General features: G+C 43.1%; 4 protein-coding genes and 1 long non-coding RNA gene across 12 annotated transcripts in view; 2 read left to right on the forward strand and 3 right to left on the reverse strand.

Annotated features, from left to right (window-relative positions):
- GALNT7 (polypeptide N-acetylgalactosaminyltransferase 7) lies at window positions 26,448–160,274 on the forward strand. 2 transcript variants are annotated; one of them, XM_018051815.1, is made up of 12 exons: window positions 26,448–26,645; window positions 96,072–96,532; window positions 133,867–134,033; window positions 138,515–138,645; window positions 138,879–138,958; window positions 141,505–141,687; window positions 144,910–145,027; window positions 146,423–146,545; window positions 150,384–150,602; window positions 152,828–152,926; window positions 153,798–153,926; window positions 157,866–160,274. In XM_018051815.1, the coding sequence occupies exons 1-12, from the start codon at window positions 26,520–26,522 to the stop codon at window positions 158,001–158,003; spliced, it is 1,974 nt and encodes a 657-aa protein (XP_017907304.1). In that variant the 5' UTR covers window positions 26,448–26,519; the 3' UTR covers window positions 158,004–160,274. The 2 variants fall into 2 exon arrangements, with proteins under 2 accessions (XP_017907304.1, XP_017907303.1); XM_018051814.1 differs by lacking the exon at window positions 141,505–141,687 and adding an exon at window positions 141,837–142,019.
- On the reverse strand, window positions 168,374–170,844 carry HMGB2 (high mobility group box 2). Its single transcript, XM_018051816.1, has 5 exons — window positions 170,694–170,844; window positions 170,156–170,339; window positions 169,756–169,901; window positions 169,496–169,670; window positions 168,374–168,929 (listed from the first exon to the last, which is right to left on the reverse strand). Exons 2-5 carry the CDS (start codon window positions 170,303–170,305, stop codon window positions 168,771–168,773), a joined length of 630 nt encoding a protein of 209 aa, XP_017907305.1. The 5' UTR covers window positions 170,306–170,339; window positions 170,694–170,844; the 3' UTR covers window positions 168,374–168,770.
- LOC108636606 lies at window positions 193,546–194,893 on the reverse strand. Of its 2 annotated transcripts, none has more exons than XR_001918495.1 (3): window positions 194,760–194,893; window positions 193,916–194,104; window positions 193,546–193,666 (listed from the first exon to the last, which is right to left on the reverse strand). It is a non-coding gene; the product is annotated as an uncharacterized LOC108636606 (long non-coding RNA). The 2 variants fall into 2 exon arrangements; XR_001918496.1 differs by having other exon boundaries at window positions 193,916–194,240.
- SAP30 (Sin3A associated protein 30) overlaps window positions 195,022–288,358 on the forward strand; it is a 93,862-nt gene continuing 525 nt past the window's right edge. Inside the window, exons 1-8 of one of the 6 annotated variants that reach the window (XR_001918408.1) lie at window positions 195,022–195,795; window positions 197,338–197,463; window positions 197,988–198,086; window positions 219,912–219,974; window positions 232,926–233,030; window positions 251,505–251,541; window positions 254,088–254,213; window positions 258,136–258,419. Coding sequence is in view for 1 of the 6 variants with exons in the window: in XM_018051817.1 (XP_017907306.1) it covers window positions 195,481–195,795; window positions 197,338–197,463; window positions 197,988–198,086; window positions 200,115–200,237 (663 nt within the window). In the remaining 5 variants the exon portion in view is untranslated. Of the gene's footprint in view, window positions 195,796–197,337; window positions 197,464–197,987; window positions 198,087–200,114; window positions 200,443–219,911; window positions 219,975–232,925; window positions 233,031–251,504; window positions 251,542–254,087; window positions 254,214–258,135; window positions 258,420–276,547; window positions 276,718–288,358 lie in introns of those variants that run through there. The other 5 variants (XR_001918410.1, XR_001918409.1, XR_001918411.1 and 2 more) reach the window with 5 other exon arrangements.
- SCRG1 (stimulator of chondrogenesis 1) lies at window positions 219,566–231,489 on the reverse strand. Its single transcript, XM_005683519.3, has 3 exons — window positions 230,856–231,489; window positions 222,219–222,472; window positions 219,566–219,794 (listed from the first exon to the last, which is right to left on the reverse strand). The coding sequence occupies exons 2-3, from the start codon at window positions 222,458–222,460 to the stop codon at window positions 219,740–219,742; spliced, it is 297 nt and encodes a 98-aa protein (XP_005683576.1). The 5' UTR covers window positions 222,461–222,472; window positions 230,856–231,489; the 3' UTR covers window positions 219,566–219,739.

Consider the following 288,358-nt stretch of genomic DNA (forward strand, 5'->3'; position numbering starts at 1 on the left):
AGCCATTAAAACCAAGAATCACACACATACAAAAGCGGTCTTGGAGCCAGACCTCTGACTTTGTATTACTAAGATCTGCAGCAAAATTGCAAAAATAATGAAGCTTATTAAATCACACTGCTCTCCTTAAAAATCATTATCCGTTATATAATACTAAAAAGAAAAGGAGAGAGAGAAGTTCACAGTGTAGTCAGATTTTTCTGATCTTTTCCTTTGTGCTTTGCTATTTTTGTATTTTGATGAAGAAATTCTTCCAAGGTCATGAGAATAATCTATGTCTGCTTCTAAAATGCTTAAAAGCTCTGCCTTTCATACATACGCCCTTGATTCAGTTGTTTTTTTTTTTAATGTTCTGAAATAGAGATTCACTTTTATTCTTTTTCTACATGGAAAAATCAGCTATTCCTAGTCATTCTAGCTGGGGCTTCCCTAGTGACTTGGCAGTAAAGAATCCTGCCAATGCACGAGGCTCAGGTTCGATCCCTAGGTCGGGAAGATCCCCTGATAGAGGAAATGGAAACCCACTCCAGTATTTTCCCACTTCCGTATTCTTGCCTTGGAAATCCCAGGGACACAGGAACCTGGGCAGCTCCAGTCCCTGGAGTTGCAGAGCCAGACATGACTGAGCGACTGAACACATGTGCATCCCAGTTGAGGGAAAATTTCCTGGGAATGTGAAATGACCACTGTGGCCAGATTGAGACAATTATTCCAAAATCTGGATTCCAGCCAGCCGCAGCGAAGCGTGGAGAATGCTGAGCTGGAATCCTGGCGGGGACTTGGGTAGCTCATAACTATTCCCTCGACTCAGAACTTGGGCTTTTAACTGTTCCAGCACCATCACACAGAATCAAGCTTACTCATTTGGGGCTTCACTAATTCGGACATTGTCAGCATTCGGTGACTCTGTTCAAGTTTAACTTTACCAGGAATAATAACTGAGACGGCAGAGAAGCTTAGGTGTATAAAGGAGAATGTGTGCAGGGAATATACTCTCTTCAAGGGCTGCAGAAGAACTTGCTTATAATGTTATGCTTAAATACATGCTTAAGTCAGACCATCTCTTAGGAATTTCTACTAAGCAATCATGTTACTGCTGCTGCTGCTGCTGCTGCTGCTGCTGCTGCTGCTGCTGCTGCTGCTGCTAAGTCGCTTCAGTCGTGTCCGACTCTGTGCGACCCCATAGACGGCAGCCCACCAGGCTCCTCCGTCCCTGGGATTCTCCAGGCAAGAACACTGGAGTGGGTTGCCATTTCTTTCTCCAATGCATGAAACTGAAAAGTGAAAGTCAAGTCACTCAGTCGTGTCCAACCCTCAGCGACCCCATGGACTGCAGCCTACCAGGCTCCTCTGTCCATGGGATTTTCAGGCAAGAGTACTGGAGTGGGGTGCCATCGCCTTCTCTGAATTATGTTACTACACATTGCTAAAAAGTAATAGTTTAAGACTAATTTGAAGTAGCTTTTTTCCCAAAGAGTGATATCATGTTTTTTAACAGAAACAAATGCACTGCCATACCATTTAATGAGATTAATAAAATGGAAAATAATCCTTTAGTTACATTTTACTTCCCAAAGCTAAATGTTAATTTTCCTAATGTCCTGTTGGTAACCACACGTTTACTCTAAGGAATGAATTTCGAGGAAGACAATTAAGATGAAACAGAAGCGTCAAAACTTGCCAAATCCTGTCTTTTACTCATCATTGACCCGTATTAGTTTTATTGATTTTATGTGCTATGTCTTTTTCTTATCTATTGTGTAACAGCAGTGCCCAGTCTTTTTAGCAACAGGGGTCAGTTTTGTGAAAGACAGTTTTTTAATGGACTCGGGTGGGGAGAATAGTTTTGGGATGATTAAAGTGCATTACATTTATTATGCACTTTATTTCTATTATTATCACATCAGCTCTACCTCAGATCACCAGGCATTAGACCCTGGAGGCTGGGGACCCCTGGAACAAATTACTCCAAAACTTACCAGGGTAGTATGAAACAACAAACGTTCGTCATCTCGCATGGTTTCTGAGACTTGGGACTCTGGGTGGCACCCCTGGGTCCTGGCTCAAGCGTCACTTGAAGTCTCAGCTGTGGGAAGACCCTCTGCCCAGCTTGCTCACCTGTCTGTTGGCAGCGGTGGGTTATTGCCGGCTGGGGGCTTCACTCCTCGTCCCAGGGGCCCCTCCTGAGTGTCCTCTCATGGGACTGCGACAGCCTGCTTCCCGGGAGGGAGGGAGCCAAGAGAGAAAATGTGTGAGCCCCTGAGATGGAAACCATGTCTCAGACTAAAACTCAAGGACATGCCATCACTCCTGCTGCGTGCTAGGGCCACAGCGACTGATCCTGGTACAGGGTGGGAGGGGACGGGGGACGGGGTGGTTAGCGGGGGAAGAGAGCTAGGAAGCAGGAAAGACCGGAAGCCATTCCAGAGGCTCTGCTGTCACACTATATTATTTTTTTTAAAGAATACAGAAAAGACAGGGAAAGAAAAACACAAATATAGGGAGCAGGAGATGCTCACTCAAATAAAGTTTCAGAAATATCCCCAAATATGTAAAAACAGTACACAGACGAGTGGCTTTTACATAGACTTTTGGGTATTCTGTCATGCTTCTGACATGCTTTGGGGTCTATTTCAAGCCATTGTTCTGTTGTGGCATCATCACTGTTCTGGTTTTGACTAGACCATTATAACATACTGCAATATCTGGTAGGAAAAAAAACCACACACACACACACAAGAGAAAATATTAATTTTTAACAAGAACAAAATTCAATTTTAAAAAACTGGCTTTTATATGCATGCTGAAATAATTGAGTCTATCTTCCTCCCCATGCAAATTAATTTCAAAGAAGCGGATATCAACAATTTATGAAAAACAAAAAATGATTTTAACAACTTGGAAAAGGAATGAAGGCTAATGAAGCTATACAATCATAGGCCAAAAGAGGAGGGCAGAGGTGAACAATTGGGTCCCAAGGGCAAGGTAGCAGCTCTGCATCTGGGGAAAGGTGACACAGATATGCAGAACTTGCTGGTAATAAATAGTGGATGGTTGCAAGGTATTCAACAATATTGGAACCTTAATATAACGGCTTAGAAAATTTTTTTATGTCGTGTGGTTCTGATTTTTGCTATATTCTTGTCCACACAGAATAACGTGGCAACGGTGGCCAAGTGCAAAGCCAGGATATTTGGTTTCTCTTTCTCCTGCCCACCGTCTCCCTTTACACCTGTGTTATTCACCACGGATTAACTTCTATGACGACCCCAGCCTCAGGGGTGTAATGCAACAGAAGCTAAGCTCTTGCTTGGGTGACTGTGCAGGAGGAGGAAGCGGGCGGGGGCTGGGGCTGGGGCTGGGGCTGGGGCGCGAGGGGGCGGGTCTTCCATACTCGCCCTCAGAGGGTCTCTTTCATCCCTGGACCCCAGCTTCCCTGATTTCTGTGCATCTGCGGGTCAAAGGAAAAGGCAGATCCTGGAGACCTGGGCATCACGAGGACTAGCACTCACGCCTCCAACGGGTGTACTGCAACTTCCATTGGCCAGAACGCAGTCACATGACCCCAGGAGGTGCAACTAGAAAATGTGCTAATAACGTGTTTCCGGGAAGAAGGGGGCGGACTTTGGCGAACACTCTATGGTTCCCGCGAAGCAGCCCAATGCTCTCCTCCAATCTATCACTGTCTTGTATTTTATGCTTTTTATTGATTTATTTCTTGGCTGCACCATGCGGGACATGCAGGATTTCAGGTCCCTGGCCGGGGATCAAGCTTGTGCCCTGGGCGGTGGATTCAGATTCTTCACTGCGACCACTGGACCACCAGGGAACTCCTCATGTACTTTATGCTTTGAAACAGCTATTCTTCAGTTCGGTCGGTCAGTTGTGTCGGACTCTTTGCAACCCCATGAACTGCAGCCTGCCAGGCTTCCCTGCTGCTGCTGCTAAGTCGCTTCAGTCGTGTCCGACTCTGTGCGACCCCATAGATGGCAGCCCACCAGGCTCCCTCGTCCCTGGGATTCTCCAGGCAAGAACACTGGAGTGGGTTGCCATTTCCTTCTTCAATGAATGAAAGTGAAAAGTGAAAGTCAAGTCGCTCAGTCGTGTCCAACTCTTCGTAACCCCATGGACTGCAGCCTACTAGGCTCCTCCACCCACGGGATTTTCCAGGCAAGAGTACTGGAGTGGGGTGTCATTGCTTTCTCTGGCCAGGCTTCCCTATCCATCACCAACTCCCAGAGCCTACTCAAACTCATGTCCATGGCATCGGTGATGCCATCCAACCATCTCATCTTCTGTTGACCTCTTCTCCTCCCACCTTCAATCTTTCCCAGAATCAGAGTCTTTTCTGATGAGCCAGTTCTTTGCATCAGGTGGCCAAAGTACTGGAGTTTCAGTTTCAGCATCAGTCCTTCCAATGAATATTCAGGACTGATTTCCTTTAGTATGGACTGGTTGGATCTCCTTGCAGTCCAAGGGACTCTCAAGAGTCTTCTCTAATACCACAGTTCAAGAGTATCAATTCTTCTGCACTCTGCTTTCATTATAGTCCGACTCTCACATCCATACATGACTACTGGAAAAACCATAGCTTTGACTAGACGGACCTTTGTTGGCAAAGTAAGTCTCTGCTTTTGAATATGCTGTCTAGGTTGCTCATAGCTTTTCTTCTAAGGAGTAAGCGTCTTTTAATTTCATGGCTGCAGTCACCATCTGCAGTGATTTTGGAGCCCAAGAAAATAAAGTCTGTCACTGTTTCCATTGTTTCCCCATCTGTTTGCCATGAAGTGATGGGACCAGATGCCATGATCTCAGTTTTCTGAATGTTTAGCTTTAAGCCAACTTTTTCGCTCTCCTCTTTCACTTTCATCAAGAGGTTCTTTAGCTCCTCTTCACTTTCTGCCATAAGGGTGGTGTCATCTGCACATCTGAGGTTATTGATATTTCTCCCAGCAATCTTGGTTCCAGGTTGTGCTTCATCCAGTCCAGCATTTCTCATGATGCACTTTGCATATAAGTTAAATAAGTAGGGTCACAGTATACAGCCTTGACTTACTCCTTTCTGGATATGGAACCAGTCTGTTGTTCCATGTCCAGTTCTAACTGTTGCCTCTTGACCTGCATACAGATTTTTCAGGAGGCAGGTGAGGTGGTCTGGTCTTCCCATCTCTTTCAGAATTTTCCAGTTTGTAGTGATCCACACAGTCAAAGGCTTTGGCATAGTCAGTAAAGCAGAAGTAGATGTTTTCCTGGAACATTCTTGCTTTTTCAATGATCCAGCGGATGTTGGCAATTTGACCTCTGGTTCCTCTGCCTTTTATAAATCCAGCTTGAGCATCTGGAAGTTCACGGTTCAAGTACTGTTGAAACCTGGCTTGGAGAATTTTGAGCATTACTTTGCTAGCGTGTGAGATGAGTGCAGTTGTGCTTTATGTACTTTATGCTTTGAAACAGCTATTCTTTGAATTGACAGAAATGAGAAGGGACTTTACCACCCAATGAGCTCCGAACTGAATGGCAGATGGTAGGTCTAAATGCAGACTGAGGACTGGCCTGGAGCTGTTGTGAGTAGGTCTGTGAAGCTGTGCTGCTCTTAGATGGCAGCGCTCACACTCCTGGGGATCAGTAAATGCACACTGAAGGAAACTCTTAAGTGGTAAAGTTCCTCTTTAACTAGCTGATCCTAAAGTATGAGAAAGTGAAAGTCGCTCAGTTGTGTCCGACTCTGCGACTCCATGGAGTATGCAGTCCATGGAATTCTCCAGGCCAGAATACTGGAGTGGGTAGCTTTTCTCTTCTCCAGGGGATCTTCCCGACCCAGGAATTGAGCCGGAGCCTCCTGTATTGCAGGCAGATTCATTACCAACTGAGCTATCAGGAAGCCCTACATATTTAAAATGATGGAAGGTTGTTTTAAACGCCTGCTTGTATGCAGGTGCCAATTCTGATACACAGCACTTTTCATCAGTGCAATCAACATTTTGGACTCAGAGGGAGAGGAAGAGGGTGGGATGATTTGGGAGAATAGCATTGAAACATGTATATTATCATGTAAGAATCGAATCGCCAGTCTATGTCTGATGCAGGATACAGCATGCTTGGGGCTGGTGCACGGGGATGACCCAGAGAGATGTTATGGGGAAGGAGGTGGGAGAGGGGTTCATGTTTGGGAACTCATGTACACCCGTGGTGGATTCATGTCAATGTATGGCAAAACCAATACAGTATTGTAAAGTAAAATAAAGTAGAAATTAAAATTTAAAAAAAACCTATGAAGTAAAACAACCTGCACTTTAAAATGTTCATATATGTATTATATATTATATACGTATTATATATGTATTATGTAATACATGTATTCATATATGTATTATATATGAACATTTTGAAGTGCAGATTGTTTCACTTCATAGGTTTTTGGAACACATGTAAACCCATGGCTGATTCATATCAATGTATGGCAAAAACCACTACAGTATTGTAAAGTAATTAGCCTCCAACTAAAATAAATAAATTTTAAAAATTAAAAATTAAAAAATTAAAATGTTCACATACAATACAATGAGTTCAACAAACTGTCTCTTGAGACTGAAGAACAGAGAAAGGAAATGAAAAATTCTAATTTCTACTGCTGAGATTTCAAAACGAAAGCAGCAAAATAAAAGGTAAAGCCTCAGATTCGACAGACTTGAACTGTTTCCCCCTTGACTGACTTGCTTTTGTTATTAACCTTCCAATGACTCATGAAATCAAACATCATTCCTTTGCAATAATTTATTAAATTGGCTCCTTTCTAATCCAGAGACATAGTTCAAGTCATCTGGTAGATTTCACAAGAGCAATGGGTGGCTGAAATTTTACGTAATGTTGAATTCAGGAATTGTAGTAAGTTACTTCCTCTTGCTAACATATCTGATTTAAGACTTTCTCAATCCTTGGCTTAGGTAATTGAGGATTTCCCTTAGATTGAATTGATGGATTATTAACCTTCTATTTTCTCAACTGATTAAAAATGATTCTGATTTGGTGTATAATTCTACCTGTTACTTTTCCCCCTTTATGTGCTCCCAAATTGCTGCTCCTTCAATTTTTCGCTTCAATTTATCATACAGTATCCGTAAGGAGCTTCATGGGCAGCTATGCTCATTAGCATCTTCTTTCCTTCCTTCCAATGTTCCTTTCTTTTTGAACAGAAGGCATCAACTAGGGTGAATCAAGGCAGTGAATCTCTTGATCTGTTGACATGTTCATAATGTCAGGCATTATGGTGTAAAGCAAATGACAGGTACCCCCCAAAAAGAGTGCTTTCACACAACTCTAAAGGAAAAAAGAATATTTGAAAATAGTTATAAAATAGAATCTTAAATTTTTAATTAAAGGTAGTAGTGAGAAGAACAGCCAAGGCAAAGAAACACTTTCTGGAACAATTAACCATTCCATTCGGATTTCCCAGGCTGTAAGCTCCTGGAAAAGCAGGACCTTTCAGTCCTGCGATTGTAGGACTTTGTGTCTCTGGTCTGGCACAGTCACTCAACATGTGTTGCATGAATAAATTGATGAAATCAATGTGAATGGTGAGGTTTATTATGCCCTTGCTTGTTTTAAATCCAACCACAATCTTTTCCATGTTGAGATATGAAAATCTGTTCATAGCGTGTAAGAAGAAAGTTATACAAATGCTTTTAATACTGTGAATAGATTTTCTTTTTTTTTCTTTTTTTTAAAGAAAGCAAACCTGACATTCTTATCAAGGTTTCCAGGGCCCAGTCCACTGGTTGTTTTTTTCCAATCGGTGCTGATGGAAAAGTGTTTAATCACTTGGAAAATGTCTCCTTATGATGAAAACAGTTTCCTTTCTGAAGTCAATTTGCTACCTGCAAATTGACTGATTCAGAAAATTTTCAAAGGAAACAGAAATGTGTTGGATTTCCACCATCTTATTTAGAGCCGTGTCAACAGAAGCACAGTGTAGGAAAGGCGAGGTCTCATTTGCCCTGTGAGGGGACACCCCCACAGGTTCACAAAGTCGCCCCTGTTACTGTGGCTCCTTTTCTAGAGCGCAACCCATGGTGACACTTTGTTCCAATGTCTTCAGCTCTGCCCTCTCCACCCACCCCCCTGGCCCCCCAGACTGCAGATCCCCAGAGGCCAGGAGCAAGGTCCTTAATTCCAGTCGCTAGTGTAATGGCTGCGGAGAAGGCGATGGCACCCCACTCCAGTTCTCTTGCCTGGAAAATCCCATGGACAGAGGAGCCTGGTGGGCTGCAGTCCATGGCGTCACTGAGGGTCAGACACGACTGAGCGACTTCACTTTTACTTTTCACTTTCATGCATTGGAGAAGGAAATGGCAACCCACTCCAGTGCTCTTGCCTGGAGAATCCCAGGGACGGGGGAGCTTGGTGGGCTGCCGTCTATGGGGTCGCACAGAGTCGGACATGACTGAACGACTTAGCAGCAGTGGCAGTGTAATGGCTGGCATATGGTACGTGCCCAAATTTTTAAGCAAAAAGTAACTTGGTGGCATAAAAATAAAATTTGCTGTTAATCTTAAAGAAAAAAAAAAAAAAAAACCCTTACTCTCAGAGGTAATCCTGAGATCAACCTGGTTATTTGTCGTAACTTTAAATAGTCCACCTAATAGCTATTTGTAGACAGGCCCAGAGTTTCCTTGTGTTTTGTCCTGTCTTCCCGTCCGATTGCTGTCAGTGAGTGCATAGGTAAGCAGACACCAGGACATATTCACATGCCACTGAGTCTGCAATAGCACTGAATACAGGTGTCACACATCCTTGAATAAGGCAGCAATTCGATGGACATAAATTGATTAAACTGAAGGAGAAAGTTGGCTTCTCTTCCTTTAGTCTACTTTTAGGAAAATAAACATATATGCATTCTTAACATTATCTAAGAAGACGATTGCTTCTTGGCAGGAAAGCTATGACAAACCTAAACAGTGTATTAAAAGGCAAAGATGTCACTTTGCCGACAAAGGTCCATATAGTCAAAGCTATGGTTCTTCCAGTAGTCATGTACAGATGTGAGGGTTGCACCATAAAGAAGGCAGAGCACCGAATTGATGCTTTCGAATTGTGGTGCTGGAGAAGACTCTGGAGAGTCCCTTGGACTGCAAGGAGATCAAACCCGTCAATCCTAAAGGAAATCAACCCTGAATACTCACTGGAAGAACTGATGCTGAAGCTCCAATACTTGGCCACCTGGTGTGAAGAGCCAGCTCACTGGAAAAGACCCTGATGCTGGGAAAGATTGAAGGCAGAAGGAGAAGAGGGCAACAGAGGATGAGATGGTTGGATGGTATCCCCAATTCAATGGATATGAACTTGGGCAAACTCCAGGAGATGGTGAGGGACAGGGAAGCCTGGCGTGCTGCATTCCATGGGGTTGCAAAGAGTCGGACATGACTTGTTGACTGGAAAACAACAACAACATTATCTAGTAATAGAAGGGGAGCGACTCTAAGCTAAACCTTGTGGACTCTGGGCTCTCGGTCTTCACTCTGAAGAGTCTGTTCTCCTCCCTCTCCTGCTGCCCGTAAGATTATCTCTAGGGGCTCCTCTGGTGTTCCAGCACTCACAACTTCAGCTTCCAGTGCAGGGGGTGCAGGTTTGATTCCTGGTCGGGGAGCTAAGATCCCATATGCCACACAACCCAAAACCAAAACAAAAAAGAAGCAATACTGTAACAAACTCAACAGAGACTTTGAAAACGGTCCCACATAAAAATTTAAAGAAAAAGATTATTTCTAAAATCCTCAGTTTAGCCATTGCCCAATGGGGACCACTCACATGAGCCGTAGGGACTTCAGTCTGCCCGTTTATCCCCCTCTCAGCCACCTCTGTGACTCGGGAACCCCTGCTGCGCCATCAGCGTCAGCCTTCTCGTCAAGGCCGCTTCTTCCAGGAGGCCCTCTGTGATCCGCTAGACTGGGCGGTGTGCGGTGCCTCCACTGCACCATGCCCTGAGTGTGAACTGTGTCTCATGATAACACACATTACGTAACTTACTGTCCACCTTCCCTCGGGGCCTCTAAGCTTTGTGAAAGCTGGGGATTTTCCCATCTTGCCCAGCCCTGTGTCTCCAGCACCGGCACTCAGTTTACAATGACTTCATTACATGGAACAAATGAATCATGTCTTCAATGTGACATAGGAGCTGCCTCGAAGTAAATGAAATGCTAGACTGGGAGTTTGTAGAAATGGGTTCAAATCCTATTTCCAGTGTGGTGTTTTCTCAGGTTGGGCTTCCTCAGTGGTAAAGGATCCGCCTGCCAATGCAAGAGACTCAGGTTTGATCTCTGGGTCAGGAAGAGGCCCTGGAGGAGGAAATGGCAACCCACGTATTCTTGGCTGGGAAATCCCATGGACAGGGGACCCTGGTAGACTATAATCCACGGGGTCGCAAAAGAGCTGGACACGACTGAGCGAGTGAGCGTGCACGCACACACCGTGTTCTCAGGTCACTTACTTTCACCTTGGTCCTGGTCTTCTGACAACGAAGGTAAGAGAACTTATTTTAATCGTTTGCAGAGAGACTCTTGCACTATAATGTACAGAGCAGAGATTCTTTGCCCCCTTGAAGATGACTGTTACGCGTGCAACGTGGTTGCAAAGACCAACCATCAAACAGTAGTCTTTCCGTCAGGGCAGGACTGTCCGGCAACTCCGCCTCCAGGGCCAGCCAGCCTGCCCTGAGTCCTCCAGCTTCCAACCAGAGTGGGCGTCTGTCTGCTGTTTCCCCAGAGTGCATGCAAGACAGAATCGTTGCTCTTATTTTATTTATGAACTCCAGCCATTATCGCTCGGTGCCAGGACAACTGAAATGTACATTTATGGGTCCCTGTGATTCCCGTCTAAAGCCTAATGAAGTCAGTCGAAAGTGAGGCCCAAGTCACCATTCATTATTTATCATTTGGATTTAATTCCCCCAAAAACGAGGTGATTTAGAGTAGCATGTGAAACAGGCTGTTTAAATTATACCCTGAGAACAGGAAAGATGAGATACTCTTAGAGGACAGGAGGCAGGGTCACTGGAGCCACCGATGGTGGGGTTAGGGCTCAAGCACTACAGGCTGTTGATCAGAAGTATTTCATTCCTCGATTTTCTTGCTGTTTATCTTGTATATGTAAGAATATTTCTTTTTATTTCTTTACTTGGCTGCGCCGGGTCTTATTTATGGCATGTGGGACCTTAGTTCTCCAACCAAGGATGGAATCCAGGCATAGGGAACTCAGAGTCGAGCCACTGGACCACCAGGGAAGTTCCAAGAATATTTCTTTTTCGATATCAAACAAACAACAAAAAAGAATTAAAAGCACCTCCCAGTTCCTGACCTGTAGGTCGATGCAGAAGAACTGGTGTTTCCTCTTAGGCTCCCTCCTTTCTAATTACTCACATCTTGGTTCAATAATTAAAATCTGTCTGAGGGCTAAATCTCTTGATGGGACAATACAGGCAATGGAAGCGCAGTCACATCTAATGGGTAAGAATATCAGACAGCTCAGCCAACGTGTCTGTGGTTGTAGGTACTCAGGAAAGGGCTTATTCCCAGAGTCCGTGCCCCACCACGAGTGTGAGTGTTCATCAGTCAGCTTCTGTCCTCAAAACTGCCCAGTCTCTGTAGACAGCATTTGTGCTAAAGATTTCTGTTTTCTTTGTGGTGGTGTTTGTTGTTCAGTGGCTCTTTGGGACCCCAGGGACTGCAGCACGCCAGGCTTCCCTGTTCTTCACTATCTCCTGGAGTTTACTCAAACTCACGTCCATTGAGTCAGTCATGCCATCCAACCATCTCATCCTCTGCCGCCTCCTTCTCCTCCTGCCCTCATTCTTTCCCAGCATCGGAGTATTTTCCAAGGAGCCAGCTCTTCACATCAGGTGGCCAAAGTGTTTGCTTTTAAAATGCAGGAAAATAAAATTTTGTGGGTTTTTTACCTTAACCTATCTAATGCAGCCTATTAAGTCATTTCCTTGGCTATGGACCTCAGTTTTATTTTGCTAACTTTACCCTGTCTTTCTAGTTTCCACCTCTTAACACTTGGCTCTTTAAAAAGACTTAATAGCCACAAAAGCCAGAAACAACCAAGAAACCGCACCCTTGCTTTCAGATAACACATGTATCATCCCAAACAGGCCTCTATCCTGAGAATTTCCCCAGAGGTAGACTTTACAATTCCCTCTGTGTTTTTATTTGAGTCACAGAACCAACGTTTGTATATTTCATCATTCGAAAAGAAATCTGTATCCAAAGTGTGAAATTAATGGCCAGCGTTTGTTGTCACTTATCATCTCTGGCAACAGAATTATTAATATCACCTCAAGACAGTAGCTATCTGTATTTTACTCAGGTGAGCTACTTGTAAACCAAAAAATTCCGGTCTTAAAAAAAAATTTTCCAAATATTAACTAACTTATTTTGTTTTGCTGTAGGAACATTTTATGTCATATCAGTGGGATTCCATTAACGGGATGGGTGTGAGGAAAGAGTACTCAGTTTTAAAACGAATCATTAAAAAATTAAGTTCACCCCAATAAAAGTTTTGCAATAAATAAAATAAAAACAAATTAACTTATATATAGTACCTACTAAACATTCACTTTATATTCAGCTATTCATGAACATAAATCCCAAAATTAGATCATAATTCATAAAACTAGATACTCTTTCAGGTGAACAAAACCCATACTGTTCACAGAAGCTTGAACCTAAACATAGAAGCTTGAAACTAAAACATTAACTAGACAAATATGGCATATGATAAGTAAGTTATTTCTAAAGCGTAGTAAAGTTGGGGATAAAAGAGATGATGATTAAGTAGAACATGAATTTTTAAATTCCGATAGTTATGTATTACTCTTAGTAAGTGTAGAAAAAGTAATACCACAGTCCTGTGATATTACTGGTATCATTGTTTTGTATAAAGCTAAGACTGGTTCCAAATAGGAAAAGGAGTACATCAAGGCTGTATATTGTCACCCTGCTTATTTAACTTACATGCAGAATACAACATGAGAAACGCTGGACTGGAAGAAACACCAGCTAGAATCAAGATTGCCTGGAGAAATATCAATAACCTCAGATATGCAGATGACACCATCCTTATGGCAGAAAGTGAAGAGGAGCTAAAAAGCCTCTTGATGAAAGTGAAAGAGAAGAGTGAAAAAGTTGGCTTAAAGCTCAACATTCAGAAAACGAAGATCATGGCATCTGGTCCCATCACTTCGTTGGAAATAGATGGGGAAACAGTGGAAACAGTGTCAGACTTTATTTTGGGGGGCTCCAAAATCACTGCAGATGGTGACTGCAGCCATGAAATTAAAGGATGCTTACTCCTTGGAAGAAAAATTATGACCAACCTAGATAGCATATTCAAAAGCAGAGACATTACTTTGCCGACTAAGGTCCGTCTAGTCAAGGCTATGGTTTTTCCTGTGGTCATGTATGGATGTGAGAGTTGGACTGTGAAGAAGGCTGAGCGCTGAAGAATCGATGCTTTTGAACTGTGGTGTTGGAGAAGACTCTTGAGAGTCCCTTGGACTGCAAGGAGATCCAACCAGTCCACTCTGAAGGAGATCAGTCCTGGGATTTCTTTGGAAGGAATGATGCTAAAGCTGAAACTCCAGTACTTTGGCCACCTCATGAGAAGAGTTGACTCATTGGAAGAGACTCTGATGCTGGGAGGGATTGGGGGCAAGAGGAGAAGTGGACGACAGAGGATGAGATGGCTGGATGGCATCACCAACTCGATGGACGTGAGTCTGAGTGAACTCTGGGAGTTGGTGATGGACAGGGAGGCCTGGCGTGCTGCAATTCATGGGGTTGCAAAGAGTCGGACACAACTGAGAGACTGGACTGAACTGAACTGAAGCTTAACTTTATAAAAGTATATCATTTTAATGAAAAATATTAAAGCAATAATATATGTACTATGTGTGTGTTTATCTTCAGTCGCTCAGTCATGTCCGACTCTTTTGCAACCCCATGGACTGCAGCCCTCCAGACTCCTCCGTCCTTGGGATTTCCAAGGCAAAGATACTAGATTGGGTTGATGTAACCCGTGTCTCCCGCATCTCCCGCATTACAGGCAGATTATTTACCACTGAATCACCTGGGAAACCCACTCAGGCACCTTAGGTTCTGGTTAAAGCCCTAATGCAAAAACTGGTTTCTCCTCTCAGCTTAACTTGTCTGCTCAGTCTTTGACCTTAGGATTCTTTATTTTCTTGTTACCCATGGGCACATTTATAGAAAGATCATAAAGGTATTCTACATGGTATTTTCAGTTGTTTTCATCAGCTCAGCTGGCCCTGCACCTAAACTGCCATTGTTACGTGGGAGATTCTATCTCCAAGCACAGGTACTCCTGCCTGAAGATATACTGCACACACAAAAATCTAAACCAGACTGCCTAGTAATGGCTTACAGAGTTTCTTTAAATAATGGGTGCTGCCAGAGCCTTTAAAGAGTTTGTTTTACAGGTTATTAATTTAACTACTTACAGAGAGCCTGGAAGCAGCAAGACTTCAATGATTTGGAACCGTAATAGTTGAAGAATAATCAAAATACATCCATAATCTGACCTATTCTAAGCACCTCCACAATTGGAATTCTCGTCCATGAGGCTACTATAAGCCCCTGTCTGGATTTTTAAATTAGCCTTATCTAACTGGTCCTTGCTTTTATATTTGTTCCTTTCCTTGTTGTGGTTGTTGTTCAGCTGCTAGTTCAGTTGCTCAGTCGTGTCTGACTCTGCAACCCCATGAATTGCAGCACGCCAGGCCTCCCTGTCCATCACCAACTCCAGGAGTTCACTCAGACTCACGTCCATCGAGTTGGTGATGCCATCCAGCCATCTCATCCTCTGTCGTCCACTTCTCCTCCTGCCCCAAATCCCTCCCAGCATCAGAGTCTTTTCCAATGAGACAACTCTTCGCATGAGGTGGACAAAGTACTGGAGTTTCAGCTTTAGCATCATTCCTTCCAAAGAACACCTAGGACTGATCTCATTTAAAATGGACTGCTTGCATCTCCTTGCAGTCCAAGGGACTCTCAAGAGTCGTCTCCAACACCACAGTTCAAAAGCATCAATCTTCGGTGCTCAGCTTTCTTCACAGTCCAACTCTTACATCCATACATGACTACTGGAAAAACCATAGCCTTGACTAGACGGACCTTAGTCGGCAAAGTAATGTCTCTGCTTTTGAATATGCTATCTAGGTTGCTCATAACTTTCCTTCCAAGGAGTAAGTGTCTTTTAATTTCATGGCTGCAGTCACCATCTGCAGTGATGTTGGAGCCCAAAAAAATAAAGTCTGACACTGTTTCCATTGTTTCCCCATCTGTTTGCCATGAAGTGATGGGACCGGATGCCATGATCTTCGTTTTCTGAATGCTGAGCTTTAAGCCAACTTTTTCACTCTTCTCTTTCACTTTCATCAAGAGGCTTTTTAGTTCATTTTCACTTTCTGCCATAAGGGTGGTGTCATCTGCATATCTGAGGTTATTGATATTTCTCCCTGCTAAGTCATGTCCAGTTCTTTGTGACCCCATGAAGTACAGCACACCAGGCTTCCCTGTCCTTCACTATCTCCCGGAGTTTGCTCCAACTCATGTCCATTGAGTCAGTCATGCCATCTGACCATCTCATCCTCTGCCACCCCCTTCTCCTCCTGCCCTCAATGTTTCCCACCATAAGGGTCTTTTTCAGTGAGTCAGCTCTTTACATCAGGTAGCCAAAGTGTAGGAGCTTCAGCTTCAGCATCAGTACTTCCAATGAATATTCAGGACTGATTTCCTTTAGGATTGACTGGTTTGATCTCCCTGCTGTCCAAAGGACTCTCAAGAGTCTTCTCTAGCGCCAGAGTTCGAAAGCATCAATCCTTCGGTGCTCAGCCTTCTTTACGGTCCAACTCTCACATCCATACATGACTGCTGGAAAAACAATAGCTTAGACTATACAGACCTTTGTTGGAAAAGTGATGGCTCTGCTTTTTAATATGCTAAGTTTGTCATAGCTTTTCTTCTCAGGAGCAAGCATCTTTTAATTTCATAGCAGTCACAATCCGAAGTGATTTTGGAACCCAAGAAAAGAAAATCTGCCACTGTTTCCATTTTTTCCCCTCCTTTTTGCCATGAAGTGATGGGACCAGATGCCGTGATCTTAGTTTTTCAAATGTTGAGCTTCAGTTCCTTTCCTTACCAGTCCCAGAAGCAGAAACTGTGATTCCGTATGGATATGGGTTAGACCAGGCCACCCCTTGGCACTGTCGAGGGCCGCTCATCTCATTCTAAACTAAAGCCACTGTCGTCACTTAGATCCTAATGCTCTCCCTCACTTTCTCAGCCAAAGCTCTCCTTCCTTCCTTGCTTTTTCCAAAACAAGAAGGAATGTTCTTGCCTCAGGGTCTCTGTAAGCTATTGCCCTTTCAGCCTGAAGCCACCTCCACTCAGGCATCCACTATTTTCTTCCCTCAGCCCTTCCGGTCTTGTCCAGATATTATCTCCTCAATGAGACTGTCTCAGACTCTTTAAAACTGAAAACTTCCCTCACTCCTGTCCACACTTCAAATTCCATTTTCCTTCATTTCTTTCCATGGCATTTTATCTTCTACCACTTAACGGGTCACCCTGATGGCACAGTGGTAAAGGTGCACTGGTTGCACCTGCCGACGCAGGAGACACAAGAGGTGCAGGTTCAATTCCTGGCTCAGGAAGATCCCCAGGAAAAGGGAACGGCACCCCACTCCAGCAGTCTTGCCTGGAGAATCCCATGGACAGAGGAGCCTGGTGGGCTACAGTCCATGAAATCACAAAGAGTCAGACATGACTGAGCACACACAGAGGCACACGCCACTTAACTAAATGAGTTATTCTTATACGCTCTTAAGATAACTGGCACCTAAGTGATATACCAGCGTTTGATAGCAATATATAACAATTTATATACCTTGTTTATTGTTGGGCACCATGACGACTAGGAAGTCTGCTCCTCTAGTTTACTGCTGTATCCCATAGTCTAGAAAAATGCCCAGCACATGGTACAGGCTCCAAAAACTGCTGAATGAATAGAAATAGCTATAAATATACAGTAAAAGACCATTAAAAGTGATTTAGTTTGTTAAAAATCTTTTTTACATAGTTTCAGAAATAGACCAAGTTCTCAAAGACCATTCCCCCCACCTCAAAAAAATGGAATTCAAATTCAAATTTCAAAACTCCTTGCAATATGCCAAGAGATACAATTATCTAAAAGACATCATGTGAAATGCCAGGCTCGATGAAGCATAAGCTGGAATCAAGATTGCTGGAAGAAATATCAATAACCTCAGATATACAGATGACACCACCCTTATGGCAGAAAATGAAGAAGAACTAAAGAACCTCTTGATGAAAGTGAAAGAGGAGAGTGAAAAAGTTGACTTAAATCTCAACATTCAGAAAACTAAGATCATGGCATCCAATCCCATCACTTCATGGCAAATAGATGGGGAAACAATGGAAACAGAGACAGAATTTATTTTGGGGGGGCTCCAGAATACTGCAGATGGTGACTGTAGCCATGAAATTAAAAGACACTTGCTCCTTGGAAGAAAAGCTATGACCAACCTAGATAGCATATTAAAAATCAGAGACATTACTTTGCAAACAAAGGTCTGTCTAGTCAAAGCTATGGTTTTTCCAGTAGTCATGTATGGATGTGAGAGTTGGACTATAAAGAAAGCTGAGCGCCAAAGAATTGATGCTTTTGAACTGTGGTGTTGGAGAAGACTCTTGAGAGTCCCTTGGACTGCAAGGAGATCCAACCAGTCAATCCTAAAGGAAATCAGTCCTGAATATTCATTGGAAAGACTGATGCTGAAGCTGAAACTCCAATACTTTAGCCACTTGATGCGAAGAATGGACTCACAAGAGCCTGATGCTGGAAAAGATTGAAGGTGGGAGGAGAAGACGGTGGATGAGATGGTTGGATGGTATCACTGATGTGACGGACATGAGTGTGAGTAGGCTCCAGGAGTTGCTGATGGGCAGGGAAGCCTGACTGTGCTGCAGTCCTTGGGGTCGCAAAGAGTTGGACACGAATGAGCAACTGAACTGAACTGATCTAAAAGACAGTATTTTTTTCTGCAAAACGATCTATTTAGCATTGTCCCTGATCAATAACTACAAGAATGCCATACTTCACTCTCAGTTTATATACAGGCCTAGTGTGGTAAAGATTCTGCCCAAAATGAGGGAAACTCAGGTTCAATCCCTGGATCGGGAAGACCCCTTGGAAAAGGGAATGGCAACCCACTCCAGTATTCTTGCCTGGAGAATCCCATGGACAGAGGAGCCTGGAAGGCAATAGTCCATGAGATTGCAAAGAGTAGGACATGACTGAGCAACTAACACTTTCACTTCACTTTCACCACAATAACACCCATGTATGCCCCGTATCCCCACAAGTGAAAACTTATGCAACTGAAGTTCTAAATGACAGTATTTTGAGCTGTTGTGAAGATCAGCACTCTGGGCCCACATCTCCCAGGGTGGCTCTTCAAGTAGTCATTAACATAGAGACACATTTTTAAGTAAAGAGAAAACCTCCTGTTCATTGTTGTTAGAAAATAATTGAAACGATGAAATTTCCAGGCATCAGCAAGGTGGGGAATGACATCGTTGGAAAATATAAGGCATCAGATATCTTCTCTCAATCCAGGCTTTCCTGGTGGCTCAGTGGTAAAGAGTCCGTATGCCAATGCAGGAGATGTGGGTTCACTCCTGGGTCAGGAAGATTCCCTGAAGAAGGAAATGACAAGTCACTCCAGTATCCTTACCTGGAAAATCCCATAGACAGAAGACCCTGGTGGGCTATAGTCCATGGGGTCACAAAGAGTCAGACAGAAGTGAGCAACTAAGTGTGCACACACACAAACACACCAACACTCAATCTCGCCTCTAATTCCTGGATCATTTAGGGTGCCACTCTGAGTATACTGAGCCTCCACCTCAATTTCATTTGTATACAGCTTTGCTTATCTCCTCTGCAGTGTATGAAATGGCTTCTAAGCATAGTCCATTACTATAAACAGACCAATCTTATTGTAACTAATCAAAAACCATTCAGAAGAGGGTGCAAAGAGCTTCTTTGTTGTTCCCATTAAGTGCCTTTGGGGCTGCAGGCTGGATGAAGAGGAGAATGTCCCCCTTTCTCCTGGGTGTCTTTCTCCAGGTCCATACCTCTTCACGTCTCTGCAGAGACCCTGCTTATCCAGCTACACCCACTGTGGCCTGGCCAGAGACATTAGGTGAACTGCATCACCCAAAATCTCAGTTCATTAATATGGAGACCTGATACCTTCAGGACAAACCAGGCTCTATCTTGGTAATATGGCTGGCCGTTGGCTCTGCATTCTGAAAATATTCAGGAGAAAAATTCCAGAAGTTTCCAAAAAGCAAACCTTGAATTTGTCTAGTTAATGGGACCTGTTTAAATAGCATTTACAATGTATTTACAATTATTTACACAGCATTTACACTGCACTAGGTATTACAAGCAATCTAGAGATGATTTAAAACATAAAGGAAGATGTGCAGAGGTCGGGCTTCCCAGGTGGCTCAGTGGTAGAGAATCTGCCTGCCAAGGCAGGAGAGGCAGGAGACCTGGGTTCGACCCGTATGTCAGGAAAATCCCTTGGAGGAGGAAATGTCAACCCACTCCAGTATTCTTGACTGGGAAATCCCATGGATGGAGGAGCCTGGCGGGCTACAGTTCACGGGGTCGCAAAGAGTTGGACAGGACTATATATGCACATGTAGAGGTTATATGTAAATATACACCATTTCACATAAGGGACTCGAGCATCTTTGGATTCTGGTCCCAGGGGTCCCGAAACCCACTCCCTCAGGTACGGATGGACGACTGCACTGCTAATTTGTCTAACCACGACTGTGACACGGCAGAGGTGGAGCAGAAAGAAACTCTGTCAGTAAGAGGCACAGAGAACCCACCTGTCATACATAAAGTGAGAGCCTTGTCTAGTCACATTTCTAATTTCCCTTCAAGTATTAAAATTTCATGAAATTAAGGTATGAAATTCACAGAAGATTCAAGTTCTCAGCAGAGTGTGGTTAAATGACATGGAAAAAGTCTTCAAAACTGAAATTTGTCAAGGTAGTACAACAGTTTGTGCGTATAAACTTCCCAATTGTTGAGCACACAGGTAGTTTCGGTTTATTATCTAGGAATTACAGCACTCATTGTGGTCAGATAAAAATGTAGAACAGTGAACCCTCCTTCCCCTGCCCCTACATAAGGGCACAGTCACCTACCACTAAAATACTTTCACAAAACGTTTAGATGATATCGCCTTTTAAGATCTGCTAATTCAAAATGATTAAAGCACGGGGGAGAAAAAGCACTCCCACCTCTATACACATTAAGTTGTATAAACCCACTGAAACTCATAAAGTTTAGGGAAAACAAGTAAAAAACTTCATAGCTGAGGTGAAGTGGGGGGCAGTATGTAGCTTTAGTTTCTAAGTCTTTTTTATTTTTTAGTGACAGAAGTACCTGATATATTTTTCATTAATTATAAAAATGATTATGTTAATTTTAATAATGGACTGTACCTAGAAGCCTTTTCAGACATTTCAGAGGAGCTGCTGTTGTTCAGTTGGTATGCCAGGCTCCCATGTACTCCACTATCTCCCAGAATTTGCTCAAATATATGTCCATTGAGTCGGTGATGCTATCTAACCATCTCATCCTCTGCCGGCCCCTTCACCTTTTGCCTTCAATCTTTCCCAGCATCAGGGTCTTTTCCAAAGAGGGGGCTCTTTGTATCAGGTGGTCAAAGTATTGGAGTTTTGGCTTCAGCAAGAGTCCTCACAATGAATATTCAGGATTGATTTCCTTTAGGATGGACTGGTTTGATCTCCTTGCTCTCCATGCATACAAATTGCACACAAATAAAGAAACTGAGGTATAGACTGCAGAGAGATTACCTTGAAAGATCTGACAATTAGAGGCTGGAGAGGGAGTAGATAACTGCTAATTCCAAATCTTTTACTTCCCCATTATGTCATAGTGCAGGGATTCCCAGGTGGTGCTAGTGGTAAAGAACCCACCTGCCAATGGAGACGCAAGAGACTTACGTTTGATCCCTGAGTAGGGAAGAGCCCCTAGAGAAAGGCATGGCAACCTGTATTCTTGCCTGGAGAATCCCATGGCATGGAGAGCCTGGCAGGCTACAGCCCACGGGATTGCAAGGAGCTGGAAACAACTGAAGCGACTTAGCATGCACGCATGTCATACTGCATCTTGCTGATGCCCAGAAAGTTCACCTTTTCTTCAATTATTTTCTAACAAGGATATTTTCTACTCCCGTACATAAATGCAGCGTATCTTCTATCATAATAATTCCAAATTTGCTTAAAACGTAGAGTGAACTTGTGAAACAAAGCATGTGTGAATTTGCTTTCACTCCCTGGCTCCCAGCACAGCAGGCCCTGCGTGTCAGGCACTGCATGTACCTGGGAAGACAGCACCAGATGACATGGCCTGATGGGGGTGACAGACCACTGGGTAAGCAGTGTTAAAACATGCCATGACCAAACGTGGACGGGGGCTTGGAGAGCATGGGGCAAGGGCTGGGGTCTGAAGAGAATTGGAACATTCTGGAAGAATGGATGTATACACTGATTCTGAAGGATGCATGGAAGTTTGGTGGGAGATAGTTGGTTTTGAAACCAAGAGAGTGTTCTGAGTAAGGGAATAACTGCATTATCATTATGACGCAGAAAAAAAAAAAAAAGAGAGAACTTGACTGTGGACCTAACAGAGGAGGGCTTGCTATGGTCTTTGGAGTAAATTGAGAGGTTTGGGCTTAATTCTGAGAGCAAAAGGAGAAGCTGCTGACGGGGTTCCAAACAGGAGTGTAAAGAGACAGAATGTGTTTCATTCACCACTTAAATAAACGGTCAAGTCAGAAGAGCCCTTCTGAATCGTGGAGTCTGAAAACAGCCCCGGCTCCCCGAGAGGTGGTATTCTATGGCATTCAATCTAAAAGTGCTTTTAAATAAGCATTTCTGCCTTCACAACACTGTAGGAGACCATTAACCTCATCAAATGGAAGCCCAGGGACAATAGTCTTTATTCCAGATGAGCACAACTCAGGAATTACCCATCTTTTTAAGCTTATTACAGAAACAGTATCCCATGCCGGGGGGTGAGGGGAGCGGAAGTATAGAGGCAGACGTTGACTTGGTTGTATTCCACACAAGAATAGAAATGTAAAAGTCTCAACCATCTATTAACGTCACAGGTCAATTTCAGAATTTCAGAACTGGAGGGGGTGTTCATGATTCTTTGGTCCAACACCTCCATTTTAGAAGTGAAGACAGTGCACAGAGTATACAGAGGATTTCCTTGCAAGATACTCAGAAATGAAGTTATTTAAGATCTGGATTCTTTTTGAAAGACGTCAGCATAGCATAATGGTAACTGAATTACTACAAATGATTAGAGGAAAAAAGGAGTATGTTGATTTCCAATGCTGTTCTTAAGCCTCCAAAGCCCCTGACCTCCTATTATTCACACCTTTTTGTGGCCCCTTTCCACAATGCACCAGACTGCAGCTTCTGGAGTCTTCTCTCTCTTTCTCTCCCTCTTTCCCTCCCTATCATTCCCTCAGGAGGAAGCCTGATGCCTATCTTGAGCAGCCCCTTGACAAGTGTCTCACAGTAGCCAGGGAGGCCTGCCTTAGGCCTTGGGGGTGAACTTGGAGGCAGATTCCTCCAGGCAGAGTTAAGCCATGACTGCAGCCCCAGCTGACAGCCTGGCAACAACCTCAGCAGAGACCCTGAGCCAGGACCACCCCACTGGGAGGAGGGTCTCAGAGTCAGTCTGGACTCCTGACTCATAACTGTGTGAAACAGTCAGAGTTTGTCGTTTAAAACCCCAAATTTGAAGGTAATTTGCTATGCAGTAAGAGATAACTTTGGGCTTCCCTGGTGGTTCAGTAGTAAGGAAACTGCCTGCGACGCTGGAGCCTCGGGTTGGATCCCTGGATTGGGAAGATCCCCTGGAGAAGGAATTAGCAAACCACTATAGCCTGGAGAATCCCATGGACAGAGGAGCCTAGCAGGCTACAGTTTGTAGGATTGAAACGACTTACTGGCTAAACAACAATTGCAACAGTATTCATTAAAAAAAAAATTATATCCCCACACACCGGGACTGCCTCACTCCTCTATCTGAACTTATATTTGCATATGTACTTGACCTCCATTACTCCTTTTGACTGATGTAGTGAGGTGGTACTGCAATCACTATTGGGCAGATAAGAGCCCTAGGTTCAGAGAGGTTAACTGACCCTGACCTAAGCTGTGGACACACAGCTCATTTTCTAAGCAGAGCTGTGTCAATTTTGCTGAGGCAGCCTGGCTGCAAATGTTGCCAATAGGCATGTGTTTTATACTTTGAGTTTCTTTTAAACATTGTTAGGGCTCAGAGGAACTGTGGGCTTTTACAGCTACACACCCACTGGTCAACTTCTAATTTTGTGTCCTTTCACACATATTTTAAGTTCTCTGTGCAAAACATACAGGGGATGACAGGGTCTTCTCTGAATCCCATTTCTGCCCCCAAACTCCTTCTGTTCACCTTAGCAAGCGATAAGGACCACTTTCAGTGTGCACACCTGCCTGCCTATGCTCATAACAGTACAAATAAACATTCCTATTTTCCTAATAATCAAAACTGTCTCCTCTGACTGTGAAAATGAGAGGACAAATGAAAGGTTTCATTACTCCTGGTGGACCTTAGCTGCTGATTTCAAATGGAATTATTCCCTCCTGTGACTGGAGTAAGACCCCCTGAAGGTCACCTCCTCCAAGCCCAGACTCTGTCTAGGGAAGGCAGTTTTGTGGAGGAACCCTCCTCATTTGTAAACAGCCCAAGTGAGGTCTAGAAATGATCCTGTTCCCGCTTTCCAGTTGTCTAAGTCATCGGTCCCCAATCTTTTGGGCGCCAGGGACTGATTTCGTAGAAGACAATTTTTCCACGGACTGGGGTGGGGAGAGGGATGATTTGGGAATGATCTAACCTAGATAGCATATTAAAAAGCAGAGACATTACTTTGCCAACAAAGATCCATCTAGTCAAGGCTATGGTTTTTCCAGGAGTCATGTATGGATGTGAGTTGGACTGTGAAGAAAGCTGAGCACCGAAGAACTGATGCTTTTGAACTGTGGTGTTGGAGAAGACTCTTGAGAGTCCCTTGGACTGCAAGGAGATCCAACCAGTCCATTCTAAAGGAGGTCAACCCTGGGTGTTCTTTGGAAGGAGTGATGCTAAAGCTGAAACTCCAGTACTTTGGCCACCTCATGGAAAGAGTTGACTCATTGGAAAAGACTCTGATGCTGGGAGGGATTGGGGGCAGGAGGAGAAGGGGATGACAGAGGATGAGATGGCTGGATGGCATCACCGACTCGATGGACGTGAGTTTGAGTGAACTCTGGGAGTTGGTGATGGACAGGGAGGCCTGGCATGCTGCAATTCATGGGGTTGCAAAGAGTCAGATATGACTGAGCGACTGAACTGAACTGAAAGTGCACTACGTTTATTGCGCATTCTATTTCTATTATTATTACATCAGCTCTGCCTCAGATCATCAGGCATTAGATTCTAGAGGTTGAGGAAATAAATAAAAATATCTGATCTAAATAAAAATTTCCCCAAGCACACCTTCCTTTCACTGTTTCTCTGAAGGTGGCGCACAGATGAGCTGGGTCAGAGTCACCTGGTTACAGGTAATGCTTAGATCCCCACATGAACCTGAATTGACCCAGGAGTGGGTGGTAACTTTCTCCATGACCCAGATGACTCATACTTTTATCAATTAAATATTTCAGGTCTTTTTCATTTAAAAAAAAAAAAGTCTTCAGCAAAGTCTCCCTTGTCATATAGGAAAAGCAACTGATTTTGATTTAAGCAGTTGATAAAAATGCTGAGTCAGACAGTGATTTGTATTCAAGCCTTGACAGTACTCCAGGTGCTATATGTACTGGGCTGACACGCATTACTGTGCACAATTATCCAGCCAAGAACAGACCTGACCATATTGTCATCCATTCTACACTTGCGCTTGTTCAGTGCAAATATCGTGTGGAAATTCTGACATGAGGGCATCTATGGAATTCCCCAATGTACTAGGTACTGTAACCCAAGTCATGAAGCATATGGAGCTGGTCTGGCCAAATTCCTTATCTAGCCTGATGATTCAAATTCTCTATGTCATTCTAGAGATTTAAACAACCTTGTTTTAAAAATACTTGTTTTAAAGTACCTGCAGGTAAGAGACAATTTTATTAACAGGAAGAAGGATCCATCTTTACCATCCCCAAACTTAGGATAAGGTATCAAACAAACTGCTCAGCTTGCATTAGGAAATTAGGCTATCTCACACGGATATCATAATCATGTGCATTCGGCAGTGCGGTGAGGTGACTTGACTGACATCTTTATCGGAAGACAGGGGGCACAAAAATTATTTCCTCTGGGTGGGGTATATGAGTAAACATTTGCCAATATCCCTTCCTGGGTAATGTAAGTTTCAGGCAGAAAGGCTTTTAAAAAACACAAATCAAGGAACCCCCATGAGTGGCAAAAATCGGGACTGAATTAGGAGGCGATGAGGGTGAAGTATTGTTTTTAAGCCCTTCCCCCTCTCCCCAAATCCTCGGTCCTAGGGATATATAAAACTGAGCCCTTGAACAAGGTATTGCTGATTTAGCACCAGGTTGGCTTTCTTCTAATTAGCTCTAGACAGGGCGACGACGTACGACACGTCTGCTTTCCAAGAGAGCTTCTGCGGTCCGGAGATATTTGCACATCACACCGGGCGGTTACAAATCCACCTCCTTAAGGAGCCGTGTGAAGAAGCTAGAACGATCAATAAGGAAAAAAAAAAAATCCTCCCGGCGATAAATCAGCCACGTGGAGCTGCGGCAGCAGCTGCAGCCCCGACTTCCTGGTTCCCTTCCTGCCGGCCCCGCGGCGGGGGCTGGGGAAACGCGGGGCTGGGGGGGACAGGCGTTAAGGCCGGAGTTACGGCCCCAATGGACAATAAAAGTTGGGAGACCCGGGCAGCTTTTAAGAGCTGAGCGGTTGGGGCCGAGGCTGAGGACAGCCCTGGGGAAGAGTGTAAGTTAGTCAGCCGCGAGGTAGCAGGACCCGGAGGGGTCGAGCGGACAGCGGCGGAGCCCGGGACTGCAGACCCGGCGGCGGGGAGGGAGGGCGGGGAGGGGCGGCCCGTCCGGCGAGGGGAGTTCCGGATCGGCGGCTGGGAGGGCGGCCGCCGGGCGGCGGGGGCGGGCGGAGGCGGCGAGCGCGGAGGGGGAAGGAGGGAGGGGAGGAGAGGGGAGGGGAGGGGAGGAGAGGGGAGGGGAGGGGAGGGGAGGGGAGGGGAGAGCGGTGGCGGCGGCGGCTGCGCCGGGCTGTGCGCCTCTCGCCGCCGGAGGAAGATGAGGCTGAAGATCGGGCTCCTCTTACGCAGTTTGCTGGTGGTGGGCAGCTTCCTGGGGCTGGTGGTCCTCTGGTCCTCCCTGTCCCCGCGGCCGGACGAGCCGAGCCCGCTGAGCAGGATGAGGGTGAGTGACCCGCCCGCCCCCTCCGGCGGCGGCGACCTGCAACTTGTTTTGTTCGCGCGCTTGGCGGGAGCGGGGGCGGTGGGTCGCGCGCGGGCTCCGCAGGTGGCGCGGCGGGTGGGGGGCCCCCGAGCCCGGCCCCCGCCTCTCCGCCCCACGCTGCGGCGGAGGCTCGGCGGCCGCCCTCCGCGCGGGGACCGCGGGCGGGAGCGGAGGAGGGCCGGGCCGGCACCGCCGCGGCGGCGGCCGGGGACGCGGGGCTGGTCCGGGCTGCGGCCTGTGGCGCGTGCAGGCCTGACGGAGGCGAGGGGGCCGCGGCCGCCGCCACCGCCCGGTGCGGACCAGGCCCCGGGGTCCGGCCGCCGCCGCCCCCGGGCGTCTCGGGCGGCCCCCGGCTGCTCGGCCCTCGGCGCCCCCACCGTCCGCCGGGATGGGAGCGCGCGGCCCCGCCCCCGGCCCCGAGAAGAGCGCCGCCCCCTAGGCTCCGGCGCCGAGAGCGGCGAGGAGCGGCCGAGGCCTCGCCTGGGACCGGCCTCCCTCGCCCACCCCCGGAACCCCCAGTCCCGCAGCCCCTCCCGCGGCCGCCCCGTCGGGCCGGAACACCCCTTTCCCAGCCCCTCCCCAGGCTCCGGACGAGCGCCCAAACTAACTTGAGCCGAGGGGCTCCGGACGCGCTGCCCGCCGCCCGACATTCCCCGGCGGTGGTGCTCCATCGGCGCCCCGGGACGTGGGTGACCAGTGACGCGGCCGCGCCCCCCGTTTCGGCCGCGCCCCTCCTTCCCGAGGGCTGGGGGCGACCAGGCCGCGGCGGGGCGGGGCGGGGCGGGGGGCTGGGAGACTTGCCGCTTCCAGCGCCTTCTGCAAACAGCATCTGCATTGCATCCAGTGGGTCGCCTTTATTAACTTTCCTTCTGAAAAGTTAGCGTCTGGAAGTTGAGTGAGCAGGCATCCTTTCAACACTAAGAATCGTAGGAAGAGATTTCCTTATCAGCTCCTGCCCCTGTGTTGGAGTTAGATTTACTCTTGAGATGTACTCTAAAGTTGTAGCGTCTATTTGAAGACTTAATGGCACTGGGATCTCTGTAACATCTTGGAGGGGTGGGGGGTTTCCCTTGCAGTCATTTAAATTAAGGATAGTAAAAAGTACCCATCTTTCCTTTTGAATGTGTTTGTGGTTTTAAGCCCCTCAGCTCTCGTGGAGTGATGGTGACCTCTTTATGATTTTGCTTTCAAAATGACTTACCAAAGGCTACCGAATACTGCAGTTGTTTGAAAGTATTTGTGATCACAAATGGCCTTTAACAGAGCTGGAGATGTTTAAACACCATTTCCTGGGGGAGAAACTGAGGAAAGAGTGACAGAATTAGCCATATTCAGAATGTCCTGTAGTTCAGATGACAAAATCTTACAAAGGGGTGATGGAGTGTCAGCACCAAGGTCCTGAAATGCTGAAATGTTTTTATTACTGCTAATACAGGGACTGGGCCATGAGCTCATTTAATAGCTATAGGAGGTGGTTATAACTTGATTTTTGGTCCAGCTTATTGAATATAGCTTGTCGGTGGATCCAGTAATAATTTCTGTCATTTGACAAAGACAGAAACTAGCTTTGCCAAAACTAGCTTTGTAAGACTTTCGAACAATTAAGAAGATTGCTTTATGTATCTGGAGAGCCAAACGTCTTTATTAACTTTGCAGGTAAATATTAACTAAGCAGTTGAAGATACAGTGGATAAGTCGTTAAAGTGCAAATAAGGTGCTACTGCTCCCTTTTAGTCAAAACTAAGCTAAGAGCTTCTGAGATGCAGCTGTCCAAGGTGGTCTCACTTAGGGAAGACTCCTGAGTTTCCCTTCCCCCTTCTGGTCTTTTATTTTATGATTACACATAATCCCCCCTGGGGTGAAGCATCTGCCTCTCCTTAATGCTGGTCCATTTATAGGGCTTTCTGGATTCTGATAAATGACCTGAGATAGTCTGGAATAATCCCATTTACCAAAGACAAATTCTGCCTCTACTCTAGCAAGCTGGTCCTGGCAGGTTCACCCCATGTAGCTTCCTGCCTTAATCTTTCAGAGTTCCAGGCACAAAAGTCTGCTGCAGCCGGGTGCTTTTTCCCCTGGACTACTTCCTCCATTAGATCTGCCCAGCAAAACAGGTCACCTATGGTCAAGACAACAGAAACACATTTCTTTTCACTTTCTCATCTCTGGGCCTCTTGCTGTTTCTCTGATGTGAATGATGTGAAACATGATCTTACCATTCAAATCATACTCTGCTGGATAAGTTTTCATTTATTCAACAAACATTTTTGAGTACCTCTATGTCCTGGTGCTACTTGTTAAGGAAATACTCCTTGCCCCTAAACTTTTGAATCATGTAGGCTACTGGGTCAAAAATCACATTAATCAAGACTTTACAGACCTATAAATAAAAACTGTGCCGCATGCTGTGGAAAAAAAAACCCACAGTGGGTAACAAAATGGTGATGCTTGGGCATGAAAGCCTTATTTGAAGAAATGGCCTTTGAATTAGAGTCTGAGGATCTGAAGAAGAGTCGCTGTTGATCTGGGAGTGGGGGGGTGGGGCAGGCCTGAGAGGGAGGAGCATGTGCAAAGGTTCTGAGGTAGGAGGTAGCATGGTGATCTGAGGAAGTAGAATAAGACCAGTGGAGTTAGAACATTACTTTGGCCACCTGATGCAGAGAGCCGACTCATTGGAAAAGACAGTGATGATGGGAAAGATTGAAGGCAGGAGGAGAACTGGGCAATAGGATGAAATGGTTGGAGGCATCACCAATTCAATGGACAGCAATTTGAGCAAATTCCAGGAGATAGTAAAGGACAGAGGAGCATGAAGCGCTGCAGTTCATGGGGTCACGAGTCAGGCATGACTGAGCGATTGAACAACAACAGTTAGGACATGAAGAGTGAGGGTGCAGAGAGACCAGGCCAGGGATCAGGTCTTTAGAGCAGTCATCAACTCCAAAGATGAAGCTCGTGGAAGGATTTTTATATAGAGGAGAGACACGATCAGATTTGTGCTTTGAAGCGATCACTCTGGCAGTATTGGTTTAGAGCAGGAGCAGATGGGAATTCCTGTTGGAGGTTATAATAGCCCGGGTGGGATGTGATGATGGAATTGGCAGAGTGACAGGGGAAGGGGAGAAAAGTCAGTTAATTCAAGAGCTGTTCAATGGAGATGCACAGGCACCAGGACTAGGTGTTTGCACATGGGAGTGAAGGAGAAGGAAGGTGACCAGAGGCACCCAGCAAGTGATAGGAAAGTGACAGGTTGTTTATTACATGGAAGGTTCTGAAGACCAAAATCTGTACGTTCCAATGTTACGTTTTGCAGTTCTAATGTGAAGGCTTATCTTTTTAAGCTTTGTTCTCAGAATATTTTAAGGTCAGTTTGTACTACAACCATCTGTTTAGCACTTCTAAAGTGTAGACAGTTCCTTTAATTAAATAAATTACAGTATCTCCTAGACCATTTCTCCAAGGTTCCAGCCCTGAGTTGAATCATTAGCCTCCAAAAATAAAGGTCTAAAATGGAGATGTTGAAAGATCTTCTGTGCTTCTCCTATAACAAATTCAGGGCTGGTGAGAAGCTGCATGTGAACTGGTGGTTCTCAGTATGTACCAGTGTTGCTTAAGTCAAACTATTAATGCCGTTAGGTTCAGGGCGTGCAGAGTAGGACTCATTGAAGAACTGTTGCTAGATGGAGAGGTTTTATGTGATAAACTGAGACCAGTGGAAAGGAGCCTTGGTTAATGAGGCTGTGACTGAATTGACTACCCAGTTGGTCAGGTTCTACGCTAGCAAAGCCTTTTATCTCAGCTGTGATCAGCTGCAACCAGAAAAATTCTGCCCTTGACCATGATATTTTATTTCAAACAAAAGCTCATTTATTAGGGATGGAGCTGTCACTTAGCAGAAGTGTAGCATCAGAAGAGGTCACTGTTATTTCAGTTGCCCATGTGAAATGCCCCGAGTCTGGCTTTCATTCTCTGTTTTGCTGTCCTCTCCCGCTCCTGCAATGAAAACCTCCCATGTTGCCAAGTCTAAGAAATTTGGGTTCTACAGGCTTCCTGAAATTAATGCAGTTTTGTGTACACATGCATTCTCCTGGGTTGAGACTCTGAAGCTGTCGCATTTCTTAAAGGTGCCTCTGAAGCACTGAGTCTTTGAGAGGCAGGAGTCACGTTTCCTGCTCGTGGAATTTCTCCTTCCCCTTCCACGGTGCTGCAGCGTTCATCCACGTCTCTCCCCTGCAGGGCTGGGTGCCCTGGAACTGCAGACATCCCTAAGAATTTCTGTGTCTGTCGATTCTGTGGAAGTATTTTCCATCCGGTGGTGGAAGGTCACACCTCAGTCCTGTTAGAGCAGTGGTTGGGCTTAGCAAACACTCCGTGGGTATTTGACGCATCTGTGGAGGGCGTGACTGCCATGAGTACAGTGCAGGTGCTCTCCCAGCTCTCACAGAACTCTGTCCATGCTGCTGATACACAGTCTACTTCCTCACCTTCCCTCTTCGACTACACAGACCCTGACTATAAAAGCATTCCTCTCACAGCCTCAGGCTGTGTCCATTCAGCTCTAGAAACTTCCCATTCTTGATTTCATTACTTTTCTTCCTCTGTCGGATTGTATATTCATTCTTCAGGGATGAATACCCAAAATACAATCCTAATTTCTGGGACACACCGCCAGCCCCTGCTCCAGACCCCACTGAGAGCACCAAGACGGCCTCAAGGGAAAGCTCTGCTCTAAAGGGATCACATCCTAGTTGAAGAAGAGACTCGAGCACCCACATGACCTTGGTTCCTTCCCCTCCTTACTCCGGTGTCTGTGTAAGGACACCTCACTCTGGGAGCAGTCATAGGACGTCTCCTTAGCAGGTGGAAAAGGCTTAGAACAGCCATTCAGGGAGTGCACAAGTACTAGTAAAGAAAGTGTGGAAATAGAATTTGGGAAACTATTTTGTGATGGGACCAGCTGCCTGAAAAGGGAGATAAGGTACTGGCTTCAGTTTGGTTCTGGTAAAGACTGCATTAGATCAGTTAATAGTAAATTAGAGATGAGGGAAAGTAGTGCATTAATGAACGTCAGAGTTCTGAGCTTGGGCCATTTGTAAACATTTGTAATTTCCAACTTGAGTTATTAAAAAAAAAAAAAAAAAGCTTGGTCAGCAAGATTTGAACGGCTCTCGAACATCAGAACCGGCTTGTGATTATTCAACCTCAGTTGTTGTCTTTGTTCGTATTTTGGATTCTAATTTTCATCCCCGAAGAACGGATGCACAATCTGACAGAAGAGGAAGACTAGTGAAATCAAGAATTCGAAGTTTCTCTAGAGTGGAATGGACACAGCCTGAAGCTTTGAAAGGAATGATTTTTTTTTTTTTTTGGTTGCGTCAGGTCGTAATTGCAGTATGTGGGATCTAGTTCTCTGACCAGGGATGGAACCCTGGTCCCCTGCATTGGGAGCTCAAAGTCTTAGCCACTGGACCACCAGGGAATCTCAGGAATGCTTTTATATTTGGGTTCTGTAAGGTGGAAGAGGGAAGGGTGAAAGGGTAGAAGGTATATTAACAACGTCAGAGCTGGGAGAGTATTAGCGCTGTAAACACGGCAGTCAGTCCCCCAGGAGAAGTGTCACATACCCACCGAGCATTTACTCAGCGCCAGGCATCGCTCCAGGCGTCAGAGACTGGTGCCGTAGAGGACGTGGAAAGCTTTTGACGTAGTAAAGATGTTACTCAGGTCTTGATCCAATGACCACACAGAAGGTATTTGTCTAAAAAACAGCAGTTTTCTTTTCATTCATGAATCAGGCCTTTTTACCATACCTCCCAACCTCCAGCCTTCCATCTACTCTAAATAGTGAAGGGAGGGAGGACCCCTGAGGCACCCGGCTGGGCGCTGGAGACGTAGGGGTGTCCTGGACATAGGCTCCGTCCCCTCTCGCACCCACAGGGGGGTGTCACCCCCACCCAGAGGTCCCACCACAGCTCCAGGAGGTGGGTGCTCGGAGGCCAGAGCCCAGTGTTCAGCTCCACCTGGCGCAGGGTGGGGTTCGCACAGGGAAGAGTGTTCTGGACGCAAGGAATCTGGTGAGACCAAATGGAGGCTGGATTTACTCATGACAAGTGGCAGAGCCTAAGATTGGAAGAGTAAGTCTGGGCCACATTCTGAAGGCGCTGAATGGGAGGCTAAGGAACCGGGTTGGGGTGTTACTGGTGGAGCAGGAAGAGCAGCGTTTTGGAAGCCTCCAAGGTGGAGTTGGGGCGTGGTGACATTCCGCTGCTGACTCCCTGATTAGAAGATTCAAACTCTTGTCTCCTCATTACCGTCGTGTGCCCTGGTCATTGGTGATTCTCTAAAGCAGTAAAATGCATGGTGATAACAGATAACACAGTCAGTCCTGTGTGATGTTAATTGTAGTAATAACCCTCTAGTGCAGTCTCATGTAATCCTCACTATAAAAGGGAGACCCCTGAGTTTCAGAGCCATGAACCCTGCCCAAGGCCATGTACACAGTCATTCTCAGGCGTCCTGACCAGCTGTGCCCTCTAACCCTTTCCCCTCCCCTCACTGCCCCCCCTACCCCCTGCAGATTTTAACAACACAGATGAGCTCCCGTGTGCTGTGCTGGAGGGGGCCACAGATACTGGGGCGCTCATTTCAGATGGAGAGAAGCATGTGAGGTGGTGCAGGCTGAGTGGGGGGGAGGAGACGGCAGGGGTGATGGTCGCTGATGCCTGGCTGCAACTCTCTGGGCAGAGCCCGGCTGGCCCAGGGGACAGGCAGGGCTGCTCTGAGGGTGGAAGAGGCCAGAATGCATGAGAAGGAGACAAAAGGCCCGCGTGGTGGTGACGAGCGCGTCTGGAGGGCAGGCAGCACTTGATAGGAGTCCAGGTGTCCTCAGGGACGCTCTGGGTCAGATGATGAATTATGTGGTCATCGTGCTACACGTGGTCCTAGATTGTCAAGTTTGTGGGCCAGATGCGCAGGTAACAGTAGCAGAGGGTGAAAGGAGGGTTGCAGTAGCTGCTGGGGCCCAGGTCTCAGGGAGGCAGCATCCAGCCTAGGGTGGACTGGCAGGCGGTCAGACAGCAGGTCCCTGGGAGGGAGGGTTGGAGGTCAAGTGCACGGGGATAGAGAATGGGCATGCAGAAGCAGAAAGGATCCCTGCAGACCCTGGGGACAGGCGCCTGGAAGAGAACCTGGAGAGAGAAACAGAGTCCGAGCCCGAAACACTGAATACTGAGCATTCCGAGCTGGCTCCACAGGGTGATCTGGGAACAGTGCCGAGGCCGGATTTCAGTGAGGAGAGAACTATCTCTGTGGCTCTTGCCAAGCCCTAAACAGGAGGGGGCCAGGAAAACGAGTGCGTGGGGAGGAAGGTGATGATGATAGAATTACCAGTGTGGCTGGTGGGAACAGGAGCTGCGCTTGCTGGACGAGGTGGTGGGGATCGATGCTGGTTCCCCCAAAGGAACAAACCTTCTGAAGCAGTTCTCAGCCTTGAACAGGCATCAGAATTGCCCATAGGGTGTGTTAGAACCCGGGTCATCTGGCCTTCTGCCCAGACTTCCTGATTCGGGAGGTCCGGGGTGGGGCGGAGAATTTGCGATGGTAACTAGTTCCCAGGTGAAGCTGCTAGTCTAGGGACTGGATTTTTGAAAGTCTGGTCTAGAAGATGAGTCTTTGCAAAGACTGCAAAGTTGTGGTCCAGAGGATGAGTAGAACTGGGGGCTGAAGATAAAACATTTGTGCATTTTGGGCCTAAAGTGACTCCAGGTCAGTGGAGTTGGGGCGTCTGCAGGTTGTACGGAGCCCAGAGTGGGCATCAGTGCTATAGACAGAAGTAGGATGACCTGGAGGGTGTTTCTCAACCAGAACTGCTGAGGAGAAGAAAGGATGCAAGAGCCCCTGGGGCCTGCACCGGTTGCTGGCCCCTGGGGTGAGGAGGGCCTGTGGCACATCCAGTTAACAGGATGCCCAGGTACACTGGCTCAGGAGAAACATTCAAGCAGGGAACACTCACCTTCCAGGGGAAAAGGACAGATCAAATCAGAGAGGAGGGTTTTACTGGAGAAGTGTGACTACTGGAGAGGGACTGCCCACAAATGAGGTAGGTTGGTTGTTTTGTCACAAAGTCCTGTCCAACTCTTTGCAACCCCAAGGACTGTAGCCTGTCAGGCAAGAGTACTGTCCATGGAGTTCTCCAGGGCACAGTGCTGGAATGGGTTGCCATTTCCTTCTCCTGGGTATCTTCCTGATCCAGGGATCGAGCCTGTGTCTCCTGCATTGGCAGGCAGGTTCTTTCCTGTCTGAGCCACCTGGGAAGTGGGGTTATCTCTCTTCTGCCTTAATTAGGTGCCTCTCCGCACTGCCCCCCACCCCACCCCGTAGCCATGTGTAGACATAGACACATACGCACATACATGTTAAGCTGAACCACAGTCATGTAATTTTGATAATATATACTATGTATATACATTATATTAAAATATGATGATAATACGTATTAGGCATTTGGAGCAGTCTTTAAATCTGAAATCCAGTAACTTGTAAAGCAGTGGCTGAAACAGCATTTTAATATTTGGAATTGGGAAGGAAAGGAATTTTATATTGAGGCTATTAGGCAATTTTTAATAATGTTTTTAATAATACATTAATTTGGCTGATGTGTAACCAAAGGAAGAAACAATAACAAAACTGTGTGCTCAGAGTTTCAGTAGTGCTAGTTTTATGAAATGAGGTCTACAGTTTAATTCTGGTTCAGTCCCTTGATCCCTAAAGCAGCACTAAGACATGCTAACTGCAATTACCCAAGGCTTCCTTCAGTCTTTTCTGGAGAGGGGAGAACTAACTTGCAGTTGCTTCATTTGCCAAGATCCTGAATATTTCAAAATGAGAAACATTCTCATTTCTGCACCATTATAAATTCCCTCTTGGGCTCCCTGGCCTTCGGAGAGTTTTAAAGAGTGGCTCCTGAGAAGCATTTAAATGCACCAATAGGGAGGCCTGTTTCAGCTCACTGAGTGTAAGAACCGCTACACCGAAACTTGAGGAAAAAATTAACTTTGCATTATCTAATTAGGTTTGTAGAATTGCCGCAGAATGGCCCGGTCTCCCAAATCTAGAAGGTTCAATTAGCTACAGCATTATATCAATACCAACGAGTCTGCTAAGAGGCTTCCAAGCCAAGCAGTCGGAATATGTTATTACCAAGAATATTTTAAACTGGATGAATTAAAATTAAATCACATACTGTTGGGAGCCATTCTGCATGAGAATAGTATAGCAAAGATGACCTCATCTCTCTTTTTTTAAATCTTTTATTGGGTCCCTGGGTTTAAGAATACATTTGGTCCTTTGGAGGGATGTTACTCTGCTCAATAGTAAACTGCGCATTCAGTGATTATCTAGCTTACAATCATTTTTGCATTTGTAGTTCTTGTCTTTATAAATACGATTCAGTGCGACCCTATGGACTGTAACCCACCAGGCTTCTTTGTCCATGAGATTTCTCTAGGCAAGAATACTGAAGTGGGTTGCCACTCCCTTCTCCAGGGGATCTTCCTGACCCAGGGATCAAACTCACGTCTCCTGCATTGGCAGGCAGGTTCTTTACCACTGAGCCACCTGGGAGCCCCAAATATTTCATATATATATATTATTAATATCTCTTATTCTATAAAATAGCTCCTTTATCCCCCCAGAAGAAACCAAAATGATCCCTATACTTGAGTGAGTCATGTGAGCCTCATTTTGCCAGAATATATCCAAGGTACCTGGATAAAGATGTCCAGGTATGGAAAATTGGAAGGGAGATTCCACTGCTATTTTAGATTTATGGCTCATTAGTCGCTTGTCTAAACATTTCAAAAATGACTTAAAGACCTAGTGGGGTTAAATTAATTAAGATATTTTTGTTTGCTTGATTGTTTATTGCTGCTAAGAAAAATATGCTTGTGAGGGAAAATGTTTGCCTAGAAAATTTTACCCTGTGATAGGTTATATTGGACTGGAGTTGTTGGTTAGTCATGGCTCTTGTATCTGAAAAATCAAAGGCCTACTTTATACAGCCATTTGAAAACTTATATGAGACATTTTCTGCAATTCTTGACTTATTAGATAGAGGTTTTAATTCTGCTTACCTGGGATAATTTAAATCCAACCCACTTTTCCCAGTATTTCATCACAAAACTTGGTATTTTACCATAGCTTATAGGCAATTTGATCATTATGCTTCTTAAAATTTAATCTGGCAGTTTGTCTCATAGTCTCTAACATAGCAAGGTGTCCCATGTAAGTCTTAGTGTTTTTACCTTGACAATCTGTAGGATTTTACATCTTTTCTGTAAAAGAAAGTGCTTAAAACCCCATGTTCAAAAATCTACTAACTCTTGCCAGGGTGTTTAAAATGAATTTAAAAATCCTTTTGATATTTTGGCAAATAAGCTCATTTATGGTACAGAGCAAATGATGACAACGTGCCTTTTTTAGAAAAATGGAATAGAAAAGACTGAACTCTCACTGTACATGCAGATTTTTCCACTGTTGTAGAGGGTTTAGTTTTTTGAGCTAAATGATCACTGTCAAGATTGGAAATTTTGATCATGTAAAATATATAATTAGATTTTAGTGCTTAAGCAAAGACTTGGTAGAATGGGGAAATACAGGCATGCAATTTCATTAACTTGCTCTTCATGATGGACTTGAGGAATTCGAAATCCAGTGTTTATAAAAGAAGTTTGCAGGAGAGTGTTTCCATTGTGGTGGTCAATTAAAATAGATTTGTTTACAGTCCAGGGAGCTTAGTGGGTGGTCAAGAGAATAATACTTTTAGCAAATAGTTTTCTAAAATTCCCTATTCCAAAAATGTACTAATAAAAGAGAATGGCTTCCAGGTACCTTGGTATTTTAAAGGAGTACATTTTCAGTATGAAATTGAGGTACTCTTCTTTTCGTAATTATCATTTAGCTCCAAACCATGACACGTATAACTTCTATAAATGTTAAGTGTGGCAGCCTGGATGGGAGGGGAGTTTGGGGGAGAATGGATGCATGACTATGTACGACTGAGTTCCTTCACTGTTCGCCTGAAACTATCACAGCATGGTTAATCAGCTATACCCAATACAAAATAAAAAGTTAAAAAAAATAAGTGTAAGGATCTGGGGAGGAGGAGTGATAGATTGGGTGGCTGGAGTCGACATGTACACATTGTTGTTCAGTCCCTTAAGTTGTGTCTGACTCTTTAGGACACTATGGACTGCAGCATGTCAGGCTCCACTGTCCTTCACGACCTCCCAGAGTTTGATCAAACTAATGTCCATTGAGTTGGTGATGCTATCCAACCATCTTATCCCCTGCTACTCTCTTCTTCTTTTGCCTTCAATCTTTCCCAGCATCAGGGTCTTTTCTAGTAAGTTGGCTCTTGGCATCAGGTAGCCAAATTATTGGAACTTCAGCTTCAGCATCAGTCCTTCCAACTAATATTCAGGGTTGATTTCCTTTAGGATTGATTGGTTTGATCTCCTCACTGTCCAAGGGACTCTCAAGAGTCTTCTTTAGCACCACAGTTTGAAAGCATCATTTCTTTGGGACTCAGCCTTCTTTATGGTCCAACTCTCATATCCATACGTGACTACCGGAAAAGCCATAGCTTTGACTATATGGATCTTTGTTGGCAAAGTGATGTCTCTGCTTTTTAAGTCATTGCCTAGGTTTGTCATAGCTTTCCTTCCATGTGCACACTGCTATATTTAAAATGGATAACCAACAAGGACCTGTAGTATAGCACAGGGAACTCTACTCAGTGATCTGTAATAACCTAAATGAGAAAAGAACTTGAAAAAGAATAGATGCTTGTGTATGTATAACTGAGTCATTTTGCTCTACACCTGAAACTAACATAAGCTTGTTAATCAACTAGACTCCAATATAAAATAAAAAAGACTTTTGATAAAATAAATAAAGTAGAGGGCACATAAACACAGTTGTTAACCTTGAAAACTTTGAAAAGCAACCTCAAGCTTGCAAGGATGGTAGAGCCCCAGAGGCCCTGCTTTCCTCAGGTCCTCCCGGCCTCTCGGCTTGAGAAGTGCTGGCATGGCCTGAAGAGTGGGCCGGAGCATGTGGATTCCGCACGGGTACTCTTAGATTCTTTCTTCATCATCCCCTTTGAAATCTGAGGACGGCTGCAATGAACCTGGCTGCATTTTCCTTTCCGTGAATTACTGCCACTGGGAGAGTACCAGCCATACCTGGGCCTGAAGGGAAGAAAGCCACAGCAGAGTCCAGTACACCGTTCTGCAGTGCACAGGCCTGTTTCCCTAGAGGCAGTTATCATCCTCGACCTCTGCTCAATTAACTGGCAACAGGAAGAGGAAAAGTCAACGCTAAAGTCTTTGTTCTATGTTGCCAAAAAAAAAAAAAAAATCACTTCCCAAAGATAAAGAGAGTGGGTTGCAACTTGTATTCTGATTTGGATCTCCTTCTTTTGCTTAAATACCAGCTACTTGTGTCTGAAAGCAGACATATCTTGTGTAGTGATTTATGGCTTCAAAGGGCTGATAAAACACAGACAGTACCTGAAAGGACGTTGTCATGACAGTTGAGGAATAGATTTTTAATATTATAGAAAAGCAAACTTAAGGTAACAGCAAAGTAATATATTCATGTTCACTGTTTTTATTTTCTAAAGAATTATGATGCCTTTCCTACTATTTCTTTCACTTTTTCATGAAAATAAATTTACTCAACTAGGTTTTCCTCCCTTGGACAGAAGATTTCCTTCTTTGGTTGAGACATTTGTGGAGAAGTTGATCAGTGTTTCTGGGTTCCAGTGGGTACTGAATATGAGAATAATTCCTTCAAGATTAAAAATGTCAGGCATATATTTTCTTGACCACAGAGTAGCTAGAAAACCCCAGCCTGCCATTTGGGCACCCAGCATGTTGCCTCTGAATGATAAGTCCAGCAGGCTCACTCAGAATTTTCTAACACACAGAGATCACATTTTCTGAAAATACCCAGTTCTTTTTAATTAAGATAACCGAGCCTGCACAGTTATACCCATAACTCTCGTGATGAGTCAGTGCTAATGAAAAATTAAAATTTCATTTCTAAGTTTAGAGACAATCCTTTTCTACACCTTTCTGCTCATTCTGTTGCTGCCGTGCAGCCTCTTCCCACAGCTCTCACATGCCTCACTTTTTGACAAGATGCTCTAAGAAGTTGTTGCCTCTTGTGACCTATTGACCAGAAACGGAAGGAATAGGAAAGATTCAGTGTTCTTGCAGGAGATTCCTTTCTGCCAAAGAACTGCCGATTTTCCTTGGTTGGCATGGGCTTCATTTAAAACTGCCTCATATATGCAGTGATGAAAGTCAAATGAAATTAAAATTACCAAGTGGAATATGCAACATTACTTGATAACATTATTGAAAAAAAAAATGAAAACCATACTGTGATGCTTTAGTGTGTTAACACCCTGCAAGTGAAGGTTTCAATCCACTTCCCTCCATGCCCACCATCTCTCATCAGATGATGAGGCATGAGTCCACTTGTCAGAGTCGTTATGGGTTAAAAAAAAGAAAGATCAGAAAATGTGCAACGCCTTATTAAGTCTGGTCCTGGATTTATTTCTAGTGCCTTCCATTTAGATATGTATTCGATTTACTTATTTCTTAAATCTAGGGGCCAGTGCTGCTCCTCATAGCTGCTTTTGTTTTATGACTGACACTCTGAAAACAACAGACAAAACCAGCAGGCTTTGACTGGTCTGTGGTGAAGCAGAAAGCAAGAGAAACCTGCGTTCCTGTCTGCTCGCCACCACTTGGGATCCCATTTGTCTACCTGGAGAATGTACAGTGTCCAGCGACTGGATGGGGGGCACATGGACTCCTGGGGTGTTGACCCCTCTCTTAGATGCCTGCCTGACGGCTGGAGTGAAGGAAGATGAGCCCCAGAAAGAAAGGTAGGGAAAGCTCACTTTGCGGGGGTAGGTAGAGGGGGAGGCTAGCATCCTTTAGGATTTGGATGACTGCAGTTACTCACTGAGAGACTTCCCTGAGGGTCTCAGAATACAGGGACTACAGCTGAATGATTTATAAGCCTTCTTAAATGCTTCCTGTCCCAGGCTGCTGCTGCTGCTGCTGCTGCTGCTAAGTCACTTCAGTCGTGTCCGACTCTGTGCGACCCCACAGACAGCAGCCCACCAGGCTCCGCCATCCCTGGGATTCTCCAGGCAAGAACACTGGAGTGGGTTGCCATTTCCTTCTCCAATGCATGAAAGTCAGAAGTGAAAGTGAAGTCACTCAGTCGTGTCCAACTCTCAGCGACCCCATGGACTGCAGCCTACCAGGCTCCTCTGTCCATGGGATTCTCCAGGCAAGAGTACTGGAGTGGGGTGCCATTGCCTTCTCCTGTCCCAGGCAGTGTAAGGGATTGAAACATGTTGGGTATTTGGCACAAGCAGAAGAGACCTGAAGCCCAGGCATGCTCAGCTTAGAATTACTCTCTGAGATGAGTTACCAGGAGGTAGTGGAGGCCATGTCTGTGGCTGTGGGGAGGTTTATTTCCTGGTGCAACCGCAAAGCCTGGCTCCTGTCTTCTGATCAGAACGTGTCTGTCCATAGAGAACAGACTTGTAGACACGACACGGGGCGGGGTGAGGGGTGGCAGGGACACGAGGGGAGAGGAGAGGGTGGGACAAATGGAGAGGGTAGAAGGGAAACATACATTACCATGTGTGAAATAGAGAACCTGTGGGAATTTGCTGTATGATTCAGGGAACTCAAACCAGGGCTCCGTAACAACTAGAGGGGTGAGAGGTTCAAGAGGGAGGGGACATATGTATACCTGTGGCTGATTCGTGTTGATGTATGGAAGAAACCAACATAATACTATAAAGCAATTGTCCTTCAATTAAAAATAAATTTTTAAAAAGAAAAGAAAAAATCTGCCTCCCCTCCCAAAAAAAGAGCGTGTGTGCCATAAACCGGCAAGCAGGAGAAAGCTCTGTTTAGCGTCAGGAGATTCAACAGCTTCGTGTTTTTGCAATAATCCAGGGCTTCCCTGGTGGCTCAGATGGTAAAGAATCTGCCTGCAGTTCAGGAGACCCGGATCCTATCCCTCGGTGGGGAAGATCCCCTTGAGGAGGGCATGACCACCCACTCCAGTATTCTTGCCTGGAGAATCCCGTGGACAGCGGTGGCCGGCGGGCTGCAGTCCGTGGGGTCACAAATAGCTGGACACGACTGAAGTGGCTGAGCACAGCACAGGGGCAGACCATATATGCACTACTTTGTGGATGGCCTTTTTCAAAATTTTCCTGTCGAAATGTTTCAATTTATATATTGTTTCTCGGATATAGTTCTGTAAGCTAATCTTTTAACATCTGGTCATTTTAGCATGGAGGTGATTTATGGGAAAGAGGATATTAGGAAGAAAAAGGAAATGCCAGTGTGCTGGGGATCACAGATCTGACATCATCGTGTATAATCATATTGGCGGGGTTGTTTTTCCACCTGCCCCTTAGCATCGCTATGATTCTGAGTTTTTAGATGCTTTATAAAAGTTGCTGTTTAACTAATTTGGGGTGCATCCTGGCTAACCCACCAGTTAGATGGAGAAACACAGAAGTGATTGGAAGGCGAACACAGCTGGACAAGCCTCTGATCTATGCTGGATGCGCACCCCGCTGTCTCCCGCACTTTCTCCCCTGGCACCGTCCACACATAGTTTTTAGCTGTGGTTCCTGAGCAGTCTGAGCTTTTAAACCTCCACTATAGTGAATGAGCGTTAAGAACTTGAAGTCACCACTGTGGGGTTAATTATGAGGCTTAGTACATGCATCGTTAACTTTACTGATCTTGGTCCTGTTGTCTCTGTGCTGTAAAGACTAATTCTTCTTTTTACTGATTCAGTTCCACCACTTCTGGTTTTCCTCAAATATTGTTCCCCATACTAGGACTCTTTAAAAATGAGAATTATGCCTGTTTAGTCCTTGCATGGGGCTTCCCAGGTGGCACCAGTGGTGAAGAACCCACCTGCCAATGCAGGAGACTCAAGAGACAAAGGTTCAATCCCTGGGTCAGGAAGATCCCCTGGAGAAGGAAATGGCAACCCACTCCAGTATTCTCGCATGGAGAATCCCACGGACAGAGGAGCCTGGCAGGCTACAGTCTGTGAGGTCCCAAAGAGTCGGACATGACTGAGCAACTAAATAATAATAACGACTTTTTCTCTTGCTCATCAGCCGTGTCTTACTGGCTGAAGAAGACAAGCCTGAGCCCTTCTAGAAGCTTCTGTTCCAGTGACAAACACTCCTTGTCTGTGGATGGTGCCTGCACTTCATCCTCGGTCCTCAGACCCGAGGACCCCGTGATCATCTTAGGAAACTCTGGCGAGCTCCTGTGTTGCTCTCTGACAGCTCTCTGATCCTGCTGTATTATTCCTCAAACATGATTTCAGTTCTGTTGTTAAATTCTCATATGCAGCACATACTTCACAATTACAGAAAAATCCTAGCGACCAGTTCAAGGAAGTCTCTTAGAACAACCCTGCTTGGCTTGTCCTACGTCTTGCCCCATTACGCAAATAGTTCTTTGACTTGGGTTGTTAGACACATGGTTTTAGGTATAACCCATATTAGATTTCTATTCATGTAGAATTAGATGTCCAGCATATAAGTTATGTTTCAGTTCCTGGGAACTAATTTCATATCATGAAAATAATCAAAGCAGGTCCGCTAAACCAAATAAATACTTTTATAGACATTTTGCAAGCACAGAAAATCAAAGCCACATCATAAATACTTGGTGGATACATTTTTTTACATAGGCAAGGTTGACTGAAGCTTCTGATTTTAAAGTATGCGTCTAATAAGGTTCACACCCAAAGCACCACCTTTCATTCTGAAAACTCCCTGCAGTAGTCACAGATATCCTTCCTTTGCTCCAGGGAAGTTCTGTGTTGGAAATTAGCATCATTCGTCTTGAGCGTTTTCAGTACGGTTCAGTGTGCACAGTGCCTCTGGAGGTCCCTGAGACAGAGGGCTCCTGCCGTCTTCCCAGCTGTCCCGGGGGAAAGGGAGGGCTCCCCTGGCTCCATGTGAATGTGAGGGTGGTGCTTGGATGTTTGCGGTTTATATCAAAATACAGATTTGACTAGTGTAACAGCAGTCTAAAAAGTTAGGGCTTTTCCCAGCTACGTAAATACCCACACTGACCCAGCCACTCTTGGTTGGCCCTGTGTGACATCGTTGGCATCAGTGCCCCTTCTGCCTTGTTGCTCGGTCATTAACGCGTGGTCTGCATCCCCACAGTAGGAAGGATGGACGCAGAAAGGGCTGGCTGCTCCATCTGCAACATCGCCTTCAGCTACGTCCCGCTGGCCAAATGTCCTCACTCTGAGGGATGCTGGGAATGTATCTGTAATCTACATAGCCACAAACTTGGATGGAACTGCGAGATTAGGAGCTAATTAATGAGATGGAAGAAGAGGAAGGAAATTGGGAGGAATAGTGGTCTTTGCCACAGAAAAATAACGTGCTTTTTTTTTTTGATGATACAAGTTGTAAAACAGGGGTCAGAAGCCACTTGTCACTCAACCTTTAGACCTCCCTAACTTTCCCTTCCCTGGAAAGATCATCTTGGTTTTGGTATCTGGTATCTAGTCACTAAGTCGTGTCCAACTCTTTTGAACCCCATGGACTGTAGCCTGCCAGGCTCCTCTGTCCATGGGATTTTCCAGGCAAGAATACTGGAGGGGGTGCCATTTCCTTCTCTGGGAATCTCCTGACCCAAACTTAAAATCTGTTACTTTTTTTTATGTGGGCCATTTTTTAAAGTCTTCATTGAATTTGGTAACAATATTGTTTCTGTTGTTTATGTTCTGGGCTTTTGGCTGGGAGGCATATGGGAATCTTAGCTCCACTACCAGGAATGGAAACCACCCTCCCCTGAGCTGGGAGGGAAAGTCTTAACCACTGGACCGCCAGGGAAGTCCCTAAAATCTGTTACTTTTTGTGTCGCCTGATTAACTGTTGGTTCTGAGACTCTCAGGCTTGTCTGCTGAGCTCGCATCAACAGGACAAGGTTTTACTTAGGCACCCACCAAGCAGCACTTTTTAACACAAGCCTTCAGGAAGTTTGCTGTCACGTTGAGTTACTATGAGTTATTAAAATCTTGACCTGTCGTTTGTTGGATTGTTAATAGATGAAATGGTTTCTTGTCTTTTATTTTTTCCTGCTAACTGGAACAGTCCCTCCTCTCTGTGTCTGATCAGAAACGTCAGAAACGTGGAGGAGGTCTGGCCTTCTCAGGGTTGGCGAAGGTGCAGGGTTGCAGAAAGGGTTATGGGTCACTAGAGGAGTAAGCGAAAGGTTCTCATAGCAGCACTGAGCAATAGGTCTCACAGTGGAGAAGTGACCAAACACAGAGGGGATCTTGAGCAGCCTGAGTGGTTCAAAGAAGAGCTCCCACCCCTGGGGCGGGGAGTGGCCACAGAAGAGCTGGGGCTATCCGAGTGTGGCAGCTCTCAGGGGGCCTGCGTCTCTGGGTTCAGACCACAGGGGCAGCCTGGTGGGGGCCCTGGCCTCCTGTCTCTCTAGAGTGTCATGAGGCTGAATGAGGGTGGGGGCTGAGTGGGGTAAATGCTAGCTTCTGGAACCATCCCTGCTGCTGTGGTGAAGGGCCTTCACTAAGACAGCAAGCAAACAGGGACTCTCTCCTGTCAGCCTCCCTGCCTCTCGTGCGTGCCTCCCACTGGCAAAGCCTAAAGGGGAGACAGTGCAGGGAGAAAGGTTGAGAGAGTTCCTGAAGCCAGGGTCAAAGGAAGGAGGGCCGGAGTGGAGAGACAGTAGTTGGATGAGCAGTGCGGTATTTGCTGGGTCTAAAGTCCCCGTATGGAAAGTGCATGCCTGAAGGTTTTGAGCCCAGCAGCACTGAGAGACGGAGAAGCCTATGGCACCCCACTCCAGTACTCTTGTCTGGAAAATCCCATGGACAGAGAAGCCTGGTAGGCTGCAGTCCGTGGGGTCGCTAAGAGTTGGATACGACTGAGCGACTTCACTTCCACTTTTTACTTTCATGCATTGGAGAAGGAAATGGCAACCCACTCCAGTGTTCTTGCCTGGAGAATCCCAGGGACGGGGGAGCCTGGTAGGCTGCCGTTTATGGGGTCACACAGAGTTGGACACGACTGAAGTGACTTAGCAGCAGCAGCAGCAGCACTGAGAGAACTCAGAGAGCAGGTCTGGGCTGGTCCTGATGTGGGTTTATCTTCCCCAGGAGACAGGAACAGGCTTTTTTCCCCAGGTTCTTCACCTGTCTCGCACCAGGACCACAAAGAGCTCGCCTCCATCCTCACAGCCTCCAAGTTAAGGAAGGGCTTCCCTTTCTTTCCTTTTGAAACCTGTTATGAAACTACTGTTTATACATTTCCTTGAGCCTTTCTTGAGTTTATTTTATTTATGTGACTCATCTAAAAGCCACTTAGGCTTTGTCAGTGTCTTGCATTGTTTTTGGTCTTGAAGCAAAGCTGGTAAGGATGCAGGCTGCGTCACTGGGAAAGGAGCAGCCTAGTTTGTGGAACCAGGTGAATGTGAAGAAACTAATATTACACCTTAGGTATTAAAATAGAGGGCTTCCCAGGTGGCTCAGTGGTGAAGAATCTGCCTGCCAGTGCAGGAGCCACTGGTTTGATCCCTGGGTGGGGAAGATCCCGTGGAGAAGGAAATGGCAACCCACTCCAGTATTCTTGCCTGGAGAATCCCATGGACAGAGGAGCCTGTCAGGCCACAGTCCATAGGATTGTAAAGAGTTGGACATGACTTAGTGACTAAACAACAAGATTCAAATAGAGTGAATTGTACCTGGAAAGTGGAAAAGAGAAGCTTGTGGAGGAGAATGCACCTTGGGGCTCATCGTCAGAGGAAGGACTTTGGCAGGCTGGGGGGCAGTTGTGGGTGCAGGTGGTGGGGAAGGGGGCAGGGAGGAACTGCAGATTTGGGGAGGAGAAGGAAGTAGTTACTATACTAAGATGGCATGTGTTCTTATGTTTACTTTGTATTACAAAGAAGCCTTATTCAGTTGCCCTAGAAACATTCTTGTTTGGGCTTTAGGAGGATCTTCTTGGTTCAGAATTTGGAGTTTGACAGGTGTTCTCCCTCCCGCTGCGTCCATTACGATTCTGTCCTTTAGCCCTGTTCTTGCCTAGATGTTCATTTGTATAAGCAGAAGAGTCCTGTTATTTTTTACTTAAATCTTCAAGCTGAAGCTGTCTCATCTTGTCTTCATATTCGTTTTTCCTCCCAGAACAATTCCTAGCTTCCACACATGGGGCCTGTCTTAGGGGGGGTCTCAGAATCGCCAGACATTGACAGTGGCCCCAGCTGCCAAGGCTGGGGTGCCAGAGTGGGCTGGGGTGCCAGGGTGGGCTGGGGTGCCAGGGTGGGCTGGGGTGCCAGGGTGGGCTGGGGTGCCAGGGTGGGCTGGGGTGCCAGAGTGGGCTGGGGTGCCAGGGTGGGCTGGGGTGCCAGGGTGGGCTGGGGTGCCAGAGCTGCCAAGGCTGGGGTGCCAGGGTGGGCTGGGGTGCCAGAGTGGGCTGGGGTGCCAGGGTGGGCTGGGGTGCCAGGGTGGGCTGGGGTGCCAGGGTGGGCTGGGGTGCCAGGGTGGGCTGGGGTGGTGTCACTTCTGCTTGTGCAGGTGAGCTCTTGAGTGAGCATCATCACCTTGGAAGGCAGCAGAATTAAAGTTTAGGGAAGGGATCAGGTTGCACCTGCCTGTATATGCCATGTTCCTGTATATGCCCGTGGTTAATGTCATCCTCTGGATAGCATTGTCTCAGATGGACCTGAGGCCACAGCCTGGTGTCTGTCTCTCCATGGGGGAAGGCATGGCCCTGTCCCATGGACACAGCTGATAGGAGCAGCCGTATCTGAGCTAGATTAATCCCAGCCTTGGTCCTGGGACCTTTGAGTCACATGGCATTGTTCTCTAGAGATGGTTTGTAGACATGACACCAAGATCAGCTTTCTAAGCATCAAGGTCACTTAGTGGCAGTCCTCAACTTTAACAGTTTGATAGTTTTTCTATAGACAGGTGTTGGCAGGATGGTTTCAGGATTGTTCAAGCACAATACATTTATTGTGCACTTTGTTTTTATTACTATTACATCAGCTCCACCTCAGATCATCAGGCATTAGATTCTAGAAGTTTGTGGACCAAAACAAAGGGATTGGGGGCAGGAGAAAGGGACGACAGAGGATGAGATGGCTGGATGGCATCACCGACTCGATGGACATGAGTTTGGGTGAACTCCGGGAGTTGGTGATGGACAGGGAGGCCTGGTGTGCTGTGATTCATGGGGTCACAAAGAGTCGGACAGGACTGAGCAACTGAACTGAACTGACTTACAGGGCAAAGTTTGGGGAAGAAAACCTAGAAGTCTTGGTGAAGAAACCAGTCATCAGAGATAGGAATAAGATGGACTTTCTTCCCAGAAGCAGAGGTGAAGGGTGTTCAGAGAAGGATGAGCCCTGGAAACAGTTTTACTTCTGCCTGAGAACCTTCTCATTTCCCTGAGACCTACCCATTCCTCCTGCAAATTAGGTTCTATGACATTTGCTTGCATCCTTAAAATAAATGCCATTTTGCTTAAGCTAACTTAAATGGGCTTCTGTAACTTAGACACAAATTATTTACGAGTAACATGCACCTGTACAGAAATAATCTGCCGTAACCCACATGAGTTACTATCATGGGAATTATATGTATAAGCTAGAGATTCCTGAGCAGGAGTCTCAGATCACAGACAGGAAGTTGGTCCCACCCCGTGTCTCTCCCCAGACCTCACCTTTGTGGATAAGAAACGGCCATCAAAGATGAAGCATGTTTTTTTACAAGAGTATAATTTATTTTTCCATAATTTTTTATAGATGCCTGTATTTCTGTTGATCTTTTTTGACAAAGAATCATTAACTGTGATGCATAGTATTTTATATGGAATTTGTAGTAATTTCTATTTAGATGAATTTGTTGACCCAGAAGTCAACAAAGTAGAAAAAAGGAATTACCTCTCAATTTGTTGGCATTTAGTTAATAGGGCTAACGAGCGAGTAGTACATTTGCTTTAACTATAATCTCAAAACTTAAAATGTTTTTTCCAGTTAAGAAAAAAATAGCATTTTTACTTGGTGTCTGAAGAACATACACCTAGTGAATGGGGAATAAATCTGTCATTTACTGGGGAGGTGTCTGAGTGGATTATAAAACAGATGATTGTACCAAAGCTGTAGGCTACAGTATTGAGTTTTAAAGAAGAGGCTAAACACATTTAGTTGTTAACAATACTCATCCTTCATTGCTGTATTTACTCTGAGTTTTGGGGTTAATATTAATATAAATTTTGTTCACAGACTGTGTAGTTATGAAATTTTATAGTAAAGGCAATTAGACTTGGTTTTCAGCTTTCTTATTTGTAAATGGATTTAAGGTCTTTTTGATGGTCTAATTAAATATTTCTGTAATGGTCCAACTAATTGCTTCGTGACTTTATTATTTATTTTACAGTATTTGCTTAGGGTACAGAGTGTTAAAAGCATTAAGAGCTCATAGAAAGTTAAGAACGCTAATGATGTAAGCTAATTGGAGTTCTTATTGTCAGATTTAATGTAACTCGTTAATACAGAGTATTTTTAGAGGCGTGTTTTGAACATGCCTTGGGTTTAGAGGGACAGTTTAAATTTAATGTGGGCAATTCGTCTGTCTTAGTACCAAGGATTGGTAAACACCATGTTGCAACTTTTAGAAAATGTTTGGAAAGTTTGGGGATTTTTTTTTTTTTTTTTGTCAATACTTTGATAATTGCAGTAGCTTTGAGTGTAAATTTAGGGATTTATTACAGTTAGAAACAAGGGAAAAGATGATGTCTGCTGATGATAAATCAAAACTCATATCAAGTTTTGAATCTAAGGCCTTTTTTGGAGATGGTTTCATGTGAGTCTTCGATTAGGATTTTATGAGAGATAAATCTGGCTTTTAGCTGAGGGAGTATCCAAACCTGACTCTAGACCGTGTCCTCTCCATCTCTTGTGACTGCTGAAGAAGCCAGTGAACAGCTGTGTGCACCCGGGAGCTTGCAACCTAGATTTCTTATGCTAAAGTTCAGCCAGAACCCTTGGCTGAGTGGCAAGTGCCAGTTTTCAGTGCCCATTTAATACTAAAAATTCAGTTTGTTCACAAGATTTGGTTTCACATGCACATACACGATGTATTTATAAAGCCATTTCTCTCCTTTAATATCAAGACCAAAGTACAAAGTGTGCCTCTGGGATTTGAAATTGTGTGTTGAGTTTGCTGAGCTGTCATTAAACACATCTGTCACACCTCTTATACCTTAGTGTTGCTCATTTAGCCTAGTATTTGTGACTTTAGTTACATCTTAAGGGGTATTTAAAATCATCTATCAGGGACTTCCCTGATGATCCAGTGGCTAAGACTCCATACTCCCAATGCAGGGGGCCCAGCTTCAACCCCTAGTCAGGGGACTAGATCCTGCATGCAGCAACTAAGAGTTCACGTGCCACAGCTAAAGATCCCACATGCCACAGCTAAGACCTGTGCAGCCAAATAAACAAATAAATACTTTCAAAAACCCATCTATTAAATGGTAAGCAAAACAGTCTTCCAAGGGATGAAGGGGATCTGAGTTACTGACTCGGGTTCTAGGCTAACTTTACAGTAAGTTTCATGTTTGGAACACTTTTCTGGGTCTAAGGCAGTTCCATTCATTCCAGAATTTAAATTTACGGGCTTGAGTCAGCTCTCCTTAGGATCATTCTGCAAATGAACAAAAGCAGCATGCAACACCCCCTCACGTCCTGGGGCCTCCAGTATCTGAGTGAAAGCCAGAGATATACTTTGTTCTCTAGGGACACTGGGTCTGAAGATAAATAATTTCTCAGTGTAGGAATGGAGTCCTCCCTACCCTGACAAATTTCTCTGGACAGTCTGTGATCACTATGAAGGATTTTGTCGTGTTCGCGCTTCCTGTGAATGTGGTTCGTGAGGTGGGGAAGGGAACTTGGGCTTGGTGTACTCAGATGTGTGGTCTTAGACAGCAGACAGACACTGGATCCGGTGTGGAATGCAAAGAAGCTTTGAAAAATGTCATGTGGAATTTAACAATGCCGTATGGAAAAAGACTCACCTTGTGGCTTCTATCGACATTTTAATTTAAACCCAAAAACTAAAATGAGCCTCTTATTGATATTATAAAGTCAAAAGTGTAGCTGCCTTCAGGTGATATGGAAATTAATAATAGCCCCAACTGCTCACTTCTTTTCATATATGAATGAGACAGTTATAGTTGTTTGATAGTTTCCTAATTAGCAGGAAAAAATTAACTCTTGTACAATGCATGATATTAAGTTATAGATAATTACATTGCAGTTTCCTAGTTCATATTTTAATAATGAAGAGTCTAGAGTTGAAATGTATTTGACTAATGCATTTCATGTGTTCCACAGGCCCTTCTAAAAGGAACTTGGAGTTCAAGCAGGCGTAGGCACTGTTAGTTTGATCATATGAAGATTGTTTGGTTGTCATGAAAACAAACTAGTTTGGCAGTTAGGGTGCTGCAGTGTAATAATGATGTTTCCCTGGTGGCTCATCGGTTAAGAATCTGCCTGCCAAGGTAGGAGATGTGTGTTCAATCCCTGGGTTGAGAAGATCCCTAGGAGAAGGAATAGCAACCCACTCCAGGATTCTTGCCTGGGAAATCCCAGGGACAGAGGAGCCTGGGTTACAAAAGAGTCAGACACGACTTAGCAGCTAAACAACAAGTGTAGTAATGACCTAACTTCAGGGCTGTTTCCATATTTGGACTTTGCCTTTTGAACGTTGTCTTCATTTCTGTTGTTTAAATATCAGATTAATGCATATCCAGGTTTGGTTCTTTACCTGACATCCAGAATGTGTTTAGTTGCTAAGTTGTGTCCAACTCTTTTCAGTGCTATAGACTGTAGCCCACCAGACTCCTCTGTCCATGGGATTCTCCAGGCAAGAATACTGGAGTGGGTTGCCTCCAGGGGATCTTCCCGGCCCAGGGATGGAACCTGTGTCCCCCGAGTCTCTTGCATTGCAGGCGGAGTCTTTAGCTATGGAGCCATCCAAGAAGCCCACCTGACATCCAGGGGCAGATTTGTGCATTTGAGACGCGTGTGTATTTCAGAGAAGGTGAGCATTTTAGATCCTCTTTTATTTATTTATTTATTTTCTGCAGAGAAACAAAAGGAACTATATCGTTTGAGATTGTCGAGATACAGGTAGTATGGGGTCTGATTCCACGAATGCCTTCTTTTTTATAAGCTCTGAAAGTAACCCCAGAGTCTCACACTCTTATCTCTGAAGTTATATTCCTGCCTTAAACAAAACAAATATGCCAGGCAGGATTTCTGTAACTTGAGCTTTTATAAATTTATGCTGCATCTATCATAACATGCGTTTTTAGAACCATCAAGAAATTTCATGCAAATGAAACAAGAGAAAGGGTATCAAGGACTTTGATAACCTTGGACCAGCTCTTATGATAAAAGTAATTCATTTCCCAATCAACTCAATTCTAAAATATGAAAAAGCCCTTTCTCTTCTTTCTGAAATCTTACCCTGTAGAGGGATAGAAAATGATGCTACTTGACATTAGAGATATTCCTATTTTGTTTTGAGCTTTGCTGAAAAAGGTCCTTATAGTCAAACTATGGTGTTTCCAGTAGTCATGTACCGATGTGAGAGTTGGACCATAAAGAAGGCTGAGCACTGGAGAATTGATCCTTTCAAATTGTGGTGCTGGAGAAAACTCTTGAGAGTCCCCTGGACAGCAAGGAAATCAAGCCAGTCAAGCCTAAAGGAGGTCAACCCTGAAAATTAACTGGAAGGACTGATGCTGAAGCTGACGCTCCAATAATTTGGCTTCCTGATGTAAAGAGCCAACTCATTGGAAAGGACCCTGATGCTGGGAAAGACTGAGGGCAGGAGAAGGGGGTGGCAGAGGATGACATGGTTGGATGGCATCACTGACTCAGTGGGCATGAATTTGAACAAATTCTGGGAGATAATGAAGGACAGGGGAGCCTGGCGTGCTGCAGTCAGGACTTAGCGACTGAACAACACCTTAGGTGCCGCAGAACCTAATGTGGTCCAATACTGAAAAGTAACTCTCACCACAGTTCCTTCTGGTCTGGGAATTAATTGTGCGACCCCAGTGTCTGTATAAGCAGGGTCAGTGGGAGCCGGGCTGTCCTCCACCTCTGAGGCATCTTGGCTGCCACCTCTTACCAGCCATCAAAAGCCAGGACCTAGTGAGGGGACAAGCAGGCTGAGAGGAAGGGGGACAGGACGCAAGGGCTCCAGAGCCTAAGCTTGTGTGCGGGAGCCCTGACCCACCCTCTGGGCTTCCAGGTAGATTGGGGAATATTATACAGCCTGTCAGAGCCTCACCCTCGTGTGAGATGGGGATCTTACCACCCTCACCGGGCTGCCCAGAGGATTTTTTTTTTAACTACTAATTTGGCTGCACAGGTCTTCCGTGTGCCACACAAGCTCTAATTCCCTAACCTGGGATTGAGCCTGGGCCCTGTGCATGGGACGCAGAGTCTCATCCCCTGGACCACCAGGGAGTCCCTGCCTCGAGTATCGTGTGTGTGCATGCTCAGTCGTATCCGACTCTTTGCGACCCCGTGGACTGTGGCCTGCCAGGCTCCTCTGTCCGTGGGATTTCCCAGGCAAGAATAAAGAATACTGGAGTGGGTTTCCATTTCCTTCTCCAGGGGATCTTCCCAATCCATGGATCGAACCTGCATCTCCTGCATTGGCAGTCGGATTCTTTACCACTGAGTCATCAGGGAAGCAGCCAAGTTTCCTTTTAACAACAACAACAAAAGGTTCTTGAGGATTTGTAAGTCTCAAGTTCGGTTGTCTTCTATTTTGGATAAGTGGAAGGTGGTAGGAGGGTTTGAAGGTAGGATGGAGCACATGAGCCTCTTGTAGAAGGATGAAGTGAGATGAGAATCATGGTTCTGTAATAACAGTGAATTAGCATAATGACACTAAGGCACTAAAAGAGTCATCGCGTTCCTTCTGAATCAACAAAAGTTCAAATTTAATGGGAATGCTTCAGCATTTTATTGATTTCAAATTCATAGAAGATTTAGCAGTCCTGGTAGAGAATAGGAAAATATCAATTGCCGTAAGCCTTCATAATCCAAAGAATTCATGTGCTGACCATTTAGATAAATGAGGGATTTTCATGAAGCTTAGGATTCAGATTCTACTTGTACATGGAAGAAGTCATTTAGCCATCCAATTACATGTTACCTTATGTTGCAGGCCTTTGGAATTAATTACATTGCGTTCCACTGAAAGGCTCTCGCCTTCTGCAACAGGACAATTTTATGCCAAGAGAAGGAAATGCCAGGTCTTTTTCTTAGAGAGAGCCGCTGCTGCTGCTGCTGCTAAGTTGCTTCAGTCGTGTCCGACTCTGTGCGACCCCATAGACAGCAGCCCACCAGGCTCCCCCGTCCCTGGGATTCTCCAGGCAAGAACACTGGAGTGGGTTGCCATTTCCTTCTCCGATGCATGAAAGTGAAAAGTGAAAGTGAAGTTGCTCAGTCATGTCCGACCCTCAGCGACCCCATGGACTGCAGCCTTCTAAGCTTCTCCGTCCATGGGATTTTCCACATTCCTCCTCAGTTATTTAAGGCAGAAAGACAGCCACTCAGATGAGTTGTTTTTAAAGCCTTTTTCAGTTATCTGCACGTGTCATCCATGCTCTAAACCACTTTGTTCTCAGATGCACTTTCTAAAATCTGTAGGTTTCTACACTTTCAGAAAGGGAAAAATGAGTTTATTACTTTACATACTGTTTTTTTTTGGAAGGTGGAGGTAATCCTAATTACCACACTAAGATTAGTGATCTGACAACCTCCTACACGTTTTAAGGTTCCAGGTGTAAGACCTAGTAATTTGAATAGTATATATTCTCCTCTGCTTGCTAACAGCAGTTTTAGTCCTTTTGAAAATTAATGCTATCTGATCTGGAGAGGATGCTAAGGGGTGCAAAGCCATGTTTTCTCATTAAGGACATTGTAGCAAATATAATTTGCAGGATACAGTCATTTGTATTCTTTTTAGTACAGAGATTCTATAATCCTGAAATTCTATATTATGGAGTGCATTGAATGTTGCTTTTATTTCAGTGGGGCAAAAGTAATGTTCTGAATAAAAAAGGGATTAGAATAGCCTTTCTCAAATACCACTTCTGAACCCCGGCTTAAAATCAGGAAATGTATCACAGCAAAGCCTAAGAGAAAGAGAGACTATTTTATGGGACAGCTTCTGTGAGCAAGGATTACTCAAGGTGTTTTCACAGAGCATTTAATTCTTATGATAAACCTTCAAGATCTGTGATGTTATCCATCTCAAATAAATTTGTTCAGACTAAGTATGTTGTCTAATGGGTTTGAAAGTGATTGTTTAGAGTTTGTTTTAATGTCTTTAAAGTTCAGAGCCAGATTTTTTTCACGTAACTTGTAGCAACTATATAATACTTTTAGAATGAAGTTTATGTTTGTCTTTTCTTCCCCCCCTTGATTTTACTGTCTTTGTTTCTCTTTTCTGCCTGATATTTTTAAAAATACAAATTTTTAAAAAATACGAAAAATTGTATTTTTATGCTATATCTTTAGGTTGTTTTGTTTTAGTCACTCAGTGATGTCCAGCTCTTTGTGATCCCCATGGACTGTAGCCCACCAGACTCTTCTGTCCATGAGATTATACAGGCAAGAATTCTAGAGTGGATTGCCATTTCCTTCTCCAGGGGTCTTCTCAATCCAGGGATCAAGCCCATCTCCTGTTTGGCAGGTGGATTCTTTACCACTGAGCCACCTCGGAAACAATGTCTTTAGGTAGACCACCTCATATCCTTTTCAGTAAAAGAGTAGGATTATTAAGTTAACTGATTGTAACTAACTAATTACAAATTTGGCCAAAGTCACACAGGTAGGAAATGGAAAGTCTTGATATTAATGTGATTAACTGCAAAATACTCGCTCTTCCCAGTGTACCTTGCTGCCTTGTGGAATCCAAATTAAAAAAAGAACAAAAAAAACCTTGAGTGCTTTGAAGCATTCGCAGTTGTTGTAGGACAAGAATGCAATCTATTTTGAGCAAAGAGAACTGGGTTATATCCTATTTCTGTATTGAGCTGAACTGGCAAGTCATTTTCAGTCTATGGGATTAAGTTCAACACTGTGTAAAGTTAATGGAAATGCCCCTCCTATTCAGAGCAGACACTAACCATTGGTATCAGAGAGGGCATCTTAGGAGGAGCATTGTTTTCTTGCTAACTGCGCGCAGCATCCTACAGCCTTTCATGGTAATTGCCCTGCAGAGCCTGGGAATGCTCCAGCCAGTCCAGACCCCACAAACATCTCTTCCTCCACTCCCGTTACAATGCCATTTTGCTGTTTTACTTCATAGAAAGGCAGCGAACTGTCAGACCTCTATCTCTTGGTGGTTTTTGAAGTTGGGAGAGAAGTGACAGTCTGCCTAAGTTCATGCTTCTAAAGAGAGGAAGAGAGGAAAGAGAGTTTTTCTAAGAGAAAACTCGGCAGGTCCTATTCTTATGAATTATGTTGTGTAGTCGCTGAGTTGTGTCTAACTCTTTGTGACCCCACGGACTGTAGCCCACCAGGCTCCCCCGTCCCTGGGATTCTCCAGGCAAGAACACTGGAGTGGGTTGCGATTTCCTTCTCCAGTGCATGAAAGGGAAAAGTGAAAGTGAAGTCGCTCAGTCGTGTCCGACCCTCAGCGACCCCATGGACTGCAGCCTTCCAGTCTCCTCTGTCCATGGGATTTTCCAGGCAAGAGTAACTGGAGTGGGGTGCCATTGCCTTCTCCGAGGGGTCTTCCCGACCCAGGGATCAAAACTGCATCTCCTGCATTAGCAGGAGAATTCTTTATCTCTGAGCCACCAGGGAAGCCCTTATGAATTGTTAGAAAGTCTATTTTCACATTCATAATTTGTATTACTTTTTTTCTTCTTTGTGATAAATATCCCTGTTTCATAGCAATCTTAGTATCATATGCCAGGTGTCTTTGTTTTGCCAAAGGGTGACAGCTATCCCACATTACTGAGAACTTGAGAAGCAGCTGCTCTTTAAGGCTGTTCCTGGTTAGTCCTCAGCTTGGGGTGAGGGGCTGGTGCTGAAGGGGGCCTCGCAGAAGTTCTCGAAGGAGAAACAGATCGCTGGGTGCAGCCGTGCACTAGACAAGGCAGCCCTACCACACCTGCTTCTTCCTGGGCTTGAGGGGCGTCGGAGGGAGGAGAGCATAGGTGTGTTCCAGGGTGGTTCCGCGTGGGTGGAGCTGGAACATCCCTTCCCGAGGGGCTGAGCCCACTTCATACAGTGAGAATGGGACCCCCTTCCCCTTTTCTCCCGTCCTTCTGCTCCTGAGGACCTGCGTCTTCTCTGTGGTCTGCATGGACCCCATCCATCTCCTCCTGGTCTTGCAGCACTCTCGCATCTGCTCCTTGTCTTCCAGGAAAATAATGCTCTGCCTTCTGCCTTTCTCTTCCCGGTCACAGCTTTCCTCTTTGTGACTTGTCTTTAGGTCTTCCCAGGTGGCTCTGTGGTAAAGAATCACTTGCTGAGGCAGGAGACGCGGTTTTGATTTCTGTGTCAGGAAGAGCCCCTGGAGGAGGGAATGGCAACCCACTCCAGTACTCTTGCCTGGAGAATCCCATGGACAGAGGAGCCTGGGGGGCTACAGTCTGTGGGATTGCAAAGAGTCAGACATGGCTTAGCAACTGAACAACCACGGCCTTGTCTTTAGTTTCAGTGGGTTCTCAGAAGGAGGAAAGCCAAACCTTACTGTGGCTTTGGAGGGACAGGATTTTAACATTTTTTCTGTAATCACACCCACAAATGGTTTTGTTGCTACCTCTAGTACCAAGTTTAGAAAGTTCTTCAGTTGAAGACTATGTTTTCTTTCAGTATGTCTGTGAATTCCTTCTTACATTTAAATCTCAGTTATTAGAATTTCTAGAATGTGTTTCGGTGAGAGGAATAGTTTAGAGATCTAGTTTTTGTCTGGATGATTCGCCAATTGCTCCAGGATCATCCATTAATGAAGCCAACATTTTGAAGTACCGCATTTACTAAATACTAAATTCTTACCTTGGAGTCTGTGTCTGGACTTCGTGTCATTAGTCTGTCTTACCTGCAATGGTGCCCAACCTTCTATTGTAATTTCAGAGTTCATTTTGATATCTGCAGGGCGCGTCTCTCCCCACCCCGTCCCGTCACTCTCCTCCACGCTCCTCTGACCCGGTGTTGCTGGTGTTATGCTTACTGTTGCTTTCTGCAGGAAGAAAGGTTTTCGGCTCGGCCACTTCTGAGTGGGGTTGCCTGGGGCAGCCTGTCTCTTGGCTCCATTTCTTTTGGCTGCACCAGGTCTTCCCTGAGGCGCGCAGGATCTTCAGTCTTCTTGGAGGCATGCAGGGTCTTCTAGGTCTTCCAGGTGCGGCATGCTAACTCTTGGTTTCGGGGTGTGGGATCCCTAACCAGGGATCGAAACCAGGCCCCCTGTGGTGGGAGCATGACGTCTTAGCCTCTGGACCACCAGGGAAGTCCCGCATCTCTTACCTCTTCTGGGTACCATCGCAGTGGCAGGAGAAGGAGGCACACTTCTATGTCGCGTGCACCCCATCTACCTCCAGGTTTCGCCTCACTCCTCCAGGTTTCGCCTCACTCTCTACCAGCTGAAAAACCCGAATCCTCCCCGATTCTGTGAATGTTTTTGGGTAGTGACTTGGAGCCAAAAGAAAACTGGTCTCCCAGCCGGAATGGCCCTGCATCCATGCCTTCGTCTCAGCGCCCTCCCATCTCTGGCAGCCTCGCGCACCTCGGCATTGTCCCCTCGGGAGGGCGCAGACGGCCTTAGGCTCCTTGAGTTGAGTTCTTTTTCCACCCCACTTGCCAGCCCATCCCAGCGGCCCAGCACAGAAAGCTCCTGACCTCGTGTGCCTCTCCACTCAGGCAGAGCCTGGCAATTCCGGAAATGATAACAGGCACACGAAAACACCGCAGCGTCGGCGCGGCTCATGCCAGCCTGGGGAATGAGTGCTCACCTCATGGCAGGAAGGGTGCCAGGAAGCCTCTGCTTTGAGTCTGTGTGGGCTTGGCGCCTGTGTTTGAGGAGCTAGAATTTCAATATCCAGAACTCACCTTCATTGATGATTTCATAAACACACTGACAGCCAAGTGAGAAACAGTCAACCCTGCACACAGCTCTATCAGGAGACAATGAAAGTAGAAAATTACTTCCTCTATTTCTTTTTCCTTCCATATTTGCTATATTGGTCCCATCCTTCTGTTTTATTCTTCAAAAGAATTAAAAATTGGGACTTCCTGGTGGTCCAGTGGTTAAGACTCTAAGCTTCCAGTGCAGGAGTCAGGGATTAGATCCCTGGCGGGGGAGCTAAAATCCCACATGCCTCACAGCACAGCCAAAAAGTTAAAAAAACAAACAAACAAACAAACTATTTTCTGTGGAAGGTACTTGATTGAAAACTCTCTTCTGGTGCTATCTATGAGAAAATTAAATACAGGTCTCATATATAATTTAAAATTTCTAGTAGCCCCAGTAAAAAGTTTTAACCCACTTGAAATTAATTTTAACACAATTAACTCAGTTTTGCCGAGGTAAAGTATCAGCATGTAGTCAATGCTTAAAAAACTGAGACACTTTTTAACATTCTCCTTTCCCTTTGACATTTGATGTGTGCTTTGCACTTAGAGCACATCTCAGTGTGGGCCAGCCATGTTTCAAGCACTCAACAGCCACACATGAGACCATCTTCTAAGTGTAGGGTTATCTTATTTTGTTCTTGTTCTGCAAGTAACCATTTCTAGGAGTTATTAGGGCTTCCCTGGGGGCTCAGTGGTTGAGAGTCCACCCGCCAATGCAGGAGACTTGAGTTCAATCCCTGGGTCGAGAAGATGCCCTGGAGAAGGAAACGACAGCCCACTCCTGTATTCTTTCCTGGGAAATTCCATGGACAGAGGAGCCTGGCGGGCTACAGTCCGTAGGGTCGCAGAGTCAGACACAAGTGAGTGATTAAACTACAGCAAAGAGTTCTCTAGAACCACCGGGAAAGTTTCTCAAAATGTGCATTCCTGTCTGGAAAAATCTGTGTGTGAGCCCGGGCATGTGTGTTTTGAAAAAGGTACATAGGTGATTCTGACAGTTACCTTTTTTTTTTTTACCTCTCTAACACAGCGTACAGGATCCTAGTTCCCCAACTGGACCACCAGGGAAGTCCCCTGACAAGTTCCTTTAATTAAAAACCACTGAGCTGGTCCAGTTTCTTCATTTTGCCTATGACTAAACACATTCAGGGAGAAGGCAGTGGCATCCCACTCCACTACTCTTACCTGGAGAATCCCATGGATGGAGGATCCTGGTGGGCTGCAGTCCATGGGGTTGCGAAGAGTCGGACTGAGCGACTTAACTTTCACTTTTCACTTTTATGCATTGGAGAAGGAAATGGCAACCCACTCCAGTGTTCTTACCTGGAGAATCCCGAGGACGACGGAGCCTGGTGGGCTGCCATCTCTGGGGTCGCACAGAGTCGGACATGACTGAAGCGACTTAGCAGCAGCAGCAGCAGCAAACACATCCAGTGCGTCCAGCTTTCCCACGTAAAGGTACATTCACACCTAAGTCTTCCGATGACAAACTTGGCATCCTTCTTCCTGTACCCTGCTTCTCACTATTGTTAACATATGTGTAAGGAAGCATACTAATATTGTACGTAGGTCTTCAATAACAACAAAGGGGTTGGCAGCAAAAATGACCTTCAGGTTACTCTTTTGATTGCCAGGAAATTAAATGCACCTTACCATACTGGTATGTGTTCCAGCTCACATGCGCATGCAAACACACACACGCAAACACACACACACACACACACACACTGTCTACGTGCTCTTGTTAATGCGAGTTTCATTGTGATGGATGTGACTAGGTCAATTTTATATGAACTTCCATTCCCTTGATGTCTTTTTAGACATTAGCATTAGTTTGCAGCATCATGAGTTGCTCTTTTGAAACTTGCTTTTTAAAAGGCTATATCAAAATTGCAGTCCATTGAAATTATTTTAATGTATTTCTGGTCATCATGACCTAATATAAAAGTTTGTCAGCCTCTCAGTTTTCAAAGAGTGAAAAACATATTCAGCTCAAGGTTTTCAGGTGAAATTTCCATACCGTGCAGCCAGCGACAGAACGGACCATGATTTTATGCAATTCTTTGCTGGTGAGTCACATGGCTTCCTTCTCTTTCTCTCAGAGCTGACAAGAGCAGCCCATGTCCTACATGGGGAGATAATAAACCTCAGGTCATCCAGAGATAACGCCAGCATTGTTTTAGATGAGTCAGAAATACAGAGCAAACTATTTGCTAGAAAGCAAACTTAGTATTAAAGAAAACAACAGCACTAATTCAGTATGACATGATTAAACTTTCCCGGTTATCTGATAGTTTTATTGAAGGCAAGTGACTGTAATTATTGAATATTTTCCTAGTTCTTTAATTCACATCCTTTTTAAAAATCAGTTTGTCTGGACTCCTCTTGGTGGCCCATTGATTTAAGACTCTGAGCTCCCAATGCAGGGCCTCTGGGTTTGATCCCTGGTCAGGAAACTATTAATCAAGATCCCATATGCCTTGTGGCAGGGCCAAAAAAATAAAACATTTTTTTAAAATAAAAAAAGTGGTGCTAATTAAAAAAAAAAAGCCCAGTATACATCCACCTACAGAAATTGCAAGTAATTAACAAGGCTTATGAAATAAAATATTGGTATTCATTGTACCCTACAAATTCTAGACTGTTTAAAGAGCCATTTAACAGTAATTAGGCTGGTTTTATGGCTCCTAGTTGAAATAGTCTTGAGTCTAGATTATCTTGACTGTCTTTAAAAAAACAAACAGAACCTTTTTAAAGCAACACTTTTAGGTTCACAACAAAGTTGAGAGCAAAGTACAGATTTTTAGTATACCCCCTGCCCTTTCACATGCATAACTTCCCCCATTATCAACATCCCCTGCCAGATGGTACATTATTTGTAACTGAGGAACCTACCCTGTCACGTCATCACCCACAAGTTCATAGTTCCGCTTAGGGTTCACTCTTGGTGTGGTGTCTTCTTCGGGTTTGCACAAATGCATAATGACATGTGTCCATCATTACAGTATCACATGGTGTGTTTCCTCTGCTCTCAAAGTCCTCTCTGCTCCACTTGTTCATCCCCTCGGCCCTTAGCAGCCACTGATCGCTATACAGTCTCCATAGTCTTGCCTCTGTGTGTGTGTATATTAGTTGCTCAGTCATGCCTGACTCTTTGCAGCCTCATGGACTGTATATAGCCCACCAGGCTCTTCCGTCCATGGAATCCTTCAGGCAGAAATACTGGAGTGAGTTGTCATTTCCTTCTCTGGGGATCTTCCCAACCCACGGATCAAACCTGGTTCTCCTGCATTGCAGGCTGATTCTTTTACAATCTGAGCCACCAGAGAAGCCCTGGTTTTGCCTCTAACTGTTTACAAATGAAAAATTCCACCCAAGACATGAAGAGATCAAGGTCTCCAGGTCACCCAGGGACTCCTCCTGGTCTGCCCCTGTCCTCTGACTTGCCTCGCTTTTTCCTTGGTATGATGACATTCTCTTGTTGGAATGCCCTCACCTATGAATATGTGCTGCTTTGCTGTGACAGAATGATTAAAAGCATTTTGAGGTTTGACTGCTGGACTCTGGACTCACATACACAATGGAATATAGGCGAGCAGCACGGCTTCAGTGTTTCTGAGTTCCGTCTGTCTACTATTGGGAGTTCAGTTCAGTCGTGTCCGACTCTTTGCGACCCCATGAATCGCAGCACGCCAGGCCTCCCTGTCCATCACCAACTCCAGGAGTTCACTCAGACTCACGGCCATCAAGTCAGTGATGCCATCCAGCCATCTCATCCTCAGTCGTCCCCTTCTCCTCCTGCCTCCAATCCCTCCCAGCATCACAGTCTTTTCCAATGAGTCAGCTCTTCGCATGAGGTGGCCAAAGTACTGGAGTTTCAGCTTTAGCATCATTCCTTCCAAAGAAATCCCAGGGTTGATCTCCTTCAGAATGGACTGGTTGGATCTCCTTGCAGTCCAAGGGACTCTCAAGAGTCTTCTCCAACACCACAGTTCAAAAGCATTAATTCTTTGGCGCTCAGCTTTCTTCACAGTCCAACTCTTACATCCATACATGACCACGGGAAAAACCATAGCCTTGACTAGACAGACCTTTGTGGCAAAGTAATGTCTCCGCTTTTGAATATGCTATCTAGGTTGGTCATAACTTTTCTTCCAAGCAGTAAGCGTCTTTTAATTTCATGGCTGCAGTCACCATCTGCAGTGATTTTGGAGCCCACAAAAATAAAGTCTGACACTGTTTCCCCATCTATTTGCCATGAAGTGATGGGACCGGATGCCATGATCTTTGTTTTCTGAATGTTAAGCTTTAAGCCAACTTTTTCACTCTCCACTTTCACTTCCATCAAGAGGCTTTTTTAGTTCCTCTTCACTTTCTTCCATAAGGGTGGTGTCATCTGCATATCTGAGGTTATTGATATTTCTCCCAGCAATCTTGATTCCAGTTTGTGCTTCTTCCAGCCCATTGTTTCTCATGATGTACTCTGCATAGAAGTTAAATAGCAGGGTGACAATATACAGCCTTGACGTCCTCCTTTTCCTATTTGGAACCAGTCTGTTGTTCCAAGTCCAGTTCTAACTGTTGTTTCCTGACTTGCATATAGGTTTCTCAAGAGGCAGTTCGGATGGTCTGGTATTCCTATCTCTTGAAGAATTTTCCACAGTTTATTGTGATCCACACAGTCAAAGGCTTTGGTGTAGTCAAAAAAGCAGAAATAGATGTTTTTTTGGAACTCTCTTGCTTTTTCGATGATCCAGCGGATGTTGGCGATTTGATCTCTGGTTCCTCTGCCATTTCTAAAACCAGCTTGAACATCTGGAAGTTCACGGTTCATATATTGCTGAAGCCTGGCTTGGAGAATTTTGAGCATTACTTTACTATTGGGCATTAGAGAGCGATTATTTCTCCACAAGTAGATTTCTTAGGACTGACTACAGTTGCCAGGTTTTAAAAATATCTTTTATGGAAAATACTGAGAACTGGAATCACAACCCTGTTTTCCCTTTTAACATACTTGATCACTTCAGGGAAAATTCAACTTTGTGAAACTAAGTATAATAAATAATGCAGTGGGTTGTATATGAATAGAGTTTGTGTTGCTCTTAAATGACTTTTACTATATTGAATATCTGAGAAAAATATATGTATTCATTAGTAAGTTTAAGTTGACCAAATGATAAACAGAAGATTCCTTATTTGAAATGATCTGATGTATTTTCAGTATCCAAGATCCTTTTTTTTCTGTTTCTCTATTTACATTCTCTGCTTATCTGGTAGCATTTGTCTTTCTGTGCTGGAAAGTTTTATTGCACAATTAAAATGATACCCCTGATGCTGAACTTGGTGTGTGTGTTCAGGTAGCCTCAATGAAGAGCCCCCCCCCGTACCTGGGGGCTTGTTAACCAGTGCCATTTGAGAATGTTAAGGAGAAGTGGGCTGGAAGCTAATGAGCACACACACACACACACAAACAAACGGGGCGGGGGGTGGTGCATGGCAATGTTTGCAAATCTGGTCAGGCAATGAGCAGTAGTCTCTGATACAGATGAACTGTGATGGACAAATAGGAATGATCACCATTGTCTTAGAAGAGTCTCAGATTGACATTTTTATTACATACTGTCAGGAAGATCCCCTGGAGGAGGAAATGGCAACCCATTACAGTATTCTTGCCTGGAGAAACCCATGGACAGAGGATCCTGGCGGGCTGCAGTCCGCAGGGTTGCAGAGTCAGGCGTGACTGAAGCGGCTTAGCATGCACATACTTTCCAATCAATAAAGGAGACTATTTGCACATATCCTGAAAACTATGATCTGATAACTATATGGTGGTTATTTCTTAGTAATTTTTGAAGGTCTTCCAAACCAAAAAACCTTGTAATTAAATCCACTCTTATGAAATTAAAAATTAAGTTAAAAATACAACTGTTCTAATAAATATTAAAGCACTGACGTGCAGCATATCAAATCTAGTTTTTTATGAACTTTAGTTTTAAAAAGTCTTCCATCTCCATAATGAATTATGTAACAGCTTTTCCTTTAATTACTAAGAAAAATTCTTCATAATTCTTCGTAGAGGTTTGATTTTAGAGTAAGGAATTTAGGCAAGTTTAAATGGATTCTTCCACTATGTGTTATTGAGATGTTGATTCCTGCTCTTTGCTAATGTTTTCACTTTATAAAGTTAATGCAGGGGCTTCCCTATGGCTCCTGGCAAATTTGGTAAACCTCAACCAATCTCCTGTTCACAGAAAGACCAGGAGGCTTCTGGAAATAACACACAACCCATCGTTACTTATATTTTCTTGCAAGAAATAGCTAACGTGATCATTAGACTGTCTCCTCCTTGTTTTAAAAGAAGTTCAAGTGTTGTTCCTTTAAACAATAAAGTTCAATTCAAAATGCAGAAGAAGTACCAAGCTCCGGAAAAACTCCAGAAGACTCCATGTTGTGAGGAGTATTTCAGCCCTTGGATTTTGCTCGCCTAAGAAGTTTTATCCTGAGACGTCATCAGCGTGTGTTTTGACCCAGATCACTGTGTTGGGCAGCAGTGACTTCAGGCCCCTTATCGCTGAGCAGCCTCCCCCGGGACACAGAGTGTGTTCCAGGAGGGGGGGCAGGAGGTCTGCAGGGGACTGAGAGCACTGAGGAAACACCAGAGTGTAAGAAACCCTCAAAGGGAAAGAGCGGGCAGACCCAGGCGCGCCCTGAGGAAGAGGAGAACGCTGGTTCCCGCTGCACGTTTTTGTCTGCTCTCAATAGAGGCCTTCAGCCAGGGAGCCAGGTTCTCTGCCGATGGAGTCAAGTTACCCTCCTGGGCAGCCGAGGCTTTGCAGCCACCTGCCTGGGTCAGGCCTCACCTGTTGCCTTTGCCTTCCGCCTCGCTCCCAAACTCGCATCTCGGCGGATCGTTTTCATTCTCTTCCTTCAGCCCCAATTATTGCCCGACAGTTTCCAGGGTGTTACTCCACAGCTCTCCGAATCCAAGCTGCGCCAGCCCATCCTGGCCCCCAGCCTGCAGCCGAGCTTCAGGAACTCTCTCTGCCTGGGCCATGGCCACGTGCCAGACCTGGGAGCCAAGTTGTGGTTTGGATGCTGTGCCCGCGCCCTCTGTAACCTGATCGTTACTGCCTGCAGCTCGCTTCTCTCCCTACCTGCCCCCAGAGCCTCTGCTCCTCGAAGGCAGGTACTGGAATTCTTTGTTACTTGCCAGGAACACAGTGGGCAGACAAAGGAAGTTAGTTGAAATTGCAAATCCAGCTGTCCAAGAGGTTCTGAGTTAGCCCCCTCACATTTTTATCTCTTTTTTTAAAGATTTTTTTTTTTTGGATGTAGGCCATTTTTAAAGTCTTTATTGAATTTATTACAATATTGCCTCTACTTTGTTTTGGTTTTTTAACCATGGGGCGTGTGAAGTCTAAGCTTCCCTACCAGGGATCGAACGTGCACCCCCTCAAGTCCTAACCACTGGACTGCCAGGAAAGTACCCGCTTCTCTCTTTTTAAATGCACTTGAGTCCTAGAGGGACTAGCTAAGTAAGGATCAGAGCTGCTAGCTGGGCAGCAGCTCACTGCTAATCCCAACACCTGAGATGATGTCCTGGATATGGGGAATCTTTTCAAGGAGCGATCTGATAGTCCCTGGGGCGCTTGGCATCTGGGCTCCTAAAGAAAGTTCTAGAGTTGACCCAAAGGCTGGATCACAGTTCCAGCAGCAGCGACATTGCCATTTTTCTCTAACTGTAAAAACAGTAATTTTGTATTTAAAACAGCAAGCAAGACAACCATAAATAAATAAAAGCCTGTATGTGAATCTCATTGGAAAAGACCCTGATGCTGGGAAAGATTGAAGGCAGGAGGAGAAGCGGGCAGCAGAGTATGAGATGGTTGGATGGCATCACCAACTCAATGGACATGAGTTTGCACAAACTCTGGGAGATAGTGAAAGACAGGGAAGGGGTCACAAAGAGTCAGACGTGAGACTTAACAACTGAACAACAACAGCAGCAATGTGAATCTGTTTCTCTAAACAGTCATACAAAGGCAAAAAATTAAAACATGCCAAAATCTTTGTTTTATGAGAAGAATAAGATTACATGAAAATGAAGTTGATATGAAAAATTGAGTAGTTAAGGTCCTGCATGTGAAGAGTTGACTCATTAGAAAAGACTCTGATGCTGGGAGGGATTGGGGGCAGGAGGAGAAGGGGACAACAGAGGATGAGATGGCTGGATGGCATCACCGACTCAATGGATGTGAGTCTGAGTGAACTCCGGGAGTTGGTGATGGACAGGGAGGCCTGGCGTGCTGCGATTCCTGGGGTCACAAAGAGTTGGACACGACTGAGCGACTGAACTGAACTGAAGCCACTGGAGAAGCCCTCATACACCCTACTTTAGTCAGAAGGTACCGTTTTTATTTCATGTGGCCTCAGTCCATTAATTTGCCCTACTTATAATTAGTAACTAGCACCTTTAAGAATATAATGTTGAAGTGAAAAGCATCTTTTACTTTGTGCATTGAAAAAAATTTTTAATATATTTTAAATTAGTTTATATTTTATTTTTTAATAGTACAGTTTGTGTGTGTGTGTGTGTGTGTGTGTGTGTGTGTGTGTGTGTGTGTGTGTTTTGGCCATGCCAGACCACATGGGGAATCTTAGTTCCCTGACCAGGGGATCCCCCTCCAGTGGGAGTACAGAGTCTCAGCCACTAGACCATAGGGAAGTCCCTGTTTTATGCATTTTAAAATAGTTTCCTAGAAAAGAAACTCAAAATTCCCTTGCACAGCCTTCTTATTTGAAGTGGATTTAGTATGTACATTGGCCAAAGACTCAGGCGTCAGAATCATTTACATTTCTTCACTTTAAGTGATCTGAGGGGGTGGTTTTGCTGTTGTATTTTTCCTTAAACCTTCATGCCCATATTTATCCATAGGTGCTTAATGATATGCAGTGAGAATGGAACTTAATACCCATCATAAATTAGATTTGCAGATTTGGGGAGACACAGATATTCTTCAGCCTGACCTCACTCTGACAGTCTTCAAGGATCAAGCTGATCAGTTTGCCACCTTGCTTATGGAAGATTGTCCCCACTGACAGAGGCTCCATCTTAAAGGGAAAAAAATGCTAATAGTGCTGACAGTTGTTTATAAAATACCATCATAAAGCCATCAGGCTCCACAGAGTTCTCTGATTAAATTTCATAATAACCTTAATATATCTGACTGAATCACTTCATTAAATTTTCTCCTGGCTTCTCAAGACAGGGTAGGAAAACAGATTAAATTCCGATACTTTATGCTATTCACTGGGCCTGGTGAAATCTCTTAAGAAGTTTAAATGATAATGAAGACAGATAGTTTACCCTCAAATCTTCACAGAGATGTTTTCTGTAGATTAGAAGTCATTTCATTTGCGAATGAAAAATGGCTTCTGATATATATATATATATATGTATATATATACATACACACATGAGGAAAAAGAAACTTATTCAACTGCTCCAGGCTTAGAAGAGATTGTTGGCGTTTGGGATTAGGTGAGAAGTACCATTCCAAGTACTTTCTAACTGAATAAGTGTGAGAAGTTTTTTTGAAAACTAAAAAGCTTTATCTTAAAGTAAATGTGAGAGGATTCTTTTAATTATGGAGAACAAGATTGTATCACATTTACCTAAAATTCTGTGTGAATGTTTTGTTTCCTTTGCTATAGAAACAACACACAACCGTGGCTGTTGTGAAGTGTGTGTGTGTGTGTGTGTTGTGTATTGTGCGTGCCTGTTTTTTAATGGAGGGCTGTTTGAAGGAAATTCTGTACATATACTCTAAAAGAGAGCAAGTCTGACAAGTTTCTCTACCACTTAGATTTCCCGTTTACGTTTATTTTGAGCATTACTGTTCACATTGTGTGTGTTATAGGATTGATAATATGCCGTGTAAATAATGATAGTGAAATAAAAATGTATGCTAAGGCTTAATTGTAATCATGAAAATAGTTTTAGTTGAGAGTGAAAAGCGTATCTTACTTTTGGAAATTGCTCAGTGCTCCCGTCCCTCCATCCCTCCATCCATCCGCTCACCATTCATTTTATTCTATCAGCACTCACTGACCCCTGCTCTTGTATGCAAAGATGAATGAGCCATGGGCCCTGCTCTTAAGTAGCCAACAGCTTGTAGGTGCTTGGTCATTTCGGTGATTCTCTTTCTTTTCATCAACATTTGTCTTCCTAGTACCTAGATCTACTGGGTATTAGGGATACAGCAGTGAAAAAACAGGAATAATCTCTTCCTTTATGAAGTTAATCTCCAGTCCAGTAATAAAAGTCAACACGAATAAAACAGAAGCAACAAATATGGAGTTGAACTTGTCAAACAGAGTAGATCTATCAATCATTTAGTACACAGACCTGATCCTTTCTTTGGTGAGAAGCTAATTAATAAATGAGATGAAAGGTTTAAAAAAAAAAGACTATTTTTTAGAGCAGTTGTAGGTTCACAGCAAAGTCGAGGGAATGATACAGAGATTTCTCATACCTCCCCTGACCCCCTAAACACACATAGTCTCTCCCATTATCAGCATCTCTCAGCAGACTGGTACCCCTGTTATAACTGATGAATCTACAGTGACATATACCAGTCACCGAAAATCCATAGTTTATATTAGGGTTCCCTCTTGGTGTTGTACATTCCATGAATTTGGACAAATGTATGACTACCGTTATAGTCACATACAGATGTTCACTCTCCTGAGAATCCTTTGTGCTCCACTTACTCACCCCTTTATTCCCTTTAGCTCCTGATATTTTTACTGTCTTCATAGTTTCATCTTTTCCAGAATGTCACACAGGTGGACTCATAGCCTTTTCAGAGTAGTTTCTTTCACTTAAGAAGTGACTGACTTCTTTGCAACCCCATGTACTGTAGTCCACCAGGCTCCTCTCTCTGTGAAATTCTCCAGGCAAGAATACTAGAGTGGGTTGCCATTCCCTTCTCCAGGAAATCTTCCTGACCCATGGATTGAACGCAGGTCTTCTGCATTGCACGTGGAATCTTTACTGTCTCAGCTGCCAGAGAAGCCCTTCTTTCGCTTGTGCGTGTGTGTGTGTGTGTGTGTTAGGCACTCAGGTGTGTCTGATGCTTTGTGATCCCATGTACTACATATTTAATGTCAAGTCAAGAAATCGCTTGGCAACTCATTTCTTTTTAGCCCTTCATAAGAGTCCATTGTTTAGTTGTATCACAATATATTCATCCATTTCATCTGCTGAAGGACATCTTGGTTGCTTTCAAATTTTTGGCAGTTGTGAATAAAACTGCTATAATTATCCATGTGCAGGTTTTCGTGTGAACATAACTTCTCAGCTCCTGGGTAACTGCCAAGGAGTGTGGTTGCTGGATTGTATGGTAAGAGTATGTTTAGATTGCTAAGAAGATGCCGGACTGTCTTCCAGATGCTATACCTTTCTGCATTTCCACCAGCAGAGAACAGGCATTCCTGTGGCTCCACCTCCTCGCCAGTATTTGGTGTTGTCAGCGTGCTGGAGTCTGGTCATTCTCATAGCCCTGTCGTGGTGTCTCTCATAGTTTAAATTGGTGTTTCCCTGACGACACCCTCTTTGGTGAGATGCCTGTTAAGGTCTTAGGCCCACTTTTTTAAATTAGGGGAGCATTAGCTTCCCAGGTAGCCCTAGGGTAAAGAATCTGCCTGCCAATGCAGGAAACACAGGAGACTCGGATTTTTTGATCCCTGGGTTGGGAAGGTCCCCTGGAGGAGAACACGACAACCCACCCCAGTATTCTTGCCTGGAGAATCCCATGGACAGAGGAGCCTGGAGGGCTATGGTCCATAGGCTTGGATAGAGTCAGACACAACTGAGTGACTTGGCACACACACACACATTTTTAATTAGGGTTGTGGAATCACCCATAGAGATAACAAAACCAGATTCTAAAAGAGTGATTTCTAGACTCAGTCTTGGGAGATTCTTAGCGTTTAACTTATTGACAACTTTACTGTTTCAGTAGATTAACTATTAAATGGTTGTTCAGTTAACTATTGTAACTTCATCTGAAAAGGGTAAAAGTCAGATGCCCGTTTTAAAATCCAGATCTGACTCAGATGTTAGCACGTGTGGCTGTTGTACCAGACTTCCCTGTGTAGGCAAGGACGTTAACTGGACTTAGCTTAGCGTCGTGCCGTTCAGGTTTACCCGACTTGCCCCGCTCTTCCGCTGCTGTTCAGAGAGGTTGATCCAGTGAGAGGTACACCTGGACTGCAGCCGGAGTCAAAGGGGCAGACTCTCTGTTTCCCTCAGGCCTTGCTCTGTAAAGGGAGCACACTTAGTTTTATTGTTGTTGTTTTTATTTCTATCCAGTCACAAACCAGTATTTCTATGCCAGACAATGAAAGTGAATTAACAGAAAAATGGAAATTTATAAAAACATATTAAAAAAAACATACACAGGGATATCCCTGGCCGTCCAGTGGTTGAGCCTCTGCCTTCCAATGCAGGGGTGTGGGTTCCATCCCGGGTCAGGGAGCTGAGATCCCACATCCTCCGGGCCAGAAAACCAGAACATAAAACAGAAACAATATTGTAACAGATTAAAAAAAAATCTTAAAAAACATACACAGTTCAAACCTGGATTAGATTTGGAAGACATACTATTAAGCTATCAAATTGCTTTAAAGTTTCTAAATACTGCCTCTTAATCTTCTGTACAGCCCCCCTGTGGGTCTGCCCACCAGCACAGGCTCAGCAGTCACGTGAATGTCCAGTGTGTTTCACAGAGAACTCGACATCAGCTTTGTGATCTATACCCACTATGTCCACTTGGTACGAATTAAAGATTTTAAAATTAAAAAAAATAATAATAATAAAATCACCTAATTTTCAAAGTTGTGCATATGAAGCAGTGAAAACTTGGACATTCGAAACAGCTCTTTAGGAACTGTGAACCTCGCCTCCCCATCTTCTTTTCTGTAGAGTCCCTTCATCTGATGCTCTTAACAGCTCTGTGAAGTCAGACTCTTTCTACCGTCCCCGTTTACCAGTGAGCTAACTCAATTTACCTGAGACTGTTTGAGCTTCCCAGGTGGCTCAGTGGTAAAGAATCTGTGTGTGATGCAGATTGAACTCGGGTTCAATTCCTGGGTTGGGAAGATCCCCTGGAGAAGGAAATGGCAACCCACTCCAGTATTCTTGTCTGGAGAATTCCATGGACAGAGGAGCCTGGTGGACTATAGTCCATGGAGTCCCAGAGAGTCAGACACGACTTAGCAATTAAACAACAACATATAGCTTGTTAGGGGAAGACGTGGACTGGAAACTCAAATTCCGTCTCCTATTTTAGAGCTGAGACTATCCTCCTTCTATCAATAAGCTCCAATGTTTTACATAAAATCACTACTAAGGTCAAAGCAGCAGACTGCGTTTCTGACTCTGGATCTTTTGGGGGCAATAATAGTATAATTTTCTTCACAGTGAGATTCTTCCTTTAAAAAAAAAAAGAACCCCGTCCTAGTTAGTGTCAGCGCTTCTCTAAATCAGTTCCAGGAACCACTTGTACTGTGATGGAGCTTCCTAAGGATAAGCAGTCCTCTCATTTTAACAAGGATAAGGCAATGGCAGCCCACTCCAGTGTTCTTGCCTGGAGAATCCCAGGGACAGGGGAGCCTGGTGGGCTGCCGTCTATGGGGTCGCACAGAGTCGGACACAACTGAAGCAACCTAGCAGCAGCAGCAGCATTTTAACAAGATGAGCCCTTTGAAAGCTGCCTAATGAGAGTTTCAGAATTTTGAACTTGATACTGACTCTAATCATCAAAAAGTGATGCAGTAGCCCTTCCCACCTGTTTTAGTACAATATACTGCCTCGCTTTAACCCTTGTTAAGTGTTCAATAAATCTGATGAATAAATAATAGTAGTTTTTTTAGTTAGTATAGTAAGATTTCTAAGCTTGAATTACATGAGTAGTTAAACTTTGATCTAAGAGAAGCAGATGATACCAATTCTATGTAAAACAACTCTGTGACCAAGAGTAAGGTATTCAACAATAAAAACATTAAATTAAAAAATGGCGCAGTGCATTCTGTGGGATATGCTTTCTCTGGCAATTCCTTTACTTCCCTTTTGCAGTAAAACTAACTCCCATAAGTGAGGTCCCTAGTCCAAAATTTGTCAAACCTCAGAATCATTTTTAAAACTTAAAAAAATTTTTTTTCTCTTAAATTTTTTATAATGAAAATTGTCTTAAAATACACAAGAAGTTAGGGGCTGCCCTGGCTGGAATCAAGATTGCCGCGAGACATATCAATAACCTCAGATATGCAGATGACACCACCCTTATGGCAGAAAGTGAAGAAGAACTAAAAAGCCTCTTGATGAAAGTGAAAGAGGAGAGTGGAAAAAGTTGGCTTAAAGCTCAACATTCAGAAAACAAAGATCATGGCATCCAATCCCATCACTTCATGGCAAATAGATGGGGAAACAGTGGAAACAGTGGTAGACTTTATTTTTTGGGCTCCAAAATCACTGCAGATGGTGATTGCCAGCCATGAAATTAAAGGATGCTTACTCCTTAGAAGGAAAGTTATGACCAACCTAGACAGCATATTAAAAAGCAGAGACAAAGGTCTGTCTAGTCTAGGCTATGGTTTTTCCAGTAGTCATGTACAGATGTGAGAGTTGGACTATAATGAAAGCTGAGTGCAGAAGAATTGATGCTTTTGAACTGTGGTGCTGGAGTAGACTCTTGAGAGTCCGTTGGACTGCAAAGAGATCCAACCAGTCCATCCTAAAGGAAATCAGTCCTGGGTGTTCATTGGAAGGACTGATGTTGAAGCTGCCAACTCCAGTACTTTGACCACCTGATGTGAAGAGCTGACTCATTGGAAAAGACCCTGATGCTAGGAAAGATTGAGGGCAGGAGGAGAAGGGGACGACATAGGATGAGATGGTTGGATGGCATCACCGACTCAATGGACATGAGTTTGGGTGGACTCTGGGGGTTGGTGATGGATAGGGAGGCCTGGTGTGCTGTGGTTCATGGGGTCGCAAAGAGTCAGACACGACTGAGCGACTGAACTGAACTGAACTGATAGCTCAGCTGGTAAAGAATCTGCCTGCAATGCAGGAGACACATGAGACATAGGACATGGGTTTCGATCCCTGGGTCTGGAAGATCCTCTGGAGTAGGGCATGGCAACCCACTCCAGTATAAATAATCCCATGGGCAGAGGTAGTTTGAGCATTCTTTGGCATTGCCTTTCTTTGGGATTGGAGTGAAAACTGACCTTTTCCAGTCCTGTGGCCACTGCTGCGTTTTCCCAATTTGCTGGCATATTGAGTGCAGCACTTTCACAGCATCATCTTTCAGGATTTGAAACAGCTCAACTGGAATTCCATCACCTCCGCTAGCTTTGTTTGTAGTGATGCTTTCTAAGGCCCACTTGACTTTATATTCCAGGATGTCTGGCTCTAGATTAGTGATCACATCATCATGATTATCTGGGTTGTGAAGATCTTTTTTGTACAGTTCTTCCGTGTATTCTTTCCACTTCTTCTTAATATCTTCTGCTTCTGTTAGGTCCATACCATTTCTGTCCTTTATCGAGCCCATCTTTGCATGAAATGTTCCCTTGGTATCTCTAATTTTCTTGAAGAGATCTCTAGTCTTTCCCATTCTGTTGTTTTCCTCTATTTCTTTGCATTGATCGCTGAAGAAGGCTTGATTTTAGAAGGTTTTAGAAAAGGCAGAGGAACCAGAGATCAAATCGCCAACATCTGCTGGATCATGGAAAAAGCAAGAGAGTTCCAGAAAAACATCTATTTCTGCTTTATTGACTATGCCAAAGCCTTTGACTGTGTGGATCACAATGAACTGTGGAAAATTCTGAAAGACATGGGAATACCAGACCACCTGACCTGCCTCTTGAGAAATCTGTATGCAGGTCAAGAAGCAACACTTAGAAGTGGACATGGAACAACAGACTGGTTCCAAATAGGAAAAGGAGTACGTCAAGGTTGTATATTCTCACCCTGCTTATTTAACTTACATGCAGAGTACATCATGAGAAACGCTGGGCTGGAAGAAGCACAAACTGGAATCAAGATTGCCAGGAGAAATATCAATAATCTCAGATATGCAGATGACACCACCCTTATGGCAGAAAGTGAAGAGGAGCTAAAAAGCCTCTTGATGAAAGTGAAAGAGAAGAGTGAAAAAGTTGGCTTAAAGCTCAACATTCAGAAAACGAAGATCATGGCATCCGGTCCCATCACTTCATGGGAAATAGATGGGGAATCAGTGGAAACAGTGTCAGACTTTATTTTGGGGGGCTCCAAAATCACTTCAGATGGTGACTGCAGCCATGAAATTAAAAGACGCTTACTCCTTGGAAGAAAAGTTATGACCAACCTAGATAGTATATTCAAAAGCAGAGACATTACTTTGCTGACTAAGGTCCGTCTAGTCAAGCCTATGGTTTTTCCTGTGGTCATGTATGGATGTGAGAGTTGGACTGTGAAGAAGGCTGAGCGCTGAAGAATTGATGCTTTTGAACTGTGGTGCTGGAGAAGACTCGAGAGTCCCTTGGACTGCAAGGAAATCCAACCAGTCCATTGTGAAGGAGATCAACCCTGGGATTTCTTTGGAAGGAATGATGCTAAAGCTGAAACTCCAGTACTTTGGCCACCTCATGGGAAGAGTTGACTCATTGGAAGACTCTGATGCTGGGAGGGATTGGGGGCAGGAGGAGAAGGGGACGACCGAGAATGAGATGGCTGGATGGCATCACTGACTCGATGGCCGTGAGTCTGAGTGAACTCTGGGAGTTGGTGATGGACAGGGAGGCCTGGCGTGCTGCGATTCCTGGGGTCGCAAAGAGTCGGACATGACTGAGCGACTGAACTGAACTGATGGACAGAGGAGCCTGGCAGGCTACAGTCCAAGGGGTTGCAAAGTGTTGAACATGACTGAGCAACTAAGGATACATGCATATAAGAAGTTGAAATAGTACAGTGAACACCCATCCCTGTGAACACCTCTTAGATCAACAGTTAATAATATTGACAGACTCACTTTCTCCCCCACCCTCTCCTCCCCTGCCCTCTGTACAAATAGACCTCCTCTCTCTGCGTGCCTCAGCTTGATTTAATTTAGGTAAAGCCTCATTGGTAAGAATGCTTCTTCATTGTCATGCGTGCTTCAGATTACAGCACATTAGGTGGCGGACGATGCCAGATCGTCCCGTTATTAACAGTGTTGTGCGATCGCTTGTTCGTGGTAGGAGCTGCAGTTAGATGCAGGAGTGATGTTGGGTATCATGTGCATGGCCCCCAGCAGCTGGTCCTCACCTGAGGGCTTCAGCATCCTTCAGCCCCTGCCGAGATCTAGTGTTTCCGCCCCAGACCCAGCTGGCATTCTTCTGTGAAGCAGACCATTCCCCCATCCTCTGAGGCATGTCTACAGCTCCTTCTGAAAAGCCAGGGTAAATGCTTAATGCTTTCTCTGTAATTACTGTGTCTGGAATAGCTCTCACTAAGTCAGACTTTCCCACCATTTTTTCAGTTCCATTCTCCTCTCTGACACAACCCAGTTGATTTACCTTATAATTTCCTGCCTCAGACCCAGAATCAGCCATTTATCCAATGGGACCTGGATCCTTTTCTTGAAAGATGATATTTATTTATCTGTTTATTATTATTATTATTTTTATTTCTTGGTCATGCTGCCCAGCAGAAGGAATCTAGGTCCCTGACCTCGTTCCCTGTATTGGAAGCTCAGAGTCCTAACCCCTGGACTGCCAGGGAAGGTATGGTATTTAGAAGTAAAGAGCTGACATTAGACACGCTAATTCTACCTTTATGTCATTGCTTCTAGGTCCTTCCAGTATTAAGAACAAGGCACTATGTAGACTTCTTTTAATCATGTGTTCATACTGGGTACTCTGATTTAAATTTAACTAACTTTCTGAACACTTTCATGTCTCTTATTTTGAAAGTCTTGGTTCTTATTAATATATTTGCTTACCTCTTTCATATATACACATGTTTGAAATTACACTATCAGTGTTACAATTAAGAATGAAAACCTGAAGAGATTGAAATTTTCTTTGCAGTTCTTTTTGTACCTGAGGAGTTTTTAAAAGTACAGATTTCTATACTCCCCAGATCTATTAAGTCAGAGTCTTAGGAGTTATTAGTGTCAGCTTGTAGGTTTGTGTTTTACGAATACATTCATGCTGTCTCACCCTGGTCAGTCTCAGGATTTCTGGAAGGTGGGAGATCTGTTTGCTTTAGGTAATAAACCCCCCCTACACCTGTTCTTACTCCTTCTGAGACATTTTTCTAATTTGATTGTAATGTCATTGCTCAATAATTGGCACAGGGAGAAAAATGTAAAGAAACAAGAAAGGGATTGACTGAAACAAAAGGAAGATCGAGAATTTGGCGGCGGCCGGTGGGGGGGTGGGGGTGGGGTGGGCGTGGGGGGGGGGTGGTAGGGAATGTAGGGAGCTTAAGAGCAACTACCATGAAGTGACTTCATATTTTCAAAGTCTGTTCTCTCCAGCATCTTCCCTACAGTTCTTCAGAGGGCTTTAAGCAGTAACCTGTCTTGAAAGACATTCTAATGTCTCTTTAATAACGGCCTGCCACTTAGCACGTATGCGGTGTTGCCAGGCACTCAGTGTTTCTGTACAACACCTCACCTCACCCTTGCAGTGACCCTATGCTTGCCTCAGATTGTTCCAACTTTAGAGGGGAGGAAACTGATGTAAAGACTGCAGTCTCTGCTTATCTGACAGGTTTCTCAGGAAAACACCACGCTTGTCTTCGGGGGAGCTGGGTTCTCTAGGAAGTGGCCCTGCGCTGGGCTGGGTGCGGGGCTCTGTGCCGGGACTCTGACGGCAGGGGCTTTGGGAGGGAGGGGCTGCCCCAAGGCTGAGCTGTGATGGGGGCTGTAGAAGTCCCAGGCCCACCCCAGAGAGCCCGGATCGCAGGTGTTCCCCTGGGGAGAGGGGGGCTGAATCTGGGACCTCTGCCTGGACAGTCACTCCGGGCCGCCCCATCCCACAAGGGGCCTTGGCCTTGGGGGAGGCAGCCTCATAGCCCCTGCAGCAGAGGTCCCAGGGAGGTCTGGCTGCCAGGACCGTCCTGAGCCGGGTCCTGCAGCTGGGGTCAGAGGTCCTGGGGGTTCTCACAGCGCCCACCATGTCACCAGTAAACTTGGTATAGTTTCTCCAAGACAAACTGTCCTTGACAGACTTTTTAAGAAAATTTTCTGTTGATTATCCTATTCCTGTTTTTCCTATTGAAGATGTATGTTCAAAGAAGTAAAGAAAAAAAATTTGCTCGTGTCCCTCATTGTACCCACTCCAGTACTCTTGCCTGGAAAATCCCATGGATGAAGGAACGTGGTAGGCTACAGTCCATGGGGTCGCAAAGAGTCGGACACGACTAAGTGACTTCACTTTCACTTTCACTCATTGTAAATATAAAAGCTTTCTTTGTAACTCACTTTTGTCAGCCTTTAACCTTCGTGTTATAGGATACTGGCCAGGCCAAATGTTTACCGTCAGATTGCCTTTTACCAGGCCTTCCCTGGTGGTTCAGTGGTAAAGAATCCACCTGCCAATGCAGGGTCCCTGGCTTGGATGGATCCCCTGGAGGAGGAAATGGCACCCACTCCAGTATTCCTGCCTGGAGAATCCCATGGGCAGAGGAGCCTGGTGGGCTACAGTCCATGGGGTTGCAAAGAATCAAACTTGACTTAGCTGGCTAAGCAACAACAAACCTTTTATGTTGTTTGTAAACATCAGATGTTTAGAATCTCTAATCCAGTCCTCAGAGTTTTACTCCCTTTTTAACCATACGTGAGAGTTTCTCAAATAAGTCAGTGCAAGAAATAGCCTTTATGCTGCCTTAGGGGACCCCGGAGTTCCAGACCTTCCTCGCAGCTCCGTCTTTCATCCTGTGTCTCCTGAAGAAGGAAGTGACTCTCTCTGATCTTGCCTGTCTGTCTGTCCCAGCAGTCTGTCCTCTGCATGAAGCTGAAGCAGAGGGCTGCGTGCTCCTTACCTGGTTCAGAGACTTCCTGCCAGCAGTTTGTTTGGACCTAGGGGTGCAGGGCTGAAGTAGGGTGTCCCTGACCCCCTGGCCTTCCTCTCCCTTGTGTGGGGGGGTCAGTGCTGTCAGCAGCAGACAGTCCCGATGGTTTCATCTGAATTAGTCCAGGCTGTAGTTTGAAAGTGTGCTATTCGTTACCTTCTTGCTTTGGGGGCTATATCTATCTTCCTTTCTGTTGGAGGTTCTTGAAATACATACATACATACAGTATCATTTCTTGATACAAAGGAACTTACTTACAAAACAGAAAGGGACTCAGATTTAGAGAATGACATGGTTGCCTGTACACACTGTTATATTTAAAATGGATAACCAACAAGGACCTACTGTGGAGCACATGGAACTTTGCTCAGTGTTATATGGCAGCCTGGATGGGAGGGGAGTTTGAGGGAGAATGGATGGATACATGTCTGTGTATATGACTGAGTCCCATTGCTGTTCATCTGAAACTGTCATAACATTGTTAACTGGCTATACCTCAATACAAGATTTAAAAGTTAAAAAAGAAAATCATTTCTCAGTACTCCAAATTTTGGCACCCACCAACATAATTTGTTTCTTTATCATATTCTCTAAACTAGAAATGAAATGTCTTAAAATTATGTGTATGTCATATACTTTAATGTATGGTTAAAACAATATAATAAAAAATGACATTAAAATTAATGGTAAAATCCATTTTATCATTAATTACCTTTAGTTTCTTCTTTCTAATTGACCATAGACTGTGTGTGTCTACGGCTTTGGAGAGAAAACAAGATAAAGACTTTAAACTTCTTTAATTTTTAAAATTTATATCTTTAAAAATTTAACTCCCTTTAAAGAAGTATCTTAGAATGATATAACTGGAAGATGGTATAGGGGAGATCAGTGGAAAACAGAGTGAAGTAAAGTACTTACTTGTTCATTTTTTAAAAGAAACAGCTTCACATTAAGTGCTATGCATTGCGTGATGTGGCCTATTACCTCATGACTGTCTTATTTTAGAAGATATAATCCTCATGACATCCTTTGCTTTTAAGTGATTGATAATAGATGACTGAGTGATTAATAATTGAATGAGCTTTTTGGCTTTTGTGCTTGTTTTAAGAATTTGCTAAAGCTGGGTTTTGTTTTTGTTTTAATGCTACCTAAAGTTTGGCTGTGTCCGTGAATGAAGAATGTTTCTAGCTGTGCCCTGTGTATGAACCTCTGGTTATGAGCACTATTTCTCTGAGTCTACTCTAAGCTGTGCTTGTTGTGTATTCTCTGTTTTATTCCTAAATCACGTATGGCAACCTCTTTGGCTATCAACAAACTGTATAGCTTACTGTGATGTTTAGCCTCCTTATACAAAAGAAAAAAATCTCAAGTTATTATATGAACTGTTTTCTAGTGAGTAAGTCTTATTAATAAAAAATTATTAAACAAGTTTAAAAGGAAGCTGAATAATTCCTAAAAACTTTATATAAATGTATGTTCAATATAGAAACCAAGGAAAACCAGGACATAAGAAAAATATTATCTACAATCTCACCAAAGAGACAATTACTGCTTATAACTTGCCTTCTAGTCATTTCTGTGTTTTTCTTTTTGTATTTGAGATCATATGGAGCAAGCAGTATGCATAATTAATGTCTGTCTCCTACTTTTAAAAACTTAACATTATATCATAAGGATATTCTGCAAGAATTATTTTTCTTTAACATTTTTATGGTTAAATACTATTCAACTGCATAAGTGCAGCATAATTTTCTTGACTAGTCTTCATTATGGACATTGTTTGTTTCTAGTATATTCGCTGGTATATGTTGCACTGAACTTTTAGGCATAATATCTTCCCTGTGATTAGGATTATCCCCCTTGAATACCCTCCCACTTCTGAAATTTTGTATTCAGAAGGAAGGTTATTAAGGCTGTTGGTACAGACAGGTTAGATGGTTCTACAAAGAGCTCTACTAAGTTGCACTGTTTGTACTCGCCTTGGGCTTGCCTGGTGGCTCAGAGGGTAAAGCGTCTACCTGCAATGCAGGAGACCGGGGTTCGATCCCTGGGTTGGGAAGATCCCTTGGAGAAGGAAATGGCAACCCACTCCAATAGTCTCGCTTGGAAAATCCCATGGACAGAGGAGCCTGGTGGGCTACAGTCCACGGAGTCACAAAGAGTCGGGCACGACTGAGCGACGTCACTTTCACTTTCACCTCATGAAAAGGGTTTGAAATCTTTGTGATCCTAAAAATGTTAGGAACCACTGATGTGTGTTTAGAAAAAGAGATTTTTATGTTTCTCAAGCATAGCAACATGCTTCAACCCAAGTAGATATGCAGGAAATTTGTTGAAAATAGGATCTTGGTGGGACCTCCATGAGATTGAAACCAAGACTGCCTTTCAGGAAAACAGGAATAAGGTGTCTTGTGCTGTGTGTTGTGCGCTTAGTCGTGTCCGACTCTTTGTAATCCCACAGACCGTAGCCCACCAGGCTCCCCGTCCATGGAATTTTCTAGGCAACAATACTGGAGTGGGTTGCTGTTCCTTCTCCAGAGCAGAAGGTGTATACTCATAAACTTATACAGAAAATGACTCTGAAAGAAATATTTGAATGCTCCCAGGTAGGGGCAGAAGACCAACAGTTTAGATGGAACTGCAAGCTGAATGCTGTAACTCTTCCTCAGTGTCAATTTGAAAACCTTATTGCATTTACTTCATATTTGTCAGGCAAATAGAAGGTTTTTGAAACCATTCTCTGTTTCTGTGAAATCAGAATAGGAGGCATAGCGGCCCAGTCCTGTGTGCCCGAGTGACCAGCTGAAACTAATTTCTGTCTTTCTCTGCAGAAATAGTGCTTCATGATAGCTCAGTTGGTAAAGAATCTGCCTGCACTGCAGGAGACCCTGGTTCGATTCTTAGGTTGGGAAGATCTGCTGGAGAAGGGATAGGCTACCCCCTCCAGTATTCTTGGATTTCCCCTGTGGTTCAGCTGGTAAAGAATCCATGTGCAATGCAGGAGACCTCAGTTTGATTCCTGGGTTGGGAAGATCCCCTGTAAAAGGGAAAGGCTACCCATTCCAGTATTCTGGCCTGGAAAATTCTATGGACTACAGTGCATAAGGTCACAAAGAGTCAGACACGACTAAGTGACTTTCACTTTCACCTTTTCTTTGTGCAGAAATAAAGTCACATGAAATGAGATATAGTCTGTTTTCTTACATCCTGATAGTCACCTAGGCTAGTGGGCCTCATAGCAAGTTACTACTAATTATTGAAATGCTAATAGGATTTAGTATTTCTAGAAGATTATTTATATGAAATATAAGTAATCTTCTAGAATATCTGTATATGAAAACAGCCCTTTCTGAACTATTTATTACTAATTCTAGCTGATAGTGTTGGTTTGAAAGTAAATTTTTTATTGAAATTAAAAGTGATTCTAAGGACTGTATTTTAGCTTTTGTACTTCAGAAATCTTAATGATATTTATCAATTTGTTTAGTTATAAGGTATGAAAGGCTCATGGGTGCCTCTGTCCCAGGAGAGAATAAAGTGGTTCAGAATGTGGGCTCTGGCATCAGAGGCCCTAGGTCTGTGTCTCGCCTCTGCCATCCCCAGAGTGTATGGCTTTCAGCAAGTCCCTCAGACCCTTGCCTTGGTTTTCTCATCTGCAGAATGGAACAGCCCTGATACCCAGCTCCAAGGCTGATGACAAGGATGACCGGAGACAGGTGCTTGTTACATCGCCAGGGTTCTATCTCCTCCTCCCCCTGTCATCACCTTGGAAGTCAACATTCAGTAAAACATGTTGGGTGACAGATTGGTTTACCACTGTGGTCTTTTTTTTTTTTTTTCAATTCCTTTTCCTTTTTTAAGCCTCTGGAGGCTCTGTGCTGACTTTGCAGACTTGGGGCGTACTCTGACACCTTGGCCACTGCCTTCCCTGTGCCTTTTTTCCCTCTATCTGTAGATAACAGGATAAATGTCTTGCTTACCTTCGAAGTATGAAGTACAAGAAGGAAATGTTTGTTTTGTTTTATAGTTTTATCTATTTATTTCTGGCTGTGCTGGGCCTTCATAGCTGCTCAGGTTTTTCTCTGAGGTGCACACGCTTCTCATTGAGGTGGCTTCTCTTGTTGTGGAACAAGGGCTCCAGGGTGCAGGCGGCTTCAGTAGTTGCCCTTCCCAGGCTCTAGAGCACAAGCTCAGCAGTTGTGCTGCAGCAGTTTGTTTCTCTGCAGCAGCTTCGTTTCTCTGCAGCAGCTTCGTTTCTCTGCAGCATGTGGGATCTCCTGTATTGGCAGGTGAATTCTTTACCAGTGAGTCACCAGGGAAGTCCTTGGGAATGTTTTTAATAAGGAAAAAAAAAAAAACCTGAATGATTAATGGCAAAATAAAACTGAAGCATTTAGTGAGACTTGACTGTCCCAAGTACCACACTTATTATGCACCAGAATTTTACCACTGGTTGTGAAGGGCTATTGGATCTGGTTGCAGTCATGTCTGACCGGCCGAGGTTGGTTGGAATGTGTCAGAGCAGCAGCATTTAGCATCTCTGATGGACTGGCTTCCCTCTGCTCATGGAAAGGTGCTTCCCATTTCTCTTCAGCAGCTGTGGTTCTGCTTCCCGCAGAGCCAGAACGTTTCATGAAATGGAATGAACTGTGAGTGAGTCCTGCCACAGAGCGAAGCTGCCCCTTGGGCCTCAGGTTCTTGTTCATTTAATAACACACCTAGTTTTTAGCCTTGTTGAGTGCTGGCTCAGTTGGTAAAGAGTTGGCCTGCAATGCAGGAAACCACCTGCAGCACGGGAGACCTGGGTTCAATCACTGGGTCGGGAAGATCCCCTGGAGAAGGGAATGGCAACCCACTCCAGTGTTGTTGCCTGGCAAATCCCTATGGACAGAGGATCCCAGGGGGCTACAGTCCCTGTGGTCGCAAAGAGTCGGACACGACTGAGCGTGCACATACACGGGCATTGAGTCTCCTGCCTCCTCCCTGTGTGTCCCCTCCACTCATCACACAAAACCATCTGTAGTTCCCTGAGTATTCCCTGTTCTTTTTAGTGCTTTTGTGCCTTTGACTTAGTCTAGAATGGCTGCCCAGCCCACTTCTTACCCCCGCTTCTTATCCCTCGACCGTGCCCCCCCCCTCCACCTCTGTGCCTCAATGTCTGCAAACACAGATCCAGCCTCTCCCAGCCTCCCTTCCTCTGCGAAGAAGCCCAGGCCACCTGCTAATACCTCGGAGAGCGTCTAGCAGGAAGCAGACCTGGAACAAATATTTGGATAACCAGAAGAACGGTTCTTTCACCTTTTAATGATTCATATAAATACTGACCTGAACGCGAGATCACACTCACGATAGAGCGACCACATCCCTGGAGAAGCACGCCCCCTTGAGAGCAGGCCTGCTGCCATTCAAAACTAAAATGTCAGAACATTTATTAGTGAATAACCCCGATCTACTCTGTATTTTTCTTTCTCACATACGTGGGTTTCCTTGTCACCACCTCCTAAAATGGATTTCTTGTCACGACATGGTAGTAAATGCTGTCCCATGCTTTAAAATGGTGTATCTGCCCTGGGAATGTTGAGGTGTTTTCTTCCTTGAGGTGATATTACTTTTTTCGGATTTGCAAGAGATTATCTTATACCAATCACAGTGTCTGTGCTTTGAAGCCCCACACGGCAGTGCTGTTTTTCGAGCTGTGATGGAGGCAGGCTTCAGGGCAGAGCGAGGACGCACTTCAGTCATCTCAGAATGTACAGCAGCAGCACCTGCCTTGAGGGTGCTCCGTTCATTCCAGAACGCCTTCCTGGGAAGGATGAAAGCACTGCTTGCTCAGCTTTCTAAAGGGTATTCCCCACGGTCTCTTTGAACATAAAGGCTATGTCTGACTTCTTTCTGCTCTCCCTCAGTAAGATGCTTTCCTTCACATCCTAAGCATTATTGATGATCCTGGTGGTGACATACTTTTCAGGAAAGTTTTCAGGAAGATTTGGAAATCATTAGGTGTCTTCACTGGGATCGCCAGATGTGAAGGAGAATGAAGAATTAAACTGTCTGTTTGGTTTGATTGGTGTTAGATTATGAAGTTCATTGTTCGTGTTGTTGTTGTTCAGTCGCTCAGTTGTGTCCAACTGTTTGCAACCCCATGGACTGCAGCACACCAGGCTTCCCTTGACTTCACTGTCTCCTGGAGTTTGCTCAAACTCGTGTCCAATGAGTCAGTGATGCCATCCAATCATCTCATCCTCTGTTGCCTACTTCTCCTCCTGCCTTCAATCTTTCCCAGCATCAGGCTCTTCTCCAATGAGCCGGCTTTTTGCATCAGGTGACCAAAGTATTGGAGCTTCCGAATCAGTCCTTCCAATAAATATTCAGGGTTGATTTTCTTTAGGATTGACTGGTTTGATCTTCTTGCTGTCCAAAGGACTCTTAAGAATCTTCTCCAGCACCACCGTTTGAAAGCATCAATTCTATGTTATATTAGTGAAAAAAACCAAAGGATAGGATTAAATAAGCACGTCCCTGGATTAAAAAAAGAAAAAAGTTGTAACAGTGTGGTCCCTAGGGACTGATGAAGGACTTGCTCTTTTAAAATATATTAAAAATAATTTGGGGACTTTCCTGGCCATCCAGTGGTTAAGATTCTGCTCTTCTCATGCAGGGGGGTTGCAGGTTTGATCCCTGGTGAGGGAGCTAAGATCCACATGCCTTGTAACAAATTTAATAAAAGACTTTAAAAATGGTCCACATCCAAAAAAATACAAAAAATAAATAAAGATGATCTGGAAAGGAGAGTGGAGAATCTCAGCGCTTCTAGGTAAGCAAGTGGAGCTGATCGGCACAGCTGAGAGAAGGTTCCACAGTGGGCGGGCAAAGGAGGAGCAGATGTGGGGGGCTTGTTTTTCTGCTGGTTCAGCTCAGTGGGTCCTCTGTCTCTACCTGACAAAATGCTGTGGCTGTTCTTTTGAAGGGTCTATTCAGCAGGGTTAATTTCTTGCTTCTCATCCTACTAGGCTATTTGGCTTTTAAATGTATATTCCCACTCTCCACTGCATACATAATATATATGCATACATACATTATTCATGTGTTTAAAAATCTTCACAGATTTTAATTTACCATTTTCTCCCCTTGCTTTGCCTTTGTCTTTCTCTCCTCACTCTTCCCCCAATCCTTTCCTTATTTTTAGATAGGTCATTTTGTGGGAATAATGTGGTGGGACCTGTATTGTGAAATGTTGACGCTTTTATTAAAATATTTTGTGTAACTTATTATATGCTGTTTTTAGGATGAAAATACCACTTAGGAGCTTTCTTTTTAAAATTCAGTAATTGCTCATCTCCCAAACACAGAGAGTTAAAATCTGCCCAACTGTATCCTTTTATGATTTCTGAGAGGTGTTTAATCTGCCTTTTATTACTTGTGGGAGATGGGGCTTTTAAATGACGTTGGTGTGACTTGTTTTTACAGTCCTGTCTTAAGGTCTGTACTCTTGCCACTGAAATCATGGCATAAACTTTGACAAATATAGCTTCATCACCTTTTGAAATCTACTGCAAAATGATTTATTGATCAGTTGTTTAGTACTTATAGTTGATTCTTAAAATTCAGTTTGCATCAGCTAAAAATGTAGTACTATATATTCACAACAAGAAATATTGTTTTAAATCTGTAATGAATGTATGTTTCTCAGTTAATGAGCTAAGGCATGAAAAATAGTTATTTGGGTTTCATAAAGGTGTTTAAATTGCATGTTTCATAGACCTCTTGGTTAGCGGTGCATGGTAATTAACTTTGATCTAGGCCGTTAAACAGTCTCACAAATAAAAATTTTCTGTAAAAGGATAACCAGTGTATTATCCTTTTATTTGTAGACATTAACCTATATTCTGGTCCTTTATTTGCCCATTTCTTCTTTTCATTTATTCCTTCTTGAGTACTGTCTGGTAGTTTTCTGACCTGATTTAGAATCTCTAGTTTATTTCTATTTTAAAACAAGGACCAAATTTAACAGGAGACCATTGGTGAGATAAATTGGCCTACAGGCTCAGACTAACACCAGCAGACTTACTTCCTTGTGTTTAAATAAAGTACTCATTTTCCATGAAATAACGAACTGTACTTGCAGGCATGATTTATTCAAATCTGAAGAAGAAAAACTAAAAAGGGATTATTTAAGGTTTAGAGTCATAGGGAAAGTAATATTTTCAGTTATCTCACTCAGATTCTCAAAATACTTTTGTTGTTTTTTTTGTTTGGTTGCTAAGTCACGTCTGATTCTGTGCAACCCCATGGACGGCAGCCTGCCAGGCTTCCCTGTCCTTCACTGTTTCCTGGAGTTTGCTCAGACTTATGTCCATTGAGTCAGTGATGCCATCCATCCATCTCATACTCTGTCACACCCCTTCTCTTCTCGCCCTCAGTCTTTCCCAGCATCAGGCTCTTTTCCAATGAGTCTGCCCTTCTTATCAGGTGGCCGAAGTATTTTTGGAGCTTCAGCTTGGGCATCAGTCCTTCCAGCGTATATTCAGGGTTGACTGGTTTGACTCAAAAATGCTGCCTTAAACCAAATCCAGCAGTGACATAGCCAGTGGATGCAAAGCCAGTTTATATTCCAGCAAATAAACAGGTGACACAGCCCAGAGCAAGACATTCCCCATTTGTTCAGTCCATGAAGAAACGCACATTGAGTACCTACTGTGTACACACAGATAACCACCCTGAGAACCTTTGTCTGGGGAGAAACCTGTGAACAGATCCTAAGGCAACTCGAGAAGGGCAGTGTTAGAAATATTCTGGGACCTGAGAGGAGGGGTGAAGTTCAAAAAACTGCTGGCTTGAACTTACTTCATACCTAACAGAATAAATAGGACATTAGAGGCGATAGTGTTAATACAGAAAAGGATCTTGTGTGAAATCTCCCCCTTTTCAGTTGTAATTTTAATTTCTCTGTTGACAATGGAAAGTTTATATTACTAAGGAATTTGCAGTTTACCTTCCTTATGCATTTTTAAAAAAGCAGTACATCGACATGGTTTTTAAAAAGTAAATTTTATCACAATTTTAACCATTTTGATCAATTACTTTAATTTGGTTCAACTACATTTTGTTTAAAATTATACCATATGCTTCTGGGGAAACATGATGGATTTTATTACCCAGAGTTATTAATATTACTGCCAACCACTTTTAATTCTATTTATTTGTTATTTTTATCAGAAGGTAATCCTTTTTCTCACTGATGACCCACACCCTCCTCCATTTCCAGTTCTGCCTTTATTGCCAATGGAGGCATTGCCATTGGTCTTAAAATGTATTTGAATACGGTCCTTTTCCATAAGAAAATGCATCCTACATATTCAGGGACTGATAAAGCCTCTATTTGGGTTTTCCCAGTGGCTCAGATGGTTAAGAGTCTGCCTGCAATGCAGGAGACCCCAGTTTGATCCTTGGGTCAGGAAGATCCCCTGGAGGAGGAAATTGCAACCCACTCCAGTATTCTTGCCTGGAGAATCCCATGAACAGAGGAGCCTGGAGGGCTACCAGACCTGACTAACACTTTGACTTTTTCACTTTTCAAGGTCTCTGTTTAATCTTGAGTGTATCCGTTTTAAACCCTGATTGAGCAAATTACTTGACAGCAACCCCCCACTCCCCACCGCCCACCTCCCATGCCCCAAATGGACCACTGATCCCCAGTGCAGTACAGTCAGCTCTCAGCTCTCTGGAGGGAGCCAGAGTTGTGTCTTTATTAGCACAGGATGTCAGCAGGGGAAGAGTGAGCTCAGAATCTAGCTCTAGGTACCAGAGAGAGACCGCGCCCCCAGCCACATCCTGCCGCAGGCAGGCTGGGGATGCCCAGCCCGTGGGCACACCCTGTGTCTTCTGAACTCCTTGATTATCCCCTCCCCCCGCCCCACCTCCCTGATAGCTTCCACTTCTTGCGCTTCTTGGCTCGTGATCAAGTGCAGCTCGAGAAGGGATGCTAATGTGATTTTTCTAATTAAAGGTGTTTTTTTTTTAATCAAGAGGGCTTTTAAACTATAGAATTTAGTGTGACCTGTTAAGTCCTAAGCTCTGTGGCTCAGGCAGAATGACAACCGAATTGCAGGCGGCCATCAGCGGCAACCACGTCCCAGAGTGAAGCCGCCTTCTCACGACCTCTGGTGTGTGCAGGAGCTCTTCATTACCAGCTTAGCTTTCGAGGCTTCCGTGGCATTTCAGAGCCATGCCTGCATTACTTTCACTGGCTCTAAATTCCTTTGTGTTTGTATCGTTTCTACCAGGGCATGACTGTCTCAGGAAGATACCATAAGGGTGATTTGGGGGGATGGGGAGCTTTGTAAATTGCGAGATGTAAAGTGAGTAGTCTGACCTGATTCCTGACAATCCCCTGACAATTCCATCCGGGAATAGGTGATTCTGCTTTTCAGTACATTTCCACCTTTACGGACATACTGATCCTAGAAGATGACCCACCGATTCCATCTTCCATTTCTGGTCAACAGTAATCTGTTGATTTCGACTGTAAAGGGAATAAGCTGGTGCTTCTGAAGGTGTGTGAACACCAGTGAGTCACAAAGCCAACTCAAGTCTCATTCAGTATCCAGGAGGAGGAGCGTGTGTCCTCTCTCTCCAGGGAGCTTAGTACTATTACACTGTCTGACTGCATCCTTTGAATCACAGAACGTGGCGATTTGACATGACTTTTCTTAATTGACTTGAAGTTAGGCACATAGTTCTCAGATTGGTTTTGCCTTTGGATTTGAGAAGTGAGCAAATCCAAGTTTTTTTCCAGTGACTATGATACAGCATTACTAACAGCACAGCACCGTGCAGGGGATATCAAGTTCTTCTCTTGCTGAATTCCTTGAGTACTGCCAGTATCAGTATTCTCTCTGATCGAGCCCCTCTTTCCTGGCCCATGTGCTCCATTCTCATCCTTCATCTCAGGCTCCCTCTCATAAACCAGGCAGAAATGGTAGGATCCAGGCATCTATTTGTAAATGCTTACTGAGGGTCACATGGTGGGAGAAGCACTGGGGGTGCAGTGGCGCGTCCCATGGATGAGGTCCCTCCCCTTTCGTGGAACTTAGAGTTTAGTGCAGAGTTGGAGGGGAAGGGGCAGACCCATTCCCATTTGCCTGTCTTTGTACATGAGGTTTTGCGGGAACACAGCCCGACCCATCCACCCTGTCCGTCTGCTCTGGGCACTCCAGGGACATCTTCTTTGTAGTGACCCTGTGGTCCAAGAGCCTGGAGTGCTTCCTGCTCCAGAGGGTGAGGTGAAGAGGTGAGTACAGGCAGGAGCCGACAATGTCCCAGGAAGAGCATCCACCCTCTTGGGGAAGAGGATCAGTGTGGAGCCTGCAAGCAGGAGAAGGGACCTATTTATACCTGAATTTCAGGGAAGTCACTTTGGCTACAGGTTTCCCTGGTGGCTTAGTGGTAAAGAATCCGCCTGCCAATGCAGGATATGCCGGAGATGTGGGTTCAATCCCTGGGTCGGGAAGATCACCTGGAGAAGGAAATGGTAACCCGCTCCAGTGTTCTTGCCTGGAGAATCCCATGGACAGAGCAGCCTGCTGGGCTGCAGTCCAGGGGGTCACAAAGGACTCAGACACAACTGAGCGACTAAGCCACCACCACCACCACCCCTGCTTTGGCTGCAGAGCAATAATGACGAAGGACAGGGAGTGCAGCATTGGAATGGGAGGCACTAGCAGCCAGGAATCGGGAGCACGGCCCTGCCTGGATGCACAGTACTGACCCTGACATTAGGTCACTTCTCTGTCGGCTGTTCCATCTGTGCGGTGTGTGTGCCTCTGCTCAGTCGTGCCCGACTCTTTGTGACCCCGTGGACTGTTGCCCACCAGGCTCTTCTGTCCATGGAATTCTCCAGGCCAGAGTACTAGAGTGGGTTGCCATTTCCTCCTCCAGGAGATCTTCCAGACCAAGGGGTCAAGCCTGGGTCTCCTGCATTGCAAGCAGATCCTTTACTGTCTGAGCCACAGGGGCAGAGATGACTGGACGGCATCACCGACTCAATGGACATGAGTTTGAGCAAACTCCGGGACATAGTGAAGGACAGGGAAGCCTGGCAGGCTGCAGTTCATGGGGTCGCAGAGTCGGACACGACTGAGTGGCTGAACAGCAACAACAACAAATACGTGTGAAGCTCTTAAGGCCAGAGTATTCGCCGTCATCACTGTTCTTCCTGTTCTAGTGATCCTGTTGCGAGGTGAGTGGGGACTGTCCTAGGCCTTTGCAATGTCCACAGAATGTTAGTTGATCTAAGAAAGACATGGAAGATTTTACGGGAGCCAGGTTTGAGGATAACAATCTAGAAAGTGCATCTGAGAACTGTTCCACCTGTTAGAAGTCAAGGCACGGGCATGTAAGTATTTAAGACAGAGGGCTGGACATCAAATGAGGTCTTCCTGACAGTTTATGCAATCCAGATCTATGTATCATTGTGGTGGGTCACATGAACCCTTACACGTTTAAGAAGGAATGTTATCTTTAAGGAGCTGTCTTGTTGCTGCTAGGAGAATGCTGCTCTTTGGGACTGAGCAGGTATTTCTGCTGACGGGGGCGGTCTGGTTGATGCATAATCCAAATACGCGATGCACAGTGGAGGGCAGGGAGGAGGACAAAGGGCAGAGAAGAGCTTTTCTGTTTAAATTTTTCTTGTCCTGCCATAAAATATGAATCTTATTCCACCACGGCGAGGATGTGGAGAAAATGGCCGGATTCCGGAGCCGTGCGGGCGGTGGGTCTGGCAGGAGTCAGTGATTGTTCAGATGTCAGAACAGGATGAAGTGGAGGACTTGCATCTGATCAGTTGAGTGGATGGGGGTTCCCAGCCCCAAGGTGGGGAAAACAGTGAATGAAGCAGATGTGTGCCGTGGAGTCACAGCAAGTTCATTCCCGGGCATCTCAAGTTCAAGTGCCACGGTGATGAACCCAGAGATGAGAAGCAAGATGTGGGCTGAGGACACGGAGGGAGGAAGGATCAAATGAACCTGGCCACCTTGCTGGGGAGACGAAGGGATGCTAGAGCAAGGAGGAGGACAGGCAGGCTCCTAACAGGTCTAAGTGGAATACCAGGAGTCAAAGGTTAGGGACTTCCCTGGCAGTCCAGCAGTTAGGACTCTGCTTTCACTGCCAAGGACCCGGGTTTGATCCCTAGCCTTGGAACTCAGTGGGGAAGGCAATGACAACTCACTCCAGTGTGCCTGGAGAATCCCAGGGATGGGGGAGCCTGGTGGGCTGCCATCTACGGGGTTGCACAGAGTCAGACACAACTGAAGCAACTTAGCAGCAGCAGCAGCAGCAGGGAACTAAGATCCACAAGTCACTTGGCATGACCCAAAAATAGAAAAGTCAAAGGTTAGACAAAGGGAAGATCAAAACAACTTTTGAAGAAAGATGAGCATCAAGTTTGAATCCATTAAACATTCTCTTGTTGAGGTGGGTGAGCCTGAGAAATGTTTATATTCGTGAGTCTCACATCAGCACCTGCCCACCGAACCACAACAGATGTCTCCTGCCTTGGGTACCTAGATTTCACTCGCTGTCGTGTCCCGCATTCTTCCCATAAGCAGCTTTCCTCCGGTGGAATGTTAGGCACCGCAGAGGATGTCCCAGGACGGCTGATAACCTGTTTAGTCTGCTTTTCTGAGCCTATTTCCTGCCCCTCACTCTCTTCCTTTCCAGTTACTAGTTCACTGGAGCCTTGATGTGAAAAGTTGAAGGGAGAGACTGAGTCTTCCTTCTTTTGGTGGGGTTCTTGGTTCAACATCAACATCTTGAGTCTGGTATCTTAGAGTTTTATAAGGACTTCTCTATTTTAATTTGATTATTGCAGCGCTTCCCATGGGCTTACCATGGTGGCGCTGGTGGTAAAGAACCCGCCTGCCAGTGCAGGAGACGGAAGAGATGAGGGTTCGATCCCTGGGTCGGGAAGATCCCCTGGAGAAGGACATGGCAACCCACTCCAGTATTCTTACCTGGGAAACCCCATGGACAGAAGAGCCAGGTGGGCTACATTCCATGGGCTCACAAAGAATCAGATTTGACTTAGCGACTAAACAGCAAGTGCCTGCTACTTGACTAGGTGTGCAGTGGTCAGAAGCCTGATGCAGAAGGCTTATCCACGTATACCTGAACAAAGGTATCACCCTTAGATGGTTGGACAAGGTGCCGCATGTTACACTTAGTTCTGTGCTATAGGATGAAAATTGTGGGAAAACTTTGAAATGGATCCAAAAGGTCACTGGGTGCATTTTCCAACTCAGCTTTGCAGGTTATCTCATCCCTGCATGAACTCCAACCTGTTTCACAATCCTGTAAATGATAGAAAAATGATAGTAACACGCAAGAGTCTTGCCCACTGAAATGGAAGCCGTGTCGTGTGGAATGCAGTTGGTTACTGCCCTCTGGGTATGGACCAGTGTGACCAGTTTTGCATTTATTTTTCAATTGTTTGCAGTATTCTTGATGTTTATATATTTGTCTATTTTTCACCAAGTCATTCAAAGGATTCACCTTTGAACTAGTTGTAACATCTTATGATTCCTTCTCAAAATTAATGGGTCAGTAAAAATCTGTGTCGCTTGTTCAGCAAAAAATTCTTGTCATCCATGCCCAGGTGTGTTTATACCTGGAAGACTCACAAGGAAATGCCGGCTGTGAGTGCCTGTACCAAAGGGAAGGCAGGAAGACTTGCCTTTCACGATATACCATTAAGGATCCTATGAATGTTGTATCACATGCTTAGAGTATTACATAAACAAAGAGATTGTTGTTCAGCTGCCAAGTCGTGTCTGACTCTGCGGCCCCCTGGACTGCAGCATGCCAGGCTTCCCTGTCCTTCACTATCTCCTGGAGTTTGCCGAAACTCATGTGCATCAAGTCGGTGATGCCATCCAGCCATCTCACCCTCTGTCATCCTCTTCTCCTCCTGCCTTCAATCTTCCCCAGCATCAGTCTTTTCCAGTGAGTCAGCTCCTCACATCAGGTGTCCAAAATACTGGCGCTTCAGCTTCAGCATCAGTCCTTCCAATGAATATTCAGGGTTGATTTCCTTTAGGATTGACTCGTTTGATCTTGCAGTCCAATGGACTCTCAACATACATTTGTTAAGTTTCTTTTTGAACTCTCTCAAGTCAGTCCTCAGCTAGCCCTTAGCAAAAATTTGACATTGACTAAATTCACATTTGAATTAGCTGACTTTCCAAAGAGGTCCTTGTCTCTAAATAAACCACCACTAGACAGCAACCTGCGTATCAGCCTTACCTCTGCACTCTTGAAAGTCTTTAACTTAACTTTTCAAAATAGCTCTAACACTGTAGAAAAATGTCGGTCAGACGGTATGAACTCTTTTATAACTGTCTTCAGGACTCTGGGCATCCTGGCTTGACGGGGAGGGAGGGTGGCAGATCAGTTAGCCAGGTCTGCAGTCCTGGTTCTGACTGGCTCACCCGCCCCAGACCGGCCACGCACAGGCTGTAGCCTCCTTGTCAGGTTATAGCCGGCAGCCCTTCCTTTAAGCCATTGGAGTTCAAGCCTGCTGCATATTGAAAACACCTGGAGCGTTCTTAAAACTCCAAACGTTCCCACCCGTTAAATCTTGATATCTGAGGGGTGGGACTCTGACGTCAGTGTATTTAAAGCCACTGAGGTGCGGCTGATGTTGAGAAACATGGCTGTACAAAGAATGGTGCTGACTTAACAGAAACTTCACATGTGACCCCAGGGACAGAAGCATGCAGGGCTTCTGACAGGAAGATCTGTGCAGCTGATGAGGAGCGTCTGGACAGAAAGGAAGGTCAACATTCTGGAATATTCATGCACACAGAATCCGGTTTTCCTGCGGCCACCTTTGGAACGGGGCCAGCTAGGTCATGGGTGTGGTTTAAGAGCTCTGTTAGCCTTGGTTACAGTCGTCAGAGCTTGTTTTATAGTTCTGAACTCAGTTAACCTCTCCCAGAGCAGAAATACTGAGTGGGGGCCGTCAAGATCATATCTCAGCCCCCGTCCTCTGCCATTTGGGCCACTAAGCTAGCCTTGGGCGGGCTGACATCCAACACCACCACCACCATGTGGCCATGTGACTGACAGAACGTCATATTTCTCGTCCACCAGACAACTGGGAAAACCACACTGTACAACAGGATCTGTTGAGTGCCTGCTTTGGGCAAAGGTCTTAGAACCTCATTGCTCCAACCTGTAACGATGTGCTTTGAAAGTGTTAGTCGCTCAGTCATATCTGACTCTTTGTGACCCCATGGACTGTAACCCGCCAGGCTCCTCAGTCCATGGGATTCTCCAGGCCAGAATACTGGAGTGGGTTGCCATTCCCTTCTCTAGGGGATCTTTCCGACCCAGGGATCAAACTTGGGTCTCCTGCATTACAGGCAGATTCTTTACCACTGAGCCACCAGGAAAGCCCAGCAATGTGCTTTATTAAGAGGTTTTTGATAGAGAGTTGAGCTTATGAAGGGAGAAGTAAAAAATGCATCCACCCCTTTATTTTGGAATGGTAAGGCGAAGAACTGGGCTTCCCAGGTGCCTGAGTGGTTAAGAATCCACCTGTCAATGCAGGAGACCCCAGTTTGATCCCTGGGTTGGGGAGATCCCTGGAGAAGGAAATGGCAGCCCACTCCAGTATTCATGCCTGGAGAATCCCATGGACAGAGGAGCCTGGCAGTCCAGGCCATGGGGTTGTAAAGATTTGGACAGGCCTGAGCGACTAAACAACGACAGAGGCGTAGACTTATTCTGTTGCTGGCATGTCGTTCCTCGTCAGGAGCGCTTTCCTCTAATGAGGGGTCCTGGCTCATGGCCTGCTCTAGTTTCATGATTCGTAACATTTTATCACTGCCTGGGCTGTTTTTTCAAATGTGCACATTGGTGTCATGAACTGCTGTGGTTGCCTTCATGTACTCACTGTATGCCCCCCTCCCTTTTGTGTAGGAAGACAGAGCTGTTAATAACCCCATGCCTGACAGAGGGGGCAACGGACTAGCCCTCGGGGATGACAGATTCAAACCCGTGGTGCCCTGGCCTCACGTGGAAGGCGTAGAAGTGGACTTGGAGTCTATTCGAAGAAGGAACAAGGCCAGACATGAACAAGAGCGCCGCTCCGGAGGAGAGGACCAGAAAGACATCATGCAGAGGCAATATCTCACGTTTAAGCCCCAGACTTTCACCTACCATGATCCTGTGCTCCGCCCGGGGGTCCTCGGTAACTTTGAGCCCAAAGAGCCTGAGCCTCCCGGAGTGGTCGGTGGGCCTGGAGAGAAAGCCAAGCCGTTGGTTCTGGGACCAGAATTCAAACACGCAGTTCAAGCCAGCATTAAAGAGTTTGGATTTAACATGGTGGCTAGTGACATGATCTCCTTGGACCGCAGTGTGAACGACTTGCGACAGGAAGAGTAAGCACCCCTTCCTCCTCTCTCTGAACCGGGGGCACGGTCGTGTGGATAGATACTGAGTTAGACTGTCAGAATGCAATATATATATGTTATACATATATCTGCCTTTACTGCAGGGGAATAAGAGGATCTTTGGTCCACAGAGTGGGCAGAAAGGGGAGAGCTCCCCATTTCATATGGGTCAGGCTATGAAGTTCTGGGGTCTCCTACACCTGTGCTGCTCAGAGTATGGTCCCCAGACAGGCACTGGTCAGAACGTCCCCTTCTCACAGTCCACAGTGGGAAACGAGCTTGTCCCGGGGCGTGGACTCACTGCCAAGTGCATTGTTTAGTTTCACCTGACAAGTGTTTAATAGCAGAGCTTTCTCAGCACATGGCTGTTCCCTCTGTACCAAGCTCCCTGTCTCACTGTAGGGTGGTAGGAAAACTGCTGGGGAAGCTCCTGAAACTAACTGGATGTTTGCCACCTTCCATTGTTTTTTTCAGTTGGAGAATAATTAGTTTACACTGTTGTGTTAGTTTCTGCTGTACAGTGTGAGTCGGTCATATCTATAACCCCTTACTCTAGAGTCTCCTTGCACCTCTCCCCCGTCTCACCCCTCTAGGTCATCAGAAACCATCGAGCTGAGTTCCCTGTGCTGCGCAGCGAGTTCCCACTAGTTATCTGTTTTTCACTCGGCCCTGAAACCGGAAGTGGAAACTCCCTAGTATGGATAAAGGTGTCCTCAGGCAGATGAAACCATGACCCACACGGTCAGGTCCTTTTCACGTAGTGTGATTTAAAACAAAGGGTTTCTAGCTCTTGGCTTTTGATTGTGGTGCTTACTGGATGAACTCAAAGCTGTTCTCTTTCAGTTTATTGAGCAACTGATTCTACTCAGAGGATCTAAGCATCTTCCATTATTGTGGATGCAACATAATTCATGCCACTAGGGAATTTCCCAGGTGTCTCCCCAGTGAGGCGGGGTTAACATAGTGCTCATGTTAGGGGGTGAAGATAGCAGGCACAGGCACACACACAGAGCCCACAGCAGCATCCTTTATGACCATGGAGTCGAATGCTGGACCCATCAGGGGGCTGCTCCGGAGGCTTCATATATTGATTTGGCAGGAGTGAAAGGGGTTGCATGAAAGATGCAGAGAAAGAAAGAGAAGAAGTAGAGAACCAAGGGGTGAGAGAGATAACCTCCAGTGCAGAGAACAGTTGGAGCATCTCAGGGGGGCTGAAAAGGGAGGATGTGGGAGCAGTTTGTTCCTGATTAAGGCAGAAATTTGCCTGGTTTCAGAGTTGCCACATTTAGAAAGAAAAAAAAAAAGATGCTCAGTGAAATCTAATTTCAGATAAAGAATGAAAAACGTTTAGTATAAGTATGCCCCAAATAGTGTATGGGATATACTTATACATTGAAAATATTTGTTGTTTATCTGAAATCCAAATTTAACTGTGCATCCTGTCTTTTATGGCAGCCCTCCTGGCAGGGGCTGAGCTTGTTGCTAGAACTGCCGTGCATAGACCCTTTGGGAACCTAAACAGAGTCTGTGTCCCCACCTGGAGTGCCTGCCAGTCACCCGAGATAAGACTCGAACCTCGAGTCTGTCACTGGGGTTCTCAGACAACCTTGTGATGGTCTTCTCCTCACCTCCTCCCCTTTTCCTCCTGACGGGGAAGGAAAGAGGGGTACTTACTGACTTTGTGCTGCAGGCCAGGACTTACACTGAGAGGGTTCCCACATGTGAATGTGAAGTCTGAGGCTCAGTGCTGTGACTTCTTTTCTGTCAGCCCAGCAAGATGGCAGAGCTATGGTCCTACCCCCCGTGGCCCTTCTCTCTCCTCCACCCACACCTTCCTGGACCACATGCCTCAGGGCACGGTTTGCTAGATGATAAGGTCCTGAGAGCAAGGTATTTGTCGTCTTCTCCAGCTCCTTCCAGTAACTGACATCTCGGAGCTTGGCTATGCTCAGCCGTGAACATCTGGGAAGAGAATGAATTAGTAGATAAAGGAGTGAGTGAAGGAGTCTGCTGAGGTGAGACCTCGGCTCCACTACCAGACACGAGAGCTTAGACCAGCTCCTTACCCACAGCCCTCAGGAGCCTGATCTGTAACATGGGTCTACCAGTACCTACCCCCCAGGTTGGCATTGGGATTAAAGGACATAATAGACTAAGAATCTTATCACAGGCCTAGGGGTTAGAAACTTAAGTCGTAGTGGCTTTTTTTTTTAAATTGCTATGGCACTTTCTTCAGGTCACAATTTGTCCAAACTACGTAACTTTGGGGTCCTCTGTTGCTTTTTGGAAAATGTGGGTGCCCCACACAGCCATGTCCACCTGACCTGTTTCTCCTTGCACTTCCATTGATGGCAGAGGCCTCATCCCCTTTGATAATCCCTGACACACCAGGTGCCTCTGAGACCCCATCTCTCTGGGTCTTGCTCTTCTACAATCATCTTTCTTCCTGTCTTTCTCTCTTTTCTCCCTGCATGCTCCCTTCCTTTCTAATTTTCCTCTTGCCTCTAATCTCCCTTCCTCCCTCTTGCCATGCCTTTTCACAGGCTGATCATCTCTTTGTTCTTTTTTCTGGCATAACTGGAGCACTGCTTAGAAATGAGATTATTGCATGTTCTGGCAAAGATTGTGGCCCCAATCAGATAAAAGGACCAAGACTATCTTAACAAACCACTCCTGAGCTCCTTTGTCAAATTCTTTGCTAGTGAGAAAACTTATATTCAAAATCTTCAAACATCATAACTCCCAGAAAAAAGATTTTTTTTTTAACTGAATCCAGATGACTTTAAAAAATTTGATTCTTTTTCACCCTTTTCAAAAAAATGGGATAGGCTTCTTTGCTGTTTGAACACTTTAAAATTCAGTGTAGACTCAAATAATTTCTGAGTTGAGTTATTCATCAATTAGAATGTGCTCAGTCTTAAAGAATTTTCTGCAAAATAAAAAGGTCAACAGCAAAGAAATTGCTGCTAAGTTCTGCATTGTATCTAGCGTGCATGTTAGCACCTTCCTTCTGCTACACAGGCGGGCTTCCTGGGTGGCTCAGTGGTGAAGAATCCGCCCTCCAATGCACGAGACACAGGTTCAGTCTGTGAATTAGGAAGATCCCTGGGAGGAGGGAGGAGGAAGTTTGCTCAAATTCATGTCCACTGAGTCAGTGATGCTATCTAACCATCTCATCCTCTTCCGCCCCCTTTGCCTTCTGCTTTCAGTCTTTCCCAGCAACAGGGTCTTTCCCAGTGATCCAGTTTTCTTGCCTGGGAAATCCCACAGACAGGGGAGCCTGGCGAACTACCCTCCATGGGGTCGCAGAGTCAGACTCAACTTAGCAACTGAGCATGCACACATGTGCTCTACAGACAGCGCTGAAAGCATCTCATGCGTTCATGTCACACATGCACACCCTCTTGAATACTCAGCCCTGTGGAGAACGTTCCTCACGAGGACTGAACTTCCGCAGCTGTGGGGTCTGATCAGCCTGCTCTCTGGCCTCTGCCACACATACCAATGAGCCACCTGCCACGCTTAGAGACCCAGCTCTGGGCCTTCTGTCCAGCTGTGGCACCTGCCAGGGCTCACCTGCTCGTTCCTGTGGCCGCTCCATCGTCCTTTCAGATGAGAATCTGGACAGGACCGCCCGCTGCTGCTGGGGTGAGTCATGCTCACGTCTCTCGCAGTTTTGAATCCCATCCCCGAGCTGACTCACTTGCTGGCTGTTGATCGCTCGTTAGGAGAGTGAGTAACAGTGTTTTGAGTGAACCGGAGGCCTGCTTCTTTTTTTATAGACTTGAGCCAAGAATGATTTCACCTGCCTTCACACTTGTTTTCTATAAAAAAACATGCACATGGCTCTCTGCATGGTTCAGCAGAGATGGAGCATCTCCAGTAAGCCAGGCACTGTGCCAGCCCATCGGGAATGCAGTAAGAAGTGTGGTCCCTGCCTTCGGGGCGCTCGCCGTCCACCCATGGGGGAAGGGAAAGGGCACTGTGATGTGAGAGCCTGAGGAGGGGAAGGGGCCAGGAAAGGGTTTCCGGGGGCCCACTAGAGACAGGCCCGAGGCTGAGGGGCTTTCCCGGGAGAAGGTTACAGGTCCAGAGGACAGGACGGCAGGCAGGGACTGGGAGGAAGGCAGGTGCTGCGGCTCCCGGGGGTCCCGCAGCAGGTGAGGACATACAGCTGGAAGCTTAGGGAGGGTCGTGTGTGCAGGCCCCCTCCACAGTCTGACCACCTCCCAGAGGTTTAAGGAGAACTTGAGGAGTGTCAGGCTACTGGGATATCCGGATTCTGCGGAGGGTGGGGGCCTGGCATCGCCCTAGGAAATTGAGTGGAGTCCATAGAAGCAGACAGAGGAGACTCAGGGAGCAAATGAGAGTTAGAATGGGCGGGGTTGGGGAGGGGGCAGGAATCAGGGAAGTCCAGAGACACAAAGAAGGACACCACTGCCCAAGGAGGGGCAAAGGGCAGAAGAACTGCTCTGCTGGGAGCTGCTGTGCCTGGACTTCAGCCTCAGGCAAAGCCCCACCCCGCCTCTCAGAGCCCCGCTGGAGCAGCCCATGGGTAGCAAGTGCCATTTGTGGTCTGTTAGATTTTCTTCTAATAAAGCACAGTTTTATTTCCTTTACTGTGAACTCACTGCTGATGCAAATACATGGAAATTATTCTTGCCCTTTTTCTGCCCAAGAAGACAGACAATCGGGAGATATAGAATCCAAGCTATTTTGTTTCAAACAAATGAATTAAATATTTTGACTAGTTGAGCAAATTCATCTGCTTCTCCTGTTTAACCTTTCCTCTTGCCTACACTCCTGTCGAATTTATGTTTTGTAGAAAGCTATCTCAGTCACATTGGCAGAGCGAAATAATACAGTGCCTCGAAAACTCATAAGAGCTATGCAAATGTTAATATGATTAATTATTAATAACTTTGTTAAGCTTGTCTGTGGGAAACTGAGGCTTTAAAAAAAAAAAGATATTACACATTGACATTCCTGCCTTATGCACTTGGTAATTCTATTCTTACCGGATACAAAAACACTGATGTTTATACTCTAATTTTATTTAAGGTAGCTGTGCTCGTGAGCTGTCTTCATTCTCCATGTTAAAGGCTCTTTCTGATGCTCTTGTTTAGAATATAGAGCTATAATTTATCAAATAGTTGCTATTAATATTTTCTAATTCTGCTACGGAGTTCCTTTCTAATTTCAGTTTCTATACATCATAACCCATGGGTTTCAGTTAACACTGACTAGAAGTAAGGAGCTGCTCATAAGAGATTAAAATTAATATTAGAATAATCTATATATGATGTATATGGGGCTTTCCAGGTGGCATTAGTGGTACAGAACCCACCTGAAAATGCACAGGTTTGATCCCTGGGTCAGGAAGATCCCCTGGTAACCCACTCCAGTATTCTTGCCTGGAGAATCCCATGTACAGAGGAGCCTGGCAGGCTACGGTCCACAGGGTTGCAAAGAGTTGGACACAACTGAAGCAACTTAGCACAGCATAGCACATAAATGATGTACGCACATGTAAGTGTGAATCACATACGTGCACCATGAACTTCAGTGCTTTATCCTAGTTTCTATTAACACGTGTGTGCCGGTTCCACACAACCCCATCCAAAAACACAGGTCACAGTCACTGACGCTCACTCCTTTCCCTTCTTGGACTGCCCAAAGCACATCTCATTTCTCAGAGTACGGTATGGCAGCCGTAGCGCTAGCCCTGCCTGCAGGAAGCACGTTCTAAATTGGTTTCGGATGGCCCACAATGGACGTGCTGCTGCTTTTGCATACAGAAAGTATTGCTCTCTAACTGGCCTGAAAGTTTCTGCTCTTGGAAGCCACTTTCTGTGAGGTCAGAGATTTTCCACATTAACTTTAAAAATAAATCGTGTTCTGATACCTAGTTTCTTCTTTCTGTTCTAAACACACACACATATACATCTGAACATAGACACACATCTGAACACACACACATCTAAACACACACACACACACACTGCACTCTGGAATTTTCTGAGTGACAGGGGCACAGCCGATTGTTGTTTGAGGCCCTACTGACCACAGGAGACAAAACTGGAATTATTGTAGAGGTTGGGGTCACGCAGGTCAGCCCAGCTTGCACAGCAGTTTAGACGGATGCCTCCAGAAACTGGACACGAGGTCATCTGTTGCTCCAGGCTCCCCATGAGCAGAGCAGCAGCACCTTTGAACCCCTGCTCCTCCTCAATGGCCTGTCGGGGTGGTTCCTATCCCTCGTGAGATCATCCCTGCATGCGGAGGCCTGGTTTGGTAAATGAGGTTCCTCCCACTAATATAACTTAATTTCCCCTCAAAGCTCCACCACCAAGTTATAGAAGGACAGAGTTTGCCTGGTAAAAAATTACAAACCCAGATTGCTTGTTTCGTTTTTCCACAACCCTCCACCTCCAACCAGGGATTTAGAGTAAGTTCCCTGGAGGTTAGGTAGAGAAATGTTCATGGAGGTGCCATGAGGTACCCCATAGCAGCCCAGCCTGGTGACCGACCATGCCTGGGAGACCTTCTCTCCAGGGCGAGTTTCCTACCCATCTGGAGAACTGGCATAAAGATTTAGTCAGCGGGGGGAGTGGTACCCTGTCCCACTGGAGCAGCTGAGTTTTGGAGCTAATGGTCTCTTCAGAGTTTGGTCATTGTCCTGACCAAAGCCTGAACTTGCCTGGACTGAAGAAAGAGCCCGGAGTCAGCAACTGAGACGTCAGTCTTTCCATGGATGGGGGAGCTTACTCACCTGGAGCCAGCTCCTGGGGTGTCAGACATCCCACCTTGGGCGGCAGATGGTAGGCAGAACAAGGTGGCAGGCTTCACTGGGGTGGGCAGGGGAAGACTGAGGTTGGCAGTCATAGGAGGGATTGAAATGAGGTGGGCTCATCAGTTACCTGAGGACTTCCCTGGTGGCTCAGACGGTAAAGCATCTGTCTACAATGCGGGAGACCCAGGTTAGATCCCTGGGTTGGGAAGATCCCCTGGAGAAGGAAATGGCAACCCACTCCAGTATTCTGGCCTGGAAAATCCCATGGACAGAGGAGCCTGGTAGGCTACGGTCCATGGGGTCGCAAAGAGTCGGATACGACTGAGTGACTTCGCTTTCATCAGTTACCAGGGAAACCAGCAGAGGAGCACGCCCCTTACGGCCCCTTTGATAAACTGTCTCAGTGGTGATGTTCTGATACAAAGATTAGAGCAACCTCTAGCTGGGCCTGGGTGGGTACACAGGCATTTATTGATCAGGTCCCGTGATGAGCAGGGGAGGTCAGCCAGGTGAGTGGGTGTAAGTGAGGCGGGATGGGTGGGGCAGAGCTGTCCTGGGGGCCTGGCCGTGCACTCCGGGAGTTCTGACGGCTCCTGCCCCGGACGGCAGGTCCCTGGGAGTCAATGCACTATGTTGTCTCAAGTGGGGGCCATGGGGCGAGCAACAGGAGGGACTTACAGGATTCCCTGGAGGCACTTCTTAGTCACCTTTGCTCACTTTCAGACAGATACGTAAGAAATGCACTTAGTATTGAAAGATAGAATTACTCTTTCGTCATCCTTGCAGTCATCCTTGCGACACGTAAGGTGAACAATGCTAAAATGTAGAAAGGCCAAAGTAATTCCATGGGTTAAAATGACATAAAAATAGTGTAACTTCAGTAATATCGTCCAGTTCATTGCTGGGGAATGGCCACGGTTTTACTTTCCTCACCCCAGAATCTTACAGGGAGTGTCCGCAGTCCCAGTGTAGCTAATGTGGAGAAGATTGCCGTTCTTAGTTACCTCAGTAACTCCTTTCAGGGGCTTCCCAAGGGGGCTTTAGTGGTAAAGAACACGCCTGCCAATGCAGGATCCTGGGTTGGATCCCTGCGTGGGGAAAATCCCCTGGAGGAGGAAATGGCAACCCTGGAGGAGGAAATGGTATTCTTAGCTGGGAAATCCCATGGACAGAGGAGCCTGGCAGGCTACAGTCCACGGGCTCACAAAGAGTCGGACAGGACTGAAGCGACTTAGCGCACACGCAACTCCTTATAGAAGGAGCACTGCCATTTCGATCAAAAGGAAAATATCCACACCTTCCCCAGAATGGCAAGGCCCGACAGGCACATAACTGGCAAAAAGGGCTCTGGAGAAAGATGTGAGCATCTGAGCTCCGTGTTCCTAGGACTGTCCCCGCCGAGGAAGGGGCTGGGGGCTGGGGGTCTTCAAAGACGCTTGTCTCGTCTTCCGTGAGGCGAGCGCTCCCCCTAGAGACGGACGGACTCAGTGCAGCCCTGCCGGGGCTTCTCAGAGGGGAGTAGGAGGGGGCTTCAGGAAGGCAGAGAACTCCTTCCTGAAAGTAACATGGGGGTTCTTACTGAAATCCAAGAAGAGTTTATGCTGAGCAAGAGATAGAGCCTCCTAGGTTAGGGTTTGGCTGGTCCTGTCCCTCCTTTTTTGAAGAAAGTAGGGAAAACCACAGGACCATTCAGGTATGCCCTAAATCAAATCCCTTATGACTATACAGTAGAAGTGACAAATAGATTTAAGGGACTAGATCTGACAGACAGAGTGCCTGATGAACTATGAACAGAGGTTCGTGACACTGTACAGAAGACAGGGATCAAGACCATCCCCAAGAAAAAGAAATGCAAAAAAGCAAAATGGCTGTCTGAGGAGGCCTTAACAAATAGCTGTGAAAAGAAGAGAAGCCAAAAGCGAAGCAGAAAAGGAAAGATATACCCATTTGAATGCAGAGTTCCAAAGAATAGCAAGGAGAGATAAGAAAGCCTTCCTCAGCGATCAGTGCAAAGAAATAGAGGAAAACAATAGAATGGGAAAGACTAGAGATCTCTTCAAGAAAATTAGAGATACCAAGGGAACATTTCATGCAAAGATGGGCACAATAAATGACAGAAATGGTATGGACTTATCAGAAGCAGAAGATATTAAGAAGAGGTGTCAAGAATACACAGAAGAACTATGCAAAAAAGATCTTCATGACCCAGATAATCATGATGATGTGATCACTCATCTAGAGTCAGACATCCTGAAATGTGAAGTCAAATGGATCTTAGGAAGCATTTCTACGAACAAAGCTAGTGGAGGTGATGGAATTCCAGATGAGCTATTTCAAATCCTGAAAGATGATGCTGTGAAAGTGCTGCACTCAATATGCCAGCAAATTGGGAAAACTCAGTAGTGGCCACAGGACTGGAAAAGGTCAGTTTTCATTTCAATCCCAAAGAAAAGCAATGCCAAAGAATGCTCAAACTACCACACAATTGCACTCATCTCACACGCTAGTAAAGCAATGCTCAAATTTCTCCAAGCCAGGCTTCAGCAATACATGAATCGTGAACTTCCAGATGTTCAAGCTGGTTTTAGAAAAGGCAGAGGAACCAGAGATCAAATCGCCAACATCTGTTGGATCATCGAAGAAGCAAGAGAATTCCAGAAAAACATCTATTTCTGCTTTCTTGACTATGCCAAAGCCTTTGACTGTGTGGATCACAATAAACTGTGGAAAATTCTGAAAGAGATGGGAATACCAGACCACCTGACCTGCCTCTTGAGAAATCTGTATGCAGGTCAGGAAGCAACAGTTAGAACTGGACTTGGAACAACAGACTGGTTCCAAATTGGGAAAGGAGTACGTCAAGACTGTATATTGTCACCCTGCTTATTTAACTTATATGCAGAGTACATCATGAGAAATGCTGGGCTGGATGAAGCACAAGCTGGAATCAAGATTGCTGGAAGAAATATCAATAACCTCAGAAATGCAGATGACACCACCTTTATTGCAGAAAGTGAAGAAGAACTAAAGAGCCTCTTGATAAAAGTGAAAGAGAAGAATGAAAAAGTTGGCTTAAAGCTTAACATTCAGAAAACTAAGATCATGGCATCCGGTCCCATCACTTCATGGGAAATAGATGGGGAAACAGTGGAAACAGTGGCAGAATTTATTTTGAGGGGCTCCAAGATCACTGCAGATGGTGATTGCAGCCATGAAATTAAAAGACACTTGCTTCTTGGAAAAAAAGCTATGACCAACCTAGACAGCATATTCAAAAGCAGAGACATTACTTTGTCAACAAAGGTCCGTCTAGTCAATGCTATGGTTTTTCCAGTAGTCATGTATGGATGTGAGAGTTGGACTATAAAGAAAGCTGAGCACTGAAGAATTGATGCTTTTGAACTGTGGTGTTGGAGAAGACTCTTGAGAGTCCCTTGGAGTGCAAGGAGATCCAGCCAGTCCTGAATATTCATTGGAGGGAGTGATGCTGAAGCTGAAACTCCAATACTTTGGCCACCTGATGCGAAGAGCTGACTCATTTCAAAAGACCCTGATGCTGGGAAAGGTTGAAGGCAGAAGGAGAAGGGGACAACAGAGGATGAGATGGTTGGATAACATCACCAACTCAATGGACATGAGTTTGAGTACGCTCCGGGAGTTGATGATGGACAGGGAGGCTTGGCATGCTACAGTTCATGGGGTTGCAAAGAGTCGGACACGACTGAATGACTGAACTGAACTGAACTGTCCCTGAGGTGGAGCCTGGGTGTCACCAGGTGGGGGCTGGGGAAAGGCCGCGGGAGGCGGAGGCTGAGGAGAAGGTGTGCTGGGGTCCTGTGCCATCACCAAGGACATGAAGTTTCCAGCCCTGAGGCGTTCATTTATACTTATTCCTATGGTTTGGGGGAAATATTTCTCAGTTACTCTATTTGTTTATTGGCCATGCCACAAAGTTTGTGGGATCTTAGTCCCCCGACTAGGGATTGAACCCAGGCTCTCAGCAGTGAAAGCAGAGTCCCAACCACTGGACCACCAGGGAAGTCCCTCTCAATCATCTTAGAACGAGGTCTAAACTTGTGTTCCACTCCCACGTGATGACCTGTCGTGGCCATGCTGATCCGTTCTCCTTCACCGTTGCCGCAGCTGATGAAGACAGGGCGCTCAGTTAACTCCTTGTCCACCTACGGGGCACCTGCGGGGCGTCTGGCAGCGCACTGCGTTCTCTCACACACTGTCCCCCTTCTTAGAGCTATGCTGAAACAGCGCGGGGTTTTTCCCCCCTCTTTGTTTACAGAGGACAGAACTGAGGCTCAGAAGCAGATCAGTTGAAGGTCGCGTAACTGGAAGTTTGGGGTGGTGGGACCCTGCTTCTGGCCTCCACACCCCATTGCCTTTTAGTGATGATAAACTAATGCCCGGGGGTGTATTGTACATGTGCATGTGTGCTAAATTTGCTTCAGTCCAGTCCAACTGTTTGCAGCTGTATGGACTGTAGCCCACCAGGTTCCTCTGTCCACGTGGATTCTCCAGGCAAGAATACTGGAGTGGGTTGCCATACCCTCCTCGAGGGGGTCTTCCTGACCCAGGGATGGAACCTGTGTCTCTTATGGTTCCTGCATTGGGAGGCAGGTTCTTTACCACGAGCGCCACCTGGGAAGCCCCTCATTGCAGTATATACAGCACATTGAGGTTTTTTTTTTTTTTTTTTTAGGTGGAAGGAGCTTCCTTTTAAAATGATTTTTAAACTAAATTTATTTATCTATTGGCTGTACTGGGTCTCCCTTGCCGTGTGGGCTTTCTCTCGTTGTGGGGGGCGAGCTGCAGAGCACGAGCTGTAAGTGTGCACGCTCGGTAGCTGTGGTGCATGGGGTTAGTTGCTCCGAGGCATGTGGGATCTTCCCAGATCAGGGATTGAACCTGTGTCTCTTGCATTGGCAGGGGGGTCCTTTACAACTGAGCCAATAGGGAAGACTGCACTTTTTTTTAAAGAGGAAAACAGAAAGTTAGAAAAAGGTAAAAGGGCAAAGGTTTTTCTTTCATTGCCGCAGAAGTCTTTCCTGCTCCTCGGCCACGTTTTCTCCATCTCAGCACTATTGGCGGTCTTGGCAGGTGGGCTGTCCTGTGCCTTGTAGGTGGTTAGCAGCATCGCTGGGATCTCTCCACCCCACGCCCATGGCACACACAGCTCCTCCCTGTCCCCAGCCGTGACAACCTGCATGTCCTCAGACTTCACCACATGTGCCCTGTGGGGCAGAATCTCCCCTGGTTGATAATCGCTACTCTGCAGGGCCAATCACCACAATGCTGAGTGGAGGGGAACGGACCTGGGTAGGGGGTGGGTAACACGATGGAAAAAACAGATGAGACTTACAGCCTTGGGGGGAGACAGCAGGCAGAGATCTGTGAAGTAGCCAAATAAATAAATGTAAAATGAAGTTCGTGAGGGTTTTGTGATGGACTTCAGAACACCCGTGGCCGAACACGCAGGCATATTGGTGGTATTTCAGTAATTGTTCATGGGCACACAAAAGCTTTTTAAGAGGAAGAATAGCAACTTGAGGACATGCATTGATTATTTTACTCTCCCCCTTCCATTAAAAAAAAAAAAGAGTCTTCTATATAATACCTGAGTAGTCGCAAGGCATTTATTATTTCTGTTCTAATGGTTGCAAAACTTTGAGCAGATACCCAGAGGAATCAGAGGAATGCAGTCAAAGCTGAAGTAGCTTAAGATGTGAGTGGTTATGATACAAGACAATATGTCCCTGACAAGACAAAACCAACCCAGCAGGGTGTTTGAACGTGTTTTTCCCATCAGTTTCCACTCTGAAGTGTGATGTGTGGGTGACATACCTCTGGTTGTTGCTTCTGTGTCGCTGCCCTCATCGGGCAGGAATTCCCCACAGTCTACTCTCTCTCTCTCTTTTTTTTTTTTTTTGGCCATACTTTGAAATGTGGGAACTTAGTCCTCTGACCAGGGATCAAATCCACACCCTCTGCATTGGAAGCTTGGAGTCTTAACCACGGGATTCCCAGGGAAGTCCCCCACAGCCCACTCTGAGTCTTAGTTTCCCCATCCATGAAGAAAGGGAGTCACCAGTGTTTTTAGCTCATTTCTGGCACAGAATCTGCAGAATCCTCTCTCCCTGTGGCTCCCTGGGGAGCATCTCCATGCACTGGTCCTCCCATCTCCTCGAAACCCCCAAGCTCTCCTGTCCAGTTTGGAAACCACTCCATCAGGCATCCACCGAGGTCTGTTCCATTTTCCAGGTAGTTTTCTCTATGTTCCTGCGTCCTCCCCCAGTCTTCCTAGTGTGTCTATAGAGGCAAAGCTGAGCAAATCTGGTGTGCAGCAGTTGCCACTCTGGCTTAGCAGGATGTGGGCACCATCACTTATCCTCACCCCCACCCAGGGCAGGGGTACCCTGGCCCTGCAAGATGTGACCACTCTTCTTGGAAAGTCACAACAGACATGAGATCAGGGCAGACACACTTGCTGCTCTGCTTCCAGCCCTGCAGCCACAGGCTCTAGGGGTGAGGATGGGACAAAACTGGTCCCCAACCCTGTGCCTCCCGGGCCTCTCACCACCCTCATAAAAGACCAGGGAGGCCTGCTCTTCAGAGAGTCATTGAAGTGTGTTATCTGTGATGCATGTTTATGAGGCATCTTTATAGTAATAAAGTGTTCTACTTAGGAGCAAAGCAAACATAATAGTGTATTATCAATTACAAAGTGACTCTCTCTTTAACTAGAGGCACTTAAAATCCTGTCCCTTTGTAGCAGGGGCCTCTGCTTAGATCTGAGTTGGACGAAGACACTTCAGGGAGAGCAGGGGGCAGGTGGGTGTGGTCCCCGAGCAGAGGGTCTGTGTTAAGGAATAGGGCAGATCCGCCATCAACATGAGGTCCTGTGACCTGGACTGGCCTCCAGCCCATGCCGAGAAGATGCTGTGAAGGAGCGATCCCCCAAATTGTCCATGGATCTCCACACCTCAGGGTGTGTTGAAGCTGGCAGCCCCCACCTTGTGGGTTCTGCAGTGGCCCTACCCTGGAGAGGGTGTGGCAGCGGGTGGAGCCTCAGGTGCCGGGGAGCCCCGAGCCCATGTGTACAGCGAGACATGGACCTCTCACAGCTGAGATGCATCAGAGAGCTTGCACCTCTTCTTGGCGGATATGGGTGATAGACATACACACTCTGTTTCCTGGTGAGGATTAAACCTGATGTCGTTGTTTAGTCACTGAGTCGTGTCCAACTCTCACAATCCTATGGACTATAGCGCACCCCCTCTCCCAGCCCCACCGGCTCCCTCTGTCCATAGGCTTCTCTAGCAAGAATACTGGAGTAGATTGCCATACCCTCCTCCAGGGGATTAAAAAACATAAAAGTCATACAACACAGTGGGTATCATGAGCCCCACTGGTCAGAAAGCACTCGCAGCTGGCACAGCAGAGACCCCGCGAAAGCTCTCTCTCGGCGAGTCTCTCATCATGCAGGGGTGTGTTCAGCCCCACCCTTAGGGCATACCACCCTCCCCACTGTCCTCTACCCAGTCATCCTGTTCCATGAGAGGAGGAGGCGTCCTGAATGTCAGCTCAAGATAAATAATTAGTTTACTGGAAAGTGTGGGGTGACTGAATCTGTAATTTGCATCATTAAGAGAAGTGAAGAAAGAATTAAGATACATTAAGGCTGTGGGGTGTAATATGTGAATAAGTACTTCATAATAATAAACACCTTTGTAATTTCTAAAAACACACATCTGTTTTCCAGTTTAACCCTGTATTTCTTCTAACTCTAAGCATCACTGGAGCCTATCCTGTCATCTAAGCACGAGAACACACAGTCTTTAAAAGGGTAGGCTTGCCAGTGAAACAGGCTCATTTCTCTGTTGTTGTTTTTTAGTAGCTCAATCATGTCCGACTCTTTGTGACCCCATCAACTGTAGCCCACCAGGCTCCTCTGTCCATGGGATTTTGCAGGCAAGAATACTGGAGTGGATTGCCACTTCCTTCTCCCGGGGATCTTCCCTACCCAGGGATCTAACCCATGTCTCTTACATTGCAGGCATATTCTCTACTGCTGAGCTACCAGGGAAGCCCCATTTCTCTGTTACTATCCCTGCTAAGCGCTACAGGTCTCTCTTCTTCAGTCTCTCTTGCTGTTCTTTGGGCAGCTTCCTGCAGTATTCAGGGCACGTTTTTATACAAGGTCTCTCTGAACATTTTACAGAGTTTTCCCAGCTTTTACCCTGACTTTTTATGGCTCCACTGACTAAAGTTCTATTCTCTGGTCTAATCATTGCTTTCAGAGCATAAATCTAATTTTGATGGAGGGAATGTAATTCAGTCTCTACCTCTTACACCTTGCAGGTTATTTTGGCGGCCAGAAGCTTTTCCCCACAGACTGGAAACCCGCCCACCACTCTTCCCCTCTGTAGTGGGCAGGCCAGAGTGGCCGGCTTCCCGGCTGGCCACTGTCACTGTTCTCATTGCTGACACACAGCTTCTGTGCATCTGCACTTTGATGTGCAGTCAGTTCTGTTTTTCATTATTTAAGAGAAAGCTTTTGTGATGTGGACCATTTTCAAAGTCTTTATTGAATTTGTGACAAAATTGATTCTGTTTTCTGATTGTTCTTTTTTTTCTTTTTCGCGCTGTGTGGCATGCGGGATCTTAGGTCCCCAACCAGGGATCAAACCTGCACCCTTTGCACTGGAAGGCGCAGTCTTGCCCACTTCCGCCAGGGAAGTTCCTGCAGTCATGGTGGTGATGCTCGTAGAGTCTTGTGAGCACTGGGCGAGGAATACAGAACCATTGCTCATGGAGGAAACACATGGATTCGTTCTTACACACCTCTGGCACATTTCCATCCCCAGTCCATACATCACCTCGTTTTATGTGTGTTTCTATCTAAACACACATTACTTAATGTGTATTGTCGCATCGCAGCATTGACTTCACGGCCAGCAGCCCAGGGGACTCATGCCTGCAAGAAGCCTGTGTAACACACACGCTTCCCCCTCAGTCTCAGCACAGCCTCGCACATGCAGGAGCCCCACACAGCAGCCCCACATAGCACTGCATCCCGAGCTCAGGGGGCCATTTTAAACAGCACACTCAGCCACCAAAAGCACAAAAATGAGAAATAAGTGGATGAAACAGACCCTAAAAAGGAATATCAGAGGAAGTGCATCATCTTGTGTCCACCTGATCCCATTTCCCCTCTCTGCACATGCTCTCCAATAACCACGAAAACGTCCCAGGTAACTTCCCTGGTGGTCCAGTGGTTAGGACTTTGCTTCCAGTGCAGGGGCTGCAGGTTAGATCCCTGGTTGGGCAGCTAAGATCCCGCATGCCTCGCAGCCAAAAACTGAACCATAAGACCAAAGCAATATCGTCACAAATTCAGTAAAGACTTTGAAAATGGTCCACATAACAACAAGTCTTTTAAACAAATGTGCCACGAACTAGTTTTGAGTTACAAATACATTTTAAGGAGTAAGCAAATTAACAAACACAGAATCCACGAAAAATAAGGAGCTACTGTGTTCTTGCATATTGTAGTTTGGAGTGCAGGTTAATCACAGAAATATTTGTCTATAGTTAGTGAACAAAGTGCCTCGTGTCCTGTTACAGTAAATGCAAATCTTCATAACGCTGGAATGGTAATCTGATAAACTAAATATGTTTACTGGTTAATTCATACGTGAGAGAAAATCTGATCATGGCTTTTTGAAATGTCAAGACCAAAAAGCATAGACTGTTAAGTGTTTCCATTCAGAGAACAGAAATAAATTGGTCCCGTTGTGGTTCAGGGTACCGGGTCATCCATCTCTCTTTTCTGTCTCGTCCCCGCCCACCTGCCAGCACCTCCTTCAGGGTCTTAGTGCTGCAGGGCTCAGGAAGGAGGCTGGAGTGGGGCCAAGACGAGCTCACAAAGGCTGCTGCAGTCAGCGCCGGGGCTGTGAACCAGGAGGTATTCTGCACTGTTTAGAATACGTATTAGACTTAGTGCTGAAATAGTCCCTGTCAATGAGCAGACCTAACCAGTTTCTAAGGGACTGGTGACAAGGTGAAGGTGGTGGTATCTTAGTCTCAAGCTCCAACGCTTCACTTAGCTATGTGTTAGGTGCTGCATTGAATCTGTTTAATCCCTAGTAACTAGCCTCAGATTTTATCAGGAACACTTAATATGCTCAGATTTTATCTCCCCTCTTCTTCAAGAGAAGTGATTGGAATTCTGTCCAGTAGCCCATTAACAAAGCCCAAGAACCACTCCGTTCTTACTTCGGTCTTCATCTCAGAGGGGCACAGTCCAATCTAACAGACCACGGCCATGAAGTCACTTGTCATAATGCAGGAGAAGGGATGGACAGCTGTTGAGGAGGAAAGTATGCAGACATGGTGCTGGGAGGTATCACATACAAGTGGGATCCAGTATCGTACCCCGCAGCTGATTGTGGGCAAGTTATTTACAAAAGTCCTGTGAAGAGGAGAGCAAGGTAATACCCATGTATGCATATTTCTAGGGCTTCCCAGGCACTAGTGGTAAAGAACCCACCTGCCAGTGCAGAAGACCAAGAAACGCTGGTTTGATCCCTGGGTTGGGAAGATCCCCTGGAGGAGGGCATGGCAACCCACTCCAGTATTCTTGCCTGGGAAATCCTGTGGACAGAGGAGCCTGATGGGCTACAGTCTGTGGGGTCGCAAAGAGTCAGATACAACTGAGCACGCACACATTTGTATTTCTAGAATCTGAAAATACAAAATGCTAATGAAATGCATTTAGGAGTACAGCCACTAGTTTTGACAGTTCTGCAGAGGTGCAGAGGGTGCTGTTACTGGTGGTATGCAGGGATATGAGTCATATCACACATAAATCTTTAAAAATTAAGGGGAGAATACTCTGGCAGTAAATACAGACAAACGTCTTTTCTTTAAACTGTGGCAGTAGCATGCTTGTCTCTGCTCCCTAGAAGAGAAACTGAACAGATTGGCATCAGCTTCAGAAAACAAGACTTTGTATAGCCAAAGGATTCATTTAAATTGCTCCTCAGAGGTCTTGCTTAGGGGAAGAAATGCCTTTTTTTTTTTTTTTTGATAACAAGTGTTATGTGAATAAAAATTGTAGGGGGGAAATGGTTTTTGGTTTTCTATTATCTTAGGGAATGAGGAAGCTGCAGAGATGGCTTCATCTCTCATGCCTTAGGTCTTAACATGACAGTTCACCATGGGGGTGTTTGCTCTGAAGCTCACCTGGGGCAGCAGATGTGGGGCCAGCACCATGGGCAAATAGCCAGGCAGGTCAGAGGGGCTTGAGGTGTGGGAACCAGGGTCAGCATATGTGTTACATCAGTGACATCTACTTAAACAGTACTGCTGCTGCTGCTGCTAAGTCGCTTCAGTCGTGTCCAATTCTTTGTGACCCCATAGACTGCAGCTCACCAGGCTCCCCCGTCCCTGGGATTCTCCAGGCAACAACACTGGAGTGGGGTGCCATTTCCTTCTCCGATGCGTGAAAGTGTAGTTGCTCAGTTGTGTCCGACTCTTAGCGACCCCATAGACTGCAGCCTACCAGGCTCTTCCACCCATGGGATTTTTCCAGGCAAGAGTACTGGAGTGGGGTACCATTGCCTTCTCCCCTTACAGTATTGAGAGGAATTTTTTTTTAAATTCTCCTTTTATTTGTTTATTTTGCCTGTACTGTGTGGCCTGTGGGATCGTAGTTCCCCAACCAGGGATTGAACCCATGCTCCCTGCTGTGGAAGCCTGGAGTCAACCTACTGGGCCACCAGGGAAGTCCCTTGAAAGGAATTTTAAAACAAACCTTTTTACTCCCTGAGAAGCATAACTGAACATCTCTCAGTTTGCTTCAGAACGTCTAGAACTGTTTTAAAATTGCTTCACAATATCTAGGATTGATTTCTAAGGCCTTGGGTGGATTTTGAAGAGGTATGATTTTTTTCTACCGCATGAAATACTTCATTTCTAAGCTGGTGGTAATTAGACATACTTTTTCGATAATGCTGGAAACACTGCTGGCACGTGGAAGAGCTGACTTTCTCGCTGGGATTTGTAAACCTCCCCAGATTGGCAGCTGACCCTCCCAGACGGCCTCTTCTCCTTACCCTCCCCACCCCCTGCCCAAGCTCTCAGGCTCTCACATCTATCTCTATGGCAACCTTTTCCCGTCAGGGCAGAGTGTCTGCTCCAGAGACAGCTGCCCTCCCCTTCCTGTCCTGTTCTGTGTTGTCCCCGCCCTGCCCCTTCGACAGGATGGAGACCCCAGGGAGGGCTGGCTCTGTAATCAGATGGAATTTGATGGCCTAACCAGTCAGTATCCGGAGGGAAAGCGTGGCAGAAGTGAAACACAGTGGCACCCACAGTTTACTGTGAGAATCTGTCCAGTATCCTCCTGTTGAATCAAAATGCACATGGGTGTAAATAGTCATGTTTTTATAAAATGTGCCCTTGCTTAAAATAGATGCATTCAGGTAAAGCCACCCACAGAGCACGTGCTGTGGGGAATGGGGGATTCTAGGACTGGGAAGCCCTCATGGGAAGGTTTTAGTTAGAAAAGAGCTACCAGAGGGTACTTCCCTGGTGGACCAGGGGTTAAGACTCCAGGCTTCCACACAAGTTCCATCCCTGGTCGGAGAACTAAGATCCCATATACCACACGATGTGGCCAGAAAGTTTTTTTTAAAAAAGAAACAAAGAAACAGAGGCCCAGGCAGACCTCTTGCCCAAGGGGTTGATGCTTACGAAGCTGCCACCTGGTGTTCTGTTTGGCTGTGGTTGTCTCAAGTAGCAATGTTACTTCTCAATATTTTGAAAGAGGAAGTATCTTTAACAGAAAATTTAAAACAAGAAAATAAAGATCACCTCACAGCCAGGCAGGAGCTTTTACACAGATGCTCCTTGTAGCTGCCAACTCAGTGCTGCACAGATTATTTCAGCGGGATGAATCCCAGTGGACCAGCCGGATGGAAGGATCAGTAACCCTTCCTAGTGCCTAGGAGGATTTCCTTGACTCTACCACCGTTCATCACACCTTCGGTCCCCGCTGCTCCATCAGCTGCCACCACACACAGATGAGATCCCTGTTGCCCCTTCCCTTTTTTCTTGCTTTTTCTGGTAATTGTCTCCCTTGCGTGTGGTCTACCTGGAGATCTGCTAGAAACCTAGGGCTCCAAGGAGAAAAGGCAGCAAGCTGATGACTCACCTTACTTGTGATCTCAGAGGTGTTTGGTCCTTGGGTTCCTTTGGCAGAGTTTAATGAATTACAGTGTTTCCCAAAATTGTGGCTTGAGATTTCCTGGCATCTGCCTTCTTCAGGGTAAGAATGAACTCACCCTGTCAGTAACATCTTGTTTTTGTTCAGTCAATAAGTTGTGTCCGACTCTCTGTGACCCCAGTGGGCTGTGGCACTCCATGCTCCCCTGTCCTGCGCTGTCTCCTGAAGTTTGTTCCGATTCATGTCCATTGAGTCGGTGATGCCATCCAACCATCTCATCCTCTGTTGCCTCCTTCTCCTCCTGCCCTCAGTCTTTCCCAGCATCAGGGTCTTTTCCAGTGAGTCGACTCTTTGCATCAGGTGGCCAAAATATTGGAGCTTCGCCTTCAGCATCAGTTCTTCCAATGAATATTTAGGGTTGATTTCCTTTAGGATTGACTGGTTTGATCTCCTTGCAGCCCAAGGGACTCTCAGGAGTCTTCTCACAGTTCAAGAGCATCAGTTCTGGTTCTCAGCTTTCTTGATGTAACTTACCTTATGATAACATCTCATTTCTGAGTCATAACCCTTCTGATAACTAACTTCATCTCACTTCTGGTGCACACAAGGTTTTGTTTGTTCCCTCCAAGAGTCTGTTTCCCCAGTCCTGTGTAAGTTCTGGTGGTTCTCTGGTGGGTTAAGAGCTACCTGGAGTAACAGGCAAATTTGGCCTTGGAGTACAAAACGAAGCAGGGCAAAGGCTAACAGAGTTTTGCCAAGAGAATGCACTGGTTATAACAAACACCTTCTTCCAACAACACAAGAGAAGACTCTACGCATGGACATCACCAGATGGTCAACACCAAAATCAGACTGATTATATTCTTTGCAGCCAAAGATGGAGAAGCTCTATATAGTCAGCAAAAACAAGATGAGGAGCTGACTGTGGCTCAGATCACGAACTCCTTATTGCCAAATTCATTCTTAAATTAAAGAAAGTAGGGAAGACCACTAGGCCATTCAGGTATGACCTAAATCAAATCCCTTACGACTACACAGTGGAAGTGACAGAGAGATTCAAGGGATTAGATCTAATAGACAGAGTGCCTGAAGAACTATGGATGGAGGTTTCTGACATTGTACAGGAGGCAGTGATCAAAACCATCCCCAAGAAAAAGAAATACAAAAAGGCAAAATGGTTGTCTGACAAGGCCTTACAAATAACTAAGAAAAGAAGAGAACCTAAAGGCAAAGGAGAAAAGGAAAGATATACTCATTTGGATCCAGAGTTCCAAAGAATAGCAAGGAGAGATAAGAAAGCCTTCCTCAGTGATCAGTGCAAAGAAATAGAGGAAAACAATAGAATGGAAAAGACTAGAGATCTCTTCAAGAAAATTAGAGATACCAAGGGAACATTTCATGCAAAGATGGGCTCAATAAAGGACAGAAATGGTATGGACTTATCAGAAGCAGAATATATTAAGAAGAGATGGCAAGAATACACAGAAGAACTATACAAAAAAGACCTTCATGACCCAGATAATCATGATGGTATGATCACTCACCAGCCTAGAGCCAGACATCCTGGAATGCGAAATCAAGTGGACCTTAGGAACCATTACTATGAACAAAGCTAGTGGAGGTGATGGAATTCCACTTGAGCTATTTCAAATCCTGAAGATGATGCTGTGAAAGTGCTGCTAGCAAATCTGGAAAACTCAGCAGTGGTCGCAAGACTGGAAAAGGTCAGTTTTCATTCCAATCCCAAAGAAAGGCAATGCCAAAGAATGCTCAAACTACCACACAATTGCACTCGTCTCACATACAAGCAAAGTAACGCTCAAAATTCTCCAAGCCAGGCTTCAACAGTATATGAACCGTGAAGTTCCAGATGTTCAAGCTGGATTTAGAAAAGTCAGAGAAACCAGAGATCAAATTGCCAACATAGAAAAAGCAAGAGAATTCCAGAAAAACATCTATTTTTGCTTTATTGATTATGCCAAAGCCTTTGACTGTGGAGCACAACAGACTATGAAAAATTCTAAAAGAGATGGGAGTACCAGACCACCTGACCTGCCTCCTGAGGAATCTGTATGCAGGTCAAGAAGAAACAGTCAGAACTGGACATGGAACAACAGACTGGTCCCAAGTAGGAAAAGCATGTCAAGGTTGTATATTGTAACCCTACTTATTTAACTTACATGCAGAGTACATCATGCAAAATGCCAGGCTAGGTGAAGCACAAGCTGGAATCAAGATTGCTGGGAGAGATATCAATAACCTCAGATATGCAGATGACACCACCCTTATGGCAGAAAGTGAAGAAGAACTAAAGAACCTCTTGATAAAAGTGAAAGAGGAGAGTGAAAAAGCTGGCTTAAAACTCAACATTCAGAAAACTAAGATCATGGCATCCAGTTCCATCACTTCATGGGAAATAGATGGGGAAACAGTAGAAATAGTGAGAGACTATTTTGGGGGGCTCCAAAATCACTGCAGATGATTACAGCAGCCATGAAATTAAAAGACGCTCGCTCCTTGGAAAAAAAGCTATGACCAACCTAGACAGCATATTAAAAAGTAGAAACATTACTTTGTCAACAAAGGTCTATCTAGTCAAGGCTATGGTTTTTCCAGTAGTCATGTATGGATGGGAGAGTTGGACTCTAAAGAAAGCTGAGCGCCAAAGAATTGATGCTTGTGAACTATGGTGTTAGAGAAGACTCTTGAGAGTCCCTTGGACTGCAAGAAGATCCAACCAGTCCATCCTAAAAGAAATCAGTCCTGAATATTCATTGGAAGGACTGATGCTGAAGCTGAAACTCCAATACTTTGGCCACCTGATGCAAAGAACTGACTCCTTGGAAAAGATCTTGATGCTGGGAATGCTTGAGGGCAGGAGGAAAAAGGGACGACAGAGGATGAGATGGTTGGATGGCATCACTGACTCAATGGCCGTGAATTTGAGCAGACTCTGGGAGTTGGTGATGGACAGAGAAGCCTGGCGTGCTGCAGTCCATGGGGTCGCAGAGTCGGACACGACTGAGTGACTGAACTGAACTGAACTGATGTGTCAATTATACTACATGCTAAACAAGCAACCTGCCTTTTTAGTACCTTTATGACGGTAAACTGCTAAACATACTGGGGACTTCCCTGGTGGTCCAGTGGCTAAGACTCCTGGCTCCCAATGCACGGGGCCCAGGTTCAATTCCTGGTCAGGGAACTGGATCCCATATGCTGCAACTAAGATTTAGAATGCCGAAACTAAAGATCCCTTGTGCCACAATAAAAATCTGGCACAGCCAAATAAATAGATTTTTAAAAAACTGTTTATTTTTGGCTGTGCTGGATCTTCGTTGCTGCTTGGGCTTCCACTCCAGGTGTAATGAGAGGGGGCTACTCTCTAGTTGTGGTTGGCAGGCTTCTCATTACCGTGGTTTCTCTTGTTGCAAAACATGGTCTCCAGGGCATGCAGGCTTCAGTAGTTGTGGCACACAGGTTTAGCTATTCACTGAGGCATATGGACTCTTCCCAGACTAGGGACTGAACCCATCCATGTTCCCTACATTGGCAGGTGAATTCTTAACCCCTGTATAAAATGTATGTGGATTTCCTCATTTTGCTATAGGAACATCACTATAAGCTAGTGTTTAAGACCTTCCATAAGTAAATGTTCTACAGACTATATTGATAACTCCTTCAACACCTAACACTTCTCTGGTGGGAAGCTATTTGCTCAGTCCAGAGTAAGTTTACCATGCTTCCCTGTAAGCTTATACCTTTTCTTCAGTCATCACCAGGGTCAAAATCTGCCTTTCAAAATACAAGTCCTCCACATGGTCAAGGTGACGTCCTTGTTGAAACTGGAGCACATGGAGAAGGCATATAATCACTCACTGAGCGATGAAACATGGAACAGGGGATGACTCAGTAAACATTTTAAGGAATGTTTGCAAAGTGTGATCTTCAAATCAGTGTTGAAGTTAAATTCCCAACTTGGTCTCCACACAACTGTTACACTGACTTGTGTTTTGGTACAACGCCATTGGTCTCCACTGACAGCCTCCATGAAAACAGCCCAGGAGACTCATCACTGCCTTCACCATAAGGAGGCCCCCCAGGGGGGAAAAGAATCCCATCTGGTCTGCACGCCAAGTATATTGTCCTTTTTTTCGAACAACTGGTTTGTTAAACACAGCCCTGACCAGGTTTCACTGCTGGAAAGTTCAAGCCAAATTGTGACCCATCCGTTCTCAGTATGGAGCAGAGGTGGGGTGCACGGCCACTGTGCGGTCCAGGTCAGGGGGGCGGGGGCTGGATGTGGCCCGAGGGTCTTCTCTGTGAATGGCACTCCAGGACTGTGCATGCAGGACGCCTTGGCCTTCTGGCATGCACTTTTTATTTTTGGCTGCGCCGGGTCTTGATTGCAGCATGGGGCGTCTTTAGTTTGTGGCATGTGAGCTCTTAGTTGCAGCATGTGGTATCTAGTTCCCTGACCAGGGATCAAAACCAGGTCGCTGGCATTGGGAGCTCAGAGTCTTAGCCACTGGGCCACCAGGGAAGTCCCCTGGTATGCGCTTTTAAAGCCTTGTTTTTCGTTCCTCTTTTTTCCCTTCAGGCTTGCTTTCTTCATCTTTTCCCTCTCCTCTATTTTGAACTTTTATATCGTTGTATCCTGTGTGTCTTCATAAGCTTCTTGAAGTCCTTTGTGGAATAAGGCACAGCGTAAATTAATAAGTTACAGATGCAAACCAGCATTGGTTGATGCCCTTAGCATCCTTATATCCAGGCCATAGCACCCAGATCCTTACTCCTGTAGCGGTGCTTGTCTCAGCTCAGATCTATTGGTGTTTAAAGTGGTGCTTCTAAAAAGTCAGAACATGGAACGCAAGCTCCTGTGTGAGCTGAGAGTCCAATATAGCTGGAAGCATATGGCTTCCACTGTGAAATGTTCTTTCTTATTTCCCAAGGAGTTTTAGAGAAATGCGCAAGAACATATGTCCAGTTCTAAGATTCCCTGCCAGATTTTTTTTTCCCCTAAATTGTGGTTTGATATTTCAGATCATTAAGTAGACACATCTGTCCGAGCATGTTTTCCTTTTCAAGAAAAAAAGAAATCATTTGAAGACAGCTATCCACTGACAGAGTCAGCTTTCTTAGTGTGCCCGGACACACTCGATGCCCTTGGACCTGGAATCAGGCAGGAAGTGATCCATACAACTAAGTGCCACCGTCTGTTCACCACCCTGTATCCCCTGGGTGTTGAGCGAAAATAGAAATTCACTTTCCTGTTTGTTTTTAAGCATATATTGGGGAATGTGTATGTGTGTTAGTTGCTCAGTCATGTCCAACTCTTTGCGACCCTATGGACTGTAGCCCACCTGGCTCTTCTGTCCTTGGGATTTCCCAAGCAAGAATACTGGAGTGGGTTGCCATGCCCTCCCCCAGGGGATCTTCCCAACCAGGAGATCGAACCCAGGTCTTCCATGTTGGAGGCAGATTCGTTACCGTCTGAGCTGACAGGGAAGCTTGATGTTGGGAGTATTTCTTAGTAAATCTATGGTTTAGGGAAAATAATCTTCAAGTCAAAGCATTCTCATCTAAATCTTGGCTTGTCACCAGCTGTAACTTTGAGCAAGTCATGTAACCCTAGTGCAGCCCTGACAGGACTATTCAGGTGTGCCTGTGTATGTACCATACAGCCTGGTAGGAATGCGTTTCCCCGGCCTGGTATGAAGTGAGATCATGGTCACTAAGGGGAAAAATGGCACTTATGGCAGAAAGTGAAGAGGAACTAAAAAGCCTCTTGATGAAAGTGAAAGAGGAGAGTGAAAAAGTTGGCTTAAAGCTCAACATTCAGAAAATGAATATCATGGCATCCGGTCCCATCACTTCATGGCAAATAGATGGGGAAACAGTGGAAACAGTGTCAGACTTTATTTTGGGGGGCTCCAAAATCACTGCAGATGGTGATTGCAGCCATGAAATTAAAAGACGCTTACTCCTTGGAAGGAAAGTTATGACCAACCTAGATAGCATATTCAAAAGTAGAGACATTCCTTTGCCAACAAAGGTCTGTCTAATCAAGGCTATGGTTTTTCCATTGGTCATGTATGGATGTGAGAGTTGGACTGTGAAGAAAGCTGAGCACCGAAGAATTAATGCTTTTGAACTGTGGTGTTGGAGAAGACTCTTGAGAGTCCCTTGGACTGCAAGGAGCTCCAACCAGTCCATTCTAAAGGAGATCAGTCCTGGGTGTTCTTTGGAGGGAATGATGCTGAAGCTGAAACTCCAGTACTTTGGCCACCCCAATGTCTAGAGTTGACTCATTGGGAAAGACTCTGATGCTGGGAGGGATTGGGGGCAGGAGGAGAAGGGGACGACAGAGGACGAGATGGCTGGATGGCATCACCGACTCGATGGACATGAGTCTGAGTGAACTCCGGGAGTTGGTGATGGACAGGGAGGCCTGGTGTGCTGTGATTCATGGAGTCGCAAAGAGTCAGACATAACTGAGAGACTGAACTGAACTGAACTGAACTGAACTGAACTAAAGAGGAAAAATACCACTTATTTGTCTCAAACATGATCCACGGTGCTAGGATTTAACTCCCTCAAAATTTTCCCAGTTCCCTTGAGAAAGAATCTTCATGGAATCCTCCCTGCAGGCCCACCAGCCAGTGCTCCCAAAACCTGAGATCCCTGGTGCCCCCCGCTTGGTGTCCTCCACATAGGGACTGAGTCACCCTGTGGAGTCACTCTGGCACCTGCCACCTGTGAGATCCTTCCCAAGAGCACTTCTGAGCGTAGAGCACGCCCTTCCCCCTTGCTTGGCTTGTCAGGATGCTAAGTAAGCCAGAGCACTGGCGGGACAGCACAGCAGAGATGGAGGCGTTCTCGGAGCGTCCTGCATGGTCTCCACCCCAGGGTTTGTGTGCGCCATCCCAGGTCGCTGCAGAGCCCCACAGCGGTGTAACTTCAGGAGGCCTCTGGCTCTTTGGAGATGGGAATTCCAGCCGCTCTCCGACTGTCTGAGGGTCTCTGGCTGCTGAACTCTTGTGGGTGAGGACTAGACAGCTGGCCCCCAGTTCCTGCAGGGAAGCTGGGAAACTGCCTGCCAGAGGAGGGTAGTGGAAATGGAAATAGGACAGATAGAGGCTTTTCAGAGAGCCGGAGCTCACAGGATGCCTTGCCATTTGTTACATGAGATACATAGAGCCGTGGTTCTTTGTAGGTAGTGGTCTTGCTGTTTGTTATGGGAGATACATAGAGCTGTGGTGTTTTGTAGCTTCCTGCCTTAGGAATCAGCCACGATGAACTACAGAATTTCTGGTCCAACTCATTCTGCTCTGCTAAGAATTTCCCCCTTTACTCCAATACGTTGTCACTTGGACATGAGATAAACCTGAGCCCTTCAACTCTCAGCCCCAGAAAATGAAGCTGAGATGCAACTGCTCGGTTGGAACTGGGGAACTTGTCTTAAAAGCTTGCACATGTGGCCAGCCTGTGCTTTTTAATTTAGATTGGACTGACTGGGAGCATCAACCCTGCCTTCTGACCACTCTGGTTTCTTGCCTCCCAGCCATGAAATCAAGACACTTGCTTCTCGGAAGGAAAGCTATTACAAACCTAGAGAGCGTATTTAAAAGCAGAGACATCAGTTTGTCAGCAAAGGTTCATATAGTCAAAGCTGTGATTTTTCCAGTAGTCATGTACGGATGTGAGAGTTGGACCATAAAGAAGGCTGAGCGCTGAAGAATTGATGCTTTCTAATTGCGGTGCTGGAGAAGACCACATATTCAGTCATACACATACTAATACTTGTATCCATTTTCCCCCAAACTCCCCTCCTGTCCAGGCTGCCACATGACATTGAGCAGAGTTCCCTGTGCTATATACAGTGGGTCCTTGTTGATTATCCATTTTAAATATAGCAGTGTAGTACTGTTTTAATTTTAATCTTCCAGGGAAGACTGATTGAACAGTCTTGATAAGATTGATGAAAACATTGAGGAAAAGTAACGAGACCATCCTAGAGTTTCTAATAACTGAGGAGAGGGATACAAAACTCTTCAAGACAATAGAGGCAGAGTTTTGAGAAAATGATTAAATACAAAATAGTTTATCGTGCTTCAATTTTATGTGCCAAGTGAAAAGAAAGAATATATTAGCAAAGAATTATATATATATATATATATATGAAGACCCCCTCCGGCTGCTCCTGTGCCCCAAGGGGTCGCCCTTTCTTCTGTAGCATCCAGCAACCGGAGGTTACCATGTCTGAGAGGTGTTGGCCCCTGTAATATATATTAGTTTACATCGGGATAAGAATAGAGGAGCCAATGAAGAGCTGTGTTCCTTGTATCCCCAGACATCCATGGGAGAGGGGACCCACGTCTGAACTTGGTCTGTACAGCAATCCCTGTTGTGAAAGTGGGAGCAGGCAGCTTTCAAAACCAGCAGGATGCTCAGATCTCAGGCTGGCCAAGCAACCTTCCAGCTGTAACTGGTTTTTCATAGTCAGCTGAATTAGATATTATTTATTGATGAAGCCTAAATACATAAAGGCTTTATATGAAACTGCAGATGTTAAAAAAAAACCTAGCTGGGACAATGTGAAACAGAAGAAAATTGCTCATAGGCATGTCTTTTTCTGTTATGAAATCTATTTTTGGCTTTTTAAGTTATAGAAAAGTCACTATGAAAATTCTTCATTCTGGGGACTTCCCTGGAATCCAGTAGTTAAGACTCTGTGCTTCCAATTCAGGGGCGCGGGATCAATCCCTGGTCAGGAAACTAAGGTCTCACATGTCATGCAGCAGTGGCAATTAAAAAGGAAGAAAGAAAAAAAAGAAAAAAAAAAAGGAAGAAAGAAAATTCTTCATTTCTATCTTCTGATACAAGTACCTGGCCCACAGAGCTGTCATGGAAATATTCTGTAAAATTACTTTAAGAAAAACACTACAGGGTAAACAAAGTCCTACTGTATAGCACAGGGAACTATAGTGAATATCCTATGATAAACCATAATGGAAAAGGATATGAAAAAGATATATTTCATATTCCCTGGTGGCTCAGCAGTAAAGAATCCACCAGCAATGCAGGAAACACAAGATGCGGGTTCAGTTCCTGGGTTGAGAAGGTCCCCTAGAGGAGGGCACAGCAACCCACTGTAGTATTCTTGCCTGTAGAATCCCATGGACAGAAGAGTCTGGCGGGCTGCTGCCCATAGGGTCGCAAAGAGTCAGACGTGAATGAGAGGCTTAGCACACATGCATATAAATCTGGATCACTTTACTGTACAGTAGACATTAACGCAACATCGTAAATCAACTCTACTTCAATAAAATAAATTAAAAAAACAGAAAACGCTGCAGCTTGAATCCCTGCAAACCAGTGATCTGAACATGAGCATGTGTGGCCAGAGCAGGTCTGTGATAACTCACCCTGGAGCACGGTGCCCTGGACGTCACAGGGCCATTAAGGTCTCTTAGAAAATAAGAGTGCCAGAAAGGAGAAATCACTCACGAGTCTATCACAGAACGCTCCCTTTTCAGCGTGGCCTTGTGTTTCCGTCCGTCCTCCTTCTTAAAACTTACCGTGACTCTATGGCAGTAAAGCAAGAGAGATGCTGCAGAACAGACAGTATGACTTGAGCACAGGCTGCTGCTTCCAGCTCTGTCTTCTGGTCCAGGTTTTGCATCGTCACTGGCTCTGACTCTGTGCACCCTGCCCAGCAGCTTCCTCTCCCAACGGGAAGTCAGCAGAGCTGCCCAAAGAGCTAAACTTTGTCTTGAGCCTGCCTTCAGGCTGATGGGGGCAACTGAAGGCTTGTGATTAAAGGTCACTCAGTCTGTGGGGGCTGCAAGTTCTCCCGGGATAGGACCTGACAACCTGCAGTGTAGACCCCCTCCGGCTGCTCTGTGCCCCAAGGGGTCGCCCTTTCTTCTGTAGCATCCAGCGACCGGAGGTTACCATGTCCGAGAGGTGTTGGCCTCTGTACCCTCCATCTCTGGCGTCCACTTCTGGCTCCCAGATGTACTAAACTTCATCACCTGCCTGCCCCAGCGTCCCTCCTCAAGCTTCCCCACTGTGGGCTCTCACTCATCTACACTTGGGCTCTCATGGGTACAAAGGGCCCTCTGAGCCCCGGGACCAGACGCTGGCTTAAGTCCAACACCCCATCACTTACCTGCACATCTTACCCCTTATGTGGTGGCTCCTGGAAGCTCTGGATCTTAACTGTGCTGACAGCAGGTGGAAACATCTATGCTCTCTGGCTCCATCTAGAGGCTAAAAGACTGCAAACAGGAGGTGGGAAGAGACTACCTAGCTCCCTGCTGCCTGAATATCCCCAGCATCGTTTCCATCCTACACTGCAGCCTCCCCACCTGGCCTCTCCTCTAAAGTTCAGAAACAGAAGCTAGGCTCAAGCCTCTCCTGCCATATGCTTTTTTTTTAATTGGAGTGTAATTGCTTCACGATGTTGTGTTAGTTTCTGCTATTCAGTAGAACAGATCCGCTATATGTATATATTGTTGTTGTTCAGTTGCTAAGTCGTGTCTGACTCTGTGACCCCGTGGACTGCAGCACACCAGGCTTCCCTGTCCTTCACTATCTCCCAGAGTTTGCTCAGATTCATGTCCTTTGAGTCGGTGACGCCATCCAACCATCTCATCCTCTGTCACCCCCTCCTCCTCTTGCCCTCAGTCTTTCCCAGCATCATGGCCTTTTCCAGTGAGTCCTATACATATATCCCCTCTTACTTGGATTTCCTTCCCATCTAGGTCACCACAGAGCATTGAGCAGAGTTCATGTGCTGTATAGTAGGTTCTCAGTTATCTATTTTATGCACAGTAACAATAGTGTATATGTCACTGAGTTGTCATCTGCTTTTATTCTGTCCAGTATCCATCTGCTTTTATTCTGTCCTGCCACCTGCTTTCCTCCAGATTTTCAGCCTCCCACTGGAGGAGTGTCTGCCTCCCCTTTCTTTCCCACCCCCACCTGCCATATGGACTGACTTATTCTTGAAAGTGCCTCAAAATAGGAGCGCTGTGGGGTGGAGAGTGGACATTACTCAGAGGAGAAAACACATCCAGAGGCATTTCAAATATATCCACAAAACAATCCGAAAAATATTTATGGAGCAGCTGCTCTGTGTTAGAAGGAGGTGAGCAAAACAAATGAGGTTCCTGTCCTCACTGAGCTTACAGTCTGGAGCCTTTTGTAGGAAAGATTCCCAGGCAAGGGCATAGAGATTTACATGTAAGAATGACCACTGTCACTGCAGAGCCCACTGGACTGTCCATCCGTAAGGAGAAGGCCACATGGGTGATAGAGCAGCCATATTATGGAATGTTATGCAATAGCTTCCAAGAATTAGATACTCACATCGAAGAAGAATCTGTGCATACGCATCTGAATATATCCGTACATATACATAAACATATGTTTACGTGTCTGCATGAGTATAAAGAAATCTAAATAAACACAACTAGTAACAGTGATTTCCTCTAGGAGGTAAGATTGGACACAGCTGGGGAGATGGGCAGGAGGGAACTTTTACCTTTACTTTATAAACGTCTATCTTGTTTGGATTTTGTGCAACAAATTCTGTATTGCTTTTGTAATTTTTTTCTCCATTTTTAAAAGAGTTTTATATAATTTTAGAGGCTACTTTCCATTTATAGTTCTTAGCAAATATTGGCTGTATCCCGGTGTTGTACGATCCATCCTTGAGCCCGTTTATCTTACACCCAATGGTTTGTTCCTCCCCCTCTCCCGCCATTGATCCTCCCCTGCCAGCCACTGGGAACCACTAGTTTGTTCTGTATATCCACAAGTTGGCTTCTTTTATGTTATATTCACTAATTTGCTGTATTTTTTTTAGATTCCACATATAAGTGATAAGTATTTGCTTTTCTCTGTCTGACTTATTTCACTTAGCATAAAGTCCATCCATGTTGCTGCATATGGCAAAATTTCATTCTTTTTATGACTAAGTAGTATTCCATTGGGTAAATACATATACATGTATATATATATCCCACGTCTTCTTTATCTATTCATCTGTTTATGGACAGTTAGGTCATTTCCATATCTTGGCAACTATAAATAATGCTGCTATGAACATTGAGTGTGCTAAGTCGCTTCAGTTGTGTCCGACTCTGTGACCCTATGGACAGTAGCTGGCCAGGCTCCTCTGTCCATGAAATTTTCCAGGAGAGAATACTGGAGTGGCTTGCCATTTCCTTCTCAAGCAGATTTTCCCCACCCAGGGGTTGACCCCACGTTGTCTCCCACATTGCAGGCAGACCCTTTATTGTGTGAGCCACCAGGTGGCACTAGTGCTAAAGAATCCCCCTGCCAATGCAGGAGATGCAGGAAGACCCACTGGAAAAGGAAATGGCCCTCCACCCCGGTATTCTTGCCCGGAGAATCCCACGGACAGAGGAGCCTGGTGGGCTGCAGTATACGGGGTCACAGAGAGTCAAACACGACTGAGCGATTGAGCTCTCACACAATCTAGTTTACATCTTTGGAGTTACTTCCACACCTTACCTGGTTGAGAGAAGATGGGGAAATTGGGCAACTCACTCTCTGCCACCTCTTGTCCCCCTGTCCTGCAGGAATGCATGTCCCCTTCCGACGGTCTCCTTCTCATCGTCACTCTATCCTCTTCCTCTCCTCCTTCATCCCCTCTGTGTTTTCAGCTCCTCTCTGTCTCCCATTCAAAATCCTCATCTGGCTTGTTTCCCCAAGCTGTCTTCTTTTGCCATAGAAATCAGCAAATTCCAAATTTCTTCCCATGATGTAAATATTTTCACCAGTTCTAGTATCTGCTGTAAATCAGAATCAATATCTTTCCCATCTGGTTCTGCTTCTTTAAGCCTAGTGGAAGAAAATTATTGCCTGAATCTCTTATCAGAGTGTTTGTTTTTATAGTTTTTTTTTTTCTTTTTTTGAGGGGAGATCATTGTCCTTTCCCATCCAAAATTAAACATACCTGCCCAGGTTAGTTTCTGTCCAGAAACACTTGTCACATCTTTCAAGATCTGCAGTCTTCCACACTGGTTTTTTTTTTTTTTTTTCATTTGTTTTTTTGGTCGTGGTGGGTGGGGGGGGTGAAAAATATATTTATGCACACTTTTCTATTTCCCACACTTGGAACATCTTTGTACCTTTCATATTGCTTTTTATTTATTTATTTATTTTTAACACCAATTAACAATGTTGTGATAGTTTCAGGTGAACAGTGAAGGGACTCAGCCATACATATACATGTATCCATTCTCCCACAAACCCCGCTCCCATCCAGGCTGCCATGTAACATTGAACAGAGTTCCATGTGCTATGCAATAGGTTTTTGTTGGTTATCTGTTTTAAATATAGCATGACCTTCCCAAGGTCCTTAACTGTCCCTCCACCCCCCAGCAACCCTGAGTTCATTCTCTAAGTCTGTCAGCCTCTTTCTGTTCTGTAAGTTCATTTGTGTCATTTCTTTTGACTTCACAAATAAGAGATGTCATATGATAATTCTCCTTCTTTGTCTGGCTTACTTCATTCAGTGTGACACTGTCCATCCGTTGCTGCAAACGGCCTTATTTCATTCTTTTTAATGGCTGACTAATATTCATGCACACACGCACGCGCACACACACACATCACATCACATCTTTATCCATTCCTCTGTCGGCGGACGTTTAGGTTGTTTGCATGTCTTGGCCATTGCAAACAGTGCTGCAATGAACATTGGGGTGCATGTATATTTTCAGGCCATGTTTTTCTCTGGGTTTATATGCTTCCCTGGTGGCTCAGATGATAAAGAATCTGCCTGCAATGCGGAGACCTGGGGTTCGATCCCTGACTTGGGAAGATTCCCTGGAGCAGGGAATGGCTACCCACTCCAGTATTCTAGCCTGGAGAATTCCATGGACAGAGGAGCCTGGTGGGCTACAGTCCATGGGGTCGCAAAGAGTCCGATACCACTGTGCGACTTTTCCTTTGACCTTTCATGCCCAGGAATGGGATTGCAGGGTCATATGATAGTTCTATTTTTAGTTTTCTAAGGAACCTCTATACTGTTCTCCATAGTGGCTGTACCAATAGAGAAATGCAAATCGAAACTACAGTGAGATATCACCGCATCCGTCAGAAAGGCTATCATCGAAACATCCACAAACAGCAAATGCTGGAGAGGGTGTGGAGAGAAGAGAACCCTACCCTCCAACACTGATTGTGGGAATGTAAACTGGTACAGCCATTACTGTATTTTGTAACTTGTTATTCTGAAAGAGCTTGTTGCCCTTCCCAACTTTGGAAAGTCTGCTTTAACTTGCCAAAGGGTGTCTTGCCCTCCCACCCCATTCCTGGGGTATCTCCAGGCTGCACAGAGCAGGGAAGAGGGGGAGGAGAGAGCTCCTATCACATAATAAGCTCAGTGAGTGCCTTGTATTGATATTATATTTAATGTCATTATTAGTTCTCAGACCTTAAATCACATCTTAACCATTCATGGATAGGTATAGCTAGTACTTTTTTTTCTTTTATTTTACATTTAACAAGACTTCCTGTTAAACCCAAGACAGCCTAGATTTATGTCCTGGCTTCATTACTTTCTGAGTGATATTAAGCAGCTGTTCATCTCTGAGCCTCAGTGATCTCATCTGTAAAATGGGGAGATTAATAGTACTAACCTCATAGTGATGTTGTGAGGTTAAGTAAGTCAATAAAGTAAAGCACATGGGATAGTGTCTGACACATAATAAGTATATGCTAGTATTTGCTATTAGACTGAAAATGCCCTTCCTTATAAGTTTTCTTCTTCACTATTTTTCAGATTTTAATTCTACCTTCCAAAGACATAGATGGTCCATCTACTCATTTTTCATCTGACTCACGTGCACACAATTCATTGCTGTGCTTTTATCTTTTCCTCCCCACTTCTTTGGTCTCGGTGCTTTTTAAATCATCCTTTGCTCTCACCTTCACCCCATGGCTCCAGGGCGCCTACCTGGCCACCTATCTTGAGACTGAATGAGATCTACCTGTCAAATGCACCGTGGTTCCCCAGTGACATACTCAGACTTCTCTTTCAAGCCTCACCATCCTGTAGGACCGTGGGCTTCATGAGAGCAGAGAGCATGTGTGTTCCTCCGTGCTGAGCTAGTGTCTAGCTCAGGAGATACCATGAACTTACTACTCCTTCAACAAGGAAATGCAGATGTGAGAAGTAAGAAAAAAAACGGATTCCAGACTCAGTCTGCATTTCTGTAAAAACAACCTCTTAAGAACAAGAGATGGTGAAGGACAGGGAAGCCTGGCTTGCTGCAGTCCATGGGGTCACAAAGAGCTGGACACGACTGAGTGACTGAACAGCAACAAAGAGCACACACAGCTGAGAGTTTTGAAAGGGACATATACACCTGCAGATAAAGTTGTTTGCATCTCTGTTGGGCCAGGTCCTGTTTTAGATAATGATGGTGTAGGTTATCAAGCTGATAATATTCGAGACTGCTTTTATGGTTTTCAATTTAACCTTGGGAGTAAGCTTATTTATTACTGCATGGAAAGCTTTGGAATTTAAAAAAAAAAAAACAAAAAACTCTTTCTTTCCACTCATCAAGGGGAAGATAATAAGCACCAGATGCTAGTTTTGAAAACTAACTCCTGCAGAAAAAAGCGGGTCTCAAATTGTCCTTATTCGCCTGTTGTATTCTTATTATCTTGTTCTCCCATATCCAATGAGAAAAAGTGTATGTGTGTGTACATACACACATATACATCTATACACATAGGCTTGAATATGCATAGTATGGGTGTGATTGTACCTTGGTATCCACCAGCAGAGAGGTTCCAGGACCCCTCTGAATACCAAAGTTTGTGGATACTCAATCCTTGATATAAAATAGCTTAGTATTTACATCGGAGAAGGCAATGGCACGCCACTCCAGTAGTCTTGCCTGGAAAATCCCATGGACGGAGGAGCCTGGCAGGCTGCAGTCCATGGGGTCACTGAGGGTCGGACATGACTGAGCGATTTCACTTTCACTTTTCACTTTGATGCATTGGAGAAGGAAATGGCAACCCACTCCAGTGTTCTTGCCTGAGGAATCCCATGGACAGAGGAGCCTGGCGTGTTACAGTCCATGGGGTCACAAAGAGTTGGACACAACTTAGGGACTAAACAAAACACAAAAACAAGGCAAGCACTATTAAATAGTTGCCCTGGCAAATTCAAGTTTTGCTTTTTGGAACTCTCTGGAATTTTTTTCCTAGTATTTTTGATTCACAGTTGGTTGACTCTTCAGATGCAGAACACACAGATATGGAGGGTTGACTCTGTGTGTGTGTGTGTGTGTGTGTGTGTGTGTGTGTGTGTGTGTGTGTGTGTAATGGTTCTGTGAAATTCACTGAACCTCCTTTGGTTCCCCGAGTCTTTATCAGGCCCTGTTTTGGGTTTCCTTCCAATTAGAGAAAGGCTTCTGGCAACGTTCTTCCCGCTACAGTTGTTTCAAGCAATTTTGTGTAAAATAGTTAAAGCCCCTTTAGCCAATCTAACAACTCTAAACACTATTAGAACTTTGTTTATTCATCCAGCAGTTAATTTTGGAATGCTTCCTGTATCCTGAAGTTCAGCCCATTTAATTTTTTTCTGAACAGGACGGCTTTCAAACACGGTTGTACAGTGGTTTATTCACAGCAAGTGAAATAAATCCCTTGCACCAGAAGCTCGAGTTTTAAAACAGAAAATAAACTGAGCTTGAAGACCTGAAAAACAAACCTTAATACCATCCCCAGCTAAGAAGCATAAATTCACAAATAAGTTCTATTTGTCACAGTAAGTGCTGGTTGGTGAAGAAGTAACTTGAACATGAGTAACTTCATCTCACAGCAGCTTCTCTCTTCTACAATGGGTTTCTGTCAAAATATAAAAGGTTATATTTCATTCACTTTGGCCACCTGATACGAAGAGCCAACTCACTGGAAAAGACACTGATGCTGGAAAAGATTGAAGGCTGGAGAACGGATTGACAGAGGGTGAGATGGTAGGATGGCATCACCAATTCAATGGACATGAGTTTGAGCAAACTCCAGGAGACAGTGGAGGACAGGGAAGCCTGGCATGCTGCAGTCCATGGGGGTCTCAAAGAGTCGGACAGGACTGAGTGACTGAACAACAAATTTCATTTACTTACCTTAAAGTCAATAATATTTAATCCAACCAGAAAACATAGTGATTGTCAGTTTGGAACCAAGCACTGCAGTTTATCTCTGAATAAATATGATGAAATGTTCCTTTTGCAGATGCAAGTACTGGCATTACGATGAAAACCTGCTCACAGCCAGCATCATCATCGTCTTCCATAATGAAGGGTGGTCCACCCTCATGAGAACAGTCCACAGTGTAATTAAAAGGACTCCAAGGAAATACTTAGCAGAAATCGTGTTAATTGATGATTTCAGTAACAAAGGTAATGGCTAAGGGATTGACATTTTATCTATAAAGTAAGTTTAAATTATAAACAGTTGCAAACATGTAGTTTCAAAATACTGTAGAAATTAATGGTATCTATTGATAGCATCTATAATCAACAAGTTGGCACTGTGCCAAGCATTGTATGTGAATTAGTTTCTTTAGTTCTGACAGTAATCCTTGTGAGAGATATTGTTTATTTTCACTTTGCACTTGAAACTAAGACAGGTTAAGTAACTTGCCAGAGGTGACAGGTAGTAATTAACAGCTGCCTCCCAATCAATAGTCTGCACATTTAATCACAGTCTTATACTATACCAATTCTTTGGGCCTTGGATTTTATAAAAATTTAGTTGTAAAGGTAATTCGTTAAATGACTGAAAAAATGCAGTGGCATGTATGTTGTAATGTCACCCAAAGCCCTATCTAAATATATATATTGAGATCTATATACATTTTAATAGCTTTATTTTACATTTGAATGATGATGCAAACATTGAATTTGACCAGAGACCATGGGCTATTTTGTCTATGATAGAAAGTATCTACTAAATCTTCTTTTGTTCTATATTTGATTGAGGATATTTGAATAGAAGGAAACAGTGTTTTATTTTTTATTCTTCTTATGGAGTGAGCACTAATGTGTTTATGGTGACATCAGTTAGTCTTGGTTCCACTTGACAAGGGAGAGATTGAGCAATAATTTTCCAGTTAAGTGGGGTGGGGTTTTTTAAGTTAATTTTTTTTGCTTCAAATAGATCCATTATTGTAAGCTGAATATATCTTCTTAGTGACATAAATATCAAAAGATAGATAATGCTACAGTCCAAGGGACTCTCAAGAGTCTCCTCCAGGATGTTAGAAAAGAAGTCAGAACATGATCAGCATGAAAAAAAAAAAAATTCAAAATGGCTTTAAAACAGCTTCCTCCAAAACTTAATATAGAACTCTCCAAGTTCTAAACCAAGTTTATAAACCTCTGCTGTTTTTGAAAGGACATGACCAGAATCTTGACCTTGCACACATTATATTAGCATGGAGAGAAACAGAAATATTACCTACTTACTTCCTTTCCCTCTCCTCATTATACACTTAATCACTTTCTTCAGCTAATCACAGCAGAGAATTTATAATTTTAGAGTAAAGAGCAGAGAGAATGTATAAATTTTTCAGTCATCAAATGCCTTTAGCTGAGACATCTTGGTTGCAGTTTTCTATGGTAGGAATATTTTCATTATGAATGCTATTCCTGTCTCAAGATAAATATTTGATAATATGTTTTTAAGTGATATTGTTGGTGCCAACAGTGTTTTAAATTTAGCAAAACTTAAATCTACAAAAATAACAAATTCCATGTCATGCTTGTACAGATTTTAAGAACCACTACATTATTAATACAAGTTAAAAAGCTCAGCATAGTCTTTAAAATAGTGAAGATACATCATAAGGTGTTTCCCATTCTAAAATCTTGTGTTCTTGCTTGGCCCAAGGAAAGAACAAAATTTTGTGGTTAAGTTTTGTCCAGTTTAATTTTTGTGTGATCAGTGCTTCTGTTGTTCCAAATCTCTAACAGCCTCTTGTAACACATTTATAAAAAGCAATTACGTATAGGATCTTCTTCACTAAGAGTGCAGAGTCGTTGGTTGGGGCTACCCTTGGACCCTTTAATTACTTCTCCCAATTTCAAAACAACCTTGACATCTGTCAGCCCGAGCCTCAGTAATATTACACAAAGTTTGGTAAAACATGACTTGACTGAAAACTAGGTTTGTTTTCTTTCTCCAGTTTGTTCAATAATTAAAACTGTGAGTTATAATTTTTTTCTCTGAAAGACAAAACACTTAACTAATATAAAACCCCACAAAAGAGGTGGCTGCTCAGAAGCCTCGAGTTTCTGGAAGTTACAGTGTCCTCAAAACGCAAGGGTTTCGGGCTTTTAAACTGAGAACACCCCTCTCCACCTGTGCCTCCAGCAAAGCGCTGCAGGGACCACGCGTCCTCGCAGGGCTTAGCAAAGGAGGCTGGAAGAGCACTTCCGCTCACAACTACGCATCATTTCCTCCCGCCTCTTATTGGTCACAGCAAGTGACGTGGCCCAGCAGTGGTCCCAGGCTGGTCAGGATGATCACCCCTCAGGAGAGATGTTTCCTGTTTGGGACCAGGATCCCTCCACCTTGGTGTTGGCGTCCATGAGACCCTATGGCAGCCAAGTTATCTTACTTGGAAATAGATTTAAAGAACAGAAACAGGTTTCTGACTATAACTATTTATTTAGATTTATCTAGATAACATATGTGAAAATACCTAATGCAATTCAGAAGTGCTTTAGAAAAAAGCCAACTTAGGGCTGTATTGAACTAAAAAAAAAAAAAAAAAAGGTAAAGAGCTTTAAAAACAAAACAAAACAAAAAACCTTTTATTGAAGGGAAAATTACCAAGACTTTCTGGGGAAAAATTGCAACTCAGCATGAGAATTTTATTTATAATTCTCATTAAAACTGGTTGCCAAAATAGAGAAAGGAAAATTTTTTCTTCTCAATTTTGAATACTCATGTGTGGGTGTCTTGCTAATTATAAGCTCCTTAAAAATGAGTGAAGTATTAAGTGTACAGCTTGATTTGCCCGTTAACCACTAGCTCATCACTAAATACAGCTGTTTTTTGCCTTGTTTTTGTATTAGTGGGCTAAAATTTTAAACAGCTTAAAAAGAACTTTTGTGACTCAAGAAAAGTCTTTAAGAATCCAGGAATTAGTTGTGGCTCTGATGAACCAGTTTCATAGGCTCATAGAGATACAAACAAAAACCATTCTGTTGCAGCTCCGAAGCCAAGATGGAAAGTTTAACAAATGTATCTTTTTTTGGTAACCCCAAATTTTCTCTACCAAGGTGCAAACATTGTGTGTGTGTGTGTGTGTGTGTGTGTGTGTGTGTGTGTGTGTATAAATATATAGGGCTTTCCTGATAGCTCAGTTGGTAAAGAATCCACCTGCAATGCAGGAGACCCCAGTTCGATTCTTGGGTCTGGAAGATCCCCTGGAGAAGGGATTGGCTACCCACTCCAGTATTCTTGATCTTCCCTCTGGTTCAGCTGGTAAAGAATCTGCCTGCAATGGGAGAGACCTGGGTTCAATCCCTGGGTTAGGAAGATCCCCCTGGAGAAGGGAAAGGCTACCCACTCCAGTATTCTGGCCTGGAGAATTCCATGGCTTGTATAGTCCATGGGGTCACAAAGAGTCAGATATGACTTTCACTTTCACTTTTCTTTTCATATGCATACTTGTGTGAGTGCATGCTCAGTTGCTTTAGTTTCAGTTGTATCCAACTCTTTGTGACTTTATGGACTGTGGCCTGTCAGGCTTCTCTGTCCATGGAATTCTCCAAGCAAAAATACAAGAGTGGGTAGCCATTTCCTTCTCCAGGGGATCTTCCCCACCCAGGGATTGAACCCGTGTCTCTTGTGTCTCCTGCACTGCGGGTGGATTCTTTACTATTGAGCCACTAGGGAAGCCCATATATACATCCATACATATGTAAATGATATATGTATTTATTAGATAAATGTGTAAATATTTATTTATAAATTTATAAATATTTATAAATTAAATATAAATGCATAAATTTATAACATATAAATAAATATTTATAAATAAACATTTACACATACACACTTGTTGGGGGCTTCCCAGGTGGCGTTCGTGGTAAAGAACCTGCTGGCTAATGAAGGAGACAGAGACACAGGTTCAGTCTCTGGGTCCAGAAGATCCCCTGGAGAAGGGAATGGCAACCCACTCCAGTATTCTTGCCTGGAAAATCTCATGGAGAGAGGAGCCTGGTGGGCTACAGTTTATAGGGTTGCAAAGCCAGACATGACTGAAGCGACTTAGTGCACACACATGCACACATGTGTTGATGCTTAAAATACAGAGAAGATAGGATTTTTTGTTGTTGTTGTTATTTGCCAGCTTGATGGGAACTATATTGATCATCACATCAAGACTACTCCTGTCATCACTGATTGTAGGGGGGGGATGGCTCAGAAACAAATGTTAACCTATACCCCATGTGGGTTCCAAGGGGCTGTGTAATGTTAGCCATAGACAGTGCATCTTCAGAAATCCTGAACCATTGCTTCTGCCAAAAGCCAAAGAACTATTGTGCCTGAAAGTTTCTAGATAGAACATTAACATTTGAATTGTTTTCAGTTTTCATGTCAGTTGGCATAGTTGTTATTTGTTCTGTATGTTTAGACAGTTTTGATCGTTCTCAGGCTAGTAATAGTTCTCCATAGGTGTATTAAGCTCAGAATTTTAACTTTAATAATACACTTCACCTTGCTTCTCTATACATTAACATTGAGCATGCTTCTGTGTAAAATTACTGACCTGGTGCCTATCCTTTTTTCCTGAGAAAAATGATAGCTTAACTGGTTTATAACCACAAATATAATGTATAATATTGACTGAGTTTTTTATTCATAGAACACTTAAAAGAAAAACTGGATGACTATATTAAACTGTGGAATGGCCTAGTCAAGGTATTTCGAAATGAGAGAAGAGAAGGTTTAATTCAGGCACGAAGTATCGGTGCCCAGAAGGCCAAACTTGGACAGGTAGGAAACATTCAATATTTTTTGTGTCTGTTTTGGATTTTGTAACTAAAAGATCATGTACATTTTTAGGTACCACTTTAATTTTTTTTAATTGAAATGAAAATGCTATCTTAACCAGACAAATATCAAAATTGACTCTATGGCCAGTTTATCTTAGCATCTAGTTTAAAATTGTATGTGATAGATGATGTCCTGTAGGTGAGTTTTTTTTCATCCTGCCTCTTTTTTTTAAGGTTTTAATATACCTCGATGCCCACTGTGAGGTGGCGGTTAACTGGTATGCGCCGCTTGTAGCTCCCATATCTAAGGACAGGTAACATTACCTTGCTTTTATTTCCTTTCCTGGTTGAAAAGTAAACCTCATCCTAGAAGGACAAATAATATTCCCATCCTGATTTCATTTCCATTCAGTGTATCAAGTTGCGTGTTGAGTATTATTTTTTAGCTAGTTGTTTCCCTGAGTGGAGCTTGGTGAAAACGTGGGACTGATTCAAATGCAGGCAGTTAGACATTTGGAATAAGCCCAGCATATCTCACTTAGAATCTCCTTATGGTTGGGTCAGTAAAGAGACTTCCTCCAGCTCCACAAGCTTGCTCTATGAGTAATGTTAACTGCCCCCTCCACACTGTGGTAACATTCTGAAGACTTGAAGGAGCATGCTTTGAAATTATGCCTATTGGTTTTTGTATGACCTTGGAAATCATTATTTTACATAGTATGGGCTAGCTGTCATCTGTGTCAAAGCCTTGGATTTCCACATGACCTTTAAAGTTTAGAAGTGGACAGCTGTCCCATGGGAACGTGGTGATCACTGTTCAGTTTACAGCGGATCTGAAACTGTTGACAGCAGTACCAGTCTTCTGGTTCCCAAAGCCTTCCCTGCTTTTAGTCCAGAATCCTTACTATTTCAGAATCTAGAAAAAATAAAGGGGGACTTCTCTGGCAGTCTAGTGGTTAAGACTGCATACTTCTAATGCTGGGTACGTGGGTTCTATCCCTGGTCAGGGAACTAAGATCCCACAGCAGCCAGAAACAAATAGTTAATTAAAATGACAATTTTAAGAAGGAAATAAGACATGTCCCTGTGTCTGTGGCCTGAGTCAGAGGAAGACCTTTCAGAGGACTGTATCATCCCAGGATCTATCAACAGTGATCTCTACGTGCTGCCTGATTCTATCCTCACTGCAACCCTGCAAAATAGATATTATTACCTCCCTTTAGCTAAAGAGGATGCCGATACTGAGAGAAATTCATGAATTTGCCCCAACTCGGACAGTTTGTAAAGAATCCAGCTGAGAGCCCTCTGGGACACCTTCCACTGCATACTTAGAAATCCGAGAATCACAAGACTCTCATGAGGAGAGATAGCTAGCCTTCCTCTCTCCTGATGAGAGTGGGCAGTCCTCTGGGATGTGGGCAGGGTGAGTGAGGTCATTCCACTGGCCTCTCGACTGGCGCGCAGGAGTCCACAGGTGGGAATAAAGCCCCTGTGTTGAAATCCTGACCCCCAAGGATTTTCCCCTTCTCCTTGGTTTCTAAACATCTAAAACGTACCTTAACCGTGGTTGTGAAAAACTGTAATCTCCATTTTAGGAGCTGCCTTTTAAAACCCTTTCTGATGAAACGAACACCAGAACAAGCAGTGTAGCAATTATCTTAGCAGAGTTGGCACTATACCTGATTAGTCATATAGCACTAGCAGTTTTATGAAGCCCAGATAAAAGGTATTGTTTTTTGCTCCAAATTCTCAGGCCACTATTTATGCTATTCAGCAGGTTTTTAGGGATTTTTGTGGTTTTTGTGTGTGTGATAAAAGCTAATTTTTTGCAATAAAAGAAGTAGGATAGAAGATCAAGTAAATGTACAGAAACAGATTTTCATAATAACTTCTTCCAAAGAAGTAAAAAGCAGCAAAGAGCTGGGAGCACTGCTGGAAGTGTAGCAAGTATTATCTTTCTACGCACACACACACTCATTTAAAAAAAGAAAACAAACTGTAATCTTTATTTATTTATATTTGCTTTTTGTCTTAGGCCAGGCCTTATGAGGCAGGAGGGCTCTTAATTTCCTGATAGTTCCCCAACAAGGATCGAACCCGTGCTCCCTGCATTGGGAGCTGAAGTCTTAACCACAGGACTACGAGGGAAGTCACACACACACACACACACACACACACACACCCCTTAACCACAGACACACACACACACACACACACACACCCCTTAACCACAGGACCACCAGGGAAGTCACACACATGCACACACTGATTTTGAATAGAGGAGCAAGGAGGGAAAAATGGGCAGGAAAACCTGGTAAATAATGTGAAGTTACCAAGAGAGCGAGCCTGTAGGACCAGAGTGAAAATGAGGACATGCTGCTAAGTTCAAGGATACGGCTCTTTGTCCCTAACATTTGTCTGTGAGCCCAGGGACGTCCCCTCTCCCCTTCTCTTATGAAAACAGCCTCCTTGACTTTTCAAGGCGTCCGTTCACGTCGATCTGCCGTTAGATATTAATGTCCCCTGCTGCTGCTTAGTTGCTAAATTGTGTCTGACTGTTTTGCAGCCCCATGGACTATCGCCTTCCAGGCTCCTCTGTCCGCGGGATCCTCCAGGCAAGAATACTGGAGTGGGTTGCCATTCCCTTCTGAGGGGGTCTTCCTGATCCAGGGATCGAACCTGCATTTCCTGCATTGCAGGGAGATTCTTTACTGTCTGAGCCATTAGAGAAGTCCTAAGTTCCCTTAGTGGGGGAAAAAATAGAGCAACCCAGAATAACAAGAGATAAGACAGTTAGACTTGCTCAACTACTAAGTGTTGGGTTTCTTAAACGCTTTTTCATTTTCTGTAAATGTTTCAGAACCACATGCACTGTGCCTCTAATAGATTACATAGATGGGAATGACTATTCCATTGAGCCTCAGCAAGGTGGGGATGAAGATGGTTTTGCCAGAGGGGCCTGGGACTGGAGTTTGCTATGGAAGCGAATCCCCCTGAGTCACAAGGAAAAGGCCAAAAGAAAACATAAAACTGAACCTTATCGGTAAAGCTCACTACTTTCTCTTTTTAACGTGGAATGTTTCTCTCTAAGTACTTTTTTTTCTTCCTTCCCCATGTCCTGGTGTAAACACGTGGGTCCCCACACGCCCTTGCATTTCATCTTTGCTGCCATCCATCAACAACACAACACAGAACCATTTGCACTGTGCCGCTCATAGATGTCATAAATGGCAACACATATGAGATTGTGCCCCAAGGGGGTGGTGACGAAGATGGGTATGCCCGAGGAGCATGGGACTGGAGTATGCTCTGGAAACGGGTGCCTCTGACCCCCCGAGAGAAGAGACTGAGAAAGACAAAAACTGAACCATATCGGTAATCACTAAATCACTTACCTTTTTTTCTTTTCTCCAGTCGCTGCTAACCTATTAACCTCTTGCCAAGCTAAATATATATATATATATATATAAATATATATATATATATATATTATTAACACTGTAGATGCTGTCTCAGACTCTGAAAAGATTTCTTTCTTTGTGCTGTTTCGGGGGTTTAAATTCACCCTTTCATCTTTGTGGTTGCTTTCTTCTTAAAAGCAAGCTCGATTTGGGGGCAGACTTGGAGGGTGGGCCTGTTTTATGGTATCAGTTCCAAATACAGGGGAAAAACAAGACAAGCTTTGCAGTCTTCTCCTAGTAGGTTTTTGTTTGTTATTTTGTTTAGTCGCTAAGTCATGGCTGACTCTTTTCGACCCCATGGACTGTAGCCCGCCAGACTCCACTGTCCGTGGGATTCCCCAGGCAAGAATACTGAAATAGGTTGCTATTTCCTCCTCCAGGGATCTTCCCGACCCAGGAAGCGAACCCATGTCTTCTGCACTGGCAGGAAGGTTCTTTACCACTGAGCCCACCTGGGAAAGTGGACTAGACATGAAATTTTGTTCTTTTGACAATAATGTCATTCTATAAGTTTAAAATGTGTAAATTTTACTTACCATCCAAGTTTTGTTATCTACGTTGATGCCTTGGAGGGTAGTATTAACAACAAAAGGCAGTAACAAGATTTTTTTTTTCTTTCTTTTGTTTCATATGCTCTTAAGTAATAATTTTATGCCAGTTAAATTTGATGAATAAAAATACATGACTTTGGGAAATGTTACATAGAATTCCTTTATGACTTCATTCTCAGAAGAGCATTTGATTAAAAGGAGATGTTATTCCAGAATCTTCCTTTCTCCTTTCTTGTGCCTCTTCAAATAGAAAAATTTATGCTCTTCTCTCTTTTTTGGTCTTCTTACTAGAACATTTTTACCATCTTTTAAAGAGTGGCCCCAAATGAATTGTTTAGTTAAATGCTAGTGTAGGTTTCTAAATGTGTCTAATTTTATTTTTTTGATCTTATGGTTCTGCTTTTGGTCTCTCTCTTCCTGTTGCGCTACTGATGATGCTCGAACTCAGTTTGGGGACAGCGTCTGATGTCATGCAAAAAGCTGGTGGGGTCTGGGCATGTCATGATACCAGGATACTGAAATGGCAAACAGAAGGAAATTATACAACCTTTCAGCTTTATGTGACATTTTCCAAATTTCTGTTTGAGGGTTTTTTTTGTTTGTTTTTTTGTTTTTTGTTTTTTTTTTTCAAAAATTGTCCAAGAGCCTGCCGCTGATCTATTTAACCTGACTCACAAATAATTCTGGGAGAGAAAAAATAAGGGGTGGTGACCACAGGTGTATTCCCACCAAACCCATGGGCTAGTAAAGATAATTTTTTAAAATGTGCTAGAAAAATTTAAGGAAGTTTTCCCTTTAAATAACTCACTGGCTTTCACATTAAGATACATTTTTCAAATATGTACTGAGATAACTGGGAATATGTTTAAAGATCAAAAGGGCATAGTCATAATAATGTTAAATGACAGTTAAATAAACGTGGTGTGAAAATACAACCGAAAATGCACCAGTGCTATTTAGGGAGTTCAGCCGTGTACTTTGAGAAGAAAAGCCTTTTGAGAGGATGACTTTCCCCTGACGTGATGACATTTCCCTTTAATGAGCTGTGTTCCCTCGTGGCACTGAACACGCAGCAGACGAGACAGAAATTAAGCAGTTCACTACACGAATGACTCTGGAGGAGCAAGTACGACAAATGGTGAGAAGGAAAGCCCAGAAAGTGTTCCTGAGGCCGAGTCCTGAGGGATGAGGAGCCAGCCCTGTGGAGCAACAGGAAGGGAGTTCGGGTCAGGAGACTGGGCCCTGGGGCAGGAGGGGGTCGGCGGAGCAGGCGGCGCTACCCAGCTGCCTGATGGGGCTCCAGTGGGTCAGGAAAGAGGACACCGTCAGGGTTCTGTCCGTGGGCTAGGATGGCCAGCCGTGAGGCTGGGAAGAAGTGGGTTCACCGTGTGAACTCACTGTGTGAGTTGACGGTGGAGTCAAGGGGAATTGGCGATAGATTGATATCAGGTATGCTGATGAAGAGGCTCCAATGGAGGGACCTACCTAAGAATCGTATGCAGCGATAATCCTTTGTTCCCGGGAGAACAGGATGAAAACTATTCTTCTCTAACTTCTGATGGTGGGAGGGGCTCACCATAGAAAGCTACCAAGTCTTTTTTTTTCCCCTCTTGTGCCTAGAAGGTACCCAGCTCAGCATCGCACTCAGGAAGGCGCAGGAGTCACCCTCTGGCATCCCTGCATGCTGGCACAGTAAATAACCATGTCTCATTCTCCTGGGTCACTTCTGTGCCTCATTCGCAAACTCACAATGAACCCAGGCTGTGCTCCCACGAGCTACACCCTTATTTGGCAAACCCCTGAGCTATAAAATTTAAAAAATGAGATACTACTTTCATGGTGTATGGTTTCACTCATCTTAGAATGACTCATAAATCATTACGGGAACATTTAGCCAACCACGGCTTCTGGCTCAGTCCTTTTGAGGAGTGAAAGCGAAAATTCTGTTTTAACTCACAAGGCTTTATTTTTAAGTCAACCAAGGAACCAAGATGCCCTCTAATGGTGAAATGATGTAATGCTCTGATTTGTAATGAAATATATAATACCATTTCAGTTAAAAATTGTAGAGAATTCATAAGAAATTATGAACAGAATGGCTTGGTGAAGGCTTTATAATTTCTTAATGTTTGGCCATCAGTTTTGTCTCTTCTGTGCATTATTTAACTGTATTCCAAAAAGCTTTGTTGTCTGTGGTTGAAGGGGTCTTGGGCGTTTGTCTTTCAAAGTTGTTTCAGCATTTCTTTCCCTTAGGTCCCCAGCCATGGCTGGAGGGTTATTCGCCATCGAAAGAGACTTCTTCTTTGAGCTGGGTCTCTACGATCCAGGCCTCCAGATTTGGGGTGGTGAAAACTTTGAGATCTCATACAAGGTAACATTTCATTTAAACAACTGCAGTTTTCCCAAGAAGTTACTACTGATTGTTGTGACTATCTGATAAGGCTGGTTTCTTTCAGGTTGTGTGTGTTGGGGGGGGAGGGGAGTACTGTTTAATGCATTTCTCTAAATTATAAGGAATGACTAACAAACATACTTGCCTTTTGGGAAAAAATAAGGCAAAATGCAAGCTCCGACTACATATGTACATGGCTCAGCTAAAAACGGAGGTCAGCAAGCTTCAGAGTAAAAATACCTCCTCTCCCATCCCCCACCCCTCCCCCAAAGGCTTTCCATACTGGAGCCTTTTGTTATCAGAGCCCCTGTGGGAATCAGCAGTTGTTGGGGTCCCATTTGCCCATCCACTGCTGAAGCTGCCTTTCATCCCTGTAGGACAGGATGCTTCAGGACAGAGGCAGAGCCCAGCAGGGACTGGGGTTTTCACACTGACACGGGAGCTGCAGCTCCCCACCTCTTCCCGAAAGAAGGGGAGAGAACAGTGATCCAGTTTGAGTTGAATAGATAATTGTTCAACTTGTCTTGAATGTCTGGAGCTCAGCCCCGTGAGGGATGAGAGGAGAAACCCAGTCCCCGCTGTCAAGGAACTTACAGTCATAAGAGATGGGAATTCTACTTAAACTCATAACAGAATCAGAAGGTGGACCCACATTCAGCTGGTGTGATGAAGGAGCAGTTGGTGGGATCCTGCTAGAGGAAGTGTTCAAGACAGAACTAGGAAGATGGCCTTGAGATTGGTTGGGGGACGCTTCTAAGCAGGTAGAATGGGAAAAGACACAGGACAGGAGATGTGAGAGTTGAGGAGACCGGAACGCTGGCAGAAGCTGAATGCGTGAATCAGACAGAGATGAAGGGGAGACCATGTGGACAGGGATATTAGGCGGCAGTGAGGAGCCTCCAGTGCTGTTCCACTGTTACTAATCCAGCAGGCAGTGGAAACCATCAGAGGGGCTGAGGGGGAGGGCATGACCCCCAGCTGCCCTTCAGCAGCATAATCTCCTGCTGTAATAAATAGGGGGGTGATCGGAGAGGGGAGCAGAGGTGCAGGAGCTGGTGAGGCGTTGATCAGAACACTCCCCCATGGGAGACATGTTAGCTGGTGGAGCGGGAGGGGGGTTACAAGGGTGTGAGGACTGGGATGTCTGTGTGGCTCTGCAGGTCTCGGGTGCTGCAGGAGCTCAGGAAGGGGTCCTGGGTCCCGGGCACACCTGTGTTCCCCAGCAGCCTCTTTGTTAGTATGTGAGCTCGAGAAACAGGAAGTCATTGCAGGATCTGTTTGGTGTATAAATTCCCTGTGGACACTGTGTCTAGTTTAGGTTTCACAAGACAGAGCTTGCATTTGAAACAGCTGCACGTGTGTCTTTCCTGACAGATCTGGCAATGTGGAGGCAAGTTGCTGTTTGTCCCTTGTTCCCGTGTTGGGCACATCTACCGTCTTGAGGGCTGGCAGGGGAACCCCCCACCCGTCTATGTCGGGTCTTCTCCTACCCTAAAGGTGAGTCTTTTGGTTAAAAGTGGGGAGGCTGGGAGCTGACGCATGTGTGCCACATGGCCACTGAGTGTCAACCTGATGGCTGGGTGACACCTTTGAAGCTGTCATGCTGGGTGTCACTTTTAACTTAGGCTGGATTTATTTGTGAAACTTCTGTTTAAGATTATTCCTTGTATCCTACTCTGATTATCATTCCTATATCGAGTGTTTTCTGTGAAGATACCTCAGATTAATTTGTAAAAGCTGGCAACCCACTCCAGTACTCTTGCATGGAGAATCCCATGGACAGAGGAGCCTGGAAGGCTGCAGTCCACGGGGTTGCGAAGAGTTGGACATGACTGAGCGACTTCACTTTCACTTTTCCCTTTCACGCATTGGAGAAGGAAATGGCAACCCACTCCAGTGTTCTTGCCTGGAGAATCCCAGAGACGGCGGAGCCTGGTGGGCTGCTGTCTGTGGGGTAGCACAGAGTCGGACACGACTGAAGCGACTTAGCAGCAGCAGCAGCAACACTGTAGGAAAATAGTTGGAAAGAAAATACCAGTTTGTATTATTCACACATCAGTAAAATACTGTTCTTATCTGGTTTTTAAAAAGTAAAGTGATTATAATAGGAGTTTGTGTAGTAAACAAAATCAGAGTTTTGAACAGTGCTTGTAAAAGTTCAGTATCTTTTGTATGGGTGAGTGCCCTCTCTGTTGACTGTCCCAACATTGTCAATAGGCTATACCCCAATACAGAATTAAAAATTTAAAAAATAACAGTAAAAAAATTTTAAAAAATAGTTTAGTATCTTTTGTCCCCCAAACGAGGGACAAACCAGGAGAGTTTCATCCTAGAGTCTACAGGCCCTGCTGCTGGCAGGCCCATGGCCTTACTCCTTGATGGAGCAACATAGGAGCCGTGTGGCTGCCATACTCTAAGAGCATATGACTGGTGCCCTTCATCTTCCGGAGCCTTTAACCAAGTCAAAAGCAGAAGGAAGTCTATTTCTGGCCACAGCTGCAACTCAGGACTGTTCCCCAAAGGGAACAGATAACTGAAGGAGAAACGAGGCTATAAGAACCAGCACAGCCCTCTGACCAGCCAGATTATCTTCAAAATGACCACCATGGAGCCTTTTTAGACAGAGATCCCATTTAACACCAGGCCCAACGGCCTCGCAGGAAGAGAATCTGCCCTTGGAATCAGCCCCATAGTCACCAAAAATTCATGACATCAGGTCAGTTCAGAAAAGCCTGTGCTACGAGGAACAGAAAGAGATGAGAGGGCAACACCCGTGACTGTCAGGTTAGCCGTGGGTCTTCTCAAAGCCCAGCAAGTGCAGCCATCGCCAGCACCTCCGTCCTCTGCTTCTGTGTGTCCCCTCCGCCTCCAGAGCTGTTTCTCCAGCCAGCGGTCTTCTCTGAACTGCAGACCTCTCATATCAGCTGTTGCCCAGAACCTTCCTTTTCTTTTAATTTTTTTTTTTTTTTTTTTTTTACCGCACTGCACGGCTTATGAGGTCTTAGCTCCCCAACCAGAGATCGAACAGTGAAAGCGCAGGGCCCTAACCACTGGTCCACCAGGGAATTCCCTAGAACTCTCGTCTTAGGTGGTCCTCAGACATTTCCGACTCAGCATTGTCAGAGCTGAGCCATTAACTTTTCCTTGGAGATGGCTCCTTTTTCTGTGACCCCTGAGCCCACGAGGTAAGATGAGAAGGCAGGTGGTCTCCTCACCACCTCCCGCCTCCCGCACCGCCCCCTGGTTCCAGTCTCTCCTTGCCCAACAAAGGCCCTCAGGCCTCCCATGGGTGCTCACCCACCCCCCTCCTTCATCCCTCTCCACTCCGTCCCACCCCTCAGGCCATCTCCACTCCCCGTCAGGGTTATTCCCTTGGAAACTGAATCTGATGTCTGCTGCCTGCATAGACCCTTCTATGCAGATGGCTGTCAGCTGAGAGTTGACATGCAAAGTCCCTAAAAACAAACACTGATGTCACTGAGAGCTGGCACTTTGTGAGAGCTGAGTGTGTACAAATTCCAAATGCTTCACACAGATTCACTTCGTAATTATCCGAAGGAGTTTCCCTGGTAGCTCAGACAGTAGAGAGTCTGCCTGCAGTGTAGGAGATGCAGGTTCGGTCCCTGGGTCGGAAAGGTCCCCTGGAGAAGGAAATGGCACCCCACTCCAGTATTCTTGCCTGGGAAATCCCATGGACAGAGGAGCCTGGCGGGCTACAGTCTTTGGGGTCGCAGAGTCAGACATGACTGGAGCGACTAACACGCTTTTCACTTTAAATGGAGAAATGGAGGCAGCTTTTCTCTCAGTGAATCCTGCATCCAGAGGTGGTAACAGACCTCCTTCAGGGCTCCACACACACCATGGTTTGTCACATAGCTGTGTTGCCCTTTGCTGCAAGTCCCGACCCCAACTCACTAACCACTCATTCAAACCAAGCCAGCCCTGTCCCCCATCCCAAATAATTAAATGCTCCTCCTTTTTGTTACTGTAACCTTTATACATATGGCCTGAATTCTTCATGTTCATGAGTACCTAGAAGACACGGACTGTGTCTAACTTTGGATGCATTTGCAAAAATTAAAAATATTTAGCAATAATGTTGTGCTCTTGTAGGAGACTGCCACTTAGAACTTCTTGAGCCCACAGGCATTTGCAGCAACAGGCCCGTGGCCAGGCATTCACCCTTTGATAGTTACCTTGTAGCTAAGAAAACGTTTAATCTGAATACTAGGTGTTCGCACTCCTGATATAGAATGGTCAGTCACCCTGGCCAGCGGGCCCAATGCAGCCCCTTTCCGTGAGTAAAGTTGTGTTGGAGCCGAGGTTTGCTGTCGCTTTGCATGTTGCCTGTGCTGCTTTCTCACTGCAGCAGCAGAGATGAGCAGTAGCAGCAGAAACATTGTGGCCACCCAGCCGAAAAGACGGACTCCCAAGTCCTTTATAAAGTTTACTGCCAGCTGATGTCCAAGTGCGAGGACCTCGCTGGGTCTGTACTATATCCATCGCTTCCATTCACACCTGCGTTAGGAAGCTAGGTCTTAGTTATCACATGCCAGCTTACTTGATTGTTCTTTGGTTGCTTTTCAGGATACACCACTGGGGCATTGGGAGGGGGAAATATCCGCTTAATTCTGGGCTACAGTGAAGTGGTTCAGGTATATATATTGTTACCAGATGGGCAGAGGCGCCTGCAGGAATGTGTCTGAGTGAGCAGAGCTGTTGTTTATCCCTGTGGTTTCTGCACGTGCCAACAGTGTGGTGCTCAGAGAGGAGATTGTTCTGGGCAGGAGCAGGGGACAGGGTGAGGGGCTGGGGGTGGTTCCAGCCAGCTTCTCACGAACCCTTTCTTCACTCAACTTCATCAGCAGGAGAGAACATATTATCTTAGACTGTGTAACCTTTTTAGGGCTTCCCAGGTGGTGCAGTGGTAAAGAACCTGCCTGCCAATGCAGGAAACTCAGGTTTAATCCCTAAGACAGGAAGATCCCCTGGAGAAGGAAATGGCAGCCCACTCCAGTGTTCTTTCCTGGAGAATCTCATGGATAGAGGAGCCTGGTGGGCTACTGTCCAAGGGGTCACAAAGAATCAAACACAACTGAGCACGCACACACACGTGACCTTCAGCACCATGACACCAGATTCTGTGTCCACCACTCTTTGGCTGAATACTCATGACAGTGACGTGTCAGGGTCATGAGCTCACTTGCACACACTTAATTAAATATACAGTCCTCTTGAAACAAGTTTGTCATATTTCATATGTCAGGAAGAGACTGTTTATGATAGTACAGATATTTTTATTTTTTTATAATAATGTTAATTTTTTTTTCCCCAGAATTATGTTAGAGTTGTGGAGGTCTGGTGGGATGAGTACAAAGACTACTTCTATGCCAGTCGCCCTGAATCGAAGGCCTTAGCATATGGGGATATATCAGAGCTGAAGAAGTTTCGAGAAGATCACAACTGTAAGAGTTTCAAATGGTTCATGGAAGAAATAGCTTATGACATCACCTCACACTACCCTCTGCCGCCCAAAAATGTCGACTGGGGAGAAGTAAGTGTCAGCTGGGTGGTCATGTGTGTGTTTGGAGACTGAGCTCAGGAGAAAGCAGAGCGAGATGGAAATGTTGGGGAAGAGAGAAGAATTTGAGGCGGGGAAGTTTGGTGGAAAACAAGGCAAGTGAGTGGAGGGTGTGGGCCAGGCAGACAGCTAGTTTGGTTTTATTGGGTTGGCCGAAAAGTTCGTTTGGGTTTTCCATGCAATGTCACAGAAACCCGAATGAACTTTTTGGCCAAACCCGATATTTGCCCAACAAATTGGGTGTCAGCCACGATGAGGAAGTTGCCAGTGAGGGTGCATGGGGAGGGGTCAAGAGGGCACACATGGCCTGGTAGACACCCCACTGGGCTGTCCAGGAGACCTTGGGCCCAGAAAGGAGGCTACATGTAGATCTAAGGCTGTGACGTGTATTTGGAGCCCACAGGACGTTTCGTGGGACTGAGCGGGAAGAATGCAGAGGTAAGAGGCTAGATCTGTCCCTGAGGAGCCCCACGCTTAGAGAAGCAGGTAGAGCAAAGTGCCCTGCACTTTTTGGTAAGAGGTCAGTAGTTTGGGTAGCAGGATGTGCTCGATCTCTCTCTGCTCCTCTATCCTAACAGTTCTCTGTCCCGTATTTCCGTCTTCTATTTGGATGAGCTGTGTTTAACTCCCAGCTGGACCAGAGCCCCTGAAAGCCCAGACTGCATTTTGGTCTGGTTATCTTTTGCTCTCGAGAATTCCTCACTAGCCTAGAGCCTTCTGTGTGGAAGGGATGAATTCTCTTGGTGAGCTTGCCCAGTAGAGGATTCAGAGCCCACTCTTCACACATTGATGGCTCTCAGATGTCCACCTTTAACCCAGACCTCTGTCCCAGAGCCCCGACAAGCACATCCAGCTGCCAACAGACGCCAATGGTGACCTCTAGTCAAATTATAAATCTGTAGTAGTATTTCCAAAATGGGAGAAGATTGTTTTTGAACAAAATATGCATTCCAGAGATGGAAGCACATGTTTGCCACGTACTTACAATATATACAGTTTTTCCATAGGTGGTCTGTATTATTTAATTTGTCAGCTATAGCTTGACTCCCCCCATTTGACTCAATGGTAAAGAATCCACCTGCCAAAGCTAGAGATGCCAGAAACCCAGGTTTGATCCCTGGGTGGGAAATATACCCTGGAGAAGGAAATGGCAACCCACTCCAGTATTCTTGCCTGGAGAATCCCATGGACAGAGGAGCCTGGTGGGCTACAGTCCATGGGGTCGCAAGGAATCGGACACGATTGAGCACACACGTTATTTATTATTACTTACAACGTCCCTAGTCAGAGAGGAGCCTCACTGCCCGGCCTGCTGGTCACAGCTACCCCTCTGCCCCTCCATGAACCCCAGCCCCTGGATACAGCTGTCAGGAGTGGGAGCCTTACTTCCCAGGTTCACTGATGGTCTAGATACTTAGGGCCAGTGTCTGTGACCACTGTAGTCAGGTCCCTTCGCTCTGCTTCTCATGAATCTGAAATGGTACTCATGGTATTTTTAAATTCTTTCTTCTGTTGTCTTTTATCGAAATGTATAGGCCAAGGTCCTTCATTGAAATGAGCCCCTTCCAGTGTTGACTTTCAGACCATAAGTGGTTTCACGCTATCCAACCGGTGGCTTTTTTACATTAATTAATTGTTACCATTGTTATTGGTTTGGGGCTGGGCTGGGTCTTGGCTGCTGCACGGGCTTTCCTCCAGCTGCAGCCCGTGGGGGCTACGCGCTGGCTGTGGTGCACGGGCTTCCCATTGCAGGGGCTTCTCTTCTGGCGGAGCACGGCCTAGTTGCTTCTCAGTATGTGGAGTCTTCCCGGACCAGGGATCAAACTCGTGTCCCCAGAACTGGCAGGTGGACTTCTGGCCACTGTACCACCAGGGAAGTCCTAACCAGTGACTTTTCAAGTATAAACAACCTTATAAATCTAAGAACAACAGGAAACCCTCTCTATCTCTTTGCATGTAACAAAATTGCTTCACAAATCAATATGATAAGTAGGAAAAAAAAAAAGACCATAAGTGGTCTGAGAGATGACTATAGCTCTATGTTCCCAGAGGCCTGACAGGCACAGTAGGTACCAGGCTGCACATACCCCACCCTCCATGTGGACCTCAGCCTCAAGACAAAGTTCTCTGACCTCCTGCCAGAGCTTATCAGAATCTAAACCGTTACTGGCCTGTGACCCTTTGTTCATTTCTTTCAGATCAGAGGCTTTGAAACTGTGTACTGCATCGACAGCATGGGGAAAACCAATGGAGGCTTTGTGGAGCTGGGCCCCTGCCACAGGATGGGCGGGAATCAGGTACGCCGCTGGCTCCAGGCTTCCAGATGCAGTTGGTATGCGCTGGGAGCCAGCGCGCTGATGCAGCACAGGCTTTAGCCTGGTTTTCAGTTTGGTAACTGTGATTGTTTGATAAAGTAAAACATTCTGTGAAAAACCAACAGTGCTGAAGCATTTGCTTAAATGAGGGGATACGAGCAGTATTGGTTTTTACGTAAGCAACCTCAAACTAGAATTTGTGTCTCATATAAGAGACTAGAATATATTCTTGCTTGAGTGTAAAATTGTGTAAGCCTCACTCCCTAACAGTTTTGTTTGTTCAGATATTGTTCAGTTTTCCACATATTCCCCCCAAGAAGCTGGGACGCTATTACCAGTCGTGTTCCCAGGTGGTTCCGATGGTAAAAAATCTGCCTGTAATGCAGGAGACGCGGGTTCAGTCTCTGGGTTGGGAAGATCCCCTGGAGGAGGAAATGGCAACCCACTCCATTATTCTTGCCTGGGAAATCCCATGGACAGAGGAACCTGGCAAACTACAGTCCATGGGATGGCAAGAGTCAGACACGACTGAGAACAGCAACCACATATTTTCTTCCCTTCCTATGTGAGTATTTTTCTTGTCTCTAATTTAGATGGTGATACATTATCAGGTCTGTTTCCACATTTTCATTTCATTACGCTGTTGGTGTGATTAATATCTTAACGACCGATTCTGTATCTAAAAGGCTAAATAGTTAGAAGCGGTCTTCTAATAGAAGCGATCTTCACTGCCATCAAAATGAGTAATTCCTGTCTTTGGACTTGCAGTTCTGAACATACAGAAATGTGATAGAGAGATAGGGTAGTCACTGAGTGTAATTATAAGACCTGAATTTCTTTCTTTTTTAAATAGCTTTTCCGAATCAATGAAGCCAATCAGCTCATGCAGTACGACCAGTGTTTGACGAAGGGGCCTGATGGATCCAAAGTTATGATTACACACTGCAATCTGAATGAATTTAAGGAATGGCAGTACTTCAAGGTATTCTGCATCTTAGTTCTGAAATATATGCTGTTTCATTTTAATATATGGAATTGAGACATGTAAACCTTAAAATCTGCATTCTCACTGGCTTGCATTTCCCTCTCATTTTCCTGATAACAGAGCACCCCTTTTATTCTCTAGTACAATGTCATCATGGACGGGCACCACCCAGGGTCCATGCAGACCCACTGTTCATTTATCCACATAGGGAAACCAGGGTTCCCTGAGGCAATCATCACCATTTTTCTGATATCAAAATCTGATCTTTTTAATCTAAATGATAATATATATAATTTTAATGAATGGCTCATTTATATATACATATGTATATATAGTTTTAATGAATGGTTCTTTTAGATTAACTTTTAAAATAGTGCTGCCTGTTGTCCAGCAGGTGGCGATAGAGATGAACAGGTAACGTGTTGGATTCCAGGCTTCACAGCTTCCCCTGCTGGCTGTTAAACGCAGGATATGTGTTGCCTGTTGCTTGCTTTAAAGGCCACATTTAGTTCTTCATTTGACTCTGTGGGAGCAGTGTTTCTATTTCAGGTGTGAATTTTCAGTGTTGTATGCCAAGTTGAGGAATCCAACGTTCGAATGGTACTCTATAATTTTCAAAGTCTAGACTTGGCTAAAGTAAATCAATTTATTGTGAAACAAAACGTTGAAAAAGCTCCCCCAAACTGAAAGAAGCTGGCAGCCCTTAACTTTCTTTACACATCTTGTATTTGTTGTCATACCCTCCCTGCCGGAAAACACTTGTTTGCCATGTAGTGACCATGTTATTGGCCTAGCTGAATATTCCCAGTTACGGGAATGATATATGTTGCATAGATAATTACCAAGAAGCGGTAAGTTTGTGTCAGTTGCTGATGTTAGGAAGGAGACGATTACTATAACTCCCAGAGGACAGAGCATTTATTTCCACAAAGAAAGATGAATAATAGCAGTAAAGCCTAGGGGTGAGTAAGGACAATATTAGTTAACTAGTAAAAGAAGGTTAACAGATGCAAAACAGTATGAGAAGGAATGGATGAAAAATGGGATGCATGTATTTTAGATACTATATTTTAAAGAACACAGCACCGAATATCAGTCTGTGTATCAGATGTTACTATTAATAAATATTCACTGGGGCCTTTCAAAAAATAGCTAAAGCCCATCATACTATAATGGAAGAGAAGGAAAAAATGTAGAAATAAAAATAAGCAAAATGGGGCTTCCCTGGTGACTCAGTGGTAAAGAATCCGCCTGCCAATGCAGGAGACGCAGGTTTGATCCCTGATCCGGGAAGACCCCACTGCCACAGAGCAACAAAGCCCATGCGCCACAACTACTGAGCCTGCGCTCCAGAGCCTGGGAGCCCAGACACAGCAAGTGCTGAACCCCATGCACCCTAGAGCCCGGGCTCCACAAGAGAAGCCACCCCAGTGAGAAGCCTGCTCACCACAACTAGAGAAGAGAAAGCTGGCACCCTGCAAGGAAGACCCAGCACAGTCAAAAATAATAAATAAGAAACAAAAACAAGCTATTAAAGAAATAAAGTGCCATAGGATAGGAAAGAGAGATTAATAGGAGGCTTTATTTCTGGGGAGTTTCGGGTAGGAAGTGTCACTGCACGGAATCTTGAGGTGTGATGAGACTTTTCGTGGAGGATGAATGCGATGACGAGTGAGCAGAGTCATAGCATCTTAGTGTAGAGAATTCTGGGAGCTGGGTGTTTTCTGGTTCCCTGAGTTGTTCTCCATGGGAAAGAGCATGGAGCTTTTTATGGTCTTTGGGGAGTGACCGACCTTTGCTGAGGATCACAGTGATAGGAAACAGTGGGTACTTTCAGGAAGACAATTCTGGAAACATTGTCAAGTCTGGACTGGTGAGCAGGAGGCCAGTTCAGTCAGCAGTTCTCACTCTGCTCCTCTGGACCCGTTTACATCCTTACTAGCTGCTGACACACTCCCAGGGAGATTTGTTATGCAGCCTGCAGCTCATGGGGTTTCTGAATTGGGAATTAAACCTGAGAACTGTTATGAGTATTGATGTACGTATTCGTGTAAAAGTAACACTCATAACCCTATTACATGTTAATATAAATAACACTTTTAATGAAAAATAGCTATTTTCCCCACCACAATGAGAAGAGTGGCACTGTTTTATAGTTTCACAAATGCCTTTAGTGTCTGGTTTCATAGAAGAGCTCTGGATTCCCACTCTGCTTCTGCATTTAGTTTGATGCAAGGTGTTGTTCTAGTTGAGTATCTGAGGAAAATCCAGCCTTGGGTAGACATGCAGTTTGAAAACAAGGGATAATTTAATAGCCTTTTCAGAGAATTGGGCTACACAAGTGTGTAGGTGATGGTTTCTTTTTATTCATTCATTTGTTTATAGCTGTGCTGGGTCTCCATAGCTGTGCCCAGGCTCTCTCTAGTTGCTGTGAGCAGGGGCTCCGCCCTAGCTGTGCTGCACGGAGCACAGGCTCTAGGTGCCCAGGCTTCAAACCGCTGCGGCTCCCGGACCCAAGAGCACGGGCTTCAGGAGTTGCGGTGTGCTTCTGGAGTTGCCAGGGGGTGTTGCTCCGCCACGTATGGGATCTTCCTAGATCAGGGGATCTGTATCCCCCGCATTGGCAGGCAGATTCCTATCCACTGTACCATCAGGGAAGTGCCAGGAGTTTCTTAAAAGTTATTTGCAGTGTGGGATCTGGAATCCCTGTCGGTGAGCATTTCATCCTCTGTTGCATCAAACCCACTTGTCTGGCTTAAACTTTGAGTGAATCTTTTGTAACATCACACGTTCACAGCTCATTTGGAAAATATCGACTCACTAAGTCATGCAGACCTTCCAAATGATGGCACATTTCATCATACACTGCCCCTGAAATCACAAATATAACCACTTTTTACCAGAAAAGTCTTTAAATCTTGCGGTGCTGTCACATTCTTGATGATGGATACAAGTTTTCTAAAACTCAATTTTTTGCTTGAAAACTTGGATTTTATCAATGGCAACAAATAACTGTCAGCTTTATATTGTTTTTCTTTTCCCCTTGAAGTGACAGGCTCACTTTATTTTCTGTAAAATTTCTCCCCAGCCCCAAGTTTGCATAATTGTAATCTGCCTGCGATTTGTCCTTTCAAGTCACATGACAAGAAAAGGCGCTCGTTCAGCCCTCAAGTCCAGCAACTGCCCATGTTCTGGCCATTCTTACCTACTGTCTCTCAGAGTCAAGACTTAATAAAACTAACACGTTTTACTGCTTCATCAAGGATGTTCTCAAATGAAACTGGCTTTTTTTCTAATTGTGAGTCTGTAGCCATGGAGAATGTGACCCCTTGATTGATGCTACAGCCCCAGCTCTTTGACCCAGCATAGCTTTTGCACTGTCTGTATAAATGTCCATACAGTGGAAAAGGCAGTTAGGGTCTTTGTATTCTTAGGAAATTGTTTCGACCCTACAGACCCAATCTTAGCTAGTCTGAGGACTGCACTCTGAGAGCTGAATTGAACCTCCGGCGGGTGACAAGGACTCGACTAAGACAAGGGTGGTGGGGATGGGAAAGGGTATAAGCCCAAGGCCCTGCAAATGTCCATGTTCAGCTGGCGACTCAAAGGAAGGAAGGCGGGCACGCAGCCTGAGCTGCGCTATCCTAAGCTCAGGACAGCTGGACTAGCTGGATAGGAACTAGAGGAGCTGGTCTGGAGGAGAAGATGATGAATTTAAGTTTGCATGTGTTGAATTGGAGGTACCTGCAGTACATCATGCCTGAACAACAACAGGATGTAGAAGACTGACAAGAAAAACCCAGAGTCTGGGGTGAAGCTGGTTCATGCCTGACCAGTTTGCTTGAATTGTCTTCTTACGAAAGCCAGGAGGTGACCTGTCTAATGCCAGTGATAGCACAGAGCTCACGTGTAACGCTGTTTCCCTGTGTTTTCCAGAACCTGCACAGACTGACTCACATTTCTTCTGGAAAGTGCTTGGATCGCTCGGAGGTCCTCCATCAAGTATTCATCTCCGACTGCGACTCCAGCAAAATGACTCAAAAGTGGGAGATAAATAACATCCATAGTGTTTAGAAGGAATGAAAGAAATCAGTAACCTACCTACTGACACGTAAACGTATACAGGACTGAAAGCCGCCTGAAACCTGCTGCAACTGTTGTCACCTGTACAGCTCCAAACCCAGAGGCTCCGTGCGAGCCTGAGGATGTTGATAAACTGTGACTTTTACAATAACATGATCATCTGCAGTTACTGTTTACAAAACTGCTTTTACCTTAAACTTTGTAGATGTTTACATCTTTTTTGTTTTGTTTTAAGATGATGTTGGTAATCTTTGCGTTTAGCTCTGTTTTATTTAGAACAGAGTTAAAAGCATTGTTGTCTTCTTTGGGATTACACTCAGGGGTCTGAAAGGCAGTTTGATTTTTTTTTTTTTTTAACACACTTGAAAAAAAAAAAGGTTGGAGTAACCAGACTTTCCTATGTAACTTGGTGATTATCAACCTGTTGTGTCTTTATTTAATTTTACATCTTTTTGAAGCACTGCCACAGGTTATTAGCCAAGGTGGCCTTCCTCCACGGTCATGCTGCTTTTTTGAAAGGTGAATTTCAACACATTTAGTGCCTCTTTCATTTCTTGGTATACTATTTCAGGAGCTTTGAATGCAATTTGTAGGATGGTATTGATGGAATCGTTACCTGTCTGAGGACTGAATTAACTTGCTGCCATTTGCTCTGAAATTGAATGCTGTATGGCTCAAAAAAGAAATGACAAGATGGAACATCCAGAGCTATTCTGCAGAGTTGGAAGATTTGTGTGGCATTAACTCCTCTACTTGTCGGCATTCCATTGCCCTCTGTCAGTCCCGACCCCTAAGGCATGAGGGGGGCCTACTAACTTGAGAAAAAATGTCCTCTGACATTGAGGGTTGGCTTTTCCCCATTACCTGTCACTTTAGAAAACTATTAATGTTTTTCAGTTTTGAAACCTTGAAATGAGAGTAACACAAATAACACATCACCACTGTAAACACATCAAAGGTTTGTTCTAACCAAGGTGAGAATTTCCAAACCCGTGTTGGATTAAGCCTTAAAAGACTACTATGTGTTATAACCTAAGCTGTGCAATTTATATAGTCAAGGGTGACTGGACCTTTCATTTATTTCTTCATGAAATTCCCTGCACAGTCTTTAAATTTAAAAAAAGTCTATTGAAAAATACAGTTCATGAACAAATATGAACTCCTTTCTGTTCAATTATCTGTTAGTTCCCTAGTGTTTCTTGTTTTTTTTTTAGGAAGTATATTTCTGTTAGTATTTTTCCAATGAGAAGACTTGTTTGAATTCACACATTTATTGAGATAGATAGTACCTACAAGAGGAAAACCAAATACTGCAAGTGGTCAATATATCTAAATAGTCTCTTATTCCCCACAAGATTAAAATGCTCCATCAGAGGCAAAAATAAATAAATAAATAAAAAGAAAATTAATGAGGCAGGGAATGGCAAGTAAATTAGAGACTGATCCTGTTATCATGATCAATGGAAGGAATTCACAAACTACTACCAGAGAAAAATATATTTCACTAAAGCTTAAAAAAGAAAACAGAAAAGAGCACCTACATTTATTTAAAAAGAAAAGCCTACAAACTTGCTTCTTCCAAGCTTAGCTCTTAAATTTGGAGAGTCAAAGTTAAACATCTTAAACAGAGTTTTATTTATAATTTTGAATCGTCAATTTGTATTTTGCTCCTGATCTCTGATCAACCATTTGAGCTTTCATTCATCTCTAGGGATGTTTAAAAAGGAATACATTTCTATGCCTATATAATTGCAAAATAACCATAAGTAAGAAACTAAGAGAACTGGTGTTTAATACTTATGTGTTTGCAGGTAGGTCGCATTTTCCTTGTTGAATAGATTATAACCTTGTTAACTATGCATAGGCCTAAGAACAGTGGCACAGAAACTGTGCATGTAAATTTTAAATGGGTATTTTGTGCAATTCATTAAGATACTCTATAAAAAAGGACTCTATATATTGAAATCAGAAACCTTACCAAACACAAAAAACATCAGAAGCTGCTGCCATAATGACTATTTTCTACTGCAGGCTGTTTTGGAAATAATTCCATATCCTTGCTTTGTAAGTTGATAATATCACTATGCATTTCTACACATTTTATAAATTTGATTTATGCAGATTTTGATACACTGTATGTTTCTGTAGAAATTGTATAAATATTCAAAATTTTATTAGGGGTAAATTTGAGAAGTTTATGTATATCTTAATTCTGGGTTGCTTGTTTTTTAGGTGAGAAATAAATAAAATATTGTATTTTAATCCATGGGGTTTGTTTTTTTAGTACTTGTAATTCTTTTTATATATATCTAAACACTGCATGTTTGAAGTAATTACTTGATTTTATTGTTTATAAGGGGCTTCCCAGGTGGCCCTGGGAAGAATCTACCTATGAATGCAAGAGATGCAAAAGATGCAGGTTCGATCCCCGGGTCAGGAAGATCCCCTGGAGGAGGAAATGGCAACCCACTCCAGTACTCTTGCCTGGGAAATCCCATGGACAGAGGAGCCTGGAGGGGCTATAGTCCATGTGGTCGCAAAGAGTCAGATATGACTGAGAACACACAGACATTGTTTGCAAGATACAGTAGTATTGGTGCTTTAGAACTATGGTGCTGGAGAAAACTCCTGAGAGTCCCTTGGACAGCAAGGAGATCAAACCAGTCAATCCTAAAGGAAGTCAACCCTGAATATTCATTACAAGGACTGATACGGAAGCTGAAGCTCCAATACTTTGGCCACCTGATTCAAAGAGCCAGCTCATTAGAAAAGACCCTGATGCTGGGAAGGATTCAGAGCAAGAGAAGAAGGGGGTGACAGAAGGTGAGATAGTTGGATGGCATCACTGACTCAGCTGACATGAGTTTGAGCAAACACTGGGAGATAGTGAAGGACAGGGAAGCCTGGCATGCTGCAGTCCATGGGGCTGCAGAGAGTCGGACACAACTTAGCGACTGAGTAACAGCAACAACTATATATTGAGTATATGCTTGAGTGTTGGTTAGAATTTGCTTAGAATACTCAGAGCTTATATCCAACAAGGAAACAAAAACTTATTTTTTCCCCTGGTTGCTTATATATAGCAGTTTTTTTAAGTCACTTACCAAATACAAAACACAACCCCAGCAATATGTATCTTTCTTGGCAGTATATTCTCCTATACCATTGCCTATTAAAACCAAAAATTTAAGTAAAGTCTTTACAATTTTCTAGATCAACTAGATAAGGAAGCCTTCCCAAATGAAGTGAGAAATGGGCTGTAGGACCTCACAGCACAACGCATGACACCTCAAGAGAAGGTACTGCTGCCAGAATTCCAGTAAGTGGCTATGTTGGTTTGGAAAACTCTCTGAGCCATTGTTGTGGCTTCAATTCTCAGCTGCTGTGCCTGAAAAAGTGATAGAGCACCAACCTGGAGTGAAAGTGAGCTCATTTATTTCCTTACAGTCTTTTACAGGGATCTAGGACTATACAGGGAGAAGGCAATGGCACCCCACTCCAGTACTCTTGCCTGGAAAATCCCATGGGCGGAGGAGCCTGGTAGGCTGCAGTCTATGGGGTCGCTAAGAGTCGGACATGACTGAGCAACTACACTTTCACTTTTCACTTTCATGCTTTGGAGACGGAAATGGCAACCCACTCCAGTGTTCTTGCCTGGAGAATCCCAGGGATGGGGGAGCCTGGTGGGCTGCCGTCTATGGGGTCGCACAGAGTTGGACACAACTGAAGCGACTTAGCAGTAGCAGCAGCAGCAGCAGGACTGTACAGCCCTGGGTGTTCTTTGGAAGGAATGATGCTAAAGCTGAAACTCGTACTTTGGCCACCTCATGCGAAGAGTTGACTCACTGGAAAAGACTCTGATGCTGGGAGGGATTGGGGGCAGGGGGAAAAGGGGATGACAGAGGATGAGATGGCTGGATGGCATCACCGACTCGATGGATGTGAGTTTGAGTAAACTCCAGGAGATGGTGATGGACAGGGAGGCCTGGCATGCTGCGATTCATGGGGTCGCAGAGTCGGACATGACTGAGCGACTGAACTGAACTGAGGACTATATATCATTATTTCTGGACAAGCTGTGTGTTTATTATTATTTTTATCCACTTATAATTCAATGGAAGACCATGACAAGTACATGACCTGAGCCAGATGGCTAATGGACCAGTAATTGGGTATATGAATATTCATCCATGTGGAAAGCACTTTTAGAAGTACCGGGCCCTATGAGAATGCTTATTATTCAATAGAATCTGTTGAAAAAAAATTGGATGAAAGAGAGAATGATTTGGGAGGAGCACTGTCCCTGGGATTAGAGATTAATAGAAGGGTTGTGTCTAAGCTAAATTCAATAATTGCTTTGCCAGTCTCAATTTTAAGATTTTGAAATGAATGCCGATAACTGTGATTGGTGTGTTTTGGTTTTGTAAGTTGATCAGGCCTTGGGCGTCTGAGCAGCGGTCGGATGAAAGTGAAAGTGAAGTCGCTTAGTCGTGTCCAACTCTTTGCGACCCCGTGGACTGTAGCCTACCAGGCTTCTCCATCCATGGGATTCTCCAGGCAAGAATACTGGAGTGGGTTACCATTTCCTTCTCCAGGGGATCTTCCCAACCCAGGGATCGAACCTGGGTTTCCCGCATTGGAGGCAGACGCTTTAACCTTTTAGCCACCAGGGAAGCGGTCGGATGAGGGCTCCTTAATTCTCATAACGAAATGTTTACAATCGGCTCATATGAATAGCATATACAGTGGACTTGTCTGTACTGGCATCCCTGTTTCATTGCAAATTACTTGTGTTACCGTGGCAAGTTATCAATGCTTCTCCATGCCTCAGTTTTCCCATTAGTAATACGAAGGAAATAGCAGTGCCTATTTTATAGGCTTTTTATCCGGATTGTATGAGTTAACATATATGAAATGCTTCAAATAGTTCCTGTCATGTAGTCAGAGTAATATAAATGGTACCTCTTGTTATCTGGTTTCAAAGTCTTAAAATCAGTCTTTAATCAAAAGAGCTAAGACAGCTATACTGCAGACCCTCTAGGGCTATGTGTATGTGTGTATGCCTGTCTTTCATATGTGACATGTCATTGCCTCCACTTGCCAAGTGAAGAGTTTAAGATCATAACTTAAGCTTCTTACACTGGGGTTGAAATGGTTATCCACAAGGGAATAAATGGTTACCTCTACCTCACAGCATGTATAGAATGTAGTTTATCATTTAACTGTGCATCTGGAAGAACGTCTAAGAACATTCTTTCAATTATCTTTAAATGAAATTTCTCTGGGGCTTTTGATATGAGCACGTAAACGCCAGCTGTCTTAATGATTAAGTGCCCAAAACAAAACTGAAACTTTCCGTAAAAAATAGAGATGAATAGGCTTCCCTGTCTGGCCATGGCATAGTAATTGTTACCATCCTCAACAGTATGCTATTGTCCTAAAAGGACATAAAAATATGCAGCAACTGGACAAAAAAATATGCAGCAGCTGTTTTCAGGAACTGGGTAACAGGCAAAGCAGACTGTGATAACGTGAGAGAAAGGAAGCACACAGGGTGAACCCCGGTTCAGCATGTCCATCTGCCTGAAGAACTTTCCCAGCTACCATCCAGGAAAGCAGAGCTCAAGCCTTGGTGAAACAACCCAGCTGAGGAGGCTGCCTGAGGCAACTGGGATTTACAGGACAAGATCACTGGAAGGCGCTGTGCTTAAAAGCCAGCACTGTACAGCAATTTTTATACCAGTGTCATTTATAACAGCAAAAACTCCAGGACAACCTAAATATCCATCAGCAGGAGAGTGGATCAGTTGTGGTATTACCACACAATAGACTGTTACAAGGCAATGAACATGAATGAACTGGTTATGAACAAGACACTAGGGCAGTGTTGAGTACAAACGGCAATTCCCAAAAGACTTCATTCAACAAATGTTTTGTAAAATCAAAGACAACTAAAACTACAGTAAGTCACATATGAATATGTGATCAAATATATGTGGATAAATAATATGGAATTAATAAGTGGTTAATTTATGGTTACCAAAGAGTAAAGGGAAGAGGTGAATGACAAATTAGGGGTATGGGATTAACAAACTAGGTAAAAATTGATTAGCAACAAGAATTTACCATATAGCACAGGGAATTATACCCAGTATCTTATTAACAACCTATAATGGAATTTGATCTGCAAAATAACTGAATTCACTATGCTGTACACCTGAAACTTAACACAATATTGTAAATCAACTATACTTAAAAAAAAAAGTTTAATAACTTGTCCAAATACTCAAATTTAGTATTGAAGTCAAGGACATAGCTCCAATATTGAGTATCCCCAGAACTCTGTGGGAGGAATTTCTATTGTATTTTCCACATAACTAGTTTTCCTCTCCACTTAAGAGTTAAGAATCTCAGAACTGAATCTGGTAGTTTTATTATGATAACTATATTATTAATATATATACATGTTATCATGCATACTTTTAGCTAATATTTTTCTTACCACCAAGAGAAGTGTCTTGGATGTATTGCCTCATTTAATGTTCAGAAAAAGAAAAATCTGATTTTAACACCTGAGGAAACTGAAAGGTTATACACCAAGTCTGATGTTACCAAACTGATCAGAAAAAAGATCCCCGAGACCTCACAGTGATTAAGATTCCATGCTTCTACTGCAGGGGGATCAGGTTTGATGCCTAGTCAGTGAACTAAGATCCCACATGCTGCATGGCATAGCCAAAAAATAGAAAAAAAAATCTTTTTAATTAAAAAAATAATTCCCTTAGAGAAACTGAGCCTATTCAAACTGATCTGATTCTCAGTATAAGCTCATCAGCTCACTTTTTTGAAATCAGCTCACTCTTAATTTCATAACTTTTTTGGTTTGTATTTTAGTTTGTTCTCTGTATAAGCTGTTTCCACTTTACTGCAGAAATAGAGAATTGAAGAATAACACATGAATATGATTGAATTGCAGTTTTGCTTAAAAGTTGTTTCCTTTTAATGTGAAATACTATTTGTGCTCCCGAGCAGGTATTCTATTAGCCATGGTAACTCCCAAGATGAGGCTGAGAGGGTTGGGCCAAGTCCTGAAGAACAAAGGCCCAGGAGCCCAGTGACATTCCATTTAGACTTCAGAGACTGTACAACAGGATAAGAAGTTAGATGAGTTTCCATACAGGGCGAGGGTTTCTAGACAACTGGGAAAATAATGCTTAGCTGGGATGCCTATACATAAACTTTTACCAACAGCCCTAACTTAGTAAATACCATTAATATTACATTTACATACACTAATTTATAGAAGTAACCAATCCGTGACCCTTGACAGAATCTTACCTAGACATGTTTTCTTTCAATTCAACATTTGAATTCACTGCCAGTGTTTACAATTCAGACTTCACATTTTAAAAATCTAGAATTCTGGTTCCACTTAAAATTTTGGGAGATTTGGGATCTTAGACTCACATTCCATTTAGCAACAGGACTGAGCTAAACAGTAGCTGTCACCTTTACCCTGGGCATTTATGCTTACAAATGTTTATAGATGACCTGCTCTTTCTGGCATGATGTGTACACAAATGGCTTATTTCTACAGATGTTTTATTTTTAAAAGGACTATATCTTATGCATTGGCAAAACAGGTCCTTTAGCTTTTGCTATTCCCCAAGAAATAAAGTCAGTACTGCTTTGTCAACATTTTTAGTGGCATGTAATGAAGTTAGCTTTAAGATAATGCTGTTTGTGCTAAGACAAACATGGTTTACTGCTTACAGTAAATGATTTCTGTTGAAAAGTAGAATACAAAAATGCTTGCTGTCTTGCATTGAGCAAATTTGCCAGTTACTGCTTTAATATGTAGGGCACCTTAGGATCTTCTAACCCAGATTTTTTTATAGATTAGAAGACCAAAAGTAGTGGCTACCATCTGGAAAGAAACTTGAGACCCTACTTCAGTTCTTGTACCAAAATAAATTCCAGACGGATCAAAGATTTAATTAAATAATAAGAAAGCAAAGATAACTTTTGGAAAGGTCTCCCAAGGCCACTAAAGAATAAATTTGCCTCATAAAAATAAATCTTTGCATGAAAAAAGCATCATAAAGTCAAAAGACAACAAAGGAAAAATACCAATATTTACAATGCATGTCACAAAGGGTCATTATTCTTATTTCCCACCAATGACTAAAAAAAGACCGATCAGACAGAAGGCCATCGGAAATACAAATGGCTCTTTAACATAAAAATATACTAAATTCATAATAGGAGGAACCATTTTTTATATATCAGGATAGCAAAGATTAAGACGTTTGAGACTGATAACGTTGCTGAGGAAACAGGCACTCTGAAACAGTCATTGCTGTGGAGTGTGTTTCAGTACAACTTCGAAGAGCAATTTTGGCAAGTTTCAGCAAGTTAACAGCCGGAGAGCAGGTTCCAGTATATACCAAGTACAGGTTTTAGCTATTATAATTAGCACATTTTTTAATGTGCAAACTTTTATATGCTTTTTATAGAAATTTCTGAAATCGTACATACAAGATATTCATGGCAATGTTCTTAAAGCAAAAAAATTCAAACATAACTATCTTTAGGGAACTGGTTAAATTATGATCTATTCAGTGGAGTACTATGCAGATGGCTATTTAAGTGAAATGTGACAATTCTGTTGAGCCAAGAACCTAAAATGAGAATTAAGGGGCAGGACAACATATATAGTAAGCTTCCTTTGTGACTATTGTGCTTCCCGTCTCTCTTGAAGGATGTGTCATTCTACTCCTGGAGTTGCCTCTTGGGAGAAGCCGGTAATTGGAAATCAAGATTGTAAACTACCAACTATATAGCCCATTTATATAAAGATATGACTTGTTTTCGGGGGTATGGTCTTCATAAGCACACCCCCGCCAAGTACTGGCTGGCCTGGAATAGAATATGACCCTTACCCGTATTTTCATGCTTTCCAACATAACCACTCCTTGAAATCATTTAGTCTTAAAAACAAGGGTGTTGCAAATTTTGATCAACACCTAAGATAAAATATCAAATGAGGACTCATCTCAAATGCTGAGATTACGAAGCAGCTCATTTTAAAAAAATGTGTCATTCTTAGCTTACACATTTAAGATGTATTTAATTTAAAAAACAAAATGATAGTCCCCCAAAAATCCCAAAAAGTGACAAGGAACCTGACAGGTCTACTTCATGGATCTAATTTTAAAGAAATCCTTAAGAAACAGACTTTCACTGTATTTCAATTTTAGAAACGAGTAATTTTTCTAAGCATTAAGGACTGTTGTAAATACAGTACTTGTAAATACATTTTTGTTTAATCATTAGAACACTTCAAAGTAGATATTGACCCCATATACAAATGGAGAGAAATAAACCCAGAGGCAAAGTCCACACAGCAATTATTTGGTAAAGCTGGGGACTTGGGATCCAGATATAGGTATGTCTTTAAAAAACTTTACCCCAGGAAATAGTTTTTAAACACATAAAACTAGTTTTTACAATCGGCAAAGGCCTCCAAATAACAACTGTGATATGATAATGGAGGGCCATCACTAAAAAGTTTGAAGATTTTACCTGAGTACATGTGCTCTGGGAATTATGCTAATAACTTACACCTCCCATTTAACAATGTTATGTAAGAAATAAATTTTAAAATATTTACTCTGAATATGGCATAAGATAGACAACCCAGGCTCCCATGGTTGGGTATTAAGAATTTTGGTTTCTATTGTAAAAACTAGAATAGGTAACCAAGATTGTCAGGTTTAATTGTCAAACTATCAACAAATAGGTTTGTTCTATACTCTTCCAGCCAACACTTAGCCAACTTTCACTAGTAACTTGATAATGATTTGAAATATCTACCTAATTCAAATACAAGCAACTGCTTTCTCAAACGAGCATTTCTTAATAACTGCTTTCACCTGTAAATAGAAATCCTAGTGGAATTTCATCTCATTAGTCATGGAAAATCATAATAATCATCTCAAAAGCTTTCTTGGGTTAGTTACCCAGAATTCTAGGCTTAAGACCACACTGATTTTTGAAATCTTAAAATGCCAACTAAAAAGAAAAAACCCAAGAGACAAGTTAGCTAACAAAATGAACATAAATGTCAAGAAGAAAACTTGCTCAGTGTGTAAGACTGCGTAAATTTTTAAAGTTCATTAAATTCCAGAATTGATTTTTAAAGAACACTCTGTAAATATGAATATTGGCATGTTTGACTTTTAACAAAACATTTTACTAAATCAACCATGTCTAAGAACTATTAGGCAGAAAGACAAAAAAAGTGATATGGCTCCAGACCATGAAAGTAAAAGCTAATTTAGCATATAAGACAAGAACAATAGGAATAATATATATAATTTTATTACAAAATTTTTTTAAAAAAAACAAAACGCAACATTCTCATTCTAGAAAACCCAAAAGTTGCTATTGATGCTAATTTCTATGAGTTTGCTGAGCTACCATACACAAGTCAAGAAATTAAAGAAACCATTAAATATTTAGAAACATTTAACATCAGAAGCTTGAAACTCTAACTGTATGTAGTAGCCCCTCAAAAGCCACAACTTGCATTTATAAAAAAGTATTTTCTCTACAAAGAATCTTATCAGCTATACAAAAATCTGTACAGTTTTTATACTGAAGCTAATATTGAGCTGCACTTGAATTCACATTCTTAGCAAAACAATTGCCTGAGCACACACGCACACTCCACACACATCATTACAAGATAGCCATTTATTCCTCGTCTTCCTCCTCCTCCTCCTCATCTTCATCTTCTTCCTCCTCTTCTTCCTCCTCATCTTCTGGTTCATTTTTCTTCTTGGAGCCTGTCGGCCTGCCAGGGCCCTTTTTTCCCGCTTCACTCTTGCCCTTGGCACGGTATGCAGCAATATCCTGAAATAGTTAAAAAAAAATAAAATCAGCATCCGGTGTCATTACCCAACCTTGAAAACCACTAAGTTGTAAACAATCTGCGATTATTGGCCAATAACCCCAATGATAGTCTAAAACTCGGGTTTTGAGAGCATTTGATCCCCACAGATCTTAGAAAGCTAATTACTGGGGTGTATTAGACTGATGTCAGTACTTCACTACCATTATCTGTAAATCTCACATAGCCCCCACCCGCTAACTTCACATCTTAAGAGATACATCTACATAAAACATTTGGCCCTCCAGTCTTTTCAACTAAGAGACCTATTTTACTACAAATGAGTCTGAATGCACCAACCTACCAATGCTACAGACATTGGTTTCGGTCAAAAGAAAAGTTTCAATTAGCTTGCGTTGCCTAAGTGTACAATTCTCACTAGACCTTTTCAAAACAAAACTGAAAACCATTAACACAGAACTATGTATATAGCTCCCAAATTTCTACAGTTTCTATTCCTAACATACTGATTTAGAAAATATCTACTGGATTTCACACTGGCTTAAAAAAAAAAGTGAGGACAACACACCTTTTCGTATTTCTCCTTTAGCTTAGCTGCTTTCTGTTCATACGGCTGTTTATCTTTGGCTGACTGCTCAGACCACATTTCACCGAGTTTTTTTGCAGTATCCCCAATGGATAAGCCAGGGTGTTCACTTTTGATCTTTGGGCGATGTTCGGAGCAAAACAGGAAGAAGGCAGATCTGAAAGGAAGGAACAGAGTTGTAATAACTTGAATGAAAAAAAATGGGGGGGGAGGCAATTCGGTTGGTTTTAAAAGACACTTACGGAGGCCTTTTCGGAGCGTTGGGATCTTTTTTCTTTCCCTTCTTGTCACCTTTAGGAGGGACATAATTTTTCATCTCCCTGTCGTAGCGAGCTTTGTCACTTTTTGCCATGTCTTCGAACTTGGACTTTTCCTTGGCCGACATGGTCTGTAAGCATAGAAAGAACAGTAAATATATAGCAAGACTCGAAACCCGTATCCGTCTCCAAAAAAGCGTGATCCTCTTTAGCTCCCGGTTTTCCTCAGTAAGGACCGTTTTGCCTCAGTCACCTTAAAATAAACAAGCACCCTAAGTCCTGTACTTCAAACTCGTAATAGAACATGCGTGCGCCGTCAGTCGCGAGGGGAAGTTCAAAGTCACGGCCACCCGCCCGCGTGAGGCCCCCAGGCGCCCCGGCTCACCTTCCATCTCTCGGAACATTTCTTGGAAAACTCTGCGAAATTGACTGAGGAGTCGGGGTGCTTCTTCTTGTGCTCCTCGCGGCAGGTCTGCACGAAGAAGGCGTACGAAGACATCTTGCCCCGCGGCTTGTTGGGGTCGCCCTTCCCCATGATGCTGCTGCGGCGGCGGAGGCTGCCTGTCCACCTGGCGGGAGAGCGGTCGAGCGCTGGCGGGCGGGGCTGCTTCCCGCCCAAACGCCCGCGCCCTCCCCCCTGCCACACTCGCGGGCCTGCCGCCCGCCCCAGCCTAGCCCTTCCTGACAGGAAAGCCCCGGGCTTCCACGCCGCGAGCCGCGCCCCCAGCTGCCGCCTCGCGCCCCGCGTTCAAAAGACTCCGGAGCCGGGCCCAGCCGAGCTTCGCGCCTCCGCAGCCCGGCCCGTCAGGCCCGCACCCGGAAACCACCAGCGGGGCTCGCCACCAGCAGCAGCGGCGCCCCAGCCAGCTGTGACGGAAGGAGGCCAGCCGACCGCGCACCCGGGGCCCGGAGCGGGCTCTTGCCTGGTGAAAGATTTTCCTCAGAGTTCCGCGCAGCGGCCGCTTCTGACCGCTACGCTGCTGCCCTGGCTCCGGCGTGAACTGGTTCCTCGCTAACGCAATCCTCCGCCTCTTGTTTTGCAGACTTCTCCGCGCCACTGCAACTTGACGAGCCGGGTCACAGACCACACCCCCGCCGCTCCGATTGGCCCTGGGGATTATTCAAACTCGAGGAGGCCCCGCCCCCTCACCAAGACGGCTTTCTATTGGTCAGTATGGCGTCAGGTCCGTCCCCCCGGCCGCAGCCTAGCAGGTTCGGTGGGTCGCCCGGGTCGTTAACTCCCAGACCCGTTAGAACCGGTCAGGAGAGGAATGTGCTACTCGATCCTGATTGGCGGCCAGCATAGGGTTTGAAAAATGGCGGGCCTGGCGCTGACTGGCTGAGGCAGGTGGCGGGGGGCGTGGCTGGCCCGCGGGGTAAACCCAGCCAGATTTAAAAATTCCCAGTCGCTAGCTGCAGGGCAGGTCTTCCGGGTCCGCGGCACTTGGTTTGCTGGCGCTGAGGCGGCAGAAGTAACGTCCCTGCTGGCCCCGACGGCTGCCCGGGTCCTGTTTGTCCCCCGCCCCAGCGCGGCCCGCAGCCCTGGCTCCCGGCTCAGTGGTCGCCGCCCCATCCAGAGAATAACAAATGGGCAGGTTGAGGAGCGTGCGCTGCGGCCAACGGCCAGCCCCGCCAGGTGTCGCAGAGGCTTGGGTAGGACCAGAGGAAGACGGGTGACGCGGACCGAGGAGGGGTGGGGGGAAGCGTTCGGGGCTGTAGCCCCGCCTGTGAAGTCCCTGCGGGACCCCTCTTCCCTCTCCCTTTGTCTGGGCGTCTTATTCCGGGGTAAACAGGGCCGCCGGTAGGCGGTGTCTTCCCGGCCCCGCCCCTGCACCCGGGCCTAGTTCCCAGACCGCGAACCCGGGGCTAGGTCCACACCTTGCCCCCTTCCTTCACTCATAACCCCTCACCCGATCTCTCCGCGGAGGGTTCTAAGCCCTGCGACCCTGGCCTTAAGGCCCGCTCGCTGTCGCCGCGATGGTCCCTGTCCAGTCCCTGCAATGCGGTCGTTTTTAAAACCTTCCTGTCGAAAATCTCGTGAACGCTCTGCACCCCCCCACCGCATTTAAGCGTGCCCTGTCGTTTCAAGGGTTCTCCAAGCGCAAGTTAAGAACCTTCGTTTTAGTTTCTGGTACAAGCGCGTGCGAGCGCATCGGAGCGACCTTAACTTACTGCTTCCAGGGGTCACCAGTCGCCCTTCCCGGGGTAGGAGGACGTTGACTGACATCTTAAGCTATTTCTGTGTTGTATTTAGCTTGGAGGGTTATTTTTCCTGTTGGCGCATATGTTACAGTGACAGTTGGTTTCAACAGATTTTAAATACTCAGTAACTTCGCTGGCATTTGTTAGACTGCGTACTCCTATTTGGTTTGTATACGGTTATCCGGCTCGGTTGAACCTCAGTTCCGGCAGCTATTTATCTAGATTTATTAATAAAAACTAGGTTTTTGAAAACGGAAATGGATGTTAGTTGCACAATGTTATGCATGTACTTAGTATTACTGAGTTTAAAAATAAATTTGAAAACTAAGGCATTAATGATCTTTTTGTTGCTATTTGAATAATGTATGATTTTTTTATTTGAATTTTTGTGTGTTTTTATAGCACAATTGTAACTGATCTTATTTGACAATAGGGTCATTGCAAACGTAATTAGTTACGATGAGGTCATACTGGAACTGGGTGGACCCCTAATCTAATATGACTAGTATCCTTGTAAGAAGAAAGGTTAAATTTGGCCATAGAGTCAGGCATGGCGGTAAGATGGTGTGAAAAGACACGGAGAGGATGGCCATCTACAAGCTAAGGAAAGGGTCTGCAGTAGATCTTTCCCTTAAAACCATCAGAAGGAGCCAACCCTGCTGACACCAGTTTCCATTCTTTATTCCATCACAGCAAAGAACAGGAAAACATTTCTATATTTAGTCTACTTTTACGCTCCATGTAAGTCTTCACTCTGCTGTACTTCCTGATCTAAAAGTAACATTGAGATGCACAATGAAGTCATAAATAAGGTTTGAGTGAGATCTAGACAGTGGTTGGTTATAGAACAGTTTTTTTAATAGAAACTGTATAGAGAATCTGGTATGAACAGAGGCCCTGGCAGGCCACATAGAGTCACAAAGAGCCGGATCAGACTAAGCAACTGAGCAAGTGCATCAGATGATGAGTTGGATCACACACACAAAAATCTTAATCCCAAATGTTTAGAAAGAATGGATTAAATATACAAAAGGCCTAGTTCACTATTATGCATTACTTAGCATATATTCACTATGCCATTAGTCGAACTATTGTAATTTTATCAGAAAACTGAAATGTCCTCTGAAGAGATAGTACTAAAGATGTTTCTCATTTTGCTTCTAATCCTGCAATGGCTGTAAATGGGAAAATAAGATTGTATTTCTAAAGAAAAGGTGGTCAACTTTAAAGCCATTTCTTTTCAGAAACATCAATTTTGTATATTCCAAAACTAATTTTCCAGATTTGATTTTTTTTAGAATACTGGCATCTTTCTAAAAGATCATAAAGAGGAAAGTGTTTATGTTTTTTATTTTTTTAAATGAATAAATTACAATCCAACAAGGGCTGTGATTTTGAATGGTACATTTAACATTTCTAGACTTTCAGTTGACAGTAAAGTGACATTTGGGGCACAATCTCTATAATTCTGTGAGTATGTAACCATGCTATGCTAAGTTGCTTCAGTTGTGTCCGACTTTTGCGACCCTGTGGATGGTAGCCTGCCAGGCTCCTCTGTCCATGGGATTTTCCAAGCAAGAATACTGGAGTGGGTTGTCATTTCCTTCACTATGTGTGTGTGTTGTTTAGTCGCTAAGTTGTGTCCAGCTCTTTTAAGACTCCATGGAGTGTAGCCTGCCAGGCTCTTCTATCCTTGGGATTTCCCAGGCAAGAATACTGGAGTGGGTTGCAACTTCCTCATCCAATGTGATCATAATATGAGGAATATTTTAATATTAACAATTGTTAGGTGGTTAAGAGATTATAATTAATATTAAAAGATAAATATCTTGGTTCCAGGAAATCCTTTGGTTATAAGTACCAACAAGTGTGAGCCCAGTTATTTCAGAACAGTATTTGATGAATTTTACAGCTACTCAAATGTACTAAAATATATAGAACAAACTTCGGATTACACATTACTGTTCAGTCATCTTAGTCTTCTGGTAAAATGATCTTACCAGGGCTTTTTCCACTAGATGATTCCAGTATATCACTTTATTTGCCAAACTTTGCCTGAATTCAGCATCTCACAAACTGTAAACAGTGAAAATCTTTAGCAGTAAATTAATTATGAGCTAAGATCAAAGCTGTTTGGAAAGTTTGTCCCCTATCCTATAAGTATAAACAGCTGTTCTATAGAGAAACTGGAATTTATCTATAGCAATGTCAACCTGGCAGGATTGTGTAGAAGTGTTCTGGGTTGTACTACCTATTGAAATTCATGTCATTTACTCAGTCACTTATCCTAAAAATGTGTACTTTTCATAATTTAATCATCAAATCAGACTAGAAAACCTTGAGGAAAGGGCAATATATACATTTTTTGTATCTCCCCCTCACACGCACAAAGCAGTGAATAATTTCTCAATAATTACTATTAACTTTATTAATTTATCAACTCATCATTACCTGATGATGTACTTGCTTAGCTGTGTCTTGACTCTTTGTGATTCTATGGACTGTGGCTTGCCAGGCTCCTCTGTTCATGGGATTTTCCCAGCAAGAATGCTGGAATGGGTTGCCATTTCCTACTCCAAGGGATCTTCCCAAACTCCAGTCTCCTTAGTCTCCTGCAGTACAGGTGGGTTCTTTATCACTGAAGCCCCTCAACTCATATAATCACAAGTAAGTATACTTTCCATAAGGTAAGCTGCATATAAAATAATTGTTGTTCTCTGAAGTTGCATAGTTAATATGAAAAACAAAGCTATTAATTGCTCTGCAACACATACTAGTTTCTGAAAGATGAATCTTACGTTGGAGTTGAATCTTATATTAGAGTTTAATATTTTCAAGTTGTTTCAAAGGCAATGGGAGAAGGATAAGCATACTAAAGTGTTATCACATGGGCACATCCACTTATGAGTAGACCACTAGTTCGGAGGCCTAACCGTTCAGAGAGTCAACTTAGTGATGTCACTCAACAGTAAATTTTTGAAGAAATGAAAATGCAGGTTAACAAAAAAACAAAAACCTCTTCTGTTGTTAACAATTTCAGTGACAAATGGTAAGAAAATGAAGTTACTTATTTTTCTTAAAAACAACAACACTATTTTGTGAATTAGTGTGAACTAAATGTCCACCAAAAGAGCAGAAATGAATCTTTGATAGGCTTTCAAGGATAAGGAGACAGAGACCACTAGAACCTCAAGCAAAAGCCCATGTGACAATATCTAAGGATTAGGAGTGAGCCAGATGTGAACTTCATCTTATTAAGACTTTACAACATGGCCTGGATACATACGATTCAGTCCCTCATTGGTTGAGATACTCAGCCCCTTATCCTTCTACCTATTAGAGAGGTTGGTTCTGTCTCATAGAATAAAGGTAAAATCTCTGCTAGTAGAGGAGGTCATCTGGAGCAAATCATAAAAAAATGTGAAAACAAAAGACAGATAACATCTTAGGAATTAGAGGGAAAAGACAGTAAATTTTAAAAAGCAACACAGTCTGAATCCTGACTCTTCAACCTAACCATGAAATCCAGAGATCATAGAATGACATCTTTAAATTACTAGAGGAAAAAAAAAAAACTGCTAACCAAGTTCTATATGTAGAGAAAAAGCTTTCAAGAATCAAGCTGAAATAAGATATTTTCAGACAAGAAAAAGAAAAGCTGAGAATTCATTTCCTGCAATCCTGCTTTAGGAAAATGATCCTAAATCCTCAGGAGGAGAAAAAAATTACAGGCAATAATAATTATGTAAATTTTAAGAGAATTATTTGTTTAATACAGAATAATATTGTGGGGTTTTATCCTGGACTGGAAAAAGTCAGTTTGCATTCCAATCCCAAAGGTAATGCCAAAGAATGCTCAAAGTGAAAGTGAAGTCGCTCAGTCATGTCTGGCTCTCTGCAACCCGGTGGACTGTAGCCTGCCAGACTCCTCTATCCATGGGATTCTCCAGGCAAGAATACTGGATTGGGTTGCCATTTCCTTCTCCAGGGAATCTTCCCAACCCAGGGATGGAACCCTGGTCTCCTGCATTGCAGGCAGACGCTTTATCCTCTGAGCCACCAAGCTACCGCACAATTGCACTCATCTCACATGCTAGCAAAGTAATGCTCAAAATTCTCCAAGCCAGGCTTCAACAGTACATTAACTGTGAACTTCCAGATGTTCAAGCTGGATTTAGAAAAGTCAGAGGAACCAGAGATCAAATTGCCAACATCTGCTGGATCATCAAAAAAGCAAGAGAGTTCCAGAAAAACATCTTTTTCTTCTTTACTATGCCCAAGCCTTTGACAGTGTGGATCACAACAAACTGGAAAATCCTTAAAGAGATGGGAATACCAGATCACCTGACCTGCTTCCTGAAAAATCTGTATGCAGGTCAGGAAGCAACAGTCAGAACTGGACATGGAACAACAGACTGGTTCCAAATTGGGAAAGGAGTACATCAAGGCTGTGTCTTGTCAGCCTGCTTATTTAACTTAAATGCAGAGTACATCATGAGAAATGCCAGGCTGGATGAAGCACAAGCTAGAATCAAGATTGCTGGGAGAGATGTCAATAACCTCAGATATACAGATGACACCACCCTTATGGCAGAAAGCGAACTCCTAAAGAGCCTCTTGATGAAAGTGAAAGAGGAGAGTGAAAAAGTTGGCTTAAAAGTTCAGAAATCTAAGATCATGGCATCTGGTCCCATTACTTCATGGCAAATAGATGGGGAAACAGTGGAAACAGTAACAGGCTTTATTTTCTTGGGCTCCAAAATCACTGCAGATGGTCACTGCAGCAATGCAATTAAAGATGCATGCTCCTTGGAGGAAAACCTATGACCAACCTAGACAGCATATTAAAAAGCAGAGACATTACTTTGCCAACAAAGGTCCGTTTAGTCAAAGCTATGATTTTTCCAGTAGTCATGTATGGATGTGAGAGTTGAAGCGCCAAAGAATTGATGCTTTTGAACTGTGGTGTTGGGGAAGACTTTTAAGAGTCCCTTAGACTGCAAGGAGATCCAACCATTCCATCCTAAAGGATATCAGTCCTGAATATTCATTAGAAGGAATGATGCTGAAACTCAAACTCCAGTACTTTGGCCACCTGATGTGAAGAACTGACTCATTTTAAAAGACCCTGATGCTGGGAAAGATTGAAGGCCAGAGGAAAAGGGGACGACCGAGGATGAGATGGTTGGATGGCATCACCGACTATGGACATGAGTTTGAGTAGGCTCCGGTAGTTGGTGATGGACAGGGAAGCCTGGTGTGCTGCAGTCCAGGGGGTTGCAAAGAGTTGGACAGGACTGAGCGACTGAACTGAACTGTGAGTTTTTATAGCATGTAGAAGTAGACTCTGGGCTTCCCTGGTGGCTCAGTCGGTAAAGAATCCTCCTGCGATACAGGAGACCTGGGTTCGATCCCTAGATTGAGAAGATCACCTGGAAGAGGGCATGGCAACCCACCCCAGCATTCTTTGCCCAGAGAATCCCCTTGGACAGAGGATCCTGGTGGACTGCCATCCATGGGGTCGAAAAGAGTTGGACATGACTGAGCAAATAAGCATAGCACAGCACAGAAGTAGACTGTAAAAACAAGATAGCACAAATAAATGGAAAGTAGTCATTTGTATTAAGCTGTAATATGCCTAGCATGCTGTACTTTGGTTGGGGTCCTAGTTACAAAGATATTTCTCATGCTCGGTTATTTGTGTCTGATTCTTTGTGGCCCTGCAGACTGTGGCCAGCCAGGCTCCACTGTCCGTGGAATTTTTCAGGCAAGAATACAGCAGTGGGTTGCTATTTCCTTCTCTAGGACATCTTCCTAACCCAGGGATCAAACCTGAGTCTCCTACATTGGCAGGTGGATTCTTTACCAGTGAACCACCTAGGAATCCCTACATAGGGATATATATATATATATATGCACATACATATACATATATAGGGGTATATGTATATATATTTACATATGTACATATATTGATATGTACATGTGCAAAAAATCATCCTCCTGTATGTAGGATACTAGGTCTTGAATAAGTCTATGCTAAAAAGCCAATGACTCATGGTTTTAGAAAAGGCAGAGGAACTAGAGATCAAATTGCCAACATCCACTGGATCATGGAAAAAGCAAGAGAGTTCCAGAAAAACATCTATTTTTGCTTTACTGACTATGCCAAAGCCTTTGACTGTGTGAATCACAATAAACTGTGGAAAATTCTGAAAGAGATGGGAATACCAGAGCACTTCTGCCTCTTGAGAAACCTATATGCAGATCAGGAAGCAAAAGTTGGAACTGGACATGGAACAACAGACTGGAAAGGAAAAGGAGTACATCAAGGCTATATATTGTCACCCTGCTTATTTAACTTATATGCAGAGGACATCATGAGAAATGCTGGGCTGGAAGAAGCACAAGCTGGAATCAAGATTGCTGGGAGAGATCTCAATAACCTCAGATATGCAGATGACACCACCCTTATGGCAGAAAGTGAAGAGGAGCTAAAGAGCCTCTTGATGGAAGTGAAAGAGGAGAGTGAAAAGTTTGGTTTAAAGCTCAACATTCAGAAAACCAAGATCATGGCATCTGGTCCCATCACTTCATGGGAAATAGATGGGGAAACAGTGGAAACAGTGGCTGACTATTTTGTTGGGCTCCAAAATCACTGCAGATGGTGACTGCAGCCATGAAATTAAAAGATGCTTACTCCTTGGAAGAAGAGTTATGATCAATCTAGATAGCGTATTGAAAAGCAGAGACATTACTTTGCCGACTAAGGTCCTTCTAGTCAAGGCTATGGTTTTTCCAGTGGTCACGTATGGATGTGAGAGTTGTATGAAGAAAGCTGAGTGCTGAAGAATTGATGCTTTTGAACTGTGGTGTTGGAGAAGACTCTTGAGAGTCCCTTTTACTGCAAGGAGATCCAACCAGTCCATTCTAAAGGAGATCAGCCCTGGGATTTCTTTGGAGGGAATGATGCTGAAGCTGAAACTCGAGTACTTTGGCCACTTCATGCGAAGAGTTGACTCATTGGGAAAGACTCTGATGCTGGGAGGGATTGGGAGCAGGAGGAGAAGGGGACGACTGAGGATGAGATGGCTGGATGGCATCACTGACTCAATGGACGTGAGTCTGAGTGAACTCTGAGAGTTGGTGATGGACAAGGAGGCCTGGCATGCTGCGATTCCTGGGGTCGCAAAGAGTTGGACACGACTGAGCGACTGAATTGAACTGAACTGAATGGCTACTAAGCATATGAAAATGTGTTTTGCATCATTAATCATCAGGAAAATGCAAATTAAACCTACAGTGAAATACTACCTCACACCTACTGGGGTGCCTGTAGTCGAAAAGGCAGGAAGTAGCAAGTGTGGGTGAAGATATGGAAAAATTGGAACACTCATGCATCAGTGTACTGATGGGTACAGTCACTATGGAAAACCATTTAGCAGTTTCTCAAAATTTGCACGTATATTTATCTGGCACTTCCACTCTTAGGATCTACCCAAGAGGAAAGAAAACCTATATCTGCAGAAATAACTTGTATATGAATGTTTATAGCAGCTTTTCTTATAATAGCCAAAAACTGGAAACAATCCCAACGTCCACAAACTGATGAAGGAATGAAGAAATATGTGGTATATCTATATACTGGAATTCTTCATCAATAAAAAGGAATCAAGGGGAAAATGGACAGACACTAATACAAGTTATAACATGGATGGACCCTTAAAAACTTTATGCTAAGGCAAGCAAGACACAAATGACAACATATTGTATGATTGTGTCTATGTGAAATTTATAGAAAAGGCACAGAAAGCAGAAGAGTGGTTGCCTTAGGGCTGAACAGAGAAACCAGTTTGACAGCACAGAGGCACAAAGCTTTTTTCAGAAGATGGAAATATTCTGAAACTGAATTATGGTGATAGTTTCACAACTGTATAAATTAAAAATCTTCGAAGTGTACACTTGAGTGGGTAAATTTGTGATATGTAAAATATGCCTCAGTAAAGCTTTTTTTTCCCTCAAAGACCAATGATTTATTTTTTCCAGTTGCAGAGTACTGAATCCAAAACAGTCAAGAACAATTTAAACTTTAACAATGAGAACTGCAAAATATAGTATGAAAACAGAGGGATCTTTTGAGAGGAAATGACTACTATTCTTCTGTTTTAGAAAAGAGCAGTGAAGAGAGTCAGCAGTTATTGAATTGGGTAATAGCATTGTTCATTTGGCTCATATTTAACCGAATATATATTGCTTTCATACAGTAGGAAAAGAACTCTTTCATAACTTCTAAAAAATTTTTTGTTTACTTTTTTGTAGGTGTTTCCAGTGAAAGTCAGTTTGTGATGTATTAATAGTATGCAGATCTTGTATCTAGCCAATGACAAATTTAAAGTTTGGTAATGATAAAAATTGTAAATTCTGGTGTAAATACTCATAGGAGTGGCATACAACTTTGCCCTCCAGATAATTTACTATGCTTAGTAATTTGATGGTATTTAAAAATATGTTTGCAAACAATATGAGATTTTTCAGATACACTTTAAAAAAGTCCATCTAAATTCAAAGCCTAGAATTCTAATTAGACTAAAAAAATTATCCATAGTTGAAGGTTGAACTAATTAATAAAGAAGAAAGAGTTATTCTTTGCCTAGTAGGACAAGCCGAAATGAAAGTTAAACTGGTCTTACTTTGTGGAAAACTTTGTCATTCTAGGAATTTCTATAACCAGTTCTCTAGACAATGATCCCACCTTTGTACAGACACAGCAGTATTTTGTCTGTTCAGTAACCTCAAGGCCTTTCTCATTCCCACATTGTGTGTGGGGGGGGGGTCTCTTTTTGGACGGGGGTGGTTCGGGGAGTGGCAGGGTGAGGAGGACTGGTCTCAAGAATCTTGGGAATGGAGTAAATGTAACCTAGAATCTGAGTGTGCTCTCTCTGCTGAGTAGGAAATCAAAAGCAAGTCTATGCTCAAAAATCAAAAACAAGTCAGTGGGATAATTCCATACAAATGTAAAATAATCTTAACATGGATAAGATTTAACCCAAAGAATCTGTATTTCTCAGGCCTTTCTCCTGCACAAAATCCCTACAGCACTCCACTCTCAGCAGTCTGGATTCACCTTAGCTTCTAATGCTTGTCCTCCAGTGCCAGTGCTGCTGCCCAGCCTGCACACCACTCCCACCCCTGCAACAGCTTCAGGGAAACCTTAAAGCTCTGTGCCTCTGGATGCCTATATTATGTCTAAAGCAGATGAGAAGAAACACTGAAAACATACATGCTGATTTATGACACAAGAGCAAAGGAGAAGACAAGACACAGGTAGAGCGGTGACTGTAACAAGCAGTAAGTAATGATAAGGGCAGATCATGGGGCCGGTTGCACATAGTGACAGATGTGTGCTGCGGGATCTTAGACTTATAACATTCATGGCTAATGTCATGTATTTAACAAGAGGATGTGATACGCGATGCCATTTATTTAACAAACATTTCTGCTTTGTGCCAGCCACTGTTCTAAGTGCTCTAAAAATACTTAATACTAATAATGCCAATGAGATAGAAATACTACTGTTACCTTCACTTTACAGAGGAAGTCACTGAGGCAAAGAGAGTGAGTGAGTTGCCCTAGTTCACCGTGTCAGTTCTTATTCAGTCAGGAAAGGAAAAGCCACTTTGGACATTTAAGAAGGAATGTTATTCCCTTTGTTTTGAGGGAATCCTGACAGAAGGACTGAAGGACCAAAAGGGAGAGTGTTGCTATCCAGAGGGTGCTGCAAGAACACCTAGCATCCCTGCCCTGGGGAAACAGAAGAGAAAGCTGTGTTATCCAAAACCCACAAATGTGTGCTTCTGAGATTTTTGGAAGTGAACTGTTGGATTATTAGGATGATGTCTGCTAGCTGCTTTACGGGAAGCCAGCAGCCTTCGGGGCCCCCTGTTGCTGGAGCCAGCACAGAGTAGCACAGCACTGATAAGGCTACTGGAGCCCCAAGAAAGGAAAAGCACCTTCCACCCTCCTGACTGCTGAGCTCCTGTCAGCAGAACCCTACTGGAGATGTCCCGGCAAGTGAGTCTAGGACATGTTGTTTAGGGTTTCAGAACCCTTGAAGAGGCTAGAGAAAGAAGCTGAGAGACTACAGACACATAACCTCCATAGTCAAACAACTGGCAAGTGGCTGAGCTTGAGCCTCAAGCAGTCTGGTTCCTGAGCCCATGCTCAGTCAACTACTGCAATGTGCTATGGCACCGTGAAAGAAAGAAAGTGAAGTCTCTCCATCGTCTCTGACTCTCTGTGACCCTATGGACTGTAGCCTACCAGGCTCCTCTGTCCATGGGATTTTCCAGGCAATGTTACTGGAGTGGATTGCCATTTCCCTCTCCAGGGGATCTTCCTGACCCAGGGATCGAACCCGGGTCTCCCGCGTTGTAGACAGACGCTTTACTGTCTGAGCCACCAGGGAAGTCCTATGGCACTGTGGTATACTGTAATAAGAGTATTTCACACGTTTTAAATTAATGCCTGATCATTAATGTCTTGGCAGCAAAAAAATTGTAGGACTTGTATGCATTAAATATTGTGCAAATATTTAGCAAGTTCCTACTTTGTCCTAGGTTCTACTGGAAATACATTGAGAGGGAGGAGAAAAAAGCAAAGAGGAAAAGAGCTCCCATCTCCCTATTTCAGATTGAACAAAATTCCCTGGGAAGGATTCCAGCTGGCTTGGCTTGAATCCTGTGCTCACCCACTGGACCAAGTACTTTAGCTCCTGGGCGGATTTTAGGGAAATAGCCTTGTGGAAATGCCCTCTATAATCCCGAGACAAGGATTTGAGTGCAGGTAGTTTATCTGGAGGATTCAGGAAACACCAGTCAGAGGTGGGGAAGTCAGACAAAGAAGGGAAGGCAGTAAATAAAGGGTGCCTTATCAAGTCGGCTGGCTACCACTGGTACTGCCTGGAGTAATCCCATGGGAAAGCTGGGAATTAGTATGAAACCCAGGCCTCAAAGTTACCCACCTGAGAGGCAAGAGAGCTAGGATATCTGTTACAACAGATTCTGTCACTCACTAGGTGAGACCTGCTGAGAGGAGAGCCAGGCCCTTCTTCCGAAATGCCCTGACAGTTTTGTCTTCATCCTCAGAAGACAGCCCTAGGGCAAAGATGCTGATCCTGGGAGCAAGAAAGCAGCCTGAGATTAATGGGAAAGGCCAGACTATCATCAGTAGGCATGACTTACAAACCTGATTATACATTCTTTTGTGGCCAAACTTCAAAAACTACCTGCAAAGTTAGGGAAATGGTCCATAGGATACCACCCTCACTTCTGACACCAGCCTCAGAGTTCAGGGTTCCCAAGACCCCTGTTAGGGTTGATGATATATTTGAAGGATGCAGAGAACTTACTGAAATCAGTTATACTCACAGTTATGGTTTATTACAGCAAAAGGAAACATTAAAATCAGCCAAGAGAATTGGTACACAGGGAGGCCAGAAATCCAAATGTGCAGTGGAGTCATGGACAGCATTACTCTCCCAGGAACAATGTGCAATGACACACACAGAATACTGCCATCTAGGGGAGCTTATCTGAGTCTTGGTTTCCAGAGTTTTCACTGGGGCTCAGTTATGTGGACATGGTTGACGGCCCTCATGGCTGATTTTTTAGTCTCCAGCCTCTCTGGAAGTAGAAAGGATACCATGTGGCCCAGGGCCCCAGGTAAACAAAGCTACTCTTCTTAGAAATTACCTCCCAGGACATGAGGGCAAAGACCAAACCAGTAAGGATAATTCTTTACTACACATCCCCAAGATGTCAAAACACTCAATTCTCTGATTATATTCTCATAAGATGTAGATATTAATAACCTATTGTCTGGCTCCCAGCTACCTGAGTCTTATGCTTATTATTTGTTTGTGATTTTACTTCACAGCTATGATTGTTTTGTTAAGCTTTTCAGATTCATGTTGAAATTATAAATTTCGTTTGTTTTATGGTAAATTTTCATCTTCTGTAAGAAAATTGTGTTTTCTTACTGTAGCTTTCAGTAACTATTATGCATATGACTTTCACAATCCTCATATTTTAATTTTCCTAGACTATCATCAGGAGGTAGAAAGAAGGGCCACGATAGCCTTACAGAACTAATCTCTGGTGCACTTTCTCCTCCATTGCTATAGCAAATGACTTCCCTAAATTATGGCAGCTTTATGAAGTTACATTTCCTCTACCTCTCAGTACCTAACCTAGCTCTAAAGACCTTCTGCACATAGTTCTCAACTTCCTGATTTATTCACAGGCTTCAGGGACCAAGGCTTTGCTTTTCAAAATAATATTGCTTTTAGAAAGTTATTTTACTGGTATTTTCTAAGATCTGCTATCTCTGATTAGTTACTTTGTCCTGTCTCACCCTCTTGGATGTTTGAACCCTATTTCAAGCTCATTTCTTTCCCAAAATGTCCTCTTGAGTTCCTACATACACTTGTACTGTTTCTGGTCTCAGTTGCCTACTACAGTATTCACATGTAATTTGGAGTGTTGGGGTTTTGTTAGTCAGCTCTTTGCTGAAAACTGTTTCGTGTGAATTTATTTTCATTTCTATGTTGCTATGGATAGATTTCAGGAAATTAAAAAAACGTTTCAGAACTAAACAGACTCCATGTTCTTATAGACTGATTATATAATTAATTTTTCTCCCATGTTCTTAAACGAAGAAAGTCTCTGAAAGTACTATAATTATTGGCTTTATTATTTTTTTGCTTTTATTTTTTAATTTAAAAAAATATAAATTTATTTATTTTAATTGGAGGTTAATTACTTTACAATATTGTATTGGTTTTGCCATACATCAAGATGAATCTGCCACAGGTATACACGTGTTCCCATCCTGAACCCCCCTCCCTCCTCCCTCCCCGTACCATCCCTCTGGGTCGTCTCAGTGCACCAGCCCCAAGCATCCAGTATCATGCATGGAACCTGGACTGGCGATTCAGCCTTTTGGCTAAGATCAAGTGTAGTTATCTGTTCTTATCAATTATTGGCTTCAGATAATGAACAAGAATGTTCTAGTTATCATCAGCCTAATTAGAGCCAGTTATATAGATGTTTGGGCTTCCCAGGTGACACTAGTAGTAAAGAACCCACCTGCCAATGCAGGAGACATAAGAGGTGCAGGTTCAATGCCTGTGTTGGGAAGATCCCCTTGAGGAAGGCACAGCAACCCACTCCAGTATTCTTGCCTGCAGAATCCCATGGACAGAGGAGTCTGGCAGGCTACAATCTGTAGGGTCACACAGAGTTGGACACAACTGAAGTGATTTAGCATGCATGCACATATGGATGTTCACACCTACTATAACACTAAGCCTATTGTCTAGAAATGGAAAATCATATGAGGCCTACAGTATAGATAAAATTTTTAAGTGAAACAGCCTCAGAGAGAAGCAGCATTTTATTTTGATATGCTAAAAATAGAATTATTAGTAAAATGTTCCTCCTGGACCCAGATGATTAGAGCATAGTGCAGGAATGTTGTGAGGGTCTTATTGGATCTTGCATTAATCCAGTTGGATTAGGGATGAAGAGATGTCCTGAGACTTCTTGGTTTATCCTGGGGATTTAAAGCTATATTCAACTTATTTTTAAAGATTAATACTATTCCATCTTGGTAGTCAGCCACAAATAGTTTATTTGTAGAGCAAGCTCCTGCATTACCTGGGAATTATCTGTGCTTTTTGTACACCTCACATTCTGGTGAGAAGAAAATCACGGAAGCAGCAGAGATAGGCTAGACTCTGAACAGTATTAGACTGCAGATGTTGTTTTTAACATAAGACGGTACTAGTTATAACCAGTCAACTTAAGAAAAGGTGAGAAAAAAAGCTGAGCATTTGTCAGTCATTTGGGTCTAGGCCTGGAGTCCAATACACATTAAAGATGGTAACCCTAGTGAAACATCCCCCAGTCTGTGACAGGACCCCAAGAAGCATAGCCCCAAAGTGGAGCTGTGGATTCTTTTGGCTTAGAAATCCACATGTATTGGTTCAGGACTATTAGCACCCTTAGGACCTGCAAGAAGGCAATGAAACTGCTGTTTGGAAGAATGCAACATGATCCAGTGCCTTAAATTATTTCCATAATTACTTTTTCAAATAAAATGAATAGCAAATAATCCAAGATGATGGGATGAAAGGGTAGTCATAATCAGCCAGCACCAACAGAAACCACAGACAAAAGAAAAAGGCTTAATAATAACAAGGATAGTCTTTCTACCACTATGCTTGTTCTATTCATGAGAAAAAGTCAAGCTTATAAATTTTGTCAAGAAACTGGAAACCATAAGAAGTGACTTTTAAGATTTGAAAAATAACCAAACTGGAATTACATAACTAGAAAACAACATTTAAAAGGATTAAAACTCTGGGTAAATTTTAGAGCTGATTAGGCACACCTAAAGAGACAATGAGTAGGAAGGTAGGTCTACAAAACATGCCAAATGAAGAAAGGAGAGACAAAACTAAAAGTAAAACAATACTGAAGATAGAGCAGGAGACATGGAGGAAACACTGGAATGGTCTAATACATGCGGAATTGGGGCCCCAGAAATGAATGAGACAGTAAGGGCCCCATGATTGTTCTCACTGTTCAGTCACCAAGTTGTGTCCGACTCTGCCACCCCATGGACTATAGAACTAGGTGATATGTGAAGAAATAATGGCTGAAAATTTTTTAAAAATTGATTAAAGATGTTAATCTATTAATTTAAGAAGCCAATAAAGTCCAAGTAGGAATTTAAAAAATGAAAGGCATTTTACTTTAAATGAAACTAGAAGATCAAAGACAGAAAAAAGCTTTTAAAAGATGCCAGGAAAAAAAAAAAAAAAACCCAAATGAAAGGGGAAGGTAAAGATTAATACTAGGCTAAAAAATGTGAAGAAGACATAAGTTTCAGTGTTAAAAAAATAGAAACAAAGTATACAATTTCCAAACTAACTAATGGGACTATAAAAAATAATCCAAAAGAAAGCAAAAAAAGAACATAAGAGTAGGCAAAAGAAATATAAAGCACAAAAAGTGAAGAATTAGTATAGTTGGATTTAAGTATATTAAAATATATTAGTAATTACATAACTCTAAATAGACTAAATGCCCTAGTTAAAACGCAAAGATTATCAGGCTAGATTTAAAAGGAAAACATGCTAAACCACATGTTCTAGAGCACCTAAGACATTAGGATACAGAAAGGCTGAAAGTGAAAAGATAGAAGAATATGCCAACACCAAATAAAAGACAGGTGCTATAACTATTGATATATTGATAGCAACCAGACAAAACAAAGCTAAGGTCAGAAGGTCACTACAGAATGTTAAAATGTTCAGCTCTGGGTTTACGTAACAGTTTTTAATATGTGTTAATAATATAGTCAACATACGTAAAGCAAGAATTGATAGAACTAAAGAGAAATCAAACTAAGTGGGATATTTTTACTTAGTGGAACAAATAAACAAAAAAGTCTCTAAGGATATATGAGTTATTAATCCATTTAATAGTACCCAATGGGCATAAATAGAACACTAACCTAACACAGAAAATAAATTGTTTTTAACTACATACAGAATATTTTAAAAAATTAACCATATTCTTGGTTAAGAAGCAAACTTCATTCAATTTTAGAGGATTTAGAATTACCAGACCATGTGTTTGGAAATTCAGACATGATTCAGCAGTTCTTTTCATCAATACCTGTCCTGTTAAACTGCGATCACAGATGTACCAGAGCACATGCACAAGAATGATCATGGCCTCAAACTGGAACCAACTCCTGTGTCCATCAATAGGATGGGTTAAATAGTGTATCTTATTCATCCACAATGAAAAGAGCTAGTTAAGCGAGGTACAAGATCTTCAAATCAGTGAAGTCAGAGAAAACAGTAACAGAGTACACGATTCCACTTTCATAAAGTTCAAAACCAGGCAACTAAAAAGTCTTTTTAGAGTTCATAACTGTGCCGTAAAATTATAAAGAAAAGGGAGGCAGTGACCATCGTAAGTCAGCATAGCTGCTGCTGGCCTGGAGACGATTATGAGGGAAAAGGAGCACATAGGGTGCCAGCAGTCAGTCAGGGTCGGCTGCATTGGTGGTGCCTCCTGCAAAAATCTTTTCCTTTGTCCCTTGTTCTGTCTCTGGACCTGCTACAGTGTTTTTCTAATCTGCTATTTAATGTTGCTGTCCTTTGGGTACAGCGGTTCTTATTGGTCAAAGGCAGACTCTTACAGGAGCCTGATTCCCCCACTCAGCTTGCTGGCAGGGAGAGGGAGAGACTGCCCACGCCAGCAGTCACTCTCTGCCATCAGCTCTCGGTGCTAAGGCAGAGCAGAGATGGGTGAGGAAAGAGCCAACAGAACCCACAAATTTAAAGAAAAGCGGTTAAGAATTTCATCGTGGTAATCGCTGAGCTACAAGCAGAGTGGAGAGAGTAAGGAGTTGGAGGCGGTGGCCCTGAGCCTTCTGAGCCTTGGCCCTGTTGACAGTGTTCTATTTTTTGAGCTGGGTTGCAGTTACATGGATGGTTATTTTACCACAACTGCTTAAACTGGACATTTATGTGGTATGCACTTTTTTGTTGTTGTGCTTATTGTAATTTAAACTAGGACAAAGCATGGAGTAAAACAATATGATCTTAGTTGCAATAAAGTAAAATTATTCCTGTATAAAGATGTTTATACTGGTATGTTAGTCGCTCAGTCATGTCCACTCATTGCCATACCATGGACTGTAGCCCACCAGGCTCCTCTGTCCATGGAATTCTTGAGGCAAGAAAACTGGAGTGGGTAGCCATTGCCTTCTCCAGGGAATCTTCTCAAGCCAGGGACTGAACCTGGGTCTCCTACATTTCATGTAGATTCTTTACCCTCTGAGCCACCAGAGAAGCCAATTTATGGTATATACACATAATTGTTTTCTTAAAAGGAAACATAGGAAATTAACATTAGCTGCTTTTCGGGATATGGACTTGGAGAGATGAGGGGAAATGGGCTTTGGTTTTTTCATACTGAATCTTTTTGTGTCATTAGAACTTACAGTCATGTTCATGTGAGGATTAAGGACCAATTTGCATATTTAAGAAATTATGGAATTGCTTACTTTGCAGTAAAGCTAGAAAAAATTCAATCATATTAAAAGCCTTAGAGGGAAGAAGGCTTCCCTCTAATTTTTCCCTGGGAAAAATTCCTTTCAAAGAATATTTTGAACCCTTTCAGAAAGCAAAGAATATTTTGATGATGTCAAAAATACCCTTGTTATTTAGGTTTAATCTATGTTTCTTTCTTGTCTGTTGTGAGGAAGATTTACCATGAAGCAAATAGACATAAGGTTCAGAGTCCCTCACCGGGACAAGGCTCATATCTAATTTTGCATTCATAATTCTGTATGTTTTTTCTTAGTGATCCTTCAGATTATATAAACTTTGTTGTTGTTCAGTTGCTAAGTCGTGTCTGACTCATTGGGATCCGATGGACTTGAAGCTCCCCAAAACCTGATTCCAACCTTGACTTGGATTATGCCTCCTGCTGAATATGAGAAGTTGTAGAAATAAACAGTGAACCATGGTTGTTAAGAAAATTTCTTTATAGGGACAACAGATTCACTAAAGAGATACTTTAAATCAGGGATAGTGAATTTACATGTCATCTATTGCAGGAACATTTTCGACTTGCCAGAAGTGAATCATTTCCTTCTGTATGCTAAGTCTATACTTTTCCTTTAATTTTATTGAGGGATGTGTCTTAATCTGTCTGTGTGCTTAGTCACTCAGTCATGCCTGACTCTCTGCAACCCCATGGACAATAGCCCGCCAGGCTCCTCTGTCCATGGGGATTCTCCAGGCAAGAATACTGGAGTGGGTTGTCATGCCTTCCTTCAGGGGATCTTCCCAACCCAGGGATTGAACCCAGGTCTCCCACATTGCAGACAGATTCTTTACTGTCTGAACCACCAGGGAAGCCCAAGAATACTGGAGTGGGGAGTCTATCCATTCTCCAGGGGAACTTCCTGACCCAGGAATCAAACCAAGGTCTCCTGCATTGCAGGTGGATTCTTTACTAGCTGAGCTACCAGGGAAGCCCTAGTTTGTCTAGGCTACTGTAAAAAATAACGTTGGCTGGGGGCGGTGTGTGTTGGGGGGGGTGGGCGCTTATAAACAAAATTTATTTCTACCAGTTCTGGAGGGTGGGAAGTCCAAGATCAAGGTGCTGATAGGTTCATGGCTGGTGAGTGTCTACTTTCTGGTTAATAGGTGACAATCTTCTGACATGGATGGCAGAAGGAGTGAGGTTGCTCGCTAGAGCCTCTTTTCTAGGGCACTAATCCCACTCCTGGGGGCTCCACTCCTATGGCCTAATCACCTCCTAAAGACCTGACCTTCAAATCTCATTACATTAAGGATTTGGTTTCAACATAAAAAATTTGTGGGGAACACAAACATTCATTTACAGCAGCAAGTATCATGTGCTTGTCTCTCCCCATTTAGACTGAGCTCCAAAATGATTAGGACCCTCTCCCAATTATTTTTCTATCCCAAGGGCCCAGAAAAGATCCTGGCATGTGAATAAATGAGTATTTGATTGGAACTTTTAAAAACATTGCATTGTCTATAAAGGAGGCATAGTCAGTTTATCACTTTCAGTTCAGTTCAGTTCAGCCACTCAGTTGTGTCTGACTCTTTGCGACCCCATGAATCATAGCACACCAGGCCTCCCTGTCCATCACCAACTCCCGAAGTCCACTCAAACTCATGGCCATCAAGTCAGTGATGCCATCCAGCCATCTCATCCTCTGTCGTCCCCTTCTCCTCCTGCCCCCAATCCCTCCCAGCATCAGAGTCTTTTCCAATGAGTCAACTCTTCGCATGAGGTGGCCAAAGTTTTGGAGTTTCAGCTTTAGCACCAGTGAACACCCAGGACTGATTTCCTTTAGAATGGACTGGTTGGATCTCCCTGCAGTCCAAGGGACTCTTAAAGAGTCTTCTCCAGTACCACAGTTCAAAAGCATCACTTCTTCGGTGCTCAGCTTTCTTCACAGTCCAACTCTCACATCCATACATGACCACAGGAAAAACCATAGCCTTGACTAAACAGACCTTTATTGCCAAAGTAATGTCTCTGCTTTTTAATATGCTATCTAGGTTGGTCATAACTTTCCTTCCAAGGAGTAAGCGTCTTTTAATTTCACGGCTGCAGTAACCATCTGCAGTGATTTTGGAGCCCCCCAAAATAAAGTCTGACACTTTCCACTGTTTCCCCATCTATTTCCCATGAAGTGATGGGACCGGATGCCATGATCTTGGTTTTCTGAATGTTGAGCTTTAAGCCAACTTTTTCACTCTTCTCTTTCACTTTCATCAAGAGGCTTTTTAGTTCCTCTTCACTTTCTGCCATAAGGGTGGTATCATCTGCATAGCTGAGCTTATTGATATTACTCCCGGCAATCTTGATTCCAGCTTGTGCTTCTTCCAGTCCAGCGTTTCTCATGATGTACTCTGCATATAAGTTAAATAAGCAGGGTGACAAGATACAGCCTTGACGTACCTTTTCCTATTTGGAACCAGTCTGTTGTTCCATGTCCAGTTCTAACTGTTGCTTCCTGATCTGCATATAGGTTTCTCAAGAGGCAGGTCAGGTGGTCTGGTATTCCCATCTCTTTCAGAATTTTCCACAGTTTATTGTGACCCACCCAGTCAAAGGCTTTGGCATAGTCAATCAGGCATAAATAAATATTTTTCTGGAACTCTTTTGCTTTTTCCATGATCCAGCAGATGTTGACAATTTGATCTCTGGTTCTTCTGCCTTTTCTAAAACCAGCTTGAACATCTGGAAGTTCACGGTTCATCAGGTATTGCTGAAGCCTGGCTTGGAGAATTTTGAGCATTACTTCATTAGCATCTGAGATGAGTGCAATTGTGTGCTAATTTGAGCATTCTTTGGCATTGCCTTTCTTTGGGATTGGAATGAAAATTGACCTTTTCCAGTCCTGTGGCCACTGCTGAGTTTTCCAAATTTGCTGGCATGTTGAGTGCAGCACTTTCACAGCATCATCTTTCAGGATTTGGAAGAGCTCAACTGGAATTCCGTCGCCTCCACTAGCTTTGTTCGTAGTGATGCTTTCTAAGGCCCACTTGACTTCACATTCCAGGATGTCTGGCTCTAGGTGAGTGATCACACCATCGTAATTATCTGGGTCGTGAAGATCTTTTTTGTATAGTTCTTCCGTGTATTCTTGACACCTCTTCTTAATATCTTCTGCTTCTGTAAGGTCCAGACCATTTCTGTCCTTTTCAAGCCCATCTTTGCATGAAATGTTCCCTTGGTATCTCTAATTTTCTTGCAGAGATCTCTAGTCTTTCCCATTCTGTTGTTTTCCTCTATTTCTTTGCACTGATCGCTGAAAAAGGCTTTCTTATCTCTTCTTGCTATTCTTCGGAACTCTGCATTCAGATGCTTATATCTTTCCTCTTCTTTGCTTTCGCTTCTCTTCTTTTCACAGCTATTTGTAAGGCCTCCTCAGACAGCCATTTTGCTTTTTTGCATTTATTTTCCATGGGGATGGTCTTGATCCTTGTCTCCTGTACAATGTCACGAACCTCCGTCCATAGTTCATCAGGTACTCTATATATCAGATCTAGGCCCTTAAATCTATTTCTCACTTCCACTGTATAATATATGATTTAATCATATGTGTAGAAGATAGGTTATAAATTTTGGGGCAAGAACCACACAGTATTATAAATTAAATTATATAAAAGTACCCCAAATAAAATCTAACATCCTAATATCATGTTTGCTTTAGACTGTAAATGGAAACCACCTTTCAGCCATTCCCAGATAACATCCATAACTCTCCTAACATGACCACCACCCTGAAGTTGGTCCATCCTGTTCATATATTCTTATTATTTAAGAAACTATATCTATAAACAATAAGAAGTATTATTCTGCATTTTAATACTTTAAGCCAACAATATCTAATACAAACATAATGTGAGCTATATGTGTAGTTTAAAATGTTAAAATAGGCATATTTTGCAAAGTAGAAACAAGTCAACTTTAATGTTATATTTAACCCAGTATAGCAAAAATATAATTTGAACTTGTAATTAATGTAAAAAAATTACTAAATTAATATTCTTAAGAAAAATGTTACTAAGTCTTTGAAAACCTGCTGGTAGTTTATATATACTGGCATCTCAGTTCAGGTTTTAAGTTTAGACTTAACATTTAAGTCGAAAAAATAGATTGTTCCAAACATATTTAGAAGTTTTCCAATAAGTGAAATCAGTTTAAAATTTTTTAATGAATTAAAATGAACAATTCAGTTTTTCATTCACAGTTAACCACATTTAAAGTGCTCGATATCCACATAAGGCAAGCAGACACCCTATTGGACGGTGCAGCTTGAAAAGAAAACACAACACTTACCATTCAGCATTTTTTGCCCACTACATTTATTTAAAATGTTTTTCTTCCTTTGCTGTTTCTTAGAGGGCAACCCACTCCGGTGTTCTTGCCTGGAGAATCCCAGGTACAGGGGAGCCTGGTGGGCTCCTGTCTCTGGGGTCGCACAGAGTTCGACATGACTGAAGCGACTTAGCAGCAGCAGTAGCAGCAGCAGAGCGGAAGTGCACAGATGGACTGGATGGCTGTGAATTTCAGGGTAGATGACAGTTTACATTTTAAAAAACTCATTTATCACTCAGTTTACTCTGCAAATATAAAAGAGCTTTCAAAAAAAACCCCTACTGCTTTCTATTTTTGTTTAAACAATGGGATTGAACAGGATATACGTACTGATAAATGACGCGCTACCATTAGCAAAGGTGTAGCTTTCGTACCAGCCACTCCCAACCTTCCACACCGCCCTCCACACGCCCGCGCACACAGACACGTACACAGACACGCGTGCGTGCGCGCGCTCACGAGTCCGAAGCACCCCTTTCCCAGCGATCTCGGCCGAGCGCGCGCCTTCGGTCTCTGGGAGCTCGTGGCTGACCGGAACTCAGAGGGGTTCTGCTTTTTATTTTTCAAGTGTGATTAGACAGGTTCCCGGTTCCTTCGAGGACAAAGTGGAGGTGCCCGGGCTGGAGGCGGAAAGCAGCCCCTTTAAGTCCACTCATCCGGAGCTCCACCTCAGGAGGCGGTAGACAAGAGTGCGCCCCGCAAGCCAGCGCGATCCTCGCACGGACAATGCTCGGATCTGGAGAGCCTCCAGTCCTCCTGCCGAAGGGGAGGTTCGGACGCACGTCACCCCCCCTGCCCACCACCCCCGCAGGCATCCTGATGGACCATCTCGGTCGTCAGTCTGCAGAGCTGCTACCCAGACCCCATGGGGTTAGACATGGGGCCTCTGGGACCCAAAAACTGCCAGAGCCCCGTTCTTCTCGGTTTGGGTTTCCCACAAAAACGTTTAGTTGCTAAGTCGTGTCTGACTCTTGCAACCCCATGGACTGTAGCCTGCCAGGCTCCTCTGTCCACGGGCTTCTCTAAGCAACAATACTGGAGTGGGTTGCCATTTCCTTCTCCAGGGGATCTTCCCCACCCAGGGGTCGAACCCATGTCTCCTGCATTTGGCAGGCGGATTCTTTACCACTGAGCCACGTGGGAAGCCCCACAAAAGACTTCTTTACATAAAAAATTTTTTCACAGATACAAAAAAGGCCCGAAACTTTTTTCCCCCACACCTTCCCTCCCCTCGTATCCCCTCCGTTCCCACCCTCGCACCCCCTCCCCTCCTACCCCCGCCTCCCGCCTTTTGTGCTTCGCTTCAGGAGTTAAGTGACCTCTTCGTCTAAAGTGCCAGCTCTGCAAAATCCAGGAGCTAAACACAGCTCAACTTCCCGGGAGCTACCAGAGCCAGAAAACATCACAAGCCCCCCGCCCCGCCCCCCACCCCGCCCCCCACCACACGCCCCGCCCCCACCCCGCCCCCCACCACACGCCCCTGTTTTCTCAATGTATTACCGAAAAAAAAAAAAACCAGATCCGCCTCCGCGCGATGAATGCTGGGATAAGAAGTTCTCCTAAACCATGAAGCTCGATGTCAGACTGGAGCTTAGGTTGGCTCCCCAAAAGAGTACTACAATTCCCGTGGTGCCCTGCGGGCAGAGTGGAAGGGGCGGGACGGGCGAGGGCGCAATGTGCTTGCGCAGATCGAGGGCCGAAGGGAGGCGGGGGTATCGAGGTCCGACTGCTGAGGAGTCTCCATGTGACAGTGAGCGGCGTCCCAGCTCCAGGCGACGCCAGATTCCAGTTTCCGATCCCACGCCTCGTCCACTGATCCTGTGCCTGCAGACAGCAGCAGGCCGGGGCCTCGTGGTCTTGGCCGGAGGACCCTGGCTCAGAGTTAATAGTCTCCGCTAAGCAGGTGCGAGGGACCGCCGAGACCCCGGCATCTCCAGAGAGGCAGGCGGCGCGGAGAGCGAGGCTTCTGTCAGCGCGGCTCTCCGAGTGCGGGAACATGAACGGCTTCACTCCCGAGGACATGAGCCGCGGCGGGGACGCGGCCGCCGCTGTGGCCGCCGTGGCCGCCGCTTCTGCCGCCGCCGCGTCAGCCGGGAACGGGGCTGGGGCTGGCGCCGGGGCCGAGGTGCCGGGTGCAGGGGCGGTCTCGGCGGCGGGGCCGCCGGGAGCGGCAGGGCCGGGCCCCGGGCAGCTGTGCTGTCTGCGCGAGGACGGCGAGCGGTGCGGCCGGGCGGCGGGCAACGCCAGCTTCAGCAAGAGGATCCAGAAGAGCATCTCCCAGAAGAAGGTGAAGATCGAGTTGGATAAGAGCGTAAGTGACGGCGGTACGCATCTGCTCTGCCCGCCCCCCGGGGCGCTCGGGGAGAAGGGCAGACGCGTGTCGGTGCGGGTGCGGGAGCCCCAGACCTGGGTGCCTCGCGAGCCCGTTCCGGGGTCCCTAGTAGGAAGCAAACAACAAAGTGCTGCAACTCGGCCCGCCGTCCGCAGTAGACACTCTCGCGCCTCCCGGACCCGCTCCCGCGGCCCCACCCGCGCAGGGCCTCCACTCCTCCTCTGAGGGGGGTCAGTGGTGAAACAAAGGGGGCGACCGCGCCGAGAACCCAGAGTAGCTGTCCTGCAACCCACGGCTCCTTCTGGAACCGAGGCACCTTCTTTGTTTTGCTGCCCGAGCGGGTAGCTTCCCCGGTCCAGGAATGGAGTGCAGCCAGGACAGGACGCTGCGGGCGACTAGGACCCTGTCCCGGGTCCCGCGGGTGCGGGGTGGGGGGCCCCCGGCTGCGAGCCGCGCGGCCGTGTCATCATCTAGGGCAGCTGCTCAAGACGTGGGGAGCGGGCAGCCGCTGCGGGTTAGCCCTCGGTTTGGCAGCCATCAGGGTTTCTTTCTTCGTCCTTTCGCAGGTCTGTTCCTCTGACCATCTAGGAGGTTTTTAGAAACGACCATTTCCACTTTTCCGAGCCCTGGGGAGCGGTAATAAATCACAAGATGTGAGAACCAGCACACGTCCTGCATCTTCTTAACTTGCACTTTAGCTCAAAGTTTAATTTGAAAACCTGTTAGCTCACTCCTCAATTTTTTTTTTAAGAAGTAACTGCTGATGTATAAAACCCAGTATTTCAGAGGCTACCTTACAGCTCTCAGAACTATATAATTAACGTTTTTGAGAACTTTATTTGGGATACTTTCTGCCTATTCAGTTAGTTCCTCAATTCTGTTTCCAGTAGTTGAAACTTTCCAGGTATACTTGAATCATTTCACATTGCTTTGGTTGGAAAAACTTATTATAAATAAATGCTTTTATTTAATACTCAGGAAAGTTCATAATTCAAATTTAAATTTAGTAAGGATGTGAAATCAATTTATTTGTCAAAAGTGGATGATTTTGTGTCTGGATTATAATTTGAGTATTAAGTTAGATTAGGAAGCATTCACTATGGTATTAATATTATTAAATGCTCTTTTAAGTAAAGAAAATACTATCAAATAGCAAAATTGTGGCCAGCATCTTTTTGCCCTTGTTTAAAAAAACGGCATAGCTGAACTAATCTAGTTCACCATCGCTGCAATTTGATGACAGAATCCAGAGCATAGGAATTTCTCATTCTCTGCTTCTCTCCCTTCCCTTACTGGCACTTCTCCCTACCCCACCCCCCAGGCCTCTTTAACAATATTGCTAGACATGATATGTTTTAACTGGGTTCAGGACTTAAGAGTAGCAAGAAACATGCCTTGTCTTAACAATGGCCTGTTACTAATGTTTATATTTTTAATAATTCACCGTAACTATGTATTTCACTAATACATAGACACATTTTCCTGTAATCTTAAGTTGTCTGTGAAACTTTTCTGTTTCAGGCAAGACATCTTTACATTTGTGATTATCATAAAAACTTAATTCAGAGCGTGCGAAACAGAAGAAAGAGAAAAGGGAGTGATGATGATGGAGGAGATTCACCTGTCCAAGATATTGACACTCCGGAGGTAGGTGAAAGCTTTGTAAGTTAAATGTAAAACTTCTGAAAGTTTTATTTAAAAAATATGAACAAATTCTAAAAATACTTGAAGCATTTGAAAACTCTAAAAATGAAAGCAAAATTAAATATAGCCAGTTAACATGCAGTTGTGCAGTTTGACTCGTTATGGCTTCAATTGACCACTTTTTTTTTTACTTTAAAAACAATTTACTTATTTTTTTAATTGAAGGATAATTATTTTACAGAATTTTCTTGTTTCCTGTCAAACGTCAGCATGAATCAGCCATAGGTGTACATATGTCCCCTCCCTCTTGAACCTCCCTACTCAATTGATAACTCTTATAGTCCCCAGTCGTTAAGCATCCTCAAAAGATTGAAGTGTTGAATGCATTTTTAGTTTTGATTATTTAAAAGCCTTTTAAAATAATGGAGTTAAATTTTCACTGTGTTGAAGTTGAAATGTTTTTTAGAGCAAATATTAGTCATTAGCAAATGATATGAACTAATTCATATACGTTGATTTTTTTCTAGGTTGATTTATACCAACTACAGGTGAATACGCTTAGGAGATACAAAAGACACTTCAAACTCCCAACTAGACCGGGGCTTAATAAAGCACAGCTTGTTGAGGTATATATAAGTTTTAAACTATTTAACCTTTAATATAAAAAAAGTCATTAAGTACTAATGATGTTAATTTAGTATATATAACAATACATTTTAGTTAGAAAAATCAAAGTTAATAAAATCTAATGTGGAAGAATCTAGTTGCCTAGAAATGTTTGTCTATCACTTAGGAATTCCTTTATATAATGATTACTCATTAGATTATATGCAGTTTTCTAAGCATCTTCTAATACTGACTTTCAAAAATAGTAAGTAAAAGTTTTTTTTAATTCTCTCTCTAGAAACCTGTTTCTTTTAAAATTTTATTTTACTCAGTAAACACTTATTGAGCACCTAATTGAGGCATAATAATAAATTAATAAGCTTTGATGTCTTTGTTAGAATTTTCTTGAAGTTTTTGTTGGAATAGATTTTACAGATAAACCTCTAAACAGTATTCCTGTAACTTGCTGATTTAACTATTTCAGAATTTGTTCTTGTTGGTGTTAGTTTGTTTGTGTGAAGCATCCCTGTTTTTATGACTAAAAAATGCAAAGACTTTTATCCAAGCTTTTACTTATAGGTTCTTGAATATAGGACTTGCAGTCCTTCAGTGAATTTTGAAAAGTTGAGTGCTTGTGTTCTCAGGAAATAATAGAGCCAAGAAATGTGTGTGTCATATTAAGATATCTATAGATTTATATGTTTATACTTCTATCATGTTTAAAATAAAAATGCTTAACCTACTTGACATACTATAAATAAATATGTAAATCAGTTTTCTCATATTCTTCAGCTTGAATTTAGAAAACCAACATTTTATAAAATGTCCATATTGAATAACGTAGGTGAATAGAAGGTACACTTCTTTGGCAGAATGCTTTTTAACATTAAAGCTTTAGCCAGAATTTCTTCTTTCCTTCTTGCTTAGACAACAACAATCTAATTTTTCTTTAAATTTGATTTAAAAGGTCAAGTCCTTTTCAAGTTTTATAGTACATTAATATAACATATTTCCTGCCATGATGAAATTATTAATATATTGATATATAAACAGATACATAGTGAAGGTGCTTTTATTTTGGGACAAATGACAACCTAAGAATTGGTTATTTTAAATGTTATATTTAAATGTATATTTTTTTAAATGCAGAAATCAAACCTGATGTTTTTGATAATCTGATCTTCTTTTAAAGATGTTTTCTTATTTAGAAATGAGAAATCCAAATAGTATGAGTGTTATAACTTAGTCAGAAATGCAGATATTTATAAACAATTCCAGAGTTGAGTGACCAGCCTCCGTAAGTCTCTTATCATTTTCTTTAAGAAGTTTTATCTTCTAGAATCTAAATATGCGTTTCAGTGCCCCAGTTTAGTCTAATATACTTCTACTGGTAGTTGCCGTGCATGTGTTACATTAGCAGAATGAAAAGGCAAGAAGGCAGGTAAACATTCTTCAGTGGACATCCTTTCCCTTCTCATTTCTCATCCATAATTTTTATACAGAAAAAATTTCAGGGAATCTTAACAAAGAATATTTCCAATGAATGAATGAATGAATGAATGTTAAGTCATAGCAGACATATTTGTAAGATAATTCTTGGTTTGTTTCTATCGTACCAAAACTTTTCCGACTTAATGGTTGTTCTTTTTCCATAAGAAAAACCAAAAACCATTATATAATGCATGTGGACTCTTATATTCTGTTTTATTTCATTGATATTTGAAGTTTACAAATAAAAGTATAATTCTTGATCTACATCTCAGCTATAAAATTTAAAAGAAATAAAGTGAAGTACACATTCTGATTAATATATACTTAATTGAGTGGGCTAAGGGGTCTTTTGAAATTACACTATCTCTTGTTCATAACATCTTATTCTTATATGCTTTTTGTCCTGTTGGTATTTTGTTAAATACAGTTTATTTTTGAAAGGAAATAGCGCTTACCACATTTTTTCTTTTGATGACAGTGTTTTTTTTTTTTTTTACCTAGTTTATAAAATCTATTAATTTCTATAATTTAATTTCCTCAATTTTTTTTCTTTATAGATAGTTGGTTGCCACTTTAGGTCTATTCCAGTGAATGAAAAAGACACCTTAACATATTTCATCTACTCAGTGAAGAATGACAAGAACAAGTCAGATCTCAAGGTTGATAGTAGTGTTCACTAGGAGAGATGGAATTAAAACTTGGATGTTCAGATGTTAAGACTGCTTACTGCTTTTTCACGTGTAGAAATATGTTCCTTGTGTATTTTTTCTACAGAGGATTTTCTCTGGTTTTATTTTCTTTGTTTGGACTCTAATTAGTTGGAAACTCATGTACAATGAGCTTTCCTAGATTAAAAAATATTTTAAATAAAGGTTATTACTATTATAGTTGCTTCAGTGTATTTATTTTGTGGAACTTGATTTTTATTTTAAACTGACTTTTAGGGACCAGTATTAATTGAAGTTTTAATTTGAAGATCACTTTATTACCTTTTTTCCCTTTTTTTAGTTCTGAGAAACTAACAAAAGTAATAGATGTCACCCATTTGCTCTCTCTGGGGCAATCTGATTTGGAATTAAGGATATCCTAAATAGTATTATTTTTTAAGTGTTTTTTAGTACTAACAAGTTCAAAATAGCAGGAAGAACAAATAGTTTGATGCCTACTTCCTTCCAAAGAAGAGTTAATGTGTCAGCAAAGGTAAATGTAGTACTGAAAGTTGAAATCTGAATGTAGAATTAAATAGTTTGTCATTTCTTTAAATTTTGTTTTAGTGAAAAAGTATTTATATGGCACAAATATAGAAAGAACGTCTGCACTGCACTTTAATTTTCAGTCATGTTCTGTACTGTTTACAATGCAAATTAAAACTAATAAGTTGCAGAGATCGAGAATTTATCAAGATCTTTAAATTTTGGTCATGCGTAGCTCTGACTTGATTTCTGTTTTATTTAGTTTTATATTTCATTCTCTGTCAGTTTTCTCTTAAATATTTTTACCTCTACTTTTCATGAGATTGTAATATTTAGCCAAAGGCTTACAGTTACAAATCAAATTTATAGCTTGTGACATCAGAACAAAACATGTAGTGCAGATTTTAGGATGGAAATGGATGAGCCCATTAATGCAGCTCAGGATATCTCAAAGTCAACATTTGGTCCTGATAATTCTTTATTGTGGGAGGCTGTCCTGTGTGTTTTAGTTTTGGTGGTGTCACCGGAGTCCACATTCTAATGCAGTAGAGCTCCAAAGATGATAACTAAAAATATCCCTAGGCCTTGTCAAATGGCTCTGGGGGGACAAAATCACCCCTGCTTGGGAACCACTATGTAGATAAGTTTCAAGAACCTCTTAGTTCAACAGAAGGTGAGTTTGTGTATTTCTGAGTGTACTGACAGCTAGAAAATGTGAACAGTAACACGATACTGGTGTTTAGGCCATTTAAAGATTTACTTGCAACTTTATTGATGAGCCAGAGGCTGTAATAATTAGTATATAGAAACCTCTTGTTTCTAGTACTCCAGAAATCTCCATGAGAAGTTTTTTCTTAGCTGTATGAAGATGAACCAGCCACACAGCTACAAAATATGGTGGTTTGTTTGAAAAAAGCATTACTTCTATGTTTTATATTTTTGCCTAAATCTATAAAAACTTTCTTTTTCAGTAGAAACTTGGCTGTAGACTTAAATTTTATGAAATAAGCTTGAAATTTTGATCATATATAGCTCCGACTTGATTTTTGTTTTACCTCCTTTTACATTTCATTCTCTGTCAGTTTTCTCTTAAATATTTTTACCTCTTCTTATGAAAAAAGCTTGAAGCTCTTTGTTTATGCATATAACCTTTGCCTCTCAATCTTAATTTCATACAATTACTTGCATAAAATGTAGTTGTATAAGAAAGTGAAATAATGAGAGTTGAGTGTTGATTTATCCAATGAAATTAAATCTTGTTAGAGCAATTTAAAACATGAAAAACAGAATTTAAGAGCCTCCCCCTCAAAGACAAGAGACTCAAGAAGCTGCAAAGTAAAACTTTTACATAGAAATTTTAATTCTTACTGTTTTTAAAATTATGAGTTCTATGGAAATCTTTATTGTACTTATCTGTATCTGAACAAGAAAAAGTAAATGGAAAGTCATAGCTCTGAAAGGATACAAAATTACATTTAATGTTAGAATCAAAATTTGACTGCTGTTGGGGTAGAATGTGTGGCAGGAGCTCAAGAAGTTGTTTGGTAACTACCCTTCACTGAATAATTTAGGTAAAGGCTAAAAATTAATGTCTGAAATGTATTTCTTTAAGAAAGTAAGCTCTATTATTTCTACATAAAGTTTTTTATTTTTAGTTGAAATGTACATGATATACAATTAATCACTTTATACAATTTGGAAGTATTTAGTTTATTCATATCTTCAGGGGTCACAGCCTGTGGTGAAGGGACTTGTGTAACTCAATGAAGCTATAAGCCATGCCATGTAGGGTCACCCAAGATGGATGGGTCATAGTGGAGAGTTCTGACAAAATGCTGCTCCTTAGAAGGAAAGGTATGTCAAACCTAGACAGCATATTAAAAAGCAAAGACATCACTTTGCTGACAAAAATCAGTATGGTCAAAACTATGGGTTTTCCAGTAGCCAGGTATGCATGTGAAAGTTGAACTATAAAGAAGGCTGAATGCTGAAGAATTGGTTCTTTTGAATTGTGGTGTTGGAGAAGACTCTTGAGAGTCTGTTGGACTGCAAGCAGATCAAACTAGTCACTCCTCAAGGAACTCAACCCTGGATATTCATTGGAAGGACTGAAGCTGAAGCTCTAATACTTTGCCCACCTGATGCAAAGAATGAGCTCATTGGAAAAGGCAGCTATGCTGGGACAGATTGAAGGCCAAAGGAGAAGAGGGCAGCAGAGGATGAGATGGTTCGATAATATCACCAACTCTATGGACATGAATTTGAGCAAACTCCAGGAGATAGTGAAGGACAGGGAAGCCTGGTGTGCTGTAGTCCATGGACTCGCAAAGAGTGGGATGTGATTTAGCAGCTGAAAATATCAACAAAATGTATTCACAATGTTGTGCAACCACCAGCTCTAATTTAAAATTTTTTCATCACCCCATAGAAACACCCACAAGTAATTACTCCTAATTCTCCCTCTTCCCGTCCCCTGATAACCTTTGATCTTTTTGTATCCATGGATTTGCCTGTTATGGTATATCATGTAAAGGGAATCATGTAACACATGTCCTTTTGTGAGGATTTTTCTTCTACTTAAGATGTTTTCAAGGTTTATCCCAATTGCAGCATATATTAGTACTTTGCTCCTTTTTATGGCTGAATGACATTTCAATGTGTGTGCGTATGTGTGTGTGACAATTTGTTTTTCCAGTCATCCGTTAATGAACATTTAGACGTTTTGATTTCCACCTTTGGCTCTTACGACTAATGCTACTATAAACATTTGTGTACAAGTTTCTGTGTGGGCATGTCTTTATTTCTCTTTGGTATATGTCTAGGAGTGGAGTTGCTGAGTCACATGGTAATGCTGTAGTATTTTGAGGAACCTCCAAACTTTTCGATAGTGGCGGTATTAACAACTATTTCTCGAAATTGCTAATGCCTGTATTTCCTTTTTTTAAATTAAAGCTGTCCTACTGGGTATGAAGTGATAGCATTGTGGTTTTGATTTTTTTTTCAATTCCTTTATTCATTTTTAAATTGGGTTGTTTTTGTTGTTCAGTTGTAGGAATTCTTTATTCTAGGTATTAACTCTATATGTGATATATGATTTACAAATATTTTCTCCCATTCTGTAGATTGCCTTTTTACATTTTTGATAATGTTCTTTGAGGTAAAAAAGTTTTGAATTTTTACTTAGTACAATTATTTTTTTTCTTTCATTTGCTCATACTTTTGGTGTCAAGCCTAAGAACCTAGTGCCAAATCCAAGGTTATAAATATTAGCCCCTATTTTTTTCTAGGAATTTTATAATTTTAGCTCTTAAATGTAGGTTGTTGACCCATTTTGAGTCAATTTATGTATATATGGAGTGAGGTAGAGTTCCAGCTTCATTGTTTTGAATGAGATTATCCAGTTTTGCAGCACTGTTGATTGAAGAGACTGTTCTCCATTGAATGGTCTTGGCACCCTTGTTGAACAACAATTTGCATAGATATTTGGGTTTATTTCTATATTTTCAATTCTATTTTAGCCTGTATTTCTATTAGGCTATATATTTTTTGACTATTGTAGCTGTAATAAGTTTTGAAATCAGGAAGTGTGAGTCCTACTCTTTTTTCACTACATTCAGTCACAAGTCTTGTCCGACTCTTTGGAGCCCCATGAACTGCAGCATGCCAGGCTCCTCTGTCTTTCACTATCTCCTGGAGTCTGCTCAAACTCATGTCCATTGAGTCAGTGATGCCATCCAACCATCTCAGCCTCTGTCACCCCTCTTCTCCTCTTGCTCTCAATCTTTCCCAGCATCAGGGTCTTTTCCAATGAGTTGGCTCTTTGCATCAGGTGGCCAAAGCATTGGAGCTTCAGCTTCACCATCAGTCTTTCCAATGAATATTCAGGGTTCATTTCTTTTTTGGATTGACTGGTTTGATCTCCTTGAAGTCTAACAGATTCTCAAGAGTCTTCTCCAGCACCACAATTCAAAAGGATGAATTCTTTATGGTCCAACTCTCACATGAGTACATGACTGCTGGAAAAACTATAGCTTTGACTATACAGACCTTTGTCAGCAAAGAGATGTGTCTGCTTTTTAATATGCTGTCTAGGTTTGTCATAGCTTTTCTTCCAAGGAGCAAGCGTCTTTTGATTTCATGGCTGCAGTCACCATCTGCAGTGATTTTAGAGCCCAAGAAAATAAAATCTGACACAGTTTGCACTTTTCCCCATCTATTTGCCATGAAGTGATGGGACTGGATGCCATGATCTTAGTTTTTTGAATGTTGAGTTTTAAGCTAGCTTTTCCACTCTCCTCTTTTGCCTTCATCCAGAGGCTCTTTCCTCTTCGCTTTCTGCCATTAGAGTGGTATGATCTGCATATCTGAGGTTGTTGGTATTTTTCCCGGTAGACTTGATTCCAGCTTGTGATTCATCCAGCCCTGTATTTCACAAGATGTTCTCTAAATAGCAGTTAAATAAGTAAGGTGACTATATACAGTGTTGATGTACTCCTTTCCCAGTTTTGAACTAGTTTGTTGTTCCATGTCTGGTTCTATTTCCTCTTGTCCCGCATACAGGTTTCTCAAGAGACAGGTAAGGTGGTTTGGTATTCCCATCTCTTTAAGAATGTTCCAGTTTGTTGTGATCCATACAATCAAAGGCTTTAGTGTAGTCAATGAAGCAAAAGTAGATGTTTTTCTGGAATTCTCTTGCTTTTTCTATGATCTAACAGATGTTGGCAGTTTGATCTCTGGTTCTGCTGCCTTTTTTAAATCCAACTCGTACTTCTGGAAGTTCTCAGTTCACGTACTGTTGAAACCTAGCTTAAAGTATTTTGAAAATTACTTTGCTAGCTTGTGAAATGAGCACAATTTGTGTGGAAGTTTGAACATTCTTTGGCATTGCCTTTTTTTGGCAATGAAATGAAAACTGACATTTTCCAGTCTTGTGCCCATTGCTGAGTTTTCCAAATATGCTGGCATATTGAGTACAGCACTTTCATAGCATCCTCTTTTAGGATTTAAAATAGCTAAGCTGGATTCCATTACCTCCACTAGCTTTGTTCATAGTAATGCTTCCTAAGGCCCACTTGACTTCACACTCCGGGATATCTGGCTCTAGGTGAATGACCACACCATTATGGTTATGAAGGTCATTAAGATCTTTTTTGTATAGTTCTTCTGTGTATTCTTGCCACCTCTTCTTAATATCTTCTGCTTCTGTTAGATCCCTGATGTATCTGTCCTTTATTGTGCCCATCTTTGTATGAGATATTTCTTTGGTATCTCCAATTTTCTTGAAGAGATATCTAGTCTTTCCCATCCTGTGGTTTTCCTCTATTTCTTTGCATTGTTCACTTAAGAAGGCTTTCTTATCTCTCCTTGCTATTCTCCAGAACTCTGCATTCTTTTGGATATATCTCTCCCTTTCTCCTTTGCCTTTCACTTCTCTTCTCAGCTATTTGTAAGGCCTTCTCAGACAATCACTTGGCATTCGTGCATTTCTTTTTCTTGGGGAAGGTTTTGGTCACCGCCTCCTGTACAGTGTTACGAACCTCTGTTCATAGTCCTTCAGGCACTCTGTCTGTCATATCTGATCCTTTGAATCTATTCATCACCTTGTTGTATAATTATAAGAGATTTGATTTAAGTTATACCTGAATAGTCTAGTGGTTTTCCTTTCCTTCAATTTAAATCTGAATTTTGCCATAAGAAGTTCATGATCTGAGCCACAGTCTGCTCCAGGTCTTGTTTTAGCTGACTGAAAAGAACATAATCAATTTGACTTTGGTATTGAACATTTGTTGATATCCACATGTAGAGTCTTCTCTTGTGTTGTTGAAAGAGGGTGTTTGCTATGACCAGAGCATTTTGGCAAAATGCTGTTCGCCTTTGCCCTCCTTCATTTTGTACTCCAAAGCCAATGTGCCTGTTACTCTAGGTATTTCTTGACTTCCTACTTTTGCATTCCAATCCCTTAAAATGAAAAGGACATCTTTTTTTGGTGTTAGTTCTAGAAGGTTTTATAGGCCTTTATAGAACCGTTTGACTTCAGCTTCTTTGGCATTAGTGGTTGGGGCATAGACTTGGATTACTGTGATGTTGAATGATTTGCTCAGAAATGAACTGAGATCATTGTGTCGTTTTTGAGATTTCACCCAAAGTAGTGCATTTCGGACTCTTGTTGACTATGAGAGCTACTCCATTTCTTTCATGCCCACAGTAGTAGACATAATGGTCATCTGAATTGAATTTGTCCATTCCTATTCATTTTTTAGTACACCAATTCCTAGTCCAGTTTACCTTGATTCATGGACCTAACATTCTAGGTTCCTATGCAATATTGATCTTTACAACATCAGACTTTACTTTCATCGTCAGGCACATCCACAATTGACTATAGTTTCCACTTTGGCCCAGCCTCTTCATTCTTTCTGGAGCTCTTTCTCTGCTCTTTCCCAGTAGCATATTGGACACCTACTGATCTCAGGGACTCATCTTCTGGTGTTGCATCTTTTTGGCTATTTGTACTGCTCATGGGTTTCTTAAGGCAAGACTATTGAAGTAGTTTGCGATTCCCTTCTCCAGTTTTTTCAATATGGTTTAGGATACTTGGAGACCCTTGCAGTTACATATGAATTAGAAGACTAGTTTTTCTATTTTTGGCCCCCACAAAAGACCATAGACTTTTGATGAAGATTGTACTGTCTCTGTAGATCGCTTAATAATTGCCATCTTAAAAATGTTAAGTATTTCAATCCATGAATATGGAATGTCTTTCCATTAATTTTCAGTTCAGTTCAGTTGCTCAGTCGTGTCTGACTCTTTGCGACCCCATGAATCACAGCACGCCAGGCCTCCCTGTCCATCACCAACTCCCAGAGTTCTCTCAAACTCACGTCCATTGAGTTGGTGATGCCATCCTGCCATCTCATCCTCTGTCGTCCCCTTCTCCTCCTGCCCTCAATCCCTCCCAGCATCAGAGTCTTTTCCAATGAGTCAACTCTTCACATGAGGTGGCCAAAGTACTGGAGTTTCAGCTTTAGCATCATTCCTTCCAAAGAAATCCCAGGGCTGTTCTCCTTCACAATGGATTGGTTGGATCTCCTTGCCGTCCAAGGGACTCTCAAGAGTCTTCTCCAACACCACAGTTCAAAAGCATCAATTCTTTGGCACTCAGCTTTCTTCACAGTCCAACTCTCACATCCATACATGACCACTGGAAAAAACAACATAGCCTTGACTAGACGGACCTTTGTTGGGAAAGTAATGTCTCTGCTTTTTAACATGCTGTCTAGGTTTGTCATAGGTTTTCTTCGAAGGGGTAAGCGTCTTTTAATCTCATGGCAGCAATCACCATCTGCAGTGATTTTGGAGCCCCCCAAAATAAAGTCTGACACTGTTTCCACTGTTTCCCCATCTATTTAGTTCTTTAATTTCTTTCTGTAATGTTTTCTAGTTTCCAGTAGGCAAGTCTTTTACCCCCTTGGTTAAATTTATTCACATTTTATTCTTTTGATGAACTTATAAGTGGAAATGTTTTCTCAATATCTTATTTTGCATTATTCATTACTTGTGTATAGAAATCTGATTGTGTTGACCCTGCAATTGTCCTGAATTCATTTATGAGCTCTAGTAGTATTTTAGTGGATTTTATGAGATTTTCTATCTACAAAATCATGTTATCTTTAGAGATAATTTTACTTCTTTTTAATTTGATGCCTTTTATTTATTTTTCTTGCAAAATTGCTCTGACTAGGATTTTATAGTACAATATTGAATAGGAATGATGAAATTAGGCATGTATGTCTTGTTCTTTTCCTTATGAAGACAGTTTTCAGTCTTATATCAATGAGTATAATGTTAATTGTGGGTATACCTAAATGCTCTCTCTTTGTTTTATAAGGAAAGTTTCCTTCTATTCTTAGTTTCCTGTTTTTATCATGAAAGGGTATTGAATTCTGACAAATATTTTTTCTATATATATTGAAGTAATCATGTGCTTTCTTCCTTTGTTTTATTAATGTAATGTATTACATTGAATTATTTTCTTTTGTTGAATCATTCTATTATTCCTGGGGGAAATATCACTTGGTATATAATACTTTTATTATGTTGTTGGGTTTGGTTTGTCACTGTTTTGTTGAAGACTTTCGCATCTGTATTCATAAAGGATATAAATATAGATATCATAGGTTTGTAGTTTCTTCTACTGTTTTTATCTCACTTTACTATTAGGATAACGTTAGCCTCATAGAATGTGTTAGAAAATGTTGCCTCTTCCGTTTTTTGGAAAAATTTAAATAGGATTGACATTAATTGATCTTTAAAAGTTTGATTGAATTTACTGGTGACCATCTTGTCCGGGACATTTCTTTGATGGAAAATTTTTTATTATTGATAGAATCTCTTTACTTATTATAAGGTATATGGGGTTTTCTATTTGTTCTTGAGTCAACTTTGGTAATTTTGTGTTTCTAGGAATTTGTCCATTTCATCTAGATTAGACAATTTGTTATCATACATTTGTTCATACTGTTCACTTATACTACTTTTACTTTCTGTAAGGTTGCTAATAATGCCCTTGCTTCCTTCCCCCACCCCACCCCGCCACCCAGTGCTGAGGCAAAGAAGATTTCTAAGGAAATTCTGAGGGAAAGAAGGAGATTTCTCAGTGAAAGAAGATTTCTGAGGGAATTTTAAAGGAAATAAAGCAGATTTCTGAGGGAAAGAAAGAAATAATGAGGGAATTCTAAAGAAAAGATTTCTGAGGAAATTGTGCAGGAAAGAAGATTTCTGAGGGACTGAAGGAGATTTCTCAAGGGAAAAAAGGGTTCAGAGGTAAAATATGACAGAACCTAGGACGTTCTGAGGTAAAATCTGACAAAAAGAAGAGGGTTCAGAGGTAAAATCTGACAACCTAGAGTGTTCTGAGGTAATATCTGACAAGCTTAGGACATTCTGAGATAAAATCTGACAGAAACTAGAGTCTGCTGAGGTAAAATCTGACAGAAACTTGATGCTGAGGTAAAATCAGATAGAACCTAAAGAGTACTGAGGAAAATCTGACAGAACCTAGAGAGTTTTGAGATAGAATAAGACAGAACCTAGAGGTTGGATCATCAAAAATACAAGAGTTCCGGAAAAACATCTACTTCTGCTTTATTGACTATGACCAAGCCTTTGACTATGTGGATCACAACAAACTGTGGAAAATTCTGAAAGAGATGGGAATACCAGACCACCTGACCTGCCTCCTGAAAAATTTGTATGCAGGTCAGGAAGCAACAGTTAGAACTGGACATGGAACAACAGACTGGTTCTAAATTGGGAAGGGAGTAGTCAAGGCTGTATAATGTCACCCTGCTTTTTTAACTTATATGCAGAGTACATCATGAGAAATGTTGGGCTGGACAAAGCACAAGCTGGAATCATCATTGCCAGGAGGAATATCAATAACCTCAGATATGAAGATGACACCACCCTTATGGCAGAAAGCGAAGAACTATTAAAGAGACTCTTGATGAAAGTGAAAGAGGAGAGTGAAAAAGTTGGCTTAAAACTCCACATTCAGAAAAGTAAGATCATGGCATCTGGTCCCATCACTTCATGGCAAATAGGTGGGGAAACAGTGGAAACAGTGTCAGACTTTATTTTTGGGAGCTCCCAAATTACTGCACATGATGACTGCAGCCATGAAATTAAAAGACACTTACTCCTTGGAAGAAAAGTTATGACCAACCTAGAGAGCATATTAAAAAGTAGAGACGTTACTTTGCCAACAAACGTCCGTCTAGTCAAAGCCGTGATTTTTTCAGTAGTCATGTATGGATGTGAGAGTTGGAGCGCCAAAGAATTGATGCTTTTGAACTGTGGTGTTGGAGAAGACTCTTGAGAGTCCCTTGGACTGCAAGAAGATCCAACTAGTCCATCCTAAAGGATATCAGTCCTGAATATTCATTGGAAGTACTGATGCTGAAACTGAAACTCCAGTACTTTGGCCAACTAATGCGAAGAACTGACTCATTTTAAAAGACCCTGATGCTGGGAAAGATTGAAGGCGGGAGGAAAAGGGGACGATAGAGGATGTGATGTTTGGATGACATCATTATTCAATGAACATGAGTTTGAGTAAACTCCAGGAGTTGGTGATGGACAGGGAGGCCTGACGTGCTGAGGTCCATGGGGTCACAAAGAGTCAGACACAACTGAGTGACTGAACTGAACTGAAAGGTTTCTGACATAAAATCTAATGGTTCTGACATAAAATCTGACAGAACCTAAAGGGTTCCGAGGTAAAATCTGACAAAACCTAGAGGGTTCTGAGGTAAAACCTGACAGAACCTAGAGGATTCTGATGTAAACTGTGACAGAAACTAGAGGGATATGAGGTAAACTCTGACAGAACCTAGGACATTCTGAGGTAAACTGACAGAACCGAAAGGGTTCTCAGGTAAAAATCTGATATAACCTAGAATGTTCTGAGGTAAAATCTGACAAGCCTAGGATGTTTTATGTAAAATCCAGTAGAACTTAGGACATTCTCAGGTAATACCTGAGAGAAACTAGAAGATTCTGAGGTAAAATCTGACAAACTGGAGGGTTCTGAGGTAAAATCTCAGAGAACCTAGAGGATTCTGAGGTAAAATCTGACGGAAACTAGAGTCCTGAGGTTAAATGGAAAGAGACCAGAGGGTGGTAGGTAAAGTCTGACAGAACTGAGAGGGTTCTGAGCTAAAGTCTGACAGAACTGAGAGAGTTCTGAGCTAAAATCTGACCAGATTGTTCTAGATAAAATCTATCAGAAACCAGTGGGTTCTGAGGTAAAATCTGACAGAAGCCAGAGGGTTTTGAGATACAATATGACAGATCCTAGAGGGTTCTCTTGTAAAATCTGACAGAAACCAGAGGGTTCTGAGGTAAAATCTGACAGAAAATAGAGGGTTCTCAGGTAAAATCTGACAGAAAATGGGTTCTCAGGTAAAATCTGATGGAAACTAGAGGCTTCTGCAGTAAAATCTGACAGAACCTAGAGGGTTCTAAGGTAAAATATGACTGAAAATAGATAGTTCTCAGGTAAAATCTTACAGAATCTAGGGAATTTTGCAGTAAAATCTGACAGAATCTTGTACCTTCTGAGGTAAACTCTGACAAAACCTAGAATGTTGTGTGGTATACTGTGACAGGACTTAGAGGGTGCTAAGGTAAAATCTGACAGAATCTAGAGTGTGCTGAAGAAATCTGACAGAACCTAGAGAGTGGTGAGGTAAAATCTGACAGAACCTAGACGGTGCTGAGGTAAAATCTAACAGAATCTAGAGGGTTCTGAGGTAAAATCTGACAGAGCCTAGAGGGTTCTGAGGTAAAACTTGACAGAGATTAGGACATTCCTGGTAAAATTTGACAGAACCTAAAGGGTACTGAGGTAAACTCTGACCGACCAAGCATGTTCTGAGGTAAAAACTGGCAGAAACTTGAGGGTTCTGAAGTAAACTGTGACAGAGGAATTTGAGGTAAACCCTGACAGAATCTAGGATGTTCTGAGGTAAACTCTGACAGAACCTAGAACATTCTGTGGTATACTCTAATAGGACCTAGAGGGTGGTGAGGTCAAATCTGACAGAACCTAGAGGGTAAAAATCTGATAGAGCCTAGGACATTCTGAGGTAAAATTTGACAGAACATAGATGGTGCTAAAGTTAAAATCTGACAGAACCTAGAGGGTTCTGAATTAAAATCTGACAGAACATAGAGGGTTCTGAGTTAAAATCTGACAGAAACTGGAGGGTTCTAGGGAAAATCTGACAAAACCCAAAGTGTTCTGAGGTAAACTGTGACAGAAGCTAAAGGAATTTGAGGTAAACCCTGACAACTCAGGACGTTCTCAGGTAAACTGACAAACTGGAACATTCTGTGGTATACTCTGACAGAACCTAGAGAGTGCTGAGGTAAAATATGAGAGAACGTAGTGGTTTCTGAGGTAAAATCTGACAGAACCCAAAGGGTTCAGATGTATAATCTGACAACTGACAGGGTTCTGAGGTAAAATCTGACATTCTGAAGTAAGTCACAGAAGCTTGAGGATTCTGAGGTAAAATCTGGCAGAACCTAGGACGTTCTGAGTTAAAATCTGCCAGAAACTAGAGGGTTCTGTGCTAAAATCTGACAGAAACCATATGGTTCTAGGTAAAATCTATCAGAAGCCACAGGGTTCTGAGGTAAAATGTAACGGAAACTGGAGGGTTTTTAGGTAAATTTTGACAGAAACTAGAGGGTTCTGAGGTAAAATCTGACAGATCCTAGAAGGTTCTGAGGTAAAATCTGACAGAAAGTAGACAGTTCTGAGGCAAATCATGAGAGAACATACTATGTTCTGAGGTGAATTCTGTCCCGAATTAGAGGGGTGTGAGGTAATATATAACAAAACCACAGGGTTCTGAGGTAAAATCTGACAGAATCTAGAGACTTCTAAACTCAATCTGATAGAAAAAGGTTTCTCAAAAACCTGGCACAAACTACTGCTTCTAAGGTAAAAATCTAAGAGAAATTAAGAAGTTCTGAGTTAAAATGACCTAAATAAGGAGGTCATGAGGGATTTTTGTATGATTTCTCAGGGTAAGGAGGAGATTTCTGAGGCTTTTTTTGTGGGAATGGAGGTTATTTCTGAGGGGTTTCTATTTTTAAAGTGGGAGATTTCTTAAGTTATTCTGAAGAAGAGACAGAGGTATCTGAGAGAAAGCAGGAAACACCTGAGAGGAAGTTAGATATTTCTCAGGGAAAGGTGTTTTCTCAGGGAATTTTACAGAAAATTCTGTATATTTCTGAGATAATTCTGAGATTAAGGAACAGATTTCTGAGAGAATTCTCAGAGTTAGAAAGACATTTCTTCAGGAATTCTGTGGGAAAGCAGATTTCTGAGGGAAAGAAGGAGATTTCTGATGGAAATAAGATTTCTTTAGGGAATTCTGAGAGAAAGAAGATTCCTGAGATAATTCTGAAATTTAAAAAAATCTTATTTCTGAGGGAATTCTGAGACAAAGACGATTTCTGATGGAATCTAAAGGCAAGGAAGAGAGTTTGAAGATTCCTGAGAGAAGGAATTTGAGAAGGGTTTCTGAGAGAAGGTGTGCTTGAAGGAGAGTATGAGAGAGCTCTGAGAAAATGAGGTTGATAAGAAATTCTCAGAAAATGAGATTTAGAGGGTATTCTGTAAGAAGTGTAATGCCCCTGCTTTTATTTGTAATTTTAGTTATATGTGCTTTTTCTCTCCTTTTTTTTCGTAGTGTTGCTAGGATTTATCAATTTTGTTTATTTTTTATTTGAGGTTGTGATTATTGTTTTTACATTTCTGTTTCATTTATATCTGCTCTAATTTTTTTTATTTTCTTTCTTCCACTGGTTTTGGATTAAGTGTGCTCTTCTTTTTCTAGTGTAAAGTACAAAATTCAGTTGTTGATTTGAGATCTTTCTTCTTCATTAATATATATGTTTGCAGCTATAAATTTCCCACTGAGGTCCTCTTTTGCTGCATCCCATAAGTTTGGTATGTTTTATTTTTATTTTCATTCATGCTTAAATTATTTTCTAATTTTTCTATCTTCTTCTTCTTTGACTCACTGTTGTTAAGGATGCATTTGTCGATTTCCACATATTTGTTGATTTTCCTGTTTTTCTTCTGTTATTGATTTCTAGCGTCATCCCATTATAGTTCGAGAAGATGGTTTGTATGATTTCAATTTTTTTAATTTATGGAAAAATGTTTTATGTGCTAACATAAAGATGCTTCAGTCAATCCTGAAGAATCTTCCATGTGCACTTGAGTAGAATGTGTATTCTGTTATCATTGGGTGAAGTGTTTGTATATGTCTGTTAGGTTTAGTTGGTTTAGAGTATTGTTCAAATCCCCTATTTCCTTTTTAATATTCTGTCTAGATGTCTTTCCATTATTTAAAGTAAGGAAATGAGGTCTCCAACTATTATTATCTTTTTCTCCTTTAACTTCTGTTAGTTTCCTTCATATATTTTCTGGCTCTGTTGTTTGGTGTGTATGTATTTGTAATTTTTAAATCTTATTGTAGCTTGACCTTTTGTTTAACTACAAAATGTCTCTTGTACAATTTTTTTAACTTAAAATCTATATTGTTTAATATTAGTATGGCCAGACCAGCTGTCTTTATTGCTATTTACATGGATTTGCATAGCTTTGATAGCAAAATTTAGATTATGATCTAGGCAAGTGATAGTGGTTCAAAAATAAATTTTTGTCATGTCATTGCTTATTCAATTATCTGAAGTTAGTTTAAAAGTGTCAAGAAATGTCTTATATATGTATATGTATTTTTTTCAAGTGTTGTACTATTTACTATAGAATTCATTTTTCTGAGATCATAAAATTGCTTATATTTATTTGCAGCTAAAAGCTGATACTATAAACTGTAGTTTACTGTATGTGTCATGTCCCAGTTACATTTATAGTCTACATGGTCAACAATAGTTCTCAAATAATAATCATAGTAATTGCTGCTGGATTATCATATGTTTATGTGCATGTGTATGGGATGTACGTCCCCTTTAATGTATATTTCAAGTGGACATCAAGTCAGTTTTATATCCATAATACCCAACAGACTTATATTTTGACTTCTAAGACTCTAGAAACATAGATCCCATACAGTTTTTTCATTTAAAATTTACTACAGGTCTTTATTTATAAAATTCTGAGAGTATATTGGCTACATGTATGCCATGCATTGCTTTCCAGTTATACCGCTATACAAAAAGGAGAACATTTTGGTGATATCATTTTATAGAAGTAAATTGAGGGAGCTAATTCAATGTCCATTTACTATACTTTTAAAATATCAGTTTCTCTTTTATTCTTTGAGAAAAAAATTTAGGTATAGGCTGTTAATGCAATATGATTTAGAAATATATGAATTTGATAATTTTTTCCTTTTGTGAAAATTATTTTCAAGCCCATAGTGTTTACTGACAAGATTATTTACATTTTAGAAGCACCTGCCATAATACTTTGCTAAAACAATTTATTATTAAAAGAATTCCTGCGTATCTATGAGCAATTATAAGGAAGTTAAAGTTGCAGAATAATCTGTAAATGTTCTTACCTGTCCTTGTCTCCCTCTGAGAATTGTTGCTCATTGTTTTATTTCTCCATGTTGCTTCCAATCTTTAATAATCCTCTAGGATTAGTACTTAATCCCAGGAAACAAAAAAAGCAAAGCATCCCTATATATTATGATGAGGAAAAGAAAAATTTCATCAGGAAGAGATGAGATATTAGTAAGTATTACCAACAACCATCAACTTTGTGCTCAGTACCATGGAATATAGAGTAAGAACAAAAATATAGAAAGTCAAAGGTAAATTTTTACTTATTCAGTAAGCATTTAGCATATATAAGCTATATGAAATGTACAGTCGTATGTCTAATACAGGTAACTTTGCTTTCCTGAAAAGGAAATAGATTAGATGATGCTACTAAGTAAAGCAGAGGTTAAGACTTGAGTTCTAGAGGAAGACTGGCCATATTTAAAACATGGCTCTACTGCTCTGATAATGTAATTCTGGATGAACCACTTAATCTCTAAGCCTTGCCATTTTTGTCCATAGAGTAGGGATGATGATAGTAGTAAATACCTTGTTCAGTTGAAAGATGGTGTTAGTACATTTTCAATAAAAGCTTAGTCATCTTGTAGCTAAAAGCTATTGAAAAAAAAAAACTATTCTTTAAATAATTGGATGAAATGTTTGCTTTTAAAAACATGTTGACCAAGTCAGAAACTGTTGCATAAATTGTGTGAACATTCATGTTTTTACATTTATAAGAAACAATATGTGCTTCTGTAATGCATTTGTTTCTAAAAGAATGTAATATAATTGGATGTTACAAGCTATTTCCAGAAAGGAAAGAATATGATGAAAATCATCATAATTATCTATAAAATTCCATTTATTAAATATTCAGCCTTTTTTCAAGTGCTGTTTTTCTCATCAGGGTTTGATTGCAGCATTAAGGGAATACTTAATAAAATGCCATTGCTGAATTGCTTTTTTTGTCTTCCTCAGAGACAGTCTATACTGAGTGGAAAATGTAACAGATTTACTGATAATTTTCTTTGTTTACCTATCCTATGCACTGTTCCAGAAAGGATGTAAGATTTCTGTTAATGAGTTAGTTTGAATTTAATACCTGTCAATTCAGTGCAGGAGAAAAAGCTCAATCAAATCATATGCTATGTTGATAAAACAATATATTTTAGTTTTTTAAACAATTCCACTTCATGCATTTTTGCAGAGGTCAAACTATTTGAAAACATGTTCTGACTTATGCTTTGGTAGCTTTTAAGAGGAACTGAATTCTGACTACCTCAAAATTATCTTATTTTTTTTTAATATAAATTTATTTATTTTAATTGGAAGTTAATTACTTTACAATATTGTATTGGTTTTGCCATACACCAACATGAATCTGCCACAGGTATACATGTGTTCCCCATCCTGAACCCCCTTCCCACCTCCCTCCCTGTACCATCCCTCTGGGTCGTCCCAGTGCACCAGCCCCAAGCATCCAGTATCATGCATTGAACCTGGGCTGGCGATTCGTTTCATATATGATATTATACATGTTTCAATGCCATTCTCCCAAATCATCCCACCCTCTCCCTTTCCCTCTCCCACAGAGTCCAAAAGACTGTTCTATACATCTGTGTCTCTTTTGCTGTCTCGCATACAGGGTTATTGTTACCATCTTCCTAAATTCCATATATATGTGTTAGTATACTGCATTGGTGTTTTTCTTTCTGGCTTACTTCACTCTGTATAATAGGCTCCAGTTTCATCCACCTCATTAGAACTGATTCAAACGTATTCTTTTTAAAGGCTGAGTAATACTCCATTGTGTATATGTACCACAACTTTCTTATCCATTCATCTGCTGATGGACATCTAGGTTGCTTCCATGTCCTGGCTATTATAAACAGTGCTGTGATGAACACTGGGGTACACGTGCCTCTTTCAGTTCTGGTTTCCTCAGTGTGTATGCCCAGCAGTGGGATTGCTGGGTCATAAGGCAGTTCTATTTGTAGTTTTTAAAGGAATCTCCACACTGTTCTCCATAGTGGCTATACTAGTTTGCATTCCCACCAACAGTGTAGGAGGGTTCCCTTTTCTCCACACCCTCTCCAGCATTTATTGCTTGTAGACTTTTGGATCACAGCCATTCTGACTGGTGTGAAATGGTACCTCATTGTGGTTTTGATTTGCATTTCTCTGATAATGAGTGATGTTGAGCATCTTTTCATGTGTTTGTTAGCCATCCATGTGTCTTCTTTGGAGAAATGTTTATTTAGTTCTTTGGCCCATTTTTTGATTGGGTCGTTTATTTTTCTAGAATTGAGCTACAGGAGTTGCTTGTGTATTTTTGAGATTAGTTGTTTGTCAGTTGCTTCATTTGCTATTATTTTCTCCCATTCCAAAGGCTGTCTTTTCACCTTGCTTATAGTTTCCTTTGTTGTGCATAAGCTTTTAAGTTTAATTAGGTCCCATTTGTTTATTTTTGCTTTTATTTCCAATATTCTGGGAGGTGGGTCATAGAGAATCCGGCTGTGATTTATGTCGGAGAGTGTTTTGCCTGTGTTCTCCTCTAGGAGTTTTATAGTTTCTGGTCTTATGTTTAGATCTTTAATCCATTTTGAGTTTATTTTTGTGTATGCTGTTAGAAAGTGTTCTAGTTTCATTCTTTTGCAAGTGGTTGACCAGTTTTCCCAGCACCACTTGTTAAAGAGATTGTCTTTAATCCGTTGTTCAGCCCAGTAACTCCTATTGAACACTGAATAGATACCAGATACTGTTCTGGATGTGGTCTTCAGAAACAGATCAGGGACCCCAAAGGATGTATTTCAATGAAATAATGTCACTTTAATACACAAGATGGTTATCTCCTAGTTTTACTACATGTGTGATGCTTCTCAAATGATTCCCCACAGCAATACTTTATAAAGCATCCTATACTTCTTCTTTGGAGCAGCAGGCTTCACATTTATAAATATTTGTAATGATTACTGTTTTGGTAGAATACAAATTCCAAGAAGAGAAGTCCGTCTTATTCATTACTACATTCCCAAATTGTAACATCCCCAAATAACTGGCACTGAGCAAGTATTTAATACATTTTTATAACATGAAGGACTTTCTGAAATTACTTCTGCTGGCTACCAGTCAGTGAACACTCCTAAGGTATGGAGCATAGTCCAATACTGCCTGTAACAACCAGAAGATATCTTTGAAAGAATCTGTTTTATTTACTTTTAAAATTTGTGTGACTTTTTAATTCTCATCCAACATCTATATCTTTTAATATGTATTTTGTTATTCCCCCCCAAAAGGGACATGTCACAGGTACGCTGCATAGATTTAAGGACACAGCTATGTGAGTGTTTTGGAGCTGGAACTCTATTCAAATACTGTCTTGATTTTTTAGCAAATATCTTAAACTTGAGTTAGCATCTGAAAGACTGGTTTAAGAATATTTATCTTGACAGATGCATAATATTTATTCACATATTGACTCCCTTTTCCCCTCTTACTTTTAATAGAAAATTTCTAGTTTCCCTTCCAAGAACCTCAGTTTATCTCTGGTTCTTTCCATTAAGTGTACATGGTCAATAACTGTTAATGAAGAAGTGAAAGTATTCTTCATTTTTGATCCACAGTTACGGCTCTGCATCTAGAAAACAGCATTCTTTTATCAAGCATATTAAACACCTTGTAGATGAAAATTTTCTAGTGAAAAATTTTAAACAATGTCCACAGAGAAAAATTAAATTGAATTTTTATTACTACTTATTTAACACAAGTTTGCTTAGACAAGTAAGAATTTATAGAATCTGTGCTTTATTGCACTGCACAGAAACCAGAAATACAGTTACACTATTATAGCACTGTTTGCGGGGAATTATGGGTGGTTTGTCTGGAATACATGAAGATTTTCAGTTATTGTTGCAAGGAATCACAAAAGAGATCTTTGGTCCAAAGAAGACATCTCTGAAAAAGAGTAGAACATGAATTAAATCCAGCTGGAAATTAAGATATATGTTAGTCTTTGCTGGGCTAAAAATGGACAGTGATTTCCAGGATTTCAGACATAACTGTTCTTTTCAGGTGAGCAAGGTACAACGAGAATGAGTGGGAAGACTTTCCACAGGAGCAACAAAAATCAAGAAGGTAATCAATCCTTCTACTTTTCCCCATTTGCCATTGACATGATGCTATCATTTATTGATAAAGAAAAGCAAAGACTGGGTGACTTCAAAACATTACAATGATACCAAAAAATTCACTTCTCTGTTATGGTTGGGGATGGGCATAATGTTTAAATCTACTGATAAGAAACAGAAGTTTAAAATTTTCTAGGGAAGCAAATAAATACATTTCTAGGTTTTATAGGGAAAGATGAAATGTTGAGCTACTCAACTTTACTCTTGTTGGAAAAATCACTTAAGGTGATATATAAAAATGTGATGCTACCTTCTGTACTAATGTTATGTGTAATCAAAATATGATCCACAGGACTTGGAATTATTAAGGTGGGAAAATATGGATAAACTAATTAGGAAAATGAGGGCTGTTTGTAATAAAATGCACTCCATTTGAAAAAATGCATGGAATAATATCAAATTATATGTATGTGCAAGCTAGTATTGTGATTATGGCTCAGTAGAAATATACTTAGCATACAGTGTACAACATGATAACTATAACTAACACTGTGTGTGATATATTTGAAAGTTTCTGAGATAAGATATCCTAAAGTTATCACAAGGAAAAACAATTTTTTGACCATGTGAGGTGATTTGTGTTAACTGCACTTATTATGGTAATCATTTCATAATACAGTTGACCCTTGAACAATACAGCAATAAGGGGTGCTGACCTTTTGTGCAACCAAAAATCTGTGAATAACTTTACAGTCAGTCCTCCATACCTGTAGTTCAACATCTGAGAATTCAGCCAATCATAGATGATATAGTGCTATAGTATGTATTTAGAGAAAGAAATTTGCAGGTAAGTGTACCCATGCAGTTCAAATATGTCTTGTTCGAGGGTCAACTGTCTATTTCTTTCAACTCATTGTGCTGTACACCTTAAATGTGAACAGTGCTATATTTAACTATATCTCAGTGCAACTGAAAAAAAAAAAGATGCAAAATTTGTGTTTACAGGTTAAAAAAAAAAGAAATATACTTAGCTATTTGTTGCTAATGCAAGAACAGTAACCCTAAATCAGATAGAAACTACTTTATATATTCATACTTCTATTTCATCCATTAAAAATGGATGATCACAAAATTATATCATAAAATAACTACAAGTACATTTCAGTAAATCAGTTTCAATCTTATAAGAAAATTTTAAGTATGATATTTTAATATTACATGGCATTTCATTTATGTAGGAAAAGTTAAGTCATTTTATGGAATCAGTTAACTTGCATTCTTGATATCATTGTTTAATCAAGTGATTCTCACAAAATTATGAGATAAAATGCATAATCACAAAGTTATGCATTTTATGATGCATCAGAATCACTCAAAGGGTTTAAACCATAATTGCTTTGCTTCCTCTCCATTGTTTCTGATCCAGCTGGTTTGGTCTGGGGTCCAAGGTTAGATTACATTTTTAACAAGAACTCAGCTAATACCGGAGCTGCTGTCCTGGCAACCACACCTAAGAACCAACTGGTTTGGTAGAAAAATTACCTGGTCCATATCAGGAGTCCTGGGTTCTAGTGTCGGAGGTGATATTAACTAGTTATGTAGTTGGTGCTAGTCATGTTGCCTCTCTGCACCTTTCCCTGATAAAGCGGTTTTATCTGCCCGTTCTATCTCGCAGATTTCTTAGAAAAATGAAAAACTGTGATGACATATGTTGAAAGTAATTTGGAAAAACTAATTTCAGATGAAATAGGCAAGATCATAGTATTTGAGACTCCCCAATAACCTGGAAAAGATTACATTAAAATCAAGAGCTAAAAATCTTTATTGATTCATCTACCTTTGTATTATACTTAAAATACATCTACTTTCCAAGTTGGTAGAAACTTCAATTTAGTTAATTTCTGGTTAACTCATATATAGAACTAGAAAGTTTTTCCTCTCACTGTTACCAAACTTTCCATCCTATTACTTGATCTGTTCACTGGGATCTTTTATCCAAAACCTTTTAATAGACTGGAGTGTTCTTAATTTGTCTTTCATTTAGCTTTACTAAAATCTGCCAAACTCTGTCTCTTAAATGAAAACATTCAGTTCAGTACATAATGTTGATGATCCTAAAAAATAGCTGAGATCTGAATAGGATTTTATTGAAAAGGGTGAGAAGTTTCAGCAAACTCCTTGTGAAGGCGTCTTAAGAAAGTTGTTATGCATACGTTTTACAACCATACGTTTTGTGACTGCATTTCCTTACTTTGGGCAGCAGAGCAGTTCGCTGAAGTTGCAGTAACAGATCATCTCACATCCCTTCCCATCCCAGAAGTGATCCTGGACATTGGCATCAATCTTTGTCAGGTCAGCTACTCCTTCTGGAAGACTGTGACAGTTGCGATCTTTTAGTATTTTTCTGTAGCAGGAAAGGCGGTTTGCAGGCATGGCTTGGACTCCTAGCAGCAAAGTTAGTCCAACGGCGACAGCAAGTACTGTAAATTTCATTTTGGCTCTTGGCTGTGAGATAGAAGAAAATCCAAAATGTGTCAGTGTTTGTTTGTTTCGTAGGTTTTTTAAAAGGATGGAGTTCATCTGAACATAAAGTTCTGTAGTGTCCTCATCAACTCTTAAATTGAAAGAGTAGGAAGTGATTTTTTTTCTACTTTACTTGAATGTCTTTCTCAAAGTTTTATGACTACAATAAAAATCACTTGTTATATTTCTTTAACAAGCTCTACAAAGAAATATTGAATGAGAGTTGTGTGAGGGAGGGAGGAGAAAGTGGGAAGAGCCACTTGCATTTTCAAGTACTCAAATTCATTAAAAAAATTTTTTTTGTTGAGCTGTAATTTTCATACCATACAATTCACTTGCTTTACTTGCACAATTCAATGATTTTTGGAATATTTGCAGAGTTGTGTAACTATCATCACAGGCATGGATGTTCTTGTTTTTTATTTTTGACCATGAGGCACACGAAATCTTAGTTCCTTGACCAGGGATTAAACCCATGCCCCTTGAATCTTACCTGCTGGACTACCAGGGAAGTCCCCCAAATTCACTTTTTTACCAGTGTATTCAGTAGAGAAAAACTGCTTTTAAGATAATAAAACTGAAGTAAATTTCTAGAGCAGATATCATCATTGTGTACAGTGATTCTTGACTTTACATATCCTAACAACATTGTCAAGTAACCTGGACCCCACCCTGACAGAAACAAAAAGTCCACTCATCCTGATGCTGACTGATTATATTCTATAGATATATTTACAGTTAAGTTTTTAAAAGTTTCAGACTTATTTAGGGGACTGATTTTTTTTTTCATAAGTTTAGTAATTTGTGGACACTTCTCCCACATGGGTTACATCTCAGCTGAAAGCAGAGGCTTGAATTCCCCATAAGAGACCTTTAGCCTGTTCTTAGACACCTACCGTAATAGGGAACTCAATTGTTGACTAAATCCACATATTCCACTGATACAGTTCTAATGTTTCCCTTCCTGGAAAATATTTTTCTGTGGCTTCCACCCATCGGTTCTAATTTGAACTCTTGTGGTCATACCAAGCAAGTTTAAATTCCTCTTTTAGGAGATAATACTTGCAGTATAGTATTTGTATGGACTATTCCAAAAGAAGGCAGAGTGCCAAAGAATTGATGCCTTTGAACTGTGGTGCTGGAGAAGACTAAAAATCAAATCAGTGATCAGACCAGTCACTCTTAAGGGAAATCAACCCTGAATATTCATTGGAAGGACCAATGCTGAAGCTGAAGCTCCAGTATTTTGGTCATCTGATGTGAACAGACGACTCATTGGAAAAGACCCTGATGCTGGGAAAGGCTGAAGGCAAAAGGAGAAGGGGGCAAAAGAGGATGAGATGTTTGGACGGCATCACCAATGCAATGGACATGAACTGAAGCAAACTTTGGGAGATGGTGTGGGACAGGGAGGCCTGGTGTGCTGCACTCCATGGGGAGTCACGGAGTCCTCGCAGAGTCAGGGCTGGGAGACTGAACAACAACATGGAATACTCATGATCTATTGAATCTGGCTTCTCTGGCCTACATATTAAACAGGAAGAGAATAGAGGCTTTTGCAGTAAAGGGGGACTAGCAAGATAGTGAAGGAGCCAGAATCAGACACCACAGCCATTCAGATTGCTGAAGTATCCTAAATGTTTAGTGGAGTTCACCACGGAGCCCATCTGGCCTTGGTGATTTCTGTTTTGGGAGGTTATTTATTACTGATTCAATTTCTTTAGTATATACAGATCTACTCACATCATCTGAGGAAGGACACTCACTGCTTTTTATGAGTTTGGTGGTTTAGGTGGTTTAGTCGCTAAGTCCTGTCTGATTGTTGCGACCCCATGGACTGTATTCCTCTGTCCATGGGATTTTCCAGGCAAGAATACTGGAGTGGATTGCCATTTCCTTCTCCAGGGGATCTTCCCAGCCCAGGAATCGAACCCAGGTCTCCCGCATTGCAGGCAGATTCTTTTATGAGTTTAGAAACTGAAACTACTCTTTCATACTCTGACAGAGTTTTAGATTTTATTTCATATTCTGATTTGAATTAGTCATTTTTGGCCTTGCTTATATATTTTCTTAGAATTATAAATATTTAATTTAATTCTTACCTCCAAATACTAGTGAAAGGAAAGACCAAAAAATGAGATCTATTTCACTTTATATTTTTTTCAGATTTGAGAGAACAAGACCCTACAGTGTTGTATTACATCACAATCCAGTATAGATAGAATAATACCTTCCAATAATAATACCTTACACTTTGCAAATTGTAACATAAGTTGTATTTTTTTTTTTTAATGTAATTCTGTGAGGTGTTTTAGCTCTCAGTTACTTCTGATTCAGGCCTTCTTTATCTCCATAAGGTAATTGATGTTAAAACAAAAAAAAGAGTTACATTTCCTGACATTTTTTTCAGATTACTCTTCAAAGAAGGATGATTGAATATCTTGTTAATTGAGCATTTAATATATGCTAGGAATCACCACAGTCATTAAACTTTAAAAGACATACTGAAGTCATATTGAAGTCTAAGACAGAACTCTACTATGTAAGCAAAGTTTTTGTTTAAAGAGCTTTATTGAGGTAAAATTGACATATACTAAAGGACAGCTATTAGAGGGTACAGTTTGTTCAGGCACATGTATGTCCCCTTATACCATCACTGTAGTCAGGATAGTGAGGGGACCCATCAGCCCTGTCTCCTCCTGCCCTCCTGTCATCCACCTGTCTCCTCCCTGCCCCCACTCCCATCCAGACAACCACTGACCTGTTTTCTCCCCCGAGATTAAGGTGCATTTTCTCCAGTTTCATATCAATGGAGTCATAAAATATGCACTCTTTTTTAATCTGGCTTTTATCACTCAGCATACTTACTTTGAGAGATATATAGCTGTCCATTGCCTGCATCAATAGCTGACTCCTTTTTATTGCTGAGAATTGTTGCATTATGTGTGCTATAAATTGTTATCCATCCATCTGTTGATGGATATTTGAGGGTTTTTTTTAAGTTTCAGGCTGTTGCAAAGCTGTTGTGAACACTTGTGTATGAGGCTTTGCAAGATCGTAGCTTTCATTGTGTGCATGTGTGTGTGTGCTCAGCTGTGTGTGTCTCTTTGCCACCCCGTGGACTGTAGCCCACCAGGCTCCTCTGTCCTTGAGATTTTCCTCTCCAGGGGATAGCTTTCATTACTCTTGAGCATATACCTATGACTGGAATAACTGGTGGGTGTATGTTTTACTTTTTAAGGAATTGCTATATTGTTTTTCCAAAGTGGTTGTACCATTTAAAATTCCCACCAGCAGTCTGCAAGAGTTCCAGTTTGTCTACGTCCTCTCCAACACTTGATACGGTCAGTATTTTTAATTTGTACACTCTGATAGGTGTCTTGTGGTTTTATGTACCATTTCCTTAATGATTAGTGGTATTAAACCTCTTTCATATGTTTTCTTCATCTGTGTATCTTCTTTGTTGACCTGTCCAAATCTTTTCCCATTTAAAAAAAGTTGGATTGTGTTCTTGAGTTGTGAGGGTTCTTTGTATATTCTGAACACAAGTTCTTTATTAGATATATACTTTCCAAACATTTACTTCATCTATGACTTTCCTTTTCACCTTCTTATTTAAAATAAGCAAATGTTTTAAAATTTTAAAAGAAGGAAAAGTTTAAATTTAATGAAGTATACTTTCTCAGTTTTTTTCAATGGAATGTGTTTTTGGTGTTATTTCTAAGGTCACAAGGGCTTCCCAGGTGGCGCTAGTGGTAAAGAACCCACCTGCCAATGCAGGAGACATAAGAGATGGGGTTCCATCCCTGGGTGGGGAAGATCCCCTGAAGGAGGGCATGGCAACCCACTCCAGTGGTCTTGCCTGGAGAACCCCATGGACAGAGGAGCCTGGCGAGTTACAGTCCATGAGGTCACAAAGGGGTTGGACACAACTTAGCGACTAAATGACAACAACGTATAAAATAAATAACAAACTCCTGCCCTATAGCCCAGGGAAGTGTACTAAATGTCTTGTAATAACTTATAATAAAAAAGAATCTGAAAAAGAATATATAACTGAGTGACTAACACAACATTATAAATCAACTATACTGTATTTCAACAACAATAAAAATTTCACAACATTATAAATCAACTATGCTGTATTTCAACAACAAGAAAAATTTTTTGAAATAAAATTCTATCTTCCTTCACAGATTCTTAATCTGCCTTTCTTGCTCTAATTTTCCTTGGCATTTATAAACCTCTAAATTATTATAAAATATTCTTATTGTGTCTCCCCCAAATTGAACGGAAGCTCCAGGAAGGCAGGGTTTTTTCTGAGATGTATCCATCCCAAGCACCCTTAACAGTGCCTGTCACGTTAGTGAAAGAATAAATAATATATCCTCATCTCTAGATGCTTACAGCCAGAGAAGGATGTGTCTCTCGGATTGCTAAACTCAATAGCTAGTTGCAGAGAGCTGTTTATAACTGGAAGAGGGTAGTGAGCTGCTACATCCTTCAATTTGCATGTCATCAGGTACTATTGTTTTAATTTAAATTAATTCATTGTATTTAACTTTTTCTAAATAGTCTGACTTTAAAATGTATATCCCAATTTCTGGTTTTTGTTTGTTTGCTTGATTTTTGTCAAAACTAGCGTTTGTTCTGGATTACTAGCTCATACCTGACTTAAAAATATATATATTTCTATGTATGTGTACATTTATGAGAAGATTCAACAGCAAACATCAGCTGCCTTTTCTGTAACCTCCCTCGCCTGATTCCTGTCTTTCAAAAGATTGGGAGTATGGGGAGGAGTTGGGAGGAGAGCTGTAAGCTCTTTTTAATCTTTTTGCCTTAATGTATTAGAATTTTTCTGTTACTTTAGATCGCTGGCATTTTTCATATCTTTTTGAGCTGTGATCTTCCTAGTTTTTTACTATGTAATCATGTTCTTATTTTTGGTAATCCAGCTTAATTTTGTTTATTTCTTGTGGCTTTTGAACAAACTCATTCATTTCGCCAGCTTGGGCTCCTATCGCCTTTCTTATATTTCCCACATTTAAGTGTAGCTTGTTCTTAAGCTCATTTCATGACTGTTAACATCTTATGCTTTCTTTCTATTAGACAGTTCTAATGAAAGCCGTTAGATTTGTTTAAGAAAAATTATTTTTCTAAAAAAAATAGTAATACTTAGTGTAAGGCATGGAAAATAAAGAAAAGCACGGATAGTGTAAAAATCAAGTAGAGTTTCAATGTGGAGAGGACGGTTGTGAACCTCACTTAGGACTTCTAATTTTTTTTTTTAATTGTGATATAGTTGCTTTACAATGTTGTGTTAGATTCTGCTGTGCAACAAAATGAATCAGCTATACATACACATATATCCACTCCCTCTTGAGCCTCCCATGCAGTGGCAGGGATGTGGAGAAGGAGAAATGGAGATGGCCAGGGACACTGGGAAACTAATATTTATGTTCTTGGTGGGAAGTATGTCGGAGAAAGAAGTTGATGGAAGAGATGAAGTGAGAGAGAAAGACTCCAAGATGCCTATTAGGTTTCTGACCTGAATGGTACTGACATTTATTGAGCTGAGGGGGATTTAAGAGTAAATTTCTGGACGAGTTAATCTGAGATGCCCATCAGATGTGAAATGAAGATGTTGGGTAGACAGCTGAATGCAAATCTGGAGGTATGAATTTGAGGGTCATGGGGATACTTATTGCTTTGTCTTTGTCGTGGTGGGACCGCAGGGCAGTGAGTACAGACTGGGACGAGAAGAGATGAGGGGCGGAGGCCTGGGCCAGCCTCTGTGCGGGGACTGGAGGGAGTGGGGAGGGGGCGATGCGGGACTGGGAGCGATGCGGGGACTGGAGGAGGCGATGCCAGCTCCGTGAAGTCAGGGCATGCACCTTTTCCTCCTCCCTCACCTCTCAGAGGCCTGCTTCCAGGCCAGGCTCACAGGATGGGCTCACACAGCATCCGCTGAAAGAAGGAACAAGTAAATTGCTAGAGAAGGCAGTGGGTATGGTGCCACACCGCGTGCCTCTCTGGCTGTGTCCAGGCCAGAGCACAGAATGGTGTTTCTGTCTGCCTTAGTCACATACTAGGGTGGAAAGTTCCATACCTGGCAAGTACTCGCTTGAAGCTTTTTTTTAAAAAAAAAAAAAAAAAAAACGCTTTATAAATTACCTGTTTGAATTGAAGTCTTCTCTTCTTCCGTTACTTAAGTACAGATAAATAGCTTTAACTATTATTCTGCAAGTGGGGAAATGTCTGAACCAGTATGTTCCCATGATACATTGGTTTGTTTTTTTTTAAAAGACACTGACCTTCATCCTTAGCAATCCATCAAGACCATATATTTTCAAGTGCCAACAAGAGTGAAATTATTTTGATCAATTTGAGGCAAATTGGTCTCTTTTTCCCCCTCGTTCTGTTGAAGGACCTGCCCTTTAAATTCCTCCTGGAATACATGCAAATTACAACAGCAAATAAAGCTAAAAACTGAACATCTGAGGAAATAACAAGAGATCTTTAGAGAGTTACCAATTGGTTTTTTTGAATTCAATTTTATGTAACTAACATTGTTCCTAATGTTGTAAGATATCATTCCTATCCCGATAGGATAGTGGCATTATTTTTTACAATAAAGTTATATTGTATCTCATTTTATGTGTTTAATAATTGATATTAACAAATACAGTTCAGATGAAAAACATCAAAAAATATAGATCACCTGATAAATGTCTGATTAATCATAACCCTGGATAAAATTTTTTTGAGCTTTTTATTTTGTATTGGGGTATAGCCAGTTAACAATGTGGTGACAGTTTCAGGTGAACAGTGAAGGACTCAGCCATGCATGTACATGCATCCATTCTCCCTCAAATTCCCTCAATAGTGGCCTTATTTTAAGAAGATCAATGCAGAGGATATAGGGCTGTAGGCAAGATGTTTCCGGTTAAACAATAAATCACTGCCACCATCATATAGGGAGGGGACTGCAAATGTTGGTTGTGTAAGGGTATTTGGCACCAGCAAGCTTTTGAATGGCTGGACTTAAGGAGAAACTGAAAAAGAAAAATTATCTCATTTAATGGCCAAAACTTGTAGGATTATGTCGTGAAAGCGTTCAGACCTTCAGGGAGCAATGGTCCTGCAGACAGCTGATGTTTGTTCTAGAAACTGGCATTAAGAGCACGGGATGAAGCAGAATTGATGAATTAGAAAGGGCAGCCCTTTTTCTGATTCCTTTTGTAACACGGCCAGAAAGAAGTGAAGGCTGCAAAAGCAATGAAAATTCCAACCCAGAGCTTGACATTTAAAATATCAAATAGTTGGAAGAGATGAAAACTGCCATCCAGTCCATGACGGTTTCCATTCATCTTTCCTGGCCGATGAAAATCAATGATTTTTTTTTTTTTTTTACAATTCCCTCTCTTTCTTATTAACTGTACCAGAAGAGATTTATATTGGAATGACTGAGCACTGAATTGAAACTTCTCAAAGTGTAGGTTAAAGGAACAGAAGTGGTATTACAATGTGAATAAGCCTTCCAAGCATCTTTAAAACAGGCAGTCAGCTCCAAGAGACCCTCATCAGTGGAAAAACAAAGTCCACATCAGCCCCAAAGGTGATCTGCCTTCGAGCATCTCAGAGGGTGCTATGAATATGCAGGCTTACATCATTCTCATTATTTCCCTGAAATCATCACCACTGCAGTATTTGGGAGAGCTTTTCACAGCTTGTGTAACTAAGTGAAGGACCTTTAAAGAGGAATTTTCATAAGTCCCAAAGGAAAAAAGAGTTCCTTTTATTGTAGCAGTATAGACACTGTGTTGTATTCCATCCTGGGGGTGCCGAGGATAAATTCTGTGAATTCCCTCTTTGTCTCACATATTTATACCAGTTTCTTTTTAGGAATCAGGATTTTTCAAAAGGAAAAAAAAAGACAAACATTGCTTTCTCACTGTTTTTATACTTCATGTAAAGTAGGAATAAAGAGATACAGCTCATGCCTTGAAAAGGAGCTCATATACTTCCAACAGTCTCACATAGTCCTGAGTAGTGAAATTGTGGGGCCAGATTCAGAGAAGATGGGGGGCTTTAATAAGGACCAACAGTGAGGGAGCTGCCTCCTTTAAAGCCCCCAATTAAATGCCTTTCCTGTTAAGAAATGTACATTTTCTCTTCTCTTTTCATCTGATTCTTTCCCTCTAACTTGGGAAGTATCTTTTTTCTCATCACCTCCTCTGAGGCTTTCTCCATCTCCCTTTCTCTTCTGACTCAGACACAAAAACACTTCTGCCCTATTCTATAGCAGTAGTTTGCAGCAGAAACAACAACCTAAAATGATTTTTAAGGAAAAAGTACATACCCTTTTTCTTCTTCTTTCCTTTGGTCTTCTTGGCAGAGGAATCTCCTTAAATGCTCCAACTCACTGGGTGAGTTTGGGCAAAAGGAGAAAAGAGGAGGTGCTGGAAGGAGGTTACAAGTGGACCTTTGTCTGCTTCATCCCTCACCAGCCTGCCTGCCAGGCCACTGCAGCCAAGACTGGGGAGAGAAGGCAGTGGAGAGAGACGGGGCTGCGAGACGGAGAACAGCCCCCTGGATTCTTCCAAACCAGGTGGGAGTGAGCTAACAGCTTCTTGATGGAAGGAAATAGCTGGTCTGCACAGGCACCTCAGGGAGGTGGACTGTCACAGCAATGAAGTGTAGAACCTGAGGCATTTACAGAAAGCACAGAGAGTGATTTTTACCTTAAGGAGTGTGTGTGTGTGTGTGTGTGTGAGAGAGAGAGAGAGAGAGAGAGAGAGAGAGAAAGAGAGAGAAACAGACAGGCAGAGAGCACAGAGTGGTTTTTACCTTAGGAGAAGAGTGCATGTGTGTGAGAGAGAGAGAGAGAGAGGGAGAGAGAGATAAGGGCAGAAAAAGCAGAGGAGAGGAGGGAGGAGGAGCAGGAGGAATGGCCACTGTGATTCAGGAAGGCGGTTGGCTGAGGATCTTTCCCCTTTCACAGTTTCTTTGTGTGTTTTTGCCAAGTTTTCCTCACCATCCAGATGTCTTATTTTGATATGGGTTGCAGAGTTGGACATGACTTAGCGACTGAACAACAACCATCCCAGCTTATCAGGTCTTTACCCAAATGTTATCCATCACTGTAAAACAAAACATAAAATGACTAAAGATGAAATCTATTCTGTGCCTCAGAATAAAGGCATGAAAGGCATTTCATTCTGTTTGGAGTGAAGTGGGGTTGTAGCATCTGTTAACTATTGTTTAGTCATTGTTGTTTTAATTCAATTTTGAGCAGACTTCCAGGAGTTAGAAAGATTATAATAGAGCAGGATCATCTAGATGAAGAGCAGGGGGGAAAGCATTCCTGGTTGTATCGAATGAACTTTTCAGCCAACCCAGTGTGTATGTCTATGTGTGTATGTCTTATATATTTATGTATGTATGTATGTGTATATATATATATATATATATATGTATATATATGAGAGAGAAGGAAATCGCAGCCCACTCCAGTGTTCTTGCCTGGAGAATCCCAGGGACAGGGGAGCCTAGTGGGCTGCCGTCTATGGGGTTGCCATAGAGTCGGACACGACTGAAGTGACTTAGCGTGCCTGTGTGCATATATATATATATAAAATCACTCTTATGTCCAATCAAAGTTTATTACAAATAGAAAGTGTTAGTCACTCAGTTGTGTTCAACTCTTTGCTGCTCCATGGACTGCAACTTGCCAGGCTTTTCTAAGTCCATGGAATTCTCCAGGCAGGAATACTGGAGTGGGTAGCCATTCCCTTCTCCAGGGGATCTTCCTGACCCAGGGATCGAGCCTGGGTCTCCCACATTGCAGACAGATTCTCTACCCTCTGATCCACCAGAAAGAAAGAAAGTGAAGCCTCTCAGTTGTGTCAGCCTCTTTGATACCCCATGGTCTATAGCCTGCCAGGCTCTTCCATCCATGGGCTTTTCCAGGCAAGAATACTGGAGTGGGTTGCCATTTCTTCCTCCAGGGGATCTTCCCAACCCAGAGATCAAACCCAGGTCTCCCGCATTGCAGGCAGATTCTATACTGTCTGAGCCACCAGGGAAGCCACCAAATAGAAAAATTTCCCCAAATTAATGACAGTGCCAGTTCATGATATAGAACCTAAGCAATAATCTTAAAAGCATTGGTATTAAATTTGAAAAGCAGGCTGATTAGTATTTCCTAAAAAACAAGTAACAGTAACAGCAAAATGTTCCCAATCAGAGAAAGTCTCAGGAGATGTTTTAGGTATAAGTAATTGCAGACATTGGACGTCTTAAACTTGGGGGGAAAAATGGGAACATACATAAACTCTTCCCCTGGTTCCCACCTGGGAGCTTATGCCTGCACCCAGATTTAGGACATGCTGCTGTTCCCTAACCAGCCCCTTTCTCCCGTTTCCTCCAGGCTTAAAGCCTTCTGGAGTGGCTGAGGGTAAGGTGTGGAGAGAAGCAGCTTCAAGTTTCAACCATCACAGGTCCCCTCCCAGGAGAGAAGGAGGACCTGTTTTATGTGAGTATCTTTGACAAAAGGATTTTCACAATAATGATGCTAATTGAAAACTAACTCACAGTGTATTTGTTGACATGATAATGAGCTACAGACAAAATCGCCTTTGAAAATGTCTCTGAAAATCTTCCATCTGTTAAAAAGAAACAATTAACCTGTGTTATTAACAATTACTTTTGAGCTCCGTATAAGAGTATTCTTTTTGATGAAAACTAAACTTTCCTCTGAACCTGGAACGTTTATGCTGAGAATGGCTTTTGCAAGTGGATTGAACAAGATAACCTCTAGTACCCAGACTTAGCTTTCTGCTACTGCAGTGAAACAGGAAAACTGACCCACTGAGGGACCTCCATGAGGCCCAGAGGAGACAGCAGAATTAATCACCAAGGGGCTGTGGCCTGTGATGTCTATCTTATGCTGCTGTCGCTGCAGGAGGGGACCTGCTTCCCAAAGGCCCTCCTGTTGGAATTAGGATGCACTTGGGAACTACTAGGACCCCAGACAGGTAGCTGTGACTGTAATGGGGCATATGGGGGAAACTTCCTGCTTAGAAACTTTTTGTCAGAAGAGCAAACGCATAATCTCCTTTGCCTGGGTGTGCACAGCAAGGCACCCTGACCCGTAGAAGTCGTGAGCACCCTGCTGGACCTGATCTTTATTTTTTGTTTTTGAATACACTAACTTATTGTTCAATTTGTTTCAAAATAATCCCTGGTGTCTCAGACAGTAAAGAATCTGCCTGCAATGTAGGAGACCTGGGTTCAATCACCTGGAGTAGGGAATGGCTTCCCAGAATCTGGCTTCCCAGTATTCTTGCCTGGGAAATCCTATGGACAGAGGAACCTGGTGGGCTATAGTCCGTGGGGTTGCAGAGTCAGACAAGCCTGAGCAACTAACACTTTAATAGTGAAATAGTTTGGTATAACAGCAATCACTATTTAAAGTATTTTATGTTTTTAGGTATAGCTCAAGGCACGTGCATTCTGTTGCTTAATCAACCCTTTGCAATCCGTGGACTCCTCTGTCCACAAGATTCTTCAGGCAATAATAGTGGAGTGGGTTGCCATTTCTTCCTCCAGGGAATCTGCCCGACCCAGGGATCGAACTCGCATCTTCTGCATGTCTCCTGTGTTGGCAGGCAGATTCTTTACCACTGAGCCACCTGGGAAGCCCTCAGCTCAAAGAACACCCATTGCTTAAATGCACTTTGCATAATAAGACAATACTTTTATAGGCATCATTGACCGCTATGAACAATAAATAGCCTGGTAGACAGATTAAGGTTTAACCTTTCTCTTCTTTGGTGGCTATTTAGAGATTTAAAAGAACAGATAACTCATTTCAACAGGAATCTGCCACTGATATTTACCTCTATATAATCTTCATCTCAGACATGGAATGCCAACAACAAGCTTTTGTTAGCTTGACCCCCTCCACCCTCAACAATAAAAATTATTCCCAAACCTTTGTTTTTATTTTAGATATATTGATCTTCTAGTGTAAAGCTTGTCTTTTAAAATACCAAATGCAATCTAGGACCGACAACCTGACTCTTTCTAAAGAGTGAGAAGAAAGCAGAACTGAGAAATTTCTTTGAATTGTTTGGTGACTATGTACAAATTTTAAGAGGTCAGTCAATCTTGATACACAGAGCTAAACCTGCTGGTAAATAATCAACTACACTTCTCAGACACTGCAGTCTTTATCTTGTGACAAAAACTGATCTTTAAATATCATAGAAATCAAGTCAGAAAAATGGACCTCAGGAGAGAAGTGAATCAAGGAGAACTGGCCAGTTTCAGGAGCCCATGGAATATTTAGAATGAATGATCATGTTCACATGGAAATAAACTCTGGCAGGAAAAGAGGCCAAGAAAGAAGGAAACTTGAAAATGAGCCCTTTGGTTTCCTGGCAGTCTAAAAGAGGCATTGGTCTGACAGTAAATGGAATCATAGCCCAGATCCCAACAATAATTGTGTGGTTTGTTGGACACAACCTACTTATCAAACCGAGAATGAGAAAAGGTTAAGTTGCCAATGGGTGTTCTCTGTAGAGCCCAAGTGGGTGCTGAAACCTCTACAAACCCCTGGTCAGTTGGTAATAAGGACAATACCTATATCAACATTAGTGATAAAAATGACATTGCCAAGTTCGCCAAACACTTTAGAAATCTTGGCTTATTTCACCCAAGCAACATTCCTTCCTGAGGTACTTTTTCAGGTGGGGAACTGGGGCTCCAAAAGGTCAGGCGGCGAGACCAAGCTCACCCAGCTGGTAAGCAGTGGAACTGAGACCGGAAAGAAGAGAAGATTGTGCTGTTAGCCTGTTGCCTTGGTAGGAGGAGGAGTGGAATGAGAGCGAGCCTGAAATTACAATGCAGTTGGAAACGGCAACCCGCTAGGGCCACAGGGCTTACATGCAGTGCCTTTTGCCCTCAGTTTTATAGGATCTATTTCCAAAGTTGCTCAGGTCATCACCTTTCTCTTCATCCCACCCTTTAGAAAGGTTGTTTTGTATAGTTGTCATATAATTAGCTTGTTATGTCACATTCTACTTTCCATCCTGCGATACCCCAACTCTTAAATATACTTTTTAAACTTACATGCATCAAGGATCAGTCTTCATACTGTAAAGGTCAGTGGGTTTTGACGAACACATAGTATTCACTATCCCCTATTACATTATAATACGGAATAGACTCATTGCCCTAAAATATCTCCTTCTTGTTCAGTCACTAAATCACGTCCAACTGTTTGTGACCCTATGAACTGCAGCATGCCAGACTTCTCTATCCTTCACCATCTCCCCTAGCTTGCTCAAACTCATGTCCATTGAGTAGGTGATGCCATCCAGTCATCTCATCCTCTGTCATCCTTTCTCCTCTTGCCTTCAATCTCTCCCAGCATCAGGGTCTTTTCCAATGAGTCAGCTCTTCGCATCAGGTAGCCAAAGTATTGGAGTTTCAGCTTCAACATCAATCCCTCCGAATGAATAGTCAGGATTGATTTCCTTTAAGATTGACTAGTTTGATCTCCTTGCTATCTAAGGGACTCTCAAGAGTCTCCTCCAGCACCACAGTTCAAAAGCATCAATTTTTTGGTGCTCAGCCTTTTTTTGGTCCAACTCTCACATCCATACATGACTGCTGAAAAACCATAGCTTTGACTAGATGGACCTTTGTCGGCAAAGTAATGTCTCTGCTTTTTAATATGCTGTCTAGGTTTGTCGTAGCTTTTCTTCCAAGGATCTAGCATCTTTTAATTTCATGGCTCCAGTTACCATCCACAGTGATTTTGGAGCCCAAGAAAATAAAGTCTGTCACTGTTTTTCCTGGACTTCACCTATTCTTCCTGGAACTCTGACAATTACTGATCTTTTCACCATTTCTACAGTTTTATGTTTTCCTCACTGTCGTATAATTGGAACCCTAGAGTATGTAATCTGTATAGACTGGCTTCTTTCACTTAGCAGTCTGTAATTGAGTCATTCATGTATTATTAAGCTTTCTTAGCTTATTTCTCTTTATCACCAAATAATTTTCTGTGATAGTGATGTATCATGGTTTGTTCATCTTTTCACCTGTTGAAGAATATCTTTGTTACTTACAGTTTTGCAATTATAGATAAAAGTGCTATAAACATTTGTGTGCAGGCTTTGTATACACGTACATTTTCAAATATTTTGATCAATGTCTTTTTAGCATTTTTCAGGTTGATTGTAATTGTTGATTTATAATCAACTAACTTTTATATGGCTTCTCAAATATAGCTATTTGAAAAAATAATTTTCATATAATAAATCTGTTCAGAGTCAGGTATCATTTTTATAAAAATATAAACAATGAGCCCATAAATGTTTTATGGAAGAAGAGAGCTCTCAATATAGAGTAACTTAAAATGTGTTTAGATTTCATATTCTTTGAAATATGAGCAGACATGTGGTCTGCTGAGGCCATTTCTTTTACATTGCAAACAGGGAAATTTATAGGTGTTAAATGAGCCTCAAAATTGTTCCTTTATTGCTGTAACCTCACTAATAAAACATGTTGAAATTTACACATTTGGAAATCCAAATAAAACTTGCAAGTTGAAGTAATAAATACAGTAGGGTCTTAGATAACTAAAAGCAGCTCCCTTTGTGAATATACGTATCAAGTAGGACACAGGAAATCCCAAGAAATAATCAGCTTTGGAAATATTTTTCCTGGATATTTCATCTCTAAGTACATGATATGTGTTACATATATTATAATCCTATTAAAACATCACTTACTGGGAATTCCCTGGCGGTCCAGTGATTCGGAATCAGTGCTTTCACTTCTGGGACCCAGATTTGATCCCTGCTCAGGGAACTAAGATCTATAAGCTAGGCGGAGCAGCCAAAAAGGTTAAATTACTTACTGTTTCATAGGATATGGGCATGCATTAGAGTGGAAGGCAAATATGTTCACTGTGTGTGTTAATCACTCAGTTATGACCGACTCTTTGCCACTCCATGGACTATAGCTGGCCAGACTCCTCTGTCTATGGAGTTCTCCAGGCAAGGATACTGGAATGGGTTGCCATTTCCTTTTTCAGGGGATCTTCCTGACCCAGGGATCGAACCCAGGTCTCCTGCCTTGCAGGCAGATTCTTTACTGTCTGAGCCACTAGGGAAGCCAGTTATACGTTCACTAAAATTAACCTAAAACACAATAACAATTCTACCCAAAAGCCTTTCTGTAACACAGTGTTCTATCAATGGCAAGTTAGCCTTTGCCTTTATTACTGGTATTCCAAAGAGAGCTCCTTTGGGAATGAATTAGCAAAAATTGTCCCCACATTGTGACCACTTTATAGAACCTTTACTGAGTTTTCCCACAGAATCCAAGTGATTTGTATTGATTGGACCAGCAGAGCTGAAGTATAAAATATCCCACATCAAGAGAGCTCTAGCAGTGTATGCTATGTTTTAATTTGTGTCTTAAGTTCCTCGATGTAAAGTATTTCAGAAAATAGTGTTCAAGTATCAGAATGAGGGATTTAAGACCATCATACAAGTTCCATTTGTTTCTCCTCTCCATAGAAATGATAACCTTTTTAGGGTCAGAAAATTAATGAGTCCAAACCATATTGGCAAATGCTGGAATTTTTCCCCCGACCTAAAAGTTTTGGAGATTTCTCCACTAGGAGTTTGATTCACTAAGAGGTGAGGACTGGCTTCCAAGAAGCTTATGGGGGAGGGGGGGATAGGGGGTGGGAGGGTGGTTAGGGCTTTAATTCAGTGGAAGAAATTCAGGAGAGAATTCTTGGGATCTTGATTCTCTCTGAAGCAGAACACACCTTATGATCCATTTAACAGGGGCTTCTATAGAGAGACCCTCCCCCTTTAATATGTAAAATTATAGCAGGGGAAAATATTTTCTTCTATCTCTCTTTCACAAAAATATATATTTGTTTGTTTTAATTTGTTTTTGGCTGGAGGGGCAGCAAGACATTGGCCCTCTGGATCTTCTTGGGTTATTCCCTGAATACTGTTGATAATGACAATACAAGTGAGTTGATATTCATGTCTCTGGTGAAGGAATATTGACAAAGATTGTTCTCAGTATCCCCTGTCATGTGCCAAATTGAACTTACCAAGAGTCTTCCAGGAGAGGAATCAAGGCCCTCTCCCCTTCCCTTCTGAGATTCAGCTTCCTAAGAACTGAGATGGCCCTGGCACTGTTAGCAAGAAAATGTAAAAGTTCCCCCAAGATAAAAGAGGGAGTCTTGGTCAGGGACTTGGGCTCCAGACCAGAGCCTAGAGGTTTGTGGGGGATAGCGTGTTCTAGATACACTGTGCAGCTGTGGTTAGAAACCCAGTTACAGCCGGGCACCTTGGCAAAGCAGCCGTGTTTGTGGAACAGTGGCTGGCTGTGTGAGTGCAAATCCAGTAAGTGTTGACTTGGGAGCCTGTGGCCTCAGAGCCACCCTGCTGCCTGCGTGGGGTTCTGAAGCAGAAAGGACAGTCTTTCAGCCCGACAGAACCAGTTCTCAACACTGACACCACGCAGAATGAATTAGAATCAGAACTAGTTTAAGAATTGAAATATCGTTGATTTACAAGGCTGTGTGAGTTTCTGGCAAAAGTGATTCCGATATGTGTGTGTCTGTGTGTTTTGTACCCTTTTCCATCATGGTTTATTACAAGATATTAAACATAGTTCCCTATGCTGTGCAGTAGGACCTTGTTTATTTTAGATATAGTAGTTTGCATGTGTTAGTTCCACATCCCTAATTTATGCCCCCACTTAGAAAGCATAAGTTTGTTTTCTTTCTTTCTTTTTTAATGTATTTTATTGAACAATAGTCGTGGCACACAGGCTTAATTGCTCTGAGGCATGTGCTATCTTCCCAGGCCAGGGATTGAATTTGTGTCTCCTGCGTTGGCAGGCTGATTCTTTACTGCTGAGCCCAGCGAAGCCCTATTTGTAGACTTCTTTTTAAATTTATTTATTTTTAATTGAAGGATAATTGCTTTACAGTATTGTATTGGTTTCTGCCATATGTCAACATGAATCAGGCATAGGGATACGTGACCAGCATGAGGTGATACCTCACTGTAGTTTCAATTTGCATTTCTCTACTAGTTAGTGCTGTTGAGCATCTTTTCATGTCCCTGTTGGCTCTCTATGTGTCTTCTTTGGAGAAAGGTCTATATTAGGTCTTCCGCCCATTTTTTTTTTGATTGGGTTGTTTGTATTTTTTAGTATTGAGTTTTATGACCTGTTTGTGTATTTTAGAAATTAATTCCTTGTTGGTCACATTGTTTGTAAATATTTTCTACTGCTGGTAGGTTATCTCTTAGTTTTGTTTATGGTTTCCTTTGCCATGCAAGAACTTGTAAGTTTGTTTAGGTCCCATTTGTTTATTTTTGCTTTCATTTCTATTGCCTTGGGAGACTGTCCTAAGAAAACATTGGTATGGTTTATCTCAGAGAATGTTTTGCCTGTGTTCTCTTCTAGGAATTTTATGGTGTCCTATCTTTTAAGTCTTTAAGCCATTTTGAGTTAATTTTTGTTTAGGGTGTGAAAGTGTGTTCTAACTTCATTGATTAAGTGCTCTCCCAGCAGAGCTTGCTGAAGAGACTGTCTTTTCTCCATTGTATATTCTTGCCTCCTTTGTCAAAGATAAATTGAACATGGTTGTGTGGGTTTATTTCCGGGCTCTATATTCTGTTCCATTGATCCATATGTCTCTTTTGTGCCAATTCCACATTGTTTTGTAAAATCAGAACTTCTAATGGGCAGATCAGTTTTTTCTCTCTGGAACTTTGAAACAAGACTGCTCCCTTTGGACTAAGTAAATTCCCAGGTTGTGAATAATTTGGGGAATGGAGAGTCCCTGAGAGAGAGATACTGAATTACCTACAATGTGGAGGGATGGAGGCTTAAAAAAATAATTAGAAAAACAGAGATGCCCAAATTTTGAATCCAAAATCAATGGAGGTCCTACAGATTAGTATGCCAGTTCATTGTGACTCACCAAGAGCTCAAGTGTTTGCCAAATTTGTTTAACAGCTGAAAAAATATTTTTAACTAGGAATCTTGAGTGATGAGATTCTAAGGAACAGCTGTTGGAAAATGCTTTTTGAATGGCAGAATTTTAGATACTAAATTGTGGCAAAGGAGCAGTCAACGTACGGCAGGAGTTCTTTCCTGGAGCCTGTCCTTATGACGCTTACCCGTCTCAGGGTAGATCAGCCCCACCGTTCTGTGGAATTAATCACCGTGTTCTCATATTCCAGCCCGAGGAGGACAGAGCAGAGGGTGCTGACTCGAGGTCAGAGGCTTCTCCTGGGCTCAGTCTATCCATCCTCGGCCTTTGAATAATGACCACCTACAATTCCTCATTGGCTCCGGTGTAGGGTTTTTTGTCCTTTCTGATGTTGTGCATCCTTAGTGCCCAGACTCCGCCTGGCCTGATTTAGATGCTCGCTAGCTATGTGTTAAACAGAACTCCTGGCCCTCTGTGTCCTGGCAAAGTCACTAGAAACCTAACCTGGCATTTCCTTTGCAGAGTCTGTACTTGCACAGCAGGTCAGACCCTTCGGAAGGTTCAGGAGAGCAGCAGTGGCTGGGAACTCCTGATTGGATGTGGTGGGCCCAGTCCTCAGCCGCAGATGGAAAATGACATTTTACTTGTCAATCAAACGAAACCCATATCTGCCCTAGTCTGGTCATTCCGGGATGGTGGGAAGCAGGGGTTCAGTGAAGCCTTTACAGGCTCCACCGGCTGAGTCGTTATCCCCCAGCTTACTGCTGCCCAGCCTAACAATGATGTGCAGAGTATTTAACCACTTATATGGCAAAATACATTTTATAAACAAATGTATTTCAGTAAATCATTATATAAGTAAAAACATTAAATTTTCCCTGTTTATTCTCTAAACTAAACTCATCCTGAAGCTACTTATGCTGTGATATAAGACAAAATGGCCACCAAACCATTCTAATTATTTCTAAGTCTCTTATTGATGTTTAGAAATTTCTGGGTGGGGACTTCCCTGGTGGTCCAGTGGTTAAAACTTCACTTTTCAAAGCAGAGAGTGCAGGTTTGACCCGCTGGTCAGGAAGCTAAGATCCCACATGTCTCTTGGCCAAGAAAACCAAAACATAAAACAGAAACAATAGTGTAAAAAATTCAGTGAAGACTTTTAAAATGGTCCACAGGGTTTGTGTGGTCAAAAAAAAATCTTAAAAAAAAATTACAGCTCATGGAGCCTGTACCTGGAGCCCCTTTGCTTCCGTCCCCACCTGCAGTGGTGTTCCCCGCTGGCCTCCTGCCCACCCGGGCCCCTCCTGAGGGCCCACAGGGTCTGTGTCCATGCAGCTACCAACCTTGAGCTGCTTGGCTCATGGACCAGTATCCCAAGTCCATTACCACCTGCAGGGTGGCCTTAGATGGTCATCCAGTGATACGTGGTCTAACCTCAGCTGTTTATCAGCCCTCAGGGCCGTGGTTCTGTGTGTTAACCTGCAGGAACACTGTGCCAGTGCATAGGGCTGGATATCAGCCGTGGTCTTGTCCCTTCTGAGTAGCTCAAGGCCCTGTCTTCTTCTCACGCCTTGCCTTTGGTAACCACACATCTGATCTCTTTTTTGATGCAGTTTTTCTTTTGAAGATTCCCCCTGTAATTGAGGGCATACAGTATTTGTCTTTCTGTGTCTGACTTATTTCACTTAGCACAATGCCCTCAAGTTCTATTCACATCTTGCAAATGGCAGAATTTCCTTCTTTCTTATGGCTGAATATTCCATTGTGTGTGTGTGAATGTATGTTTATATATATATATATATATATATATATATATATATATATATATAGACTGCAGCTTCTTTACCCATTTATTTATCAGTGTTCACTTCAGTTGTTTCCATGTTTTGGCTGTTGTGAGCAGTGCTGCTATGAACATGGGTATCTCTTTAATGTAGTGTTTTCATTTCCTTCCGTTATATTCCCAGAAGTAAAATTGCTGGATCATATGGTAGGTCCATTTTAAATAAACCAAAAGTAGAATTGGCCCATTTTTAAATTGGATTATTTGTTTGTTTGTTTGTTTGTTTGTTGGCTATTTAGTTGTATGAATTCTTTATTGTTGTTCAGTCACTAAGTCATGTCTGACTCTTTGTGACCCCATGGACTGCAGCACCCCAGGCTTCCCTGTCCTTTGCTGTGTCCTGGAGTTTACGCAAACTCATGTCCATTGAGTCGGTGATGCCATCCAGCCATCTCATCCTCTGTTCCCTCCTTCTCCTCCTGCCCTCAATCTTTCCCAGCATTGGGGTCTCTTCCAGTGAGTCATCTCTTTGAATCAGGTGGCCAAAGCATTGGAGCTTCAGCTTCAGCATCAGTCCTTCCAATGAATATTCAGGGATGATTTCCTATAGGACTTTAGAATAAATTCTTTATATATTTTAGCTATCAACCCCCTACTAGACATAAGATTTATAAATATTTTTCCCATTATATAAGATGTCATTCATTTTCTTGAGTATTTCTTTTGCTATGCAGCCTGAATATTTTGACACTCTGCCCTGGGTAATATTTTTTCCCCAATAGCTTGGGCACTTACGAAGAGATCTTTAATTCCAAATGGTTTAAGGAAAATTTTCTTAACACACCTGAGCACCAGAATCAGCCATTTGATGAGTTCCTTTGCTGTCCACCTGAAGCTATCACAACATTGTTAACTGGCTATACTCCAATATAAAGTAAAAAGTTAAATACAAACAAAAAAAGGAAAGGAGCAGTCATTTGAGTGAGACTGAGGAATGAATACTGAAACTGCATGTGTGGACTGGGTCTGCATCTGGTGTTGAGGAGAACCTTTAGCTTAGGGGGCCTCTGTTTGGGGTCCAGTGCAAGCACCCAGTTTTCCTCTCCATTTGTAGGGACAGTGCTAAATCTAGTGACATACCTCAGTGAGACTGAGACTTAGGAAATTCATGGTTGGTTGTTATCAGGGCCTCCTGCCACTCTGCAAACCACCCCTATGGAGAGTGATGCACAATTTCCTTTAGGTTGATTCCATAAGTTGCATTTCAGAAAGAAAGAGTGACCTGACATTACAGGGAAACCACTTTTAGTTGCTCCATTTCCTGGAGCCTACAGCTTTTTTTATTTTTTTCTTTTGGTACAGCTGGCAAAACGCCTGGGACAAGATGTATTCAAATCAAGTCAAAGCAGAGCTGTGTTCAGAGAAACAGATGGCCCACCTAAGGTGAAAAAATTACTTTCTTGCGGGGAAAGGCCGGGTGGTTTATTCACGTCTCCCTCTAGGAAGGCAGGAATGTGTGCAGGCAGAATAAATACAACACATCACAGGGGCATGCCACGGATGAACAGAGTCACTGGTTCTGAGCCAGGCAGCGAGAGGCATCGTCCTGCTCCAGGAAGGCTGCGGGAACTTGTCACACACATAGGAAAGTGCTCCCAGACCTGGAAAGTCACTCCATGAGTGGAAGCAATAAGAATCAGGACATAAGGGACGAGACCCTGCAGTCCACTCTTGCTGAGAGCCTGTCATGACACGCTGAGAAGACGGGGAACGGTTAGGATGAGCCAGGCACAGGCTCAGGAAAATGACTGAATATGAACAGAGCAGAACTGTGTTGTGTTTCATCTGAAGAAACCCTGTCTGGGGTTAATGTGGTTGGAGGTGTGGTAGACAGATAATCTGGGTTTGTTTAGAAAAGGGGAGACGTGGAATGGGAATTCATCACTGCTTATCTAACAACCTCTCTGCAGAGGTGTTGTTCATTGTTTAGTTGCTAAGTCATGTCCGACTCTTTGGGATTTCATGGACTGTAGCCCGCCAGGCTCCTCTGTCCATGGAATTCTCCAGGCAAGAATACTGGACTGGGTTTTCGTTTCCTTCTCCAGGAGATCTTCCCCACCCAGGGACTGAATGGATATCTTCTGCATTGGTAGACGGACTCTTTAGTACTGAACCACCGGGGAGGCCCTAAATGCAAAATAGAAATACCAGCACTGCATATTAATGTCTTCTTTCCCTGACTGGGAGAGTTGGCCAAAGGACTAATAGTGATGACTGTTGTAAAAATGATCTTAAAATAGTTGCTACATAGATAAAATAAGAGATACCTTCACTTGCAACTGAGATTTATGGAGGTTCTGTGAGATGGCAAAATGGGGTTTGCAATGCAGGATGTTTATTGCTCCCAGAGGCTGTGGCTAATCTCTTATGAAGCAAGGTTTCAGTTGAGTAGTGATTGAGTAATTAGAACAGAGATGCATTGTGTAACTCCTTCTTCCTCTTTATTTATTGTGAACCAGTGAATATCCCTAGTATCAAGCTATAGGCCAGCTTAATATATTTGATTTTTTAATATCTCATATCATAAGAGCTCAACGGTTCTTGCAAAAAGTGCCCACAGAAAGCCATGGCCTTATATGTATCTCTGCTGATGCTGAGCTTGTCTGATAGATTCATACATGGGCATCCTAACAGCCTTGTGTTTAAAGGGAACAAGAACTTACATTTAACCACCTTATCTTTACTTCTCATGGCTAAACTGTGAGACTGATATTATATCCCATATGTTAAGGGTGAAATTGAGATGCAGAGAGATTAAGTAACTTTCTCCAGGCAGTAGAGTACCTTCAAAGCTGAAAAAACATGCTCTCTTCTGCTCAGTTTTATACAGGAGAAGTGAGTGAAGTCACTCAGTCATGTCCGACTCTTTGTGACCCCCGTGGACTGTAGCCCACCAGGCTCCTCCGTCCATGGGATTCTCCAGGCAAGAATACTAGAGTGGGTTGCCATTTCCTTCTCCAGGGGATCTTCCTGACCCAGGGACTGAACCCAGGTCTCCTGCATTGCAGGCAGACGCTTTAACCTGAGGTGTTAATATAGTTGTTGTTCAGTTGCTCAGTCACGTCTGACTCTTTGTGATCCCGTGGACTGTCCTTCACTGTCTCCCCGAGCTTGCTCAAACTCATGTCCATTGAGTAGATGCTGCCATCCAATCATCTCATCCTCTGTCGCCCCCTTGTCCTCCTGCCTTCAATCTTTCCAGCATCAGGGTCTTTTCCAGTGAATTGCTCTCCACATCAGGTGCCCAAAGTATTGGAGCCTCAGCATCACTTCTTCCAATGAATATTCAGGATTGATTTCCTTTAGGATTGACTGGTTTGATCTCCTTGCAGTCCAAGAGACTCTCAAGAGTCTTCTGCCACAGCACAGTTTGAAAGCATCAATTCTTCAGCCGCCTTTATGGTCCAACTCTCACATCTGTACATGACTATTGGAAAAATCATAGCTTTGACTATATAGTAGAGCAGGATTTTCAGATTTCAAACCAGGCCTATCTGACCCCAAAGTCATTGCTCCTTCTGCTGTGCTCTGTGGACACGTTGGCATATAGGAGGCTTAAGAAATTGCTAAGGGTTATTTTTGTTTGTTTTTAAATAGCTATGCTATTCTGTGTAGCTTTTCTTTTTTACAGTTGTGTGTATGTGTGTAAAGTACATATAATATATAATTTACCACCTTACCCATTCTTTTTATAATTTTATTTATTCATTTATTTATTATTATTTTTGCTGTGCTGGGGCTTCATTGCTGTGCAGGCTTTTCTCTAGTTGCAGTGAGCAAGGGTTACCCTCTGGTTGCTGTTTGTGGGCTTCTTGTTGCTGTGACTTCTCTTGTTGCAGAACACAGGTTTGAGACACGTGGGCTTCAGTGGTTACAGCACATGGGCTTGGTAATTGTGGCCCACGGGTTTAGTTACTCCACTGCACGTGGACTCTTCCTGGACCGGGGATTGAACCCATGTCCCCTGCATTGGCAGACAGATTCTCATCCACTGTGCCACCAGGGAAGTCCCATCTTATCCAGTTTTAAGTTCAGTGATAGTTAAATGCATTCATAACATTGTGCATCCATCACCACCATCCTTCTCTGTAACATTTTGCATCTTATAAAACTAAAGTTGTATTCCTACTAAACAATGATTCCCCCTTCCCTTCTCTTCCAGCCCCTGGGAACCACCAGACTACTTTTGTCTCTAAGAATTTGACTACTCTTAGTACCTCATACATCTACTCATGTTCTCTTTTGGTGGTTGTTTGCATGAAATAACTTTTTCCATCCTTTTGCTTTCATTCTGTTTATGTCTTTGGATCTAAAATGGGTCTCTTGTAGATGTAGTCATATTCTGTGTTTTTATCAATTCTGCCAATCTCTGTCTTTTGATTGAAGAGTTTATTTCAGTTCAGTTCAGTCGCTCAGTCATGTCTGACTCTTTGCGACCCCATGGACGGTAGCATGCCAGGCCTCCCTGTCCATCACCAACTCCCAGTTTACTCAAACTCATGTCCATTGAGTCAGTGATGTCATCCAACCTTCTCATTCTCTGTTGTCCCCTTCTCCTCCTGCCTTCAATCTTTCCCAGCATCAGGGTCTTTTCCAATGAGTCAGTTCTTCCCATCAGGTGGCCAAAGTATGGGAGTTTCAGCTTCAGCATCAGTCCTTCCAATGAATATTCAGGACTGATTTCCTTTAGGATGGACTGGTTGGATCTCCTTGCTGTCCAAGGAACTCTCAAGAGTCTTCTCCAGCACCATAGTTGAAAAGCATCAGTTCTTCAGCCCTCAGCTTTCTTTATAGTCCAACTCTCACATCCATACATGAGCACTGGAAAAACCATAGCCTTGACTAGATGGACCTTTGTTGGCAAAGTAACGTCTCTGCTTTTGAATATGCTGTCTAGGTTGGTCATAACTTTTCTTCCAAGGAATAAGCGTCTTTTAATTTCATGGCTGCAGCCATCATCAGCAGTGATTTTGGGGCCCCCCAAAATAGAGTCTGCCACTGTTTCCACTGTTTCCCCATCTGTTGGCCATGAAGTGATGGGACTGGATGCCATGATCTTAGTTTTCTGAATGTTGAGCTTTAAGCCAACTTTTTCACTCTCCTCTTTCACTTTCATCAAGAGGCTCTTTAGCTCCTCTTCACTTTCTGCCATAAGGGTGGTGTTATCTGCATATCTGAGATTATTGATATTTCTCCTGGTAATCTTGATTCCAGATTGTGCTTCCTCCAGCCCAGCGTTTCTCATGATGTACTCTGCATAGAAGTTAAATAAGCAGGGTGACAATATACAGCCTTGACGTACTCCTTTTCCTATTTGGAACCAGTCTGTTGTTCCATGTCCAATTCTAACTGTTGCTTCCTGACCTGCATACAGATTTGTCAAGAGGCAGGTCAGGTCATTTGATATTCCCATCTCTTTCAGATTTTTTCAGTTTGTTGTGATCCACAGAAGAGTTTATTTACAATTAAAATAATTACTGGTAAGGATTTACTTCTGTGATTTTGCTATTTGTTTCCTAAATGTCTTGTAGCTTTTTTTATTATTATTATTCATCTCCTGCATTACTTACTGGCTTCTTTTGGTGTATTCAGTTGATTTTTAATTTTTAAAAATTATTATTATTTTGGCCTCTTGTGTGGCTTGCAGGATCTTAGGTCCCCTTGTGATAGTGCAGTCTTAACCTCTGGATCACCAGGGAAGGCCCTGTGTCAGTTGAGTTTTTGTAGTGAAATGTTTGAATTCCTTTATTTCCTTTTGTGTATCTTCTATAGCTATTTTCTTTGTGATTACCACAAAGATTTCCTTTAACATCCTAAAGTTATAACAGTATAGTTTGAGTTTATTCCAGCCTAACTTCAATAACATACCCCAAATCCTTTATAGCTCCACTCCCATCCCTTTCATTTGGTGATATCATAAAATTACCTCTGTTTACATCATATGCCCCAAAATGTAAAATATTATATTTTAAAAATGCAATACTCTTAAGTCATGTACAAAACAAAAGGTTCAGTTGCAAACCATTGTTACAAAACACTAGCTTTCATAATTATCTGTGTATTTACCTTTGTTGAGATCTTGATTTTTCCATCTTGTATAGGAGTTAATTCTTAGGCAGTTTGATAAGGAGTCTGGGGCCCTCAAGGAGGAAGGGGTCCAGGGTCCTCAAGGGGGAGAAAGGGGTCCAGAGCTCTCAAGGAAGAGAAAAAGATAAATGTTTTTCCATCTGAGGGGCTTCTTGATTTTTCCATCTGATGGGTTTCCCTGCTGGCTCAGTCAGTAAACAGTCTGCCTGCAATGTAGGAGACCTGGGTTCAATCCTGGATCGGGAAAATCCCCTGGAGAAGGAAATGGCAATCCACTCCAGTACAGACAATGGGGTCACAGACAATGGGGTCACAAAGAGTCAGACAGGACTGAGTGACTAACACTTGTGATTTTTCCATAGAGATTTGAGTTTCTCTTATGGCTTCAAATGTCTTTTCATTTCACCTTGCAGGACTCTCTTGGGCATTTCTTGCACAACAGGCCCACTGGTAACAGACTCCCTCGCTTTTATCTTGATATCTTAATTTCTCTCTTACTTTCCAAGGGCAGTTTTGCTAGATATAGAATTCTTGGTTGACGGGTTTTTTCTTATAGCATTTTGACTATATCAGCCCACTGCTTTATGGTCTCCAAAGTTTCTGATGAGAAATCTACTGATAGTTCTATTAAGGATCCCTTGTGTGTGATTATTTGCTGCTATATTGCTACTTCCTGGATGTTCTTTTTTGGGGGGCTTTCAGCTCACCATCCTTGGACATTGTTGAACTTGTTGGATATTTATATTCATGTTTTTCATCAAGTTTGGCACGTTTTCAGCCATTATTTCTTCAGATATCCTCTCTGCCCTTTTCTCTCTTCTCTTTCTGGGACCTCTAGTATGTGTACGTTGGTCTGCTTATTAGTGCCTCACTAACAAGCACTGTTTAAAAAAAAAAAAAAAAAAAGGACACTGTTCCGTTTAAATCTCCTGGCTGTCACTTAAGCCAGATGAAGAGGGGCTTGCATTGGGGGGGAGGTGCTACAACAGTGACACTGCCTTTTTGTCTGGACCTATGTGGTCAGAAATAGCGACCAGTGATCAGAGCACAGACCGCTGGTATCCACTTTGCCCACCCAGGCTCCTGCAAGTTGTGGACAAGCTGCTTCAGGAATCGTGCTTAGCTGCCTGCCATGAGGGTTAGGATGCAAGGCTGCTGTGGTGCTGAGAGCTGAAACTGGCCCAAATTAACTGTCCCCGTCTTCTCCTGGACATTGCAAGCCTTCAGTAAACTGTCCAGAGTTCCACAGTAGTTACATCAGACAGATTCTGCCAGCTCAATTGTTTTCCAGGGTGGGACACAGATTCTCAGAACTTCCTACTTCATCATCTTTCCAGAATTGGCCAAAATTAAAAAAAAAAAAAAAAAGATTTCCTTTTTATTTTTTGGAGCAGTTTAAGTTCACAGCAAAATTGATTGAAAGGTACAGAGATATCCAATATAGCCCTGTCCCCATCATCATCAGCGAAATGCCTCTGGATTTTAAAGTGTGGGTGTGTGCATGTGCCTGCTTAGTCATGTCCAACTCTTTGCAGCCTCATGGACTGTAACCCACCAAGCTCCTCTGTCCATGGAATTTTCCAATACTGGAGTGGGTTGCTGCTTCCTACTCCAAGATTATGAAGTACTACCATTAAAACCATGTATAAGGAAACATTTCTTGAGAAAAGGCTAGTTGTCATATTGGAGCATTTCAATGCTTTCCACAGCTGGCATGTCTGGCCATTTTAGGACCAATACTCATGCACCAGGGGCTTCTTGGTACTTAAGAGGCAGGAACCATCATGTCTTCTTCTTCTGGGTGTGCATTTGAAGTGCAGGAATAACAGTAATACTGTCTCCCAAAGTCATGTGCTGTCAGTGCCTCCAGCATCTTCCTACTTATCTGGGAGCCATCTTTCATTATGATTTATCCTACCTGAAGCCTCTTGGTGTAAATAGCTGCCAAATTTTAGAGTCTGTTGCTGCACCGTCTCACCCCATTGCTGGGCTCACTCCCACTCTTTTGTCTCAGATCCGTGAACATGGATTCCATCCTGTTTGTTATATGAGTCTGCTGAATAATTCTCCCCCATGCCAGATTCCATCACATGGCTGCTATCTGTATCATCTTATAGCACAGCTCCAATGAGCTCATGCTTTTGCTCAAAAAAAAAAAAGAAAAGAAAAAAAAAAAGGTACCTCTCCTATTCCAAAATCCCTAGAAACTGAGGTAGTTCCCAATTTCCCAGAGTCTCTTCTTCCCAAAGCATGAGGTCCTAGGACTAGAGGGAGCATTTGATGTTTTGGGGTGGTGTTTCCTCAAAGTGGTGCTTCCTGAAAAGCTATCATCAGATGCAACAGCTCTGCTTTGTAACAAATCTATGCTGCTGCTGCTAAGTTGCTTTAGTCGTGTCCTGCTCTGTGCGACCCCGTAGATGGCAGCCCACCAGGCTCCGCCGACCCTGGGATTCTCCAGGCAAGAACACAGGAGTGGGTTGCCATTGCCTTCTCCAACAAATCTGTAAGAAAATAATAATTCTAGACTCTCCAGTCTCCACAGAAAAGCCCTCATCTTTTTCCGTTAAGTTGTTGTCTAGCGCCACCTGGTGTTAGAACTAGGCAGCAGCGACTCGAGAGAAAAAGGAAAGAAAACCCTGTTAATGTTTTATCCCAGACTGATTATCTTTAGCACCAGAAAGGAACCTTACAGATCAGTTAGATGGATGCCTCACTTTATAGATCAGTAATTTATCCAGGATTTAGAGAAAGAACTGGAGCAAGGTTTCAGTCCCAGGCTTCTCAGTTTTCCCACACATCCACTCCTTGCCCCCATAACTTCTTTTTAACACAGTCTTAACCACTGGACTGCCAGAGAATTCCACCCCACCTCCCACCCAACAGCCACCCAACCCTCCAGAGGAATTGGGCCAGAGTGATGATGCAACTTCTGGAAGAAGACAACAAAAGGATACTAACTTTCACTGACCCCTTCATATAAACAGTTACTGTGCTAAGTACATTTATAATATCTCATTTATTCTTCACAGGTAGCCTGTTCCTATTCCTGTTTCACCGTTGAATAAGGTGAGAAACGGAGTGACTCCCCACGGTTACGCTGTATTACTTCCTCACCGTTACCCGCTCCCTCCTTGCCCTTGTATCTGGGCCACATTTACATTTCCCTGCTCCCACTGACTCTGCGCTTGGCCAGTGGGACTTTCTTTGGTCAGTGGGATGTGAATGAACTTGATGTTTGCCCCAAATGAGAAGAGGCTGTAAGTTCCGTGGTGCAATTAGATGTACTTCAGCCCTGTCCTCCTCTGTGGGGACAACATACCCCAGAAGGTGGCTGTCTCTTCAGCTCTACCCCTGAAATAGGACACACATGGAGCAGGTCTGAGCCCACCAGACACAGTCGACTGAGTTAGCCTGCAGCCTTTACGAGATGTAAACAAAAAAAATGAATATTTGTCCTTTATGCCATTGAGAGTTTGGGGTTGTTTGTTGCTGCAGCAAAGCTGACCCATACAGGCTTGAACACAAGTCTGACTGACTCTAAAATCTCTTGTGAAACTGTAAAAAAGAAACTTGCTCTCAGGCGATGTCTAATTAAACTAACTTGAGAATCTATGTGTTAGGCCTTTTTAAGTAATGAATTAACTTGGCTGCACTGGGTCTCAGTTGTGGCATGTGGAATCTTCAGTTGTGGCATGTGGGATCTAGCTCCCTGGCCAGGAGATAGAACCCAGACCCCCTGCATTGGGAGTGCAGAAGTCTTAGCCACTGGCAGGGAAGTTCCTATGTGCTACGTATGAGCTTATTAACATTCTCGCCTCCTTGGACTCCTTGCTTAATTCTACCCTTGCACTGACACGTATCCTGAGGGTCTGATTTCATTCTGCAACCTGCTTCTCCAGTTCCGCCTACTCTGTGCTTTTGAGTCTCTTTTCCTTGATTTACTTTTTCCTCTTTTTAAAAGCACTTATTACCTTCCAAAATACTCTACAATCAACTTATTTACAACACATATTTTTTAAACGCTGCCCAGTTGAATTTTAAGAGGGAGGGAGCTTTTAGGCCTGTTTTGTTTATTGTCATTCCTTCGTCAGTGCCTGGCACATGTGTGATCAGCTGCTTAGTCACGTCCACCTCTTTGTGACCCCACTGACTGCAGCCCACCAGGCTCCTCTGTCCACGGGGATTCTCCAGGAAAGAATACTGGAGTGGGTTGCCATGCTCTGCCCCAGGGCCTGAACCCAGGTCTCCCGTGTTGCAGACTGATTCTTTACCATCTGAGCCCCCAGGAAAGCCTGGCACATAGTAGGCGCTGAAAAGTGTTTGATCACTGAATGAATAAAAACACTTCTGAAATCATGGTAGCTCTTGTGTTTTAATAGCTTGACCAGTAGAGGTCATAGATGAGTTCTTTAAATATCTTGGACTCGCAAAGACTTCTACATCTGCTTTTATGTCAGGATCTGTTCACTCTGGATGTCTCGGGGATTAGTGTGGGTTGCCCTTTGGCAGTGATCAATCTGGTGGTGGCGTTTGGCGTATATCATGAAAACTGCTGAAAGTGGCAAATTGATGATGCGTCAGATTGCTTTCTCCTCCATCTTTGACCTAGTATTGGCAGTCAAGTAGGATGCAAAATGGGGCAGAAAGTGTTGGCTTTAAGGTTGCATCTATTTATAGAAGTTGCTTGTAAGTAAAAGTTAAATTCAGTCCAACAACCAGCTGCTGCTGCTGCTAAGTCACTTCAGTCGTGTCCGACTCTGTGCAACCCCATAGACGGCAGCCCACCAGGCTCCCCCATCCCTGGGATTCTCGAGGCAAGAACACTGGAGTGGGTTGCCATTTCCTTCTCCAATGCATGAAAGTAAAAAGTGAAAGTGAAGTCGCTCAGTTGTGCCTGACTCTTAGTGACCCCATGGACTGCAGCCTACCAGGCTCCTCCGTCCATGGGATTTTCCAGGCAAGAGTACTGGAGTGGGGTGCCATTGCCTTTCTCCGCAAACAACCAGAGAGGATAGTAAATGCTTAGTGTCAGTTGCAAAGCTGTTTGCCTAGATTAACAACACAACCTCCCCAAAGTGTGTGTATGGTGTGTGTATGTTCAGATATAGCCTAGACATCCTGGAACCCTTCACTGACCATTTTCTCTCCTTTTTTACAACAAAACATGGCAAAGCAAGAATCATGAGCCATGACTCTACCTGTATGTGTTTTGTTCTCCCTGAGTTACATGCTTAACCTCACCGTGCATAACTTCACGGTGGGTAGGGAGATTTAAAGGGATGATGACACTGGATTGGAAGCTAATTGTTTTCTTCAGGTTGGCCAATTGTTGGGTTTTGGTCGATTGATGAGTTCAAGGATAAGGATTTGAGAAGGAAAGAAATCTAATTTTGTGGCTTCCCTCCCATGTACCAGGCACTGTGCTAAGTACTTTTACAGGTCGTCTTGTCCACTCCCTGAAGTGAATGGTGACAAAGGTCACACCTAGTACTTAGTGGAAGCTCAAAAATGACTGAATAAAGAAGCGAGCGAGTCGATGACTATTAAGAAAAGGATCTGTTTCTTTGTTTTGGTTTGTTTGAGGGGGTTGCTTTGTTTTATTTCCTCAATAGAACAAAATCCAACTGAAATCCAGAATGTGGGCACATATGTTTGGCGTTTATTCATACCACATGTCCATTTGCTAGGCACTGAAAAAGGATGCCTGGGATGTGGTTCCCGTCTCAAGATGCTGGAAGGTAGGCGTGGGCGTGGATGGAGCACTAAGGGGGGCTGTTGTTCTTGTTTAGTAGCTCAGTCGTGTCGGACTCTTTGTGACCCCATGGACTGTAGCCTACCAGACTCCTCTGTCCATGGGATTTCTTAGGCAAGAATACTGGAATGGGTTACCATTTCCTTCTCCAGGGGATCTTCCTGACCCAGGTCTTGAACCCACTCAGTCTCCTGCTTTGGCAAGCGGGTTCTTTACCACTGAGCCACCTGAGAAGCAAATAGCCAGATAGCATAGTTTTCTTCTATTATGAGGCTTGTTGCTAGATAAATGCAAGGGTGGATTCTCCTATCTGATGATATAAAAGAATCAACTACCAATTACTCAACAACACGTTTAGTGTGGTACACTGGGCAGGAGAGGATGAAGAGTTCCCCCCAAAGGTTTACAGAGGAGTGCGTCCTCACTCTGGCTTCTTCCTCTCCCCTCTTTTTCCTGCTCTCCTGTGCTGAGAGCCTTCCTGGACTATTAGGCACGTGATATTGTCAATGCGAGTGTAATCGGTACACAGAATGTAAAGACGCCAAGTGTGCATGAGCAAATGAGAGGTTCCTAGTCAAATCCAAACAAACACATACTTGATAATGGCTTTTGGCTGAAATGCATTTTTATATTTTATAGCATGTTCCCATTTGCCCGTGGTTAGTGAAGATTAAGCTTGCCAAGCTTTAATGTGGTGCAAATGCCATGTTGAAGTCAAGTGCGCGGTTACAGGATCTGCAAGTAGAGAGCGTTATCAACAGCTGTGGTTTTCCAATGCCTTGTGAGACTGGAAAACCAGAGCACATGTGCCTCTAGTAGAGTGGGCATTAACATGCCCATTAATGTTTTAAAATATAACTTGTGGTCACTGGTCGTTTCATATGGTTTTATAGTTACAATGAAATTCTGATTATGTTTGATAATGTCCAGAAGGCAGAAATTGGTTGAGTCCCTCATTAATTAATTATTGAAGGATTTATGGAGAGACTTCTCTGTTCACGGACGTGTACTTGGTGCTAATTTGTAGCCAGTCACGTCCCACCCCTCCCCATCCACACGTTTGCCAGAATTGCCATGAGTGTAAGTGTTCATTTGAATCTCATCCCTTTCCTTTTATCACCATTAAAGGATGCATCTTAAGAAATAAAAAAGTGGAAAGGTAGGAGAATTGTCATAAAGATAATGAAGGAAAACAGTAGTTCTAAATTGTTAAACAGTTTACTTCTGTAGAGGAGGAGGATTCTATATAATGGTTCAAAGTATCTGATGTGAAAACCCATTTGAAATAAATGACAGAAATTTGAAATTTTGCTTTACCTAGTGTCTTGAATTGATAAGGTTTCATCATAAATATTCTCTCACACGTCTACTGAATCTCTTCCTATTGGCATAGAAACATGGAAGATTGTCAGTCATCATCTATTTCTGCCAGTTTTCCATGTTCCTATGCCAGTCATCAGAGAGAAAACAACGTATGTACTTTATGACTCCTGAACTGACAAGAATGGGCTGCTGTGGAAATACTTGCATGGTTCTGTAACATCCAGGAAACCCAGCAGTAGAAGTGTATCACAAAAAAAAAAAACAGAAAAAAGATGGACCTTCCCTGGTGGCTCAGTGGTAAAGAATCTGCGTGCCCATGCAGAAGACATGGGTTCGATCCCTAGTCCCAGAAGATCCCACATGTAGCAGAGGAACTAACCCTGTGCACCGCAACTGCTGAGGCTGTGCTCTAGAGCGTGGGGGCCGAAACTGCTGAAGCGCATGCACACTAAAGCCTGTGCTCCACAATAAGAGAAGCCTGTGCCGCGCAACTAGAGAGAAGCCTGTGTGGCAACGAAGACCCAGCACAGCCAAAAATAAATAAAATCCTTTTTAAAAAAAGAAATTACAGAGAAAAAAAGAGTTATCAGTGAGCTGCCAATTTCATGACCACCATTTAGACTTAATTTTTTTTTGCTCTTGTGGCATTCTTTCCATTTTCCAAAAGATCTCTCATGACTCCTTAGGAGTGTCTAGCCAGGAACTCAGAAGGCGTAAGCTGTTTGAAAAGATCACTGTATGCTTTTCTTGAGTTTCATTCAGCAGCAAGGAATTTTCTGATTGTTTTGATTGGTAGCTGGGCTTCCCAGCAGTTTTCCAGTGCCATAATACTCTTTCATTCCACTTAATTTAAAAGACACCCATTCCCATGTATCTCAGACATCTCCTGAATCGCTCCTACATCCCCTCAGGAGTCAGTACAGTGGCCACTGTGTCTGCAGGCCTTAGTCCTCTGTGCTGTCAGAACTCTGTGCTCTTTCCATTGGCTCAATGCCCAATGAGATGCACAGAAGACCAGATATGGGACATTAAACCAGCATATCTCATCAGTCTTTCACCTCATTACATAAGCCCTCCAGTGCCAATCCACCCTTGGAATAATAATAACAGCTCTTCTCTTCTTGCCTTCTGCCTTCCCCCACATCTTTTCCTGAGACCTACGAGGGTAGTTCCCAATTGCTATAATAATAATAGTTGTTGTTTAGTCACTAAGTCAGGTCCAACTCTTTTGCAGCTCCGTGGACTGTAACCCACCAGGTTCCTCTGTCCATGAGATTTCCCAGGCAAGAATACTAGAGCAGGTTGCTGTTTCCTTCTCCAGAGGACCTTCCTGACCCAAGGATCAAACCTGCATTTCCTGCATTGGCAGGCGGATTCTTTACAGCTGACCCACCTGGGAAGCCCCCATAATAAAAATAGGCAGTATTTATTGAACATTCCAAAGCATTTACCAGACAATTCAAGGACTTTATATGCAGAGCAGGCCTCGGTGTCCCCACCTTTGCTGCCACTTTTATGCCACCACTCCCAGCTCGGGGACTGAGGCCCCAAACTAAAAGTTCTCCTGGGGTAGAATTTTAATTGCCAGATTTAACAAATAGAATTACAAAAATACCAGTGGGATTTTAATTTCAGATTAAACAAGGGAAAAAATTAATATAAGCATGTCCCAAATATTGCATGAGAGGTACTTATGTTTAAAAATTACTTATTTTTAAAGATTGGTTTTTGATATGGACCATTTTTAAAGTGAGGGACAGGGAGACCTGGTGTGCTGCAGTCTATAGGTTGCAAAGAGTCAGACACGACTGGGTGACTGGACAACTACAAGTTTTTAAAGTCTGTATGGAATTTGTTACATCTCACTGTTGTATGTTTTGATATTTTGGCCAAGAGGTATAGGGTCTTAGCTGTCTGACCAGGGATGGAACCCACAACCTCTGCATTAGAAGTCAAAGTCTTAACCACTGGACCACCAGGGAAGTCCACTTTTTGTTTATATAACCTTGCCTTTTCCAAACCAAGTCACTGTCCCTACCTCCCTCTCAAGCTTTCTGTGATAACTCATTCCCAAAACATAGGGAAGAGGGTTTTCAGGAAGTTCTCCACGGAGTAAGCAATATAAAAATCCCTTGATCGTGCAGTTGTAGGTGTGCACAGCAAGCCCATGTGCAAGCTTAGGTTGGAGGCAGCAAGACAGAGTAGCAAGCACTGGGAACAGAACAGGTCTGTGTTGCATGGCAGCCCTACCGCCACTGCCTGTAGGATCTGGGGAAGGTCTTTAATCGTCTTATGCTACAGAGTTCTCATTTTAAAAAAGAGAAGACTGCAGTTGTAAGGTTGTGCATTCGTTTTCTAGGGCTGCTGTAACAAAGTTGGTGGTGTAAACAGAAGGATGTTACCTCCTGGTCTGGGGGCTGAAAGTTTGAGATCAAGGGATGGTTCCTTCTGAAGCTGTGAGGGAGGCATTTGCTCCAGGCCTCTGTCCTCAGTTTGTAGATGGTGTAGACAGCTGTCTTTATAGTCACATGGCGTTCTTCATGTGCGTGTCTCTGTGACCACATTTCATTTTTTTTTTTTTAAAGGACGCAAATTATATTGGATGAAGTTTCTCCCTGATACATCACGCTGACCTAATTACTTCTGTAAAGACCTTGTTTCCAAATAAGGTATCACTTGAAGTACTGTGAGTCTGGACTCCAGGGTATCTTTTGGGGGGAACATAGTTCAACTTACAGCATTTTGCTGAAAGAATGGAATATGGCAATTTATAGGAGGCACCTAACAGAAACACTGGATTGTAAGAAATACTTAACAAATAGTAGCTTTTGTGGTTGTTATTAAACAGTTTTATCTTATTTTATAATGATCTTATGAGTACATGGTTATTCTCTGGGATTAATGGACACATATATAGAAGGTCGGGCTTCCCAGGTGGCTCAGTGTTAAAGAATCCTCCTGCCAATGCAGTAGACACACGGGTTCAATCCCTGGGTCAGGAAGATCCCCTGGAGGAGAGCATGGCAACCCACTCCAGTATTCTTGCCTGGGAAATCCCATGGACAGAGGAGCCTGGTGGGCTATAGTCCATGGAGTTGCAAAAGAGTTGGGCATGACTTAGCGACTACACAGTAACAGCAAACACAGAAGGTCTAGGCGGGGAAAATGTATACATATCCAGAAAATCTTAGGCATAAGAATCAAATATTGAGAATAAAGAACTTTATGTTATTGTATGTGGTTAGAGTAGAGAAAGAGCAGGGATGTAGGATAGATGGTGAATAGAGGAGATAGCATTTAATTATCCAGACTGACTGATATTGAATTGATGAACACTCGATTTTAGTTCACTTTGAAAACAGAGAATCAAAGTTTACCCTTGGACTAGACAATCTGCCAGAAACAGTCAGAATCATTATGTTTTCAGAGCAGAAAAAAGTCACCAGAGAACCAGTCACTTGATTCTGATGACAGAAAAACTCAGACTGAAGTTATCCTACACAAGAGCAACAGTTTCAAGCCTGAGGGATTTTAAAGTGGTGCATTTTCTGTGGCACCTTTCACTTCAGTGTATTATTTGAAGAGAAGTTCTTACTGCTAATAAAACTAGAAAGGAGAAAATTGAACTTGGTTCATAAGGAGAGACACTCTGTTCCCTGCAGGATATCCTTGTTGGGCTGGGTAACTAAGACAATGCAGTGGAATGTGTGGGGGGGAGGGTAGGTCTTCAGAACCACAAAGAAGGGTGATTATTTAAGAAGTCTGGTCTCCATTAAGAATAGAACAAGAGGAAATATGTTTGATTTGCAGAAGGAAGGATTTAGGCTGGATCCAACTACTCTCTGTATTGGCAGTCAGTAAAATAGATACCCAAGGGAGGCGCAGTAATACCGTTCCTAAGGAGGTCTATAGAATGATGATCAACATCGCATTGTTAATAGTTTCTGAAAATAGTAAGGCCTTATGAATATTCTGTCCAGCATATGAGATTCGCCTGTGAACATCTGAAAGAACATTTGAAAGAACACAGCCAGGGTGAGCCGCAAGAAAGAGTCTCATGGACCTCAGTTTTCTTGCTTTGTGACTTTGAAATGAAATCTAGAGCAGAGGACAGCCTCAGCATCAAAAACAAGGAAGCAAAGAACCACTTCTTAAGGAAAGTGTGCAAAAGGGTGTCCTCTCTTCCTGCTGCCTCTGTGCCACCTGCCACAAAATTGAGGATGTCAGGAACTTTTTGCGCACAGCCAGAGGAAAGCACGCCAGATCTGTTAAGATCAAGAAAAATAGGGATCCTTTGAAGTGGGGGCTTGGGTGCAGCCGCTCGGTGACTGTCACAGACCGAGGGAAGGCGGAGCAAGGGGGCAGCCCTGTTCTGGGTTTGCAGCTGAAGCAACCAGTCCTGCTGACTTACCTGTATTAGCATTTTAAAAGTTCAAGCGAACAAGTTTTTAAAGGGATGAAAAGGCTACATATCTTCTAACTGAGCCGGCTGGTCACCTGTGCCTCCCAGCCTGGGTGATGCTGTGGGGGACTTGGCACGGAAGAGTGGGCCCTGGATCTGGTCGGGAAGCTCACCAGGCTTGTGGCTTCTCAGTGGTGGGATCTGTTGACATGAACAATCCTCAGCACGTTGGGTGATTTGAGTACACTTTCATGATTCGCTCTCATTTTACCCCCTTGCTATTTCCACATGCCACAAAAATCCCTCCACTCCCCTCTGAATTATGTGCTGTTCAAGACGGATGCTCGGACCTCCCACTCAGGCAGGGCAGCCCCAGCTCCGCGAACTCACAGGACCCATTGTTCGTCCCTTCCGTACCCAGTGCTGTCACCGCAGGCCTGCACTCCAGCGCAGCCGGGAGGGTGGGAAACAAGCCCCCGGAGGGTCATCCATCGTGCTCATAAATGCTCTGAGTTCTACCAAGTTCCATCAGAGTTCACCTACACACCGAAGCAAAACAATCCTGCTCTGTGCATTCTTGTTTTCTTCAGTGTATATGCCGCCCACAAACGTGCGTGAAATATCTGCACGTGTAATGGGTGCACTTGAAGCTGTGCGCACATCTGGGCAACTGTGCACAGCGTGCACCAGGCTGCATGCCAGGGCGCACAGGACCCCTGGCGCGGGCAGAGCCTCCACCTTCACGGTGGCACAGAGGGGCCGTGCTGCTTCTTGGCTTGCATGTTCATGAATCACCATTCTCTGGTTTTCTCTCCAGCGTGCCTTTATGGGCTGTTTTTTTCCCCCCTCCTAAAAATTGAAAAGTAGTTGATTTACAATATTGTGTTATTAATAGTTTCACGTATACAACAAAGTGATTCAGTAAGCGTGGGCGGCTGTGGCCAGCGCACTCGGCGCGGCCGAGAGGAGCTACCCCACGTCCGAGGTCAGGGGCAGTGGCCGAGAGTGCCAGGCTGCCACAGCGCAGGAACGGCTGAGAGGAGCGCGTCCAAGGTCAGGGGCTGCGGCCAGGAGGAGCCACTCCATGCCCAAGGCCAGGGGCGGCAGCCGGGAGGAGCAACCCCACGTCCAAGGAGCAGTGGCTGCGTGGGCACAGGAGGGCCTAGAGGAGCTATCCCACGTTGAAGGTCAGGAAGGCTGGTGGTGAGGAGATACCCTTTCCAAGGTAAGGAGCAGCGGCTGCGCCTTGCTAGAGCAGCCGAGAAAAGATACCCCAAGCCCAAGGTAAGAGAAACCCAAGTAAGATGGTAGGTGTTGCAAGAGAGCATCAGAGGGCAGACACACTGAAACCATACTCACAGAAAACTAGTCAATCTAATCACACTAGGACCACAGCCTTGTCTAACTAAATGAAACTAAGCCATGCCCGCGGGGCGACCCAAGACGGGTGGATCGTGGTGGAGAGGTCTGACAGAATGTGGTCTCCTGGAGAAGGGAATGGCAAACCACTTCAGTATTCTTGCCTTGAGAACCCCATGAACAGTATGGAAAGGCAAAATGATAGGATACCAAAAGAGGAACTCCCCAGGTCAGTAGGTGCCCAACCTACTACTGGAGATCAGTGGAGAAATAACTCCAGAAAGAATGAAGGGATGGAGCCAAAGCAAAAACAATACCCAGTTGTGGATGTGACTGGTGATAGAAGCAAGGTCCGATGCTGTAAAGAGCAATATTGCATAGGAACCTGGAATGTCAGGTCCATGAATCAAGGCAAATTGGAAGTGGTCAAACAAGAGATGGCAAGGGTGAACGTTGACATTCTAGGAATCAGCGAACTAAACTGGACTGGAATGGGTGAATTTAACTCAGAAGACCATTATATCTACTACTGCAGGCAGGAATCCCTCAGAAGAAATGGAGTAGCCATCATGGTCAACGAAAGAGTCCGAAATGCAGTACTTGGATGCAGTCTCAGTAACGACAGAATGATCTCTATTCGTCTCCAAGGCAAACCATTCAATATCACAGTAATCCAAGTCTATGCCCCAACCAGTAATGCTGAAGAAGCTGAAGTTGAATGGTTCTATGAAGACCTACAAGACCTTTCAGAACTAACACCCAAAAAAGATGTCCTTTTCATTATAGGGGGCTGGAATGCAAAAGTAGGAAGTCAAGAAACACCTGGAGTAACAGGCAAATTTGGCCTTGGAATGCAGAATGAAGCAGGGTAAAGACTAATAGAGTTTTGCCAAGAAAATGCACTGGTCATAGCAAACACCCTCTTCCAACAACGCAAGAGAAGACTCTACACATGGACATCACCAGATGGTCAACACCGAAATCAGATTGATTATATTCTTTGCAGCCAAAGATGGAGAAGCTCTATACAGTCAACAAAAAAAAGACCAGGGGCTGACTGTGGCTCAGATCATGAACTCCTTATTACCAAATTCAGACTCAAATTGAAGAAAGTAGGGAAAACCGCTAGACCATTCAGGTATGACCTAAATCAAATCCCTTATGATTATACAGTGGAAGTGAGAAATAGATTTAAGGGCCTAGATCTGATAGATAGAGTGCCTGATGAACTATGGAATTAGGTTCGTGACATTGTACAGGAGACAGGGATCAAGACCATCCCCATGGAAAAGAAATGCAAAAAAGCAAAATGGCTGTCTGGGGAAGCTTTACAAGTACCTGTGAAAAGAAGAGAGGTGAAAAGCAAAGGAGAAAAGGAAAGATACAAGCATCTGAATGCAGAGTTCCAAAGAATAGCAAGAAGAGATAAGAAAGCCTTCTTCAGCGATCAATGCAAAGAAATAGAGGAAAACAATAGAATGGGAAAGACTAGAGATCTCTTTAAGAAAATCAGAGATACCAAGGGAACATTTCATGCAAAGATAGGCTCAATAAAGGACAGAAATGATATGGACCTTACAGAAGCAGAAGATATTAGAGGTGGCAAGAATACACGGAAGAACTGTACAAAAAAGATATTCACGACCCAGATAATCACGATTGTGTGATCACTCATCTAGAGCTAGACATCCTGGAATGTGAAGTCAAGTGGGGCTTAGACAGCATCACTACAAACAAAGCTAGTGGATTTGATGGAGTTCCTATTGAGCTATTTCAAATCCTGAAAGATGATGCTGTGAAAGTGCTGCACTCAATATGCCAGCAAATTGGGAAAACTCAGCAGTGGCCACAGGACTGGAAAAGGTCAGTTTTCTTTCCAATCCCAAAGAAAGGCAATGCCAAAGAATGCTCAAACTACCGCACAATTGCACTCATCTCACATGCTAGTAAAGTAATGCTCAAAATTCTCCAAGCCAGGCTTCAGCAATACATGAACCATGAACTTCCTGATGTTCAAGCTGGTTTTAGAAAAGGCAGAGGAACCAGAGATCAAATTGCCAACATCCGCTGGATCATGGAAAAAGCAAGAGAGTTCCAGAAAAAACATCTATTTCTGCTTTATTGACTATGCCAAAGCCTTTGACTGGGTGGATCACAATAAACTGTGGAAAATTCTGAAAGAAATGGGAATACCAGACCACCTGACCTGCCTCTTGAGAAATCTGTATGCAGGTCAGGAAGCAACAGTTAGAACTGGACATGGAACAACCGACTGGTCCCAAATAGGAAAAGGAGTACGTCAAGGCTGTATATTGTCACCCTGCTTATTTAACTTCTATGCAGAGTACATCATGAGACATGCTGGACTGGAAGAAACACAAGCTGGAATCAAGATTGCTGGGAGAAATATCAATAACCTCAGATATGCAGATGACACCACTCTTATGGCAGAAAGCGAAGAGGAACTAAAAAACCTCTTGATGAAAGTGAAAGAGGAGAGTGGAAAAACTTGGCTTAAAGCTCAACATTCAGAAAACGAAGATCATGGCATCCGGTCCTGTCCCTTCATGAGAAACAGATGGGGAAACAGTGGAAACAGTGTCAGACTTTATTTTGAGGGGCTCCAAAATCACTGCAGATGGTGGCTGCAGCCATGAAATTAAAAGATGCTTACTCCTTGAAAGAAAAGTTATGACCAACCTAAGTAGCATATTCAAAAGCAGAGACATTACTTTGCCGACTAAGGTCCTTCTAGTCAAGGCTATGGTTTTTCCTGTGGTCATGTATGGATGTGAGAGTTGGACTGTGAAGAAGGCTGAGCACCGAAGAATTGATGCTTTTGAACTGTGGTGTTGGAGAAGACTCTTGAGAGTCCCTTGGACTGCAAGGAGATCCAACCAATCCATTCTGAAGGAGAACAGCCCTTGGATTTCTTTGGAAGGAATAATGCTAAAGCTGAAACTCCAGTACTTTGGCCACCTCATGGGAAGAGTTGACTCATTGGAAAAGACTCTGATGCTGGGAGGGATTTGGGGCAGGAGGAGAAGGGGACGACAGAGGATGAGATGGCTGGATGGCATCACTGACTCAATGGACGTGAGTCTGTGTGAACTCCGGGAGTTGGTGATGGACAGGGAAGCCTCGAGTGCTGTGATTCATGGGATCGCAAAGAGTCAGACACGACTGAGCGACTGAACTGGACTGAACATATGTATTATATATAATATTTATATTACATAACTGAACCATTTTGATATATATATATATATTTCAGATTCTTCTCCATTATAGGCTATTATAAGATATTGACTATAATTCCCAGTGCTCTACAGTAGGGTCTTGTTGGTTATCTTTTGTATATTCACTGTTGCTGTTTAGTTGCTAAGTCATGTCCTGCTCTGTGACCCCACAGACTGTAGCCTGCCAGGCTCCTCTGTCCATGGGATTTTCCAGGCAAGAATACTGGAGTGGGTTGCCATTTCCTCCTGCAGAGGATCTTCCTGACCCAGGGATCGAACCCACATCTCCCACGTCTCCTGCACTGGCCAGTAGATTCTTTGCTGCTGAGCATATAGTAGTGTGTATATCTTGTGCCTTGGTTTTAATAGCCTCACTCATCTAAGCATCTCCAAAACCTGTGATTAGTTAGGGTCCTGGCCTGCTGCTGACTCTCCCCTCCACCGCTTCTCCCCACACACCCAAATTCACCAAGAATGTCTATGGCTCAGTAATGAGGTTAAGATTTCTCTCCATGGAATCCAGAACATGAAAGACAGACTGTCTTTTGTGTTAACATCAAGTCCGGCTTTCACCATCTTCTTTTGACTGTAAGCTCTCTGCCCACTTACTTTAGAAAAGAAGCAAACTTTCCCTGAGCTTCCCAGAGCATGCAGTCTTGTTACTGAATAATCTTTAAACAGTTTACTATGTAAGACACCCAGAGCAACACGTACACACACATGCACTCAGTGTATGTTAAAACCAACCAGTGCGGCGTCCTTTCCTTGTGTTTAATCTGGGGCTGCTTCCCATCTAGTTTTCACCTCATGAAACTCATGAGAAATCTGAAGTCATCACCTCAGCTTCAGTCTGCCTGTTCTGAGGAGTCCTGGAGGGCAGATGTGGTAGGAATTTGAAGGCTGTTTCTCCATATTTTTGGCTCCTTTCAATATGCATCCTTTATACACAGATGTATAGAACAGTCTTTTGGAATCTGGGAGAGGGCGAGGGTGGGATGATTTGGGAGAATGGCACTGAAACATGTAAATCATCACATGTGAAACGAATCGCCAGTCCAGGCTCAATGCATGATACAGGGTGCTCGGGGCTGGTGCACTGGGATGACCCAGAGGGATGGGATGGGGAGGGAAGTTGTGGGGGGGTGTTCAGGATGGGGAACACGTGTCCACCCAGGGCTTATTCATGTCAATGTATGGCAAAACCAATACAATATTGTAAATTAATTAGCCTCCAATTAAATAAATTTATATTAAAATATAAATAAAGTATCAGGTTAAAAAGTGCCTAAAAGTGGTAGATTTTATGAGAAGGGAGAACCCACAAATTCCTTTCTCATTCAGCTCGAGGATTTTCTAATCTCTTTCAAAGTAAAACCTCTTGACTGGAGTGAGGCTTCTAGTTTTACCTCTTATGAAGAGTGTTTTCAGACCCCTTAGAAGACATCCTAGTAGTCGAGAACAAGAGGAAATTACTGCAGAACAGGCGGAAAATGAGCCAGGACTTGTATCAACAAAGTTGGACAACAATGATGAAATTCCATAGTTTTATCTAGAATCAGCCCTAGCATCCTGGGATGATTAAGGCTGAGAAGACCAGGGGATGGTCCTGTTACAGCTGTGATGCTGGTGGTCCAGACTGACCTGCAGGTGCTGGTCACCTATCTTTGGAGAGCAAGCCCCCAGACCCAGGGAGGCTGGAGAGAGTGGGGTTTGTGCTGCGTCTCCAGACAGCTAGAGGAGAATTTGTGCCCTGGGGAGATGGTTCTGCCTTGCCTTTATTGATGACCTTCTCCTCTGAACTCTCATATTTCTTGGCTTTCTAATTAATTTTTATTTGAGTATAATTGCTTTATAATGTTGTGTTCGTTTCAACTGTATAACAAAGTGAACCAGCTGTATATATACATATATCCCCCTTTTTGTCACCAGGGAGCACTGCGTAGAGCTCCGTATGCTATACAGCAGGTTCTTATTAATTATCTATTTAACACATAGTGACCAAGTGAAGTCGCTCAGTCATGTCCGACTCTTTGCGACCCCATGGACAGTAGCCTACCATGCTCCTCCATCCATGGGATTTTCCAGGCAAGAGTACTGGAGTGGATTGCCATTTCCTTCTCCAGAAGACCTTCCTGACCAGGGGATCGAACCCGGGTCTCCTGCATTTTAGGCAGAGGCTTTACCGTCTGAGCCACAAGGAAATATGTCAACCCCAATCTCCCAGTTCATCCTACCTCACCCCCTTTCCCCCGTGGTGTCTGTATGTTTGATCTCTACGTCTGTGACTCTGTGCTTTAACCTCGATGCACAGTTTATATGATTCATGCAGTGTGCCGATACACCGTCAGCTTTCTCTCTGCATTTTGAGGACAGAGTATGTTTTAGAGCCATGCTGACTTGCAGCAGTCATTGTGCATGATGGCTGCTCCCAACGCTGCAAGGTCCGCAGGAAAGCAAGGGGCAGGGTATTAGAGTCAGGGAAGCCTTTCCCCGAGGTCTGCACCAGAAGTCCCTGGCTGAGGATGGTCCAGCACTGGCAGGATGACAAGGCTGAGGGAATCCGGAGACAAGAGAGACCCTGACGTGCCTCACCCAAGCCCACTCTGATCTGGTCTCCAAACTACACGAATTAATCAATGTTCTTCTCAGGTAAACTAGCCTTTTTCCTTGCAAGAAAGCATACTAATTGATACACCTATACCTCTGAAATGTTTAAAATGATGTTAAATTGATGTAAATTAAATCTGGCTTCTCTTTGAAGAAATATTATATACTTCATATTACATTTCTTTTTCACATTTATTATTAGTCTGTGCTGGGTCTTAGTGTGGCGTGCGGGATCTAGTTCCCCTAGCAGGGATCGAACCTGGGCTTCTTGCTTTGGGAGCATGGAGTCTTAGCCACTGGACCACCAGGGAAGTCCCAGTTTATAATACAATTCTGATAAAGAACCCAGTGTCCAACTTTTTATAGAAATTATTTTTAAAAAATGCCATGTTGTCAAACATATGTGATGTCTTTCTAGAAAGTTGTTTTTACAGAGCATGTGACTGATAATTAGGACAGAATAGAACCAGTCTCTTCAAATTCAAATTCTTGTGATTATGCATCACATGGAGTTCTTGTCTTCCACCTTCATAATTCCTCCCTTGTGGTCAGTGCAGGAAGTAAACACTCTTGCAGGTCCCAGAATTGACTGGGGTTTTTAGGGGACATTTCACTCTTTGAGGAGACTTTTAAGGGTATTTGGGCCCACATGATAAATTCTTAAGACATCATGCAAACCTACTTTTAAACATAGTTTTCTATATTTTTGGCTGCACTGGGTCTCTGTTGCTGCACACAGGCTTTTCTATGGTTGCAGAGAGCCAGACCTACTCTCTAGTTGTGGTATGTGGACTTCTCACTGTGGTGGGTTTTCTTGTTGAGTGCAGGCTCAGTAGCTAAGGCACACAGGCTTAGTTGCTCCGCTGCATGTGGAATCTTTCTGGATAGTGATCAAACCCATGTCTCTTGCATTGGCAAGCAGATTCTTTAGCACTAAACCACCAGGGAAGCCCCAAACCCACTTTTTTAATGGAGGTATTTCTAAGCCAATTATTTTTTCACTTTATTAACTGTAAAAGTCATACAGGATTATTTCTTAAAACTCAGACAATACAGAATAAAAATGCTCCCCCTTCATGCTGCTGAGGATTTTACTAGTATTTATCTTCTTTGTGATTAGGCTGAGGCTATGTAAGTGTCATATTTCAGAGGATCTGTGAGGTCATAATAGGAAAAGGAAAATAGGTCAAATAGGAAAAGGAGTACGTCAAGGCTGTATATTGTCACCCTGCTTATTTAACTTCTATGCAGAGTACATCATGTGAAACGCTGGGCTGGAAGAAGCACAAGCTGGAATCAAGATTGCTGGGAGAAATATCAATAACCTCAGATATGCAGATGACACCACCCTTATGGCAGAAAGTGAAGAGGAACTAAAAAGCCTCTTGATGAAAGTGAAAGAGGAGGGTGAAAAGGTTGGCTTAAAGCTCAACATTCAGAAAATGAAGATCATGGCACCTGGTCCCATCACTTCATGGGAAATAGATGGGGACACAGTGTCAGACTTTATTTTGGGGGGCTCCAAAATCACTGCAGATGGTGACTGCAGCCATGAAATTAAAAGACACTTACTCCTTGGAAGAAAAGTTATGACCAACCTAGATAGCATATTCAAAAGCAGAGACATTACTTTGCTGACTAAGGTCCGTCTAGTCAAGGCTATGGTTTTTCCAGTGGTCATGTATGGATGTGAGAGTTGGACTGTGACGAAGGCTGAGCGCCGAAGAATTGATGCTTTTGAACTGTGGTGTTGGAGAAGACTCTTGAGAGTCCCTTGGACTGCAAGGAGATCCAACCAGTCCATTGTGAAGGAGATCAGCCCTGGGATTTCTTTGGAAGGAATGATGCTAAAGCTGAAACTCCAGTACTTTGGCTACCTCATGGGAAGAGTTGACTCATTGGAAAAGACTCTGATGCTGGGAGGGATTTGGGGCAGGAGGAGAAGGGGATGACAGAGGATGAGATGGCTGGATGGCATCACCGACTCGATGCACATGAACCTGAGTGAACTCCGGGAGTTGGTGATGGACAGGGAGGCCTGGCGTGCTGCGATTCATGGGGTCGCAAAGAGTTGGACACAACTGAGTGACTGAACTGAACTGTGAGGTCATAATAATGCTAACACATTGTTTGCTTTTTCACTGCATTGATGTTTGCACCGATGGTACAAAGGCAACAGTGGGTAGAACTGCTGGTCCCTTAGTGTGAAACTGCACTGTGTATCCAGCTGTGTTGGTCAGCGTTGCATTATTCATCACCGTGCATTCACAGGAGCCCCCAAAAGCCCACTTTAATTAAGCATGTTCTTGAAGAATTAGTAAAAATTGTGACTTTTATTCAATCTCAGCTCTGAGCATGCATGCTAATAATATTCTATGACACATGAAGCACTTCTACTGTATGTGAAGTCCTACAAGGATAAGCCTTTGTGTCATTATCTACATTACAAGCTAAATGAACCTCTTTTTTCACTAAGCACTGTTTTTACTTGGAAGACAGGCTGCAGTTATTCAGACTGAGTTCTGGCGTATCTTTTCTTTCAGATGAGCCAAGTGAGCCAGTTACTCCAAGGAATGTGGCCAGTGACAGTGTGCTTTCAAGTGAAAGTTTAAATTTTGAAAAATGTGTCTGCTACTGTGAGAGCTTGATAGCGTCTCAATACTGGAGGCATTTCTGATGAGTCAGTGGTGTTACTAATTACTGTGATTTTTTTTTCTTTTTGGATATTGCACTGTGAAACACGTCAGCCGAAGGGTTTTAGAATCACCTTATGTAAACTTGAAGCAAACACCACTTGCCCAGTTGTGGTTCAGAGTCAGAGAAGAAGAGCTACAACGATCTGAGATGGCTGTTCAAACACTTCTACCTTTGCTAATGATGTATCGGATAGAGGATGGATTTTCTATATATATTTCCCCCAAACAACATATCATAGTAGACTGATTGCCCAAGGAGAACCAGCTGCCTCCCATGAAGTCAGACACTAGGGAACTTGCAAAGGTATTTTGTTTTTCATTTTTATTTGGCTGTGCTGGGTCTTTGTTACTGCACAGGTTTTCTCTAGTTGCAGCCAGGGGGCTGCTCTCCAGTTGTGGCGTGCAGGCTTCTCATTGTGGCTTCTCTCGTTGCAGAGCACGGGCTCTAGGGGGGTGGGCTTCAGTAGCTGCCCCACAGCATGTGGAATAATCTTCCCGGAGCAGGGAGCAGATCTGTGTCCTCTGCACTGGCACGGGGATTCCTAACCATCAGGGAAGTCTATAATAAATATATTTCTTAAATTTCACCCTTTCATTTTCTAATATGATTCATGTCAGTAGATACAACTAAGAAAACCTCTTCAGGGTACTCAGTATTTTTAAAGAGTGTAAAGGGGTCCAGAACCACAAGCTTGAAAATGTGCTTCAGGAAACATGAAAATACTGGAAATACAATGTCAGGGGTACAAACCAGAACACTGAAATGGAGGTGCAGTGACTCTAACTATGTGAAAATATATGTGCACAGAAAAGGAATAGGATGAAACTATAAAATAATAATAATTTAGGTGATTTAAGTTTTATTTTCATAAAATTTCCAACTTTTCTACAATAAAAATGTTTTGTTCCTATAATCAGGAAGGATAGAATTTTGGTTCCAACCACAGAGCATATATTTATCTGCCTTCTAATAGTGGCAGCCACCAAAAGAGCATCATGTTTTCATTTTATTAGTTGTGTAGAAGGGTTTAATGTGCCTGACTCTAAGACAGGGATATTTTTAAATAAAGAAACTTTCCCAAATCAAATAAAAGCATTTCTTTCTGGTAGTTCCCTGAGGAGGTGATAAACTTATTCCAATGACATTTTGGGGGCTCCTATTGAAGAATTGGACTTCCTTTGTGGCTCAGATAGTAAAGAATCTGCCTACAATGCAGGAGACCCGAGTTCAATCCCTGGGTTAGGATGATCCCCTGGAGAAGGAAATGACAACCCACTCCAGTATTCTTGCCTGGAGAACTCCATGGACAGAGGAGACTGGTGGGCTATAGTCCACGAGGTGGCAAAGAGTTGGATACAACTGAGGGACTAAACAACAATAGCAAATTGAAGAATTGTCTATGAAGAGTCAGCCACAGAAGAAATGGATCTCCTCTCTCTATAGAGATACAGCATTCTATCTTCTCCCTCCTCTAACAGCTTCAGCTAACAGTTTATATGCTTGTTGACACTGACCTTGAAAGCTGTTGTGAAGGACCATAAGGCCACCTACAGGGGAGGAGCCCAGAAGAGCTCCCAGTCTCCTTATAAAAGCAAGTCTCTTTGGAGCTAGCCTAAGTTACTTGGCTGTACTCTGCAAAGGAGAATTAAAAGAAAGCAAGGGGAACTTCCCTGGTGGTGCAGTGGCTAAGACTCCGTGCTCCCAATGCAGGTGGCCTGGGTTTGATCCCTAGTCAGGGAACTAGATCCCACATGCTGCAGCTAAGACCTGGCACAGCCAAATAAATAAATACAAATATTTATTAAAAACAAAATGAGGACTTAATTACACTTCCCTTTTTATCCCTACTCAGTACAGCGTGCCATACTGAGCACAAAGCAAAGCCTCAATTAACTTATGTTAGTGGCAGCCTCTATGCCATCCTAGGGTCATTCAGGCTGTGGACTGGATTGTCTGTGTTGACATCGCTCAGCTAAAGAGAAGCTGAGAGTTATCAGCTTGTTTAGACTCAAAGGTGATTCCGCTTTCCCCAGTAACCTAAAACTCAGTCTCCTACTGGAGTGACCACTTCCGCATTCTTAATAATGCAGCTTCACTCTGTCTTAGTCTGACCTGACTTCTCCAGCTAAGCTTATTCATGCAAGGCCAACAACAGCTGGAGAGAGGCACCTGCTGGCCTGGCCATCTGACTTCTGCCATGTATCACTGTCCTGCAGATGAACAAGTCAGAACAAAGGGACGTACTGCGCAGAGACAGGGCCCTGTACGTATAATTTTCATGGAAAGTTGGGCCTCTGGCTTACCCGTCAACTCCTTTTAAAGAACTATTGCCTCTCAGGTTGAATCATCTCTCTTTTGCCGGCAACGTACAGGAAGATAAACCAACCTGCCCAATGTGACTCTCTTCAGAATGAGGTTTTCTGCCAGGATTCAGGTGCTGGAAAACTCATGTCCCTTGAAAAGAAGCCCCAGAAAAATGAAGACTTATTTGTATTTATTTTTGCATTTGGAGAGGGAGGGCAATGTCATCCATGTCTTAGACACATCTTAATTTGCGGATTTTTTCTTCTAAGACTCTCCTAATTGGATGAAAGTGCGCTGGGGCTGATTTATGGATCTCCGGAGGTGCCAGGCATCACTTCACATGTGCACAGCTGCTCCGCAGCAGTTTAACTTGGCGGAGGGTGTAAGCCTTGGAATTGTGTCATCTATTTGTACATGCTTACAACAGCCTCCTTGTGCAGGTTTTTCAAGATTCCTTGCAAGCATGGTCGAGCCTGGGCGTTGAAGGAGTCTCACGGAGTGATTTATCCTATTGGGAGGCTTTCAGAGTTTCCAGAATGAAGGATGAGACATGGATTCAGTTCCCCAGGGAATTAGAGAGATGGGCTGAGGTGGAGAGGCTGCCAGAATGTGAGACCTCAATCCCACAGTGGTCATCCAGCCAATGCTGGAAGTGCCACTGTGCACAACAGGCTCACCTTCATTCTGAGGTGTCACAGGGAAGCAGCTAAAAGCAGGAGCATGGGGGGGGGGGTGTGATGTGAGTCACCGCAGGTATAAATAACTTGAGAAGCTCTGCTGACAATAGAGGATCTGGCCTCCACAGTAGCCAACAAGGCTATCTTCAAACTCAAAGGGCCTGCGTTCTGGCCCTGATGTCCTTTGTAGTCAAGGATGATAGTGTGGACACTGTGTTTCTCCCTGTAGCCAAGTGTGGCTGAAAATACCCGGGTGACAGATGATAAGGGCTTTCTGTGGGGCGGGGTGTGGGATGGGGCATGGAAAGCTTGTGTAGGGGGCCTCCCAGCAGTCAGCTCAGCTTGTCACAGAGCATCAGGACTCCATCTGCAGCGACCCAGCAACCCTGGCATCATCCCCTTGGCTCCAGTGGCCCACAGGTGTCTCCACTCTTGAGCATCTTTCCCTGGGTCCTGTAACCAGGGATTTCCCCTCCTACCTGGCCGCTTGCTGTCCCGCGTGCCCATGCTGGGCAGGCAGGCGGGGGCCAGCTTTCTTGCTACACTGTTTTCAGGGGATGAGGGGAGAGGCCTTTGAGGTGGGCTGGGTCCTTTGACAGCTTTGTTGATGGGTGGTTTTATTTTGCCACTTCAGCACTGATTTGTTCCCAACCTTTAAGGCTGAAAGGACTTCCCCTCCTTTCTCAACGTCTCCTGTCTTAGACCAGGGAGTGCAGAGGCAGTGCTTTGGGCTAAGATGGGCCTCTCCTGTCGGTAGGCTAAGTGGACCCTTACATAGTTTATAGCCTTAAAAAAACGGTACCATACCAGCCTATTTTCAAAATCCTTTTTCTTTAAGGTTAGAAATTCCTAAAGGCTAATCTCAGAAACCTAGTAATGGGTTCACAAGCCACCGACAGAGCTCAAGTGAGGCCCAGGCAGCGCTGGTTGGCTTCAGCCAATGGCAAGCACTGAGTGGCTGCTTTTTACTTCGCCTCTTTGGCAAATAAAAATCTTCTCACATGTGGATTCAAGATGGGATTAGGAAAGATAGGAAAAGGGCTTTTTGGTGGTGCCTTAGCCTTAAAATCTCCTACAGGAGGAACTGCAAACTATCTTGAACAGGGAAAGTCCAAGAAGCTTACTAGCTCCTTCACTTCCTCGAGAAGCATCTGAACTGAGGGTAGCTTTGGGCATAAGGAACTTGTGATGAGGATGGGTGAGATGAGAGGGTGGGGGCTGAGACCTACCCTGGCCACTGGGTTTCCGCGGGAGGGAGAGACAACCCAGTGCCTCCACGAGCAGCCAGGGGACACCAAGTGTCCAAGAAGGGACACCTTCTCGGGAGGGAGAAGGGCCCTGGAATTAGGAGGCAGAGGAACTGAAAACAGACTTTGTCTACTTCACAATCCTGTCTCTTTGGTTTGAGGTCATCGAAGAGTCCCATCCTACACAATGTTTGAAGCTGTTTCTCCAGGGCACATCTCTAAATCAGCTTTCATCTCTTCCTGGCCCTGAGAGGATGCTGGAAGTGAGGCCCAGTCCCCAAGTCTCCAGCACATGAACCAGTGGTCTCTGATCTTATAGATATTATTATTATTTTTTTTTTTTTAAGAAACTAGGAGGAATGGGATTAAGGGTAACAAGCATCTAGTATGTGTTGTTATTCCCCTTTTGTAGATGAGGAAACTGAAGTTTGGTTATGGAACCAGGCTCACGTGAGAGCGAACAGCGAAGCTGGGATGTAAACTGAAGCCACCTCCCAGGGGTGAGCAGGCTGGCAAGTCAGCCCGAATCAAGGAGTCCCTGCATTTGACGTTGGCAGCTCTGTGTCAGAACCCTGGTCTTCTCTCTAAAGTCCTGACCAAGAACTCCAGGAAAACATTTAAGTTCTCCTCATGGTGTTTGAGAAGGAAATAGTTCCTCTGAGATACTCCTTCTCCAAGGAAGATCCTAGTAGGTTTGGGTTGATAGACCCCCAAGAAGTCACTGGTAATAGAGGCTGACATGCCTATAAAATCAATCTATGCCCAATAGGCTGAGCCCTTGGTTTCCTTTTTTCCACTGGATTTCTGTCAGGAATCCCAACTTCGCAGCTTGTGACACGATCCGGCCCTTCCAGTTACAGAGCTCTTCCTCGTGAATCACTCAGTCCAACCTCAAAGCCCGCGTATCATTCCTTCTCTGTCAGGTGAGGACGTGGAGCCAGAACGCCCATGCCTTCCTGACGGCAGCACAGCCAGGACCCCGGCGCCTGGGGTGGGATCTAGAACACGGGTGCCCCTAGCGCTGCCCGGCCCTGCTCCTCCTCCACATCCTGTGCAAGGGTTTACTGAGGACCACGCTTCTGCACAAGGCAGCCGATGGCAGCAGCGGTCACCTGGAGGCAAGGTCCTAGGGTGTGGCGCTGGTGGCGGTGGCCCAAGAAATTAAAATCAGGGCTGACTGGGGTACAACAGGAGGGATGCCAAGCTTGGCCGCCAGACCCAGCCTGAATTGGGCAGTGCTGGCAGCATGCAGTGTTATGAAACATTTTCAAAGTACCTAAGAAATCTCTTTTAAGGTGATAAAATTTCTATGTTCAAAGTGTTAGAAAATCTTTGAAACAAGCCATTCCTAAGTAGGTTGAGGTAAGTATTGCTCAGACATACTATTCACATGTGTAAGAGTAAGTTCTTCATAAAATAGAACTGAATTCAGTTGTTTAAAATGGGCTTGCTCTTGGGTTGCATGTAGACATGCATGTGATTTAATTGTAGCCCTCACTTTTCAACGTTTTGACTGTCAAACAGACATAGGATGGCACCTTTCCTAGGAAACGTGATTTATAATATACTCTACACTTAGTGAAAATTGAGTTTGTATATTAGTTAGGGTTAGATTGCTAGAAGATCCAAAATAGCACTGGTTTAAAGAAAATAGTTTATTTTTCTCTCATGAAAAGAGGTCAGGAGTCTGTTCATGGATGGTTTGGTGGCTTCCTGGTATCAAGGACTTCTGCTCCTCCTATCTTGTTACTCACTATGCATGAATTCTATTTTCGAATTCACCTCATGGCCCAATATGGCTGCTGGAGTGCCAACAATTATATCTGCAGTCCAGGGACAAAAAGACAGAGGGAGCAAGAATGAAGGAACACTCTCTTCCACTTCCATTTATGTCTCCTCGGCTAGAACTCCATGATTTGCCAGGTCTGGCTACAAAACAGACTGAGAAATGTATGATTTTAGCTAGCCATAATGTTCTCAGCTAAAATGATAGTTAGGATTATTTTTACAAAGAAAAAAATGAGAACAAATATTTAATGGCAGTTAGGGGTCTATATACCACAGCTTGATTCTGGAACCTATTCCCTTCATCTTGTTCCCTAGGCTCCAGCACTTGCTTCTTGCCCACGTGCATTCAGATTGCCAGCGTTAAGGTCCTGTTGAGAACTGCGGACTGTCTGAGATTCCCCCTGCTTGTGCGTGAGGAGCCAGCATGCCAGTGTCCTGGGTGCTGGCAGGAGACACAAGGCCCCGGGTCAGAGATAAAGGCTTAGTTACAGCAACAGTCTGAGTGCCAGTCTTTTCTTGCGGCAGCCCCCAGCCTCAGTCCCCATAGGGGGACAGCTGCACAGCAGCAGCCGGCATCACCGGAGAGGCACTGTGAGCTCAAGGACGGCAAGGGCTGTCTGGGGGGAGGGGAGGCTGCTGGCCTTCTGCAGAGGGAAACTCCATCTCTGTACTTCCAGGCCGTCCACTGTGAGGCACCCTTGTGAAGACGGTCCATCCAGAACACCGGTGTCAGCGTCTCTGCCTGCAAGATGTCAGAGGAGAGGCCGTGGGGCACAAAGACCGACCTGACACAGTACACGCGGAGCGGGTCACCAGGAAAGAAGCACCAGACACTCCCCGGCCTCTTGTGAGTGGGCAGAGCCCTGGGGGCTGTGGGGGAGGGAGGGGCGAGGCTGGACCTGGAGCCTGTAGAGGCTCCGCGCCACGTGCGCGTGTGCAGATGGGGCCGATGCTTCACAAACCTGCCCGTGTCCTGAGGAGTGTGTGGAAGTTACACCTACTCTCCGTGGACAGATGGAGTCAGGTTCTGCTCATCCCGTGTGTCCTGTTGGCCCTCTGCCCCACCCCTCAGCATCCTCTCCTCTCCCTGAAGGAATTCTTGTGCCCTGAGGGAAAGCATATCTCCTGTGTTTCTGTGTTTCTGAAATCAGGGGGCCGGTTGCCCTGGATTCTCGGGTTCCCTGGCAGGGCATAAGGGTCCACCAGGGACAGACCACTGCTGGTCTGGGACTGGAATACCCTCTGGATTCCCTCAGGGAAACGAGAATTTCAGGAACCCTCACAGCCCTCAGGATGGCAGGACTCACTGAGGTGACCTGAGCTCAGAGCTGAAAGTGCTCCTGATAGGTTGTTAGGGGCTGGGGTGTGGCGGGGGGAGTACAGCCGTCCTGACCCTGTTTTGGGGAAGTTTAAAAGCATACAGGTGAGTCCAGTCAGGGAAACAAAAGCAGGTAAGCAACTGTTTAGTGCTCCGCTTGTCCTATGGAAGTAAAATGCAAGTCATGTATAGAGTTTTAAATGTTTTAGTATGTAGTTGCTGAGTCGTGACTGGCTCTTGCGCCCCTGTGGACTGTAGCCCACCAAGTTCCTCTGTCCACAGGATTTCCCAAGCAAGAATACTGGAGTGGGTTGCCATTCCTCCTCCAGGGGATCTTCCTGGGATCACACGTGTCTCCTGCATTGGCAGGCAGATTCTTTACCTGCTGAGCCTTTGGGGAAGCCCAGAAATGTTTTAGTAGCCGTATCAAACATATGAAACATCGATTAAATTAATTTTAATATTATATTTTATTTAACTCAATATACTGAAAATGTGATCAGTTTAGTATGCAGTCAGTATAAAATTATTTGGGAAAGAGTTCACATTTTATGCTAATCTTCCTAGTGTGGCATGCATTTTATACCTATGGTGAGTCTCAGTTCAGACAAGTCACATTCAAGGGTTCAATAACTATATGAAGGTCGTGGCTTCCATAGCAGACAGCAAAGGCTTAGCCCAAGATTGTGTGGTGTGTGTGTGTGTGTGTGTGGAGTGTGTGTGTGTGTGTGGAGTGTGTGTGTGTGTGTGGGTGTGTGTGTGGGTGTGGGTGTGGTGTCAGTGGTGCTTGACACGGACAATACATGTACTGTCCCGACCTTGTCTTCTGTGGGTGGGGCAAGTGTTCTGTCTTGCCAGGAGTGCAGGGTGCCCTTTTCTTTTCCTCACATCTTCCTTTGCGCACGGGAAAGTCAGCTATAGGGGAGACTTGCTGCTTGCTACCTTAGAGACAGGCCCACATCTGGCTGGCTTAAAGAACATTTATGGACAAAATGGCCAATCTGAAGTTTGTTTTTTTTATAAAAAAGAGGTTGTGGGGAGACAGGTTGAAAAGAGAAGAGGAAGCAGGAGGAGGAGAAAACCTTGTAAACTGCAGAATACACTACACTTGCGGTCGAATGGAAAATTCTTTACTTGGTACATAGGCTTGTCCTAGGCAGTGTGCTTGAAGGGAGAATTCCCAAGAAGCAGTGAGAGGTTCGGAGTCATTCACTGACTTAATCATGATCTATTTTCTTGCCTTGAACAGTGCCAGCTGGAATATGTTACATTCTATCCCAGGAAGGGAATCCAAGGAACAATCCCCAGCAAGCAGTTGTTCAGTATGCAGAGAGTAAAAACCTCCAAGGCCTTTCATTAGAAGTTTCACAAGATTTTTCCATCATCTTCCACCTAGAGCAGTGCAGTGTAGCAATGTTAGCCGCTCAGTTGTGTCTGACTCTTTGCGACCCCACGAAATGTAGCCTGCCAGGCTCCTGTGTCCATGGGATTCTCCAGGCAAGAATACTGGAGTGGATTGCCATTCCCTTCTCCAGAGCATCTTCCTGACCCAGGGATTGAACCCAGGTCTCCTGCATTGTAGGCAGATTCTTTACCATCTGAGCTACAGGGAAAATCCACCTAGAGAGATGTAGTCAAATGGGAAAATTAGGACTGGAACATTATACAGTTTGGGACCCAATGCTGTGTTGGTGTGAGGAGAGAATCAGATTCCAGTCAGAAGGCAATTTGAGTTTTGGTACAAGATAATTCACTTAGGGCAGGCTTCCCTGGTGGCTCAGAAGGTAAATAAGAAGATGGAAAAAACAACAAGTCAAGCCTGGTAAATACCTGACACAAACATGGAACAGTACAAATACTTAGCCCTGTCCCAGGTACCTGAGATAAGTGCTTGGTCTAATGATATTTTAGCATTCAACTCTGTAATATGTGACAAGATAATGGAATTAATATGCAAAACTATAAAAATGCAGTGAACTCTATATTGTGAATTGAACTGTACACTGTGAACTGGGAAAAATGAACATCAATTTGAGGGCTATGACAGACTTAAGATGTATAATTCTGAAATATTATGTTCATTTACTTTATCTGCGATTTTAAGGAAATGCCAATATTCTATTTGACTCACAGACCTGATGTAGCCCCCTTAACCAGGAACGTCCACAGGAGGAAAAATGAACTGAGCCTATAAACTAGTTTCTCTACTTTCTGAACTATTATCAGCTAAGAGTTGTCCCCCTCTTCCAAATGTGGGCCTGATATTAATACTACAGAGGGGTGGTATGTATACACATATGTATGTACAATTCTAGGAAGCTGGGACTTTTCTGGATCATGTGGACTAACAAAAAATTTCTCATGGAATACACAATGAATTGAAACAATGCTTTACATTTTTTTTCTTAATTATAATTTAAGTTAATGTAGTCTATTCTTTATTTGGATGTGACTAAACAGTCTACTGACAAAAGGTATTTTCCTGTTGTACTAAAGAATCACATGACCCAGTTTTTGGCATTGGTCTAGAATCTAGGCATTATTGTATTATGCAAAAGAATCATTAGAGTTTAACCTAATTGACTACTCAAGTCTCTACAGATTAAAAGTCAGTGAATCCACCCATGAGACAAGCCAGCACAGGTGCACAGCAGTTGACCCTTGACCTGCCAGCTGTTGCCTTTTGGGTTCACGTGACTGAGAGGAAGGTGGAAAAGCCCGAATTTGTTGACAAAAACTGCTAGTCACCAAAGGCCAGAATTTTTTTGCCTTGGATTATTTTGGGAGAACCCTGCCAACAATTTCATAAAGATAACTTGGACATTTGCCTATAATTCTTGTAACCCCTCCCAGCTGGAGCTAAGTATTAACATTAAAACACTCCTGTTAAAATGGTCCTCCAAGGTTCAGTGTCTCTATGCTGCCTTAATCTGCTCCCAGTTCCACTTCACCTGAATTCCCAAAGCCACACGTGTTCTTCTATTCCCGTGATGTGGAGTCACATCAAGTCAGCCAAGCCAGCAAGCTTGGGAGTTGGAGAAGAACATTTTGAAATCATCTAAAAAGAACATGGTTTTTAATTACAAGAGGGTTGAAGATAAGATTTCTCCCCAAATAACTGAACCCAAAAGGAACTAAGGCTTTGTAAAAATGGAATTATTAAAAAAATCAATAGTGTTCAATAATTATTTCAACGATATAAGTCAGTGCTCCCTACATATTTTAGGCCAATAGGCCCACAAACTCCTCCCACTTATCCCTCACTGGTGAAAACCTTTCCATAGTGTGTGCTATGTGCCAAGCACGTGGGTAGGTATCCAGACAATGCTCTGTGTGAGGGTGATAGCCCTGCTCCGAGAGCCATTCTCTGAGCTCCAACCAGACAAGGACAGCCACCCGATGCCCTCACATCTCTCCCACTGACACTCACTGAGACTTATTCCATGGCTCTCCCCTTTACAACTGACAGACATCAGAGAACTACCGTGATTGTGGAGAGCTCAGCACACTAACGACACAAAGCATGACTTGAAAGTGGATGGATGCTTCCCTATTCTGAAACCCACTGATAAACACAAAACTTTGCAGATAAAACAACAGTAACGGAGAACAGGAGGCAGTTGCTAGGAGTCGGCGGGAAGGAGGGAGCTGACGGCAAAGGGCAGCAGCGGGAGCTTTCTGTGGGATGGAGTGGTTGCTTCTGGGTCCTCATGGTGGTGCATCTATGACTCTGTGCATCTCAAAATGTACAGAAATGTGCACACACAAAGTGAATTGTACCATATGCACATTAACAGTAAACTCAAAGAAAAGGGACCGACCCCTCTATACTGTTGGTAGAAATGTCAATTGGTGCAGCCACTATGGAGAACGGTATGGAAGTCCTTAAAACCGTATGATCCGGCAATCCCACTCCTCAGCATATATCTAAACAAAACTTTTAATTCGAAAGGATACGTGCCCACCAATGTTCACAGCAGCACTATTCACAACAGCCAAGATATGGAAGCAACCTAAACGTCCATCAACAGATGAATGGATAAAGAAGATGTGGTATGTGTGTACAGCAGAAAATAACTCAGACATCAAAAAGAATGAAATGTTGCCATCTGCAGCTGCTCAGACAGACCTGTGAAGATAAACATTTAATAGATGTGCTGGACAAGAATAAGACTGTCTCCTGAAACACAGCAAGAGCGAGAACTCTGCCCCCAGAGACAGAGTAAGCAGTGACAGCGCAGGTCCAGACCCTATTCCAACCGGGCCCGTCGAATCAGGCAATGAGCCTGACCCACCTGCGTATTTCCAGCACCGTGTTTTGCTCAGAGTAGGTGCTCACAATGTCTTGTTTTACCTGAAGTGTTGGGAGTAGAAGGCTTCCGGCAGGCCCAGCATACAGAGCAGCGACTCGGAGTATCCCCGGTGCAGTGATCCATGTAACTTAGAGTTAATTCTGCCACCGTGTGTAAACAAAGACTGCCCAAGGCATTTTCATTTCGTTTAGTTTGGCTGTCACTCAAGGCAGAGTTCAGAATTAAGGAATTGGATACTATCTTGGATATTAGTGATGGGCCATAAAAAATAAATTAGGTCCTTTAAATAGTAAGTACTGCATAAAACCACCCAGGGATTAGCCACAGAAAAAAATGGCAAAGCAAATTTTTAAGAAAATTTTTCTGTAATCAATTGAATCTTTTTAGAATTCAGACAATATAAGATGACTCAGAATTTGGTCATAAAAAGAAAGCTGCCAAAATAATAACATAAAATAAATGTTGAACCCTTTATTTTTATGAGTTTGTTTTCTCAAAAGAAAACAGAGGTGCTGCCAATTTATCCCTCAGTAACTTTCCAACTGGTAAAGCATTAAAATAATTTATGCTATTTAAAAATTATAAGGAATTCATTAAATTGGCAATATCTCAGATTTCATGTATTGAGGATTTTGCTCTGATGGGAAGCAAACTCCCTATTGGGATTAGATATTTTTGGATATGAGCAGCAGTTCTCTTCTCACTGGAGGGAAAATGATGAATAAATGAGTGAATAAGAAATTCTTACCTGCGAATTCCTCTGTCACATCAGATACCAACAAAGCAGCCTGCAGGAAGGCAGGCCAGGGGAAGGTGGGGTGGGGCTCGTGGAGTCTGGCCTTCTGGGTGTAGGTAGGGAAGAGCTGCCCTCCAACCCAGGGGGAGGCTTGCTCCTGCAGCCTGACTGTCTACACATGGCCACAGACTCTGTAAGAGGCATATGTTGTTGCTTATGCCACGCTGTAGCTGCCCAGGCTCCGTGCCTGCACCCATGTCTCTCTAGCATATGAGAGACAGCCTTTCCAGAGGTCTTACCTTTGTCAGGAGGGAAAGCATCTGGCCCAGCCCAGATGCAGAAGCGAGGCAGAGTTAGGATCGGGGTTACAGTTCATATTAGTGATCTGTCCATTTCCTTTCTTCTTTTCCTTTCCCTCTTTCTCTCTAATCTGTTTATCATTGGTAAGCACCATAATATATATTTACCAGGTGGTATAAGATGTTATCAGTTCAGTTCAGTCTCTCACTCGTGTCCGACTCTTAGCAACCCCATGGACTGCAGCATGCCAGGCCTCCCTGTCCATCACCAACTCCAGGAGTTTATCCAAACTCATGTCCATTGAGTCAGTGATGTCATCCAACCATCTCATCCTCTGTTGTCCCCTTCTCCTCCTGCCCTCAATCTTTCCCAGCATCAGGGTCTTTTCCAATGAGTCAGCCCTTCGCATCAGGTGGCCAAAGTATTGGAGTTTCAGCTTCAACATCAGTCCTTCCAATGACACTCAGGACTGATCTTTAGGATGGACTGGTTGGATATCCTTGCAGTCTAAGGGACTCGCAAGAGTCTTCTCCAACACCACAGTTCAAAAGCATCAATTCTTTAGCCCTCAGCTTTCTTTATAGTCTAACTTTCACATCCATACATGACTGCTGGAAAAACCATAGCCTTGACTAGATGGACCTTTGTTGGCAAAATAATGTCTCTGCTTTTTAATATGCTGTCTAGGTTGGTCATAACTTTTCTTCCAAGAAGTAAGTGTCTTTTAATTTCATGGCTGCAGTCACCATCTGCAGTGATTTTGGAGCCCCCCCCAAAATAAAGTTAGCCACTGTTTCCACTGTTTCCCCATCTATTTGCCATGAAGTGATGGGACCAGATGCCATGATCTTCGTTTTCTGAATGCTGATCTTTAAGCCAACTTTTTCACTCTTCTCTTTCACTTTCATCAAGAGGTTCTTTAGTTCTTCACTATCTGCCATTAGGGTGGTATCATCTGCATATCTGAGGTTATTGATATTTCTCTTGGCAATCTTGATTCCAGTTTGTGCTTCCTCCAGCCCAGAGTTTCTCATGATGTACTCTGCATAGAAGTTAAATAAGCAGGGTGACAATATACAGCCTTGACGTACTCCTTTTCCTATTTGGAACCAGTCTGTTATTCCATGTCCAGTTCTAACTGTTGCTTCCTGACCTGCATACAGATTTCTCAAGAGGCAGGTCAGGTGGTCTGGTATTCCCATCTCTTTCAGAATTTTCCACAGTTTATTGTGATCCACGCAGTCAAAGGCTTTGGAATAGTCAATAAAGCAGAAATAGATGTTTTCCTGGAACTCTTGCTTTTTCGATGATCCAGCGGATGTTGGCAATTTGATCTCTGGTTCCTCTGCCTTTTCTAAAACCAGCTTGAAATTCAGTTCACATATTGCTGAAGCCTGGCTTGGAGAATTTTGAGCATTACTTTACTAGCATGTGAGATATGTACAATTGTTCAGTAGTTTGCATTCTTTGGCATTGCCTTTCTTTGGGATTGGAACCAAACTGACCTTTTCCAGTCCTGTGGCCACTGCTGAGTTTTCCAAATTTGTTGGCATATTGAGTGCAGCACTTTCACAGCATCATCTTTCAGGATTTGAAATAGCTCAACTGGAATGCCATCACCTCCACTAGCTTTGTTCCTAGTCATGCTTCCTAAGGCCCTCTTGACTTCACATTCCAGTATGTCTGGCTCTAGGTGAGTGGTCACACCATCGTGATTATCTGGGTTGTGAAGATCTTTTTTGTATAGTTCTTCTGCGTATTCTTGCCACCTCTTCTTAATATCTTCTGCTTCTGTAAGGTCCATACCATTTCTGTCCTTTATTGAGCCCATCTTTGCATGAAATGTTCCCTTGGTATCTCTGATTTTCTTGAAGAGATCTCTAGTCTTTCCCATTCCATTGTTTTCCTCTATTTTCACTGATTGCTGAAGAAGGCTTTCTTATCTCTCCTTGCTATTCTTTGGAACTCTGCATTCACATGCTTATATCTTTCCTTTTCTCCTTTGCTTTTCACTTCTCTTCTTTTCATAGCTATTTGTAAGGCCTCCTCAGAGAGCCATTTTGCCTTTTTGCATTTCTTTTACTTGGGGATGGTCTTGATCCCTGTCTCCTATATAATGTCATGAACTTCCGTCCATAGTTCATCAGGCACTCTGCCTATAATAGAAGTTAAAAGGCTTTTAACTGAGTGTCTCCACTGTATAAGCATTCCACCGTGCTAGTCGGAGGGAGGTGAGGTGCAAGATGAACGGGTCTGATCTGTCTCTCCCCCTTGGCATTCACAGTCTAAATGACTGATATCAACTCACAGGCGATTTGGTGTTTAAATCATATTAATGTGTCAGGTAGACTGGTTGCTAAGCAAGTGATCGTAAAGACTGTAGAAAAAAGAAGCAAGCAAAGACAACAACAACAACAACAACAACAAATTACCTTCCAATCAAAGCTAACTGTTACATAACAAAGATCCAAACCGGATCACTTACCTTTTTTTTTTTTTTTGAGGAGTTCCTGACATTTATTTTTTCCTTGTCATCATTCTGACATCCCACAGTTCATAGAGCTATCCCAGCCTTTACCATTCCAAATTTGGCTTTGAATTTTAATTTTTTTAATTGAAGGATAACTGCTTTACAGAATTTTGTGGTTTTCTGTCATACTTCAACAAGAATCAGCCATAGGTACACCCATGTTCCCTCCCTTCCAGCCCTCCCTCCCAACTCCCTCCCCACCCCACCCTTCAGCCTGTCGCAGAGCCCTGTTTGAGTTCCCTGAGTCATACAGCAAATTCCCACTGGCTATTTTACATATGGTGCTATAAATTTCTATATTATTCTCTCAGTACATCTCCTCTTCTCCCTCCTCTCCTCCCCCCATGTCTATTGGTCTGTTCTCTATGTCTGTTTCTTCTTTGCTGCCCTGAAAATAAATTCATCTGTGCCATCTTTTTAGATTCCGTATTTATGTCAGTATACGATATTTATATTTCTCTGACTTAACTTCACTCTGTATAATAGGCTCTAGGTTCATCCACCTCATTAGAATGGATTCAAATGTGTTCCTTTTTATGGCTAAGTGGAATTCCATTGTACAAATTTACCATACCTCTTTATCCATTCATCTGTTGATGGACAGCTAGGTTGCTTCCTTGTTCTAGCTATTGTAAACAGTGCTGTAGTGAACATTGGGGTACATGTGTCTTTTTCAACTTTGGTTTCCTCAGGATATATGCCTAGGAGTGGGAACGCCGGTTCATATGGTGGTTTTATTCCTAGCTTTTTAAGGAATCTACATACTGTCTTTCATAGTGGCTGTATCAATTTACATTCCCACCAGCAATGCAAGAGCATTCCCTTTTCTCCATACCCTCTCCAGCATTTATTGTTTGTAGACTTTTTGACGATGGCCACTCTGATTAGTGTGATGTGGTATATCATTGTAGTTTTGATTTGTATTTCTCTAATAATGAGTGATGTTGAGCATCTTTTCATGTGCTTATTAGTCATCTGTATGTCTTCTTTGGAGAAATGTCTTTTCAGCTCCCTTTCTCACATTTTGACTGGGTTGTTTGCTTTTCTGGTATTGAGTTGTATGAGCTGCTTGTATATTTTGGAAATTCTTTATCAGTTGTTTCCTTTGCTACCATTTTCTCCCATTCTGAGGGTTGTTTTTTCACCTTGTTTGTACTTTCCTGTGCTGTGCAAAAGCTTTTAAGTTTAATTAGGTCCCACTTACTTATTTTTGTTTTTATTTCCATTACTCTAGAAGGTGGGTCATAGAAGATCTTGCTTTGACTTATGTCATCGAGTGTTCTGCCTATGTTTTCCTCTAAGAGTTTTATACTTTCTGGTCTTACATTTAGGTCTTTAATCCACTTTGAGTTTATCTTTGTGTATAGTATTAGGTAGGGTTCTAATTTCATTCTTTTGCACGTAGCTGTCCAGTTTTCCCAGCATCACTCGTTGATAAAAACAATATGATCATCTCAATAGATGCAGAAAAAGCCTTTGACAAAATTTAGCATCCACTTATGATAAAAGCGCTTCAAAAAATGGGCATAGAAGGAACCTATCTCAACATAGTAAAGGTCATATATGAATCTTACAGCAAACATTATTCTCAATGGTAAAAACTAAAAGCATTCCCTCTAAGATCAGGAACAAGAGAAGGGTGTCCACTCTCACCACTATTATTCAACATAGTTTTGGAAGTCCTAGCTACAGCAATTAGAGAAGAAAAAGAAATAGAGGGGATCCAGATTGGAAAAGAAGAGGTAAAACTCTCACTGTTTGCAGATAACATATTCTATGTAGAAAACCCAAAAGAAACTATCAGAAAATTACTAGAGCTAACCGGTGAATTCAGCAGTACAAGTTGCAGGATACAAGGTCAATACACAGAAATCACTTGCATCAATACCATTCACCATTGCAACAAAAAGAATAAGTTATCTGGAATAAACCTACCTAAAGAGACAAAAGACCTGTATACAGAAACCTATAAGACTCTGATGAAAGAAATCAAAGATGACATAAACAGATGAAGACATATTCCATGTTCCTGGGTAGGAAAAATCAATATTGTGAAAATGACTGTAATACCAAATGCAATCTACAGATTTAATGCGATCCCTATCAAACTACCAATTGCATTTTTCACAGAACTAGAACAAAAAATTTCACAATCCATGTGGAAGCACAAAAGACCCTGACTAGCCAAAGCAGTCTTGAGAAAGAAGAATGGAGCTGGAGGAATCAACCTTCCTGACTTCAGACTATACTACAAAGCTACAGTCATTAAGACAATATGGTCCTGGCACAAAAACAGAATAGACCAATGGAACAAGACAGAGAACCTAGAGGTAAACCCACGCACCTATGAGTACCTTATTTTTTACAAAGGAGGCAAGAATATACAATGGGGCAAAGACAGCCTCTTCAATAAGTGGTGCTGCAAAAACCATTTTGTTTTAAATGTACTTCATAAGAACATTTGCTTACTGAGTTTTTGTATTATACGACATTAAAGAAGCCCTATAACTTTTGTCTTTATTTCTTTTTAATATAGTTCAATGAAATTATCTGGATTTGGTACCTTGATTGTTACTTTGTAGCATTATGTGAATTTTTAGAAACAATTACCCTAACTATTAACCATTTATTAAGAAGTTTTACTTACTGGCTTTTAAAGTGAGACATGTTCATAGTTCAATACCAAAACATGACTAAAATGAACAAATCTCATGAAGTATCAGTGGACTCTAGGAAACATGGCATTTAAAAAAAAAAAAAAAAAACCTCTGTGAGCAATAGATTTTAAACGTATTTTCTCCCAAAGGTCAAAGGGTAAGATTAAAATCAAATTTCAAAACTGTGATGATTTTTAACCTTTGAAGGTTAAGTATTTACAAAGAAATAAAAGTTGAAGATGTTATATATGTTATGAAAATTAAAAGAAACATAGCAACTTGGCCCATGTGATGAAATAATATTGACTACACACAAAGTTTTTAAAGTCTAGTTGTCCTGGATACTGAGATTTGAAATGCAATACAGACTCAGTTAGAAAAAAGAAATCAGCTGATTGAACTTACGGGGATAAATTCCAAATTCATGAGAAGGCAAAGAATTAAAATCATCCTTTATAATGTCAAACACATAGTAGGTTCTTAATAAATATTGGGTGCATTGGGAGAAAACAATGCATTTTTAGGTCGGATGCTTAAGGCCTTTAGAGTCTTCTCGGTTTCTTTTTCTTCTTTGGGCATAGCACACAGCCTGTGGGGTCTAGCTCCTGGGGACTGAACCTGTGCCTGCTGTGGT

The sequence above is a fragment of the Capra hircus genome, chromosome 8 (assembly GCF_001704415.2).
Source record: "Capra hircus breed San Clemente chromosome 8, ASM170441v1, whole genome shotgun sequence".
Classification (NCBI taxonomy): Eukaryota; Metazoa; Chordata; class Mammalia; order Artiodactyla; family Bovidae; genus Capra; species Capra hircus.

Excerpts from the sequence above, each read along its gene's own strand:
- GALNT7 (XM_018051815.1), top strand. The coding sequence starts at position 26,520 with ATGAGGCTGAAGATCGGGCTCCTCTTACGCAGTTTGCTGGTGGTGGGC. Across the intron at positions 96,533-133,866 it reads AACGACTTGCGACAGGAAGA|ATGCAAGTACTGGCATTACG; the intron begins GTAAGCACCCCT and ends TTCCTTTTGCAG. Across the intron at positions 152,927-153,797 it reads ACAGGATGGGCGGGAATCAG|CTTTTCCGAATCAATGAAGC; the intron begins GTACGCCGCTGG and ends TTTTTTAAATAG.
- HMGB2 (XM_018051816.1), bottom strand. The coding sequence starts at position 170,305 with ATGGGGAAGGGCGACCCCAACAAGCCGCGGGGCAAGATGTCTTCGTAC. Across the intron at positions 169,671-169,755 it reads AACGCTCCGAAAAGGCCTCC|ATCTGCCTTCTTCCTGTTTT; the intron begins GTAAGTGTCTTT and ends CCTTCCTTTCAG. Across the intron at positions 168,930-169,495 it reads TAAAGGAGAAATACGAAAAG|GATATTGCTGCATACCGTGC; the intron begins GTGTGTTGTCCT and ends TAACTATTTCAG.
- SCRG1 (XM_005683519.3), bottom strand. The coding sequence starts at position 222,460 with ATGAAATTTACAGTACTTGCTGTCGCCGTTGGACTAACTTTGCTGCTA. Across the intron at positions 219,795-222,218 it reads GAACTGCTCTGCTGCCCAAA|AGATGTCTTCTTTGGACCAA; the intron begins GTAAGGAAATGC and ends ACTCTTTTTCAG.